The sequence below is a fragment of the Eleutherodactylus coqui genome, chromosome 1 (assembly GCF_035609145.1).
Source record: "Eleutherodactylus coqui strain aEleCoq1 chromosome 1, aEleCoq1.hap1, whole genome shotgun sequence".
NCBI lineage: Eukaryota > Metazoa > Chordata > Amphibia > Anura > Eleutherodactylidae > Eleutherodactylus > Eleutherodactylus coqui.
The window spans coordinates 355,339,953-355,628,310 of NC_089837.1; the positions used below are offsets into that span (position 1 = coordinate 355,339,953).

A 288,358-nucleotide genomic window follows, 5' to 3' on the forward strand; every position below is an offset into this window, starting at 1 on the left:
TGTCAGAATAGCTACCACTAATAATGATTTGCAGCTTGCAAGAGAGGCCAGAAGCATTAAAAAAGGATTTGGGGGTATGTCAAAAGCAAAAGAAAAGTCAAAGATGCTATAGGATGTTTATAGGATGAAAATAGTGAATAGGTTAAAAATATTGAACTTTTAAATTCCTATTTTGTGTCTCTTTTCTCTCAGAAAATAAATATAAAATCAAGTGATCTTTTCTGTGCTATCAGGGAAATAAAAGAATGCAGGCTATGTATAGAGATAATGAGGGAACACTTAGTAAACTTTGAATGAATTCAAGTCTCCAGGCCCAAATGTATTGCATCCTAGGATACTGAAGGAAGCAGCAGAGGTAATTGCTGAACCACTTGCCTTAATCTTTGAAAATTCCTGGAGAACAGAAGTTCCAGAAGATTGGAGAAGGACAAATGTTGTCTCTATCTTCAAAAAAAGGAAACAGGTGGATTCAGGAAACTGCAGACCTGGGAGACTGACATCTGTACTTTGAACAAAAAGTTAAACAGCATATATGCAAGTACTTGGATGAGAATGCAGTAATTTACCTGAGCCAGCATGGGTTTGTAACAAACATGTCATGCCAGACTAATCTAATTTCCTTCTATGACAGAATCATTGACTGGGTTGATGGTAAATGTGGTAGATATAGTATATATTGACTTTAGTAAGGCATTTGACAAAATATCTCTCAAAAATGACCTAATATGGGATTGACAAGGTAACTGTTGGCTGGATTTACAACTAGCTGGGTGATCATACTCAAAGAGTGGTCATAAATGGCTACAAATCCAATTTGAAGAATTGGGGTACCACAAGGCTCTATACTGGGTCCAGTGTTGTTCAACATTTTATAAATGATCTAGATAAGGGAACTGAGAGGAAACTGATCAAATTTGCTGACAAAACAAAATTAGGTGAGATAGCTAACACTAGAGAAGAGAGAGTATGGATTCAAACAGATCTAGACAAGCTTGAAGAGTGGGCGGCGACTAATAGAACAATTACCTGGGATAATTTTAAAGTCTTATATCGGAGCAAGAAAGCTGAAAAAAGCACATACAGAATGGGAGGAATTGGGCTAAGCAGCAGCACATGTGAAAAAGATCGGGTGTACTATTAGATCATAGACTGAACATGAGTCAACAGTGTGATGCAGCAGCAAAAAAGGAAAAACACAATTGTAGGATGCATTAAGAGAAGCACAGAGTCTAGATCATGTGAGGTAATTATCCCCCTCTACTTTTCCTAGGTCAGACCTCATATGGAAAACTGGGTCCAATTTTGGGCACCCGAATTTAAAAGAGACATTGACAAACTGGAGCAAGTTCAGAGAAGAGCTACCAGGATGGTCTGCAAACCATGGCATATGAAAAACTGTTAAAGTATATAATGTTCAGCTTACAAAAAAAAAAAGACTGAAAGGAGACTTAATAGCAATCTACAAATATCTGAAGGGCTGTCACAGTGCAGAGGAAATGGCCCTATTCTCCATTGCGGGAAGAAAGACTAGAAGCATTGGGATGAAACTGAAAGGGAGGAGACACAGATTAGATATTAGAAAAAACTTTTTGACAGTGAGAGTGATCCATAAGTGGAAGGTTGCCACAGGAGGTGGTGAGTTCTCCTTTAATGGATGCTGTATTTAGACAGGTTGGACAGACAACTGTCTGGGATGGTAAAGCAAATCCTGAATTGAGCAGTGGGTTGGACCTGATGACCCTGGAGGTCCCTTACAACTCCACAATTTTATAATTCTAGATAGGGGTTACTCATTAAAATTTCCTAATTTTTATTCAATAGCCTCCTCATCTGTATAAAATTTTCATTACATTTCATTATGATTGACAACTCAAATCATACCTATTATTTTTATTATATAGGTCCTTACATACCCCTATCTATTCTTCCTTTGTCATTCACCCTGCTAGTTGCTCCTTCAAGAACAGGAGATTGATATCCCTTCTCCTTTAGTCAGTTATTACATTTGTAAAATAATATCCTTTGGGCAATTTATACCTATTCAGACCATCTGTCCTTATGGAATATTTATTTTCCAAGTTTTATTTGACTGCTGCCAAAGCTGATTTAGTCAATAGTCTTAAATGGGTTTTAATAAATACTTGGTCATCTTCAATAAAGAGAAAAATATAAATACAGTGGTGCCTTGGCATACGAGTTTAATCCGTTCCGAGACAAAGCTCGTAAGCCAAAAAACTCGTATGTCAAAGCACTGTTCCCCATTGAAATGCATTGAAACGTTATTAATGCGTTCCAATTAGAGATGAGCGAACGTACTCGGATAAGCACTACTCGTCCGAGTAATGTGCTTTATCCGAGTATCTCTCCGCTCGTCCTGAAAGATTCGGGGCGCTCCGCTGCTGACAGGTGAGTCGCAGCGGGGAGCGGGGCAGAGCGGGCGGGAGAGAAGGAGAGAAAGATCTCCCCTCCGTTCCTCCCCGCTCTCCCCTGCAGCTCCCCGCTCCGCAGCGCGTCCCGAATCTTTCAGGACGAGCGAAGAGGTACTCGGATAAAGCACATTACTCGGACGAGTAGTGCTTATCCGAGTACGTTCGCTCATCTCTAGTTCCAATGCGTTTCAATAGGGAAACTAACTGCAAGTAAAAAAATAAAATCAATACTCACCTACCGTCGCCGATGTTCCCTGATGATCTGCGGCGCTGCTGCAGGCTGTCGCTCCCTCTTCCACGCCTACGCAGAGCATTGCTTTCTGTATGCGGGACTTGAATGCCCCGCCTCTAGCTAGCTAAGCTTTAATTGTTAACTCAGTGCCACATCAGCCAAAGCAATGCTCTGCGTTGGCGTAGAGGAGGGAGTGACAGCCTGCAGCAGCGCTGCAGACCATCGTGAGGACGAAACGCCGGCGACAGGTGAGTATAGATCCCACCCTGAGTCTCAGCTTGCAAATTTTTTCACTTGCAAGCAGGCTCTAACCCAAGTTTTTGCTCGTAAATCAGAGCACAAATTTGGGAGAGAGCCTGCTCGCAAGTCAAAAAACATGCAAACTGAGGCACTCGCAAGCCGAGGTACCAGTGTACTGCTATTTTACTCATATTATAAGCCCCAATCATCGTTGTTTAAGAATCCTAAAGATTCCCTCAATTGCTCCTATTGACCATAAATCTCATGAATAAAATACTGCTAAAATGGCTCCATATATAAGCTAGCAACTCCTTAGTGTTTCAAATAGAATTTCCCATTGAAGAGAAAATAATTGTGGCTTAGTATAAGTTCTACACTATGTACACTGCTGTGCAAATGTTTTAGGCAGGTGTGGAAAAATTCTGCAAAGTAAGAATTATTTCAAAAATGGAAGTATTAATAATTCATTTTTATTAACAAAATGCAAAATGAATGAATAAAAAGGAAATGTAAATCAGATCAATATTTGGTGTGATCACTATTTGCCTTCAAAAGAGCATCAATTCTTCTACCACGTTTCCCCGAAAATAAGACAATATGTTATATAACTTTTTGCCCCCCAAAAAACACAGTATCTTATTTTCAGGGGGACCTTATACTCACCTGGTCCGTGGCATCTGGGTCCTTGCGCTGCTGATCTCCGGTGACGATGTGGCAGGCTGCAGTGGTCTCGGCATTCACACAGAACTCTCCTTCTGGTGACGGGGGTTTGAATACCCCACCTCTAGCAAGCGAGTGCTGTGATTGGCTTACGAGTGCCATGGTTTAGACAATCAGAGTCGGCGCTCGAGGAGCCAATTACAGCCATTCAGTGATGTCATTCATTGAATGGCTGTGAATGATGGATCGTTTACTCTGATTGGCTAGCGCTCGATCCAATCACAGCACTCGTTTGCTGGAGACAGGGTATTCAAAGCCCCATAGCCAGAAGGAGAGTTTTGTGTCAGTGTAGAGGACACGGCAGCTTGCCACAGCCCCAATTCCATAGACTTGTTTGAACAATTTAGCTTATTTGACTTTATAAAGCGAGTATATAACACTGGATTAAGTATATCCCCTTCCTCTTTTGCATCCTTATTGAACTGTGCCGTGCCTATTATAATGAAGGGGTATTTAATCAGTCTGTCAGTGCTTCTGTTGGTCTGGAGTGTACTTACCATTTAGTAAGTCTTATATTGATTAGTTTGCACTATATAACAGCACAGAGGTCCACTAAAAAGTTTGCAAATGTTCTTGTTAGGAAATGCTTGTAGCAACATCTATAAATAAATGAGCACTGTAAATTAGGGGATACATTGAACATTTCTTTCCACAAGCATGGAGATAAAAAGCACATTTTATTGATTTTAAATAGTTCTGCCAGTAGAAAAGTATTCAGGACTAATGTTCAACACTGAGCTATATGATTTAATTACAACCACAATAGCTTCCAAATTGAATTCAAGCAATTTTCAGTGTCTGCCATGGTCAACTGTTTAAAAACAACAAATCTGTCAACTGAAGGAAGTAAGAGAGACAGAAGGATGCCTATAATGTGAATCACACAAAATATTTTCCATTTTAATTAACTAATGGAAAAGAATTGAAGGACATATTAGATATTAGGAAATTTGGAGCAAATTAGCACACCTAATCCCAAAGTATGACTGAGGGTAACAATTCTTATTTGCTGGACTAGATCTTATTGGAAGCAGTAATCGGCATATCTACTAACCGATGACTAAATTAAATGAAGGCATTGAATATTTTCTGACAATCTCTCAGCTTGTTTATATGGCCATGTTGGGTTATTTTCTATATGAAAATAGTATATGTACAGGTAATACACATAATAGCAAGATGTGCATTCCTGCCTCCTCCTGTGTGTAAACCACTTAGTCAGCATTGACCACAGCATATAAGGAGTTAAGTACCCAGGATCATAGCTAGCTACAGGAGCCCAGCTGTGGGTCACAGCTGGGTTCTCACAGTGATCTCACTAGCACAAGCTGGTATGCCTATATGATCACTTTGACATGTACATATCGTATGACATTTTGCAGGAACTCCTTCCAGCTCATGATGTGCATGTACATCAAATATTGGGAACAGGTTAAGGGGATTATTTTCTTAATGCTCTTACTTCACAGTTTTTTTTCTCATTTTTCACTATTGTTCTATATATGGTTTTGTTTATTGCCTGAGATCTGCATAGCCTAGTCGCATACATGAAAAAGCTTTCAGCCAACAACTAGCCTAGAATGCATATTGCCTTTGAGGGCAGTTTCTGGCACTCAAATGTTGATGACTAGAGATGAGCGAGCACCAAAATGCTCGGGTGCTCGTTACTCGGGACGAAATTTTTGCGATGCTCGAGGGTTCGTTTCGAGTAACGAACCCCATTGAAGTCAATGGGCGACCCGAGCATTTTTGTATATCGCCGATGCTCGCTAAGGTTTTCATTTGTGAAAATCTGGGCAATTCAAGAAAGTGATGGGAACGACACAGCAACGGATAGGGCAGGCGAGGGGCTACATGTTGGGCTGCATCTCAAGTTCCTAGGTCCCACTATTAAGCCACAATAGCGGCAAGAGTGGGCCCCCCCCCCAACAATTTTTACTTCTGAAAAGCCATTAGCAATGCATACCTTAGTTAAGCTCCACACTACCTCCAACAAAGCACAATCACTGCCTGCATAACACTCCGCTGCCACTTCTCCTGGGTTACATGCTGCCCAACCCCCCCCCCCCCCTGCACGACCCAGTGTCCACAGCGCACACCAAATTGTCCCTGCGCAGCCTTCAGCTGCCCTCATGCCACGCCACACGCATGTCTATTTATAAGTGCATCTGCCATGAGGAGGAACCGCAGGCACACACTGCAGAGGGTTGGCACGGCTAGGCAGCGACCCTCTTTAAAAGGGGCGGGGCAATTGCCCACAATGCTGTACAGAAGCAATGAGAAATATAATCCTGTGCCACCGCCATCAGGAGCTGCACACATGGGCATAGCAATGGGGAACCTATGTGCCACACACTATTCATTCTGTCAAGGTGTCTGCATGCCCCAGTCAGACCGCGTTTTTTTATAAATAGTCACAGGCAGGTACAACTGGGAATCCCCAACTCCGCAATGGGAATTCCGTGTGCACGCACAGCATGGGTGGCTCCCTGGAACCCACCGGCTGTACATAAATGTATCCCATTGCAGTGCCCTGGACAGCAGAGCTAACGTCAGATTAAATGCAGGTGGGCTTCGGCCCACACTGCATGCCCCAACCTGACCGGGCTTTTTAATTCATAGACACAGGCAGGTACAACTCCCTATTGTGAAGTCCCTGTGAACCGACAGCATGGGTGTGTGCCAGGAAGCCACCGGCGGCACATAAAAATATCCCATAGCATTACCCATCACAGCTGAGGTAATGTCATGTTTAATGCAGGTGGGCTTCGGCCCACACTGCATGCCCCAGTCAGACTGGGGTTCTTTAGAAGTGGACACATGTAGTTACAACTCCCTGTGGACCCACAGCATGGGTGGCTCCCTGGAACCCACCGGCGGTACATAAATATATCCCATTGCAGTGCCCAGCACAGCTGATGTAGCATCAGCTGTAATGCAGGTGGGCAAAAAATTAATTGGATTACACTGTAGGCGAGGGCCCCAAAAAATTGGTGTACCAACAGTACTAATGTACCTCAGGAAAATTGCCCATGCCCAACCAAGAGGGCAGGTGAAACCCATTAATCGCTTTGGTTAATGTGGGTTAATTGGTAACTAGGCCTGGAGGCAGCCCAGTTAAAATAAAAATTGGTTCAGGTGCAAGTTTCAACGCTTTAATGAGCATTGAAACGTATAAAAATTGTTTAGAAAAATTATATGACTGAGCCTTGTGGGCCTAAGAAAAATTGCCCGTTTGGCGTGATTAAGTGAGGTTTCAGGAGGAGGAGGAGGAATATTATACACAGATTGATGAAGCAAAAATGTCCCCGTTTTTGATGGTGATAGAGAACGATGCTTCCATCCGCGGGTGCAGCCTACGTATTGCTTAGGTATCGCTGCTGTCCGCTGGTGAAGAAGAGAAGTCTGGGGAAATCCAGGCTTTGTTCATCTTGATGAGTGTAAGCCTGTCGGCACTGTCGGTTGACAGGCGGGTACGCTTATCCGTGATGATTCCCCCAGCCGCACTAAACACCCTCTCTGACAAGACGCTAGCCGCAGGACAAGCAAGCACCTCCAGGGCATACAGCGCGAGTTCAGGCCACGTGTCCAGCTTCGACACCCAGTAGTTGTAGGGGGCAGAGGCGTCACCGAGGACGGTCGTGCGATCGGCTACGTACTCCCTCACCATTCTTTTACAGTGCTCCCGCCAACTCAGCCTTGACTGGGGAGCGGTGACACAGTCTTGCTGGGGAGCCATAAAGCTGACAAAGGCCTTGGAGAATGTTCCCCTGCCTGCGCTGTACATGCTGCCTGATCTCTGCGCCTCCCCTGCTACCTGGCCCTCGGAACTGCGCCTTCTGCCACTAGCGCTGTCGGATGGGAAGTTTACCATCAGTTTGTCCACCAGCGCCCTGTGGTATAGCATCATTCTCGAACCCCTTTCCTCTTCGGGAATGAGAGTGGAAAGGTTCTCCTTATACCGTGGGTCGAGCAGTGTGTACACCCAGTAATCCGTAGTGGCCAGAATGCGTGTAACGCGAGGGTCACGAGAAAGGCATCCTAACATGAAGTCAGCCATGTGTGCCAGGGTACCTGTACGGAACACATGGCTGTCCTCACTAGGAAGATCACTTTCAGGATCCTCCTCCTCCTCCTCTGGCCATACACACTGCAAGGATGACAGGCAAGCAGCATGGGTACCCTCAGCAGTGGGCCAAGCTGTCTCTTCCCCCTCCTCCTCATGCTCCTTCCCCTTCTCCTCCTCCTCAACGCGCTGAGATATAGACATGAGGGTGCTCTGACTATCCAGCGACATACTGTCTTCCCACGCCTTCGTTTCCGAGTGCAAAGCGTCTGCCTTAATGCTTTGCAGGGAACTTCTCAAGAGGCATAGCAGAGGAATGGTGACGCTAATGATTGCAGCATCCCCGCTCACCATCTGGGTAGACTCCTCAAAGTTTCCAAGGACCTGGCAGATGGCTGCCAACCAGGCCCACTCTTCTGTAAAGAATTGAGGAGGCTGACTCCCACTACGCCGCCCATGTTGGAGTTGGTATTCCACTATAGCTCTACGCTGCTCATAGAGCCTGGCCAACATGTGGAGCGTAGAGTTCCACCGTGTGGGCATGTCGCACAGCAGTCGGTGCACTGGCAGATTAAACCGAAGTTGCAGGGTCCGCAGGGTGGCAGTGTCCGTCTTGGAGTTGTGGAAATGTGCGCTGACCCGGCGCACCTTTCCGAGCAGGTATGACAAGCGTGGGTAGCTTTTCAGAAAGCGCTGAACCACCAAATTAAAGACATGGACCAGGCATGGCACGTGCGTGAGGCTGCCGAGCTGCAGAGCCGCCACCAGGTTACGGCCGTTGTCACACACGACCATGCCCGGTTGGAGGCTCGGCGGCGCAAGCCAGCGGTCGGTCTGCTCTGTCAGACCCTGCAGCAGTTCGTGGGCTGTGTGCCTCTTCTCTCCTAAGCTGAGTAATTTCAGCACGGCCTGCTGACGCTTGCCCACCGCTGTGCTGCCACGTCGCGCGACACCGACTGCTGGCGACGTGCTGCTGCTGCTGACACATCTTGATTGTGAGACAGAGGTTGCGTAGGAGGGGGAGGAGGAGGGTGGTTTAGTGGAGGAAGCATACACCGCCGCAGATACCAGCACCGAGCTGGGGCCCGCAATTCTGGGGGTGGGTAGGACGTGTGCGGTCCCAGGCTCTGACTCTGTCCCAGTCTCCACTAAATTCACCCAATGTGCCGTCAGGGAGATATAGTGGCCCTGCATGCCTGTGCTTGTCCACGTGTCCGTTGTTAAGTGGACCTTGGCAGTAACCGGGTTGGTGAGGGCGCGTACAATGTTGCGGGAGACGTGGTCGTGCAGGGCTGGGACGGTACATCAGGAAAAGTAGTGGCAACTGGGAACCGAGTAGCGCGGGGCCGCCGCCGCCATCATGCCTTTGAAAGCCTCCGTTTCCACAAGCCTATACGGCAGCATCTCCAGGCTGATCAATTTGGCAATGTGCACGTTTAACGCTTGAGCGTGCGGGTGCGTGGCGGCATACTTGCGCTTGCGCTCAAACAGTGGCGCTAGCGACGTCTGGACGCTGCGCTGAGAGACATTGCTGGATGGGGCCGAGGACAGCGGAGGTGAGGGTGTGGGTGCAGGCCAGGAGACGGTAGTGCCTGTGTCCTCAGAGGGGGGTTGGATCTCAGTGGCAGGTTGGGGCACAGGGGGAGAGGCAGTGGTGCAAACCGGAGGCGGTGAATGGCCTTCGTCCCACCTTGTGGGGTGCTTGGCCATCATATGCCTGCACATGCTGGTGGTGGTGGCTCCCCAGCTGATCTTGGCGCGACAAAGGTTACACACCACTGTTCGTCGGTCGTCAGGCGTCTTTGTGAAAAACTGCCACACCGTAGAGCACCTTGACCTCTGCAGGGTGGCATGGCGCGAGGGGGCGCTTTGGGAAACAATTGGTGGATTATTCGGTCTGGCCCTGCCTCTACCCCTGGCCACCGCACTGGCTCGGCCTGTGCCCACACCCTGACTTGGGCCTCCGCGTCCTCGCCCGCGTCCACGTCCTCTAGGCCTACCCCTACCCCTCAGCATGCTGTATTGCCAGTAGTGCAGAAACAGAACGCTGTAATTAAATGTGCCACTTATTGGCCTGTGGTTGGAGGCTGACTTCGCTTACGGAACGCACAGCAGAGCCAGGAAATAATTTTGCGCAAGCCTGCTGTAACACTTAGCTGGCTGCGTATGAATTAGGAGGACAACTACCCCCAGCACAGACCCAGTACACTGAGGACAGTCACAGGCAGCCCAAATAGATTTTTTTTCCCAAATGTTTTTGGAAAGGCCCACTGCCTATATTGAATAAATATGTCTTCTGTCCCTGCCTCACCACTACTGGCCCTGGAGTATGTAAAATAACTGCAGACTGTTGCACTGTGGACTGGAATACAGCGGTGATGTAACAGCCAACACAGAGCCAGGAAATAATTTTGCGCAAGTCTGCTGTAACACTTAGCTGGCTGCGTATGAATTAGGAGGACAACTACACCCAGCACAGACCCAGTACACTGAGGACAGTCACAGGCAGCCCAAATAGATTTTTTTCCCCAAATGTTTTTGGAAAGGCCCACTGCCTATATTCAATAAATATGTCTTCTGTCCCTGCCTCACCACCACTACTGGCCCTGGACTATGTATAATTACTGCAGGGCGCAATGCTCTGCACGGCCGTTATACAAAAAAAAAAAATGTGCAACACTGCAAAAAGCAGCCTCCACACTACTGCACACGGTTAGATGTGGCCCTAAGAAGGACCGTTGGGGTTCTTGAAGCCTAAAATACTCCTAACGCTCTCCCTATAGCAGCTCCGGCACCAGCAGCACTGTCCCTGATCTCTGTCAGAACGCATCTGTGGCGAGCCGCGGGAGGGGCCGATTTATATACTCGGGTGACACCTGATCTCGCCAGCCACTCACTGCAGGGGGGTGGTATAGGGCTTGAACGTCGCAGGGGAAGTTGTAATGCCTTCCCTGTCTTTCTATTGGCCAGAAAAGTGCGCTAACGTCTCAGAGATGAAAGTGAAAGTAACTCGAACATCGCGTGGTACTCGTCACGAGTAACGAGCATCTCAAACACACTAATACTCGAACGAGTATCAAGCTCGGACGAGTACGTTCGCTCATCTCTATGGATGACCTATCCTTAGGATAGATCATCTGTAATGCCCTGTTAGAGACGCCACAATTTTTGTAATGTCATGGAGAAATGAACACTGTTCCCACACTATGCAGGGGAGTAGTAAACACTGGACAGATGTGTCATACCTCAGGTCCTCAGTAATGGTTGAGGCTGGTAAAACTTTACTTGAATAAACTTTGCAAGCAGGCAATTACAGGTATCATTCACGACAGCAGTTACAGGCAAAAGCTCAGAGGTTGGGAGAAAAAAATACACAGGAATAATTACGGCCCTATAGTCCATACTATCTATATGTCACCAGTCCTGGACATTATATATACCCAGGAGGAGGTGAGACAAGAACCTCTCCACATACTCTCTGGCAAGAAATCACTTAGAAGAAGACTTAGCCTAGATGCACCCCGCACATTCACCGCGTGGGTGTCACAATCATGTACCTCTGTGTGGTAATTCTATGGGTGGATGGCCACACAGGAAAAATAAATGCCTATAGTGTGAATGGGTATCTGGTTTAGTGAATTAGGATTTGTTGCGCTCTGTCTGGACAGGGCTCACTCCTATATCATCCATACTCCAAACACTATGGGTAGTCGTTCCTCTTTCTCCATCTTCACCAACATGGAAGCCAGAGGTGCTTCCATGCGGCTCTGTGTTAATCCCCATAGTAGGTAAGAGGGAACCCCACTATAACAGAGATAGAAGAAGACCCTTTCCCACTCTCAGACACTTACTTTTATAACCTCACTTGTACCACATTGCACAGTAGAATAGATACATTCAGCAGCAGAGTTGACAGGCAATGATTTTAAGGGAGTTAACCCTTCAGATGCTGCAGCTGTGCAACACACTTACAGAAAATTGACATGACAGTATTGCATAGTGCATCCACATGAGACAACACAAGTATGACAATTATGGAGGGAACCAGGATGTCGTTCTGGGACATTGCACATTAATATCAGATCATGTTGGTCAACTCCTAGCATCTCCACTGATCAACTGTTTGAAAAGGTCACAGTACTCAGGAAAGCCCTGCAACCTCTTCCTCAGTCTTTCAGGTCATGTTCATTGGTTGCTTGGCTTTTGTACAGCTCAGTCCCATTCAACTGAGGGATAATTGCTGGGATGGCTGTTGGGTGTTTAAGTGCCTGACAGTCATCCCATGTAGAAGGATGCTAATATCTACATCTTCATAAATATTTCACACACAAAGAAAAGTAAAAGGGTTCCAACAGTCAATATTACAATCAGTCCTGTGCTTGTGTTCAGTGAATGGAGGTAAAGTGGGCCAGGGATTGTTCCAGCCCACCTGCTTCCATTAACAGTAAACAGGCAGTTCTTCATAGATGAACGGCTACCTGTTTACACAGAAAGTTATGTTTACACAGAATGATATGCTTTTGGAAAATTAAAACATTCAGATCACACTGGCAAAATTCCTGCGCTGTGTGGAAAGCTGGGTAAAAGTGCCTCAGCAAAGCTGAGTTGATAAAAAAAATGTAAGCGCTTGACAAACCTCATGAGTGCACCGCTACATTCTTCCCTTCATTCCTTTCTCTGAAAAGGGAGAGGGAAGATAGGGGCACAGGATTCTGTAAGATGACGCATGCAAACAAGAATGTGTATATATATATATATATATATATTTGAGTGTGTATATGTCCTTGTAAAGTAAGCTTATCAATGAACCCTTGAGGCTGTGTGACGCCGCACCTGAGAGCTATAGGAACTCAGTGTGCTGTCATATGGTACAGTATCTCGCTCCTGGAAGCATTTCTTCTATATCTCCCTAATAGGGTGTTAGTGTACTATTGTATCTTGTCACCACCACAATAATGGGTGGAGACCTACACAGAGCTAGGGGCTAGGGTACACCCTCAAAGGTCCTCATTGGCTGCCTGCAGAAAGGTCCTAGCAGCGTGGGGATGTAGTTATGGCTGGGATGGAGGGTTAGTTTCAGTGTTAGGCTTACATTATTAGCTGTGTGGCTGCAGTAACATCAAAGTATTCACAGCAAATACTGTAAGCCTTACACAGAAACTAACCCTAACCGTAAACCTCCATCCAGGCAATAAATAATTTGCCACGCTGGGAGTGGAGGTGGGAGACTGTCGCTGGGACAAGAGTGACAGTGGGGTGGCTGATAAGGGGAGCAGGTGTGGGAGACTGCCACTGGGGAGACTGACAGCAGGGCCGGTAAGGGGAGCGAAAGTAGGAGACTGCCGCCAGGGAGACTGACAGTAGGGGCCGGTAAGGGGAGCGGAAGTAGGTGGAAGACTGCCGCTGGGACAAGAGTGACAGCAGGCCGGTAAGGGTAGCAGAGGTAGGAGACTGCCGCTGGGAAGCACGAGAGTGACAGTGGTGCAGGTAAGGGAAGCGGAGGTGGGAGAGTGCCGCCGAGATGAGAGTGACAGCGGAGCCAGTAAGGGGAGATGCAGTCACAGCAGCACTGCTGGGAGGGCACAGCTGGCGGCTACAGTCAAAGCAGAGGCAGGAGAAGCCCCGCCACCGCAGCAGCAGATGGCAGCAGCACACTCACATCTGTGGCTAGTGTGAAAGGCAGTGGGATACTCTCATCGGAAACCGGAGTAGTGAGTGCCAGGACTTGTGAGGCCAAGGAAGAGGAGACAGCCATGCAGCCAATCAGTGTGGTGGAAGTCCAGTATTCCTATATTTTGGATCGGTGGGCCTTGGCAGTAGACAGTTATCAATTTAACATTCTGTATACATACTTCTGTCTTGCTACAAATATAGTTCATGACAGTTGTGCAATAAGTACTTCCTACATATGAAAGTATCTGTTTTTCATAACTCTGCTGACAAAGATGGAATTTAGCCCGTAACCAACATGTATAAATATATTTGACTGTCCAGCTGCATGCACTAATACGGAACTAGGAATCAGACATGGACAACCGCAGAAATTACCCAAGCAATTTTACTGGAAACGTATGCAAATAACATGGGAGGTTTGTGCAATTTATAGTTCATGATGTAACATCCAATCATATCGAAGGAACCCCACGTGGCTCCAAGACAACCCACTCATTTCATCCACCACCTGATGGCCAATCACAGATGACCGGAGGATGGAAGAATTGCAAGATGCTTATCCAATAATTAAACAATACGTTGTATGCATGTAATCTTTGACCTGCCCAGATGGGCGGATTTGTTAAACTCTTAAAATAGGCTACACGCCGATCATTAAAGTTAGAATTGAGGAAGCTATGCATGCTGAACCTCGTGTCAGTGTGGGAACTTCTTATGCGCATTATCAATTCAGAATTAATATGGAGGGCTGTAAACATTCCAAATTGAGTAAGCCGTGATTCCGCAAAGGAATTCTACGACAGTGGTGGCCCGTACGGGGACTGTGATCGACAGGTTCCATAGAATTCGGACAGAAGACACGGACATATGCGACCTTGGACTTGGTGGGCCCAAAATATCATCAGAACACGGTGAGATAAATTAATTATCTATACCTGTGTGGCTAAGTTCAGGCTCGCCTATGTGCCGTGCCAGGCCGAATGATTTGGACCCGATCGACAGGTACTTCTTTAAGTCTCGATCACATGATAAGAACCTGTCATAACATATAAAGGAATGTTTACATGCCTGTCGTTTTGAGAGTACTGGTCGGTTGGCAAGGTCAGTGAATTGCTTTAAGGGAGAGGAAGTCCCCGCAGGGGCCCCCTGCTCGGTTCAGGTTTGGTGTCTAAAACCTTAGAGTCAGGAGGACCTGACGGGGTAGTTTGACTAGGAGGTCCTTGCTCGGGTCAGGTTTGGTGTCTAAAACCTTAGAGTCAGGAAACGGTCAAACGTCTGGACAGGCACCGATGCTCCGGTAAAGTCTGGTAAAAAGATCTAGGACAGAGGGGCTGCCAGACAGTATCCCGAGGGGCAGTTTAGACCAAACCAGCCGTACTGGTGCTCCGTCTAATTGTCTGTCTACTTGTGTGTGTCCACAAATATTTGTTTATCGTGTAAATGTCCACGAGTAGGTCCCTCCATCTGAGGGTAGATTGATAGACTGTATAGTGACAGAAATGCTAGAGACTCTAGGGCGGGGCATATTGTGTCTGGCGTCTGAGGAGACTTCTATAATCATAAATCTGGCCCCGCTACCTCTCGCAGCCATGATTGAAATTGAAAGGCACCGAGGTTAATTCTTACACCCTCCAGGAAAGTGTGGAAGGGGTGGAGAGTCAAGTTATCATTGATTAATCAAGCAATCTTTCTGTGTGTTTAAAATGTCCTACCTGTCCTTTATAAAAAGTTAGTGTGCTTGTCTGTTGTGTAGAGCTAATCCTGCTGAGTTGTCATATAGAAGTAGTATCAGTCCTGCTCAACTGTGCCCGTAATTGTTTAGAGAGAGAAAAAAAAAAGCTGCTAACTTCATTTAAAAAGAGGAAGTGGAACTCTTAATAGAAGCGGAGCAATTCTTGTGCTGTAACATTTGTTAGTTATTTAACTAATATTGGATGTTGAAACTACTAGTATGTCTTGTTATGGAATCTAATCTTTGTCATACGCCCGTCATAAATGTAAAAAGTTATATGCCACTCACATCCTGAGGGGGCTCTTAAGAATACAGACTGCGTAGCCCCACCATGCCCACAAGAAAATACATCTATGTTTGCCAAGTCCCCAATTCAATTGTAACCACATACAATGTTAGGTGGTCACCGCTGTGACAGAAGTTACAACATAATATATGTGATTTATGCATTAGACGTTAGAATTTCTCTAAGTGTCAGAAAAGAGGAAGTGAAGGTGGGCTGCAATGGCGTCTGTATTAATATACAAAGACACCAGCTTAGTGAATAGAGAGAATTGCAGTACATTACCAATCAGATGGAGATGCCCGGCATCTAAGACTGCATCTGCCCGGTCGCTGGAAGTCTGACAAAAACTGTTGTAAAAGTAGCCACATTCTCCTCTCGCTAGGCTGTCACGGGAGGGAGAGATTCTAAAAAGAGGAAGTTACTTGCCCTGTAGTCCCAGCACAAGTAACGTATATTCACAGACAATATAAAATAAATAAATAAACTACAGGGAGTAAGAGAGACGGTAGAGAAGCCAAGGAATAGGAAACAAGCAGGTAACGATAAGGCCAGGTATCCACAGGAGGAACGGGGCAGATTGACCCGTAATTTGTAAAATGTAAATTGTGTGATGCATAAGACTTTATCTTTATTGGGTTGTGATGTGTACCCAAGGACTGCCAAACATTGAATGAGGGAATAAGGAAGTAAGTGATTAGCCACACTCAGAGGGGTGGAGCTAGATGATGCAAGAACACGTCTCTTCTCCAGGAGGGGGTAAGAATCATAGATAGCCAGAAGAAAAAGTTTTGTTTTTTTCTCCTGTCCCAAACTCAGCTTTCCACGGTTCCTGACAAATTATGGGACACCTACAAGACAGGCATAGGGAAATTGAATGTATCGACCATGATAATATATACGAGACCCAGATACACACCCCTGGGTCAAGCAGTATCCCCCTAGATAAAAAAAAAAAAAGGGGTGAAGGGTCAGCCACACATGTTAGGTGCTGTGTGCTGATGCTTTGGAAAAAACTGCCAACCGGCCACAATTTCACTGTTAATTTCTCTTGCAGAAGGCTGTAAGGCCTGGAGGCCTCCAAAGACTAACCAAGTTCTGCAGGCCATACCTGTACATACACCCGTTGCCAAATTCCGCACCTTTCTGGACCTTGTTTCATACTGCCGGCCATATGACAGTATTGATACAAAAGCACGGAGGACAACCACAGCCATGAGGGTGGATCCAGTGACTTGAGGAGCTCCCTCATCTGCTTTTGCGGTGGCAGCAGTAGAGGCAATGGTTGACAAATCTTCTAAGTTGGTATTGGACTACCCCCTAGTGGTCCACACCCCAAATGACACCCAGAACATACTCATGCAAGTGCAACCCAAGCACTTATCTCTGGCCTATTAGATCCGACTACAATGTGCTCTTTCCATGCCTCCCCCAATATTGCTCTGGGCTTCCCAATGTTGTAATACCTTGAATCCGGCTACTCTTCTTTTAATCAGGTATTCCTGGGGGGAGGGGAGGCATAGGTGATTTGAGTATGGCGGATCAGCTATTTTTTAAATAGCATTATTGTAGTGATGTACACACTGTTAATGATGCATATTTTGAGTTTTCTTTTGTAGATGGTATCAGGGTGAGGATTGATGATTCCGAACCAGATATGCAGAGGTCACACAACAAGATGTCCTAAACGCAGAAGCTCTGCCTCCGCATGTCTCAGGGCAAGAAGCGGAACCGGAGGCCCTCACTGAGGCGTGTGGAGTGGTAGAAGGTAAGTCGGCAACTTTTTACACTGACTCCTGGAATGCATTTGGCATAGCTCATGATTATGGCCCAATATGGAAAGCCAGACAGCTTGTTATCTCAGTAGGACAGCCAATTAAGAATGGTGCAGCGGTGCAGAGTCTCATGGAAACCCTACTACCACTACCTGGCAATGGAGAATCCACACCGATTTCTACAACGGAGAAGCGAGAGATGACACCCTCGCCGACAACACAGCAAAGGCAGCGGCCCTCAAGCCGTGGAAGAAAGAAGAATAGATACTGACAGCATGAGTCAGTGATAAGACTTTGGACTTTGATAAAACCTTTGGACTTTGATAAAACCTTTGGACTTTGATAAAACCTTTGGACTTTGATAAGACTTTGGACTTTGATAAGACTTTGGACTTTGATATGTCAAGGACTTTACAGTTACAAGTCAACGAGGAAAGGAAGCAGATGGGCTAAAATACGGGAGCGACAGCACAGGACGGCGTATGGCGAACAATCAACAGAACTTGCCTACAGAGGTCCCTGTTCCCCATGATGGCCCAGCTGGTACCCAGAATCAAAAGCAGCGATGACGGCGACACTGAACAAGAATGGGTGACACCTGGGTTCTCTGTAGCTGCTGCATCATTTGTCCAGTTAGCATGATCTTTGCCATATGCGAGTCCGGACAGAAGTAAGGTGGCCATATAACACTTGCCTTGACCACTCTACGCATTTCAGAGATTGCCAATTTGACCACATTCAGCTCACACCTGTTGGGGAGTATGAATATGTGCTTGTTGTTGCTCGAGTCTTTTTCAGGTTGGAGGCCCACCCGGATACTAAGGTAAATGAGCAGATAACCACACAGAAGCTCATGAATGAGGTAATCTGCAGATACAGGTACACAGGTGTTCTCTTCCAGACTCAGAGGCAGACACTGGGACACATATCTTGCAGCCTGGGGATTGGGTGCGCATCAAGAAGTTCCCCAGGAAGCACCCTCCTGAGCCCCGATTTGATGGCCCCTACCAGGTGCTTCTGACTACTGCCACAGCTGTGAAACTAGCCGAAAGACCTTGACGAACATGATGATCATAGCCGACCCTACCTTTGAGGACACCTTGACAGTAGCGACTGGCTACTCTGACCAGAATCTCTGGTTGGAGTTGCTGAGGTACAATGCTAACAGGAGCAACAAGTCTAACTGTTGCGTGTGCGGTAGTGCCCGACTACACTCGGGGATGGTCCCCCTAAATCTCCCTGTAGAGTCTCTTCACGAACATTTCCGCTAATTACACTGTCCGTGAGAAGGAATACTCTATAACTACTTAAGTGTTTTGCACCGGAGAGAGTATTACTGACTACCCTGGAAACTACACCTGCCAGGCAATTAGGCAGGGTAGAGGGAGATTTTTGGGGAACGCATCAATATTTCCCTAGTTTAAAAAAGATGAAGAGCCAGTTCCGATAATGCCAACCACATACGCTACCAAAGAAAAGGAGAAATGTACTAATACTGTGCCTGCCCCGATCTCCTAAGATGGATTGTCAGTGGAATTCCCATTTGCCAAGGGATAGTGCAGAAGACCTTAGGTTCCGGCGAGGGCACACCCTGTGGGGTGTTAACTTGTACAGATAGAGGGTATGGATGCCCGGAAATGAGCCCAGGGAATCCATGGCCTCCCTCTGAGGTGAGGTAGGGATCCCCCCCCCTAGGAGTAGGGACTTACGGGCAGTGGGGAAACCCTGATGCAAGGGTGAGGCGAACTGGACGTGTTCACCATTAGGACTATCTCCAGGAGGGACATTGGTGTGGGTGAAGATTAAGGAGTCCCACGCCGTGCGTACCTGTGCACGCTATTAGTATTGTAACATTATGCTAGAGCGAGAAGAGAGGCTCCTGGTGATAGTTTTGATCTACACGTATACATTGACATCATAGGATAGCCAAGGGGGGTACCTGACAAGTTTTAAAAATTAGAGACCAAGTTAAAACTAGATTCGAGTCCATTTTCCCGATCATTAGGGTAAATAAATGTTGACTGGATTAATTATGTTTATTATAATTAACAGCGGTTTATAAATTATACTAGAGACGCCTTATAGGGACTAGTCGACCAATAGGACCTACCTCGACTATGACTTTCCAAAATAGAATGGCACTAGGTACGATTTTAGCCAAAAAAGAGAATGTGCCTGTAAGACAATAGGGGAGACTTGCACCTACATTCCAGACAACACGTGACCCACAGGTAAAGACGCAGTTGCCATTAAGAAGCTGACCGCACTAACTAAAAAGAGCTAACCTTAGTCTGGTTTCCTCAGTAAGGTACCTAACAGGAGAAGGGAAAAATATAGAAAAATAAGTTTTGAAACATTGTGTATTTAGAACACTGTGATAGGTTTTCGCTAAGATTTTGCTTTATTTTATCTGCAGTGCACTCTGCTTATGTCCACGCAACATGCCGGTGTTACAATGCCCCTGGTCCTGTTACCTTGCCGCCTCTGGAAAAGGGAAGTGGGAATAATCAGCTTGTAGCTCTTTCCTTCCAGACTAATATATATGATAATGCACTTACTAATAAGACAGGGGTTCAGTCATGTTGATCAGTTATTAGATAGTCCTGATTTTGCACTCTTGTTGATGAATCGAGGTAACGTCAAGAAGGCGGGGTTCTATACAAGTTATGCAGTGTTTACCTGAAATAGTGAAAGTCGCACCTCTCCTAACCTGATTATATTTGTCACCTTTATAGTCATCCTAATTTCTGTTTGTTGTTGCATACAGTGTATTCCGACCCTGATGACTGCCTGGTCCACCTGTCCCACTACGACGTCCAACAAAAAGCCCACTGTCAGCGCAACCGTCGTCATCATGGATCCAGAATGTGATGATGTCGAACCATCCTATACCCGCATGACAGCAATAGCTCCAGTGTACAACACAATGCGAGTCTAGGGTCAGCGGTGGGGAATTGGGGTGGGACGGAGCAGGGCAAGTTTAGTGAAACAGATAGTTTCAAGGGGGGTCTGTGGTGGAAGTCCAGTATTCCTATATTTTGGATCGGTGGGCCTTGGCAGTAGACAGTTATCAATTTAACATTCTGTATACATACTTCTGTCTTGCTACAAATATAGTTCATGACAGTTGTGCAATAAGTACTTCCTACATATGAAAGTATCTGTTTTTCATAACTCTGCTGACAAAGATGGAATTTAGCCCGTAACCAACATGTATAAATATATTTGACTGTCCAGCTGCATGCACTAATACGGAACTAGGAATCAGACATGGACAACCGCAGAAATTACCCAAGCAATTTTACTGGAAACGTATGCAAATAACATGGGAGGTTTGTGCAATTTATAGTTCATGATGTAACATCCAATCATATCGAAGGAACCCCACGTGGCTCCAAGACAACCCACTCATTTCATCCACCACCTGATGGCCAATCACAGATGACCGGAGGATGGAAGAATTGCAAGATGCTTATCCAATAATTAAACAATACGTTGTATGCATGTAATCTTTGACCTGCCCAGATGGGCGGATTTGTTAAACTCTTAAAATAGGCTACACGCCGATCATTAAAGTTAGAATTGAGGAAGCTATGCATGCTGAACCTCGTGTCAGTGTGGGAACTTCTTATGCGCATTATCAATTCAGAATTAATATGGAGGGCTGTAAACATTCCAAATTGAGTAAGCCGTGATTCCGCAAAGGAATTCTACGACATCAGGAACAGGGGGCGTCACTGCCCTGTCAATCTAGTTTCCACCACTACTTCCATTTTTAAGGTACACTTAGATATTCTCATGCATCAAACAACTGACTACAATTTAGATCAAAAGGAAATCCTGTTAGCTATGTGAAATTTGTTAGAAACCTTCCACACTGCTGAGTAATAGGGAAGAAATAACTCTGGAAGCATCACTAGTGGGGGTCTGGGGTTTAGTAATAACTAATAGCAATGTAATAAATGGAATAGCATATGATATGGTAAGAGCACTTAACCTTATCTCATAGGCTTTTGACTTATTACTGACGGGTGTACAAGGTACTCAGGAAGCTGTTCTACAGAACAGAGCTCCAATCGATGGTATTTGATCATGGATGTGAGAAATTTTAGAGTATGTGTTGTTTTAACCTAACGGATAGTTTGATTGACTTTCCGTTTCCTGGTTCAGTGCATTTTTGTTTTTGCTTACTTTTCTTTATACTTTGTAGTGTAGTGGTAAATTGTAAACCCCTTAGCTGTTGCATTCAGTGCACACCTAATATAGTGGGTATATAATAATTGGTTAATGGTTCCATTAATACACAGATGCATAATTTATGTTAATAAATTATCTAAAGGAAAGTCAAACTTAGAAATGACTAAATGGTTGCTTCATGCTTCCTCATGCAATGGCTGTCCCGATACATGGAAGATATAAATCTCCTGACCTCAGACCCAGGATTGGAATAGAGCCCTTAGGGACAGGCTGGTTACACCCTACGTGGGTGTAACCAGAGGACCATGAACAGTTCTTAGGAATACCCATTGTCCTTGTTAATTAAGGCAACACATTCCCTAGTGGATAGCTCAAATGTTTGGGTTGGGAATGGAGGTCATATTGTTGTAAGTGTGGGGGGCTATGCAGCATGATGAAACAGTCGCAAAAGGGGGAACTGTTAGTGAAGCAAATGTGTATCTGTTTCCATTTTTGTAGCCGGTATCCATCTTGTATATTTCTGTCATCTCATTGTCCTTTTCCATTTCATAGATATCCAGTAACTGTTCAAGAGGCCTTGAGTGAAGATTATGTTCCATGCTTAGGAGACAAAAGTGAAGAATCCAGACTGATGGGTGATGTCAAGATGACTTGCTCCTCAGCGAGGACGCATGTTCCTAAATATTTATCCTAAATATTTTATTGCTTATACATTTCTGTACTTTTTGTTTTAAGAAGCCTATCATGCATGGTGCCACTCTGCTTGGGAGAAGTCTGTCTGGTGATTCAAATGTTAATAGTCTTGTTTATTTTTACAAACCAATGATAATAAATGAATTATAATATATTATAATTATTACAAGTGAGGCATGTTCTAAGCCTCATTGCAAATGTCTTGTGTGTGGTTTTGCAAATTACTTCAAGCTCGAATATAAACAACTAATTTGGAAACCTTAATTGCTTTCACTAACACCTATTACAAACATAAATATATGTTTCTGCGCCTGATAGTCACCCCGTTTAAAATTACCTTACATGAACATGCATTAATGCTGTATATGCAGACTTGCATATCCAAATTAAATTTATTATCACAAATTTGTAAAATTCAATATTTTGTGTAACGAAACAAGCACCTTCATCCAACTAGAGCTTTCATGTTGAAAATCACAGACTTCATTTAGCCACTAGAATTTGACATTGAACTGTACTCACCTGCAGCTGCTCATCCATCCATGCATACTGTGAGATTACAAGAGCATCCAGGACAAAATCATCTGCAATAAGAGGTATTTTACAGTACTCATCTATCTTGCATCAATTTACACAAAAGTGTTCAGCACAATAACTTTTATATTACTAATGAATATTGCATAAAATGAAGTGTGTACATTAAAATATTTTAACAGTTTTATTTGTAAATGTCATATTATGCATGTATTGAATATAGAGAATTGATTGAAAGACAGCACATCTTCAAGGTCACCCACATATTTAATTTGTAAAGAAGGGTTCTGGATAGAAGAAAGGAGAGGAAGAAGCAGGAGAGCTGTGAGGTGGCATCTTTTTCACAAATAAGCAGCACACACTTAGACTGACTAATCAATGCATATTGCTGGACTTGGGTCATATTTTCTAGTTTTCACAAATGACTAAACTGTTACAGAAATTTCTGTGATTATCCCATTTGTCTGAATGGGGTTTGCAGAAATCCGTTAACATGCTGCAGAAGCAATGCAAGCAATCAATAGCTTGTATTTTGGTTAGGGACCTTAGCAATGTAATGATAACATCTTAGTACGGAGTACCTATTTATGCAATTGTTCAATACAACCTTTAAAATGTTTCTAAACCTAATCATTACTTTAACGCTCTATTTTTAAAAAATATGATCCACCATTGATAAATTATGACAATATATATTATTTGTAGAGAATTTAATTTGCATTTAAATACAAAAACAAGTAAGCCTGAAAATTCCAAGACACAGTAAGTAACGGGAAAAAAAAACAATAGAAACTTCAGTGCACAGGGATGTAACAGGAGAAGCAGGAATCGTCACCCTCAGCCACATATCACACCTGTCTCTGGAGCAGGTCACATTGAGATAGCCATTGAGATAGACATACAGTAAGCAGACAGTGTCTACACTGTGCAGAACTGGTTGCGTTGCAGCTGTGGAGGAATAGCCTATACCAGAGAGTAAAAGAAGGCAGCTGTTAATGTGATCAGTTGGAGTCGTCATCGCTTGCAGGATGCAGTCGGCTTCTGATCCTACAGCTACATTTGATGCCACAGGTAAGTTTTTCGTTTTACATATACTTTATTGTTTTATCTGTTCAGTTGTATTGTGGTCATTCTGCTGTACTATACATATACTTTAGTGTCTACGAATGTTTTCCGTTTCCTAATTTTATGCTATTTTCTCATTTTTTTAGTTTATGGTGGCATATCTGTGAACATATGCAAAAATTAGCTTACTGAACAATGTGCTTGAAGGTAGCGCACATGCATATTTGGCCTTTTGGTTTATAGCTCATGCACACCAGGGTTGCAACCCTGAATTTTTCTGTTTTCTGGACAGCTTAAGCAAAAATCATGAAAAGCCAGCATGTTTTATGGACAAATTGGAAAATCATACTGATATGATTATTACAGTCATAATAACCTGCACAAGTACCACCAGCCTCAAAAACTTCACTGACACATCTATATTTTTCACACCTAAAAATCCTGTGTTTTTATGGACTGTCCAGTAATTTCTGGACAACTAGCAACCCTGATGTACACATTCTCAATGTTTTCAGATCTTTATGTGAACACATTTTGTGGGACATACATCAATACTGTCTTTTGTTTCACACATTTCTTTAAAAACAAACTCATTTGAATTTGTCAACTATTTCTTCACATTTTTTGTTCTACGCTTTATATAATTATAACAATTGGAATTTGATGAAATTGTGTAAGACAGATTCAGCCTACATTATGTGTGTATCACAATTTTTAAAAAAAGGAAAGGTGAATAATGTCAAATACAAAACATCACCATTACTAATATAAGAGTAAAATATATGATGCCTCAATAATTCACAATAAATTTGTCAAAATCTAACATTCCAAGAAAAGGCAATAATAATTGTTAACAGCATTGCACATGTATGGAAAAAGTTAATCTATAATACAGCTATTAGAAGGTAACCTATGGCAAAATATACTTCAGAGACAATAAAGGTGATAATAATGATAATAAAGATGGATCTTACAGCTCCTGTGGATCCATCTATATATATGTCCAGGTACGATTTTTGATGAACATTGCTGGCTGTCAACAGGAGCATCCTCTTAAGGGTGAGCTTAAAGGGAATGGACAAACTGTCCATAAATATCCCTAGTATATAAATCACCCTATGTAGCAACATGCAGGGTGAGCGTCCTGAAAAGAGCGACTCCGTGGATACCCTGAAACCTAGAAAACACTGTCATGTCCCTATTTGGACTATATAAGCAGGGGACACAAACAGGGACACTGAGAAAAATAAAGACCTGCAGTTAATGACAGAAGGTTGCATTGCGTATCATCCTACCAATAGACTCACGGACTGTGGTTTGCATATGTACCATAAATAGCCCAATCTAAGCAATAACCATCTGTGTACAGTGCTGCAGAATATGTATGCAATATATAAATAAGTAAAATAAATAAATCTTTCAGTTTTGTAACTCTCTACGGTATTAGGCTAGGCTCACTGGTGTAGATCAGAGTCTGCGACAAAATAGAGCATTTTTCTTCTGCTTGCAGAATGCACAATTTGTATCCGCGATTGTGAACAAAATAGCAAAACTTCATGCTTTTCAATGCCTATGTTTTGTCGCGGATCCTTTGTGCGGACGCCGATTGCAGATTCCGCAATTAGAATGTAAAAAAATGAAGTTTCAAAATGTATTGTATGTCATTTCTCTCATGACATAAAATAATTGTGAATTCAGGCAACATTGTGTCTCAGTGGTAACCACCGTTATGTAATACTGGAGGGCCTGGGTTTGGATCTGACCAAAGTCAACACTTACATGGAGTTTGTATATTCTCTCTACATTTGTGTAGGCCCTCTGCAGATACTTTGGTTGTTTCCCACTCTTCAAAAACATGCATTTGAGATTAGGAGATATATTGTAAATCTTACTGGTCACAGAGACTGATATGAGTAATTACATTGTGTGTACAGTGCTGTGCAACATGTATGCACTATTTAAATAAAAGGAATGAAGTAAATACAATTTAAATGCATCTGACTTTCTATCTGTATGTAGAAGGAGTTGTTGTTTTCCTGAAAAACTCTGCATGCAGTTACATCCCAGGCAGATATGTAAATTATTAGTTGTGGTGTAATTAGATGAATGGTCTTGTCACCTGAGGCCCTAACAGTGGTTCCACCTTTGGCCTACAAAAGGGCTTTCAGAGACTCCTTGTGTGTAATGGACCATGTTCATAGTTTGTTGACTGCTAGACATGCCTCTACGGTGCAATCAACAATATTTTGCCCAATTTATAGAGTTGTTATAGATTTTAAGAGTGCTAGGAGGTATTGGGACCAGTAGATGTGTGAGGGCGTGCACACAAGGTGATTGGGCTCAGGATGCCCTTGATAGACCAGCAGTAGAAAGGATCATGTGATCGTCCAACAAGCATGAGCAGTTACAATTGTTTTGTTGTCCACCATTCAGAAACAGGAGACACCATCATTACAGGTTCCTGTATCTGTCTGAAACATTTCCAGGTGCTTGGCTGAGGGACATTTGGTCTCACAGCACCAATTATGTGTAATGCCTTTGACACCCACCCACCTTCACCTCAGTTTACAGTGGAGCCCTGAACGACAAAACTGGACTACTAGGGAGTGGAACAGGGTGGTCTTCAGTGACGAATCTAGGTTTAGTTTGGGCAGTGATGATGGCCGTGTTGATGTCTGAAGACCTAGGGGTGAGTGCGTCAATCCTGCCTTTGCTGTGTAGTGGCACACTGTCACTGCGCATATAAGAGTCGGTGACCCCCTAGTAGTGGTAGCAAATTGTAAGATACAGTCCAACTTATTTTAGCACTGGTGAATTTTACTTTAGAAGAAAATTAGCATTTTAAAACTATGACTATAAAACCTTTTAATGGCATTTTTAGATTTTGTATTTTGGGGAAACACTCCATGCTCATATAGACACAAACTTCCAAACACTGTGATCAGATAGTGTGTAAATTATTTAACGATCACACAATAGTGGCACTAACACGTCTACTATAATGTTACTTCAGCATATCGCTTACTCTATTCTGCAGTTAACACAGAAAGCCGCATATACTTAATAGAGGATAGTTATACTGCAATAAAAGGAAGTGGGGCAAATATAGCACGTTAACCTTTGCATTTCTGTATTCACATAATAAAGTGTATATATAAGCCTAATGTTAAAGGGATTATTGTATGATACACACACAGGTATTCAATTTTCGTTAAAACCGACCTTTTACTTGACAATTGTGAATTTGAAATATCCCCCAAAACCCAGTTTTATTACTATTTTGTCTTACTTTAAAAAGAATGCCTTTAATTTCATTATTAGTTGTACATCTGTAGAAGAGAAATTAGTTTTTGTTTTTAAGTGTTGTATCTATTCACTTTGCATTTCTTTAATTTGCTGGGGTGGCCAAATTGGAAATACATAATTACTTTCTATATGGACAATGCAGCAGTGTAATGAAATAGTTTTCAGTCATCGCCTGTTCTCTACCCCATGTGATTTTCCTCATTCTGCAATGTAATACTATACATCAGTACATTATGAGCATGCACACAGAAGGAAGCAGTGCTGTACGGTCTGTCACAGTGCCACATGCTGGATATGTAATGTCATTCCTTAATTCCGCTTACTCAAAAAAGAAGAGGAACGAGTAGCAAGACAGAGCAATGAAAACCTGAACACATGGGTAAGAAATTATTGTAAGGGGTAAAAGATTTCATTTTTATTAACAGCATGATTTTCGGGGGCAAAATATTAAGAGGTGAGAATACCCATCTAACTCGCCAAATCTCTATCGACAATGAAATAAGTCTGTCAGTTTTACTGTATGGACTCAGATAAGGTGAGCAAATTGGTTACAGGTAACAGGATATGTCAGGCTATTATTTTCTTTTTGTTTTTAGCCACAAAAAAATTAAAATAAAAAACACTTAAAAAAAAGGGAAAAATAGTTTATAAAACTATGATTTTATCAAGATGTCATTTTTGATAATATATTACCTTTAACTGTAAAAATGAAAAGCCTATCAAATCGCTCTAAACAGATATTAAGTAAAAGAAATTGGTGTATCATACTTTTCACCTAAGGCCGGTTTCACTCGGCCGAGAAACTCACACAAGATCTGTTTGTTGTAAGACTCACAAATCTTGTGCGAATATGAACCCCATTCTTTGGAATGGAGTCATTTACATGAGTGATGCCTTCCTGCAGTGATATCGCACCTGTGTGTAGGTAACTTAACGGAACCCTTTTCTCTTAAACTTCTATTATGCATATCACTGCTCTTTTGACCCCAGGATTTCAGTGCAAACTCTGGTTTGTTCCCTGTATAATTCCAATTTAAAAGACCCGATTACCAGGAAATGTTCACTAATTAGTGCATGGGATTTCTCTGATCATTACAGACAAAATAGAATGAGATATGTAGTTGAATAGACTGGGTTGTCAAATCGTGGGCACACATAGCCAGTGGGTAGGATTATTGTACACAACAGGCTAAGGTTTTTAGCAACAAGTACAGAGCCACAGGCATACAGTAGGTGTAAAAGAATTCAAGCAGATGGTTAATGACAAATATTCTGATCAGATACCAAAGATGAAAAACTATCAAGACATGTCAGGTCAGAAAAAAGGTCAGAAATAAGGAGCACATTGGCAGCTCTTCAAAAAAAAGTTTTTAGAAGATGTAGAATAATAGATACTAGAGATGAGCGAACGCGTTCGTCCGAGCTTGATATTCGTGCGAATATTAGGGTGTTCGGGATGTTCGTTATTCGTAACGAACACCATGCGGTGTTCTGGTTACTTTCACTTCCTTCCCTGAGACGTTAGCGCGCTTTTCTGGCCAATTGAAAGACAGGGAAGGCATTACAACTTCCCCCTGCAACGTTTAAGCCCTATACCACCCCCCTGCTGTGAGTGGCTGGCGAGATCAGGTGTTCGCCTAATATAAAAGTCGGCCCCTCCCGCGGCTCGCCTCAGATGCGGTGTGAGTTAGATGAGGGACAGTGCTGTTTATACCGGAGCTGCTGTAGGGAAAGAATTGGTAGTTAGTGTAGGCTTCAAGACCCCCCAAAGGTCCTTATTAGGGCCACTGATAGCTGTGTGTTGGCTGCTGTTAGCAGTGGGATTTTTTTTTTCCTCAAAATCGCCTCTGCAGACCGTTGCACCTGGCATTAGGGACAGAAGTGCTGCATAGGCAGGGAGAGTGTTAGGAGTGAGTGTAGCCTTCAAGAACCTCAACGGTCCTTTCTAGGGCCATATTTATCCGTGTGCAGTACTGTCCAGGCTGCTGTTAGCTGTGCTGCATTTTTTTTGGGCTTCTCAAAATCGCCTCTGCAGAGCATTCCACCCTCCATTGATACTGCAGGGAAAGAATTGTATAGGCAGGGCCACAACACAGTTATTATTCATAGAATATACGCAGTGCTGCCTGTTGGTGGGAAAAAACTGAAAACAAATCTATTTGTCCAGCCTCTGTCTGTCCTAACGCCTGTGGAGACGTGTGAGCTGCGTGAAAAACATTGCTAAATCATACGCACCCAGCTACGCTTTACTGCTGGCTTCGCCATTTGCTTTCCTTAATTGGGAAAAAAATACCTGCTCTGCCAGAGTTATAATAACTCTGCTACCCTCACGTTCTGTGACACATAAGCAGGGACACAGCACAGTTATTAAACTTCTCATGTTCATTGAATATACGCAGTGCTGCCTGTTGGTGGGAAAAAACTGAAAACAAATCTATTTGTCCAGCCTCTGTCCGTCCTTACGCCTGTGGAGACGTGTGAGCTGCGTGAAAAACATTGCTAAATCATACGCACCCAGCTACGCTTTACTGCTGGCTTCGCCATTTGCTTTCCTTAATTGGGAAAAAAATACCTGCTCTGCCAGAGTTATAATAACTCTGCTACCCTCACGTTCTGTGACACATAAGCAGGGACACAGCACAGTTATTAAACTTCTCATGTTCATTGAATATACGCAGTGCTGCCTGTTGGTGGGAAAAAACTGAAAACAAATCTATTTGTCCAGCCTCTGTCCGTCCTAACGCCTGTGGACACGTGTGAGCTGCGTGAAAAACATTGCTAAATCATACGCACCCAGCTACGCTTTACTGCTGGCTTCGCCATTTGCTTTCCTTAATTGGGAAAAAAATACCTGCTCTGCCAGAGTTATAATAACTCTGCTACCCTCACGTTCTGTGACACATAAGCAGGGACACAGCACAGTTATTAAACTTCTCATGTTCATTGAATATACGCAGTGCTGCCTGTTGGTGGGAAAAAACTGAAAACAAATCTATTTGTCCAGCCTCTGTCCGTCCTTACGCCTGTGGAGACGTGTGAGCTGCGTGAAAAACATTGCTAAATCATACGCACCCAGCTACGCTTTACTGCTGGCTTCGCCATTTGCTTTCCTTAATTGGGAAAAAAATACCTGCTCTGCCAGAGTTATAATAACTCTGCTACCCTCACGTTCTGTGACACATAAGCAGGGACACAGCACAGTTATTAAACTTCTCATGTTCATTGAATATACGCAGTGCTGCCTGTTGGTGGGAAAAAACTGAAAACAAATCTATTTGTCCAGCCTCTGTCCGTCCTTACGCCTGTGGAGACGTGTGAGCTGCGTGAAAAACATTGCTAAATCATACGCACCCAGCTACGCTTTACTGCTGGCTTCGCCATTTGCTTTCCTTAATTGGGAAAAAAATACCTGCTCTGCCAGAGTTATAATAACTCTGCTACCCTCACGTTCTGTGACACATAAGCAGGGACACAGCACAGTTATTAAACTTCTCATGTTCATTGAATATACGCAGTGCTGCCTGTTGGTGGGAAAAAACTGAAAACAAATCTATTTGTCCAGCCTCTGTCCGTCCTTACGCCTGTGGAGACGTGTGAGCTGCGTGAAAAACATTGCTAAATCATACGCACCCAGCTACGCTTTACTGCTGGCTTCGCCATTTGCTTTCCTTAATTGGGAAAAAAATACCTGCTCTGCCAGAGTTATAATAACTCTGCTACCCTCACGTTCTGTGACACATAAGCAGGGACACAGCACAGTTATTAAACTTCTCATGTTCATTGAATATACGCAGTGCTGCCTGTTGGTGGGAAAAAACTGAAAACAAATCTATTTGTCCAGCCTCTGTCCGTCCTTACGCCTGTGGAGACGTGTGAGCTGCGTGAAAAACATTGCTAAATCATACGCACCCAGCTACGCTTTACTGCTGGCTTCGCCATTTGCTTTCCTTAATTGGGAAAAAAATACCTGCTCTCCAAGAGTTATAATAACTCTGCTACCCTCACGTTCTGTGACACATAAGCAGGGACACAGCACAGTTATTAAACTTAGATAATTCATTCACTAGAGGCAGTGGGGCCTTTCGTTTTCCAAAAAGGGCAAAAATTATATTTGGCCTGCAGTCTTGCGCCAATTTATTTCCTGCCTGTGAAATCAAATCACTGGTAATACAGCATGCTGAGGGGTAGGGGTAGGCCTAGAGGACGTGGACGCGGCCGAGGACGCGGAGGGCCAAGTCAGGGTGTGGGCACAGGCCAAGCTCCTGATCCAGGTGTGTCGCAGCCGACTACTGCGCGATTAGGAGAGAGGCACGTTTCTGGCGTCCCCACATTCATCGCCCAATTAATGGGTCCACGCGGGAGACGGTTATTAGAAAATGAGCAGTGTGAGCAGGTCCTGTCCTGGATGGCAGAAAGTGCTTCGAGCAACCTATCGTCTACCCGCAGTTCTGCGCCGTCCACTGCTGCCAATCCGAATCCTCTGTCTGCTGCTCCTCCTTCCTCCCAGCCTCCTCACTCCACTACAATAACACCTGCTCAGGAGCGGGAGCACTCCCAGGAACTGTTCTCGGGCCCCTGCTTAGATTGGGCAGCAGCGGTTCCTCTCCCACCAGAGGAGTTTATCGTCACTGATGCCCAACCTTTCGAAAGTTCCCGGGGTCCGGGGGAAGAGGCTGGGGACTTCCGCCAACTGTCTCAACAACTTTCTGTGGGTCAGGAGGACGATGACGATCAGACACAGTTGTCTTGCAGTGAGGTAGTAGTAAGGGCAGTAAGTCCCAGGGAGCAGCGCACAGAGGATTCGGAGGAAGAGCAGCAGGACGATGAGGTGACTGACCCCACCTGGTGTGCAACGCTTACTCAGGAGGACAGGTCTTCAGAGGGGGAGTCAAGGGCATCAGCAGGGCAGGTTGCAAGAGGCAGTGCGGTGTCCAGGGCCAGGGGTAGAGGCAGGGCCAGACCGAATAATCCACCAAGTGTTTCCCAAAGCGCCCCCTCGCGCCATGCCACCCTGCGGAGGCCGAGGTGCTCTAAGGTCTGGCAGTTTTTCACAGAGACGCCTGACGACCGACGAACAGTGGTGTGCAACCTTTGTCGCGCAAAGCTCAGCCGGGGAGCCAACACCAACAGCCTCACCACCACCACCATGCGCAGACATATGATGGCCAAGCACCCCGCAAGGTGGGACAAAGGCCGTTCACCGCCTCCGGTTTGCACCCCTGCCTCTCCCCCTGTGCCCCAACCTGCCACTGAGATGCAACCCCCCTCTCAGGACACAGGCACTACCGCCTCATGGCCTGCACCCACACCCTCATCTCCGCTGTCCTCGGCCCCATCCAGCAGTGTAGTTCAGCGCACCGTTCAGCCGTCGCTTGCGCAAGTGTTCGAGCGCAAGCGCAAGTACGCCGCCACGCACCCGCACGCTCAAACGTTAACCGTCCGCATCGCAAAATTCATCAGCCTTGAGATGCTGCCGTATAGGGTTGTGGAAACGGAGTCCTTCAAAAGTATCATGGAGGCGGCGGCCCCGCGCTACTCAGTTCCCAGTCGCCACTACTTTTCCCGATGTGCCGTCCCAGCCCTGCACGACCACGTCTCCCACAACATTGTGCGCGCCCTCACCAACGCGGTTACTGCCACGGTCCACTTAACTACGGACACGTGGACAAGCACAGGCGGGCAGGGCCACTACATCTCCCTGACGGCACATTGGGTGAATTTAGTGGAGGCTGGGACAGAGTCAGAGCCTGGGACCGCTCACGTCCTACCCACCCCCAGAATTGCGGGCCCCAGCTCGGTGCTGGTATCTGCGGAGGTGTATGCTTCCTCCACTAAAGCACCCTCCTCCTCCTCCTCCTCCTCTGTCTCACAATCAAGATGTGTTAGCAGCAGCATGTCGCCAGCAGTCGGTGTCGCGCGGTGTGGCAGCACAGCGGTGGGCAAGCGTCAGCAGGCCGTGCTGAAACTACTCAGCTTAGGCGATAAGAGGCACACGGCCCACGAACTGCTGCAGGGTCTGACACAGCAGACCGACCGCTGGCTTGCGCCGCTGAGCCTCCAACCGGGCATGGTCGTGTGTGACAACGGCCGTAACCTGGTGGCGGCTCTGCAGCTCGGCAGCCTCACGCACGTGCCATGCCTGGCCCACGTCTTTAATTTGGTGGTTCAGCGCTTTCTGAAAAGCTACCCACGCTTGTCAGACCTGCTCGTAAAGGCGCGCCGGCTCTGCGCACATTTCCGCAAGTCCCACACGGACGCTGCCACCCTGCGCACCCTGCAACATCACTTTAAGCTGCCAGTGCACCGACTGCTGTGCGACGTGCCCACACGGTGGAACTCTACGCTCCACATGTTGGCCAGGCTCTATGAACAGCGTAGAGCTATAGTCGAATACCAACTCCAACATGGGCGGCGCAGTGGGAGTCAGCCTCCTCAATTCCTTTCAGAAGAGTGGGCCTGGTTGGCAGACATCTGCCATGTCCTTGGTAATTTTGAGGAGTCTACCCAGGTGGTGAGCGGCGATGCTACAATCATTAGCGTCACCATTCCTCTGCTATGCATCTTGAGAAATTCCCTGCAAACCATAAAGGCAGCTGCTTTGCGCTCGGAAACGGGGGCGGGGGAAGACAGTATGCCGCTGGATAGTCAGGGCACCCTCCTGTCTATTTCTCAGCGCGTACAGGAGGAGGAGGAGGAGCATGAGGAGGATGAGGAGGAGGGGGAAGAGACAGCTTGGGCCGCTGCTGACGGTACACCGGCTGATTGCCTGTCATCCTTTCAGCGTGTATGGCCTGAGGAGGAGGAGGAGGAGGAGGAGGAGGAGGAGGAGGATCCTGAAAGTGATCTTCCTAGTGAAGACAGCCATGTGTTGCGTACAGGTACCCTGGCACACATGGCTGACTTCATGTTAGGATGCCTTTCTCGTGACCCTCGCGTTGCACGCATTCTGGCCACTACGGATTACTGGGTGTACACACTGCTCGATCCACGGTATAAGGAGAACCTGCCCACTCTGATTCCCGAAGAGGAAAGGGGTTCGAGAGTGTTGCTATACCACAGGACCCTTGCGGACAAGCTGATGGTAAAATTCCCAGCCGACAGCGCTAGTGGCAGAAGGCGCAGTTCCGAGGGCCATGTTGCAGGGGATGTGCGTAGATCGAGCAGCATGTACATCCCAGGCAGTGCAACAGTCTTTAAGGGCCTGGCCAGCTTTATGGCTCCCCACCAAGACTGTGTCACCGCTCCCCAGTCACGGCTGAGTCGGCGGGAGCACTGCAAAAGGATGGTGAGGGAGTACGTAGCGGATCGCACGACCATCCTTGGTGACGCCTCTGCCCCCTACAACTACTGGGTGTCGAAGCTGGACACGTGGCCTGAACTAGCCCTGTATGCCCTTGAGGTGCTTGCTTGTCCTGCGGCTAGCGTGTTGTCGGAGAGGGTGTTTAGTGCGGCTGGGGGAATCATCACAGATAAGCGTAGCCGCTTGTCAACCGACAGTGCCGACAGGCTAACACTCATCAAGATGAACAAAGGCTGGATTTCCCCAGACTTCTGTTCTCCACCAGCGGACAGCAGCGATACGTAAGCAATACGTAGGCTGCACCCGCGGATGGAAGCTACGTTCTCTCTCACCATCCAAAACGGGGACATTTCTGCTTCATCAATCTGTGTCTAATATTCCTCCTCCTCCTCCTCCTGCTCCTCCTCCTGAAACCTCACGTAATCACGCTGAACGGGCAATTTTTCTTAGGGCCACAAGGCTCACTCAAATAATTTTTCAGAACAATTTTTATAAGTTTCAATGCGCTTAAAAGCATTGGAACTTTAACTTGAACCAATTTTTCGTTACACTGGGCTGCCTCCAGGCCTAGTTACCACTTAAGCCACATTAACCAAAGCGATTAATGGGTTTCACCTGCCCTCTTGGCTGGCCATGGCCAATTTTTGGGATGTACATTAGTACTGTTGATACAGCAATTTTTGTAGGCCCTCGCCTACAGTGTAATCAAATTAATTTTTAGCCCACCTGCATTACAGCTGACGTTACCTCAGCTGTGTTGGGCAATGCAATGGGATATTTCTATGTACCGCCGGTGGCTTCCTGGCACCCACCCAGGCAGTGGGTCCACAGGGAGTTAAACCTACATGTGTCCACTTGTAAAGAACCCCAGTCTGACTGGGGCATGCAGTGTGGGCCGAAGCCCACCTGTATTACGCACGACATTACTACCTCAGCTGTGTTGGGCAATGCAATGGGATATTTTTGTGTACCGCCGGTGGGTTCCAGGGAGCCACCCATGCTGTAGGTGCACACTGAGTTTTTAATACATCTGTACACTTCTAAAGAACCCGTTTGACTGGGGCATGCAGTGTGGGCCGAAGCCCACCTGTATTACGCACGACATTACTACCTCAGCTGTGTTGGGCAATGCAATGGGATATTTCTATGTACCGCCGGTGGCTTCCTGGCACCCACCCAGGCAGTGGGTCCACAGGGAGTTAAACCTACATGTGTCCACTTGTAAAGAACCCCAGTCTGACTGGGGCATGCAGTGTGGGCCGAAGCCCACCTGCATTAACCCTTTCCAGTCCACTGTGTGACCTGTGAAGACATTAGGGTTTAAGGCTGTACAGCTCCGTTGTTGGTAGACGTCCGTCGGGGTTCTCTTACTGTATATTGCCAGCCTCTCTGCTGTCGGAGCCTATCCTACGTGTCAGCTCATGCAGTACTGGCTTTAGCCAGCATATAGCGCCGTTGTATAACGGCAGAAAAAGAGTAAGCCCCCTAGGAAAACCATATACAAATTGGATTGGAAAGGGTTAAGCACAACATTACTACCTCAGCTGTGTTGGGCAATGCAATGGGATATTTCTATGTACCGCCGGTGGCTTCCTGGCACCCACCCATGCTGTAGGTGCACACGGAGTTTTTACTACATCTGTACACTTATAAAGAACCCCAGTCAGACTGGGGCATGCAGTGTGGGCCGAAGCCCACCTGCATTAAGCACGACATTACTACCTCAGCTGTGTTGGGCAATGCAATGGGATATTTCTGTGTACCGCCGGTGGGTTCCAGGGAGCCACCCATGCTGTGGGTCGACAGGGACTTCACAATAGGGAGTTGTACCTGCCTGTGTCTATGAATTAAAAAGCCCGGTCTGACTGGGGCATGCAGACACCTTGACAGAATGAATAGTGTGTGGCACATAGGTTCCCCATTGCTATGCCCACGTGTGCAGCTCCTGGCACAGGATTCTATTTCTCATTGCTTCTGTACAGCATTGTGGGCTATCGCCCCGCCCCTTTTAAAGAGGGTCGCTGCCTAGCCGTGCCAACCTCTGCAGTGTGTGCCTGCGGTCCCTCGTCATGGCAGACGCAATTCTAAATAGACATGAGCGTGGTGTGGCATGAGGGCAGCTGAAGGCTGCGCAGGGACACTTTGGTGTGCGCTGTGGGGGGGAGGGGGGGCGGTTGGGCAGCATGTAACCCAGGAGAAGTGTCAGTGGAGTGTCATGCAGGCAGTGATTGTGCTTTGTTGGAGGTAGTGTGGTGCTTATAATAATGCCCCTAGTGTCTATGTACTATTAATAGTCCGCCCATAGGTATAATAGTGCCCCAGTTCTTCTCTAGAACTAATAGTGCCCAATAGATATAATAGTGTCCGTCCCTAAAATCTCTTTGGTATTAACAGTGCCCTCATCAGTATAATTTGGCCCTGCGCCACTTTTGTAGTATAGTGCCCCAATAGGTATAATAATGCCCCCAGTGCTTCTTTAGACTTATTATTGTGCTACAGTTATACTAGTGTCCCTAAAGCATCTTTGGTATTAATAGTGTCCCCACAGGTATAATAGTGCCCCTAGTGTCTCTTTAGTATTAATAGTACCCGCATGGGTATAATAATGTTTCTTTTGAATTAATAATGCCACATAGTTATAATATGAGGGCACTTTGGTATTAATAGTGCCCTGATAAGTATAATACGACCCCGTGCCTCTTTAATATTTATAGTGCTACCATGGGTATAATAGTGCCCCATAAATCTTTAGTATTAATAGTCCCTATTGCCTCTTTGTATGGTATAGTATCTATTAGAGATGAGCGAACACCAAAATGTTCGGGTGTTCGTTATTCGTAACGAACTTCCCGTGATGCTCGAGGGTTCGTTTCGAGTAACGAACCCCATTGAAGTCAATGGGCGACCCGAGCATTTTTGTATATCGCCGATGCTCGCTAAGGTTTTCATTTGTGAAAATCTGGGCAATTCAAGAAAGTGATGGGAACGACACAGCAACGGATAGGGCAGGCAAGGGGCTACATGTTGGGCTGCATCTCAAGTTCCCAGGTCCCACTATTAAGCCACAATAGCGGCAAGAGTGGGCCCCTCCCCCAACAATTTTTACTTCTGAAAAGCCCTCATTAGCAATGCATACCTTAGCTAAGCACCACACTACCTCCAACAAAGCACAATCACTGCCTGCATGACACTCTGCTGCCACTTCTCCTGGGTTACATGCTGCCCAACCCCCCTGCACGACCCAGTGTCCACAGCGCACACCAAAGTGTCCCTGCGCAGCCTTCAGCTGCACTCATGCCACACCACCCTCATGTCTATTTATAAGTGCGTCTGCCATGAGGAGGAACCGCAGGCACACACTGCAGAGGGTTGGCATGGCTAGGCAGCGACCCTCTTTAAAAGGGGCGGGGCGATAGCCCACAATGCTGTACAGAAGCAATGAGAAATCCAATCCTGTGCCACCTCCATCAGGAGCTGCACACGTGGGCATAGCAATGGGGAACCTATGTGCCACACACTATTCATTCTGTCAAGGTGTCTGCATGCCCCAGTCAGATCGCGGTTTTTTATGGTCACAGGCAGGTACAACTCCGCAATGGGAATTCCGTGTGCACCCACAGCATGGGTGGCTCCCTGGAACCCACCGGCTGTACATAAATGTATCCCATTGCAGTGCCCATCACAGCTGAGGTAACGTCCGATTAAATGCAGGTGGGCTTCAGCCCACACTGCATGCCCCAGTCAGACTGGGGTTCTTTAGAGGTGGACGCATGCAGTTACAACTCCCTGTGGACCCACAGCATGGGTGGGTGCCAGGAAGCCACCGGCAGTACATAAATATATCCCATTGCATTGCCCATCACAGCTGAGGTAATGTCATGTTTAATGCAGGTGGGCTTCGGCCCACACTGCATGCCCCAGTCAGACTGGGGTTCTTTAGAAGTAGACACATGCAGTTACAACTCCCTGTGGACCCACAGCATGGGTGGCTCCCTGGAACCCACCGGCGGTACATAAATATATCCCATTGCAGTGCCCAGCACAGCTGATGTAACATCAGCTTTAATGCAGGTGGGCAAAAAATTAATTGGATTACACTGTAGGCGAGGGCCCCAAAAAATTGGTGTACCAACAGTACTAATGTACCTCAGAAAAATTGCCCATGCCCAACCAAGAGGGCAGGTGAAACCCATTAATCGCTTTGGTTAATGTGGCTTAATTTGTAACTAGGCCTGGAGGCAGCCCAGTTAAAATAAAAATTGGTTCAGGTGAAAGTTTCAACGCTTTTAAGAGCATTGAAACGTATAAAAATTGTTTACAAAAATTATATGACTGAGCCTTGTGGGCCTAAGAAAAATTGCCCGTTCGGCGTGATTACGTCAGGTTTCAGGAGGAGGAGCAGGAGGAGGAGGATGAATATTATACACAGATTGATGAAGCTTAAAGGTCCACGTTTTTGATGGTGATAGAGAACAATGCTTCCATCCGCGGGTGCAGCCCACTTATTGTTTAGGTATCGCTGCTGTCCGCTGGTAGAGAAGAGAAGTCTGGGGAAATCCAGGCTTTGTTCATCTTGATGAGTGTAAGCCTGTTGGCACTGTCGGTTGACAGGCGGGTACGCTTATCCGTGATGATTCCCCCAGCCGCACTAAACACTATCTCTGACAAGACGCTAGCCGCAGGACAAGCAAGCACCTCCAGGGCATACAGCGCGAGTTCAGGCCACGTGTCCAGCTTCGACACCCAGTAGTTGTAGGGGGCAGAGGAGTCACGGAGGACGGTCGTGCGATCGGCTACGTACTCCCTCACCATCCTTTTACACTGCTCCCGCCGACTCAGCCTTGACTGGGGAGCGGTGACACAGTCTTGCTGGGGAGCCAGAAAGCTGTCAAAGGCCTTAGAGAGTGTTCCCCTGCCTGTGCTGTACATGCTGCCTGATCTCTGCGCCTCCCCTGCTACCTGGCCCTCGGAACTGCGCCTTCGGCCACTAGCGCTGTCGGATGGGAATTTTACCATCAGCTTGTCCGCCAGGGTCCTGTGGTATAGCATCACTCTCGAACCCCTTTCCTCTTCGGGTATGAGAGTGGAAAGGTTCTCCTTATACCGTGGGTCGAGCAGTGTGTACACCCAGTAATCCGTAGTGGCCAGAATGCGTGTAATGCGAGGGTCACGAGAAAGGCATCTTAACATGAAGTCAGCCATATGTGCCAGGGTACCTGTACGCAACACATGGCTGTCCGCACTAGGAAGATCACTTTCAGGATCCTCCTCCTCAGGCCATACACGCTGAAAGGATGACAGGCAAGCAGCATGGGTACCCTCAGCATTGGACCAAGCTGTCTCTTCCCCCTCCTCCTCATCCTCCTCATGCTCCTCCTCCTCCTCCTCAACGCGCTGAGGGCACGTCGCACAGCAGTCGGTGCACTGGCAGCTTAAAGTGATGTTGCAGGGTGCGCAGGGTGGCAGCGTCCGTGTGGGACTTGCGGAAATGTGCGCAGAGCCGGCGCACCTTTCCGAGCAGGTCTGACAAGCATGGGTAGCTTTTCAGAAAGCGCTGAACCACCAAATTAAAGACGTGGGCCAGGCATGGCACGTGCGTGAGGCTGCAGAGCCGCCACCAGGTTACGGCCGTTGTCACACACGACCATGCCCGGTTGGAGGCTCAGCGGCGCAAGCCAGCGGTCGGTCTGCTCTGTCAGACCCTGCAGCAGTTCGTGGGCCATGTGCCTCTTCTCTCCTAAGCTGAGTAGTTTCAGCACGGCCTGCTGACGCTTGCCTACCGCTGTGCTGCCACGCTGCGCGACACCGACTGCTGGCGACGTGCTGCTGACACATCTTGATTGCGAGACAGAGGTTGCGTAGGAGGAGGAGGAGGGTGGTTTAGTGGAGGAAGCATACACCGCCGTAGATACCACCACCGAGCTGGGGCCCGCAATTCTGGGGGTGGGTAGGACGTGAGCGGTCCCAGGCTCTGACTCTGTCCCAGCCTCCACTAAATTCCCCCAATGTGCCGTCAGGGAGATATAGTGGCCCTGCCCGCCTGTGCTTGTCCACGTGTCCGTTGTTAAGTGGACCTTGGCAGTAACCGCGTTGGTGAGGGCGCGTACAATGTTGTGGGAGACGTGGTCGTGCAGGTCTGGGACGGCACATCGGGAAAAGTAGTGGCGACTGGGAACTGAGTAGCGCGGGGCCGCCGCCATCATACCTTTGAAAGCCTCCGTTTCCACAACCCTATACGGCAGCATCTCCAGGCTGATAAATTTGGCTATGTGGACGTTTAACACTTGAGCGTGCAGGTGCGTGGCGGCGTACTTGCGCTTGCGCTCCAACACTGGCGCTAGCGACGGCTGGACGATGCGCTGAGAGACATTGGTGGATGGGGCCGAGCACAGCGGAGGTGAGGGTGTGGGTGACGGCCAGGAGACGGTAGTGCCTGTGTCCTGAGAGGGGGGTTGGATCTCAGTGGCAGGTTGGGGCACAGGGGGAGAGGCAGCGGTGCAAACCGGAGGTGGTGAACGGCCTTCGTCCCACCTTGTGGGGTGCTTGGCCATCATATGTCTGCGCATGCTGGTGGTGGTGAGGCTGGTGGTGGTGGCTCCCCGGCTGATCTTGGCGCGCCAAAGGTTGCACACCACTGTTCGTCGGTCGTCTGCACTCTCAGTGAAAAACTGCCAGACCTTTGAGCACCTCGGCCTCTGCAGGGTGGCATGGCGTGAGGGGGCGCTCTGGGAAACAGTTGGTGGATTATTCGGTCTGGCCCTGCCTCTACCCCTGGCCACCGCACTGCCTCTTCCAACCTGCACTTGCCTTCCCCTCTGAAGACCTGTCCTCAGTAGGCGTAGCAAACCAGGTGGGGTCAGTCACCTCGTCGTCCTGCTGCTCTTCCTCCGAATCCTCTGTGCGCTCCTCCCTCGGACTTACTCCAATTAATACTACCTGAGTGATAGACAACTGTGTCTCATCGTCATCGTCCTCCTCACCCACTGAAAGCTTTTGAGACAGTTGCCGGACGTCCCCAGCCTCATCCCCCGGACCCCGGGAACTTTCCAAAGGTTGGGCATCGGTCACGACAAACTCCTCCGGTGGGAGAGGAACCATTGCTGGCCATTCTGGGCATGGGCCCGGGAACAGTTCCTGGGAGTCTGCCTGCTCCTTAGAATGTGTCATTGTAATGGAGTGAGGAGGCTGGGAGGAAGGAGGAGGAGCAGCCAGAGGATTCAGAGTTGCAGCAGTGGACGGCGCAGAACTCTGGGTGGTCGATAGATTGCTGGATGCACTTTCTGCCATCCACGACAGGACCTGCTCACACTGCTCATTTTCTAATAAAGGTCTACCGCGTGGACCCATTAATTGTGAGATGAATGTGGGGACGCCAGAAACGTGCCTCTCTCCTAATCCCGCAGCAGTCGACTGCGATACACCTGGATCAGGAGCTCGGCCTGTGCCCACACCCTGACTTGGGCCTCCGCGTCCTCGGCCGCGTCCACGTCCTCTAGGCCTACCCCTACCCCTCAGCATGGTGTATTACCAGTAGTGCAGAAACAGAACGCTGTAATTAAATGTGCCGCTTATTGGCCTGTGGTTGGAGGCTGACTTCGCTTACGGAACGCACAGCAGAGGCAGGAAAGAATTTTGAGCAAGCCTGCTGAAACACTTAGCTGGCTGCGTATGAATTAGGACAACTACCCCCCAGCAGAGACACAGTACACAGAGGATGGTCACAGGCAGCCCAAATAGATTTTTTTCCCCAAATGTTTTTGGAAAGGCCCACTGCCTATATACACTAAATATGTCTTCTGTCCCTGCCTCACCACTACTGGCCCTGGACAATGTAAAATTACTGCAGACTGTTTCACTGTGGACAGGAATACAGTGGTGATGTAAGAGGCAACACAGAGGCAGGAAAGAATTTTGCGCAAGCCTGCTGTAACACTTAGCTGGCTGCGTATGAATTAGGACAACTACCCCCAGCAGAGACCCAGTACACAGAGGACGGTCACAGGCAGCCCAAATAGATTTTTTTCCCCAAATGTTTTTGGAAAGGCCCACTGCCTATATACACTAAATATGTCTTCTGTCCCTGCCTCACCACTACTGGCCCTGGACAATGTAAAATTACTGCAGACTGTTTCACTGTGGACAGGAATACAGCGGTGATGTAAGAGGCAACACAGAGGCAGGAAAGAATTTTGCGCAAGCCTGCTGTAACACTTAGCTGGCTGCGTATGAATTAGGACAACTACCCCCAGCAGAGACCCAGTACACAGAGGACGGTCACAGGCAGCCCAAATAGATTTTTTTTCCCAAATGTTTTTGGAAAGGCCCACTGCCTATATACACTAAATATGTCTTCTGTCCCTGCCTCACCACTACTGGCCCTGGACAATGTAAAATTACTGCAGACTGTTTCACTGTGGACAGGAATACAGCGGTGATGTAAGAGGCAACACAGAGGCAGGAAAGAATTTTGCGCAAGCCTGCTGTAACACTTAGCTGGCTGCGTATGAATTAGGACAACTACCCCCAGCAGAGACCCAGTACACAGAGGACGGTCACAGGCAGCCCAAATAGATTTTTTTTTCCCAAATGTTTTTGGAAAGGCCCACTGCCTATATACACTAAATATGTCTTCTGTCCCTGCCTCACCACTACTGGCCCTGGACAATGTAAAATTACTGCAGACTGTTTCACTGTGGACAGGAATACAGCGGTGATGTAAGAGGCAACACAGAGGCAGGAAAGAATTTTGCGCAAGCCTGCTGTAACACTTAGTTGGCTGCGTATGAATTAGGACAACTACCCCCAGCAGAGACCCAGTATACAGAGGACGGTCACAGGCAGCCCAAATAGATTTTTTTTCCCAAATGTTTTTGGAAAGGCCCACTGCCTATATACACTAAATATGTCTTCTGTCCCTGCCTCACCACTACTGGCCCTGGACAATGTAAAATTACTGCAGGACGCAATGCTCTGCACGGCCGATAAAAAAAAAAAAAAAATGTGCAACACTGCAAAAAGCAGCCTCCACACTACTGCACATGGTTAGATGTGGCCCTAAGAAGGACCGTTGGGGTTCTTGAAGCCTAAAATAACTCCTAACGCTCTCCCTATAGCAGCTGCGGCACCAGCAGCACTTTCCCTGAACTATGTCAGAATGCATCAGTGGCGAGCCGCGGGAGGGGCCGATTTATATACTCGGGTGACACCTGATCTCGGCAGCCACTCACTGCAGGGGGGTGGTATACGGCTTGAACGTCGCAGGGGGAAGGTGTAATGCCTTCCCTGTCTTTTTATTGGCCAGAAAAGCGCGCTAACGTCTCAGAGATGAAAGTGAAAGTAACTCGAACATCGCGTGGTACTCGTCTCGAGTAACGAGCATCTCGAACACGCTAATACTCGAACGAGTATCAAGCTCGGACGAGTACGTTCGCTCATCTCTAGTCAATATTCATTCTAAAGAAGCACTGGGGGCACTATTATATCTATGGGGCACTATTACTACAAAATAGGCACAGAGCCCTATTATACTTATGAGGAAACTATTAATACTAAAGAGTCTTCAAGGGGCACTATTATAACTACAGGGCAATATTCATTCTAAAGAAGCACTGGGGGCACTATTATATCTATGGGGCACTATTACTACAAAATAGGCACAGAGCCCTATTATACTTATGAGGGAACTATTAATACCAAAGAGGCTTCAGGGGCACCATTATAACTATAGGGCAATATTCATTCTAAAGAAGCAACTGCATGCCCTACATTCCCTATAGTTATGCAAGTGGCTGACACTATAATAAAGAGTCATGGGGCGCTATTAATACTAAAGATTTACGGGGCACTATTAGGCCTTAGTCAGACGGGCGTTTTTTCGCGCGATTTGCGCATGCGCATGCGTCCGGTGATTTTTTAAAACCATTGCTTTGCAATGGTATCGGACACATGAGCGCTTTTTATGCGCTCGTCCGATAAATTATAGAACAGAAATCGCAAATCGCACCTATCTGCGATCTGCGATTCCTGTTCTCTTCTCTATATGCGCTCAATGGGGCCGGCGGCAGCAGCGCCGACCCCATTGAGAACATATAGAAGACAAATCATTCTTCTCTGCCACAGCTGTAACAGCTGTGGCAGAGAAGAATGATGTTTGCCCATTGAATTCAATAGAGTCGGCAATACAGCCAGCTCCATTGAAAGCAATGGGCTGCCGGCGAGCACAGGATGAATTGTCGGGAAGGGCTTAAATATATAAGCCCTTCCCTGCAATTCATCCAGAAAAGTGTAAAAATAAAAAATATATATATACTCACCTGGTCCCGGCAGACGGAGTTCAGAGCGGCCGGCCTGCAGTGGGTGTGAAGGGGGTGTGAGTCAGACTTGCCTCTGATTGGCCCTTCCCGACAATTCATCCTGTGCTCGCCGGCAGCCCATTGCTTTCAGTGGAGCTGGCTGTATTGCTGGCTCCATTGAATTCAATGCGCTGGACAGCTCCAGCCCATTTCTAATGAAACGCGGCTAGGAGCAGATTTTTCGGGCAATTTTTTTGGCCCCGGTCACGCGATTTGCGGATGCGCATCCGTCATGCGATCCGCAAATCGCGCGAAAAACGCCCGTGTGACTAAGGCCTTATACTTATGGGAGCACTATTAATATTAAAGAGGCATAGGGCACTATTATACCTATGAGGGCACTATTACGATTAAAGCGGCACTATGGACACAATTATTCATATGGTGGCATTAACCCTTTAAAGACCAGGCTGTTTTGTACCTAAAGGACCACACACTTTTTAAGGATCTTACGCATGTGGTGGTTTTACTGCCCTATTTTTTTTCCTTCAGCTACCAAAATTATTTTTGCAGCGTTTTTTTTTCCATGACATATAGGGCGATTTTTTTAGATATTTTTCACTGCCTTTTTTTTTGTTTTTTTTTTGTTTTATTGGGGGTAAAAAGCTATAAAAAAATTTTTTTTTAAATTTATAGCTGTTTTTTAAATTTAGTATATTTACGCTAAAATAATGTACGGGAATGGGCTCCTCTTTTTTTCCGGACATTTTCATTTATAATATATATGGTTTTGCATTACAGGGCGCATACGGCGACAGTTTCGGTTGGCATTGGCTTTGGGTTATTTTCGGTTTTATGTATATATTTATTCTGTAATTTTCTTTTACTTATTTTTGTAGCTATTTTTTTTACCATCTTTGACCCACATGACTTCATATAGGACTTCTGGGGGTGACATCTGGCAGAGCTGATCAGGGTCTGCTAGGACCCTGCAGCTCTGCTGTAACATAGGGCACCTGCTGGTCACATGATCGCCGAGTTGCATAGTGGAAGAAACACTTCCACTTTCACTTCTTAGTACATAGCACTCATTGAGCGTTATGTACTCGGGAAAGGAGTGGACAGAAGGGGTTCAAAAACGCTTTTCCCTTCTCCTCTGGATTCTCAGCTGTGTCTGACAGCTGAGAACCCGACCTGCTCCTGCTTGATTGCAGGAGCAGAGGCATTAATCCCACGCCGTATTTTTGCTATCGGCCGGGATTAAAGCCCAGGACCAAGCACTATAAATTTAGCGCTTGGTCCTTAAGGGATTGCTAATACTAAAAAGGCGCTATGGACACAATTATACTTATTGCGATGCTATTAATACCAAACAGACACGGGGTACTATAATACCTGTGCAAGCTCTATTAATACTAATTGGCACTAGGGGTCCGATTATACTTTTGGGGCACTATTAAAACTAAATAGGCATTAGGGGCACTATTATACCTACGAGGGTACTATTAATACTAAAGAGGAAAGGTCTCTGTTATGCTTATGGGGGAACTATTAATACTAAATAGGCACTAGGGGCACTATAATACCTGTGGGGGCACTATTAGTATTCAAGAGACACTAGGGGCACTAATATACCTATGGGGGCATTAATAATACTAAAAAGGCGCAAGCAGAAAAATGATATCTATGCAGGAACTATAAGTACTAAAGAGGCCCTAGAAACACTTTTATATCTATGGTGGTACTATTAAAATTACAGAGGCATGTGTCATTTTTTTAACTATGCGGGCACTATTAATATTGGGGGCCTGATTATACGCTTGGGGTCACTATTAATACAGAAGAAGCGCTAGCGATGATATTATACCTAGGATGGTACTATTAATACTAAAGATACTAGGGGCACTATTATACCTATTGGAGTACCATTAATAGTAAAGAGGCATTAGGGGCACTATTATAGCTTTGATGGCATTATTTCTACTAAGGAGCATGGGGCACTATTATACCTATAGGGCCACTATCAATACTACAGAGGCACTAGGGGAACTATTATACCTATGGGGGCAGCATTAATACAAAAGAGACACAGAGCCTTATTATACTTATGAGGGCACTATTAATACCAAAAAGGCTTTAGGGACACTATTATAACTATGGGTCACTATTAATTCTAAAGAAGCACTAGGGGCACTATTGTACCTATGGAGGCACTATTGCTACAAATGAGGCACAGGGCTCTATTATACTTAGGATGGCACTATTAATACCAAAGAGGCTTTAGGGACTCTATTATACCTAAAGGGCACTATTAATACTAAAGAAGTACTAGGGACACTACCATGCTTACAGAGACATTTTTAATACTAATATAGGGGCAATATTAATTCTATGGAGGCACTACTAATATTAAAGAGGCATGTGGCAGTACTATACCTGGGGGCACTATTAATATTAAAGAAGCAGTAGTGGCACTATTAATAGTAAAGAGGCACCAGGGGCACAAATATATCCATGGTGACACTATGGGGGCACTATTAATACTAAAGAAGCAATAGTGGCACTACTATACCTATGGGGGCACTATTATACCTATAGTGGCACTATTTCAATTTAAGAGGCACTACTGACAATGAAAGGGGAACTATTATACCAATGGGGCATTATTAAATCTAAAGAGGCACTAAGGGCTCTACTATACCTATGGGGGCATTAATAATACTACTAAAGGGAATAGGGGTACAATTATACCCATGGAGTAACTATTATTACTTAGGAGGCACTATGCACATTGTGTTAGCAACAGGATGTAGACTGTGTTTAGGTTGGGTTGCTGGATAAGTGAGGAGCCAAAGATTTCTGTTTTACAAACTTTGCAGGGACAAGTTATGGCTGAAAGAAATGTTTATGGTGGTCTCAGCCAGATCGAAAAGACAGGAAAAGTGAGCAATCCCAGGGAGATCGTGACCTGTGAGTCACTAAATGTAACTGTACTTTAATCACTTAGACACTTATGTAGAACTGGTATCTACCACTGTATTGTCACTGTTTGGTGATAACACTGGTCTTTGTATAATCAAATCAAGCCACCCATAGGGAAGCATGGGCCTCCACACATGAATTAAAGCATGCAGATTTGATTTGCAGACCTTTTTGTCCAGAAAACAAATCGCAGCATGCTCCGTTTCAGTGCAGTTTCTGCACGGATGGCTTCCATTAAAATCAATGGAAGCCATCTGATCCACAGCCTTTCCACAAGTCAATTGCGGATGGGCCGCGGATTCCGCAGGAAAGCACGTTTTAAAAAAAAAAAAAATTCCACTGCATATGTGCAGCGGCACACCGAGCGGCACTTCTGCACACATCCGCAGTGAAGAAAATAGAAGACCTGGACGGGTAAGCAGAAAACTTGGACAGGTATGCAGTGTCCTTGGCCGGGGGCAGGGTTGGATTCCGCTGCGGGCTCCTGCCCATGGACATGAGGTCTAAAGATATACACAACAGGGTTAATAGTCTCTTCATCACAGAAAATTACATTTTCTTCTCAGAGGACGGCAGAATAAACATTGTTAATAATCTTGCAGTCTGACTAGACAGTCACTGATGCTAGGCCTTTTTATCTGTCTCCAACATTTCCAATGTTGTATGTCTGGAGATGAGAGGATCTCTTCACCACTTCTCATCACTCATTAAAATAAATGAAATGGACAAGCAGGTTCCTGTTTAACCGCATGGGCTGCATCTATGTATATATGCCCTTGCATGAGGACTAAAGTGTGTAGTGGGACATATGTTGTATGCAGGTATACTGGTAGTAGTGCATCAGAAAACAGCAACGCTACCAAATTGGCAAAACTGCTGAAAAAACTGCTTCAAACTATATGTCAACTATTCATAGAGGCAGAACAGTCTATGAACCACTTAAAAGCCCTTCACTGAATAGACGTTTAAAACTAAAGCTCAAGCCTTTATTAAATTTTTATTAAAACCAGAGCCAAAGGACACACATAACTCCCATGTCAGTCCAACTACCAGTACATAGACCTGTGAGTAATTAGACATACATTTAGAGCACCAAACAAACAAATAAATCTAGGAAACTTCTGGCGCCCCAGAAATATATCATAATAAATAAAAAAAATATTTTTAAAAAAAAAGGATGTAGTGTGACCTGTAGCCCGGACTACTATGCCTGTAGTCTACCATCATGGCTACAGGCCACACTACTTCTTTTGAAATTTTTAAAATTATTTTTGAAACTAGATATCTTGCATATACTATACTAGACATGAGTATACTACATATAAACATATACTAGACTAGCTGATATACCCGACTTCGCTGGAGTTAATTTGGTACTGGTGTTTATCTGTTGTTCACACGGAAAATCTTATGAAGTCGTGGTTACTTTAGAGTACAAATAAATTCAGATAAGATAGATTTAATACATTAATGGGAAATAAATAAAAAATTTTCAAGATTCACAATTTCATTGTAAATTATCATGGTTTGCCAATGAATTTCTCAAAAACGCCTGCCTATTACGTGAAGTTAAAGGCCCAAAGGTAGCATGTGTGCCAAAAAGAACTTTCCTAGGCTTTATATATTTTTGAAAAAAAACCCTCTCTCATAAATTGTATTTCTTGCTGATTTTCAGTGCATAGGCAGATAGGAGAGAGATTTTTTCATTACATACAGATCAGATAGAGTCCTCTCAGTGTATAGGCAGATAGAAGAGAGATTTATCTCAGACTGTATGTGAAAATGCCACCCCACAGAATGTGCCACCTCACACACGCTGCTCATAACACACAGATCAGATAGATTCCTCTCAGTGTATAGGCAGATAGAATAGAGATTTTTCTCAAACTGTATGTAAAAATTTCCTTCCACAAAATGTCCACCTCACACACGCTGCTCATTACACACAGATCAGATAGATTTCTCTCAGTGTATAGGCAGATAGGAGAGAGATTTATCTCACTGTATGTGAAAATGTCACCCCACAGAATGTGCCACCTCACACACGCTGCTCATAACACACAGATCAGATAGATTCCTCTTAGTGTATAGGCAGGTAGGAGAGAGATTTATCTCAGACTGTATGTGAAAATGCCACTACACAGAATGTCCACCTCACACGCGCTGCTCATAACACACAGATCAGATAGATTCCTCTTAGTGTATAGGCAGGTAGGAGAGAGATTTATCTCAGACTGTATGTGAAAATGTCACCCCACAGAATGTGCCACCTCACACGTTGCTCATAACACATAGATCAGATAGATTCCTCTCAGAGTATAGGCAGATAGGAGAGAGATTTATCTCAGACTGTATGTGAAAATGTCACCCCACAGAATGTCCACCTCTCACACGCTGCTCATAACACACAGATCAGATAGATTCCTCTCAGTGTATAGGCAGATAGGAGAGAGATTTATCTCAGACTGTATGTGAAAATGTCACCCCACAGAATGTGCCATCTCACACATGCTGCTCATTTTTACCCTGAAAGGTAACGCCCCTTTTTATTCAAATTTCCTACCCAGACTGAAGGTTGCAGCCCCTTGTTATACTTAAAGGCATACTCCATCCCAACAGTCCATGTCCACTTCCTTCTGTACTTTACAGCCTTTCAATACATACGTCAGTTAGTTTTATTCCTGTCAGTATATACTCATATTTCTAAATGCATTTGTTTTGCTGAGAAGATAACTGTCTCATATATTGCGGGGTACAGGTATGTTATTAGTTACATAGCATAGGAATGGTCATGCCAAATTTCAAGTTTGTGCAGTACAGATGTGTGTTATTAGTTACATTACACATGGGGTCACTTACTTTTATGCATAGGATTGAATAATCAAGTTGCAACCCTTTAAATTTCCAATATTTAGTATGCAAAGAATGGTCATGGCAAATTTCACATCTGTGTGGTAAAAATTTGTGTAATCAGTTGTTGCATCGGGAATTGAGAGAATTAGATTACGTACGTAAAATTTGGATGCTAATTCTTTTGTACTTAGAATTGAATAATCGAGTTGGGACTTGTTAACTTTTCCTATTTATAACATAATCAATGCTCGTGCCAAATTTCAAGTTTCTATGACATCGGGAAGTGAGAGAATTAGATTATGTATGTAAAATTTGGACACTAATTCTTTTGCGCTTAGAATTGAATAATCAAGTTGGGACCAATCTGCTTTTCCTATTTATGACATAATCAATGCTCGTGCCAAATTTCAAGTTTCTATGACATCGGGAAGTGAGAGAATTAGATTACGTACGTAAAATTTGGGCACTAATTCTTTTGCACTTAGAATTGAATAATCGAGTTGGGACCCATTAAGTTTTCCTATATATTACATAATCCATGCTTGTGCCAAATTTCAAGTTTCTATGACATCGGGACGTGAGAGAATTAGATTACGCATGTAAAATTTGGACGCTAATTCTTTTGCGCTTAGAATTGAATAATCGAGTTGGAACCCATTAGCTTTTTCTATTTATGACATAATCTATGCTTGTGCCAAATTTCATGTTCCTACGACATCGGGAAGTTGGAGAATTAGTGGCGAGTCAGTCAGTGAGTGAGTCAGTCAGTGAGTGAGTCAGTGAGGGCTTTCGTCTTTATATATATATACAGATAGGCAGATGATTGGACTTGGCAGCTATTAGTGTACAATTTAAAGCACTGCAGGGATAGCAACTCTTCTATAGTGGTATACTCTTGGGTGGTCACTAAAGCAGCTTTAGTTTGGCAAGATCATACCTCTATTGGTTCTGGTGCAATAGGAAATAGGGACTAACAGGTTAGAATAAACAACCAGCAATAGGCAAGAGCTGTAACAATTGAAAACACTAGGTGACAGGATCCACACCAGTATTGATAGAGAACTAGCTCTGAGACAATACAATCCACCTAGTTATATTAGGATATTGCTCCACTTGGCTGATTTAATCTGAGAGCCAGCCAACAACCAAATTTGCTTCAATCAAATGCCTATACAGCTGATTGCATCAGTTACTATCAGGCATTTTTGATGGGAGCTACTGATGCATAGGCGGTTAAACTCAGTGCTTGTATCTTGGGAATCCATTCACTATTCTAGCTATACAGCAGAGGTGGGTGATACTGGCTGTGTGCATAATTCAGGCTCGCTCATTATCTTTTCCACCAGGCTTGTACTCACCACCTTGCTTCAGATTTTCCAGTGAAATACTGCAGTAGTGCTTTCCATTGCATTAAGGGAAACTCTATAAGGTTCCTGATGAACTGCATAATCACACAGGGAAACATGTTGAACTGAGTCAGAAACAAGAACTGTATTAAATCTCAAACTAGAACTGTACGAATCAGAAACTAGAATTGCAGTAGATACAAATCAGAATTATGAAGTAAATCTATCAGCAGTAGGGTTATTGGAATCAGTGCCATGAACCAATGAGCTCACTTTATCAATCCATGCACAAGTGGATATACTTACCTATACTATAGGGAGTTGTCTATATGTGACCACTGGACTAAAACCCTACCATTTCAATAAGACCTATCAAAGACAATCAATATCTCTGTGTCTTTGTAAACATCCAATCAAGATGTAGTTAGATTTGAAATACTTGTGGGGCGCCTATTATCAGGGTTCCCCAGATTTATTGTTTGTTTGGTGCTCTAAATGTATGTCTAATTACTCATGGGTAGAGGTGAGTGAGCATACTCGTTAAGGCGATTTACTCGAGAGAGCATCGCCTTTTTCGAGTACCTGCTGGCTCGTCCATGAAGATTCTGGGGGGGGGGGGCGCCGAGCTGAGCAGAGGGGATCGGGAGGGAGAGAGAGGAGACCTCCCGCTCCCCTCCGCCGCCCCGCACCGCTTCGGGAGGGAGCGGGAGGTCTCCTCTCTCTCCCTCCCGATCCACTCCGCAACCCCCCGCTCACCCCTGCGGCCCCCCCGAATCTTCAGGGACGAGCCAGCAGGTACTCAAAAAAGGCGATGCTCTCTCTAGTAAATCACTTTAACGAGTATGCTTGCTCATCTCTACTCATGAGTCCATGTATTGTATTGGTAGTTGGACCGAAGTGGGATTTATGTGTGTTCTTTGGCCCTGGATTCAATAAAAATTTGATAAAGGCTTGAGCTTCAGTTTTATTCGTCCGTTCTGTGAAGGGCTAACTATATGTCAAATTTAAAAGGTGGCATCATATGAAATATTGTTGTCTATTTAAAAGTACACAGAACTTCTCTTTGAATCCAAAGAAGAAAGTTGAACTAGAAAATGTTGACATAGTGACCTTTATGACTGTGATTGTGAAACCTTCAGATAGACTTTGTCTGGGAAAGTGAAGTTTCGATTTAATCAGCAGATGTCCTCTGAAGTCTGTGCATGTGTTCTTAGAACAAATCACTGAGTGCTGACATGACTACAACCTGCTCCTTTACCGAAATGATTTCACTTATTTCTCATTGAGCAAGCATCGTACGCAGCTCCTGAGGTTTCCAATTAACTTGACTTATAAGCATTATATCATTTAAAGGAAATATAATTCCTGTGTATCTTAGAAAAATTCAATTATCCAAAGACTGACAGTTTATCCCTTTGTCCTGTGGCTGTACCAGTTTTATTTGTGCCCTTAAGATGGATGAAATATATCATGTCACCAGATAAATTGTTTTAAGTATAGCTTAGTACAATTTAAGACAGTTGTATGAGATTAGAAAAAAGGCTTTCTTTCCAGAGAGCTACTGATCTTTACAAATCAGTATCACAGCTACAATAAGGATGCTTTAAGACAGAACAACTAGCATTCAAAAAATAGTTCAAATGAGTGAACATGAACGATAATCGTTCAGTCGAAACATATGCCAATGACGAACAACAATTGTTCCCTTTTTGCTCGTTCATTTTATGCAGGCATAAAGATCATTGGCTCATTCACCTATCATTCGGTTTAGACAGCGCTCCTTCAGTCCTTCCAATCACTTAGGGCTCAGTCAGACGAGCGTTATTTTTTGCGCACCTATGTGCACAAACAAAATGTGATCCATGCATGTTAAAAATGCACGTCTGTAGCTTCGTGCCTATTGCTTTCAATGGGGCCGGAGCCAGCAGCGCCGACCCCATTGAAAATATATGGAGAAGATCGCGATCCTCTGCCACAGTTGTCATAGCTGTGGCAGAGGACTGCAATGTTCTGCCATTGCTTTTAATGGGGCCAGCTATGCAGCCGCTCCATTGAAAACAATGGGATGCAGGCAACCCCCACAGCGATTTTCAGGGAAGGGCTTGAAATATAAGCCCTTCCCTGTAAATCATCCCTAGCTGCTGTAAAAAATTAAAAAATATATACATCACCTTCCACCACTGTTGGGGCTCCAGCGCATCTTCTCGCTTGGTCCTTGGCACTGCTCTGAAGCACTTTCTGCTGGCTGGGAATTTAAAAATCCCTCCAGAAAGTGCTGGGTCTGATTAGCTGAGCGCTCAGCCAATAACAGGCAGCGCTCAGCCATGTATTGAATGACAGCTGAGGGCTGCCTATGATTGGTAACAGCGCTCAGTCAATCATAGGCAGTGTTCAGCGATTTATTGCTTGGCTGAGCACTGTGACTAATCACAGGCAGCGCTCAGCTGTCATTCAATAATTGGCTAAGCGCTGCCTGTGATTGGCTGAGCGCTCAGCTAATCAGACCCAGCTCTTTCAGGAGGTGGGGATTTTTAAATCCACAGCAGGAGAGACAGCTTCAGAGCAGTGCTGGGGAAGCCAGCAAGAAGATACACCAGAGCTGCACAGCGGCGGAGAGGTGATGTTTTTTTTTACAGCAGCTAGGGATGTTTTTCAGGGAAGGGCTTATATTTTAAACCTTTTCCCGAAAATCACTCCGCGGGTTGCCTGCATCGCATTGCTGTCAATGGGGCCGGTGGCAGTAGTGCTGGCCCCATTGAAAGCAATGGGATGGCATTGCGGTCCTTTACCACAGCTGTCACAACTGTGACAGCTGTGGCAGGTGATTCCTTCAATCCCCACGGGGAGTCCCCTTGTCACTGAATACTGTGACAGTGCTGTCACAGTATTCAGTGATTAGTGGACTCCCCACGGGAAATCTTACATGCAGTACAGGCCTTCCCGCCGCACAGATGTCCTTTTTCTTGCAGGTGCGTGTATTTTGCGCCTGTAAAAACAGACATGTGAACACATAATAGGAAACCAATGGTTCTATCAGACACGCCTTTTGTGCGCACACAGGAGCATGCAAAAAACTGCTAGTCTTACTTTGCCCCCTATACAGCGAATGTGAAAGACTGATCGATGTATCTCCCTGTATAAACAGGCTGCATGAGAGTGTACTAGCTAACTCTGACAGATCTGTATTTAAAGGGATGTTAGGAACTGGGTTTTGAACTCTAGACTTTATTTCATGTCTTGTAGCCTTAACAATGATGACATTTAAATTCTTGGCTTGCTTAGCCTTGTTCAGCTATCTGCTCCTTGTACCCAGAGATTACTTACCCCCCTCCCGACCACATAACGTAAATGTACATCATGCAGTTGTGAAGAGTGTATGACGCAGGCTCGGAAGCCAAGTCTATTCCATACTCGGTGGCTATCTGAAATCTCTCTTAAATAAAGAAATTGCACTGTCTTTAAGTTTTCTAAAAATTAAATGATATGCAATTATCAACGGTCAATTTCTTTATATTTGTGCCTAATTGCATGTATTTAACTGCTACATCGCTGGCAAACATAACTGATATTACCCAATTGTAAACTGGGGTGAATAAAATGTGTATGGTGGTGTAAACCTGAGTATGTACTAGCATCCTCTTCAGTAAAAACTCTTATTTATTAGAATTCTCAGTAAATCCATTATTCAATTTTAGGCCATTTTGCTAAACGGAAGAGGACTGCTCTGTGGTTTACCGTCTCCCTGCTTGCGGTTTCTCTTTTTATATTGACCATTGGCCTAGCTGCAACCACAAGAACAGAAAATATAACCGTCGGAGGTTATTATCCAGGTATAATTGTAAGTAGACTTCTGTTCTGTGTATTCTCACCTCACAAATAGCCTTATATTTGTATTTTCCTATATAATAATATTGTGTATTTCAGACATAGTAGTTACCCAGCCATAAAATGATTTTCAGGTGCTCACATTTATTACATTTTGTCAGTTTTGTCAGCTAAGGGTAAGGTCACATGGTCTGGTCCATATGTGGTGTTGATGTAGTCAAAAACTGCATGCGGGTGACTGCCTGTGGTTTTTGCCACCAAGGTGCTGTGGTCGTGATGAAGTTTTTAGCTGCACTTTTAAAGACCACATCATTAGTACTGGTGGCTAACATAATGTATTTGTGATAATTAGTTACATTTGGATTACACGTGCATAATTTGAGACATGTGCTTACTGCATAAAACACAACAGAACACACTGCATATATATGTGCACATGGCAACAACATATAAAATGTGTTCAAGAGGCATTTAAAGACAAGCAAAGAAGAACCCCTGCCAATGGCTGGTGAACTCACCAGATTTCTGCAGGAAGCAGACAGCTCCATTCTAACTGCAGTGGTGATGCATGGTATTGCAGGCTAAGTTCTCATTAAATTGAATGGGAATTTAGGCTGCAATATCAAGCTTGGCCACTGCAGTAAGAAAGGAGCTATATGCTTCCATGTAGTAATCTGCCCAGTGCATGCGCTCATCAGTCCGGTGAACAGTTGATCGGCGGGGACACTAGACGTTGGATCCCCGCTGATCTACTATTGTTGACCTGTTCTAAGGATATGCCATAAATGGTTTAAAACTGCACAACCCCTTTAATCCACAGTCGATGCTATCAATACACCAGTTGGGCTCCATCTGTGCTGCACATCAAAATTACCATAGAAAACAATCAAAATCACAACTGCATGATAATGGGACCGTATGTTCTTCCCCTAAAGGAGAACCATCACTTCTAAAATATTCAAAATTACAAGTTGTTATAAGTAAAAGAGTTACCAATGTTTTCCAAAATGTGATACATTCGTGTAAATTATCAGAAATTAATTGCAGTTGGGTAATGGAAAGCTATATGTACTACTGTATAGGTTGATTCTGGAGAAATGTATGATTTTTGTTTTCTTTGCCTCCTGCCATCAGCTTGGCTTTGGATCTTTCTTAGGCGTAATTGGAATTCATCTTGTGGAGAACAGAAAACAAATGGTATGCATAATATGTTTTCATTATTAGTAGAGATGAGCGAACGCGTTCGTCCGAGCTTGATATTCGTGCGAATATTAGGGTGTTCGGGATGTTCGTTATTCGTAACGAACACCATGCGGTGTTCTGGTTACTTTCACTTCCTTCCCTGAGACGTTAGCGCGCTTTTCTGGCCAATTGAAAGACAGGGAAGGCATTACAACTTCCCCCTGCAACGTTTAAGCCCTATACCACCCCCCTGCTGTGAGTGTCTGGCGAGATCAGGTGTTCGCCTAATATAAAAGTCGGCCCCTCCCGCGGCTCGCCTCAGATGCGGTGTGAGTTAGATGAGGGACAGTGCTGTTTATACCGGAGCTGCTGTAGGGAAAGAATTGGTAGTTAGTGTAGGCTTCAAGACCCCCCAAAGGTCCTTATTAGGGCCACTGACAGCTGTGTGTTGGCTGCTGTTAGCAGTGGGATTTTTTTTTTCTCAAAATCGCCTCTGCAGACCGTTGCACCTGGCATTAGGGACAGAAGTGCTGCATAGGCAGGGAGAGTGTTAGGAGTGAGTGTAGCCTTCAAGAACCTCAACGGTCCTTTCTAGGGCCATATTTATCCGTGTGCAGTACTGTCCAGGCTGCTGTTAGCTGTGCTGCATTTTTTTTGGGCTTCTCAAAATCGCCTCTGCAGAGCATTCCACCCTCCATTGATACTGCAGGGAAAGAATTGTATAGGCAGGGCCACAACACAGTTATTATTCATAGAATATACGCAGTGCTGCCTGTTGGTGGGAAAAAACTGAAAACAAATCTATTTGTCCAGCCTCTGTCCGTCCTAACGCCTGTGGACACGTGTGAGCTGCGTGAAAAACATTGCTAAATCATACGCACCCAGCTACGCTTTACTGCTGGCTTCGCCATTTGCTTTCCTTAATTGGGAAAAAAATACCTGCTCTGCCAGAGTTATAATAACTCTGCTACCCTCACGTTCTGTGACACATAAGCAGGGACACAGCACAGTTATTAAACTTCTCATGTTCATTGAATATACGCAGTGCTGCCTGTTGGTGGGAAAAAACTGAAAACAAATCTATTTGTCCAGCCTCTGTCCGTCCTTACGCCTGTGGAGACGTGTGAGCTGCGTGAAAAACATTGCTAAATCATACGCACCCAGCTACGCTTTACTGCTGGCTTCGCCATTTGCTTTCCTTAATTGGGAAAAAAATACCTGCTCTGCCAGAGTTATAATAACTCTGCTACCCTCACGTTCTGTGACACATAAGCAGGGACACAGCACAGTTATTAAACTTCTCATGTTCATTGAATATACGCAGTGCTGCCTGTTGGTGGGAAAAAACTGAAAACAAATCTATTTGTCCAGCCTCTGTCCGTCCTTACGCCTGTGGAGACGTGTGAGCTGCGTGAAAAACATTGCTAAATCATACGCACCCAGCTACGCTTTACTGCTGGCTTCGCCATTTGCTTTCCTTAATTGGGAAAAAAATACCTGCTCTGCCAGAGTTATAATAACTCTGCTACCCTCACGTTCTGTGACACATAAGCAGGGACACAGCACAGTTATTAAACTTCTCATGTTCATTGAATATACGCAGTGCTGCCTGTTGGTGGGAAAAAACTGAAAACAAATCTATTTGTCCAGCCTCTGTCCGTCCTTACGCCTGTGGAGACGTGTGAGCTGCGTGAAAAACATTGCTAAATCATACGCACCCAGCTACGCTTTACTGCTGGCTTCGCCATTTGCTTTCCTTAATTGGGAAAAAAATACCTGCTCTCCAAGAGTTATAATAACTCTGCTACCCTCACGTTCTGTGACACATAAGCAGGGACACAGCACAGTTATTAAACTTAGATAATTCATTCACTAGAGGCAGTGGGGCCTTTCGTTTTCCAAAAAGGGCAAAAATTATATTTGGCCTGCAGTCTTGCGCCAATTTATTTCCTGCCTGTGAAATCAAATCACTGGTAATACAGCATGCTGAGGGGTAGGGGTAGGCCTAGAGGACGTGGACGCGGCCGAGGACGCGGAGGGCCAAGTCAGGGTGTGGGCACAGGCCAAGCTCCTGATCCAGGTGTGTCGCAGCCGACTACTGCGCGATTAGGAGAGAGGCACGTTTCTGGCGTCCCCACATTCATCGCCCAATTAATGGGTCCACGCGGGAGACGGTTATTAGAAAATGAGCAGTGTGAGCAGGTCCTGTCCTGGATGGCAGAAAGTGCTTCGAGCAACCTATCGTCTACCCGCAGTTCTGCGCCGTCCACTGCTGCCAATCCGAATCCTCTGTCTGCTGCTCCTCCTTCCTCCCAGCCTCCTCACTCCACTACAATAACACCTGCTCAGGAGCGGGAGCACTCCCAGGAACTGTTCTCGGGCCCCTGCTTAGTTTGGGCAGCAGCGGTTCCTCTCCCACCAGACGAGTTTATCGTCACTGATGCCCAACCTTTCGAAAGTTCCCGGGGTCCGGGGGAAGAGGCTGGGGACTTCCGCCAACTGTCTCAACAACTTTCTGTGGGTCAGGAGGACGATGACGATCAGACACAGTTGTCTTGCAGTGAGGTAGTAGTAAGGGCAGTAAGTCCCAGGGAGCAGCGCACAGAGGATTCGGAGGAAGAGCAGCAGGACGATGAGGTGACTGACCCCACCTGGTGTGCAACGCTTACTCAGGAGGACAGGTCTTCAGAGGGGGAGTCAAGGGCATCAGCAGGGCAGGTTGCAAGAGGCAGTGCGGTGTCCAGGGCCAGGGGTAGAGGCAGGGCCAGACCGAATAATCCACCAAGTGTTTCCCAAAGCGCCCCCTCGCGCCATGCCACCCTGCGGAGGCCGAGGTGCTCTAAGGTCTGGCAGTTTTTCACAGAGACGCCTGACGACCGACGAACAGTGGTGTGCAACCTTTGTCGCGCAAAGCTCAGCCGGGGAGCCAACACCAACAGCCTCACCACCACCACCATGCGCAGACATATGATGGCCAAGCACCCCGCAAGGTGGGACAAAGGCCGTTCACCGCCTCCGGTTTGCACCCCTGCCTCTCCCCCTGTGCCCCAACCTGCCACTGAGATGCAACCCCCCTCTCAGGACACAGGCACTACCGCCTCATGGCCTGCACCCACACCCTCATCTCCGCTGTCCTCGGCCCCATCCAGCAGTGTAGTTCAGCGCACCGTTCAGCCGTCGCTTGCGCAAGTGTTCGAGCGCAAGCGCAAGTACGCCGCCACGCACCCGCACGCTCAAACGTTAACCGTCCGCATCGCAAAATTCATCAGCCTTGAGATGCTGCCGTATAGGGTTGTGGAAACGGAGTCCTTCAAAAGTATCATGGAGGCGGCGGCCCCGCGCTACTCAGTTCCCAGTCGCCACTACTTTTCCCGATGTGCCGTCCCAGCCCTGCACGACCACGTCTCCCGCAACATTGTGCGCGCCCTCACCAACGCGGTTACTGCCACGGTCCACTTAACTACGGACACGTGGACAAGCACAGGCGGGCAGGGCCACTACATCTCCCTGACGGCACATTGGGTGAATTTAGTGGAGGCTGGGACAGAGTCAGAGCCTGGGACCGCTCACGTCCTACCCACCCCCAGAATTGCGGGCCCCAGCTCGGTGCTGGTATCTGCGGAGGTGTATGCTTCCTCCACTAAAGCACCCTCCTCCTCCTCCTCCTCCTCTGTCTCACAATCAAGATGTGTTAGCAGCAGCATGTCGCCAGCAGTCGGTGTCGCGCGGTGTGGCAGCACAGCGGTGGGCAAGCGTCAGCAGGCCGTGCTGAAACTACTCAGCTTAGGCGATAAGAGGCACACGGCCCACGAACTGCTGCAGGGTCTGACACAGCAGACCGACCGCTGGCTTGCGCCGCTGAGCCTCCAACCGGGCATGGTCGTGTGTGACAACGGCCGTAACCTGGTGGCGGCTCTGCAGCTCGGCAGCCTCACGCACGTGCCATGCCTGGCCCACGTCTTTAATTTGGTGGTTCAGCGCTTTCTGAAAAGCTACCCACGCTTGTCAGACCTGCACGTAAAGGCGCGCCGGCTCTGCGCACATTTCCGCAAGTCCCACACGGACGCTGCACCCTGCGCACCCTGCAACATCACTTTAAGCTGCCAGTGCACCGACTGCTGTGCGACGTGCCCACACGGTGGAACTCTACGCTCCACATGTTGGCCAGGCTCTATGAACAGCGTAGAGCTATAGTCGAATACCAACTCCAACATGGGCGGCGCAGTGGGAGTCAGCCTCCTCAATTCCTTTCAGAAGAGTGGGCCTGGTTGGCAGACATCTGCCATGTCCTTGGTAATTTTGAGGAGTCTACCCAGGTGGTGAGCGGCGATGCTACAATCATTAGCGTCACCATTCCTCTGCTATGCATCTTGAGAAATTCCCTGCAAACCATAAAGGCAGCTGCTTTGCGCTCGGAAACGGGGGCGGGGGAAGACAGTATGCCGCTGGATAGTCAGGGCACCCTCCTGTCTATTTCTCAGCGCGTACAGGAGGAGGAGGAGGAGCATGAGGAGGATGAGGAGGAGGGGGAAGAGACAGCTTGGGCCGCTGCTGACGGTACACCGGCTGATTGCCTGTCATCCTTTCAGCGTGTATGGCCTGAGGAGGAGGAGGAGGAGGAGGAGGAGGAGGAGGATCCTGAAAGTGATCTTCCTAGTGAAGACAGCCATGTGTTGCGTACAGGTACCCTGGCACACATGGCTGACTTCATGTTAGGATGCCTTTCTCGTGACCCTCGCGTTGCACGCATTCTGGCCACTACGGATTACTGGGTGTACACACTGCTCGATCCACGGTATAAGGAGAACCTGCCCACTCTGATTCCCGAAGAGGAAAGGGGTTCGAGAGTGTTGCTATACCACAGGACCCTTGCGGACAAGCTGATGGTAAAATTCCCAGCCGACAGCGCTAGTGGCAGAAGGCGCAGTTCCGAGGGCCATGTTGCAGGGGATGTGCGTAGATCGAGCAGCATGTACATCCCAGGCAGTGCAACAGTCTTTAAGGGCCTGGCCAGCTTTATGGCTCCCCACCAAGACTGTGTCACCGCTCCCCAGTCACGGCTGAGTCGGCGGGAGCACTGCAAAAGGATGGTGAGGGAGTACGTAGCGGATCGCACGACCATCCTTGGTGACGCCTCTGCCCCCTACAACTACTGGGTGTCGAAGCTGGACACGTGGCCTGAACTAGCCCTGTATGCCCTTGAGGTGCTTGCTTGTCCTGCGGCTAGCGTGTTGTCGGAGAGGGTGTTTAGTGCGGCTGGGGGAATCATCACAGATAAGCGTAGCCGCTTGTCAACCGACAGTGCCGACAGGCTAACACTCATCAAGATGAACAAAGGCTGGATTTCCCCAGACTTCTGTTCTCCACCAGCGGACAGCAGCGATACGTAAGCAATACGTAGGCTGCACCCGCGGATGGAAGCTACGTTCTCTCTCACCATCCAAAACGGGGACATTTCTGCTTCATCAATCTGTGTCTAATATTCCTCCTCCTCCTGCTCCTCCTCCTGAAACCTCACGTAATCACGCTGAACGGGCAATTTTTCTTAGGGCCACAAGGCTCACTCAAATAATTTTTCAGAACAATTTTTATAAGTTTCAATGCGCTTAAAAGCATTGGAACTTTAACTTGAACCAATTTTTCGTTACACTGGGCTGCCTCCAGGCCTAGTTACCACTTAAGCCACATTAACCAAAGCGATTAATGGGTTTCACCTGCCCTCTTGGCTGGCCATGGCCAATTTTTGGGATGTACATTAGTACTGTTGATACAGCAATTTTTGTGGGCCCTCGCCTACAGTGTAATCAAATTAATTTTTAGCCCACCTGCATTACAGCTGACGTTACCTCAGCTGTGTTGGGCAATGCAATGGGATATTTCTATGTACCGCCGGTGGCTTCCTGGCACCCACCCAGGCAGTGGGTCCACAGGGAGTTAAACCTACATGTGTCCACTTGTAAAGAACCCCAGTCTGACTGGGGCATGCAGTGTGGGCCGAAGCCCACCTGTATTACGCACGACATTACTACCTCAGCTGTGTTGGGCAATGCAATGGGATATTTTTGTGTACCGCCGGTGGGTTCCAGGGAGCCACCCATGCTGTAGGTGCACACTGAGTTTTTAATACATCTGTACACTTCTAAAGAACCCGTCTGACTGGGGCATGCAGTGTGGGCCGAAGCCCACCTGTATTACGCACGACATTACTACCTCAGCTGTGTTGGGCAATGCAATGGGATATTTCTATGTACCGCCGGTGGCTTCCTGGCACCCACCCAGGCAGTGGGTCCACAGGGAGTTAAACCTACATGTGTCCACTTGTAAAGAACCCCAGTCTGACTGGGGCATGCAGTGTGGGCCGAAGCCCACCTGCATTAACCCTTTCCAGTCCACTGTGTGACCTGTGAAGACATTAGGGTTTAAGGCTGTACAGCTCCGTTGTTGGTAGACGTCCGTCGGGGTTCTCTTACTGTATATTGCCAGCCTCTCTGCTGTCGGAGCCTATCCTACGTGTCAGCTCATGCAGTACTGGCTTTAGCCAGCATATAGCGCCGTTGTATAACGGCAGAAAAAGAGTAAGCCCCCTAGGAAAACCATATACAAATTGGATTGGAAAGGGTTAAGCACAACATTACTACCTCAGCTGTGTTGGGCAATGCAATGGGATATTTCTATGTACCGCCGGTGGCTTCCTGGCACCCACCCATGCTGTAGGTGCACACGGAGTTTTTACTACATCTGTACACTTATAAAGAACCCCAGTCAGACTGGGGCATGCAGTGTGGGCCGAAGCCCACCTGCATTAAGCACGACATTACTACCTCAGCTGTGTTGGGCAATGCAATGGGATATTTCTGTGTACCGCCGGTGGGTTCCAGGGAGCCACCCATGCTGTGGGTCGACAGGGACTTCACAATAGGGAGTTGTACCTGCCTGTGTCTATGAATTAAAAAGCCCGGTCTGACTGGGGCATGCAGACACCTTGACAGAATGAATAGTGTGTGGCACATAGGTTCCCCATTGCTATGCCCACGTGTGCAGCTCCTGATGGCGGTGGCACAGGATTCTATTTCTCATTGCTTCTGTACAGCATTGTGGGCTATCGCCCCGCCCCTTTTAAAGAGGGTCGCTGCCTAGCCGTGCCAACCTCTGCAGTGTGTGCCTGCGGTCCCTCGTCATGGCAGACGCAATTCTAAATAGACATGAGCGTGGTGTGGCATGAGGGCAGCTGAAGGCTGCGCAGGGACACTTTGGTGTGCGCTGTGGGGGGGAGGGGGGGCGGTTGGGCAGCATGTAACCCAGGAGAAGTGTCAGTGGAGTGTCATGCAGGCAGTGATTGTGCTTTGTTGGAGGTAGTGTGGTGCTTAGCAAAGGTATGCATTGCTAATGAGGGCTTTTCAGAAGTAAAAGTTGTTGGGAGGGGGGGGGGCCCACTCTTGCCGGTATTGTGGCTTAATAGTGGGACCTGGGAACTTGAGATGCAGCCCAACATGTAGCCCCTCGCCTGCCCTATCCGTCACTGTGTCATTCCCATCACTTTCCTGAATTGCCCAGATTTTCACACATGAAAACCTTAGCGAGCATCGGCGAAATACAAAAATGTTCTGGTCGCCCATTGACTTCAATGGGGTTCGTTGTTCGAAACGAACCCTCGAGCATCACGGGAAGTTCGTTACGAATAACGAACACCCGAACATTTTGGTGTTCGCTCATCTCTAATTATTAGTAATAAATAATGGCTGAACACATTTTGCCAGAAGAGGTGACCTCATTTCTTCTAAGGAGATTTTACTTACTTTTCCCAGCTATTTTTAGGGATTCTTTACATATATGTAGAATTATAATCTGGACATATTTGACATTGTGTAGTTGCTGTGGGCTGCAGATTGCCCTGCACTATCTTGAAGAGTATGGGTGCATAATACGGGCCAAGATAGAACATGCTGCAATTATATTTCACGCAATATGTGTGATCAGCAGCATGAGAGCCTATGGAACATTAATACAGTGTATTCTGTGTGCAAAACCGAGGCTCAGAATACGCTGTAACAATACAGTTGTGTGAAGGAGCCCTTATCCATATGGGTGAACATGCCTCTGCACAGGGGCCCAAGAGGTGAGGGGGCCGGGTCCTAGGCCCCTTTGAGTCACATTTTTTTTAAATAAAAAAGTTGTACTTAATTCTGTACTCGATAATGTTAACTGCAGGAGACTGTTGTCAGGGCCAGTACATTATAATATGGGGGGTGGGTGGGGGGCAGCACTGGATCCCGAGGTTTCCAGTGAGTCCCGTGGCCATCCAGCTGCCCACCATACAGTCTTGGAAGTAAAGCGCAGTTACCAAAAATTAAATTGGGTGCTAAGGACTCGGTACCAAATACCACAGGACAACCTGAGAGATATTGCTGGGTCAGTGCTGTGTTGGTGGCACCTAAGAGGTCATGTATTTTTTTCACACATGTTATGACTGATCAGTGCACAAGTTGATGTTGTTTGCTAAATAATACGTGGAAAAACAAAAAACAGCTATACATTTGTTCTCAGTTACAAGTAAATACATGTAACATCAAACTGAGTACACACAATTCAATAACACAAGGAAAAATAAACACTAATTGCCAGAAGTAATTTAATAACATTCTTTGAACACTGTAAATGGAAGCCATTAGAGGTCATATTTCTCTGACACTGTAATTTAGGAAGCAATGTCTGCAATTGTAATGGATGTCATGGGTTGAAATAGATTCCCTTGGTTTTTCCATTTCACTTAAATTACATTAGACTTTATAACTGAAAAGAGCAATCCATGAGATCTAAAAAAGTAGTACAACATGAGAAATGAATCTAGACCTAACTGGTGTGGCGCAATATAGATTTGCTTATCTAAGGCTATTGGCGTAACGTGGCATTCATTGCAAGGCAATGTCTACATAGATAGTGTAGCATGCTGGTCGAAAGTTCAGTATGTTAAACAGATGTAGTATGCTGAATGTATCTTCCTTCCTACATCTATAAGAATAAATAGCAATGGCAGGTTGGCCTACTTTTATTTTTACTGCATGGGAAAATATCATGTCCTGTGGAGGTGTATCAAGCTGCCTCAATGCTCCTGCTACCATTCCCTGTGTGCATCTATTCAGGCCCAGGGTGGTGTCTGCAAGTATTGTTTGGGGAATAAATCTCATGGAGCGTTTTAATATTTATGTACTAAAGGGTGACTATTAGAGATGAGCGAACCTACTCGTTTCGAGTAATTACTCGATCGAGCACCGCGATTTTCGAGTACTTCAGTACTCGGGTGAAAATATTCAGGGGGTGCAGTGGGGCGACGGGGGGCGTGGCGGCGCGGGGGGTAGCAGCGGGGAACAGGGGGGAGCCCTCTCTCTCTCCCTCTCCTGCCCACTCCCCGCTGCAACCCCCCACTCACCCACGGCGCCCCCCGAATCTTTTCGCCCAAGTACGGAAGTACTCAAAAATCGGGGTACTCGGGCGAAAAAGGGGCATGGCCGAGTAGGTTCGCTCATCTCTAGTGACTATTTATTGCATATTGTATGTAGTAAATATTGTTGGGTCCATGGTGATGTTTGCTTATCCATGGCCTCTGAGTTGAGATAATAATTCCTTGAAGAGCCTGTGTATCCATGGGTGAAATGTGTTTGGACAATCTCTGGATCAGTAGATGGAAATATTTCATTTTGAAATATATTTGTTGTATTTTTGGTATTTTTTAGTTATTTGGTGAATCCCTGGGGTTGAATATCTGGAGGCCCTTTTCTTTGCCTTCTAGCCCCTATTTTTTCGATGCACCATTAGGGTATGACTGAGGATAACTAGGAGCAGGTTGGTGCCATGATGGGGTATAACAGGGACTTGTGCTGTCCCTTCATCCTTTATTTCCTTGTGTGTATTTTGATTTGCCTATTGTTTTGGTTTTTCAAAGTAAATGAATAAAGAATGATATTCTAACTTAAGATATATTGGAGAAACACAATTTTGTCTTCCTTTGGAAAATGCCTGCTACTCCTGCCCGGGATTTTTGATCTTGAGTATTGTTCAGTCATTTTCAGATTTTTGCACATTCACTGCTCTATGTTTCTCACACTACTTACTCAGATTGCTACTTTGTAATTCTCCAGCCAGTAGATTTGGCACAAGGAATTGTGCCATGATTACAGTCACTCAGACCTCATACCCTACTTACCCTATTTTGATGATGACTAGAGATGAGCGAACACCAAAATGTTCGGGTGTTCGTTATTCGTAACGAACTTCCCGTGATGCTCGAGGGTTCGTTTCGAACAACGAACCCCATTGAAGTCAATGGGCGACCGGAACATTTTTGTATTTCGCCGATGCTCGCTAAGGTTTTCATGTGTGAAAATCTGGGCAATTCAGGAAAGTGATGGGAATGACACAGTGACGGATAGGGCAGGCGAGGGGCTACATGTTGGGCTGCATCCTAAGTTCACAGGTCCCACTATTAAGCCACAATAGCGGCAAGAGTGGGCCCCCCCCCCCTCCCAACAACTTTTACTTCTGAAAAGCGCTCATTAGCATGGCATACCTTTGCTAAGCACCACACTACCTCCAACAAAGCACAATCACTGCCTGCATGACACTCCACTGCCACTTCTCCTGAGTTACATGCTGCCCAACCGCACCCCCTCCCCCCCACAGCGCACACCAAACTGTCCCTGCGCAGCCTTCAGCTGCCCTCATGCCACACCACCCTCACGTCTATTTAGAAGTGCGTCTGCCACGACGAGGGACCGCAGGCACACACTGCACAGGGTTGGCACGGCTAGGTAGCGACCCTCTTTAATAGGGGCGGGGCGATAGCCCACAATGCTGTACAGAAGCAATGAGAAATACAATCCTGTGCCACCGCCATCAGGAGCTGCACACGTGGGCATAGCAATGGGGAACCTATGTGCCACACACTATTCATTCTGTCAAGGTGTCTGCATGCCCCAGTCAGACTGGTTATATGCACCTTAACAGTAACCGCGTTGGTGGTAATGTGGTGGTGACTGCGGACCTAGTACCACGGTTGTATTTTGTTGGTTTTCGGAATGCGGCCAGGATTAAGTGGGCCGTGGCGGGGGGATGGTGTGGGGGCTCTCGTTGTGTCGGTAAAGGTGAAATTCTTGGACTGCCACCAGACGAAGCAATGCAAAGACATTTGCCAAGAATGTTTTCCCTGTTGGAGGAGGAGGGGGATGTTTTTGAGGCACTACGTGTCCTCTCCACGTGTCCGTGGTTATATGCACCTTAACAGTAACCGCGTTGGTGGTAATGTGGTGGTGACTGCGGACCTAGTACCACGGTTGTATTTTGTTGGTTTTCGGAATGTGGCCAGGATTAAGTGGGCCGTGGCTGGGGGATGGTGGGGGGGCTCTCTAGTAGTGTCGGTAAAGGTGAAATTCTTGGACTGCCGCCAGACGAACCAATGCAAAGGCATTTGCCAACAATGTTTTCCCTGTTGGAGGAGGAGGGGGATGTTTTTGAGGCACTACGTGTCCTCTCCACGTGTCCGTGGTTATATGCACCTTAACAGTAACCGCGTTGGTGGTAATGTGGTGGTGACTGCGGACCTAGTACCACGGTTGTATTTTGTTGGTTTTCGGAATGTGGCCAGGATTAAGTGGGCCGTGGCGGGGGGATGGTGGGGGGGCTCTCTAGTAGTGTCGGTAAAGGTGAAATTCTTGGACTGCCGCCAGACGAACCAATGCAAAGGAATTTGCCAACAATGTTTTCCCTGTTGGAGGAGGAGGGGGATGTTTTTGAGGCACTACGTGTCCTCTCCACGTGTCCGTGGTTATATGCACCTTAACAGTAACCGCGTTGGTGGTAATGTGGTGGTGACTGCGGACCTAGTACCACGGTTGTATTTTGTTGGTTTTCGGAATGTGGCCAGGATTAAGTGGGCCGTGGCGGGGGGATGGTGGGGGGGCTCTCTAGTAGTGTCGGTAAAGGTGAAATTCTTGGACTGCCGCCAGACGAACCAATGCAAAGGCATTTGCCAACAATGTTTTCCCTGTTGGAGGAGGAGGGGGATGTTTTTGAGGCACTACGTGCCCTCTCCACGTGTCCGTTCCATGTAAGCAATAGTAGCACTCAAGACAGGCCCCAGTAACAATTCTGAAGCAGCAGTATAGCGGGAGCGCAGTCTTCGTTCCATGTAAGCAATAGTAGCACTCAAGACAGGCCCCAGTAACAATTCTGAAGCAGCAGTATAGCGGGAGCGCAGTCTTCGTTCCATGTAAGCAATAGTAGCACTCAAGACAGGCCCCAGTAACAATTCTGAAGCAGCAGTATAGCGGGAGCGCAGTCTTCGTTCCATGTAAGCAATAGTAGCACTCAAGACAGGCCCCAGTAACAATTCTGAAGCAGCAGTATAGCGGGAGCGCAGTCTTCGTTCCATGTAAGCAATAGTAGCACTCAAGACAGGCCCCAGTAACAATTCTGAAGCAGCAGTATAGCGGGAGCGCAGTCTTCGTTCCATGTAAGCAATAGTAGCACTCAAGACAGGCCCCAGTAACAATTCTGAAGCAGCAGTATAGCGGGAGCGCAGTCTTCGTTCCATTTCAGTAGCCTTAGTATAGCCAAGGCACAAGTGACATTTATGTAGCTAAACTGTAGGCCAACCCCACACACCTTTCTGTACCATGAGTGCAGGCGAAGAACATAGAAATTACTATGATTACACTGTAGGTGAGGGCCCCAAAAAATTGGTGTACCAACAGTACTAATGTACCTCAGTAAAAATTGGCCATGCCCAATCAAGATGGCAGGTGAATCGCTTTGGTTAATGTGGCTTAAGTGGTAACTAGGCCTGGAGGCAGCCCAGTGTAACGAAAAATTGGTTCAAGTTAAAGTTCCAACGCTTTTAAGCTAATTGAAACTTATAAAAATTGTTCTGAAAAATTATTTGAGTGAGCCTTGTGGCCCTAAGAAAAATTGCCCGTTCAGCGTGATTACGTGAGGTTTCAGGAGGAGGAGCAGGAGGAGGAGGAGGAGGAATATTAGACACAGATTGATGAAGCAGAAATGTCCCCGTTTTGGATGGTGAGAGAGAACGTAGCTTCCATCCGCGGGTGCAGCCTACGTATTGCTTACGTATCGCTGCTGTCCGCTGGTGGAGAACAGAAGTCTGGGGAAATCCAGCCTTTGTTCATCTTGATGAGTGTTAGCCTGTCGGCACTGTCGGTTGACAAGCGGCTACGCTTATCGGTGATGATTCCCCCAGCCGCACTAAACACCCTCTCCGACAAGACGCTAGCCGCAGGACAAGCAAGCACCTCAAGGGCATACAGGGCTAGTTCAGGCCACGTGTCCAGCTTCGACACCCAGTAGTTGTAGGGGGCAGAGGCGTCACCAAGGATGGTCGTGCGATCCGCTACGTACTCCCTCACCATCCTTTTGCAGTGCTCCCGCCGACTCAGCCGTGACTGGGGAGCGGTGACACAGTCTTGGTGGGGAGCCATAAAGCTGGCCAGGCCCTTAAAGACTGTTGCACTGCCTGGGATGTACATGCTGCTCGATCTACGCACATCCCCTGCAACATGGCCCTCGGAACTGCGCCTTCTGCCACTAGCGCTGTCGGCTGGGAATTTTACCATCAGCTTGTCCGCAAGGGTCCTGTGGTATAGCAACACTCTCGAACCCCTTTCCTCTTCGGGAATCAGAGTGGGCAGGTTCTCCTTATACCGTGGATCGAGCAGTGTGTACACCCAGTAATCCGTAGTGGCCAGAATGCGTGCAACGCGAGGGTCACGAGAAAGGCATCCTAACATGAAGTCAGCCATGTGTGCCAGGGTACCTGTACGCAACACATGGCTGTCTTCACTAGGAAGATCACTTTCAGGATCCTCCTCCTCCTCCTCCTCCTCTTCAGGCCATACACGCTGAAAGGATGACAGGCAATCAGCCGGTGTACCGTCAGCAGCGGGCCAAGCTGTCTCTTCCCCCTCCTCCTCATCCTCCTCATGCTCCTCCTCCTCCTCCTGTACGCGCTGAGAAATAGACAGGAGGGTGCCCTGACTATCCAGCGGCATACTGTCTTCCCCCGCCCCCGTTTCCGAGCGCAAAGCAGCTGCCTTTATGGTTTGCAGGGAATTTCTCAAGATGCATAGCAGAGGAATGGTGACGCTAATGATTGTAGCATCGCCGCTCACCACCTGGGTAGACTCCTCAAAATTACCAAGGACATGGCAGATGTCTGCCAACCAGGCCCACTCTTCTGAAAGGAATTGAGGAGGCTGACTCCCACTGCGCCGCCCATGTTGGAGTTGGTATTCGACTATAGCTCTACGCTGTTCATAGAGCCTGGCCAACATGTGGAGCGTAGAGTTCCACCGTGTGGGCACGTCGCACAGCAGTCGGTGCACTGGCAGCTTAAAGTGATGTTGCAGGGTGCGCAGGGTGGCAGCGTCCGTGTGGGACTTGCGGAAATGTGCGCAGAGCCGGCGCGCCTTTACGAGCAGGTCTGACAAGCGTGGGTAGCTTTTCAGAAAGCGCTGAACCACCAAATTAAATACGTGGGCCAGGCATGGCACGTGCGTGAGGCTGCCGAGCTGCAGAGCCGCCACCAGGTTACGGCCGTTGTCACACACGACCATGCCCGGTTGGAGGCTCAGCGGCGCAAGCCAGCGGTCCGTCTGCTGTGTCAGACCCTGCAGCAGTTCGTGGGCCGTGTGCCTCTTATCGCCTAAGCTGAGTAGTTTCAGCACGGCCTGCTGACGCTTGCCCACCGCTGTGCTGCCACACCGCGCGACACCGACTGCTGGCGACATGCTGCTGCTAACACATCTTGATTGTGAGACAGAGGAGGAGGAGGAGGAGGAGGGTGCTTTAGTGGAGGAAGCATAGACCTCCGCAGATACCAGCACCGAGCTGGGGCCCGCAATTCTGGGGGTGGGTAGGACGTGAGCGGTCCCAGGCTCTGACTCTGTCCCAGCCTCCACTAAATTCACCCAATGTGCCGTCAGGGAGATGTAGTGGCCCTGCCCGCCTGTGCTTGTCCACGTGTCCGTAGTTAAGTGGACCGTGGCAGTAACCGCGTTGGTGAGGGCGCGCACAATGTTGCGGGAGACGTGGTCGTGCAGGGCTGGGACGGCACATCGGGAAAAGTAGTGGCGACTGGGAACTGAGTAGCGCGGGGCCGCCGCCTCCATGATACTTTTGAAGGACTCCGTTTCCACAACCCTATACGGCAGCATCTCAAGGCTGATGAATTTTGCGATGCGGACGGTTAACGTTTGAGCGTGCGGGTGCGTGGCGGCGTACTTGCGCTTGCGCTCGAACACTTGCGCAAGCGACGGCTGAACGGTGCGCTGAACTACACTGCTGGATGGGGCCGAGGACAGCGGAGATGAGGGTGTGGGTGCAGGCCATGAGGCGGTAGTGCCTGTGTCCTGAGAGGGGGGTTGCATCTCAGTGGCAGGTTGGGGCACAGGGGGAGAGGCAGGGGTGCAAACCGGAGGCGGTGAACGGCCTTCGTCCCACCTTGTGGGGTGCTTGGCCATCATATGTCTGCGCATGCTGGTGGTGGTGAGGCTGTTGGTGTTGGCTCCCCGGCTGAGCTTTGCGCGACAAAGGTTGCACACCACTGTTCGTCGGTCGTCAGGCGTCTCTGTGAAAAACTGCCAGACCTTAGAGCACCTCGGCCTCCGCAGGGTGGCATGGCGCGAGGGGGCGCTTTGGGAAACACTTGGTGGATTATTCGGTCTGGCCCTGCCTCTACCCCTGGCCACTGCACTGCCTCTTGCAACCTGCCCTGCTGATGCCCTTGACTCCCCCTCTGAAGACCTGTCCTCCTGAGTAAGCGTTGCACACCAGGTGGGGTCAGTCACCTCATCGTCCTGCTGCTCTTCCTCCGAATCCTCTGTGCGCTGCTCCCTGGGACTTACTGCCCTTACTACTACCTCACTGCAAGACAACTGTGTCTGATCGTCATCGTCCTCCTCACCCACAGAAAGTTGTTGAGACAGTTGGCGGAAGTCCCCAGCCTCTTCCCCCGGACCCCGGGAACTTTCGAATGGTTGGGCATCAGTGACGATAAACTCCTCTGGTGGGAGAGGAACCGCTGCTGCCCAATCTAAGCAGGGGCCCGAGAACAGTTCCTGGGAGTGCTCCCGCTCCTGAGCAGGTGTTATTGTAGTGGAGTGAGGAGGCTGGGAGGAAGGAGGAGCAGCAGACAGAGGATTCGGATTGGCAGCAGTGGACGGCGCAGAACTGCGGGTAGACGATAGGTTGCTCGAAGCACTTTCTGCCATCCAGGACAGGACCTGCTCACACTGCTCATTTTCTAATAACCGTCTCCCGCGTGGACCCATTAATTGGGCGATGAATGTGGGGACGCCAGAAACGTGCCTCTCTCCTAATCGCGCAGCAGTCGGCTGCGACACACCTGGATCAGGAGCTTGGCCTGTGCCCACACCCTGACTTGGCCCTCCGCGTCCTCGGCCACGTCCACGTCCACGTCCTCTAGGCTTACCCCTACCCCTCAGCATGCTGTATTACCAGTGATTAGATTTCCCAGGCAGGAAATAAATTGGCGCAAGACTGCAGGCCAAATATAATTTTTGCCCTTTTTGGAAAACGAAAGGCCCCACTGCCTCTAGTGAATGAATTATCTAAGTTTAATAACTGTGCTGTGTCCCTGCTTATGTGTCACAGAACGTGAGGGTAGCAGAGTTATTAACTGTGGCAGAGCAGGTATTTTTTTTCCCAATTAAGGAAAGCAAATGGCGAACCCAGCAGTAAAGCGTAGCTGGCTGCGTATGATTTAGCAATGTTTTTCACGCAGCTCACACGTCTACACAGGCGTAAGGACGGACACAGGCTGGACAAATAGATTTGTTTTCAGTTTTTTCCCACCAACAGGCAGCACTGCGTATATTCAATGAACCTGCGAAGTTTAATAACTGCGCTGTGTCCCTGCTTATGTGTCACAGAACGTGAGGGTAGCAGAGTTATTATAACTCTTGGAGAGCAGGTATTTTTTTTCCCAATTAAGGAAAGCAAATGGCGAACCCAGCAGTAAAGCGTAGCTGGCTGCGTATGATTTAGCAATGTTTTTCACGCAGCTCACACGTCTACACAGGCGTAAGGACGGACACAGGCTGGACAAATAGATTTGTTTTCAGTTTTTTCCCACCAACAGGCAGCACTGCGTATATTCAATGAACCTGCGAAGTTTAATAACTGCGCTGTGTCCCTGCTTATGTGTCACAGAACGTGAGGGTAGCAGAGTTATTATAACTCTTGGAGAGCAGGTATTTTTTTTCCCAATTAAGGAAAGCAAATGGCGAACCCAGCAGTAAAGCGTAGCTGGCTGCGTATGATTTAGCAATGTTTTTCACGCAGCTCACACGTCTACACAGGCGTAAGGACGGACACAGGCTGGACAAATAGATTTGTTTTCAGTTTTTTCCCACCAACAGGCAGCACTGCGTATATTCAATGAACCTGCGAAGTTTAATAACTGCGCTGTGTCCCTGCTTATGTGTCACAGAACGTGAGGGTAGCAGAGTTATTATAACTCTTGGAGAGCAGGTATTTCTTTTCCCAATTAAGGAAAGCAAATGGCGAACCCAGCAGTAAAGCGTAGCTGGCTGCGTATGATTTAGCAATGTTTTTCACGCAGCTCACACGTCTACACAGGCGTAAGGACGGACACAGGCTGGACAAATAGATTTGTTTTCAGTTTTTTCCCACCAACAGGCAGCACTGCGTATATTCAATGAACCTGCGAAGTTTAATAACTGCGCTGTGTCCCTGCTTATGTGTCACAGAACGTGAGGGTAGCAGAGTTATTATAACTCTTGGAGAGCAGGTATTTTTTTTCCCAATTAAGGAAAGCAAATGGCGAACCCAGCAGTAAAGCGTAGCTGGCTGCGTATGATTTAGCAATGTTTTTCACGCAGCTCACACGTCTACACAGGCGTAAGGACGGACACAGGCTGGACAAATAGATTTGTTTTCAGTTTTTTCCCACCAACAGGCAGCACTGCGTATATTCAATGAACCTGCGAAGTTTAATAACTGCGCTGTGTCCCTGCTTATGTGTCACAGAACGTGAGGGTAGCAGAGTTATTATAACTCTTGGAGAGCAGGTATTTCTTTTCCCAATTAAGGAAAGCAAATGGCGAACCCAGCAGTAAAGCGTAGCTGGCTGCGTATGATTTAGCAATGTTTTTCACGCAGCTCACACGTCTACACAGGCGTAAGGACGGACACAGGCTGGACAAATAGATTTGTTTTCAGTTTTTTCCCACCAACAGGCAGCACTGCGTATATTCAATGAACCTGCGAAGTTTAATAACTGCGCTGTGTCCCTGCTTATGTGTCACAGAACGTGAGGGTAGCAGAGTTATTATAACTCTTGGAGAGCAGGTATTTTTTTTCCCAATTAAGGAAAGCAAATGGCGAACCCAGCAGTAAAGCGTAGCTGGCTGCGTATGATTTAGCAATGTTTTTCACGCAGCTCACACGTCTACACAGGCGTAAGGACGGACACAGGCTGGACAAATAGATTTGTTTTCAGTTTTTTCCCACCAACAGGCAGCACTGCGTATATTCAATGAACCTGCGAAGTTTAATAACTGCGCTGTGTCCCTGCTTATGTGTCACAGAACGTGAGGGTAGCAGAGTTATTATAACTCTTGGAGAGCAGGTATTTCTTTTCCCAATTAAGGAAAGCAAATGGCGAACCCAGCAGTAAAGCGTAGCTGGCTGCGTATGATTTAGCAATGTTTTTCACGCAGCTCACACGTCTACACAGGCGTAAGGACGGACACAGGCTGGACAAATAGATTTGTTTTCAGTTTTTTCCCACCAACAGGCAGCACTGCGTATATTCAATGAACCTGCGAAGTTTAATAACTGCGCTGTGTCCCTGCTTATGTGTCACAGAACGTGAGGGTAGCAGAGTTATTATAACTCTTGGAGAGCAGGTATTTTTTTTCCCAATTAAGGAAAGCAAATGGCGAACCCAGCAGTAAAGCGTAGCTGGCTGCGTATGATTTAGCAATGTTTTTCACGCAGCTCACACGTCTACACAGGCGTAAGGACGGACACAGGCTGGACAAATAGATTTGTTTTCAGTTTTTTCCCACCAACAGGCAGCACTGCGTATATTCAATGAACCTGCGAAGTTTAATAACTGCGCTGTGTCCCTGCTTATGTGTCACAGAACGTGAGGGTAGCAGAGTTATTATAACTCTTGGAGAGCAGGTATTTTTTTTCCCAATTAAGGAAAGCAAATGGCGAACCCAGCAGTAAAGCGTAGCTGGCTGCGTATGATTTAGCAATGTTTTTCACGCAGCTCACACGTGTCCACTGCCCGTAAGGACGGACAGAGGCTGGACAAATAGATTTGTTTTCAGTTTTTTCCCACCAACAGGCAGCACTGCGTATATTCTATGAATAATAACTGTGTTGTGGCCCTGCCTATACAATTCTTTCCCTGCAGTATCAATGGAGGGTGGAATGCTCTGCAGAGGCGATTTTGAGAAGCCCAAAAAAAATGCAGCACAGCTAACAGCAGCCTGGACAGTACTGCACACGGATAAATATGGCCCTAGAAAGGACCGTTGAGGTTCTTGAAGGCTACACTCACTCCTAACACTCTCCCTGCCTATGCAGCACTTCTGTCCCTAATGCCAGGTGCAACGCTCTGCAGAGCCGATTTTGAGAAGAAAAAAAAATCCCACTGCTAACAGCAGCCAACACACAGCTATCAGTGGCCCTAATAAGGACCTTTGGGGGTCTTGAAGCCTACACTAACTACCAATTCTTTCCCTACAGCAGCTCCGGTACAAACAGCACTGTCCCTCATCTAACTCACACCGCATCTGAGGCGAGCCGCGGGAGGGGCCGACTTTTATATTAGGCGAACACCTGATCTCGCCAGCCACTCACAGCAGGGGGGTGGTATAGGGCTTAAACGTTGCAGGGGGAAGTTGTAATGCCTTCCCTGTCTTTCAATTGGCCAGAAAAGCGCGCTAACGTCTCAGGGAAGGAAGTGAAAGTAACCAGAACACCGCATGGTGTTCGTCACGAATAACGAACATCCCGAACACCCTAATATTCGCACGAATATCAAGCTCGGACGAACGCGTTCGCTCATCTCTAATGATGACACATGCACAATGAGGTTATTTATTGCACACAGAGAAGTGCACATCTGTTGCATGCTGATTCCTTACCAATTGTCTTCGATTTCCCTCAGATATGCTAGTTAGAAATTAAGGTCAAGAATCTTGTCATGTGAATAGACTTGATGATAATGCGTACCTCAGCAGTTTAGATGTAGTTAGCAAGTATACTGACTTATTTCTATGATATTTGTGCTATGTACTATAACTTACTCTAAATTCATTTCTCTTTTTCCAGTTAGTAGCCTCCATCGTGTTCATCAGTTTTGGAGTGGTTGCAGCATTCTGTTGTTCTATAGTTGATGGAGTTTTTGCAGCTCGACATATTGTAAGTATTTTCACTTGTTCCTATTTGAGTTAATACTTTAAATTACCTACAATATATATTGAGAATATGAGAAAAATACAGTGTATCAAGAAGTCATGAGTAACATAGCAACACTACTCTGGAGGAACGGCCAAGTTAAAAAAAAGCCTGCAAAATGCATAGTATTGTGCATATATTTTCATTATGCAATTGGCAAATACATGTAGGCCACATCTACATGGCAGTATTCCGGTAAGTATTTAGCAAAAAATCTTTCAGTGTAAACAATGCCAACGATTGAACACCAAATTAAAATGTGTTAGTTTCTCGTTTGTTGTTCATTTTATGTAGGTATCTTGTGTGTATTTTGATTTGTAAACACATCGTTGCCTGTGAAGTGATCATTAGGCCCAGTGTCCACTTGCACGCACGGATTCCTTCTGCTGAATCCCGCAGCAAAATCCAGACGTGCCCGAATACATGGACAGGGAAATACATTTTCTTACCTGTCCAGATCCAGCGCAGGACTCCTCCGTGCCGAACAGATCTTCTTTTTTCAGCACGGCGGATGCGTCCGGACGTGCTGGACGCATGCGCAGTGCAATTTCCCGCGCATCTGTGCCGCGGATCGGACGGCTTCTATCGACTACAATAGAAGCCATCCCGTGGGATCTGCAGAAAAATAGAGCACACTGCGATTTCTTCCATGTCGGAAAAAAAAATCACATCCACATGCTTAAAATTGTTTTGCGGATGCTCATGCATCCCTATGGGCGGCTTGATTTGCGGATCTCCCGTGCGGGAGAGAGGGAGTGCTTTTGAACACATTTAATTAATATAACATAAGTGTGGTGATGATCATCTTTCAAGATGATAATGTATTTTGCCTCAGTGAAAAGAGTCTTAAAGCCTTTCTTCTGGAAAAGCCTATCAACTCATTCACATGGCAAGCAGGCAATCCAGATCTCAATTTTATTGAAAATGATGGAAATTTAAAAAATTGGTTCATAGCAAGGGTCCATCCCGCAATGTAAATTTGTCAACTGCTTCAAGAAGGTTATAACCAGCATGATGACAAATATGCTTGATTATTAGAGAAGTCCAATATTTCATAGAATTCAGGCCATCATAAAAGTCCAACCCAAAGAGTATAAAGGGATTTTCCTAATTCCATAAATATTTCCTCAACACCTCTACTTCATCAGTAAAAATATCCTATAAATTAAAATAATTGGGGTCCTAGAATCAAATCCCACCAAGGACTACATCTGCATGGAGTTGTATGTTCTCACTGGGTTTGCGTGGGTTTTCTCTGGTTACTTTATTTCTTTCCACACTCCAAAAACATACAAATAGATGAATATAGATTGTGAGCCCCAATGGGGATAGAACCCAATATCACTGATGTACGCTGCTGCATAATATGCATGCGCTATATGAATAAAGGTGATTATTGTTATTTACTTATGTTTTATATATGTATCTTGCAGCCAAAAGCCCCCTGCACACGGGCGGAAATTCCGCGGCGGGATTTCCCACAGAATTTCCGCCAGTGGAAGCTGCCATATAGGATTGCGTTAGAAAACACAATCCTAGTCAGACGGCCGCGCGAAATCACACGTGGCAAACAAATCGCGGCATGCTCTATGAGCCCTGTACAGAAATGTCACTCCCCAGCCGCTGGCTCCACTCTGCACATGTGCCGGCAGAGGTAAGTGCTGCGCTGGTCCCTGCAGGGGCTCGGGTCGGGTCCCCCTGCGAGAATTCTCGCAGTGGGATCCGACCCGGCCGTCTGCAGGCGGCCAAAAGGTTCAGCTAAATACATCTGTAGCACAAATCTCTTTCCTGTCAATCACTACAACATATCATTGTAGGGAAAATGTATGGCTTCACAGAATGCACACTCCAGGCTCCTTGTAGGAGTTATTGCAATTCATCTAAGGAATTTGTTATGTTAGCTAAAGACAGATAAAGACATTCAAGGATAGACACCCACCGACTTGTATAACTACAGCTACTGTTTTAGGCCTCATGTCCACGGTACGCTTTTTCATGGATTTCCACAGCAGATGCACTGCGAGTCATCATTAAATTGACTTTTAATGCTTGCGGATTGCATTTTTTTCCCACGAGGATGTACACAGGTGCACTGCCATCATCATTCGCACGGAAAAAATCTGCAACAGCAACTTCCATCCTTTTCCCAACCTCCTTAATTGATTTTAACCTTCAAATCTGCAGTGAATCCGCTAATGTATTGGCAGATGCACTGTGGATCGTAAGCTCCCATAGAGATGAATGGCACTAGAGATGAGCGAGCATACTCGCTAAGGACAATTGCTCGATCGAAGCTTCGGATGCCGGCGTGGGTGACAGGTGAGTTGCAGCAGTGAGCAGGAGGGAGCAGGGGGGAAAGAGGGAGAGAGAGATCTCCCTCCGTTCCTCCCCGCTCTCCCCCGCCGCCGGCAGCCGAATCTTTGCTCCCGAGCGGGCAGGTACTCGCTAAGGGCAATGCTCGATCGAGCATTTGCCCTTAGCGAGTATGCTCGCTCATCTCTAAATGGCACACATCCGCGGTAAAATGAAAAATGCTGCAGTTTATTATCCGCCCGTGGCATCTGCTAATCAAATAAAAACAAATATGCAGATGTTAAATGAAGTGCGGATGCTGAATGCTTCCCTATGAGTGGCTTGATTTGCGGATCTCACGTGCGCGATTCTGCAAATCAAATCCGCCTGTGCACATTAGGCCTTAGAATGCCAGATAATTGCAGTAATCAAGAATTCCTTCTATGTCAGAAATTTTTATATTTTGACGCTTAACTTTTTATCCCATAGGGGAATATTGATTTCATACAACCCATAAGTCAATGTGGACCCTATTCTTAAAGAAAAAATTATTGCACATCACTTAAATAGAATGTGTGAGAGCTAACATTATTATTATTTCCCTATCAATATCTATGCAAAATTAAAATATAATATGTCTCACCTACAGCATAGCATAATAACCGCTAGATGCCAATGCAAACACAAGAAAAATTATACACACCAAAAATTATTAGTCATTCTTCAACCGCAGTTCATATTTTCCGCAGTTCTCTTAGGATAACAGCTAAAACAGATAAAACAAAAGAATACAAAAGAAAACCAAGGCAACGAGAGCAGAGACTATGTGATTTAATGGTGTGATGTACCTCATATTGAAAATATATTCATCTAAGTTGGGCCGTATTGCCTCTGTGTGTCAGAAATCTAAATACAATTTACTATAAAGTGTAATTGGGGAGAAATGCATGCCGTGCAAGATTCCCCAATAGTCCCAGACGTGAGAAGATAGCTTAAGTAGGTATTTTATTTCGATTGTCTACCATTTGCATCCATCTATACATGTCACAATCAAAAGAATTATTGTTAAATTTACCATATGCATCTGGGTATGCTTGACTAGATCTTTAGGGTATGATAAAAGTGGTAACCATGTTTAACCATGTGGGTAGGGGGTCACAATGAGTCTTTAGTGATTGCCGTGGTCTCTAGTAAGGTTAAAGCAATAAGGAGTTGCAGGGGTAAAGCATTATGGTGAGACTGGGGTGTGAGCGAAGGCATCTAATGGAGACAAGAAAGGGATGGTAAGTGAAGGCAACTTACAAATAAGGGAGATGGAATAAATCCTCCACAGTTATTCAATCTCCCTTATTTGCATATTACCCAGAGGAGAGTGCATGGCCATTTGAGTCTCCTCACTTAGTTTATAGTATAGTTGCTCTCCCTAAGGAGAAAAGATAGCGTTTCTGACCCCTGAAGGCAACTTAGGCATGCTTATCTAAAAACGGAACAAAGGAAGAACATGGCTTGCTGTATGGAGGAGTATAAAAACACACAAGTGCTCCTATTCTCCCCAACTCTTATCTGTGATTTACTGTGGCAATCTATGAAGTTTTGAAAATTGTGGGCTCCACTGACCTTTGAGGCAGAGGAAGAAACAAACATGGAACTGGGAGGTACCTTGCCAAAACTCGGCACAAGTTTCTGCTTTCCCTCCTGCTCCGCTTCGCACAGAATGGACTCTATCACATGTTCTGAATGGGACACTGGCTCAAATGAAGAGCCTGATGATTAGGACTACAAAAGGCAAGGCAATCCCTATTAAGAAGGACCTGGAACTAATGGTCTTACTTATAGAAGTTTGCTCAACAAGCTCATAAGTTACTGTCTCAGAATCCATGAAGTGTTGCCATTTCACCTTACAGCCACAAAAGTCTTGGCACTTATACGGCCACATGTGCATGCCTGAACCAGACAGTTCCCTCTTGCATAGCGGTTGGTCGTCCAGCCAATGTTTTTTGACTACCTGGTCCCACCCAGATGGGGACCTGCCACTTCAGCTTAACACAACATGTCACAATACCACTTTATAAGCATAAAAAGTTAACATTCAAACAACAACCTCCCTAAATCACTATGTCTAGATTTTCAGCCTTTAAAGTTTTCATGCAATTCCCCCAAGACACTCAGGCATTACCAACCATCCAGTCACCATAATTTTCCCTAGTTTTTTCTCCAAGTTCCTTATGTCCTATTACACCTATACTTATAAACATTGTGGTCCTGAAGAGAGACTCATTGCCCACCTATGGGCCTACGAATTCTAACTGTGATGGATATGTTCCCTCACACCTTTTCTCAGTTCACTTTCAGCCTAGAAAAATAGATGCATGACATGGCTGATTTTCTTTTAGGGGATCAGTCCTTACCTTCTACCATTTTTTGTAATGTTGTTGATAAAACAAATTAGACTTATGACCACTGTACAAAGTAATGACATTGTGCCTAGTGATGTGGTTGCTTATGTATCTCTAGATTCTTTATAGACTTGCAAGAAGTAGACAGCTCCATTCTCACTGCAGGGGCCAGACTTGGTATTACAGGCAAAGTTCACAATGAAATGTATGAGAACTTGTTCTGCAATACCAAGTCTGGCCACTGCAGTATGAATGGCACTGTCTGCTTACTGCAAAAAATCAGCTTTGTACATGAGGTCAGTAGCCAGGCAAACCGCTGATCGATGGAGGTTTTGGGCGATGGACCTATATTAATCTACTATTGATAGCCTGTCCTAAGGAAAGGCCATCAATAGTTTACAATCGGACAACCCCTTTAATGTATGAGATTAGAAAAACTGTCTGATTTTCATTCCAGAAACAGCTCAACACCGGCCTGTGTCTAGCATTCAGCTGAAGATTGCTGCTGACTTGCAGTACTAGGTTTGGCCTACGGACAAGAATTTCTGGGGGAAATACACACTTTTTTCTACCCTCATACAACCTTTTAAGAGTCTGTAATGAGCTAGATTATAAATGCTCCTGATTTTATAAGGGAGAGAAAAGATTTGTTGATTATATATGTTTGTTTGTTTTTACTCATTAAGGACTAATGTCTCACTTACATGGGACAGCTGTCATCTAAACGATCCGCACAAGCGGGTGTCATTGCTAGATGTTTGTACTTGTGCAGAATGTTTAGACAGGCAGATCATTGCTAGGATTCACTCACTTGTCGCTAACTCCTTGCTCTCTGTTCACATTCTATGTGAAGCGCTGAGCAGGAAGCGTTTACACGCAGCGATGTATGAGCTAACCACCGATGATTTTTATGCTGGTTGAAAGTGAGCGACAAACAAACAAAAAATCCATAGTGCATGATGGCTTCGCATTTAGACGTAAAGATTATGCTGCATTTTTGTTTATTTGAACGAATTTTGCATGATAATCGCTTCGTGTAAATGGCCCTTTATTCAGAGGACCGTATGCTCAAATACGCTTGCTTCAGCACAACGTATTTGCGCAGTGAATGAGGTTGTATTGCGTGTGTATTGGCACATAGTACCGTACTTTTTGTGCACACAGGGCCTGTTCACATGTGCGCGCAACTCCCCACCCCCCTTTTCGCCCTGATGTGAAAGTCTATTTAGCCTAATGAGGTCCAGTTATGTTATGTTCTTCACAGAATTGCGCAGGATATTGTGCATTTGCGCACCTCCCATAGACTTATATGGGGGCCTTTGCTGAGCAGAAAGATAGAGCAGGTCCTGTTTTCTTGCGTGCGCAGAAGATGGCATCAATGGACTCTATTCTCTTTGCATTCCGTGCGTATATCTTATGTGTGCAAGAACACACACAAATGCGGTTGTCTGAAGAAGCCCCAAGTTAGGTAAATTAAGGCATCGTCCTCTTGGAGGAAGGATAATTCCTCAGTCCAACGTATTGTGAAAATGTACATTTGCAGAACAGGAACATAAACTGCAATACTCAGCTGTCCACTAGGAGGCAAACACCGTCTACTGAAACTATACAAGTTTCTCATTTTTTTAGCATCTATCACTTTTCTATTTTCTGTTTAAATTTGTCCTTTAACCATTTTTTTTGTGCACTGAGATAACTTAGGATAGATCAGTAAGTTTCCCTGCAGTCTGTAAATCCTGCATAGGTTTGAAGTCTATTTTGCTGTAACCGCAACAGTTCGGTACAATATTTAAACCTCCCTTTTTAAAACTGGCAAGCTCTGTTTTATAATCCTGTGATGTACTGAAGATAAGTATGAAACAGAAGCATATATCACTATTAGGTATCATTGTAGGTATGCATCAGTATTCCCCAATATATTCCTCCAAGGGAAATCTGCAGTGCATACTACTGTAAAGGCATACACTGGTATGCAGTATCTCATACGCTAATTCCCATAAAAAAAAGGTTGCACAGTATACTTTTTTGTGACCATATTCCTTTGTATAGGGAAGTCTAGCTTTCTTATACAGTGAAAATCTAACCTGGAGTATTCCAAAAGGATTTCAGGGCTCATATATTCACCTTATGTGCTGGGAGCTTTCTTGGTGATGTCAAATGTGTTCACATAATGAGATGTCAACTGATCTTTATAAATACATAATAAATATAAACCTGCATAAAAGTGTGTAAGGCTGGGTTCACACAGGGTGGAATTGGCGCAGAAGTTCCGCCGTAATCCTAAATCCGAGACTAAGCAGCAAAGTGGACGAGATTTGCAAAAATCTCATCTACACGATGCAGACAGTCTGTTGCGGCCAAGCCACGCTGAAACCGACATGCCGTGCGGAATTCAAAGCTGCGACATGCCAATTGTATCACCATTTCCGCTGTGGGCTCTCTCTCAGCCACGATTTGTGATGTTTTGTAGCCCATGTTTCCCTATGAAGCCTTCCTCTCTGTTACATCAGACGAAAATGCGTTTTTCATGCGGTGCAATGCAACTGTAACAGTAGTAAGTCCTACTGTAAAAGCCCTATCTGCATAAAAAAAAAAAAATCACCTAACAGGTGCTGTCAGCTCCGCCGCCGCACTTTCTTTGCAGCTCCAGCACACTTTTCTGTAGTCTTCAGGCAACCCTTCCTGGATTGGAGGTTTAAAATCCCCGCCTCCAGGAAACGCTGGTTGTGATTGGTTCTCTAGCACCGCGGCTCAGCCAATCACTGCAGCACTCAATGTAGAGGAAATAGAATAAAGAATCCACTACCAAAAAAAGCAGATTAGATTTCTACTATTACTTAGTAACAAAAATGAAGGTGATACATTCCCTTCCAGTCAGCCGATATGCTGTATTCCAGAAGAGGGTTATACGTTCTGGTAACTAACCTTGTTCTCAGCTCTCTTTTTGTTTTTACTTAGTCTAAAGGTATACTTGGTTTCCTTGGCGGAGGAGAAGGTCACAGCACAGTGGGTGATAAATGGCTGCTGTTAATCTAGCTGTCTTCTTGTTCTTGCCGGGCTGTGCATTTGTTCTGATTGCTTGGTTGGATTATAAAGATTGATATAGTTCACCCACCGTACATTATAAAATAACTAAAATGTATTAGGATCAGTGTTAAATTGCGCGGCTACAGCTCCACAGTCTCTGATAAAAGTATGAAGTTATGTGTTTTTATTTTCATCTTGAATAGAACAAGTATGAAGAGGCCATATCTAGTGAATTAATTGCTTTTGTGCAGCTCATAATGAGTGAGATAAACACTGGGCTCAGGACTCCATGTACTCTGCAGTTACAGGATGTGCTGATATAATGCAGGAGCTCCAAAAACAATGTACACTGTACCTTGTGCTCTGCAGAAATTAGGAGTGTTTTCCTGTAAATGTCCTATATATTTCATGTAACGTTTGATGCTTTAAAGCTGGGGGGTTTCTTTTGTATTTGTTAGTTTTGGTCTGTTCTTTTTTTAAGTGACTTGCCAGAAGAAATGCATAAAAATTACTTCAGTGTACATTAAAATGTGAAAACGGGTTTGTTTTTCCTATATTCACGTCTATGTTAAGATATGACTGCTTGAAATTGCAGCCCAAAGCCTCAGACAGAACTACTGGGACATTCTGATGACAGCATATCCCATTCTGGTGTTTGTCAGTGTTGTCATGGAAAACTTGTGTAACTCCAAATCAGTATTAATGTGCACATCATAATTGGCTTGATTGGTGGCTCATATGTTTGCATTTCTGTAGAAATAGATACAGTATGTTTGGATATTTGAATCCCCATTAAGAGCTTAATGGCATTATTATTAAAATGTGGACATGCTGCCATTGGAGTCTTCAGTATTGCAGTTTTAGACTTTGGACCCGTAATTTTAAGCCATATCTGAGTTCAGAATAAAAGGGATTGGGCTAAAGTATAAAATTATCCCCCATCCACAAGGAGTAAACTTTATGATTAGTGGGGGTCCAACCACTGGGACCCGCATCAATTCCGAGAATGAGGATCCTGAAGGTTCCTTTAGGAATGGAGCAAATGTGTTCCTTTCATTTCACTGGGAGAGTCTGAAGTTGCTGCGTACAAGCCATTTTCAGCATTCCATTTGAAATGAATAGAGAAGCAGCAGCGTGCATATACGTCCTCCACTCTATTCTTGTAGAAACTTTTGGGATCCACATTTTAGAAATAGTTGGCTTCTCAGGGGTTGGACCCCCAGTGATCATAAAATTATTGCTTATCCTGTGGTTAGGGGATAACTATATAACTTGGCACAACCCTTTGAGAGGCTAACAAATGGTTTTCACATGTTTAATATATGCATTTCTTCTGGTAGATCTTCATATAGCATATGACTGGCATTAATTACTATTTGACTAATACAATTTTGAATGCATGTTTTACTAACTTCCCAACTTTAAGCAACTCGCTCTTATGTAGCCTATGTTGGCATGTTTAGCTCAGGTCAACCTTTAAAACAGAACTATATCCAACATGACTCAAAGCGCTGAAGGATTAACCATTGAAAGCATACCTATGTTTTAATGGGCATTCTGTCATACTTATTTGTAGATTAACAAATTCAGAGGCTTTTAGCAACTAGACCCCCATAATGAACTTCCCCATATAATATTCTCATCATCCTCTATCTAGCCTATGTCCTTATCACATGATGTATTGCACCATTCCCGAAGTCTCCTGAAATCTCAGAGAGGCAGAGAGATTTAGGCAGAATCTATGCAATGCCCTTTCATGTGTGAGTAGCAGCGGCCCACATGGCAGCCAGGGCTGTTGTATAGCAATAGATGTCACCAGTAGGCAGCCAATGTGCAGATGTGCCAATTCCATCTACTACTGCTGCCCAGCTGTCACAGAGCCACACGCGCCTGCTGCAAGCTCAAACTTGAAGGATCGCTACACAGATTCTGCTTACACATCCACTTCCTCACTCTGCTACATTTCAAAACTCTGTGCTTGTTTCCCTTGGTCTCTCACCACGGACTCCCTCCTATGTCCCCCACAGCATAATAAAGCAAAGGAGCTATCGGATAGCTTTAACTGACTGTTCAGATGGTACTGCTATCAATTACCATGAGCATACCCCCCAACTTATGAACAATGAAAAAACAGACAACTCCTGATAGAGCAGCATGGTAAAATAAAAATATGACGTATTTTTTATTTAATGCTAAGCCATGCTATTTGTATCTCCTCACAATAATCATGCTTGTTAGGTCAAATGCACACAGGTGGAAATTCCGTGGCGGGATTTCCTGCAGAATTTCCGCTGGTGCCGGCTGCTGCCCGCTGCCATAGGATTGCATTAGATAATGCAATCCTATGCAGACAGCTGCGATTTGACCGCTGGTGACACGCCGGCCCTGGTCTGTGCATGCGAGGCTGTGCAACAGCCGGCGCAAAGCTGTGCAAGATGTCAGGAGGAGGTGAGCGCTGGGTGACTGCAGGGGCATGGCACGTATACCGCTGCAAGAATTCCCACAGCGGGGTCCGACCCGGCCATCTGCAGGAGGCCTTAGTTATGCCCTCACAGTAATAATGCCCCTTAAGGAACTCCTTACAGTAATAGTGTCCCTTAGTCACCCTCTCACAATAATAACGCCTCTCAGTGATCCAATCGCAGTAATAATATACCTCTAAATAATAGCACCTCTACACAGTGATAGTAATTACAGTGCAGTTACCTCCAGTGATCACAGGTGACGTCTTCTCTGATTCGTGTCATCCATTTTTCCTCTCTCTGGTGACAGAGCGCCATGAAGACTTCTTCCAGGCATGACTTATCTCTGCATACACTCCCCATATGGCCACTACCCTCATGAACCTCTCAGTAACCTGTCTAAAGTGCTAGTTACCCCTTTGTGGCTCCACAAAGTAATAGCGCCCCTTCTGTAGATTGGTTCATCGAGCGCTGCTGTGATTGGCTGAGCCGTTGCGCTCGAGAACCAATAAGAGCCAGCGCTTCTTGGAGGCGGGATTTCTTAACCCCCTGACCAGGAAGTGCTGGCTGAAGACTACAAATAAGTGCTGCACAACTCCCGGAGAAGAAGTGTGTCGGAGCAGACAGTGCCTGTTAGGTAATGCATTGTTTTTTTGGGGGGGGAGTTATGCAGCTAGGGCTTATTTTAGGGACAAACAGTAGGACTTCCTACTGTAAAAGTTGCACCGCATGAAAACCACGATTTCATGTGATGCAACACAAAGGAAGGCTCCGTAGGAAAACATGGGCTACAAAACAGAGCAAATCGCGAAAATATTCAGCATGCCGCAATTTTTTTCTTGCAATGTAGCATGCTACAAAACATCGCTAATGTGAAGGAACCCGTAGGAAAGCATGGGCTTCATATTCATGCGTTTTGTAGCGCTGTCGCATCGCAAGAAAATCACGTGATTTTGTTGCCTGTGTAAAAGTGGCCTGAACCAGATGCTCTGAATTTATTCGGTGACTGGAGACTGTGATTCAGCCAGCATATTAAAGGGGTTGTCTCGCGATAGCAAGTGGGGTTATACACTTCTGTATGGCCATATTAATGCACTTTGTAATGTACATCATGCATTAAATATGAGCCATACAGAAGTTATTCACTTACCTGCTCCGTTGCTAGCGTCCCCGTCGCCATGGATCCGTCTAATTTTGATGTCTTCTGGCGTTTTTAGACGCGCTTGCGCAGTCCGTGCTTCTGGCTGGTGAATGGGGCCGCTCGTCATCGTAGCTCCGCCCCGTCACGTGTGCCGATTCCAGCCAATCAGGAGGCTGGAATCGGCAATGGAACGCACAGAGCCCATGGTGCACCATGGGAGAAGACCCGCGGTGCACCATGGGAGAAAACCGCAGTGCATCCCTGGGAAAGGACCGGCGGCCATCTTAGGTAGAAGATTTGTATAACTCCATATTTCGTCGGATCGGTGAGTAGCAAGCGGTTTAAAAACCGCTTTAAATTGCTATTTTATGCCAGAGGGGTGACAGGGGGAATGGGCTAATGTAAAATTTTGATGTTTGCCGCGAGACAACCCCTTTAAGTCCTGCAACCGTCTACTGTGAGTAAACTTTGTGCAGCACTTTGTATTGAGAATAGAGATGATCCTGTGACAACTGTATTCATTGTTACTGACAACCACCAAGCTGTATCCATCAGACAAGCTGATTATATACTAGTGTTTGTCATCAGTTCCTCATGTAAATTATCATACGTGGGATCAGCCATAAGACTGGAGCATAAATTTGATCCCTCTTCTGTTGGTGACCACAGAATGTCTGCAGTATCGCAACCCTTTTTATCTGTGCACTCGGGCAATCTTACATCATTTTTAGGATATGGGTCTTGAGAGGGTTAACAAGACTCATAGAGGGGGTTACTGAGAGGCAAAATTGAGAACTAGAGAAGTATTTTGGATAATGGTTCTGGGCAGACGCCATCCTGGAGGTTTGAATTACTGTTCGGATTTACTGTACATTTATTGATGTTTTGTGTTAGCATGTTCTGTTGATTTGAGGTCATCCTTAATGTGATTGATTATTCACCATATGTGCAGAAGCGGTCTGTTTTTAACCAGAGGCATGAGGCTGGGAATGACATTATGAGGAAGAGCTTGGTTTGTGAGGCTTGAAACATGTAAATTGTTCCACTTTTTTTCCGTCTCCTTCTATGAGGATGTCTTTGAGGATGCTATAATAAAAGTTTTGTTTTTAATGTCATACGAATGTTGGAAGAAATGTTGTGTTTTGGCATCAGAGACTGTAACTGCAAAGCTGTGTGTCCAATTGAGATTACAACTGCTCTGCTGTGTGCCTTATAGAGACTTATATAATAACCATGCTCTGTACCTTCTGAAAATGTTGCATAGATTGCTTTCACCGAATGACACTGTTTTGTAGCCATAACGGTAATCGCCCTGTACAGAATACAGTTACTTTAGCTGTACCGCCTCCTTAAATCCCTGAGTCAAGGGCCAGGCTCAAATTATGACCCTCCTATATACCGCCTCCCTACTGTAAAATAATTTAGTATGTTTGATTGTGATAAGTCCACTTCAAAAATATCATAGATTTTGAGCATATTGCATTTTTGCAGGATTTTTGCAATGAATTGTGGAAATAAATGCAATGTTATATGAAATGATCCCTCTAGCACAAATGTGTATAGGATCTGTTACTGTTGAAGGAACTGCACAGATATGATCCCATCCCCATACTTGTGCTGGTCCAGAAGCCAGTGAGCAGAACAACTACAAAGCTCCACAAAGGAGGAGAGCATGAGCTATTCTTTGTAAGTGTCTGGGGTCTGGTCTGGAGTCTGGTCTGGTTTCTGTATGTATTTAGGGGCTATAGTGCAGAGTTGCTACTTAATAAAAGGGGTTATCTAGCCTTTAACTGATAGCCTATGTGATGGTGGGGGTCCACCACTTGGGACCCCAACTAATCAGCTGAATGAAAGGGCTTCAGTGCTCATGTGAGTGCAGCAGCCTCTTCAATGTTTTCATCTCAGCAAGATCCTGTTAGCACTCTGAACACCATGTTTTTATAGTGGCTGTTCTGAGTACTACAGGCTTGGATTAACATCAGTGGTTTCTTTGCAGGAAAGTGGAAACCTTAGAATCAACTAGTAGACCACCATTTACACCGTTTATTGAAAGATCCAATAGCACGTTAGAAGAACTTGTTTTATTAGTATACTGTAGGCCTGGTGAGAATGGTAATTGGGAGTTAGAAGCCTCGCTGGTCTATTGTAAATCTTGTTTTCATCCTCATTTTGCAGTTTGCAATAGTTGTATACTCTTGTAAAAAAAATCAAGCACCTAGAAGGAGTTGTTGTTTTGCTACAAAACCCAGCATGCAGTTACATATCAGGCAGATATACAAATGATTAGAGTTGTGTTGTGATTAGATGAATGGTCTTACCACCTGAGGCCCTAAAAGTGGTTCTACCCTTGGCCTATAAAGAGGCTCTCAGAGGCTACTGGTGTGTAATGGACTTCTTTTTCTGCTTGTGTAGAGCTTCTTGACCACTAGACGGCTCTACTACGTAATTGAATAGATTTCACCCAGTTAACAGAGTTTGAGAAGGGGTGCATTATTGGAATATAAGAAGCTGGATGGTCATATTGTCAAATTACCCAACACGTGGGCTGTTATAACCGAACTATTAGGAGATGTTGGGACTAGTGGATGAGTGAGGGCACACACACATGACAACCGGACTCAGGATGCTCTTGACAGATCAACAGCAGAAAGGATTGTCTGACAAGAATGAGCAGCTCCAACTATTTTGTTGTCCACCATCCAGAGAGAGGGGACACCATTGTTACAGGCTCCTGTGTCTGTTGTAACAGTTTCCAGGCACTTGACTGAAGGACAGTTGGTCTCACGGCAGTTATTATGTGTACTTTCTTTGACACCCACCCACTGTTACCTCCATTTGCAGTGGCATCATGCATGTATAACTGGACTGCCACAGAGAGGAACTAGATTGTCTTCAACGATTAATCCAGGTTTAGTTTGGCGGGCCTGGTCGACAGATCTATTACCAATAGAATGTATGGGACCATCTGGGATGCCAACTTCGACAGCCTACAAGTTTGTACAAACTAGAGGCTCAGTTACAGCAAATGTGGAGTGATAAGCTACAGTATACCATACAGAACCTATAGGTTTCCATGCACGCCCATATCATATCTTGTATCCAAGCTAGAGGTGGCCCAACAGGGTACTAGAGCCTCCATGCCCGCCCGTATCACATCTTGTATCCAAGCTAGAGGCTGTACAACAGGGTACTAAAGCCTCCATACCCGCTTGTTTCACATCTTGTATCCAAGCTAGAGGCAATATAACAGAGTACTAGAGCCTCCATGCCCGCCCGTAACACATCTTGTATCCAATTTAGAGGCAGTACAACAGGGTACTAGAGCCTCCATGCCCACCCGTATCACACCTTGTATCCAAGCTAGAGGTGCTACAACAGGGTACTACAGCCTCCCTTCAAGTGTTCAGTTTTCCACAATAAATGATCCTTTTGCTCTGATATTCTAATCACTTACTTATATCAACGCTACAATCACACATATAAAGCTCCATTCACTTCCGAGAACTCCTTCTAGGTGCTTGATTTCTTTTGACGAAGAGTGTATTTGACAGTTGTACTTTCTGTGTCAGAAGCACTGCTAAAAATATCCAATCTCTTCTAAAATGTAGAAGGTTAAGATGTGTAACATGTTTGATCTAAGAGTTTCAATGGCATTTTTTTTTAAGGAACCAAGACCTCTGTACACAGGGAGATGTAAGTTCTACGCAAGTGGATCAGGGCTTGCCTATGACACGCAACAGACAGAAGTAAGATCACATTAAGCGAGTATTCTTGTGAATATCTCTAACTGTTTAGAGGTTAATAACTTTTTTTTTTCAAAGCAGGTCAAAACGTTTGTTGATAAACTGTTATAATTTACCTCTATAGTGTAATACAACCTCATATTTGTTTCCCAACAGAAATTAGACCAGTTTCACAAACGCATAACATAAGTCTGAATATTTTGGGCTTTGAGTAAAGTTAAACTTCAAAAGTAATTCAAAAGCAGTTTTTGCACAAATTTAAATTCTTGCAGACAAATTTTAATTTACGCCTAATACTCTCGAGCACAACTTGCATCAGACAGCACAGAGACATCTTGTTTGTGTGACTTTTGATGTATGGGCCTCCGCACATGTAAATGTACTACTTGTGTCCAAGAATTGAACAAAAATAGGGCATGCTGAGATTTTTTTTACTCAGACTTTCCATCCGACTAAGAAGAAGCCCATGTGCATTCACCCATTCACATGAATGGGTGTTAATTCTGGTAATCTGGAATCCTTACTCGTTAATGCCAGATGAAGGGAATGATATAGAATTGTAGGACCACAAAGTCACTATTTTATTGAGAATAGAGTATAGTCATCAAATGTTTTCATGAAAAATGTTGTTTTCTGTACTTTACAGGTGACATGCTCTACTGGAAGTAACCGGTGTCAGCTAAGGATTCGGACTCACACGTGCTATTGCTGTGACCTCTATGACTGCCACAAGTATGAAAGTAATTTTTTATTAGATGAATTCATAAAAACAATAACAGTAGGTTTTCAAATGTAAGTGAGATAACTAGTAAGTCAGCCAAGGTACCTTCACATGGGGTGGAATAGGCCACATGACGCACCGCCAGCCACAGTAAATGCCATACCAAAATCCGCAGGCCACCTGCGGATCTGGTTACGGAACTAAAAATGTCTTAAAACCTTCCTGCAATTCCGCATCAAAATCCACATTTAGATGTGTGGATTTTGGTGTGGAATTCCACAGCTCCAGATTTGGCTGTGCCCTGCGGCATAATTCCACCCCGTGTGAAAAGTCCCCAAGAAGATTTTTCCACCTCTAATTAATGTAATCTGGAACCTCACCTAATTATAGTATTCCATACATGGAATGAAATACATCTGCCAATTTTTGAACATTTCTTACCCTTTTTTTCCCCATTAAATGGTTATATTGGAGTGGGCCTGAGAAATGCATGCAAGACAAGTTTAGCTGAGGTTTACACCACATTTGCAGTTGAGGTACATTGGGAGAGATTTATGAAACTGTCCAAAAAAACAACCTGTCATTGTTGTCTATGGCAACCAAGCACAACAGAGCTTTCATTCCTCATAGTACTGTGGTAAAATGAAAGCTGCACTGTGATTGGTTGCTATGGGCAACTAAAACAGTTTCTCTTTTAGACAGTTTCATAAATATGCCCTGTAGTTTTTAGCATGGCAACCCTAAAATCAATGTCCAAGACAGTTTATTGAAAATTAAAACATTAAAAAAAAAAAACAGAACATGAAGGAAATGCAGGATGAAGACATTTGGAAATACATCACCAAGGTCATACATATAAGAAGCTTCTAAAGGAAATCATGCTTATATCAACCTACAGTAGGTGCAGCCACATGACTGAAGGTGGGGTCACACGACGAAAAAACAAAAACAAAAAAAAACAACTTACCTCTCCGCCACTGCCGTGACCCCCGCAGCATGAAGAACACATCTGCCGCATGCAGCAGATGCTTCTTTCACTCCCGCTAGTTAAAAGAATTCCCTGCTGCTACATCTTCCACATCTGTGGCAGATGCAGCAGAGGAATTCTTCAATTCTCAACTGCAGCTGTCACACATGACAGCTGCGGTAGAGAATCCTGCTGGCGGCATACCCGTCAATAGCTTTTCAGGGAAGGGCTTCATAAGTCTCTCCCTGAAAATCCAGAGACAGCGTATATCGGCCGGGTGTGAAAACCCGTACGATATACGCACGTCTAAATAAGCGCATATGTGTACCCAAAAGTGATGCTCCTAAAAAAGAAAACTTGGCCTGCAAAAAACAAGCTCTCAAATGTGGACGGAAAAAGTAAAAAGTTATGGCTACAGAAATGCGCCGGTGAAAAAGGCTGAAAATTTAGCTGGTCATTAAGACGTAAACAGGCTTCATTACTTCATTAAACCTTTATTACCTTTTATTTTTCTAATAATTAATAAATAATTTTAAAACTCATTTTAGCATTTTTTTTAGTCCTCATACAGGACTTGAACTTGCCATCGTTTGATCACTAATGCAGTGTAATATAATAATGACAGGCAATCCATCAAGCCACAGGCATGTCTTTATAGGCAATTTGCAATGGCTACTATGGGGGCCTTCAAAAGTCTCCTGACTGCCATGGCAGCTGAAATGCTGCCTGTCAAAGACAGCTGAAACCTACATTGCACGTAGTGGGATTGACCCCCGATCCCACTCCATACAAACCCTAAACTTCCATGATGTAACTGTACATCCGGGAGCATTAAGGGGTTGAAGAGAACCTGTTACAAGTTTGCTGTACATTAAAGCAATACCAGCGCTACAATAGTGATGTTGCAGGCTTCCACAGCCTGTCTTTGTTATCAATGTTAGTTAAAGCATACCTGTATAATCACTGCTTGAAAATCTCCTGCACCGTGGGCAAACGCAGCTAAGCAGTCCAGTGGGCTCAAAGAGCTAAGTCAATGGCATAGCAAATTCTGTGCTTTTTTCGCAGTGAGCATTAAAAACTGTATGCCTTAGGTTAATTTCACACAGGTGAGCGTGATATCATGCCGTCAAACTCAACTGATGCAGTTGAGTAGTATGGTGAAAAGAACGGAACTTTAGAAATTTTTGGGATAAGGTTTTTGCGCCTTTTTTAGTGTTTTTAGATTATTTTTAGTTGCTTAAAACACAGTGTTGATGGTCAGTAGGAAAATATGGCGTTTTAACACAATGACAATGCATATCTGTTGGTGTCATTTTTGTTAAACCCTGCATGCTGTACGCGTTGCTCTTTGAGGATGCTTTCCATACCGTTTTGGAGCAGCTTTTTGGTGTCAATTTCTTTTTTAAAGGGAATATATCAGCTATATTTTATTAACTAATTAAGACCAGATAGAAAAATTCTTTCCATTTTTTTATGTTTTTATTTTCTGATTGTACATTTTTTAATTCTGTTGTCTATGCATAGCTACCGGGACTGCCATCTTTCCTGAGTTACATTTGAAGAGTTACTCCACTTTCAGCTAACCTATTGTCATAGAGACATGTCAAAAGTTTTGATCAGTAGGTGTCCCATTGCTGAGACCCCCGCCAATTGGTAGAATCAGGTTGCCACACTCACTCTCCCATACAAATCTATGGAGAACAACAATAAAAAAGCGGCGCTCCAATGGTGTATGATAAGAAACTATGTGTGTATTTAATGTTTAAGATGCAGACTCACCCCGACTAAACCGGTCCTGGGGGGTACTGGTTAGTCGTCTTATCCACGAAAGCTTATCAACATATGACATTCGCTGGTAGATCAACGGTCACAATGTGACATCCCTGGGGGAGAGCAGCTTTGAGGGACTCCAAAGAACATTGATGTTATGGAGAAAAGAGCAATATGATCACACAAAGAAAAAAATCCTCAGCGCTCCGTGAACTTTGAATGTAGGAAAGATATTGAGGGTCTTACTTGTTTGGGGGTGCCGGCTCCGTGGCACCCCTCTTATCCAGGAGAACTTCTAAAGTGCAAGGAAATGCAAGAAGATGCTTCTTTTAATACACTTCTTTCTTTTATTGCGACGCGTTTCGGATTATTCTTAAGCCTTTTTCAAGCATACATGTTGTATCACCTTATACCTATATTTATAGTGAGTGAACAAGGGAGGAGCGGGGAAATCGATGGTGTACCGCCCTATAACAAGATGCTATATAGATCATTGTAAGTGAACGCCCAGTAAGGGGGTGGTACACCATCGATTTCCCCGCCCCTCCCTTGTTCACTCACTATAAATATAGGTATAAGGTGATACAACATGTATGCTTGAAAAAGGCTTAAGAATAAGCCGAAACGCGTCACAATAAAAGGAAGAAGTGTATTAAAAGAAGCATCTCCTTGCATTTCCTTGCACTTTAGAAGTTCTCCTGGATAAGAGGGGTGCCACGGAGTCAGCACCCCCAAACAAGTAAGACCCTCAATATCTTTCCTACATTAAAAGAAGCATCTCCTTGCATTTCCTTGCACTTTAGAAGTTCTCCTGGATGAGGGGTGCCACGGAGCCGGCACCCCCAAACAAGTAAGACCCTCAATATCTTTCCTACATTCAAAGTTCATGGAGCGCCGAGGATTTTTTTCTTTGTGTGATCATAATACAAATCTATGGGAGTGCATGCGCATAGCAATCTGAAAAGATTCAGATTTTCATGTGATGTACAGACTTCAGAAGATGACAGCGCTGGATAGGGAGGGTGGGGGAGTATAAAAAATACAAAATAAGGTTCCTTGTCACCTTCCCTAACAGCACTGTAACTTAATTTATGGTGTTGTGGGGAGGTGGCAGGTTCCCTTTAAATACACCAAAAAGCGTGAGGGTACTGTCTTACATGCAGTTTTTTTTGGACGTTTTTGAAGCTACTAATGAGGTGTGGATCATTCTTTTGAATCCACTCCTGGTTTTAGCTTCAAAAACTGCATCAAAAAACCTGAACAAAATCTGCACATATGACAGCAAGCTAAAGTGGGTCTAAGCAGAAATAATGTCCACACTGAAATTGTTTAACATTGTTACATAAGTAGTACATTATTCTTACTATTTTTAATATACGGTAGAGGAAGAAAAATGACTTGAAAGTAAAATATAGTAAAATCGCTGATGATAAATGCACTCATAAAATAAGAAATATCCTGTTCCAACAGCTTTATGCAGCTTGGAATGAGATAGTTTCCTTGACCTTTCTTTCTTTATTTTGGCAGTTCAGATGAGGCCACCAGTTATTATGAATTTGTAGGTGTGAACAGCTGCCAGGACGTTGTTCATTTATACCGGCTGCTGTGGACATGTACCGTCCTTAATATCGTGGGCCTGTTCCTTGGCATCGTCACTGCTGCTGTTATTGGAGCATTTAAAGACATGGTAAGTCACAGAATTCCAGTAGTGGACAACGTATTTTGATGAAAAAAGTATATTGGAGTATGTATAATTTGAATATACGACTCCTCTTTTCCGACAGTTTTTCTTTTCTTCTCCAGTTTAAAGATGCAACAAATGTATCAAATGTTGCAAGATGCTGATAAATTTGTCACATATTTAAGTAGTTCTAGAGATGTCATAAATGTCTCTAAAATCTTCATTTCACTTAAACCCAGCCACCAGTGTTGCAAATTGGAACGAGCAGAGTAAAATTTGTTATTTTTTGCACAAATAAATAGTAAATTTGTCTAAATTGTTTTGCACAATTTATGCCAGAATTGTGGCGCAGAACCTCACAGACTATATAGCCAATACCTGGTGATCTGAGCAGAGAAACAGTTTATTTTCGGGGAACTCTTCTAACAAAAAAGGATTACCCTCTATAGGGTGGCTTCACACTAAATGTTTTTGGAAAAGCCACAGTTTTTGTGGCAGTTTTTTGAGCCAAAGCCAAAAGTGGATTCCAAGGGAATAGGAAATACAGGGTTATTACATATGATCCTTCCAATTTGAAACACCCATACTCACGTTTAATGACACTCATATATATAAATTTTGTCTGTTTCCGTTGATATCAAAGGTTTTGTTGCAGAACATCGAAAATGTTTTCCACATCAGAGGTGTTCAATGTGAGACCCCTTTGTCACTAATAGAATGATAGAATGGTAGAGTTCGAAGTGACCTCCAGGGTCATCGGGTTCAACCCATTGCTCACTACAGGATTCATTAAATCAAAATGCTAACTACCACCTGTCTGTGAGTGACTGTGTGAGTTACATGTGATGATGTCACCATCATGTGATCAGTCAGCGGGCTCTGAGCTCCGCCCCTGATCACATGACGATAACATCATCACAGGTCCTAAAATATGCAGAGCCTGACAGCAGCCGTGTTGTTTCAGGACCTATGATGATGTCACCGCCATGTGATCAGGGGCGGAGCTCAGAGCCCTGGTGACTGATCACATGATGGTGACATCATTACAGGTCATGTAAGCACAAGGCTGCTGTCCACCTCTGCTGGTTTAGGACCTGTAACCAACTCCAATTCTTTTCACTAGATTATATTAGTAAATGGAGCATTGTGCCACCAGAAGTACTGGTAGTAGTCATCCCAGAAAGATGCCTGTCCAGCCTCTGTTTGAAGACTTCCACTGAAGGAGAACTCATCACCTTCCGTGGCAACCTGTTCCACTCATTGATCACCCTCACTGTCAGAAAGATTTTTTCTAATATTTAATCTGTCTCCTCCCTTTCAGTTTCATCTCATTACTTCTAGTCTTTCCCTGTGCAAATAAGAATAGAGCTGATATATCTGTACTGTGACAGCCCTTCAGATATTTGTAGACCGCTCTTAGGTCACCTCTCAGCTTTCTTCTTTGCCAGCTAAGTATTCCCAGATCCTTTAACCTTTCCTCAAATTACATGGTTTGCAGACTGCTCACCATCCTGGTTGCTCTTCTCTGAACTTGCTCCAGTTTGTCGATGCCTTTTTTATATTGGGGTAGGCAGAACTAGACACAGTATTCCAGATGAGGTCTTACCAAGGAAAAGTAGAGGGAGATAACTACCTAATGTGATCTAGAAGCTTTGCATCTCTTAATTAGTCCCAGAATTGTCGATCCCTTTTTTGCTGCTGCATCACACTGTTGACTCATATTCAGTCTATGATCTATTAGTATAACCAAGTCTTTTCCACATATGCTGCTGCTTAGCCTAATACCTTCCATTCAGTATGTGCTTTTTTCATTTTTCTTGCCCAGATGTAAGACTTTACATTTTTTCCTGTTAAATACCATGCTATTAGACACGGCTCGCTGTTCAAGCTTGTCTATATATTTTTAATCTTCTCTCTCTTCTCTAGTGTTAACTATCCCTCCCAATTTTGTGTTGTTGGCAAATTTGATTAGTTTCTCCTCATCTAGATAATTTATAAAAATAATGAACAACTCTGGGCCCAGGTCAGAGCATTGTGGTATCCCACTTGAGACATTCTGCCAATTAGATTTGTAGCCATTTATGACTACTCTCTGTGTACAATCACTCAATGATTTACAGTTATGAATCTAACAGTTGCCTTGTCTATCCCATATTTGGTATTTTTCCAGTAAGGATGGTATGAGATACATTCAAATGCTTTGCTAAAGTCGAGATACACTATATGTACTACAATTTCCTGACCAACCCAGTCAGTGATTCTGTCATAGAAAGAAATTTGATTAGTCTGGCATGATGTTTGTTACAAACCCATGCTGGCTCTGGTTAATTACTCCATTTTCATCCAAGTACTTGCATACATGCTGTTTAGCAATTTGTTCAAAGATCTTTCCCAGTGTAGAAGTCAGACTCACAGGCTTGTAGTTTCCTGGGTCCACCTTCTTCCCTTTTTTGAAGATAGGGACATTTGCCCTTCTCTAATCTTCTGGAACCTCTCATGTTCTCATGAATTTTCAAAGATTACAGCAAGTGGTTCAGCAATTACCTCTACTGCTTCCTTTAGTATCCTAGGATGTAATTCATCTGGACCTGAAGACTAGAATTCATTTAAGTTAGCTAATGGCCCTTTTACACAGGATGATTTTCGTTTGAACGAGTGCACGAGGGAGTGATATCACCGCTAATTTGTTTGCAGTTGTTTACACTCGTGCAGAATGTTTAGACAGGCAGATCATCATTGAGAATTGTTCACTTCTAGTTCACTGCCTTACATTACTATGTGAAATACTGAGAGGGGGAGTGTTTAAGCATAACAAAAAGTGAGCCAGCCAGTAATGATTTTTATGCAGACCGAAACGGAGCAACAAACAAAAATCAAACAAAAAGTGCAATTCATTATTAGCTGTTCTTACATTTGCCATAAAGTTTCTGCAGACTGCATTATATTCTTCTTTAGATATGCCCCCCTCTTCCCATTTGTTAAGCGTTTCCTCCTGCGTTTTTAATCCTGGGATTAGCCAGCAAAGTGGATGAGATTTGCAAAAATCTTATCCACTCACTGCAACCAATCCGTTGCGGCCTAGCTGCACTGAAATTGTCGTGCGGCACGGAAATCAAAGCTGCAGCATGTCAATTCTTTCTCCATTTTCACAGCGGCCTCTCTCCTCTCTATGGGGAGAGATAGCTGCAGCGGAATGCCAACACCAAAGCCGCTCCAAAATCCACGGCTAAAGGTCGCGGGTTTTGAAGCTGCTCTTATTCGGTGGAATACTTGTGTTTTTTCCATGCGGTCATTCTGCGAGATTTCTGCAGGATTTCAGTCCTGTGTATAACCACATCATAAGCCACACCATTTGCACCCCTTCAATTGAATCTGCTGTAGATCCACATCAAAAACCATGTCAAAATCTGGACCAATGGCGCAGAATTTAACACTTTTTTTTTACATTGTTTGTCTACAACTGACAATCTGCACCGTTTTCTATTCTGTAGGAACATACCATTAAATGGGATTCTTTTATGTTAAAACCACATTCCCCATGCAGTAATATAACTAATCAGCATATACTCACCTCTCCTGCCCCCTTCTGTGTCCCACGCTGGTCCTCAGTTCCTATTGTTTGTTTACACGTTGCAGTCCTGCCTGTTTACAGGATGTTACAGGCTGCTGCAGCCAATGACACAGTTCAGCCAATTACACAGTTGATCACTGAGTATGTCATTGGCTGCAGCAGCGTGTGACGTCCTATAAACAGGTTGCAGAGGTCTGTAAATGTGACATCAGAGGGGAGACCTGGGGTAGCGGCATGGACACAGTGAGGGGAAGAGAGTATATACAGGGTATTAATGTTAGTGAATGAGGTTTTAACAAACTACTTGAACAGCCCATTTAAGCCTGAAAACTGTGAAAGTTGTCTGTGAATCCTCTATGGTGTCTGGCTGCTAAAACAAGACCGCAGACATGAGTTATAGTAATACTTGGAATAGTGTATGGGGAATTCTAACATTCCAAAAGTCTTCCAAAATCCTGACAATGCTCTGGTTGATATTTTTGACACTGAAATTTACCACATTGTAATGGTCCTAACAGATTAGTTCAAAAACTATGCCTTTAACCCAGATGGTAATAAGATTGGTAATGTGATGTAAAGCTTACTTTTTATGAACTGCTGACCTCTGTATTAAAAGTGCCCTCTACCTCCAGAGGGGTGGAAATTAGGATTTAGCAAATAATCGTGTCAGATTTAATGGGTAACATCAGTAAACTTTAAAATCGGCAATCACCACTATTGTGTGCTACATAGATACATGTGAAGACTGTCTATAATATCAAGAAATCATTTAATTGGTGGATACATTACTCATGGAGATTCCATATTTTTATACAGTTTTGATACATTCACATGTTTCACTGTGCACTGAAAATCCATCCGTGCCAAAAATCTGTACAAAAAGCACAGTAAATACTATATATCCTACACATGCACGGATTTTTGTGTGGACTTCCTGGCTTCTGCCAAAGTAGTTCAGATAGTGTATGCATTGCTTATGCTGTAAGCACTAAGTATACTGTACATAAGGTTCTGCATTGTGATAAAGGTTTTAGCTTACTGTCATTACAAGTGTTTCCCGCTTGTTGCAGTCTTTGGGATTCATATATACGCTACATATGTATAATTTCCCATGTAATGTATGTGCATCCCATTTCAGTCTTAGATATACAACTGTGTTAAAGGTTTAGTGGATTTGTTTCATCTGGTTATGGATGCATATTAGTAAAGAGAAAAAACACTTTCCATTTTATCGCTAATGCTGTGGAAAAATGAGGTAAAGTGCATTGTTATTTCTGTCAGCGTACAACGACTATAAATATTTATACAGAGAATCACTTTAGAACAAAATACAACTTTCACAGGATTAAACTGTAGTCTTTAAAAATCACATGTTCACAAATTAGTTTCACAGAAAGCCCATTCTCAATGTTAGTCTTTTGAGTAAAGATGTCTAGTTAAAGGGGTTGTCCTGCGCCTAAAGAGAAAAATTTTTTTTTGCCCAGTCCCCCAGTACCTGTAAAGGAATACTGCTGCCAGGTGTTATTAAAAAAAAAAATTCCCTTACCTGAATCCCTGTTCAGCAACTTTAAAAAATCTTCTTTCCAAGATGGCTGCCGCTGGTCTTCTCCCATGGTGCACCGTGGATGTTCTTCTGCTGTCTGAGCTCCACTGACGATTCCAGCCACCTCATTGGCTGGTCGGCACCATGTGGCGGGGGCGGATCTACGCGATGCCGCTGAGAAGGGGGAGGAGCCAGGACACAGCTCGTGAGCCCGGACCATCCAAAAGAGGATTCCTCTCTGCGCAAGCGCGACTGTTGCGGCGACCAGAGGAGAAGTTTGGTCGTCGCCATGGAGACGGGGACGCCAGCAGCGGGAGGGGGTATATAACTTCTGTATGGCCAATATTTAATGCACGATGTATATTACAAAGTGCATTAATATGGTCATACAGAAGTGCTTAATTGCACTTGCTTCTGCGGGACAACCCCTTTAAAGGGGTTGTTTGGCAGGTGAAAAAAAAGAAAAAGAAAAGCAGCGGGTCGCTTAGAAATTGGTCAATGTATACATACCAGTAGCGTGCCCTCACCATTCCAGTCCCCCTAGCCTCCGCTTACTTCCTAGTGATACGTGCCCATCTAAGCGCATAGCTGCTCCTACCAATCACTGACTTTGGCTTATTTTCTAAGTGGCTCCTGTATTTTTTTTGATTGTTTACTTGCCTGAAAACCCCTATACCAGTGACATAAGTCACTGTCACACTGCAGAACTCAGATCAGTATTTTCTATTTATTACCAAAACCAGTGTGGAACCTACAGAAAAAAAAAAGTATAATGGAAGTTTTGCACTTCTTTTTTATTGATGAACAATACTGACTAAAATGCTGCTGTGTGAAGGTGGCCATAAGATGCAGTATTAGTGTGATATCCGGATAGTTACCCTACATTTATGTTAAAGGGCATGTATCATGAATTCAATATTATATTCATTAGCTAAATTTTAAAGGGTATTTTCAGATTTCTCTATTAATGATCTATTCTAAGCCGTCTTTTGAGCGATAATCGTTGTGTGTAACTGCACTGACATCGTGCAGTTTTCATTATGCTGTCGCTCATTGTCTTTCAGTGTGCTGAAAGACAATGATGAGCCTTATGATGGATTCACAGCAGGATACAGCTGATACTATTGTTTCAACTGTATCCCGCTCCCTGATGACAGGTGGGGTATGAAGAACGCAGCTGTCCAGCTCTGTTCAACATACCCCGCATGGAGCGCTCAGCTGTATAACAGCCAGCCGTTCCGTGCAGAAAACTGCTGGATGCAGAAGACAAGCGGGGCCACCCCACTTATCTTCTGCATCCTCTGCTCAGAGCACTCGGCTGTATAACAGCCGTGCGCTCGGAGCGGGGAACAGCTGGATGCAGAAGGCAAGTGGGGAAACCCCGCTTGTCTTCTGCCTCCTCCCTTGGGGGCGCTCGGCTGTATCAAAGCCAGGCGCTCCCAGCAGGGAACAGCTGGATGCAGAGAACAAGCAGCCCTCTGCTTGTTCTCTGTATCCTCCGGAGCGCAAGGTGATCGCTCAACGTTTGAGCGATCATCTTGCGATTTAAATGACACAACGATTATCGCTCAAAAGTCGCTCAAAAGACTTCTTTTGAGGGAATCGTTATGTCTAAATGAGCCTTTGGGGTAGGACATCGATATCAGATCAATGGGAGGACAACTCTATAGCAACCCTTTCAATCATTTGTTTGCAGAAACTGTGGTGCACAGTTCCATACATTATATTGCTTCCGTGAACAGTACTGCAAGCTCGGTCCCATTCAGCCAAATGAAACAGAGCTTGCAGTACTATTCTGGGCCGCTGTACAATCTACAAAGCTATGATTGTTCTGCTGTATTGCAGCTCCTGCAAACAGTCAATTGAAGGGAGTACCTCATGATCACTCAAACACAAGACGCAACAGGGCAAGTGATCGAGAATTGGTCACTCGTTGGAGCTGCTTGGTTTTCAGCTCATCTAAAAACCAAGTGACTTAGTCTACTTTGGCAGACAGTTGTTGATCTATGCATTACTCTGAATGGAGGTGGGTGGCAGGAAGAGATTTCCGATGTACTCCGCCTCCATTCAATGATCAATCATCATTCCTGTGTAAAAGCACAGAAGTAATAATCATTGGGATGGCAGTTGAGTGCTTAGGTACCCGACAGACGTCCCATGTAAAAGTATCCTAAAAACGGTTCATCAATAGAAAAAGTCCCCAATACCCCGTTAAAGTCTAATTTTACCACTATAAAAATGCCCAATCTAACAAATCCCCTCACTCTGCATATTCCGATCTCTTTTCTGCATTTTAAACTGCATGCTTGAAACAACCCCAAACAATTCTCATAGTGTCTTTTAACAAGCATTATTTTTTATATGGTATCATTTTGTGTATGCGTTTTTCCTATAGAGAAGCCTATGGAGAAAAACGGCAGAAAAAAACGCCATACCTCTGATATAAAGGTCACTGTTACTGAAAACAGTGCACCAGCCAAAAGTCTGAGTATATAGACTTTTCAATATTTTACTATAGACTAAGTTTGCATCTGACTGCAGTGTTTTAGGCCACTTTCACACCTGCGTTCAGTTAAACACCGCTTAGAACTGCGGCATTTTATCACGTTTTTGAACACGTCACAGCATTTCACTGTGCTTTTTAACGCACCCTATTATTGTGATGGAGTGCATTAAAAAATGTGAAAATGCTGAAAAATAGAACAGACAGAGCTTGAAAATCGTGGCGTTACAGCGCAGGTCTGAAGCCCTATTAAAATCAATGGGTGCATTGTACCGTGGCGCTCAAGACACGGCACTAATCGCGGTAAAAAGTGATGTGTGTGAGAGTGGCCTTAGAGTCACAAAAAACATGGGTTAACTGGTCTTATTATACCTATCTGCTTTCCTTTTATTAGTTCAAGTCCACAGGGATGGGAAATCTTATTAAGCAATAACCGGCTTGAGGGGTGGACTCTCCCTGTGCATCCTCATCCTCTTTGGTTCCTCCAGTACTCAGAGGTGCCATAAAGGATTAGGTAGGGCAGGAGAATGATGCAGGATGCACACACTGTCATGTACTCTGTGAAGGAGATCATCAGTGATAGTGCTTATCAAACTGGGGCCATGGAGTAGAGGACCACTATTACTTTAAAGGGGCCACAGGGGATTGTTATTACTTTGGAGGAGGGGGGGGGGGGGGCATAGAAGACTGCTATTGCTTTGGGACAGGGCATAAGGGACCACTACTACTTTGGGGGGAAGTCACAGAGGGACACTTAAATGAGGGGGGCCCAAAGAGGAGCCACTACACTTTGAGGGGTTACTGAAGGAACACTATTACTTGTGGGAAGGACAGAGAAGAATTACTATTACTTTGTCATGGACACAATGTGAGTACTGTTACTGTGGGACACGAAGAGGAAGTTTTTACTATGGAGGAGTACAAAGGAGGCAGCTATCATTTTGTGAGGGGTATTTTTACTCTGTGAGAGTAGCATGGAGGACACGATTACTGTGAGGCACAGGGCATTATTTTGTGGTAGTAACAACAGGGTAATTCTAACTGTGTGGGAGACTAAGGGCTCATGTCCATGGGCAAAATGAGATTTAAAATCCGCAGCGGATCTCCCGCGCGCGGATCCGCACCCCATAGGGATGCATTGACCACCCGCGGGTAGATAAATACCCGCGGATCGTCAATAAAAGCGATTTTAAAAAAAAATGGAGCATGAAAAAATCTGGACCATGCTCCATTTTCATGCGGGTCTCCAGCGGGGACGGCTCCCGCGGGCTTCTATTGAAGCCTATGGAAGCCGTCCGGATCCGCGGGAGACCTAAAATAGGAATTTAAAGCATTTACTCACCCGCAGCGGGCCGCGAAGCTCTGCTCTTCCTCACGGCCGCATCTCCCTTGCTTCGGCTCGGCGGATGTGCCCGGCGCATGCGCGCGGTACGTCGACGACGTGCCGGCGACGTGCCGCCGGCGTCAGGAATTCATCCGCCGGCCGAAAATGAAGATCCGGCCGTGAGGAAGAGCAGAGCTTCGCCGGCCGCTACGGATAGGTAAATGCTTTTAAATTGCTATTTTCAGCGCTCATGTCCGCGGGGCAGGAGGGACCCGCTGCAGATTCTACATGGAGAATCTGCAGCGGATCTGATTTTCCCCGTGGACATGAGGCCTAAAGGCCCATTTACACTGAAAGATAATCGTTCAAACGACAGTTTGAGTGACAGTTTTGAGCGATCATCTTTGCATAACTCTAAGTAGCTAATCAACTACTTAAGAGTTAATGCAGGCGGAGCGGGATATCGCCGCGATTACTACGAGAACAGAGCAGCTGTTTTGTACATGCAAACAGTTGCATTGTTCTTGGAGCTTAAAGCTGGTGTCCCGCTGAGAACTGCCAGTAGGATACCAGCTGAAAGAATACCATCAGCGTGCGGCGCTGATAAGTCATTGGTGATTTCTAGCTTGCTAGAAATCACCGAAGAACGAATAGTGCACAATGGCTGCGCATTTAGACGCAACAGTTATCGCTCAAAAGATGGCTTAAGCTGAGCTGTTCTATCTCAGCCTATCATATTTTAATAGTGGTCATAGATTTGCTGTATTAACTATATATTTTTTTTTTGAGTCACTGTCATGAAATTGCGACAGGAGCTGGGGGCTCCAAAGCTGAACTTTTGCACTAGGGTCCATGATCTTTTAACTATACCCTCGCCTGCCCCGTTTTCTTTTATGAACCAATGATCGTGTATGACAATACAGTTAGGACTGTAGACTGAGGGCACTGAGGCTGATTTTCAGATGTCGTAAAGAGGACATTATTTGAAGAGAAAGGTCATGTCACACACTGAAATGACTGCAAACATGTTGCATGTCATGTTGTATCTGGTACATAGGTCACATGTTATCGTCACTGAATTCAAGCTCTGAATCATTAGGACTGGTGTTTCATATGTCAGTCTAATAGAGAAAAAAAAATGAGGTAAGGTGGTTCAGATCACAGTTGCCCCTAATTGTGCTGTCTCCATATACGACTATTGTCTGCAAATCTGAAGAGTAAATAGAAATAACACGGTTTTTATTTTATATATTCACATTTTTAAAAAAAGTTAAAATAAAACACAGATTTGAATAAGTATTTGTCTGATGATGCGTTCCCTTTAAGCAGTCACAAACATCTGCCACTCAGACTAACAATTTCTATTTTATCTTCCAGAGTCCAGTTTCGCAACTCAGCTTTACTTCCCCTCCACCACAGATTCTATATAACCCGGCTCAACAGATACTAACCTACACTGGGTTTTGCTCTCCTACATCTTCTCTCCCTTCCTATGCCTCATACCCACTACCCCTGCAGGTAATTCCAGTAAATTACTGTCTGTCATTGATCACAGTCTTTAAAAGCATCTGATATAAAGTTTTCATTACACTCACTACTTGTAGCTTATTTTATATTGGCATACATAGCTCTTTGTGACAATATAAAACTACACTGGTGCCTCGGGATGTGAGTGCCTTATCTTGCGAGCAGGCTCTCTCCAGAATTTTTGCTCTTATTTACGAGCATAAACTCTGGGTACGAGCCCGCTTGCAAGTCAAAAAACTCGCAAGCTGAGGCTCAGAGGGGGGATCTATACTCACCTATACCTAATTCAAAAACATTTAACCCTTTCCAATCCAATTTTTATCATGGTTTTCCTAGGGGGCTTACTCTTTTTCTGCCGTTATATAATTGCGCCATTTGCTGGCTAAGGCCAGTACTGCATGAGGTGACACATTGGATAGGCTTCAACAGCTGAGAGGTTGGCAATATACAGTAAGAGAACCCTGATGGACGTCTTCCAACATCGGAGCTGTACAGCCTTAAATCATAATGTCTTCAGAGGTCAGACAGTGGATTGGAAAGGGTTAAGATGACCTTTGAGTTATGTGGGACTTCAATATTGATAGCCTGTCCTTAGAATAGGTCATCAATATTAGAATGTGGGAGTGGTTATGGTGTTTCATCCTCTGCAGCAATTTATTCTTAGGTCCTGCTATCACAGCTCAGTCTCACTGCCAAAGTATGAAGCTATGCCTGGTCAAAAATGAAGTGGATGCAGAGCTTGCTGAAGTACTTGATGAAGCCCCTTAAAAACAACTGATTGGCGAGGGTGCCAAGAGTCAGACCCTCATCGATTGAATAGCTTAAAGGGGTTGTCCCGCGCCGAAACAGGGTTTTTCTTTTTTTTTCAACCCCCCCCCCCCCCCCGTTCGGCGCGAGACAACCCCGATGCAGGGGTTAAAAAAGAAAACCGGAGAGTGCTTACCTGAATCCCCGCGCTCCGGTGACTTCTTACTTACCTGCTGAAGATGGCCGCCGGGATCTTCTCTCTCGGTGGACCGCAGGGCTTCTGTGCGGTCCATTGCCGATTCCAGCCTCCTGATTGGCTGGAATCGGCACGTGACGGGGCGGAGCTACACGGAGCCGCTCTCCGGCACGAGCGGCCCCATTTAGAAAAGAAGAAGACCCGGACTGCGCAAGCGCGTCTAATCTGGCAATTAGACGCTGAAAATTAGACGGCTCCATGGAAACGAGGACGCTAGCAACGGAGCAGGTAAGTGAATAACTTCTTATAACTTCTGTATGGCTCATAATTAATGCACAATGTACATTACAAAGTGCATTAATATGGCCATACAGAAGTGTATAGACCCACTTGCTTTCGCGGGACAACCCCTTTAAGGATGAGCTATTTTCAAGTCTCAGAGAATTCCTTAAAATCAGAATTAGGCCCCCTGCACACTGCAGATCCAGATTCCCCATGCTGAATCCGGCTCTGCCAGCAGCGTTGTCCTCACGTACCTTGTTAGTTTCATTTTCATCTGTACTGCGGATAATCCGCATGGCTCGCCGTCATACGTGCGCAGTACAGATTTTTTTTTTGAAACTACTGCTTTTCCCACGATGAAGCAGAATCTGCGAACTTTCCGCAATGTAATTGTGGAAGGGCCGCAGATCGGATGGCTTCCATTGACTTTAAAAAACGGAGCATGCTGTGATTTTTTCTCTGCTTGCGAAAACCACAATTGTTTTCTGTAAGTGTGGAGGAAGAAACGATTTCCCATAGCATGTTATGAGCGCTATTCGCTGCGGATCTGCAGTGCCGACGCCCGCTGCGGATTCCACACTAAATATCCACCTGTGGACAGGAGCCCTTAGGTAGACACTTTGGTTCCATGATAAATTGTAGCATACTACTCCTTCTCTTCATACTAACATAATTATTTTTATGTAGCCATCAGGTTCCTATCCAGCAACTTCCTCAGCAGATATTTCCTTATCAGATGATATTCAGAATCCATCACACTCCAACTCGCTGAGCGGACTTTCTTCTAATCCACATTCACAATATGCATCCACAATCCTGCTACCAGGAGAGAAACCACCACCCTATGCTCCTTGATGCTTGGACCATCAGCACATTCACTGGCAGGAAAACAAGACTTAAAAGGGCTTTCTGCAGAACTAATGAAACCACCGACATTCCTTCCAACTAAATATTTACCTTCCTAACTTGAAAATGTATTCACACCAGTTGTGAGATTAGTGACTGAATAGTCTAGACGAGACAGAGCTTTGCATCAGTATATTTTACTACGTGTTACTTGCTGGAGTGCATCTTTTTAACGTCCTTCAATATTTAAGTGTACTGAGCAGATATACACTGCAGCAGTTATAGATATTCAAACTGAATAAAAATACATTATTTCAACATGTTGTTCTGATTGTAGAATTCTTGAAATTTGTATATTATCTCCTCGCTTTCTTGATGCTGCTGCATCGGTCAGTAATAAACATTTTCCCTAAAGTTGTCCCAGAATCACCACTTTTCACCTATCCTGTAGATGGTTGACAAGTGCCTGATTGTGGCAGTCCCACTAATGGGACCCACACCAATTCCGAGAAGAGTGGTTCTGTGTCTCGTTTGAATGAAGTGCTGGTTACGCTTGCACGCTGCTATTCCATTTAAAGTCTGTGCGACTGATGAATATGGCCAATTGTTGTGCTCGCCTACTTCCATCAGCCGTGCTCCTGACAATAAAACTTGTGGTCAGAGCAGAGGGAGGAGCAGGACCATTACAGATAAGAGCTAGATAAAGCAATCATAAGTGAGTGTGCAAGCATGAGTGTGTGCTGTATTCTAAGCGTGCTGTTTTCTAAAGTGTATTGTTTCTTAAAAGTGTGACTTGAGATTAGTGACTTTAGATTCAGGGACTTTGGAAGAGTCACTTATATTTATTTACTGCTTATCCATTTTAACTTTTGCATATATTACTTTTATTTAATCTATGTGTACCATTCCCATTTAGAATGTGCTCCATGATTGACAGGGACATCCAGTGTAGATCTTGTGCCATGTATGCAGTTCTTGACCAGCCGTTCGAGGCTGCATACTGCTGTACAAAATGTGAGCACATTGCACATTTGGAAGCCCAGATCCTGGATCTAAATGCAAAGCTTGCAACACTAAGATCCACTGACAACCTGAAAAGGAGTTTGCTGCTTACTGAGCAGGCGTTCGCTGGGGTAGATGTGAGGGTGGATGGTAGTTCAGGAGAGCAGGATGAGCATGCAGCTAGATGGGTGACAGGGGGAGGGGTAGAGGGAAGAGATCCAGGGAGGCTAGTCCTGAACTAGCACACCTCAAAAAGTTTGCAAAGTTGCCATTACATGATTAGCACTGCAGCAGCATGACATGGCCTCTGACTGCCAGGGGGATGTCTGGCCAGTAAGAAGAGGAATAGGAGCGCAGTTCACATAGTCAGAAAGGCAATCAATATTCCTGATGTGCCACTTTCAGAAACCTGCACTACTTGAGATACCAACTCAAAAAAAAATTTACATCACACGCAATATATATATATATATAGTAAATTTTTTGGGGAGTTGGTATCTCAAGTAGTGCAGGTTACTGCATATATATGTGTGTGTATACACACACACACACACACACACACACACACACACACACACACACAGGAAAAACTGCCGCAACCATATTCCATGTACAGCAATGAGATGAGCCCATTTGGATTTTGCTAATGCATAGAACTGGCAGCAGTTTCCAACCTGGCTTGCAGCCCTGGTGAGGTGACCACACTGGGGAATTATGACATCAGTTGCATATTAAGACACTAAGTATAACACATTATTTTCAGCAATACTGCGCTTAGTGCTATCAAGGAATTTTCAATTACCTTACCAGCACACAAGTACTGGGTGCCAGCTAGAATTCATTTTCCAGGTAGAGTTGTTGAGCTCATTGCTATATTTTATAGGCATAGGGGACATGTGGATACAAAATCATGTAAATAATATGAAAACATTTTCAAATATTTTTTTTATTTTAACTTGTTAATTAAAAAGCAGTGCTTGCCATTAAAAAATATAATACATTTCCAGTTTTGCATCTCTTTTCCACAACATTACCACAGTTCTCGTTGTTAATAAGCCTCCATGAGGTACTTACCGCACAGATGTTTGGTAATTAACATCAGTTTTCTGAAATATTTACAATATATTACAATCCTTAAATCAATAAAATGAACTTCTCAATCCTGACACCGTGTAAAAATCAGTAGGTTCTACATAATTTCAGTGTTTTACGAAACTATACACACAATACTGCAGAATAATTTATACATGTATAAAAAAAAGATACTTGGTGTAAAAACTGTGGTGTAACTATTTGACAGACTTAATGGGTGGGCATGAGTGGGAGGTGATATCATTATGTTTGTGAACAGCATCATCCAAGTCCAGGGTCTGCTGCTGAACATTGATGGTCATGCAACCGTGGTAGAATGCAGTGACCGGCGTACGAGTGACTTCCACATCTATACAGAATGGATAAGAAAACTTCATTAATAAAAGCTAGACAGCTACTATTTTTTTCTAACTATAAATATCTTAGCAGCATTCTGATCTTGAAGACGATTGCAATAGCTACCGTGTTTCCCAGAAAATAAGACATTATCTTATATAAATTTTTGCCCCAAAAGAGATACAGTGTCTTATTTTCAGGGGGTGTCTTAATACTTACCTAGCAGTCACTGTTAGGGTCCCTGTCGCTGGGCTGCGGCACTCTGGCAATCTTCCATGTAGTCCTCAGCTCTAAGAGAATTCGCTTCCTGATAATTGGGCTTGAATACCCCGCCTCCAGCAAGAGATTGCAGTGATTGGCTGAGGCGGCGTTCCTGAACCAATTAGAGCCCGTGCTCGATGAACTAATCAATCACAGCCATTCATTGAATTACATCATTAAATGGCTATGATTGGTTCATTGAGTGCCGACTATGATTGGCTAAGGCAGTGTTTCTGAACCAATAACAGCAATCTCTTGCTGAAGGCGAGGTATTCAAGCCCCGTTATCAGGATGAGAATGCTCACTCAACGCTGAGGAGTACACGGAAGACTGCTGGAGTGCCGCAGCCCAAACGGCGCCTGCAAGGTGAGTTGTGTTTTTTTCATGTAGTGTAGCTAGGGCTTATTTTTTTGTGTGTGTGTGTGTGTGTGCGCGTGGGGGGGGGGGGCTTATATTTTGCACCCCACTCCCTGAAAATTAGGCTAGGGCTTATTTTGGGGGAACACAATAGTACTGATATAGAAAATGCCATTATTTATTTTCCACATTCATATTTACCTGGTAATCCTCCTATATAAGTCTTCACTCCCTGTTGCATGTGATCATTTAAGGTTGAAAGAACGATCTGTAGTTCTGATTCAAACAATTCCACTACTCCTAGGGTCCCGTCAAAGGAAAGCTGCACGTGGTCTTTACTGGCAGAAATCTCCACCCAGTGGTCTTTATCACAGACATTTACTTCTAGCCGGCAAACCACAGTGGTTTTTACAGACAAGATGATGAACTGCATATAAAGAGAAATGAGATGATAAATCAGCTGTCACTAGTGTCAGAAAATGTGTCCTCAGCAGATCTTCACTATAATCTAGGCAAAAAGCTACTTCTGCTTTATTGCCAGAGTCTAGGACAGGCTGCAGCTATTATTGGCTGGTTATGTGACAAGGGTGAATATGACAGCAGCAGCTTTCAGTGTTTCACTCTGAAAGCTCTACTTAAAGGGGTTCTCCCACTTTAAGCTGTTCCCATATAGCTCCATGCATTGCGCAGTGGCCGGGGTTGCTGCTGCAGGCCACTTCTATAGAATTTAACCTGCAGTACCAACCTGGGCCACTGTACAATGTATGGCGCTGTCTGAAAACAGATAGAAGTAGGAGAACCCCTTTAAACAAATAAGCTGTTTCACCCATACCATGTATAGAATCAATAAAAAAAGAAATACTAAGTGTGTATCATCCCTACTAGTGTAATTTATTTGTAACAAAAATGAAAAAAAAAATATGAAAGCAAACCAGTAAACATCACAAAAATGGTAATCAATGCTCCACGGAAAGGACTTTATCAGGCCCAAAGGTTTTACACTGTTAAAACTGTAAAGCATTAATCATTGTAAATAAAGAGCCATCACCACTCACTTATTATTCTAGCTGGAAACAAAACATCTGGACTAGGAATCTGCCACAGACGCCCGTGCCTGGCAGTACTGCTGGGCTGGTTCGGGGTGCTTCCTCACAACAGTTTGTTTCCTCAGCCAGCCTTGCTTTAGTAAAACAATCTTGTATTATATTCACTGTTGCTCCAGATTATGGTCCCTGATAGTGTAGTTCTGTAGCTTTATTTTGTGCATTTGTATACGGACTTAATAACTTGTAACTTACTAATTGGTAATGATTTCATCATTAACTATTATATACCAAATGTAAACTAAAGTGTAATAACCAGCTAATCATACGATCAGTGCCATGTCAAAATATCAAAGTTTTAGGGCAAGCAGACAAAAGCTTAGGGTCCTTTTACACAGAGAAATCAATCATTGAAAAAAGTGAACGATGACTGAGTCGTTTGCTTTGGAAGTCCATCTACACAACCAGATAGTCGCTCACATTTTTCAGTTATTTTGCCCGTTTCTGGGGATTTCGTGGCTTCAAAAACACGTAACAATTTCCCTCCTCTGCTTGCCTGCAAATGACTGAACAAAATGCCTGGTAAACTATGAACGATGATTTTTTGCCTGCATAAAATAAATGAACAAGTGACCAAATTTTTGCCCATCTTTCAATCGGTGGCAGCGTTTACACTGACAGATTATAGTTCAGTTATGCACAATCCAACAATTAAAGGGGTTGTCCCGCGCCGAAACGTTTTTTTTTTTTTTTCAATAGCCCCCCCGTTCGGCGCGGGACAAACCCGATGCAGGGGTTAAAAAAGAAAACCGGACAGTGCTTACCTGAATCCCTGCGCTCCGGTGACTTCTTACTTACCTGGTGAAGATGGCCGCCGGGATCTTCTCCCACGGTGGACCGCAGGGCTTCTGTGCGGTCTATTGCCGATTCCAGCCTCCTGATTGGCTGGAATCGGCACGTGACGGGGCGGAGCTACAAGGAGCCGCTCTCCGGCACGAGCGGCCCCATTCAGAAAAGAAGAAGACCGGACTGCGCAAGCGCGTCTAATCCGGCGATTAGACGCTGAAAATTAGACGGGCACCATGGAGACAAGACGCTAGCAACGGAACAGGTAAGTAAATAACTTCTGATAACTTCTGTATGGCTCATAATTAATGCACAATGTACATTACAAAGTGCATTAATATGGCCATACAGAAGTGTATAACCCCACTTGCTTTCGCGGGACAACCCCTTTAATTGAACAATAACCGTTCTGTATAAAAGGGTCCTTATCAGAATAGTTAAATGGGCATATTTCACAGACAACCAATCTCCATATGCATCTCTGCAACGAGACAGCCCCATCCATCGCTGCTGTATGTAGATTTTTCAGAGACTACAACTAAGCTACAACTAAAGCTGGTTTCACACGGGTTAGAAAATAGAGTGAGATTTGTGTGTTGCAAGACATACAAATCTCGCATAATTTTGAACCCCATTCTGTTAAATAGAGTCATATACATGAGCGAAAGTTCTAAATTTTCACATTCCTCACAGCTTTATTGCCTCGCATGCTGTGCAATTAGAGGTTTCCCATTGATCAATGGAAAACATTTGCTATTCTTTGTCACGCAGAAAGGATCGGAACTTCACCAATGCAATGCGAGGCGTTTTTGCCTGAAAAATTACTTACATCCACTGGTAGATCGCACGTTCACAAGCACCATATGGAGCCGAGTTTCACGGCCCGATATCGCACCCACCTGTGAGTAGAGAACCTAAGAATGATGTTTTAACCCCTTGACTGGCACGCCCGGAAATTTTCCGGGACGAGCTCCACTGCTCATAGCGATACTGCCCGGAAGATTTCCGGGCTATGTATCACTATGGGAGCTGCAGAGCACACTGCCACAAGCTGTGACAGTGTGCTCTGCCTGCACAGACCCACAGAGAACAAAGCAAGGGCTTTGAAAAACCAGCAGAAGATATTGCCGATATGTCGGCAAACTCCTGCACTGCTTTGTTTACAGGTTGCCAAAGAGACCATCGGCTTGTCAGAAGCAAGCCGATGGTCTCTGTGGCAGGGAGAGCTGGTTGTTAGCTGTCAGAGGACAGCTAGGTACCAGCTCTTACAGCAGAGATCAGAGAAAACCTCCGATCTCTGCTGTGTTAACCCTTTACATGCTGCAGTCTATGTGACTGCAGCATATAAAGGGCTGTCACTGCAGCATGTAAAGGGCTGTCACCATCGGACCCCCGGAATGTGATCAGGGGGTCCTGATGGGTCCTTGTGGAAGTCCCCTAAAGGGACAAGAAAAAAAAAAAAAATTAAAAAAAAAAAAAAAAAAGTTAAAAAATTATAAAAAAAATAATAAAAACACTTGTCTCCCTTTACTTTGTAAAAAATCAAAAATACAATCACACATGTGGTATCCATGCGTCGTAATGACCCAGAGAAGGAAGTTAATACATTATTTAACCCCTTAATGACATGGCCCCTTTTTTTCTTTTTTCCCCATTTCTTTTTTTCCTCCTCCTCCCTGTTTAAAAAATCACAACTTGTCCCACAAAAAACAAGCCCTTATATGGCCATGTCAATGGAAAAATGAAAAAGTTATGGCTCTTGAGACACAACTGCAAAACTAGTTGAAATTTAATGATTAGACCATTTAAAAAAACCTGCCCTGGTGGGCACGACAGGGTGGTAGGAAACCCGCCACTCAAGGGGTTAAAGGCGGCATATTATAAAGTACTTCCAGCTCTGCCCCTAACACTGAGGAGGGCAAGAGGAGGTGGAGGCAGAGTCCTTCTGATGAATATCCTGTACTACTAAGCATGAGTCCAACATTTTTATACTAAAATGTTATTAGATAATGGCTGATGTACTTTATAGTTTCCTCTGATCACGGCAGTCAACACATTAAGGCCAAATGTACACTACTGGGTCGGATTCTGCATGCGGGATCCCGCAGCAGCATCAGACTCTGTGACCCCTGCATACCTATCCAGATTTCTTCTTATCTGTATGCGGATGTACCAGCTGGCACGTTGGTGCACATGCGCAAGACAGGTAATGTCGCGCCATCGCTAGGCGATCTTGTGACCAATGATGATTGCAGAAGGGCTGCGGGTCAGACAACTTCCATTGACATCAATGGAAGCCATCCATGCGGATTCCGCACAGAATTGAAGCATGTAGCAATCGATTTCCGGTCGTGTAGATGAAATAGCGTTTTGCCATGCTATGGGCGGTATTTACTGCGGAATCCGGAGGCGGAAGCATTCTGCAGTGCAAATACGCCCGTGTGCATTCCGCCTTATAAATCAACTGACATAAAAGTAGTGACTTGTACTGACAAGTGTTGGTCCCTATGTTTGCAGGGCCTCTGCTGAAGTAAGCATATATAATAGTCTGCATGGCTTATGTAAGCAGTTCTTACCTGGCGTTTTACTTTCGTAGTGGAATGATAATCGACAAGTGCGAGTGACAGAGGGACTTCCTTGTTTTCTGACACAAGAGCAAAGAGCAGTCCAGTATCTGTTGCTGGGCTTATCTCCGCACTGACCTCTATACTCCAGTTTGACTCGTTGGATTGATGCACTACAAGAAATCAGGGTAATATTAAGACAACATATCATAAGAGGCTTATATAATATATTCAGATCTCATTTTTAAACTAGCAGCATCATGCAGAGAATGGACTGTCTTCCGTCCTCATGCCTAGTGTGACTTACTGTCTAATTTCCCTAGTTCATGCTACCATACAAAGCTTTAGTTTAACAGGTAACCAATCTACCTATCAGTAGGTTTTTGAGAGAATGGAGAAAACATACACAAAATTGGGAAGAACATACAGATGTAGATGCATTACACTTGTTTAATGTACCAAACATCTGTCCAGAGCCTTACGTTATTTGTGTAGGCCATTGCTTTCTAATGACCCTTTCCATTTAACGGTTCTGTTGTGGGAAACAGCAAATTGAAAGAAGACGTTTCAGTTTTCTGGCCCATAGAAATGCATTGAAACTGAAGACTTCCAGTTCAAACCAGTTTCTGTATTTTCCGTTTTTCACACAGAAAGACTAGCTTTTGTCTCCAGTTTAAAAAACAGAACTAAGACAGTCTACGTTTTTTGTTTTTAACACTACCGTCGGTGAAAAACGGAAGGAAACGAAAAGCTATCCGCTTGCTTCAGTGTTGCATTTTCGTTTTCTTTACGTTTAGATGCTCCCACTATGGAACAGCGAGACAGAAACAAAAACCGCTATTGCGAACTTAGCCATATGATGTGTATAGACACGTTTACACACTTTCTTTGGTATGCCCATTAAAAGGGTGTGGCTTCACACCAAAGGGCCTGACCTAAATGTGATGATATGCACAAAACTGTGCCAAAATTATGGTGAAAAAAAACTAGTGTAAACTAAGCCAACTAATACAGGATATAAAGTTCGACAGAAGTGCCTAAAGAGGTGCCAGACGTCTAGGCCAACATAAGTCACTGTAATAAATCAACACATTTGAAAATTGTAAAGTTTGCACTGTCTGTTAGGCAGTATTAGCATGTGTGCCCCAATGTGTACGGCGTTAGCCCAAGAATCAGGGATGCTGGATTTCACTGAGCCCGATTCCTTTGTTAGTAGATGAGCTATTATGAGAAGCCTTCGGCAGCAGCTCACTTTGGCTAAGCATGCAGGCTAAGGCCCATTTGGACACAATAATTATTGCTCAAAAGATGTCGCTCAAGCGACTTTTGAGCGATAATCGTTGTGTCATTCACAGCGCAAGATGATCAACTTGGGCTGCCAGCGGAGGATGCAGAAGACAAGCAGGGTATCCCCACTTGTCTTCTGCATCCAGCTGTTCCCCGCTCTGAGTACCCGGTTGTTATACAGTCGAGCGCTCGGAGAGGAGGATGCAGAAGACAAGCGGAGTGTCCCCGCTTGCCTTCTGCATCCAGCTGTTTTGTGCACGGAGCGCTCGGCTGTATAACAAGCCCTACTTGTCTTCTGCATCTAGCTACTTTCTGCATGGAACGCCCAGTTGTTATACAGCCGAACACTCCGTGCGGGGTATGGAGAACAGAGCTGAACCGCTCTGTTCTGAATACCCAGCTTGTTATCAGGGACGGGATACAGCTGAAACAATAGTATCAGCTGTATCCCGCTGTGAATCCCTGATAACTGATCTTTCTGCACGCTGAAAGACAACGATGAGCGACAGGATAACGAAAACTGCACGATGTCAATACAGTTACACACAACGATTATCGCTCAAAAGACTGCTTTTGAGCAAATTTTGAGCAATGATCGTTGTGTCTAAATGGGCCTTTAATGGGGCGGATAGGGCAATACCTGTCGTCTGATTACTGATTTGGCCCACAGCCATCATGTTACAACACTGCAGTTTTAATCTGCCCTTAGGAACGAGACATTAATCTGAAAGCACTATGGACTTACAGTATGTCAACAGAGTTGGCCATTTACTGTTACTCAACTAGTTTCAAAAAGGAGAAAAACCTTTTTCCTATTTTAACAGGAATTGCAAAGTGTGGTAAATATATCACCTTAAAAAGAAAATATAGGAACAAGCCGATATGGAAAACCACACTGTTTTTAGTTGCAGTGTTTTTTCATAAGTTTCTCCATTATGCTATATTCATTTTTTTCTTACTTACTATAATCAATGAAGAAAAGCGCATATCCTTTTCCTGGGTAAAAAGATCCTCTACCGGCAACCATAAAGCACTGCATCTTCTCTGTCCTTTGCACAGTCTCCTGTATAGAGGTGTCCTCTCCATTCAGCCAGTTCCAGCTCCTCATACAGCCGTCCATACGAGGGTTCATCTGAGGGCAGACACAGGTTAACATATTTCTGGATGAGAGTTAAAAATGGCAAACCTCTGTATTATGACTCTTTAGAATGGCACTTACTGGCTGAATCAGGTCAGTATTTTTAAAGGGAATTCCTCCTACTGTCAAATTTAGCTGATGCAATCCTTTGTCAAATGTAAAAAGATCCCCAGCCACGGCTATTTTCATGACTGCATCTTTATTGACTTTTATCACCAAATTCCGTTCAAGTTCTTCCACAGAAATCTGCAGACAAAAAGGACACAGTTAGTTTTGCACCCCTAGATGTACATTTATTGTATGGTCCAGCTGGTTGTTAATCACTAGATTGTAGTATGGTGACTTGTTTTTGTTTTATTACAAACACTGCCACCAATCACATCAGTCCCTGCTACAATTGAGGCTTATATTGTAATTTCTCCATCACACGCACACTAAAAGCAAATTTGATAGTAAGCCAATTAACCTATCATTATATCTTTCGAGTGAGGGAGGAAATAGGGAGTACCCAGAGGAAGCCCACACAAACACACGGAGAAAATACAAATTCCATGCAGATGCCATCCTTTCATTTGACTCAAACCAAGGACCTCAAGGCTGGAAGGCAACTGTGCTAACCACTGAGTTGGGTTATTGTACATTTGCATGAAAGAATCTGACCTGTCATTCCAAAGATGGGATAGGGAATAAAAAAAAACTAGACTTTGGTACTCACTGTCAAGTCTATTTCTCGTCTCGTCCATTGGGGTACACAGCTCTAGGCCATGGGATATAGCTACTGGTCACTAAGAGTAGCCATTTTGAAAAGTGCTTTCTTGTTTTACCTCTTTCTGCTTTCCTTCAAATTCTCCAGAAATTATACCAACACTCATACAGCAGAAAAAAGACGTATAAGAATAAATCCACTCAGGATAGTACCATGTACGGCAACAAAGGAGAACCTCGAACGAGGAAGGTCAACAAAAAACGGAGTACCTGAATTGGGTGGGTGCTGTGTACTCCAATGGACGAGACAAGAAAGGGACTTTACAGTGAGTACCAAAGTCTAGTTTTACTCATCTGTCCCATTAAGTACACAGCTCTAGACCATGGGACGTCCCAAAGCAGTTCCCGTCTAGGGTGGGAGCTCCAGGACACATGCGGACAGCTGATGCCAGTCTACAGAACTCTGCGCCCCAAAGTGGCATCTGCGAATGCTATTGCATCGACCTGACTAAATTTGGAAAAAGTGTGCAAGGAAGACCAAGTGGCGGCCTTACACACTTAGGTGGCAGAAGGCCCATTCTGCACAGCTCATAATGCCCCCACCACCAGAGCCGAATGCGCTGTGACCCAGAAGGGGGCCTTTTCTCTTCTGCGCGGTAGGCTTTGGAGACTGCCATCTTGGAGGCGGGAAGCCCACGTTTCGGACCCTCATAGATGATAAAAAGAGAAATGCAAAGCCTGTAAGAGGCCGTCTGTGAGAGATAGATCTTAAAAGCCAGCACCAGGTCCAGCCTGTGCAGGGTCCCTAACCTCAGATGATCGGCGACAGGGGAAAAAGAGGCGAGGACGATTTCCTCATTAAGGTGAAAGGCTGATACCACCTCAGGAAGAAACGACGGAACAGACCGTAATACCACCCTATTGTGATGGAGGATGGTAAACGGTGGTTTAGCCAAGAGAGCTGGCAACTCAAATACCCTGTGAATGGAAGTAATGGCCATCAAGAAGGCAACCTTCCACGTCAAGAGATGCATAGGAACCTTCTTCAGTGGTTCAAAGAGGGTAGACAGTAATGCCGTCAGTACCAAGTTTAGGTCCCACAATGGTACTGGAGAACGATGGGGAGGAACGGTGCGAGCGCACCTTGCAAAAAGGTGCGGTCCACCAACCTTGAGGCCAGAGGAAACTGAAAAAGCATCAAGAGGGCCGGCACCTGTCCTTTTAAGGCCTCTTTTACATGGGCTACAAAATCTTGCTACAAAATCATCGCTAGAAAATGAATGTATGTGAAGCCCATGGTTTTCAATGGGTTCTTTCACATGAGTGATGTTTTGCAGCTTGAAAGAACCCATTGGAAACAATGGGCTTCACGTACATGCGTTTTGTAGCGATGATTTTGTAGCCCGTGTGAAAGAGGCTTAAGGAACTGAGGCTCAGTCCCGGCTCCAGACCCATCTGCAAAAAGGAAAGGACCTGAGGCAGAGAAAAATGCGTCAGGTGGGCTTTCCACTGCTTGTAGCAGAGGAAGAAGCTCCTCCATACTTGATTATAGACCTTGGAAGAAGGCGGCTTCCAAGCTTTTATCATAGTCTGGATGACCGACTCTCTAAAGCCGTGAGATCTTAAGACAGCAGTCTCAACAGCCATGCAGGTAAATGTAGCGTGGACAAATTAGGGTGGTAGAGGGGTCCCTGAGAGACCCATGCTCTGCGTGGCCAATCTGGATCCACAAGGAGGACTGGAAGGCCCTCCTGCCTGATATTCTTGAGCAGTCGCAGGATCAGAGAAAGGAGGGAATCAGAATTCCTCTCAAGGGATCAGGATGGTGTCCACTGCACAAGCTAGGGGATCCCAAGATGAGGTCACAAAGGCGGGTAACCTGTGGTTGAACCTGGAGGCCATCTGATCCATGTCCGTGGCTGCAACTACAGCATTTTAACTAAAATACTTTGCAGTTCCCATTCCCCCGGGGAAGCCATCATTCTGCTGAGACCCCACAAAACAACCCCACAGTGAGAGGATTTTATCAGGATGTTATCCGATTAAGGAATGGCCACAATCACTTTAAGATGAAGGAGTGCCATTACCGCTGCCAGCACCTTGGTAAAAACCTGGGGTGCAGTAGCCAGCCCAAATGGGAGGGTTGCAAACTGGTAATGCCTACACTGAACGGCAAGCCACAGGAAACGCTTATGAGCCTGACAAATCAGGATGTGTAGATAGGCATCCTTGATATCTATAAAACGAGATAAATTTGTCCGGCTCCATGGATGTCACAACTGACCTTAGAGATTCCATGCGAAAATGCTGAACTCTAATGTAGCAATTTAGGGCTTTCAGATCCAGGACTGGCCAGAATGAGCTTTCTTTTTTGGCAACAGTAAACAGATTCGAATAAAAACCCCTGCAACGCTGGGAGGATGGGACCTGCACTATGACACCCTGAGAAAACCCATCACTGATGCAAATCGGTGAGAGGAGTTGAAACTCCTTACCAGAGGCCTCCACATTTGAAACCCAATGCAATGCTCCTCCATGGACCTTTCTCTGCTTTTGAGCAATCGCCGCCGGCAAAATGCCAGACACATAAGCAGGAGCCGAGGAGCTCAGGAAATTTGAAATCTCCTTGCTCCCGGCTACCAACAGTAGCCGAGAGCGTGGAGCAGTGACCGGTGGCCTCGTTGAGCGTTCCCCGGTCACATGATAAAAATGTAGCGATCTACCTTAGGCCAGCCTCACATGACAGGATAGAAATTGCGGATTCTGCATGCGTTAACACAATTCTGCTCACTTTAGCGGGTCGGAATTGCATAATCCACTCGCAGAAAACAGAACACAGCATGTTCTATTTTTACCGCGGATACCTGCAACATAGGGCCCGTTGTGGTCTATGGTCGGGATATACCCGTAGCCCATACGTAACTATATTGTGTATGGGCTGCTGGTACCCGCGTCATCACTAAGCGACAGCGCAGGAAATATAAACAAAAAAAAGATGTACTGTGCATGGCCGTCTGTGTGAGTGTACAGATATGCGTAATGTATTACGCGGCCATAGGCAGGGTCACGTCCCGGCTCACAGCTGGGATTCACTGCGGGACTCCACAGTCCCATATACGGCTGTGTGAGCCCGGCCTTATTCAGATCGCTACCTGTAATATGCAATTTACAAGAAGCTCCCAGGAACGCTCGCCTTCCTGCAGTTCCAGGAGCAGCTTGTTGAGAGCCTGTTGTGTGAGACCGCCGCACCTCAGCAAGCTTACGAAGCCTCACAGAGCGCCACTTTTTACACCCTATCCCTGCCGCTGAGGTCAAGAAATATCCCCCCAAAAAAGCATGAGAGGAGGAGGGATACCCGATTTTATTGCCCCATGTGCCCATCCCAACCGAGCCTCCGTAATTACACCTGTCTTCGGAAATACCACGCAGTTTACATTATTACTTTTATCTAAGATTTAGGGAACGCCAAAAAGGGCACAGAGAAGAGGGGGGGATTCATTTTAGAGAGTCAATTTCTTTTCTGCACAAGTGAGCAATGGAGCCTGGAATGTATTCAGTTGTGGCCTGAAATCCAACGGCTGTTCCCTCCATTATAGGCCTAGCCATGTGTCGTGTAAGTAGATTAGGGCCACTATGGGTATGTTTCTGAATACAGGAAGAACAGGGTTACCCATTTTGGGGTGAAAGTCTTCATTCATATGTGTGCTGTACAAAAAAAACGTTTTTTAAAAATGATACCATTGCTAAAAAGTGAAAATCGTAATTTTTTCCTTATGCTTTGCTTGAATTCATTCAAAAACTGCTGGATGAAAATAAGCAGTACACCCCTAGATGAATTCATTAAGGGGTCTAGTTTTCAAAAGTGGGTCATTTGCGCGGGTTCTGAATTGTTTTGGCAGCTCAAGGGCTCTACAAATGTGCAATGGGGTCTAAAACATCTTCAGGCTAAAATTCCTGTTCTGAAAGCCACTGCTGCTCCTTCCAATTTGGGCCCCATTGTGCATATAGATATAATATTAGGGCAACAACAGGTATGTATCTGAACACAGGACAAACGGGGGTATCCATTTTGGGGTGTAAATTCTCATTTTAATGTGCACTATAGAACAAAAACTGCCTTTAAAATGATGTATTTGCAAAAATATGTAATTTTATTTTTTCTCATAAATTGCATTAACTCTTGAAAAAAAACTGTCGGGTCAAAATACTCATGACACCTTAGTGAATATATTAAGGGGTGTAGTTTTTAAAATTGGGTCATTTGTGGGGGTATCTATCATTCTGACACCTATGAGCCTTTGCAATCTTGGCTTGGTGTAGGAAAACAAAGTGTTTCTCAAAATATTGCTAATCAATGTTAAATTTGTACATCCTAAATGGTTAAAAAAAAACAAAAAACTAAAGTTTTTCAAATGTGCGTCCAGAATAAAGTAAACAGATGGAAATATATATCTTATCAAAAATTTGTACAGAATGTTTGCACATATTTTAAATATTGCAATTGAAAATGTGAAAAAATGTCAAATTTTTAATTTTTTCCACAAGTTTGGCACATTTAACCCTTTGCAATCCAATTTTGGATTCAGGGTTTTCTAGGGGGCTTTCTCTTTCTGCTATTTTACCTTGGTACCATTTACTGGCTACAGCCAGTACAGCAGTATGTGACATGCCCCCCCCCACCCCCCCCTGCAGGACGTCTTCTGACATCAAGAAGTACAATATGTGGTGAAAAAACTATATCAGAATCACTTGGATATGCAAAATCTTAACAGAGTTATCCTATGTTAAAGTGACATGTCATATTTCCAAAACTTGGCTTGGTCATTAAGGTGCAAACAGGCTTGGTCACTAAGGGGTTAAGTGCTTGACTGCTGTTCAATGCAAAACATAAGTAGAAGCTGCAAACTTTCTAATAAAAATCCTACTGCAAAAATGATTGTCAGCCCAAAATACATGCATTTCAGTGAAAAAAAGTTTGCTCTCCAAAAGGTGTCCATAACCTTTAAGAGAATTTAATTGCAATAGTAATTACACTAATTTTACAAAAAAAATGTCTTTTTATTTATGCATTTATTTATAGTCACCAAAACTCACTTTTCCTGTAACTCTGTTCAAACTAATGATTACTTCATGCCCTAGAAATCTTCATTAAACTTTATTTGATCCAGGCTGGCAGAAAACATTAACATAGTGGTTTGATTTTTCTCAGACTAGATGTATGTAATGCGGTAGACAAATAGACGACTAGACATGATCCCATGCTGCGGAAATGTTAGCACTTATGTTAAGAGAAATCTATTTCATCCTTCAAATACCATGTTCTCTAGATTTCAATTAAGAGCATAAGAAAAATCACTGCCAAAGACTAAGATATTTATAGTTTAGTATTCATCAATATGAAAAAAAATACAGTTCATGAGACAAGTTGTCCTGCATAGAAAAATTGTAGAGGTTAGAAAAAAAATCTGCTTAGGCAAGAACAGCACTGCTTCCGTCATCAGGTTGTCTCTGGTACTGCAGTTCAGACTCATTCACTAGAATGGGGCTGAGGTGCAATATCACAGTGTTTCTCAACTCCAGTCCTCAGGGACCGCCAACAGGTCATGTTTTTAGGATTTCCTCAGTATTGCGCAGGTGATGTAATTCTTGTCAGTCCTCAGACATTCCCACAGGTGTGTTTTTTTTTGTTTTTTTTAAAACTTCGTTTCATTCAAAGATGTTGCAACTTTAGTACAAGATTCGTAATTGTACACAGATTTTACAGCGTTCATTCGGTCTTTGTACACAAAAGAGCAATACAAAATATGGCAATATTATAAAGAAAGTACAACATTTCTTCACAAATATTTTATTCCCCTGCTTATAAACAGAAATTACTCCGAATTTGTTAACTATATATTTTCAATAAACATTTCAATAAACAAACTTATTGGCCTCCATATGAGTTTCATCACTTACATGCATAGTACCCATCGGGTCCACTGCAGCTAATCCATCTACAATGTGTGGTGCGACTTAAGCCATGGTTCCCTTATTTTCCGAAATTTGTCATGACATCCCCTGTGTTTATAGATTATCTTTTCATATGGGATTACTACATCCACCAGCTTCCGCCAACTCCTGACAGAGGGGGACTCCACAGCCATCCACTTCATAGCTATTGCCTTCCTGGCCAGAAACAACACTTCTCTGAGAAAAATTTGGGTATGGGATGGCCATATTCTCTCTTCCATTAAACCAAACAGCGCTATCTTTGGGTCCAAAGTAAATATCTTAGTCTGTATAGGTAGGAGTAGGGACAAAAAGGTGTATATATCTGCCCAAAAGTCTACAATGTGTGGGCATTCTCTATTGGTAGAGTTAGAAGGGACCTTCAGGGTCATCGGGTCCAACCCCCTGCTTAATGCAGGATTCACTAAATCATTCCAGACAAATGTCTGTTCAGTCTCCGTTTGAAGACTTCCATTGAGAACTCACCACCTCCTGTGGTAACCTATTCCACTCACTGATCACCCTCACTGTCAGAAAGTTTTTACTAATATCTAATCTCCTGCCACTTTCATCCCATTGCTTCTAGTCTTCCTTGTGCAAAGCCTCTGTCTGTCCAGCCTCTGTCTGAAGACTTCTATTGAAGGAGAACTCACCACTTTTTATGAAACCCGTTCCACAAAGTTTTTTCTGATATCTAATCGTCATATCACTTGATAGGTGAATTTAGATCGTGAGCCCCGATGGGACAGAACCCATCTGTATGTTTTTGGATACTACCTCAGTGAATCTGCACGGTTTTTGTACCATTGATCACCATCCTCCTTGTTTACAAATACCATGGACACCATGTTATTACGTTCAATTTGTACAAGTGAAGGGCCACAACTGGAGTAGGTTCAGTGGTGCAGAATAAGCAAAGAATTAGTAAAACAAGTATATTCCTGTTCAATCTAGTTTCAGCATTTTATCTTATTTGTACCCAAGAAAAATCTTCTACATTTCATGTTGGATATTTACAGTGTACCTATTATTTCATAAAATTCTAGCATGTAATAGTGACATGTCACAAGTTTTGATTAGTGGGGGTCCAAGTGCTAAGATTTATTTTCAGCATACTTAAACACCCCTTTTACACAATGCTAATATCTGGGAGCTACTTACCGTTTGCCAAATACCATGGTTCATTATCAGTCCACTGCTGGTCACTCGTCCTATTCCATTATATTTCAGTTGTAGCTCAAGCTTTCCATTTCGGAGAGCAAGGACTATCCATGAGCTGTCTTGATGGCCACCAGCAAAGAAAAGCACACCTTCAGGATCAAACGTTCGAAAGTCGAATTCTGCCACAAGTCTAACAATGTGCCAAGAAATAAAGAGTTTAATAGACCTACTTTATCCAAGTATATAAAAGACAGTATTACAAAACTTAGGTTATGGAAACTGTTTTCCAATAAGCGACTTCAACCAGTAATAGAGCCAGGTCAAAAGAAAGGCAACTAGTCTTACAAGAGGAAAGGGTCCAAGAGAGCAAGGAATGACCTTGGACAAGAAAATGGATGGAGCAGAAAGAAATTAAAGCAAAGGAAAAAAAAAAGAACTAAGACATGTAGCGCAAGATGGACTCTTGATGCTTTAGAAGAGGATTTAGGACTTCCTAAAACTAAGAATACAAGGGAAACCCTGCAAAACTGCTATGACGAATCTTGAAATCCTGGTAAACAGCATAAAAATATAATTTGACCACTATGGTGATTGAACCAAGGAGTCTGAAAAAAGATTAACCATTGCACCACTTGTTTTGCGTAAGACATTGTAAGGGTGGTAAGATGAACTTTGTGGTCTTTTTCATCATTCATCTAGTCTGCATTCTGCAGTCACAGTGTAAAAGGCAGTGTCAGGACAAAAGATTAGTCCAGTCAGGTCACATGCCTTTAAATACAGCAATTGTTCTGAATAAGCAAATCGATATACATGGCGCTACACTTTAAAAACAAATTTAACATTAAATGTTATTGTTCTCTTTATACAAACAGAAGAAACCTAGCTGTAACGGGTCAAGCTAGGAATTTAGAAGAAACCTGCAAACTGTGTGCCAAAGAGGAGTGAGAAATCATAAAAACCACTAAACTTATTAATGGCAGTGTTAGGAAATACTGCAGAGAAAGACATCAGGATTGTTTCCATGACCGGGGCCAAAAAAGTTAAATTTCTACAGCCAAATTTAAGTCAGTTTTAAGTCGGAATACATTTGTGCCAAATTTTTCTTTCACCCTAATGGAGAAAACTGAAAATGTCAAGAAATGTTTTCAGAAAGAAAATCCAGACAAATCTGAATGCCAGGTGTGCAGTAGCGAAAGGATACTATCCACAATGTAGTAGTGAACGTGATTAATTAAAAGATTGCATAGAAACAAGGACAAACTTGGTTGTAGTCAAGTTATCTTAGATCTCTTTTAATACAGCAACAATGTAACCTCCTACCTGGTGGGCTGTTTTCTCTTAAACCGAAGTTTGATTACTGGAGTCCCACTGAACATCCTGCCAAGGTACAAAGACTTGATGCTCTTCTCCGTTGCAAAAGGAGCACAGGGCATTATGTCCTGGAGGCAAAAAAAAGCAGACAAACAGTATAACAAGTACATCAGTGGAACATTCTAAACACATCTAATGCTTGACAAAAATACAAGTTAAAGAGTACCTCGCAAGTGCTCATGTCATGTGATAATTTTACTCCTCCCCGCCCATCACAATGACATGAATAGCTTCCAGGTGTATTGACGCAAGCTTGTTCGCAACGCTGCTCTTCACATTCATTGATATCTATGTAGGAGAAGATAAAGCGCTATATTGAATAAGTTAATTTCATCTACATATGTATATATTTGGGGAATATGTAGCTATTATTTATGGAGTAACAATGAATCAACTAAGATAAACACAAGAGCCTCCACAGGGGGGTCCATTAGTTTTGTTGGCCAGTATAGAGCAGCATGCTATTCTTGCCATCAAAATGCCAAAAACTTTAATGGAACCCCAATAGACCCCATTATAATGGAGTCCATCTGCCCCATCTGGATCCATCATATGACAGATCCAGCACAGTTTCATATTACAAATGGAGGCCATGATGCCAGTGTGAACAAAGCCTAAAAAAGCAGAATCACTAAATAACAGCATTCCAGGACTTAAGGTGCCCATACACTGACTAGGACGACTGTTCATCTGACAGTTGTTTTCACTGACTTCTCCATACATATGAACATTCATATCAGCCAAAAATTGGTTTGTTTAGGGAGGTAAGCTACAGCCAGGTAGCTCTGGTGCTGGCTTAACTCTCAGGAAACCACATTCCTGATACTTTTTTCCCCAAAATAATCTGCCAGGGAAAAATTGAGCTACCCCCCATACATATCAGACTTTAGGCATTTGTGCGCAGGTCAAATTTAGGAGGAAAATAGCACTGATTGCAAATCAGTATTCAATCAGACTTTCACAATGCTATGCTTTTAAGTTTATAGCAGACCTGTGAGAGCCAGCATGAGGTTACTGCACTTGTCCAATTCTATGCAGAGCTATATCCCCATCATTCTATCACTAGGCTCTTTCAGGAACAGGATGGCAGCAGTGCTTAGCACAATCGTCTCTGCCCATCTTTTAATTCTTCACCAGGCACCTCTTTCAAGTAAGTGCTTCCTCACAACTATGATTGAATGCATTCTAGGTGATAGACTGAGTGCTGGACCTTTTATGTACATTTTTTTGCTTTCATCTCTTAATTCTGTCCCAAAAGAATCCTCTTGCACCACAAAGAAACAGAGCAGTAAATAAATTATTTTCAAACAGTTCCAGCTAATAAAACAAAGACTGCCAAAATGAAATACAGAGTAATAGGAGACATACAACAAATGCGACAGAATGATGGAAACTCCTTGTAAAATGACATGTTCTTGGAGACAGTACTGCAAGGAACAAACTTAAATTTGTTGCTTTCTTTTCACCCTGGTGCCAAATCTATAAATGTCATTATGTATTTCTGGACTGCCAAGTACCCCACATAACTGTATACAGTGTCATGTTTGTTGACAATGGTCAGAACAGTCCTGGGACCCTAACCTAAATAATCACCATCTGCTGTAACAGGTTAAAGCTGCCACTAACTAAAAAATAAATGTACAACAAAACTGCATTAGTAAAAGAAAAAGGGTTCACGTGAAAAAAATGACAAAACTTGTGATGTTCACTAGGCTGAAATACAGCATCAAGTAGATTAAATAAACTTTTACAATACTGGCACATTAACTTTTTACAATCCAATTTTGGATTCAAAGTTTCCTAGGGGGCTCTCTCTTTCTGCCATTATACAATGACGCCATCTGCTGGCTAGAGCCAGTACTGCGGTATGGGACATGCTGGAGAGCCCCCCGACAACAGAGCGGCCAGTAATCTACAGTAAGAATACCCTGCCGGACGTCTTCCGACATCAGAGCTGTACAGCCTTCAATCAGAATGTCTTTAGACGTCAGACAGTAGATTGGAAAGGGTTAAAGGGAATCTGGCAGCTCAAACATGATGTCTAAACCGCAGGCATCATGTTATAGAGCAGGAGGAGCTGAGCAGATTGTTATTTAGTTTTATGGGGAAAGATTCAGTATAACTTCTATTATGTTCACTTGCATCTCTGTTCATACTGACCTGAACAGTCCAATTAGTTGTTCTAATCAGTGAATAGCAGATATCTGTGTATGACTGTACATTTACATACAAGGATGGCTGTCAATCACTGATAGCTCCGCCTATTGGACACTTCAGATCAGAATGAGCAGAGATATAAATGAATTAAATACAAGTTACACTGAATCTTTCCCCATAAAACTACATATCAATCTGCTCAATAACATGCTGCCTGTGGTTTGGACAGCACGTTCGAGCCGACATATTCTCTTTAAAGGGTGAACATTATGAATGCTCCTGGGCAGTTGGAATTACTCTTGCCAATTTAAATGGTTACTAATTTATATAAAGGCATACAAAGTTGAATTACATTTATAACCGCATATTTTATCAATAAGAGAGAACGGTCTGTTTTTGATTTTTTTGCTTCAAAACAGGTCTAAAATTAATTATATTCTATGTTAAATACATTAAAGGGGGTTTCCAATATGGAAAAAAAAAATGGAGAGAGCATAGTGTAAAGCAAGGGTTAAAATTTTTTTTTTTTTAAATGTATACTCTTTTAAAAGTCCTGTTGCTTCAGCACCGTGGTTCGATCCACTCGGGTCCCTGAAGCTCCTGCAGTGATTATGTAATGTTCATCGTTCACAATGCCAATAACTGACCTCAGTGGTGATGTGCAGCAGTAGTCACATGAATAATGAACGGCACGTGACAGCTGTAGAGGCTTCTGGGATCAAAGCGGCAGGAATCAGCTGCAGTTGAGCGGCGAGACTTTTAAAGGCAAGTATAGATTTTTTATTTTGTTTTTAAAAGTTCTCTGCCCCTTTTTAAACAATGGAAAACACCTTTAAATACTGAACATTTTCTGCAGAATTGAAACTTGTCCAGCCCAGTTTCTTCTTTAGCCCACTTCTATTCAGTATAGAGAAGGCAAAAATGCAAGTCAGAGAAAGTCTTGTTTTAAAGTTGAATGGGAATGTTTAGGGAGGGAAGACAGCCTGCAGGCTGTGTCTCTTGAGTCAGAGAGACCTACTCTTCTATGCAAAATTATACAAATCAGCTGTCCCCTCTCTACTGCCAGCTATAGGTAACTACCCATTAAAGTGGTTTTTCGCGCATTTACTATTAATGACCGGCCCTCAGGATAAATCATCAATAGTTGATCAGCAGGGGTCCCAATGGGAGGGATGCTTTCCATTAAACTTCCGTCTCTGACCCTGATGTGCACATCTTTCTCCAACGCACTGACAGCAGGCTGGAGAATAAGCTGATTGTCAGGGATCCTGAGCAGCTAACCCCCATCGATCAACTATTGATGACCTATCCTGAGGATGGGTCATTAATTGTAAATGTGCGAAAAATCCTTTTAAAGAGGACCTGTAACCACTCCTGATTTAGTAAATACTTGCAAACCCCATGAAACTGGAGCATCTTTTCTTATAACTCTACATTATGCGGTTCCTCTGTTATTTCTACTAGGCTTTTGTTATTTAAGAATTAATAACATCACCAATAATTCCTGCTAGAAACTTGTGAAAAGATTGACATCTGGATATTATGGTTCTCCTTGAAGGGGTGTTCCACCACAACAGGCTACTGACTGCACAAGTTGCATAATGTGGGACTGTGTAGGGAGACCCCCAACAACCAGGTGTTAATCTATTCAAACATTCAGTAGGAATAACAGAGGACCATCAAAATATAGAGTTATAAGACAAGACGTTCCAGAATTGTTGTTTCATGGAAGATTCAAGCATTTCTTAAAACAGACATGTCAGGAGTGGTGACAGATCTTTAAAGAATCTTGAAACCTGACTAGGGATATCAGCCAAATCAGCATCTTGTCAGTACTTGAGCTGAATCTCAACAAGGAGAGCCAGCACTTCCCAGTGCTATGCAAAGTTACACCTTAGCACTTTTTCTAAAAATCAACATGCATTTAAAACTGAAGACTTTTTGTAATTGGGTTTCATTAAAAATTTCCGACAGTTTGATTTCTATGCTTGTATAGTTTTCCAAGGCACTACAGACTGAGAGCTTATTCAGACGAGCGAGAATATTGCGCGTAATTTGTGTGAATCGCACTAACATAAAATCCATTCTTTTGAATGGACTTATTCACATGAGTGAAATGTTACACGCAGCATGTTCTATCTTTGGGCGTTCCTGCGGAACACCAGGTCTATGGTTTTCAGTGGGACCTCAAAAGACATTGCATGGCACTCGCATGCTGCACGATGTGCATGTGAGTGCCATGTAATGTTTCCAATTGAAATCATTGGGAAACATTTGCAATCCGGAGGATCGCTGTTTGACAGAAGTGATGTGAGGCGTTTTTGAATTTTCTGCTCTTCAACATCAGCATTGAGGGGTAATAAACTAGTAGCTATTCAGAGAGAGGAGGAGATAGCTGTGTAGTATTGAGTAAGCATGATCATGCTAAACAGCTGCTGAAAGAGGAGAGGGGAGTAGGAGCTGAGCTTGTGCATGCTGGATATGCCCCTTAGCCAGAAACTTGAATGTAGGAGAGCCTGCAAGGCCTCATGTCCACGGGCGGATCAGATTCCGCATGCGGGAGCCTGCAGCAGAAACTGACACTGCTCACAGCCAAGGACACTGTATCTGTCCGGTTCTTCTATTTTCTTCCCTGTGGATGTGTGCGGAAGCGCTGTCCGGCCGGCCGGCACGCCGCCGCACATGCGCAGTGGAGTTTTAAAAAAAACTCCTGCTTTCCCATGGAATCTGCGGCCCGTGAACCGCACTGAAATGGAGCATGCTGCGATTTGTTTTCTGGACCAAAGGGTCCGCAAAACAAATCTGCATGCTGCAATTCATGTGCGGACATCCATGCTTCCCTATGCTTGATTTGCGGATCTTCCGCGCAGATTCGGCAAATCAGATCCACCCATGGACATTGGGCCTAAAGCAAGTATGATTCTTTCTAAATACATGAGAAGGAAAACTTAATGTAAAAAAATAGATAAGTGCATCAGTTGTTCTGCAGGGACTTAGCAAGATATGTGTATTTATTTTTCATGCACAAACGTTTCCATAGCCTCTTACATCACTGCATTAAACACTAGCTCAACCAGCTTCCTCCTTCCCTTGTCCATGGCACCTCCATTATCTTGCTCATGTAAAAATAAGAATGGCTTCTTCTCTGCTCCCAGCCACAGCTCTTCGTCACAGCAATGCCAGTGGCTTCCTTTCCTAACCTGCTTGTATTAATGACCTAGGCCCAATTTCTACATCTTGATATGACATTTGTCACTCACACAAAGTGCTAGGAGTGCTTTCCCAACCATTTGCTTCTGTTAAGGACCTTTTGTGTCCTGAGGATATTCCAATTGTCCCCTGCCTCTGACAATTCTGACAATAAGACCTTCAAACCAAATATGTACTGTTCACAACGTATGCCTACCTTTCCTCATTCTCCTACTACTGACCATGCTGATGTAAAGAAACCTCCTCTCCATAAATGCTTACTTTTTCCTCCATGTCCTATCAGAAACTTATACAGAATCAGATCTAGCTGCGGTGAGTTACTTAACTTCTCTAATGCCTCAACTAAACTTTGGTATCAGTCATTGCACAATACAATCACAAACACAAAAGAGTCATCTACATCAGTTAAATAGTGTTATGGATGATTTTGATGCAAAACTGTGATGCAACAATATTAAAAATCACATCTCTAACTCATTCACTCATTCCAACTTTAGGCCTACTGAAATATTAACCCTAACCTGAAACTAAGCCCTAGCTGTGGAAAAAGATTTTAAAAAATACACACACATCACCTAGAAGCGCTGTCCAGCTCCGCTGCATCTTCTCCCCGACACTGGTCTTCAGCATTTCTTATAGATGGGGGGATCAGAAAATCCCCGCCTCCAGGAAGTGCTGGCTGTGATTGGCTGAGGGCCTCAGCTCAGCCAATCAGAGCCAGCACTCGTTGAACCAATCACAGCCATTCAATTAATAGAATGAATATGGACTGAAATGATAGCGGTGCTCATTTGCTGTCACTTCAGTCAGCTGATTGCGGGGATCCCAAGCGGCGGATTCTTGCCATTCAACTATTTATGACCTATCCTGGGGATCGATCATCAATCATTTACTTCTGGAAAACCTCTTCAGGGTGCATGTACATGGGTGATTTTTCCACACAATTTCTGTACATAGCGAGATAGACAGAATTCAGACAGGAAAATAAGCTATTGTTTTAATGGGCACATTTACATCTGGGATTTTTTTCTTGTAGCACTGAGAAAGAAAACTTGACCCATGTCCTATTTCAGGGCAATATTGCTCATTCTTCACTATGGGATCCAAAAAGAATAATTAAAAAAAACACATCACGCTCGCTTGTACATGTGTGTTTCATACGATTGCAATGCAATTTTTTATTTTTCTTTTGCTTCCATAGGGAATATTGGGAGATTTTCATGCGCGAGCGAATTGCTGCGATGCGAGTGCAATGTTGTTTTCTCACCAATCGCATCGCACTTGCATACAAAATTACAGGCCTGCAAGTGTGCTATTGCAGTCACATGACACTCACCTGTGTAAATGTACCCTGAGGCCTTAGTCACACGGGCGCATCGGCACCCGTACACCGGCGCCGATGCGCCCGTGTGACTGCAGGAAGGAGACGGAGGTACCTAAAGACGGCCGTCTCTCTGCAGCGCCGGAGGAAAGAACATGTGACCGGGTCTTCCTCCGGCGCTGCAGAGAGATGGCCGTCTTTAGGTACGTCCGTCTGGTGGTTCAGTCACACGGGCGCATCGGCGCCGGTGTACGGGTGCCGATGCGCCCGTGTGACTGAGGCCTGAAAAAGACTACCAAGGTTTCTCTAAATCCTCCTGATTCTATGTAACAGCTTTTGTACATTTTTTCTCATTGTTTAGTTCTCATTGTTTAGTAACAAACTCACAATGCAAACACAGCTTTCATCAGGAAAGGATACATTGGTCTTTGTAACAAAACTGCTGATTAAATGTACAGTTTTATTATTCTACTAATAAAGGAAAGAGTTACACTTGCTTAATTAGCACATATCAAAATTCACTAACGTGTTTGATGATTAAAGCCCATGTAGCGCAGTCGATAAATGGCCATTCATTTTTAGGCCGCCTGTCCACGGGCGTAGAGATAGCCCGCTGCAGATTTCCGCTGCGGGAGCCGCCGCCACCGGGGAGAACTTTGGAACCACGATTTTTCACAATGAACCTATCTATAATGATAGGTTCATCGCAGCAAATCGTGGACATTTGGGCTGCGTTTTCCATAGTTATCCTATGGAAAGCGTTCACTGTGTTACCCGTGTGCAGATTATTGCTGCGGGAAACGGTTTAAAAAAATCGCCCGTGGACAGGAGGCCTTATGCTGCATAATTTGTACACATTTTAAAACCGCAAACAAATCTGTTACTGAGTAGGTAAACAGCAAAGACTGCATGTGTATAGCTTCATAAGGTATTTGATTCTTATAGGATTAGGCAGGGTCACTCTGGCCCACAAAAAAAAAACAGGGGATCCTGTGATGGGGCCCAGGCTATGACACAATGATGGGCCTCTATAGTACAACAGGTCATCAGGTGGGACAAAAAAAAAAAAAAAAAGGCAAATCTATAGATTCAATAATACACATACATATTTGTACCATGAAATTAATAAAGTACAGCTTACTAGATTTGTATTGGTGATTTTTATTCCCTGTAGTGGGCTAATTTTGTGGATTAATGTAAATATCGAGTAAAGTCTGTCCATTGAAAGTCTTGGGGTACTAAATGTCAATATACAGAGCCATATTATAAAGCAATATACATGTTTTGTCTTTATGTTCATTGTTAAGCTCTAGCAATGGAAAACCATGAGAACAATTTTTTAAGACAAAAGGAAATATTGTTGCAGATATCTAGCAATGTGAGACTTACATTGAATATATATTCAAAATGTGAAAGATTTGAATTCTAAGAAATATTTTAGATTCCTAGGCATATGCAGCACAGTTTGGGAACATCAGTGGCTTGCAGTAAATATTACAATTCTCTGATTAGGTTTATATTGTTTAAAATACTTGCAATGCAATAGCAGAAAATATTTAGAAATCTCAACCAACTAGCAGAGGGAATCTGTCAGGAGTTCCCTTATGCAGAAACTATGTCTCTTGCAGAAAAGTAAAGGGGTTTTCTCACAAAAATTACTGTATCTAGTTTATTTCAGCCCACAAATATAAACCTCTTTTGCTTTTACACTTAGGGAAAAAAAAATGTGTCTATCCCGAGATATTCCAGGACTAATGTTAGAACAGCACCACCTGCTTTTTCAGTTCTGTGTCCACCTCAGTAATGGTTTCAAGGTGGTCACACATGCTCAGTCTTGCTTCTCTCTGCTCCACTGGGTATATGGAGGACAGCTCTTTCTGATGTTGCTGCATCTTCTCTGATGTCAGGAGAGATGTTGGGTAAGTGATAAGAGACAACGTTACTGCAGAGAAGCGTGACCATCTTGGAACATTTACTAAGGTGGACACAGAAAGGCTCTTCAATAGAAACAGCAGGTGACATATTCTAACATTAGTCCTGAAATATCTGGGGATAGGAACATTTGCTTTAATAAGTGTTAATACAAATAATGTTTAAAATTATGCGCTGGATTTAATTAGAAACAATGTTTTTTATAGGAGAACTCCTTTAAAGGGGTTGTCCCGCGCCGAAACGGGTTTTTTTTTTTATTCAATAGGCCCCCCGTTCGGCGCGAGACAAACCCAATGCACGTGTTAAAAAAAACAAAAACGTTTAGTACTTACCCGAATCCCCGCGCTGCGGCGACTTCTTCCTTACCTTACTAAGATGGCCGCCAGGATCTTCACCCGCGATGCACCGCGGGTCTTCTCCCATGGTGCGCCGTGGGCTCTGTGCGGTCCATTGCCGATTCCAGCCTCCTGATTGGCTGGAATCGGCACACGTGACGGGGCGGAGCTACGAGGACCAGCTCTCCGGCACGAGCGGCCCCATTCACCAGGGAGAAGACCGGACTGTGCAAGCGCGTCTAATCGGGCGATTAGACGCTGAAATTAGACGGCACCATGGCGACGGGGACGCCAGCAACGGAACAGGTAAGTGAATAACTTCTGTATGGCTCATAATTAATGCACGATGTACATTACAAAGTGCATTAATATGGCCATACAGAAGTGCTGAACCCCACTTGCTTTCGCGGGACAACCCCTTTAAGTCAACTATTAAATGGGATTTGTAAAGAATAAATCATTTTAATGCATGGTTCTGAAAATGGCATTACTCTGATTAAGATAAGCATACCTTGACAACTTTTAGTTGATTCGTCGTACACGAAACCCTCTTCACAAAGACAAGTGTAAGTACTTGGCATATTCTTGCATTCTGCTGTTCCACAGATGTCCGGTGATATCCTACATTCATCAATATCTACAAAACAATTTTCTTCAGTTATTTAAGACAATACAAATACTGTATTTTAAAGTAAGAGCAGTTCAGGCACCTGCAAACGCTTTCCATCAGATCTTGCAGTAATAAAACCTTTGAGACAAAAAAGTGTCTTGCTGTGATACTAGCAGCAACTACTAGTAGTTAGAATCAGAATAGTAAATATTGGACTACATGTGCAAGTGACCCATCATGCAAACGGAAGATGGATCAATGCCACTGTAGCACCACCTCTTGGATGTCAGCACCCCTGCAAGTCAATGCCGATCTTCCCATTTGCATAAATTTCCCAGAAGAGCATAGATGGCCTTATGTCTCCTCACTAAGTACTTTCACGAAGCAGAAAACATACCCTTCCTGATCCACATCAAAGGCCTCTCACCTAGACAAGCCAGCAAACCTATTGCACACTGATGAAGGGAAAAAACCACAAAACAGCTGTCTGTGTATGGTTATCTTTTCCTTCTGGAGAAGACTTTGGCTTATATTCCCAGTCATTGGTACAAGGAGTGTTAAAAAGTCTGACACTGACTTCCAGTAGGTAACACTGCAGAGGTATTGTTCCATCTTCATAGATAGGAGCATAGATGGCCCTATAAGTCTCCCCACTAGATGCTCTCTCTAAGAAGAAACCATAGCCTTCCTGAGCCAGGTGACCCATAACATTACTATAGGACTTACTGAAAAGGTTATTTATTAACCTTTGGGTGTAGATTTTAAGTAATTCAGTCAGAGAGGTCTGTTTAGACACTATAATAAATAATCATAAATAATGTAGCTTTCACTTTTTTTTGGTATTGATCACCAGCAGAGGGTATTATTTATAGAAACAAATGAGACATGTCTGTTATGTTTATTTTGAAATTCTGAATATAAATTTATAAAAACCCTCCAAAGTAAAAAAAAAACTACATTGGAAAAAATACAACCTAAGGCTGGATTGACACGAACGTATATCGGCTCGGTTTTCACGCCGAGACGATATACGGTGTCCTCATCTGCAGGGAAGGGGGGAGGGGAGGATGGAAGAGCCAGGAGCAGGAACTGAGCTCCCGCCCCCTCTCTGCCTCCTCTCCACCCCCTCTCTGCCCCTCTGCACTATTTGCAATGAAAAGAGGCAGGACGGGGGTGGGGCTAAGTTTCTCGAATTAGCCCCGCCCCCTTCCCGCCTCTCCACATTGCAAATAGTGCAGAGGGGCGGAGAGGAGGCAGAGAGGGTGCGGGAGCTCAGTTCCTCCTCCTGGCTCTTCCATCCTCTCCCCCTGCAGATGAGGACACCGTATATCGGCTCGACGTGAAAACCGAGCCGATATATGTTCGTGTGAATCCAGCCTAACGTATCTTCCATGCTTCCTATTCCCTTCCTATTTCAGGACTTTCTGTAGGAAAAAATAGGTATAAAACATATTTGTCACACCGAATGAATATGGATAAACGTTTATTATCCCCAAAACCTACAATTACCCTACATACTGTGTATATGTCTTGAGCTCTTAAAAATGCTTGGTATGTACATTATTTTTGCATTCACGTAAAGATGCTCATCAATATAATCAGAAAAAAAAGTGCAATGGTTGGAATGCTGACCCTGTGGATTCTGCAATTTACAAATGTATTTTCTATTGTAATATCAGATTGCATGCCACAATCCTAGCGTTTAATCCGTAATGATCAGGGAAAAAAAGATAGTACTCAGTCTGTTATGACTAAGGCTAGTTTCACATGGCGAGGGCGAAATCACAGCCAGATAACACCCTCGCCATCCATGTAAAAGCCACAGTGATGCAAGGCATTTTCACAGCCGCTGCAGAGGAATTGCGGAGTTCTCCCATTGCTCTTAATGGGGCAGACGTTGCTGCCACCGACCCCATTGGAAACATTGAGCAATAACGCAGTGAGATAGGACATGCTGCGATGCGTTTCCTGCATAGCATCACATTGCGGTGCCATGCAGGAAAACATTGCTAATGTATATTTGAATGGGGTTCATATTTGAGCGAGATTTTATTGGCCATGTGAAACCAGCCTGAGGGGGTATTTACACAGAGTGGTTTGGTTGTGGTAAAAACCACACCAAATAGAGCATCAGGCAAAACTGCGGTACAAACCTGCTACTTTTGCAATACTGCGTCAATGAGGCACTCGGCCGATGTGTGACAATAAGGGCCTCATGTCCACGAATGGGTCGGATTCCGACGGACAGGAGCCCGCAGCAGAATCCCACTCTGCCAGCGACAAGAGGACATTACTTACCCATCTGGATTCTCTGCATGGCTGTGCGGGTCTTCCATCTTCTCCATTGCGGATGTGGGCGGGCGCACCGCCGCACATGCACAGTGGATTTTTTTCTCTTTAAATCTCCTGCTTTCCCGCAGGATCCGCAGCTCGTCTGCAGTGTCAGCTGCGGGAGGGCCACACATCGGACGGCTTCCATTGACAAGCAAAATAGAGCATGCTGCAATTCGTTTTCCAGAACCAAAAGGTCCGCAAATAAAATCCGCATGCTTAAATTCAGTTGCGGGCGCCCATGATTGTCTATCGGCGGCTTGAACTGCAGATCTGCAATTTCATTCCGCCCTTCGATACTGGGCCTAATAGTAATTTTCTCTGGGTTCATTAATGTTTTCATTATCTGTATGGTCAACTTAAGTCAAATGTTGCATAAGTCCATGAGCGCTGTGTCATGTGTTCGTAATACGGACCTGTCACAGATGACATTGCAATTGCATCATTGTTTGATCTGTATTTTCTTCCGTATTTGTCATCATTGGTTTTATTTTCATCTGGGCAAATGAGGATCTGTATTTGGTCAGTAGAAAATATTACTAATGAGTGCAACTACGGAGACAAACAGCGCATATGCTTGGTTTTTAAAACAGGGTAATGAAAAAATACAGCCATGTAAATACATACATAGATTTACATTGACTCTGTATTACAGTCCGCAAAACTTGAACCCAATCTGGAATATCAAATCCCTCAACTGACTGTAGGAGTAGCTTCTATAGGATTATGGCAGTATACTATGTCAAGATGAATGTCCTGAATAAATTGGGCTTTTCTAATATTGGAATTTACAATCTATTGCATAACATGAAAATATTTTCAGCGTATTGTTAAAAACAACAAGAAATAGAAAACAACACATTCCCAAATATATCAGGAAATAATTCCAGGAATACGTGTGGATTGCTGATACTTCTTTGGTAAACCACTAGAGAGAAGTAATTCATTTCATTGGTAAGCAGCTGGAGGATTTGTAAACATTGGCCTATTTCTGAGAAATCATACGGGTGCTCCAACGGCAGGAGACTAGGAAAATATACATGTCCGGTCTTGTTTTTCATTGCAGCTCGGTGCAGAAATGCTGCGTGTTAAAATCATAGAGCTGTTGGCTACAGTGTCCACCGCTGCAGACATTAATCCTCTCTCCAATGCACACGCCAGCCCACCACTGAAAAATAATACTCGCTGGCTAATAGAACTGGAAGACTTTAACGCCACAAGTCCTTTTTCTTTTTTCTTTCAGCCACAGAAAACAAACAGCCGTTCTGGCATCAAACAATATCCCTTTAAACGTTCCAAAGCAATATTCAGTGTGCATGACTAGCGGAGACAATGAGGGAAATTAGTGCCATTAGCCAAAGAATTAGGTTGGTTCTGAGTGTCAGATTAATTATGAAGGTCTGCTGCTTGTTTCACCCCTACAAAGTATTTTGATTGCTTTTTACAAGCTTTCTGCCATATTTTGGAATTTTTACAAGACTTGGCACTTGTTTTTCTATGAATTCGGACAGCATGCCCGAGGGCAATATTATGCCAGGTTCACACATTGTGTTGTGGGGCAGTTAAAATCTGCAAGGAAACTACCAAGTAAAACTTGTCACAGAAAAAGACAGAAAGGGACATTACCTCATTATATGCATTTTTATAGTAGTTTTACTGTGCTTGTAATTTTCATTTAAGAAACAGGTCAGTAAGGATTACTTCTATTGAAAACTGGGATTGTAGTAGCACATGGTAATTTTTACATGTGATTTTTAGTACTGGAGTGTAGTCAATGAGCAGAAATTCAGAAAAACAATAGCACATACGGCAGTTTTGAAGGAGAACTGCAGAAAGCCCTTAAAAACACATTGGGGAACATTGTAATTTCCACCATTTATTTTTTAGAAGCCCTTTGGAAAATTAAATAAGGTACCTGAGGTACTGGTGTATCTTGGCACCACCAGAAGCTACGGGTGTGACAAGAGGAACGCCCCTGTCTCACCCCTAGTTCCCGATAGGTGCAAGAATTTAAGGTCCTGGAAGGTCCGAGGATGTATTATGTCCCAGCCCTGTGACAGTACTCCCCGGCCTCAGTGTAAGTTGCCATTGCTGTGCGTCCCCCGCCGATGTGGCCTCCCTGCAGCAGTGAGTCACTGTCCCCCGCCGCGCTGAATGTAGTCCATGCTGTCGTCCTGCTGTGGTACTCTGCCGGCGCCGCCTCTCACACCATTTTGTCCTCCCTGCTGTCCTGTGCTGGTACTCGGAGGCCGCTGGCACTCTGTCACTGTCCCCCCCCACATTGTATGGCCTCCCAGCTCTCCTGCTCCTACTGCAAAAGGCTGCGGCCACTGGGGGTGATTCTCTGTCCCACAGCGCCGTTTGCTCCATGCTGCAGCAGCACCAGGGAAGGCGCTTGAAGCCGCTGTGGTGTCCCTGCTGACACGGCCCTCTCAGGTGAATGGGTCGCGGCACCAGGGAAGGAGATTGAAGGCGCAGAGCTGTTCCTGATGGCGACACTGCTGTGCGCTTTGGGGAACGAACTTTCAGCTTAGCCTGGCTGGCTGCAGCGGGGGCTGCGGTATGTTTCTTAAACCACGCATTGTGGCTGGCCTCCGGGCAAGGACCTTGCAGGTGGGGCTGGTTGCCTTCCTGCAGCAAGGGAAGCTGTATGCTTTCCCCATTAAGCATTATTGGGCTGCCAGGACCTGCAGCCCATCCACCTTTGCAGCTAATCAGGTACAGGGGGCGTCACCCCCTGTCAATCTTGACTCCACCAGTACTTCCTGGTGGCGTCAAGATACACTAGTACCGTGATGGGGTATTGCAAAAATATGAGTTATCAGGGTTGGAGGAGACTGAGGAAATTCCCTTTGCCCTGATCTGTGTCACAGTAGCAAAGTATAAAAATATTGAGAGCGGGCAAAAAGTGAGTAGAGTCAGAAGGAGAGTCAGAAGTAGAGAGAGAAGGGGAGTCAAGTCAGAAGGAGGGGGAGGAGAGGTTCTGCAGCCAGAGGAGTGCAGGAGAAGATATCATTTCTGCTGGCATCCTCCCTGTCTGACACTGCAGAAGCTTGCTGACAACTTCAAGGAACCCCTTGTGCTGTTGATCGTTCACCTACTAAGCTAAGAGGAGCCAGCGCTTGCCTTCAAGACCAGAAATCCTTCCAAGCGGTGCTTTCCCTCTGTGCTTTCACCGAACAGCCAGAAAAGACACAGCACTACAAGCTGCTGACACCAGAGAACCTACAGATGGTCCTGCTGAGTGAGCACTGGAGAATTTTAGGTCGTGCTTCAGGCTGATAATTTACTCTTAGTTGGACCAAATGGGTTTCCTTTCCAGAGCTTATTTGTCAGGCTATCAATGTGTTCAACTGTGTTTACTCATGTTCAAGATTCCTTCAGACTGCCACGTTCAAATTTAATGGTGGGCCTGCAGTTCACCTAAATGCGTGTGATAATCTTATTTCTTAACAAAATTAATTTCAACCAGACACTGGCATCATGGCTTTCCACTACACGACCAAACCCGGTTGTCTTCCTTTACCTGTGTGCAAGATTGTATAGCGAGAGCTGCACTAATTGCCACCATGACACAGCTTCTTAACCACGCCTTAGAAACCGCTCAGAGTGCAGGCCTCTTGCTGCTTTTCGGAGATTGCACTGTCATTTTCTGATAGTTTGGGCTTTGACTGCCAGGACCGTAACGGATCGGGAGAATGAAGGGGCCACAGAACTAGCTTAGTGCTGCACCCCTTCACTGTTTTTTCTAGCAAGGCAGCGCAACTGACTATCCAGTGTGTAGGAAATGGCAAGATAGAATGCAATGTGCCCAGCAATTATGTGGGCAGCGCTAGGTCAAAACAGGTTTTCAATCTCAGAATGTAAAAGACAAGTATTTCCTTTCACTGACTGTAAAACGGAGGTCTTGAAAATGATTTGAAATGCAAAGCATAAAAAGTTACATATATTTAAAAGTACGACGACTGGGCTTTATTTACATAAAATCACTGCAATTAATAAAATTCTGTCCTCATGAATACTAGGCAATGCATCTGCAATGTCATTGGTCCACAGCAAATCAGCGAATAAGTGAAATGACAGGCTTAAAAGTGATGCGTTAGATGTAGGACCCGTCTATAGCTTATATTAAGGAATTGCATTATTCACTGGCCCTATAAAGAAAGCTAAAGGTTTAAGATCTAAAGCTAGGGCTGTACCTAGGATTTCTGTAATAAGATTTTTTTGTTAATGAGTAATCAGAACCTCCATAGTTGGTCTAAGCAACAGCGGTTTGGGTTCCTAGAGAACTGGACAGACTTTGCTGTTGGCTACAGGCTCTACCATAGGGACAGGCTGCATCTCAATGGGGAGAGTGAAGCTGTGCTGTGGCAGAGGGGGATTAGAAGGTTAGAGGAATGTTTAAACTAGGGACTGGGGAGGACGACAACAAGATATTCTGGGGAATAGGGAAAAAACAGTGTAGACAGTTCTGGGATTAAGGAATGGAAATGGGGGTCGAACAGGGGGTGGGGTTAGTATAGTTAGAACTGACAGGAGCATAAGTAGCATAATGAATACAAATAACTACAAACCATATAAACTTTATGGCAACAAATGCAAGAAGTCTGATTAGTAAAGTGGATGAGCTTGAAATGAAAATGTCTAAAGAAAAATACGATATAGTAGGAATAACGGAAATAGCTTGATGAAGAATGCAACTGGGCGGTATATTTACAGGGTTAGAACCTCTTCAGAAGGGAGTATGGAAACCTGAAAAGGGGGACGGATATTAAAATCTACCTAATGCAGAGACTACGAGATGTAGGTGTAGGAGATGAACACGTGAAATCTTTATGGGTAGAAATACAGGGAGGGAAGACCGCTCTGAAGTAATTATGGGGGACTACCTTACCAAACTTGTAAGGGAGCCAACTAGGAGGGCCATTCTGGACTTATTATCAACCAACATACTGGACAGAAATCACAGGGGTGCAGCTTGAGGGACACTTTGGAAATAGTGACCACAATATAATTAATTTTCAGTTGTCATTCAATGGGAAGCCTTATCAGGGCGTGACAAAAAAACAGAACCTTAGTAAAGCAAAATTCAGCTCAAAATTACTCTCAACAACATTAAATTGAAAATGCCCCCAAAAATAACAGTACAGGCGACAAATGGGAGAAGTTTAAAAACATCCTAAATACTTCATAAGAGCAGTTCATACCCTTCAAAAATAAAAGAACTGCGAATAGAAATAAACCAATGTGGTTCAACAAGACGGTAAGGGGGGCAATAAGTGAAAAAAAGAAAGCATTTAAATTACTAAAACAAGAAGGCAGTGAAGAAGTGCTAAAAGGGACTATATTGCATCGCCAATGTGGTTCCAATATACAAGAAGGGGTCAAGAAGAGAGACTGATCACTACTGGCCGGTAAGTCTCACATCAATAATTGGAAAAATTGGACAGCGAGGGTACTCTATGTCTAGAGGAAAGAAGGTTTCATCACCAACACAGAAGGGGGTACTTCACTGTAAGAGCAGTGAGACTGTGGAACGCTCTTCCTGAGGATGTAGTGATGGCAACAACAAAAAAAAAAAAAATAGGAGGTGGTTAAAAGGGGACTAGACGTCTTTTTAGAGCACTACGATATTACATGATATCGACATTAAATAACCAGAAGGCTTGTTGATCTCAAATGTTTATCTAGATATATCACTGTGTTGACACCTAAAAATTAACTTTTCTTTGAAACCTGACGAGTCGTTTGCATGACTGAAACGCATGTCGAACCAATCTGAACCAACATACGATTCGATCTATGTGAATCTTTATGGATGCTGATATTCCACCTATTTTCAGTATCAAACATTTGTTGATAATTTTGTACCAGCTTACAGTGTTGTAAGACAATATCAGCACACACTATCCAAGATCCATGACTCGGTTGAGGATTTAACAGTACTATTGAAGGATTCTTGGGTTTTTAACCCTGTTATCCCTGTCGTGATTTACTTGTATGATTAGGGGCAATCTTTATTTGGCCCTGTCTGCAAGTCATTAATTTGAGTTGAGAGGTGCCCTGTTTGATCAGTGATTTTTAGCTAAGGCTCCCTACTCTTCTTTTCTAAGGATTTGAGTGTGCTGGTTGGCAGGTTTATTCTGCCAAGATAATAGGATTGGGGAAGCATAATTCTATTCTAGCTTCACCCCTCTTTCTTTACAGTGTGTTCTGTTTTCGTTTTGTGTGGCTCACTATTTTAAAAGGTTTCAATAAAAGTTAATTTTTAGGGGTCAACACTTTGATATACCTTTATAATATTAATTGATTCTTCTGACTCAGTGATTTACCTTAAATGTTGATCTAGGGATTATTCCAACTAGGGATCTAGGGATTATTCCATTATGGAGTCGGTAAGGAATTTTTTACCCCTAGACTGGGGGTAAATTGGCTTCTGCCTCATTGGGAGTTTTCGCCTTTAACAAGGGAGGGTGGAAACAGACTAAATTTGATGGACATTTGTCTTTTTTCAGCCTAGCATACTATGTTAACAAGTGATTTTCAAGAAATTTCCAAGCAATATTTATACCACACTACAGAGAAATAAAAGCAGCTGCTATTTAAAATCGTTCTGAGCATATAGAGATTATAAAAAGTAGTAACTTGCTTGACTGCAGTGACTGTGACAACGTAATGCATTCTCATGGAGAAAACTTTTACAGCAATTTTTGTAGAAAGACAAAAAGTCATGCTACATGGCAGCAATAGGGATAGTACAACTAAAGATTGCTGTGCAGCACCGCGACATCGCTGATCTCAATGTAGTTGCAGGTTGTTATGTCCATGAAGCAAAAAAAATCCAATCTCGATGGAACAATGTCATCACAGAGCAAAATCACAGTTCTACACAGCGATCTTTGGTTACACAACCCCTGTCGCAGCGAAATTCGCTATTTAGCCGTAGCAAAGGATTTTCTGGTGACAGAAGCAATGGTGGTACAGTGGTGCTCAGTGTAAAAAGATAATGTTCAATTCATATGAAAGAAGATCGATCCACGGCACTCATCCTTAATTAATAAAAAAAAAGTTTAGGGTCCTTGTAGACAGGAAGATTGTTGGGCACTCATGTGCAAAAAGTTGTCCCAGCAATTTTCGCTCTTGTACTTTCATGCAGGAGCGATAATCGCTCAGTGAATGGAGGCGGAGCAGCCAGAGATCACTTACACTGCCTGCCTTCATTCACAGCAAACAGGCAGATGTACATAGATGAAAGATTGTCTGTTCACACAGGCCGTCGTCAATTGATTTTTATGCCTTCCTAAAGTGGACGACAAACAATTAGCGAACGAAATTATTGTTAGTCAGTGGAGAAGATTACACCAAATGTTTATTGCTCAGATCTAGTGATAATCAGAGCGATATCATCCAATGTAAAAGGGCCGTTACTCCATAGGATAAAACCTTGGGTACTGATGTAGAGGTAAATGCCCCCCCCCCCGCCCCCTGCCCTACTGAAGGAGAAATATCCTTAGATCACATGAAGATTTGTCCTGTTAAATAAAGTCCTTGATTGTTAAGCAATGAGTGCTGTGGACATTTCTTCTTATTTTATTGATGGGAATACCATTTAAAGTGTATTCCCATCTTGGACCCGCTGCTCTTTTTTCACTGGCCACTCTATCCAGGCTCCAAGTCGTAAACTGTTTTACTGAAACAGAGCAATCCGTGCTACCCCATTTCCGTAACTTCCATGGAAATGAATGGGAGTTATGTAAACAGCTTAATACAGAGAGCAATGTTGTTTCAATAACTTCTGAGATTTGTGAGCATCTTGGCAAGGGTGCTTGGCGGGGCGACCTCTCTTCATACAGCACAGGCGTCAGCTGTTTATTACAACTGACACCCGCGGGCAATAGCTGCGATCAGCCGTGCGGCCGATCGCGGCTATTAACCCTTTAAATTTTTGAAGGGGGGAGAAAAAAAAACGAAAATGGAAAAAAGAAAAAGGGGGCCGTGTCATTAAGAGGTTAAAGATTGCTATTGAAATATAGTCCAGTGAATTCTTCTAGTGTGGCATAAACTAATAGGCAGACATACTCTCCCTCCCCCTTCCTTCCTGAAAGAAAAAAAGACAATAAAACTCACCTGCACAAGTTCTGTTGTCCGCTAGAAGACTATAGCCACTCCGGCAAAAACAGTGATATGTTCCAGGTCTGTTGATACAATAATGGGAACATCCTCCTTTCTGGGCAGCACATTCATTTATATCTGGGGAAAAGACAAGAAAACTTTTTGCACATGCAAACTGAGACTGTATATTGGTAACTTCTTATGATAATAATGGTGGCCAGTGTATTCATAAGAGCAATGGAATCTCACAACTGGCGTTGCTTGCTTTCTTAATTCCTGTATAGAGCTTGGTCTGGCTACTCATGTCTAGAAAAGTTAAGGTCCATTTACACGCACAGATAATCGTTAAAAATTTGTCATTTAATCATTTTGCATAGGTACTAATAGGCTAATCAGCCTATTAGTAGCTAACTAGCTTCATTCGCATGTATTTAGAGAACAGCGGGTGGTCTGTTCTCTAAATATATTGCTATTGTTCTCCAGCAGAACAGCTGCTGCAAAAGTGTTATCAGCCTTGCCGGCAGAGAACTCAGTGTGCGGTCCCTCTTAGCAGTCCCGATGGATAGTAAGCGGAGCTGAACTCAGCGATGGACGAAATGTGAACGGTAAGTGCACGATGGACACCCATTTACACACAACGATTACACAGGTCTGCAAAAAAACCTTTTTTTAAACTTGTTTTGATTTTGTTAAATCATCTTTATGTAGTTTTTTGCACAGATTTCAAAAATGACATGGGTTTTTTTCTATCACATAAGACTTGCCTACAAAATAAAGTTGAAGTATTTGGAAAAAATACAAAAAATGGAAAATTATTTATTTGTTTTTATTATTTTAACATGAAGTAAAAGCAAAAAAAAACAATACCTAGCTAAAATAAGCATAATAGTGATACACATGTGTTGCAAAGTTATTATAAGTCTTTGTAAAAACGTTTTCTTTTTCCATCAAAGCTTCTTTTGGTACTTTTTCGGCTGTGTTCTTGTGAATTTTCCCTTTTTAACATCCAACAGTTGTCTGCCATCATGTTGACATTCCATCGACCTTGGTATCCGCGCTCCATTTCTTTTAGATCTTGATGTAAACGTTCTCCTTGTTCCTTACTTACAGCCCCAAGATTTTCTGGAAAGTAGTCCAGATGTGAGTGAAGGAAATGGACTTTGACACTCATGTTGCAGCCCAAGATTTTGTAGTTTTGTAACAATTCAGCAACCAAAGTTTTGTAGTTTGGGTCTTTTTTATTTCCAAGAAAGCCTGTTACAACAAGTTTAAATGAATTCCAGGCATTTTTTTCTTCCATTTCCATTTTAGTGACAAAGATTTCATCCTTTTAAAAGTTTTCTTATGTCAGGCCCAACAAAGACTCCCTCTTTCAGCTTAGCATCTGATAGACCAGGAAACTGTTCACAAAGATACTTGAAACACTCTCCTTTGTGTAATGCTTTCACAAACTGTTTCATTAGTCCCAATTTGATATGAAGTGGTGGTAGTAAGATCTTTTTAGGATCCACTAAACTTTGTCTTTCAACATTTTTAACTCCAGGAATAAGAGCCTTTCTGATTGGTCAGGTCTGCTTGACATAGTGTTGTTTCCTGTCACGGCTATCATATTCACAGAGGAAACATGGAAACTTTGTGTAACCACTTTGTTGACCTAGTAACATGGAAATAACTTTCAAATCCCCACAAATGGTCCATTTATGGTCAGAGTAGCTGAGCCTATTAAGAACAAACCCAAGATTTTCGTAGCATTCTTTCAAATGGACTGAGTGTCCAACAGGCACAGAAGCATATTGGTTACCATTGTGAAGAAGTACGGCTTTCAAACTCCTTTTTGACGAATCTATGAAAAGTCTCCATTCCTCTGGGTCATACGTTATGTTGAACATTTCCATGATTCCAGACACATTGTTACAGAAAACTAGTTCACCCTCTTGTGTAAAAAAAGGGACAAAATTCCTTTTCTCTAAGTCAGTACCATGAAAATGAAACACCGGAGGCTAACATATGTCTTTCTTCAAGTCTAGACCCTAACACTTCCGCTGAATCCTTTGGTAGGCTCAGATCTCGTACTAAATCGTTCAAGTCTGATTGAGAGAAAAGTTATGGGTCATTGGTACCTGGATCATAGCGGTTATCATTATCGCTGCTACTATGTGACATTTGGTCTAAATCGTCTAAAATATTGTCCAGGGTATCCGGAGGTGAAGGAATAGGCAAGTCAGGTCCATGAGGAACAGGGCGAATAGCCGAACGTATGTTGGTTGGGTACGAAATGTCCTTCCTGTTTTTTAAATTGAAACCTTGCACTGAACAAGAACAAAAATAACAGTCATCACTGTGATTTTTAGGCTCTCTCCAAACCATGGGTACTCCAAAACGAGACGATTTCTTCTTACCTTGGAACCATTGTCTCAGTTCTTCAACACACACAGAACACACTATATGGGGAGCCCAAGATTTATCTTGGTCTCCTAATTTCATACCAAAGTATGCAAAATACACCTTCTGAACAAAATTAGAAATGTTCCTTTGTTGCTTCTTGACGGTATAAGACCCACAAATATAACAGAAACAGTTAGGAGAGTTGACACATCTTCTAGTAGCCATTTCTTCTAAAAACTGTTTGATGCGTATACCACAGTGGCTGGCTCCACACGGAGTCACTGACTGCAGTCAAGGTCACGCCTAGCAGACAGTTTAGATTCGTTGTCGTACGCGTACCGAACCTGAAAAACCCTGAAAATAAGAAAATTTCAGGTGAAATTTGTGACTTATCTAGGGGTGATGGAATTTTTTCACTATTTTTACCGTAATCGGCACAAAAAATACTGTTAAACCCACTAATTAAATATGCTACAATTTTTTCATCGCAGACCTGTGTTATTGCTCATAAGATGGCTTTTGAGCAAATTCTGAGCGAATTATTGCGTGTAAAAGGGCTTTACATCAGAAACGGAACAAACTTTTGAAATAGGAAATAACAAACTATTCTATGTTCCCTGCATTATAAAAATTCAGCTAATTTTTAACCCCTCAAGGACACAGCCCTTTTTTTCCCTTTTTAATTTTTGGTTTATCCTTTTCCCTTTGAAAAAATCATGTTTTTTTTTTTTTCATTGTAGCTGTCTGAGGTCTTGTTTTTTGCAGAACGGGTTGTATTTTTTAGTCGTACTATTTAATGCACCATATAACGTACTGAAAAACTTTTTTTTTTAAAGTGGAGTGAAATTGAAAAAAAAAAATGCAATTCCGACAACTTGGGGGGGGGGGGGGGGGTCTTGCTTCTAGGGCATACACATTCTATAGGTCAGTACAATTACTACAATACCAAGTTTATTTAGTTGTTTTTTTTGTTCTACTTTTAAAAATAAAATATCTTTGAAAAAAAAATTTAATTATTTTCTGCCGCAATCTTCTGACAGCCATAGCTTTCTTATTTTAACATAGACATAGTTGTTTGGGGGCTCGGTTTTTGCAGGACGTCCTGTAGTCTCTATTGGAGTACATTTGACTTTTTAAATCACTTTTTATTAAATTTTTTTCTTGAACACTGAGTGACCAAAAAAGTGCAATAATGACACTATGTATTGTTTTTCAGATAATATTCACCACACGAGATAAATGCCTTACTTTAACGGATTGGACTTTTACGGATGCACTGATACCAAATGTTTTATGGGTTTCTCTATTGTGATTTTTTAAATTTATTACGACTAATTTTTTAAAAATACATTAAAAAAACTTTTTTTAACTGATTTTTACATTTTTTTTTTTAGCCCCTATAGGGGACTTGAATTTGTGCTGATTTGATTGTTCCTGTAGTAGGATGTAATACCATAGTATTACATTATAATGTGATCTAACAGGCAGTCTATCAAGCCACTCATTGCGGGGTGGGGGGTGCTTATAAATACTGCTGACACAATGGCATTTAAAGGGTTAACAGCTGCGATCAGCGTGAGCACCGATTGTGGCTGTTGCTGGTGGGCGTCAGCTGTGAGAAACAGCCAGCAAATGCATTGTATGGAGCAGAATTGGCTATATATACTCCTGACATCTAGTTATTTTATTAGACTTCAAAAAGTTATCAAGAAAGCAAAAACAAATGAAGGTTAAATGTGTGTTCAATTAATGCTGTTATAGTGAACCTGCCACATGACCTGTCTAAATCAATGAGCGCTGCAGTTACAATTGCCGACCACTACACAGGGTTCGAAGCAGGGGCTTCCGCTCCGACACCTATGAGTACTGGCGTTGTCACAGCAGGTGCTCGATCATGTGATGAGTCACGATAGGTCGTCAATAGTTTTTTTGTGGAAAACCCGTGTAAGGGTCACTGTCTTACATAATGTAATATTTGTACATGCCATTGCTTTTTACATACTTACATATTTTAATACCATAGAGATCATTTTAATATATGACCAACATTTATAAATATTTTACTTTATCATTTTGTAACATTATCAAATGCAGTAGGGCACAATTTTTCAATCATGTTTTTTTGTTATTTTCTCATTTAGTTTGACTGAAGTCCTATGGAAAAACACTGGTAATGCGATATCGCAGCACATGGCAGCAAATAACATTCTAGATACGTTTGCTTATGAACAAAAATGCACACAGAAAATTGCATCTTAAATACCAGTGCTACATGTTTTCCCCGTCCATCCTTTCTTGCAGCTACAGAAGAAGTCTCCACGCATATCCGAGCACTTAACAGAACCAGGGCCATGACATGGGTTTGTAGAACACTGATCCCGTAAATCTAAACGGAAGAAAGAAAAGAGAAAAAAAATTGCGATAAACAATCATCATAAAGATAGTCAGTTAAAATCTTCAAGCGTTACATAAGATCTGGTTGCTTCAATTATAGCCATTACGTTTCTATAAAGTTGTTTGTGGTACTGGTGTATCTGGTCTCCACCAGAAGAATGGTGAGGACTCAGGAGACAAGGTGAATGGCCAAGGAGAAATGAATAGTCCTACATCTGAGCAAGAGAAATAAAAAAAGCACAGAAAAAATTAAGCTAAGCATCACATGTGAAAAAGACTTGGGTATACTAATAGGTCACAGACTGAGTCAACAATGTGATGCAGTAGCAAAAAAGGCAAACACAATTTTGGGATGTATTAAGAGAAGCATAGAGTATAGATCACGTGAGGTCATTATCCCCCTCTACTCTTCCTTAGGCCCCCTGTCCACGGGCAAGGCGGAATATCGCTAGCGGGGAGCCCATCTCATCGTCAGGAGCCGATAGTCAGACCTCATCTGGAATACTATGTCCAGTTCTGGGCAGCCCAATTTAAAAAAAACACATCAACAAACTGGAGCAAGTTCAGAGAAGAGTTACCAAGATGGTGAGCAGTCTGCAAATCATGTCCTATGAGGAACGGTTAAAGGATCTTGGAATGTTTAGCTCACAAAAAAGAAGGCTGAGAGGAGACTTAATAGCAGTCTACAATTATCTGAAGGGCTGTCACAGTGCAGAGGGATCAGCCCTTTTCTCATTTGTACAAGAAAAGACTAAAAGCAATGGGATGAAACTGAAAGGGAGGAGACACAAATTAGATATTAGAAAAAAAACTTTCTGACAGTGATGGTAATCAATGAGTGGAACAGGTTGCCACAGGAGGGGGTGAGTTCTCCTTTAATTGAAGCCTTCAAAACAGAGATTGGACAGACATCTGTCTGGGATGATTTAGTGAATCTAGCATTGAGCAGGGGGTTGGACCAGATTGCCCTGGAGGTCCCTTCCAACTCTACTATTTTATTACCTCCTGTTTATAATTATATATGTGCAACTAATATATGTTATACATCCTGTATGTAGTGATATGGAATATGCTGTATACCCTGGCCTAGTATAACTGCTTGATTGATATTATTATATACAGTAAGATGTATATATATCTGCTGTATATAGCGAGATCGACCATGTGGTGTAACGTATGCTGAACCTTTGCACCTGGGCTCGAGCCTTTAGCTGTGCCCCTGGGTGGTCCTATCAGTAACTGACAGCTATCTGTGTATGACTGTACACACAGGGGAGAAAGCTGTCAATCGCTGATAGGACTGCCCATTGGACCACTTACGCTTAGAATGTGTAGAGGTTTAAATGAGTAAAGTACAAGTTCTACTGAATATTTCCCCATAAAACTATATATCAGTCTGCTCAGCTCCTCCGGCTCTATAATATGTTGACTGCAGTTTGGACAACATGTTCTAGCTGACAGATTAACTTTACACTTGCAAAATGCTTTTGCGTTAGTTTGATTATTCTTTTCATTTTTCTATCCAGCTTTGGTGGCCAAGTTTTCAATACTACCAACTGGGAGTGCTACCTTACTGGATGTCACTTTTGATTTTTTTCCCCTCAGGAAATAACATTAAGATGTACCATCATTAAAAAACGTCAGGCAGGGTATCGCTTGTTAAAAAGTCTGACATTGACTTGCAGGAATGCGGTCTATCACCAGGTGGCGCAGTAGAGGTATTGTTCCATCTTCCCATTTGACAAAGTGACAGTTTTACTATCAATTTCCAAAAAGCTAATTAAAGCGAATATAGCTTCACATTTTGTCATTTTAATAAAACTATCTACCACAGCTGAATAGAAAAAGGCCCATCTCTCCTTTTATGTAGATAAAACACAATCAGCTACTAATCAACTTTTCATTAGTAAAATATAACCAATTTTTTGCGGATATTGTATTTCTGAACAACTTATTTAGAAGGCCCTTGATCAATTTGCCCTTCAAGAAACATCTTGTACCTCCTTGAAGCAAGCCACCTGATTGCATTTTGTTTCATCTATGTACTATAATTGTAGCTTTGATTTTATATTAAGAGTTATCTCTGCTGAAAGGACTAGAATTTCAAGTTTTGCCGCAATGTAATATTAAACAAGGGGAAGAAGAAAAGGAAATTTCTATTTTGTTTTATAAACAGGGTCAACCTGGTCATGTGAAGACAAGTCTAAAGATATGGGAGGATCAACTAAGTTGTACGGAGATCTAACATGCAATAATCTAATCACAAAACTAAATAAGAGGGTGTTGAAAGAACGAGACATAAAAACATAAAAGGGAACCAAATATGTGCTCCAAGTGCATTACAGAAGACAATCACAGGTTTACATCTAGAATCAAAGCAAAGCTTTACAACAAACCCTGAAATGTTCTTAGTCATGTAATAGCCTTGCATTAGATATACAGTATATGTTAAAGGGGTTGTCCCGCGGCAGCAAGTGGGTCTATACACTTCTGTATGGCCATATTAATGCACTTTGTAATGTACATTGTGCATTAATTATGAGCCATACAGAAGTTATCAAAAGTTTTTCACTTACCTGCTCCGTTGCTGGCGTCCTCGTCTCCATGGTTGCCGTCTAATTTTCGCCGTCTAATGGCCAAATTAGACGCGCTTGCGCAGTCCGGGTCTTCTGCTTTCTCAGTGGGGCTCCGTGTAGCTCCGTGTAGCTCCAATCAGGAGGCTGGAATCGGCAATGGACCGCACAGAAGCCCTGCGGTCCACGGAGGGAGAAGATGCCGGCGGCTATCTTCACCGGGTAAGTAAGAAGTCACCGGAGCGCGGGGATTCAGGTAAGCGCTGTCCGGTGTTCTTTTTTAACCCCTGCATCGGGTTTGTCTCGCGCCGAACCGGGGGGGGGGGGGGGGGGGGGGGTTGAAAAAAAACAAAAAACAGTTTCGGCGCGGGACAACCCCTTTAAGTCTGTAAGACTACATGGGCTGAGTGTGAGAATATAAAGCGAATCCCCATGGCGCCGCAGAAGATCACAAGTGTTTTTTGTGATAAATGCAAAAGATTTTCCTCCTCCACCCTCAATAAGGTTATATTAAAACTGCAGTGATTGCGACATTCTGCAAACAATCTTCCCTTTTTTTCAGAAGGTAAGAGAGTTCATCCTGAAATCATGAAAAAAAAATAATCATAATGCAAGCTAGTTATTGCACGTGATCTTGCGGTGACAATTTATGCAAAATCACATCACATTACATAAGGTAGAGAAACGCTATCTTCTTCCCTTAGGGCCAATGTCCACAACCGGATTTCTGCCGCATTTTACGTAGCGGAAATCCGCGGCGTCACCCCAGAGCTATTAGGTTCTATTGAACCTAATAGCTCAATGTTCACGCTGAAGATTTCCATGCTCTATTTGCCGCGGGAATACGCGTGGCCGGCTACCATTGTAGTCGATGGAAGCCGGGCGTGACGCTATACTTCCGCTGTCCCCGCCCACCGTGTCATCGGCCACTGCCGGCATGTCATGCGCTGTACTGCGCATGCACGCCGACCCGGCAGACAGAATTCACACAGGAGATCCGGGAGGCGAGTATGGGGTTTTTTGGGGGTGCCGTAGTGGACTCCACTGCGATATTCCGCTGGAAGAGTCTGCTGTGGGCATGAGGCTTTAGGGAGAACACCTAGATGGTGAGAGAGGAGACTCAGAAGGCCATTCATGCTCCTCTGGGTAATATGCAAATAAGGAAGATGCAATAATAATACCTCCACAGTGCCACCTATTGGAAGGCCATGAAGGAGCATGAACGGCCTTTTGAGTCTCCTCACTTACAGTTTAGGTGCTCTCCCTGAGAAAAGATAGTGTTACTGACCCTTGTCCCACACCTCTCACTAGGTGGTGAAGGGCAAATACCCTGAAACAGCTGTCTGTGCATGGAGTCTGGTTTTGCTTTTAATTCCCAGTCATTGTTACAAGGCTTGTATAAAGAGTCAAACTTTGGTTTGAAGGAATGCTGCCTTCTAATAGGTGGCACTGTGGAGGTATTATTCCATCTCTCTTATTTGCATAAGGTAAAGAGTGATGGAGTTCCAGCCTAAAAGTAACAACAGAGAAACCTCTTTGAGATGACCACCCTAAATTGCATGGAAAGGCAGTCTTTGAGGGGAATTCCCAAAGAAGATGGCAATGATGCATAATATATATGCTGGTATTGAAAATCTGTTGTAGGAAATCTGGCCTGGATTAGGGGGTGGTTTTTCTCTAAAACGGGGGCTTTAGAAGGTGTTTCACTGTATTCAATCTAATGTTACATGCCACATAAAATACATATGTCCCGTTTCTTACAAGGGTATTTACTGCCCGTACTAACATAACAGGAAAAACTTGTGGCATTCTCCATTAGGCTCTATATGTGCTGCTGTATTCTTCTCTAGAAGCATTGCTATGGGCCCACATGCATTCTTACACAGAAGGTACATATACATTGCTGTGCAATGCATTGAAAACAAGCAATTGTATGCTCTTCCAGCAGATAACTTGCAAGATTAGTGGCCCAAGCAATGAGATGGGTTGATACGAGTAATTTGACAACTTATTTCTTTCCTCAATAAAAACGTAGTGTCATTATATAATTTCCCCTGGAAAATATTCTAACACCTTCCCATCCTGCTGCTGGACTGTTGTACCCATGAAGCTCTGTATTAGTGTGCTATGGTGATAGCGTGTGCTCAGAAGCTGGCCCATAACATAAGTTACAGGCAGACCGGCAGTGGAAATATGTCTAACAGCAGCCATTTAACCCTTCGATGCAGCATTTAATAACAACTGCAACATCTAAGTGGTACCTGCTTTGGGGGCCTTACAACCTAATAATCAACCCCAGGCCTGACATGGTTGTCAAATGTACAGTAAATGAAATACAAAAAATAATTAGAAAAGTATTATCGTGTATTATCTGAGAAATCAAGTCCTCTACTGGGAACGGAAAATAAAATTTAAATAAAAAAGGTTTTAAAAAATTTTTAAAAAAAGGAGAAATGCTAAATTTGATTCATTCCGCCTCCCTCCCACCATACTTTCCCCCTCCCCCGAATTCAATAGGGTCAGTTTCACACAAACGCATTGTAACATGGCCATAGTACAGACATGTTACAGATGACATTGCAACTGTATGGGCACCAGTATTTCACTGCATGGATTTGCCTCAGCTTAAGGTCACTGGATTTTTTCCAAATTGTGCAATAGAAAATACCAATGAATGTAACTAAGGCCTCCTGTCCACGGGCGATATGTCATTGCATTATCCGTGGCGATAATCCAGCCGCAGGTAACACAGTGAACGCTTTCCATAGGCTAACTATGGAAAGTGCAGCCCGACGTCCATGAGCGAAGAATCATAGTGATTCTCCGCTTGCGGGATTAAAATCGTGGGCATGCTGTGATTTGCCACGATTCTCCATGGTGAGCCCATCTGTTAGATAGGCTCATCGCGGAGACCTGTCAGTACTCCCCCGTTCCCCCATGGCGGAATATTACTAGCGACATGCACAGTACAGATTTTCATTTCCCCCCACACCATCGCTAGGCGATGACGTGAGTACCCACAATGTCAATTGTGGATGGACCGTGGGCCGGATTGCTTCCATTAACCTCAATGGAAGCCGTCCGGGCGGACACCGCACAATAATAGAACATGCTGCGATTTTTCCTCTGCTTGCGGAAACCTCAATTGGTTTCCTCAAGTGTGCAGGAAGAATCACTTTTCCATAGCATGCTATGGAAGGTATTTGCTGCGGAAGCTGGGGGCGGACGCCCGCTGTGGATTCTGCAATGCAAATCTAGTCGTGTGCAGCAAGCCTAAGGAGTGAAAATACTCTTGTCTGAACGAGGCCTAAAAAGTGATTAAAAAAAAATTCATATGTACCCCCACAATTATACCAATGTTTCTCTTTACAAACGACACAACAAGAGTTATGGGACAGAAATAATAGTATGCAAGACCATCTCTAGCGCGCTAAAGCGCATTGTTTCCACAACTGGACAGAAGACGTCTTGAGGGATGCTGAATATTAAGCCATGCCTTCAGGAGAGTGGGCCACAGCTCCATGAGATTTATGGGTGCCAGGATCTTGGGTGTGAATGGACCTCTCCACCACATCTCATAAATGCTCAATTGGGCTCATGTGGGGTGAACGTGCAGGGTGTAACATTCATAGGAACTCTTTAGAATGCTTCTCTAGCCAGTTTGGGTCCAATGGTATCCTGCTGGAGTATCCCAGGTCGTGATCATTAAGCTCTGTACTGTTCACTGTGGGTGGTGATTCTTTCTATGAAGTGTTCCCAGTACACAAGTGACACTGTAAATCGAGGAATGTTAAATGCCTGCGCAACTTAGGAAATGGAATGTCTCATCGAACATAATGCTGTCTTGCCATGAGCATGCTGGCCAGGGTTCAACCTCACTCACAAGATAACACCTAACAACTTCTACAGGTGTGGGTGTTGCCAAGCTGTCACCTGAGGCAACGCCACTTTATAATCAATTTACATACTGCTATGCCATCATTTTTGGGGCATGTCAGAATATGTGCATATTTGGCATGATTGTAATTGTAAGAACCTGCAGAATATACTACCATGAAAAAAAAAAAAATGGCAAAATTAGTTTTTTTTTCACCCTACAAAAAAATTAATAGAAATTACACAATTCATTATATGTACCCCCAAAATTATACCATTAAAAAAAATACAACTTGTCATTTAAAAACAGTCCCATGATGAAGGAAGAATAAAAAAAGTCATGGCTTTTGAAGTGTTGAAACCACCACTCCCACCCCATAAACAAAATAAACGGCCATCACAAAGTCACTAAAACTAGGCTTTGTCCTAAAAGGGGTGGACTATGAATGCTAGAGCACTTCTAAAAAACAATATAGCAGTCAGAATGTTTAAAAACCCATTTGTGTCATTATCTGCTGTACAGGCCGTCACTTAGTACTACTCAGGTGCTTTGGTTCAGACCCGATTGGCACCATGGATCTCATCGTCACATATTATTCCGTGGGTTCGTAAATGTGATACAAGTTAGCACCACTATTTTTCAATGCAATTACTTTTGAATTTCAATATTAAGCAGTCACAATTGAAGGAAAGTTGCTGTTCAGTAATGTATGACACGTCAGTGACAGCTGGGGTACCCAGATCCCCCACCAATTGGCTTTGTATTGAACTCCTGGGTGAGCCAAGCAGGCAGCGTTCAATCTCATAGAAAGTCTATGGCTTGTACTCCAATAACCCTGCTCCTCCCAGGAGAAATAACCAAAGAAAGGCAAGTGATTGCTTCAGCATGTCAACAACCAGCTAAACCCCAACCGTTCATAACTTCTGACACCTACTGAAATGCCATTCTGACTGCAGCTCTCAGAAGTCATTAGGCCAGGCTCACATAACCGGTGTGCCACGTGGGCACGCTGTAAGTACATGACAATGCGTACTTGCTATGTGCCGCCAATCCTTATTCACTATTTTGGTGTGTATGTGCAAGTAATACGTGCCAAGATAGAACATGCCGCAATTTTTTTTGCGTACGTATTTCGCGTGGCTTGTGTGAACGGCACAATGAAAGTGCATGGGAGATTACTACTGCGTATTGCGCACACAAAACCTGTGTGGGTAATAGGCAATGAGCATACGGCCGTATGAGCCTGGCCCAAGGAAAATGAATGCAGAAAATTAATGGGTTGCTATGAACCACTACTCCAATGTGAAAATGTGCAAATAGTGCAGTAGAATTTAGGCAATTAGTAATCCATGAACATATGTTTACCCCCTCAGTTCTTTACAGTTTAGGAAACCTCCCCCCATTCTATCTAGACAGGCAGAGAGACAAGAGATCAATAAGATCTTTCCATTATACACTGATTGTTACAATCTCGGAGCTGGTTTTTGTGCCATGTGCTAACTGGTCTGTGAATTATGATCACGTCAAAAATTCCACAGATGTCAGCATGTTGTAGATAAAAGGATCAGGCTTTTTTCAATATGCCCGAGGACTAGATTTAATAACTCTTAAAATGGTATGGTGCTCAAAGTAATGGCATGAGCACGCACTCGTCAACGTTCAGTTATACAGTAGTTTTCTATAAGGGAAGTCTGCTATAATCCTTTAGGCCTCCTTCACATGGGCGACAAGGTCGCACGATTTGGTCGCGTTGCGACAATGCTGCAAGTCACATGTATGTGAAGCCCATGCTTTTCTATGGGTTACTTCACACATTCCTGTGTTGCATTGCACAAAAACTCAATTTTCTTGCAGTGCTATGCAAGTTTGACAGTAGGAAATCCTACTGTCAAACTCTAAAGTAAGCCCTGGCTACAGGACCCCCCCCCAAAAAAAAACAAAAAACAAACAACAGTATACATCACCTTAGAAGTGCTGTCAGATGATGCTGCAGCTTCCTCTCTGTCCCCGGGAATGTTTCTCTGCATCTCTTCTGGCCGGGGATTTAAAAATCCCCGCCTCCTGGAAGCGCTGGCTGTTATTCGCTGACGCTTAGCCAATCACAGCCAGCGCTCGATGAACCAATCACAGCCATTCATAGATTCATTTTTCAATCCCCGGCCAGAAGAGATGAAGAAGAAGAGTGCCGGGGACCGAGAAGAAGCTGGGGTAGAGCTTATATTTCAAGCCCTACACCCCCCAAAAGTCCTCGCATGTGGTGCTACAAAATGGCAGTATCGTGTCACCCATGTGATAACCTAGGATCTCACACACACGGGCGGATTTGAACTGCGGAATCCGCGATCGGCACCTGCGCAGACAATTTACTGCTCAAGTCGCCAATAGAAAAGCATGAGCTTCCGCAGCTCCGTGCACACATGTGGATTTAATTTGCAGATTCCGTGAGTGGAAAATAAATAGCAGCATGCTCCATTTTAGCGCGGATTCCACACAAACAGGCTCCATTGATCTCTATGAAAGCGTTCGATCCGCAATGCATTCGAAATTACACTGCGGATGCAATGCGGATTTGTAGGCAGATACTTCTCAGGTTGCTTGGAGACCAGGCAGAGAGAAGGTGGAAGGGCTTGCGATTTTTCTTCCATGCGGACAATCCGCTGTGAATCCACATACATCTGTGTAGAAAAACCATTGAAACCATGATCGCCCGCAAGCATTTTAAATTACTTTCCGCAATGAATCGCAGGTCTTCTACGGCGGAAATCTGCCTCTGCTGTGTGCGTGAGGCCAGATAGCTCATAAAATTCTCAGACTGACCAGTTTCATATTTTCCGCCAGTCAACATATTTAAGACGTGTGCCATAACCACCAACATATTAGCACCGATAACCCAGTGCACCTACTGTTGACAACTCAATATTATGAAAATCACATGAAAGTTGCATGCACATTTAGCTTAATGCATTCTTATTGATTAGCGATGTCATGCTAGTTACTATCCCAGCCTGTGTATATAATGCGAGGCTGAAGAAGTCTCAATGTCTGCTGTAGTAGACATCCATTAATCACATTACACAAACAAAGAAGAAACTGAATGCATAAATCCAGACTAGCTCCACTACAATACTTGTAGTGGGATCCAACAGCAGAGCCCACCCAAAGATTCTTGTAAACACAGTCATTTGTTGGAAAAGAACAAACTGTGGAACTCCGTGTTAAATATGTATATAAAAACAAAACGAGATGATCACCTTTGTATTTTATTAAACTCCATGAACAATTGACTGGGCACGAGGCCAGAAATGTTTTCAGTGCTGGGAAGTGATTAACTGTTTGTAATGCAGCCAGTTATGATGAGCTAGCGGAGATGGTGGAAGTAAACTGTTACTCAAACAGGCCATTAATTCACAATAAACCTGTGGAAAAAACAATGCTGCAAAATCTGTGGTCAAGTCGTGGTTTTCTGTCTTAAGGTCCTTTTACATGCACTGATTATCGCTCAAAATTCGTTCGAGCGTCCGAAAATGAGCGATGATTGCTACATGTAAAGGCGGCCGTCGTGCACTTTTCATCTGAACAATGACACAATGAATACATGGCGTATACAAGGCAAATAGATGCCAGAAGACCATGGAATCCACTGGGCAGAATCCCATCGACAAACACACACCGGCACTACTACTAAAGTTTACTTTCCTAATAAGGACAGAGATGAGTAGGTACTTTTATGCAAAACCATCGTTAAATCTTTCAATCTTCTGGCAGTAGAGCGATTAAAGGCCCATTTACACGAGCAGATAATCGCTCAAACTATCCGACAGCTTTCAGCGGTTATTTTGCTTAAAAAATAATTGGTATTTAAGTAGCTTCTCAGCTACTTAAATGCCAATTATGTATGTTAATGAAGCCTTCACTAAGCACAGGCTAATAGCCCAAGGCAATTATCTGTGCTCTGATCCTTTGTTCTCCATGAGGGAAACAATGCTATCAGCACTCCCCCCCCCCCCCTTCCCCTTAGTGGAGAACGACTGATAAAACTGATGGCAAAAATCAAGCTCACTTGATTTTAACGATCTGCGAAAAGAGGCCACAATGCGTTTGGCCCGCGCCCATTTACACGCTACGATTATCGCTAAAACGACCGCCAATGAGCGAAGTTTTAGCGATAATCGTCCAGTGTAAGGCCTCATGTCCACGGGGAAAATCAGATCCGCTGCAGATTCTACATGTAGAATCTGCAGCGGGTCCCTCCTGCCCCGCGGACATGAGCGCCGAAAATAAGAATTTAAAAGTATTTACCATCCGGCGCGGGCGACGAAGATCAGCTGTTCCTCACGGCCGGATCTTCATTTTCGGCCGGCGGATGAATTCCTGACGCCGGCGGCACGTCGCCGGCACGTCGCCGACGTGCCGCGCGCATGCGCCGGGCACATCCGCCGAGCCGAAGCAAGGAAGATGCGGCCGTGAGGAACAGCTGACCTTCCCCGCCCGCGCCGGATGGTAAATACTTTAAATTCCTATTTTAGGTCTCCCGCGGATCCGGACGGCTTCCATAGGCTTCAATAGAAGCCCGCGGGAGCCGTCCCCGCGGGAGACCCGCACGAAAATGGAGCATGGTCCGGATTTTTCCATGCTCCATTTTTTTTTAAATGCCTTTTATTGACGATCCGCGGGTATTTATCTACCCGCGGGTGGTCAATGCATCCCTATGGGATGCGGATCCGCGCGCGGGAGATCCGCTGCGGATTTTAAATCACATTTTGCCCGTGGACATGAGCCCTAAATGCGCCTTAAGGCCTCATGTCCACGGGCAAATTATGATTTAAGATCCGCAGCGGATCTCCCGCATGCGGATCCGCATCCCATAGGGATGCATTGACCACCCGCGGGTAGATAAATACCCGCGGATCGTCAATAAAAGGCATTTTAAAAAAAATGGAGCATGGAAAAATCCGGACCATGCTCCATTTTCGTGCGGGTCTCCCGCGGGGACGGCTCCCGCAGGCTTCTATTGAAGCCTATGGAAGCCGTCCGGATCCGCGGGAGACCTAAAATAGGAATTTAAAGTATTTACCATCCGGCGCGGGCGGGGAAGGTCAGCTGTTCCTCACGGCCGCATCTTCCTTGCTTCGGCTCGGCGGATGTGCCCGGCGCATGCGCGCGGCACGTCGGCGACGTGCCGGCGACGTGCCGCCGGCGTCAGGGATTCATCCGCCGGCCGAAAATGAAGATCCGGCCGTGAGGAACAGCTGATCTTCTCCGCCCGCGCCGGATGGTAAATACTTTTAAATTCTTATTTTCAGCCCTCATGTCCGCGGGGCAGGAGGGACCCGCTGCAGATTCTACATGTAGAATCTGCAGCGGATCTGATTTTCCCCGTGGACATGAGGCCTAAGGCCGCCTGCAGACGGCTGGGTCAGATCCCACTGCGAGCCACTGCAGGAACCAGCACGGCACTCACCTCTCCCGCGGCTCCGGCTCTTTGATGTGCCGGCTGCCTGCGCATGTGCAGAGCGAAGTCGGCGGCGGGGAGTGACAGAGATAGAGCATGCCGCGATTTGTTTTCCGCGCATGATTTCACGCGGACAAATTGCAGCCATCTGCCTAGGATTGCATTTTCTAATGAAATCCTATGGCAGCAGCCATGGGCGGAAATTCTGCGGGAAATCCCCCCGTGGAATTTCCGCCCGTGTGCAGGGGGCCTATCTCTGGTGTAAAGGCCGATTTACACGGGCTGATGATCACTCAAAGATCGCTCAAAAGAGAGTTTGAGTGACAGCTTTGGAGATCATTTTGCATAAAAATTAATTGGTATTTAAGCAGCTACTCAGCTACTTAAATACCTAATAGGTATGCAAATGAAGCCTTTCCTGAACACAGCTAATAGCCCAGGCTAATATCTGTGCTCAGATCCTTTTGTTCTCCAGGGAAAACAATGCTATCAGCACTCCCCGTGGAGAACTACTGATAAAAGTGAGTGACGATTTTTATGTTAGACTGAATTTAACGATCAGCCGAAAAGCAGACGATGGGCGCACATTTACACGCACCGATGATCGCTAAAATGATCGCCGATTAGCGATTTTTTTTGTGATCATCATCTGGTGTAAATGGGCCTTAGGCTGCATTCCCACGAATGTATATTGGCTCGGTTTTCACGCCGATCCGATATACGTCGTCCTCATGTGCAGGGGGGGGGGGGGGAATGGAAGAGTCAGGAGCAGGAACTGAGCTCCTGCCCCCTCTCTGCCTCCTCTCCGCCCCTCTGCACTATTTGCAATGGGGAGAGGCGGGATGGGGGCATGGCTAATTCTTGGCACTTAGCCCCGCCTCCTTTCATTGCAAATAGTGCAGAGGGGCGGAGAGGAGGCAGAGAGGGGGCGGGAGCTCAGTTCCTGCTCCTGGCTCTTCCATCCTCCTCCCCCTGCACATAAGGACGACGTATATCGGCTGGGCATGAAAACTGAGCCGATATACGTTCGTGGGAATGCAGCCTTAAGTGTGCCAATTAAGCATACGCTGAATGCAGTTAATAGCCCGAGGTCTATTTTCTGCGCTCAGATCCTTTGTTCTCAACGGGGAAACAATGCTACCAGCACTCCCCGTGGAGAACTGCTGATAAGAGTGAAGGATGATTTTTAGGTTGGACTGAATATAACGATCACCTAGCAGTGCCCGAAAAGCGCATGGTGGGTGCATATTTAGATGCAACCATTATTGCCAAGACGATCACCGATTTTTTTTGCGATCATCGGCTGGTGTAAATGGGCCTTAAAGGGGCCTCTAGATATGCACTTGAGTTTAACATGTATCTGCAAGCAAATTTAAGGCCCATTGAGACACAGCGATTATCACTCTTTTGAGTGATAATTGTTGTGCCATTTACAGCGCAAGATCATCGCTCAAACATTGAGTGATCACTCTGCACTCCGGAGAATGCAGAGAACAAGCGGGGGGCCGCTTGTTCTGTGCATCCAGATGTTCCCTGCTGGGAGCACCCGGCTGTCATACAGCCAAGCGCTGTCAGGGGATGATGCAGAAGACAAGTAGGGTGTCACCACTTGTCTTCTGCATCCAGCTGTTCTCCGCTCGGAGTGCCCGGCTGCGTATGCGTTCTTCATACCCAGCCTGTCATTAGGGAGCGGGATACAGCTGAAACAATAGTATCAGCTGTATCCCACTGTGAATTATAGAATCACAGAATGGTAGAGTTGGAAGGGACCTCCAGGGTCATCGGGTCCAACCCCCTGCTCAGTGCAGGATTTACTAATCCCTGATAAGGCTTATAGTCGTCTTTCAGCACGCTGAAAGACAACGATGAGCGATGGTTTAATGAAAACTGCACGATGTCAGTGCAGTTAGACACAACAATGATCGCTCAAAAGATGGCTTTGAGCGATTTTTGAGCGATAATCGTTGTGTCTAAATGGGCCAATTGTGCAAATCTGCATAAGGATTTCCCAAAGTAGACTCCGCATCAGGAAGTGACATGTCCCCCTTTTCCCCACATGCAGATTTCGATTATCTTGGACTTCCTCAACCAATCTGCTGTCATTTCAGCCATGTGAATGCAAGAGTGATTCGCAACCAATACATAATATAAATAATTTTTATTTTTTTTTGGTTTTGTACAGTGCGAATTTGACCTCTTTAAACATAGGCGGTTATAGCTCTACCAAAATACAGGGATTAAATGCGGATTATATGCAGATTTTGATGCTGATTTGCACAAAAATCTACAGCGGATATTTTTGCTGCAGAAAATCCATAAGTAATGAGTTATTGCCAATATGCCCTGTCTTTTCTATACTGAATACTTTATGGTGTTGGGGCATGCACATAATCTTTGGGTGCTAGCCAATTGGCCAACAGCAGCTCTTCCCGCCTCCCAAGTCCCAGTTCAAATTCCTGCTCTTCACTCCACTACAGATTTGGTTCAAATCCACTTCAAAATTCGCATGTAACACGTGGATTTTGATGTAGATTTTGGTGCGGGTTTTGACGTACCCAAAATGCCCCATGTGAAGGATCAGCAGTGTGCATGTTGCATTTCATCCAATTTTTCCAAGGCCACTTGCACCTTTCTTTCCCACACGAAAACACTGAAGTTGCCCAGGAGTCCCAGCAATGCTGTGAACATAGTGCAAGTCACGGGTGACTCAGTCCTCATCCTCAGCTCTGTATTACTGCTCAGTGTGCATTTAGGTAAGCTTCACTGACAACGGTGATCTCATTTTTAGCTCTAAACATAGAAATTGCACACTGAACTATAATACAGGGGTGTAAATAAAGGAAAACTTCAGCAACTTCTGAGGAATATTTTAGGATACTCCATGACTAGCTAGTGTGACATTTTTTATGAAAAAGGCACAATATTAATTTGATTTGTGTAGCTTCCTGGTAGATAATAGTGCGATACAGTAAACAAGAATAATAATGACAGCTTTGAGCTTCCCTTCGTTACACACAGATAAATATGGGCCCAATATGCTGGAGATTTTTTAGACATTTTACTCACTGGAGAGAAATATTGAGTAAAGCATGTTATTGTGTTACACACTTTAATTCCCTCCTCAGTAGTTCTGAAAAATACATGGAAAAAGGGACTAATAGCAGTTGTACATTGCAAAACATTAAGGGGTATTTGGGGCTTTTACAATGGATAACCTATCCCCTGTAAAGGTCATCAGTAGTTGATCCAACGGGAATTCGCCGCTCAGGAACCCCATCCACCAACTGATCTTCTGGCCCTCTGTTGGTATGGTGGGGCCAAATGTTGTCATCAGTGGTCAGGACCGACCCTGGCCTAATGAGGAACAGGAAGTATAATAGAAGCACAGTGCTCCCATTGATTTTAATGGGAGTAAAGTTGTTGACTACATTTCTTCCCCTGACCTTTCATGATTTTTCCATGTTCTGCTTCAGAATTTTCAATCTGCCCGTGTGTAAAACTACCTAAAGGGTAACCAGACATCCCAATTTAGGGTGCACACGGACGAATTTGCATTGCGGAATCCAGAGTGGGCGTCCCCTTCCGGAATTCTGCAGCAAATACTGCCCATAGCACGCTATGGAAAAGTGATTCTTCACGCACACGAGCGGAAACTAATTGTGGTTTCAGCTCGGAGGAAAAAAATCGCAGCATGCTCCATTTTTTGCGAGGATTCCGCACGGACAGTTTCCATTGAAGTCAATGAAAGCCATCCGATCTGCAGTCCTTCCGCCAATTGATATTGCGGGAAGTTCGCAGGAGTTTAAAAAAGAAAAGTCTGTACTGTGCATGTCCAATGGCGAGCTGTGCGGACCATCTGCAGTACAGAGAAGAGAAAAAGAAAGCAGGTATCTGCGGTTGTCGCTGCTGCCAGGTCCGCATGCGGAATCCAACCCGCCTGTGTGCATGCGGCGTTAAGTGAGACAGTCCCACTTTGGGACCCTGCGTTCTGCTTTCCCCAGGGTCCCAAGTGGGACAGCCATTTATCCTGCTTTCAGGATGCGGGCGTCACCATGAAGGTGATTACCAGCCGAAGTGCCAGGGTTCACAGCTGGTTATCACTCACTGCTGTGGGACACACACACACTGATGGCAGTGTGTGCACCCAGGATCATCCTCCCTTGACCTCTCCTCATTGGTTCCACAGGAGAAGAGGAAAGGGGAGGAGGAGTCCACTCTGCCATCAGTGTGTGCATCCCACAGCAGCGCCGAGCGAAGGTGCAGCGGCACTCTGAACAACAGGAGGAGGTGAGTATATCGGTCTCAGGGGGGGCTCTATTACTACTGTGGGGAGGGGGGTCACTGTTATTACTGTGGTCGATATAGGGGACACTATTAGTAATAGTGTCCCCTATATCAGCCCCAGTAGTAGTAGTATTACTACTGAGGCCACTGTGAGGGTCACTATTACTACTGGGGCCAATATAGGGGACACTATTACTAGTCGTCCGCAGGGCTCATGGGTGCAACAAATAGGCAACGGTACCTGCTCCGACATCTACACTGAATGGAACAATGCTCTTAGTCGTGATCATTCAAGATCGGCGCTACGAACCCTTGTCGTCCAAGCAAGATAACTATTACTACTGGAGCAATATAGGGGACACTATTACTATTGGGGCCAATATAAGGGTGAGTATTACTACTGAGGTCAATACAGGAGACAGTATTACTACTGAAGACACTGTGGGGGGCACTATTGGTACTGAGGCCGATATAGGGGACACTATTACTAATGGGGGCCACTAAGGGGGTCACTATTACTACTGAGGCCACTGTGGGGGTCACCATTACTATTAAGGCCACTACGATTACTGCGGCTGATATAGAGGACACTTACTACTGGGGATACTGTGGTGGAGGGTCACTATTACTACTGAGGACACTGGGGGGGGGGGGGTCACTATTACTATTGAGGCTGATATAGGGGACACTATTACTATTGAGGCTACTCTGCATGTGGCAGCATACCCCAAGCAGACTTCGGGTATGTTTGCAAGTGGCAAAAATGCTGTGGAATGTCTGCAGCTGAAATTTTTGCAGCAAATTCCACAATTCCACATCCAAAAAAAATCCATTGGTGTGGATTTTGACTGGACATCAGCTGTATCTGCAACAGAGTTCATACTATGCGGTATTCCCCTCCCCTCCTCCGAGGGCTTCCCAAAGTCAGCTCTCCCCACAGACCAGTTCCCAGTGGTCTGGTTAGGTGTGGCGCCGCTGGTATGTGATGCTGGTACGGATTTTGACAGTTTTTTTGGATGTGAAAATGCTGTGGGAATTGCTCCCTGTCTTTTTTGAAATGGCCCAGTATTCTTTATAATGGCGGAGGTAAAATCATAGGTTGTGATAAGCCCCACCCCTTGACCACACCCCTTTCTCTCACTTTTACCCTGAGAAAATCTAGTCCCCTTACTTATAAGCAACTGCAACAATGTGTCTCAACACATTTCTCTGTATCAATCAGACAGGAAAACTGCCTCAGGGATAAATCTGCAGCAGGGTTTTGGCCAGTACAGTCAGGAAATGTCTATGCATGTCTGCAGACGCATGTGGTAAAAAAAGCACATAAAGTGTTTACAGTGCATTGCTTGAGTGTTTGTGTGCAAAACTATTGCCCTGTTTAAAGGGGTTGCCCCACTTTTAGCTGTTTTGCTGCAGGAAGCAGACAGCTCCATACACTGCACAGTGGCCCAGGTTGGTATTGCGGGCTGAGTCTTATTTGAAGTGAATGGACAGCCTGCAGTACAACCAAGGCACGTTCCTGTGCAGTCCAATACCTACATGCAATGGACACTGCATGTCTGATTCTGGTCTGTGACCGGAATAGGAGATACTACAATAAAAAACAGTCATGTGAATAGCCTCAATAGCTATAATGGGTCCGTGTGCTGCCCATGAGATACATAGACAGCACTCTGATAGGAAAATCCACTGTCTGAATGTGCCGTAAGGGTGGTTTCACATGGCTTATAAAAATTGTGCGATTTTCATGCAATGCAGGGGTGAGTAAAAACGAAGAATTATGAAACCAATGATTTTCACTGATGCGATGTTGCGGGAAAAAAAAAAATAAAAATCTTTCTGTGATGTGAGATTTTTTTAATCTCCTATGTTTCCCTGTGGAGCCTTCTTTTTAAATCGCATTGCAACGCACGAAATTGCAATTTTTGTGTAATGCGTTTTTAACATTAAAAAGTCCTATTGAATTTTGCGATAAAAATTGCGCAATTTTATCGCAGGCGGCAGCGATGCAATATTATTCTTAAGAAATAGCATTGCTGATGCTCAAAAATCATGTGAGTAAAGATGTGATTTTACCACGATTTTATCGCCTGTGTGAGAGGCCATCATTCGGTCCTTCCATCCAGCTGTGCGACAATCACACAGCAGCTTTTTCTAGAGTAGAATACAAGGCGGCGGCTGTGCTTTGATTGGTTGATATGGATAATAATGACAGTTTCATAAATCTTTTCAATGTATTTCGAGGAGAAACAAGGTGTTTTAGGGAAATATAGTCATATAGGCCGCTCGCTTCACACTGGAAAGAGAGAGAGACAGTCATGGAGGACCAGAAGCCAAAAAGGGCAACAGGAAAGTAGCCAGTGAGCGTCTGGGAGCATTATTTAGGCTACTTAACATATGCTAGTAGGCTAAAGGGCTTTCCAAAAAAGATTAAAATTCTGGGATAACCCCTTAAGAACCAGCGTGTTTTGGTCCTAAAGGGTCAGATACTTTTCGGGGACTTTACTCATGCGGTGGTTTTACTGCCCTATTATTTTTCTTCAGCTACCAAAATTATTTTTACTGCGTTTTCCCCCTATGAACTGTAGGGCTATTTTTTTTCACTAACTTTTTTCCCTGTTTGTTTTATTAGGGTAAAAAGCAATTATAAATGAAAATCTTTTTTCTTTTTTTAATTTGCTTATCTCTAAAATTAGTATATTTACACTAATGGGTTCCTTATTTTGTTCACGATGTTTTGATATATCATTTGTGTCGTTTTGGAGTACAGGGTGCCTATGACGACGGTTTTGGTTGGCAGCAGTTCGTTTTCTTTTTTATGTTGAATATGTAATTTTTTGAAACTTTTTGTAACTATTTTCTTCTTTCTCTCTGCACTACCTAGCGCTCATTGAGCACTACATAGTCTGGAAAGGAGAAGACAAAAGCAATTAACCTTCTCCTTCTGGTCCCCGGCTAACACTAACAGCCGAGGACACGATTTCCTCCTGCTTGATTGCAGGAGCCTTAGTACTGCGACATACTTCTGCTATTGGCCAGGATTAAAGCCCAGGACAAAGCATCATAAATTTAGCACACTTGATCGTAAAAAGGGTTAAGACCGTTATCACCATGCTCTGGCAGCCATTATACTCTGTATCTCATGTGGAGGAAAATGATTTAAATTTAGAGCTGTGTGTCTGCCTCAATTGAATCGTAGAATGGTAGTGAGAATGGACCTCCAGGGTCATTGGGTCCAACCCCCTGCTCAGTGCAGGATTTACTAAATCATCTCAGACAGATGTCTGTCCAGCCTTTGTTTGAACACTTCCATTAAAGGAGAACTCACCACCTCCCATGGTAACCTGTTCCACTCATTGATCACCCTCACTGTCAAAGTTTTTTCTGATATCTAATTTGTGTCTCCTCCCTTTCAGTTTCATCCCATTGCTTCTAGTCTTTCCTTGTCCAAATGAGAATAGGACTGATCCCTCTACAAATATCTGAAGGGCTGTCACACTGCAGACAGCTATTAAGTCTCCTCTCAGCCTTCTTTTTTGCAAGCTAAACATTCCCAGATCCTTTAACCGTTCCTCATAGGACATGATTTGCAGACCGCTCACCATCTTGGTAACTCTTCTCTGAACTTGCTCCAGTTTGTCTATGTCTTTTTTAAAGTGGGGTGCCCAGAAGTGGACACAGTATTTCACATGAGCTCTGACTAAGGCCTTAGTCAGACGGGTGTTTTTTCGCGCGATTTGCGCATCGCATGTCGCATGCGCAAATCGCATGACCGGTGGCGAAAAATCGCGGGAAAAATCTGCACCTAGCCGCGTTAATCGTCGCAGCAAAACGCCCGTCTGACCGGAGAAAAATCGCCGTGCGCATCAAAATGCGCATGAAACTGAGACTGACCAGCGAAAAAAATGATTTTGGCGCGCACATAAAACGCCGAACGCAGATAGGCGCGATCTGCGAATCGTCGTGTCCTATAATTTATCGCATATCCGCATAAAAAGCGGACATGTGACCGATACCATAGCGAACCATTGGTTCTTTATATGCGCAAATCGCATGCGCATGCGCAAATCGCGCGAAAAAACGCCCGTCTGACTAAGGCCTAAGGAAGAGTAGAGGGGGATAATGACCTCATGTGATCTAGACTTTATGCTTCTCTTAATACATCCCAGAATTGTGTTTGCCTTTTTTGGCTGTTGCATCACATTGTTGACTCATGTTCAGTCTATGATCTATTAGTATACCCAAGTCTTTTTTACATGTGCTGCTGCTTAGCCTGCACCATCTTTCGAAGAGGGTCCCAAAGTAAGAGCAAAGTCAAGGGTCATACATAAAACTAACTGGACAACTCTTGTAATGAGTTATGTCAGGCTATGCGTGCATTTTCCTTGTTTACAGTTTCAAAGAGGAAACTTCTAGAAAGTGTGGGTTTCTGTTTTACAGAAACACTGATGTGATCAGGTGCAGCCTTTCTGCAGTCAACAAGCGCTGCTTGGAAGTCTTATCTTGCAGCTGTGCAGTGAGTTTCAGGGAAATGAGGAAGGAACTGATGAATCAGTGTGGAATGTCAGATATTTGCTGAATGAGCTTTTATAAGTGAACTATTGAGCAGATTCCAATATCAACAAAATAGCTGATATAACTCAGAGTCCACTAACAACAATTACATAAAGAAGTTTTGATTTGATATCCTATTTTCAAATTCCACACTGACTTTTGGATCAGCTAATGTTTCATACTGATTTAAAGGGACCCTTCAGTCAGGAGCTCAAAATTGGTACGTACATGCAAGTCAGCCCCTACAGGGGATGGTTACATGCTATTTATTGCTCTGTGACGGCTTTTTGCTCAGCTCTATTAGGACAGAGCTGTGATTTGTGACTATAGTTTAGCTACAGTACGTAATCTGGAGCGGGCATCCACCTCTGGATTCCGCAGCAATATCCCTCCATAGCACGCTATTGAAAAATGATTCTTCCTGCACATGAGTGGAAACCAATTGCAGTTTCTGCTCGCAGATGAAAGAAAAAAAATATAATAATCGCAGCATGCTCTATTTTGACGTGGTTTGAAGTCAATGGAAGCCGTCCGACCAGCAGCCCGTCCGCAATGTCAATTGATGCACATCACAGAGGTGTGGGATGAGTATGACACAGGCTTGGGAAAGGAGCACACTGCAAACCCAACGACTGCAGGCCTTGGTCGAAGCTAACCACGGCATGTAAGCAGTCAACTGCAGGTGAAGGCTTCCCAGGCTGCCATGTGTTTAAACCTAATATGCCCATGTAAAAGTATTGCTGTATTTTGTAGATGCAATTAATCGGTCACAAGTTTACTAGAAAAAAGATAAAACAACAAAAAAAAAAGTAAAGAAACAAAAACAAAAAAAAACCTTTCCCATTAAAAAAATTGTAAACAATAAAAAAAGCATAATTGGTATCACTGCAACCCTTAAAGTTCAAAGTATTTTATTACATTATTAGGGCTTATTTAGACGACCATATATCAGCCGCGTATTCACGCCGGACGATATATGGCGTCCCTCTCTGCAGGGGTAGGAGGAGAGCAGTGCCCTGAGCTCCCGCCCCCTCTCCGCCCCTCGGCACTATTTGCAATGGGAGGGGCAGTACGTGGCGGAGCTAACTCACAGAACCTAGCTTCACCCCCGTCCGGCCTCCTCTCATTGCAAATAGTGCAGAGGGGTGGGGAGGAGGCGGAGAGGGGGCAGAAGCTCCGTGCACTGCTCCTGGCTCTTCCAGCCTCCTCCCCCTGCAGAGAGGGACGCCGTATATCGGCCGGCGTGAATACCCAGCCGATTTATATATATATATATATCTCCATTACTGTACTGACCTGTAAAACACATTTTTTACCACATCATAAACACTGTAAAATTTTAAAAAAAATAAACAGAAAACTGGTGCAATTGTTTTTTCCCACAGCGGATTCCGGCAACCCTGCATATCTGTCATTCTGTACTGCAGATGATCACAGCAAGCCGCCGTCTGACATGCGCAGTACAGATTTTTTTCTAAACTCCTTCTTTTCCCGCAGAATCCCCAGCCCATTCGCAATGTCAACTGCAGGCAGGCTGCGGGTCAGACGGCTTCCATTTACCTCAATGGAAGCGGTCTGTGCGGACACCGCAGGTACATAGAGAATGCTGCGATTTTTCCTCCTGCGATTGGAAACTGCAATTGGTTTCCGCTCGTGTGCAGGAAGAATCACTTTTCCATTGCATGCTATGGAAAGTATTTGCTGCGGAACCCGGAGGCGGACGCCCGTTGCGGATTCCGCAGCAAAAAGCCGCCCGTGTGCAGGTGGCCTAATATGTTGGAAGCACCGAAGGGAGAATATTTCTACAAAACTATAACTTGTCAATACTGCATTAAAAATGTAATTAAATGTTCAAAAACACTTTAAGGCCACATTCAGATGGCCGTTATGGAATTAGTGCCTGGGAATCTTGGGCACTATCCGATCTGCATGGCCTATACTCATACGAGATACGGAGCAGAATAGGATATACAGTGATTTATTTCCATCCGTCTGTGTAAAACGTCACCCATGTGAATAGCCTCATGGGCTCTATTAGGTCCCGGTGTGATCCATGAATACACATACAGCACACAGAAGGGAGATGCAGCCATCTGAATAAGGCTGGAGGATGAGTAAAAGGATTTTGCAGAAAGGCAAGCATGACTTACTGTGGATACATGTAGAGAGATCTGGGTCTTTCCTGTCTGTAAAGGCATACTTCTCAAAGCATTCTGGAAAACAGAGGTTTCACATCATGTAGTCTATACAATATGGTAATTTAAATACATCAATGAATAATTCATGGGTGTCATCTACATATTCCAAAACTAATATAGCAGGCCTCAAGTATAACACTGACTCAAACTGCTGGAAAACCAATGAAGGCAAAACTGTTATAATGTCGGATTATAATAGGGCAATAGGGGCAGCTGCATCGGGCCCACAACCGACCAAATTACCTCTATTGATAATCCGCTGCTAGTGAAATGTTACATTCACCTGTGCTGCTCCCAGTCTCTGCAGTCCACGCTGCCAGCACTGCTCACCCGCAGTGTGACACACACTGGCCTCAACGATCACATGATCCCTCTACCTGGAAGTGAGCTTTGCTGGCAGTGTGGACTGCAGAGGCCAGGAGCAGCATAGGCGAGTCCAACCGAGTGGGGGGGACAGAGGCCTATGATGGGCATCATAACTGAGTGGAGGCCTGTGAGGGGAATAACTACCTATTATCACTGAATGGGAGCTTTTGAGGGGGATTATTACTGAATGGGGCATTACTTCTTAGTAGGAATCTATATAGAGCATTATTACTGAGTGGGGGCCTGTGAAGTACATTATTACTGAGTTGGGGCCTATATGGGGTGCCATTACTAAGTAGGGGCCTATATGGGGCATTCTTGCTAAACGGATGCCTGTGACTGGTATTATTACTGAACGGAGCCTGTGAGGGGGATTATTACTGATTTGGAGCCTATGTGGAGCATTACTACTGAGTGGGGGCCTATTTGTGGCATTATTACTGAGTGAGCGCATAGGGGGAGCATTATTATTAAGCGGGGCACTTTTACTGTGTTTAAGAAATGAAGAGTGGCACCTACTATGTGGGGTCTACAGGGAGCACTAAAGGAGGGATACGATTACTGATAGTAGTGATGCCACCTCAGATGGCATCACTACTATCTGTGGCACGATGAATGGGGAGATTATGCGCAAGTTTGTAAAATGAATTGAGGAGTTACAGATGTCGGTTTGTCAAATTCAGCAGAGACAAGTTATGACCGGAAGAAGTGATCACGATGGCCTGGGCCGGTTGAAGTAAAAAGGGAAAGTGAATGACTCCAGTCAGAGGAGAGGTCACCTGTGATCACTGGATATAACGATACTGTAATCATTTATATGGTCTGTAAAGTGCCTGTGTAGATCTGGTATATATGGTCACTGTATGAGGGTTGGGGGTGTATTATTGGTCCTCGTAGTGTTTTTTCCAGTAACACTATGGTGACATAATGTGGTCACAGTTTGGGGGTACTATTTGGCTCTCATATAGTCTTCTTATTGGTAATATTGAGCTTTATTCAGTGTGTTGGTATTATTCACTATCTGGTGGTAATATGTGATGGTGTGACGATATGCAGGGTTACTATTGGTAAGATTGGTCTTGGCATAGTGGGTGTTGTTGAGTGACAGTATGGAGTTAATATTATGGTCCATGATCATTACAGTGACACTGTGTGTGGGGTTGATTTTTAGCCCATTAACAGGGCTAAATCCATGTGCATATTTGTAGCGGACTTGCCACAGATTTCTGCCGAGTTTCTCTGGGCGGATTCAGTGCAGAAAATTTTGCAAAATCAGAACCAAATCTCCTACATTGTTTTTCATGGGTTGATTTGTATTGCCTAATGCAAATGGAACCGTTTTGGGGTACATAATGTATTGTATAACTTGTTACATCTTTCTTTGGGGACAAGGGGATGAAAAAAAAAACAAACAATAATTCCACAATGTTTTTTGGTTCACGACATTCACTGTGCAGTATACATTACATATCTTCCTAACCAAAATGTCTTTCAGGATAAAGTTATCAAAATATATCTATAGCTAATATAGTGGGTTTTTTGTTTGTTTTTTTTCTATTTTTTATATATGCAGATTAAAAAGAGAACACATTTTTAATATTTTCTTGTGTCATTATGTTTACCATGCTGTTGTGTTCACTTTATTGTATGGCTTATTACAGATATAGTGATACTAATTATGTAAAGAGTTTTGTTTTATAAATCTAAGGCAAGTGGTAAGCGGAAAAAAAAGGTGATTTTTGGATTTATTTGCAATTTTTTTATTTTTCAAAACACTTTGTTTTTGTTCTACGTTTTAGCATGAGACTTGAACATATGATCCTCGGATCACTCAGAGTATACTGCAATTCCCTCAGGGCTCCTGAACACTGGCGAGAACGAAATCGGATTGTGATTCAAGACCCGATATCGCTTTCGCAAACCTTCTAAGACCCCTGGATGTGAGACACTTTCATGTGAAAACAGCCTCGCATCACTGCAGGAAATCCCTTCATCCCATTGCTTTCAATGGGACAGCAGCTGTGTTAAGTGATGAGGGGATGACGGAATTCCCTGCCACTGCTGTCACAGCATCGGCAGAGGATCACAAAGCTCACCCATCGCTTTCAATGCTGCCCCCGGCCTCATGGAAAGCAATTGGTGATAGCGCTAAAACAATGGACAGGCTGCAACTTGTTTCCCACATTGCAGCGCAATGCGGTGCCATGCAGGGAAATATCGCAAGTGTGAATGAACCCATTCAAAATTTTGGCCAGAATACAAGAGTTATGAAATTATTTTTCCATGCCATGCTCTTTTGGAGGTAGCGGTTCCATGGGAGGAGAAACATTTATCTTGGGTTTCCATATTAGTAAAAATCTGGATATCAAGAAACTTGTATGTTCCCTATGGTTCCCTTTCACTTGCATTGGTAGAACAAACCACTGAACTATTGGTAAGCTTCATATTCCTTTAATTCTGTCTAAAGTAAGCACTTTTTCAAGTCACCAACTAACAACTGTTGGATCTGATGGACATTTCCATCTATGAAATTTCTGTCAGCAGGGAAGCGTTTCCTTCAAGCTCCTGGTGGAGCAGCACTGTACTAAGGGCAGTGCCGTGCAGTAGGCAGTAATATCTACTGTAAATGAAATGTTTCTATGAGCAATTACATATAGCGCTCAGTGATCAAACCTGAAGACGTTGTCATTTGAAATAGGTATCATTGTAGATAATAATAATCTTTATTTATATAGCGCCAACATATTCCGCAGCGCTTACAAGACAGGGGAAATAACACAAGACCACGGTTACATGAAGTAATCAATTGATGGAAACCGTAGTGGTGAGGGTCCTGCTCCAGCCAGCTTACATACTACAAGTAGTAGGGTGCTACAGAAGGTAAAGGGGCTGCAGATCTGCACGGTAAGGCGAGATGGAGAGTGTGGGATACTATACACACAGATAATGGTCAGGCCGTATAATGGCGGAATCGGTATGACTGTAGGAGGCGGTTGATTACGGCTTGCAGGAACTGCAGTCAGCTGGGCAGGGAGCATGTTATCAGGCAGAGTACAGAGGGGTTTGGTTTAGGGGATATGGTATGCCTCCCTGAAGAGGTGCGTTTTTAGCACATGCCTAAAGTTTAATGTGTCAGTGATTGCCTGGATATCTTTTGGTAGCGCGTTCCAGAGGACAGGGGCTGCTCTTGAGAAGTCTTGGAGGCGGGAATGAGAGGTCTGAATTAAAGGGGCACTTGGTCTGATTTCATTAGCAGAGTGGAGGGCGCGGGCTGGCTGGTGAATTGAGATGAGGGAAGCAATGTAGGGCGGGGCGGTGCTGTGGAGCGCTTTGTGGATGACGGTGGGGAGTTTAAATTGTATTCTGTATTTGACGGGCAGCCAGCTTTCTTTATATGTTCGAATTATTGTATTAGATGCTCTGCTATATTTGAAAACTCAGAGAGTAGGGTTCATCACAGGGTTTTTTTTCTTGTAAAAAAAAAACTGTGCAGTTTTCGTTGCAGTTTTTTTGAGCCAAAGCCAAAAGGCAACTCAAAGAATATGGGAGTTATAAAAGGTAAGACTTCTTTGTCCTGCTGGATCAATATGAGGTTTTGGTTAAAAAAAAAAAAGGCTTAAGACACTGAAACAAAACTGAGGCTATTTTTGGGGGAAAAAATCTGTGCGTGAAGCCACCCATCAAACTACACTTTCTTTGCGTAAATATACTGCGTCCAAGCTGAATATGTCAACAACACCTGTCAGTACCAATAGTAACCTCTCACACCTCTATCAAAACAGCAGAAACAGCTTAACCATCTAATTCATCACAAGCAGTTACCAATCACAGTGACATAGAATGGCTATTCATTTCTGATTTCACAGTCTGCGAATCAAAAATTATCTAAAAGACAATTAGCACTTACCTAAGTATCTGGGATAAAAATATTCCTGTAAAAAGAAATAAAGGAATCCATTAATTTAACCATGTATGTGCTTAACAGTCGTAGTCTAAAACTAAAACAATTTACGGTAAATGTATGCAGAAATTAATATCTTTATAAATACTGCTCCAAAAGTTTTAGATTAGATTTACACAAGTTGAAGATAACACTTCTGCCCAGTGTTCTTGGCCCTCATTTGTATGAGGAATGCCCTTTAAATAGCGATAGATAAATTAATAAATAACTAAAAGTTAATTTTTCACAATTCAAAAGACCTACTAGACTTGCCTGCAGGTGAATGTAGCCTGTATACATAAGAGGACATTTAGGGCAAGAGAAAAGCCGACTAAATTGTAGGATTATAAAGCACAAAAGGGGGAAATTCATTAAAAATGAGGTTTTACACGGCAATCTAAAACTAATGCTCATTGGATAATTTTGCACCACTTTTACTAAAAGGCGTATACACTTTAATAAAATGTTTCACAGTTTGATCTGCCTTGAAATCCACAACAGCTCATAGATTTGCGCTACAGTGGCATTACTTTCTTGCTTTAAAATTAGTATGTTAAAATGTGGAGAACATGCCCATTTTCCCATTAACCCCACCCACTTTTCTTGCCACTGTGCAAAACGAGTGGCAGAAAAGTTATAAATTTGGGCGAAAATATGGCATGTGCCTTGATTTGTGACTTTTCTTTGCAGAAAAGTGATGTAAATCAATTAATAAATTCCCTTAAAAGAAAACTTAGAAAACTTTCCCCCCCTTATCAGCCGATTTGAGAACCTCCACTAGCAGCTCTTAAAGGAGATGTCCCGCGCCGAAACGGGTTTTTTTTTTTTTCAACCCCCCCCCCCCGTTCGGCGCGAGACAACCCCGATGCAGGGAAGTAAAGGAAGCTTACCGGAGCGCTTACCTTAATCCCCGCGCTCCGGTGACTTCAATACTTACCGCTGAAGATGGCCGCCGGGATCCTCTGTCTTCGTGGACCGCAGCTCTTCTGTGCGGTCCACTGCCGATTCCAGCCTCCTGATTGGCTGGAATCGGCACGTGACGGGGCGGAGCTACACGGAGCCGCTCTCTGGCACGAGCGGCTCCATAGAAGACTACAGAAGACCCGGACTGCGCAAGCGCGGCTAATTTGGCCATCGGAGGCCGAAAATTAGTCGGCACCATGGAGACGAGGACGCTAGCAACGGAGCAGGTAAGTATAAAACTTTTTATAACTTCTGTATGGCTCATAATTAATGCACAATGTATATTACAAAGTGCATTATTATGGCCATGCAGAAGTGTATAGACCCACTTGCTGCCTCGGGACAACCCCTTTAAATACAGGTGAGCTCTCAGAAGGTTCATAATAGCTTTACTAAAGGTAGCTGACATGAACAGATAAAATAACCAGAAGAGAAAATGTCCTTAGTAGTGTAAAGTCCCTTTTATGTGGGACATACTTTTCTTTGCAGGAGGAGTTCGGAGGAAAAGGTTTACGTTATATATCCCTGTTAAATGATATTATGACATGCAATGACTCTCCAGGGTTGAGTTAGACCATGCACTAACCAATATGGCGCTGGGGAGTAACCGTTCAAGATGACAAGAAGAGTATTTGATCACATTGACTGTTTGCACAAAGCGACTTCTTAAGTGGCCGAATATTACTGGCATTGAGAGCTTGTCCCTAAAGTGCCGAAGCAGACCTTGGACTCCTTCCTGGTGTTAGGGAATTGAAGAACAATGTAAACTTGCTAAGTAAATGTTCGATGAAAGTTGACCTCTGTCTTTTGCGCCTCAAGGCCCTTTTATGCAGGCCAATGATCAAAACGAATATTTACTTCCTTAATTAGCTAATTTGAAAGTGCTTTGATCAGCCAATAAATGACCAAAACACTCATTCGACTAATTGTGCCTTTTCGAAGAGCATAATATATTCTGTATGGGGGCCGAATGATCATACCAACAATTGTTCAGCCCCATGCCAGTGATCCTCTGCCAAGTGTGAATGGCAAGGGTGAGTGCTGATCAACATACTTTGTCAAGTGGCATTTGTTAAAGGGCCTTTATTCTCCAGACAACCATCCCTGAGGGCAATTGCCGCCACCCCCACCCCTTGCAGACCTTATATTGGTATCAATTAGTATAAAATTATATTTACAGCATATATCACATGACATGAGCCAAGATATGTTGCAACTGCAGGAGGGAACGTGTTCCAGAAAAAGTTGTGAACTTTTTGGATTTACCTGGATCTCTTCATGGATTGCGAATAAAACGTGATCTGATTCTTATCAAAATCACAATTACATTATTTGCAAATGTTTCTTTACTGTACTCATCTGTACAGTACTTACATTTTGCAGTACAGTGGGGATTCAGGAGGCAGGCAGCGTTCAGCCGGCACTTTGGGGATTCAGCTGCTGTAGTGTGTCAGGAGGCAGGCAGACACAGCAACGTTCAGACGGCACTGTGCACTGTGGAGAGGGAAGGGGGAGGAGTACGTGTGCGCTGATGCAGGAGAAGCAGGAAGTGACCAGCATCAGCTGCGCGCCGGCACACTGAATGGCGCCCGGGGTCATGGAGCGGTCAGCGCCCTTATCTGAGGAATGCAACTTCATTTGAGGGACTGCTGCTGCCCTGACACATCGACTTTAGCTGAAAACAGCTTAAGAGCAATGCTACTCATGGTTTACTGTATTCCCCTGTAAAATGCTTTGATACACCCTAGAAGGCTTCCAGGCATTGAGTTAGCAAAGTAGCCCCAAACCATGATACTTCCTCCATGATGCTTTACAGTTGGGATGAGATTTTAGTTTGCAGTGTTTTTTTCCCTCTAAAAATATTGTTGTAGATTTCCGTTAAAAAATTCCACTTTTAACTCATCTGTACATAGAATATTTTTCCCAGAAGCACTGTGGAACATTCGGATGGTCTTGGACATACAAGATGGACGACAACGATTGTTTTGGACATCAGTGACTTCTTTTGTGGTATGCTTACTTGAACACCATTCTTGTTCAGTGTTTTTCAAATGGTGGACACCCAAACAACACTTTTTGCTATTTGGAAAGTCTTCTACTATTACCTTTGAGTTCTTTCACAGCTCTTTCAGGATTGTCAGTTGTGCTCTTGGAGTAATCTTAACAGGTAGCCCACTTTTAGGCCCATTGTCCAGGGGCGGATTTGATTTGCGGAAGATCTGCACTTCAAGCCGCCCATAGGGAAGTATGAGCGTCCGCACTTCAGTTTGCACATTTCGCATGCGGCGGAAAACAAATGACAGCATGCTCCATTTTGGTGCGGTTCCCGCACTGACTGCTTTTGTTGAGGTCAATGGAAGCCGTCCGATCCGCTGGAAAGCAAGAGTTTGAAAAAAAAATTGTAAAAAGCACTGCGCATGTGCGCTGGCCGCACATATCCAAGGTGCAGAAAAAAGAAGAGCCGGACAGGTAAGTAGGGTCACCGGCCGGGTCGGATTCCGCTGCGAGCTCCCGCCTGTGGACATGAGGCCTTAGGGAGAGTAGCAAAAGTCCTGAATTTTCTCCATCTGTAGATAATTTGTCGAACCGTACCCTGGTGTACATACATGTCTTTAGCAATGCTTTTGTGGCCTTTTCCACTTTCGTCTGGCCCTTCATACACATCTTCTGGAAGTTGTTTGGTTAGTATGCATCATTTTTTAATGCAAACTGATTTCTGAGTAACCAAGCTTTGTATGCCTGAATTTAATGGACAAGGCACCTCAGAAACACATTTCCCAATCTCATTTTCTTAACTGAAACACCGTTTTCCAATTAAAGTCTTCCAATTTTCTTTGGAAAAGAAACATTAACACAGAGAATCACTTTTTTTCTTCCTGAACTGTGAAGGTTTATTCAATGTGCTCAATAAAAGACATGACTGCTACAACTGTAGGCTGTTAATTTAGTTAGATTGTGTTTGTCTATAACTGTGACATGCATAGCAATCAGACCATAATTTATGAATAATCAATGCAGAAATCCAGATAATTACAATTGAGCTTGCTAACTTTTTATTGCAACTGTACACATCATGATGGGCCCATTTCAAAACATAGCTTTTGAAACATAATTTACTCAATTGAAATATTTGTTTGCTGTAGATGTGGAATTATAGTAGTTATATTTCCAATTGTGCTTATTGTCTAGCCCTAAACATTGTATTCAGTAAATTAGATCAAAAGTGTTAGAATTTGTGTAAACTTTGTGGAATGATCACCATTTTTTTATATAGAGTTGGCTCAAAACACATGTAGGCCTTTGGTACATGGTAAAAATGTAATTTTAAAAACCGCACGGGACTCCTGCATGCGTGATCCGCTCCCCAAAGGGAATCACTGGGCACTTGCAGGTTATTAAATACACTTGGGTGTCATTTTTCCTGGCGTGTGGATCGCACACACGGGAAAACAACCGCAGCATGCTCCATTTTTGTGTGGTTTTTCTGCACGGACGGCTTTCCACGGTTTCCATAGAAGCCATCCCGATCTGCGGTACAGACGCAGCTGTCATTGCATCCATGCCACGGGATCGCGGAAGAGCAGGAGTTTAAAAAAAAAAAAGACGGCATGGCGTATGCGTGCGGCATCCAGAGCACATCCGCCGTGCAGAAGAAAGATCCGGACGCTGCGGAGGAGAGCCCGCAGCGACCGGACAGGTGAGTAGAATTTATTTTCTGGCCTCATTTCTGCGGGTCGGGTGGAATCCGCTGCAGGATTCTGCACGTGGAAACCGTGTGGGCCCGTGGACATGAGGCCTTAGCACACTAAACAACTGCAATACATATATGCGTCTGGAGGGGAAGGTTTAGAACATGTATTCTGTAGGACATGTAGAAAAGTCATGGTTAATACAATTTTGGTCTCATTACAGAAAACCGTTTTGAAGAAAAGTCACAAACTATACAGAACTTTGCTATGCTGCAACTGTCTTGATGGTAACGTCATGTTATATTTCACGTATAAACACATTACAAAGGGCCAGTGTGCAGCAACTGTCGCATTGATGGCCGTGAAGAAAGCCTGTATGGCAATAGCCTTCTTCTCCTCCAACACATATAAGCTGTCTATTGTCTCATTTGTTTTACAAAGGATGAAAATGAATAAGAAGTGGAAGCAGCAGCGAGCACAGCAGCAATCCCCGCTGGCAGCACAGATCTCCGCTTGACTCCTCTCTAATTTGCCAACTCTAAAGAATATTATTGAAAGCTGCTGGACAGCAGAGAAAACATCTGTTCTTTGCAAATCAAATTGCAAGTGTCCATTTCGCAGACATTCAATTAGTATTGCCAAAAAATACAGCCGGTAGAGGGGCAATCCAAAACTATTAAAAGAATGGCCAGCCCTTTATCACAAACTACTTCAGTATGGAGCGAACTACCCGGATGTTATCCAGCGTAAACTATGTGCTCTACCAAGCCTGCTACTGAACGTATAGAATTACTCAGCATTAGATCAAGAGTGTCACTCTGGGGATACTGTACAAATCAATAAGTAATGAGATACCAGAAGTACAGAAAATCCTTAGCATTGCCTATCTTGGTTGTTCATACAAGACTGTATGAACCTTCATCTTGGTCCATCTATAGCGTCTCTTTTATTCTTACTTGAGGGCATTGAACTCTGTCCTGGTTCTGCAAACACAGTACTTGCATAATATTTGTTGTGAAAAGCAAAATAATCAGTGGGCTTTCTCTTAGACCGGTTTTATATTGCGGATTCCGCGAGCGTATGATCCATGTAATGCGCAGCTCCACTCACATTAGCGTGTCGGAATTGTGTAATCCGCAAGCAGAAAATAAAATGCACCAGGTTCTACTTTACCACATGTATATGCAACAGAGCTTATTGTTCTCTACGGTCACGAATATACCCACAACCCATACGCAATTACATAACCCCCACCCCACCCCAAAAAAAGTGTACTGCGCATGACTGCCTGCGTGAGTATGCTGTTATGTGCAGCAGAATTTAGCCGCTGTACGCAGGGTTACAGCTGCAGTCCACAGCGGGCCTCTACAGTTATTAGTTCCATTAGTAGACGTCAGTAATGAAGAATTTTTAAAAATGCAGAAATCATCCTGAAAGATATGTTAACACATGACACTGCTGCCCAGCCCGGTCTTAAGATATGCAGACTCGCTGCGGATCTTCCACTGTGGAAAAATCCACATCAAAATCAACACCATTTGGTGCAAATGCACATCAAAACAATGAGATGGCATAAAAATATAGCAATGACTTTTCCGATTTATCTTCTTTATTTAAAATAAACTTTGAGCAGCAAAAGCACTCAAGAAAAGTGCAAAATTAGAACTCTGCTATCTAGACAACCCTCCCTCTACACATTAATATGGGTTTTACCATCACCTAAAACTGCTCTACAGCCACTCTGCACTTCCTGGTTGCCGCTGACTTGGACCTGTGACTGCTGCAGCCAATCACTGTCTATAGAAGGTCACTGCTGTGACCAGTGATTGGCTGCAGCAGTCACAGGTCCAAGTCAGCGGCAACCAGGAAGTGCAGAGTGGCTGTAGAGGAACTTTGGGTAGTGGCAAAACCCCATTCAAAAGGTGCCCATACACACGAATTAAAAGTCACCTGAAAATTGCAGATTTTAGCCATTTTGAGTGATCGTCATTAGTTTTTCATAGTTCATGATGGCAGACGTCTGCTAAAAATGTGATTCAGCAAATTGGAAAATTTTGGGCATGATTGGCTGCAACTACATCATATATGAAGAGACGGATCATCAAGCGTAATTTCCAGTTTTTTTAGTGTTTAAACGGACTCCCTGGATTGTTCAGTTTAACCATCAGTGTGGCTCGTGGGACCGTCCGCACAAAGGGTCCTATGGACGACTGATTGGCCGCATTACAGCTAATCGTTATTTTATGTGTATGGCTGAATTCACTCACAGCATGCCTGCAGGTTCGACTATGGAAATGCCTTGTCAGAAATAGAAACAAAAAGGTTATTCTAAAATGGGATGAGCAAGAGTGCAAGTTGGTGCTTATAGCAAAATTTAAACAGATACAACTATAGAGATCAGAACAGACCACCAGGTGCCGCTCTATGTTATTAGTGTGACTATCTGCCCAGAATACCCCTTTAGGAATACATTCTGGCCTGATCATGAACTGACGATCAACACATGCTTCTGCATGACCAGCCCCATACCTCATTTTCTGAATATTGCGGTCACTTCTGATGTGTAAATTAAGGTGTGTGACTTGTAAGAGCTTAGCAACAACAAACTTGCCCATATAAATAGAGCCTTAAAGCGGTGCGGACATGGCTTCACCTTACAAAGCTGTAATTAACAGGGTATCTGAAAGAAGAAGAAAAAGAAGAAGTGTACAAAAATGCAAGGTCATGAGCTCATTATTCTGGTTCCTAAAGTGCACAGCAGTTAAACTCGTTACTTTTTATTCCGTTCCAAGATTTCACAGCTGGAACAGTACTTGTTGTCCATTATTAACAAGTATCAGAGTTGCCAACTGTGCATAATTTTCCAAGTATCCATCAAAGGGAACGTATCACCTATTTTCACCTATAATTTACTTAGTAAGGAAAGCCAGATACAGAAACATTTTACTTTTTTATTTTTATTTTCTGATTGTGAATTTTTATTCTATTGCCTATACATGACTATGGGAGCTGCCGTCTTGTCTTTGCTGCAGTGATATGCTTTAGAGCCGCTTTTAGAGATATGCTTTACAGCAGGCTTATGGGTCATTTACATAATGGACAGGTGTTGACTCATTAACTCTTATGGGAGGAGGATCTAGGCATGTTTGTCAGCATTTGCAGAGCTCATTATGCAGAGAGGGGGAGTAGGTAAGCTGTGACCATCACCTATTGTGAATCATGTTTTGTCTGTAAATAGGTCTTACCTTTTATTGTAGTCCTGCCTGTGATGAAAAGTTCTCTCTACAGAACAGGATATGTCAGACTATTATTAGGCCTAGTGGTCAATGTGAAAACTACAGGATTTAAAAAAAAATATAGATCATGGCATCAAAGTTGTAAAACAAAATTTAAAAAAAAAACATGTTTAACCCCTTGCCATTAGCCACATGGCTATATATACACGCCCTAACTGCATATGCCTCGTGCAGTTAGGATGTATATAGACATCCACAGCAACAACGGCAGTCAAAGATAACTCAGATTGCAGCTGTTAACCTTTTAAAGAAGTTGTCCAGTTGTAAACTATTAAGGGCCTATGTGCAGAATAGTCCATCTATAGTAAATCAGTGGGTGGGCGGTACCATCAGGGACCCCCGACGATCAGCTGTTTACCGGACTGGTGTGCTCATGCAATAAACTGATTTCTGCAGGTAGTAGACAGCTCTGTTCCCACTGCAGTGGTTCTTATTGCAAACCAATGAAGTGAATTGGAACCTCACCTGTAATATCAAGCTATTGGCAAAATGCTACCGTGGGTGCAGTCCATTCCTCTTCACCTTACGAGTAACCCTCAATCTACAGATTACAGTTTCCTTGAAAGGAAATTTCTAAACTGAATTGCATTTCATTCCTTGAAGTAGGGATACGCGATTTGGCCTAAAATTGAAATCTTGATTTTTTTCCCCCCCAATGTCTACTTGATTCTCATATTGATTTTTCTTCTTTTTGCTAAAACAAGCTAAACATATTAACCCCTTGAGTGGCAGGTTTCCTACCACCCTGTCGTGCCCACCAGGGCAGGTTTTTTAAAATGGTCTAATCATTGAATTTCAACTAGTTTTGCAGTTGCGTCTCAAGAGCCATAACTTTTTCATTTTTCCCATGACATGGCCGTATGAGGGCTTGTTTTTTGCGGGACAAGTTGTGTTTTTTTAAACAGGGGGGAGGAAAAAAAGAAATGGGGAAAAAAGAAAAAAGGGGCCATGTCATTAAGGGGTTAAATAATGTATTAACTTCCTTCTCTGGGTCATTACGACGCACATGGATACCACATGTGTGATTGTATTTTTGATTTTTTACAAAGTAAAGGGAGACAAGTGTTTTTTTTATTTTTTTAATAATTTTTTTCCTTTTTTTTTTTTTAATTTTTTAAAATTTTTTTATTTTTTTTTGTCCCTTTAGGGGACTTCCACAGGGACCCATCAGGACCCCTGATCACATTCCAGGGGTCCGATGGTGACAGCCCTTTACATGCTGCAGTGGCAGCCCTTTACATGCTGCAGTCACATAGACTGCAGCATGTAAAGGGTTAACACAGCAGAGATCGGAGGTTTTCTCTGATCTCTGCTGTAAGAGCTAGTACCTAGCTGTCCTCTGACAGCTAACAACCAGCTCTCCCTGCCACAGAGACCATCGGCTTGCTTCTGACAAGCCGATGGTCTCTATGGCAACCTGTAAACAAAGCAGGACATTGCCGACATGTCGGCAATATCTTCTGCTGGTTTTTCAAAGCCCTTGCTTTGTTCTCTGTGGGACTGTGCAGGCAGAGCACACTGTCACAGCTTGTGGCATTGTGCTCTGCAGCTCCCATAGTGATACATAGCCCGGAAATCTTCCGGGCTATGTTGCTATGAGCAGTGGAGCTCGTCACAGAACTTTTCCGGGCGTGCCACTCAAGGGGTTAAGACTCTTAAGGGGTTAATTTCTTTCGATTTTTCGCATCTACAGCAATTTTTAAATATATACTGATTAGCATAATTGAATGCAACAATTCTGATAATAAGTACTTAGCAAGAAATTGCTGTACATGTAACATAGCAACACAGTATGATAGGCTGAAAAAAAGACAGTGTCAATTCAATTCAAACTGTTTGCACACCCTCTTGTTGATCCAGAGGAAGGCAAAAAAAACCCAATGAGGCAGCAGATAATTTACCCCATTTTGGCCCCCTGTTCACGGGAGTTTATTCGCCGGCGGTAAACCGCAGGGGAAATGCGATGCAACATAGCTGCACATCTGTAGCACCTTTTTATTTTGTAATTCCATTCTTGTACTCTACAGGACATGGACAGCCTGTGAGCCAGTAAGAAGGCCTTCTCCCCCTCCCTGGGTTCAATCGAACATCCATGGTCATGTTCCCACTGCTTCATAAAATATGGGGTCCCAATCAAGGGTATTCCCCATAATTTCTTGGTAAATTTTTGACAGGCATCTAAGTGGGGGCAATCCCTTAGTAAATAGTGTTTCAAAGGGAGTGGGTGGAGTTGAGAAATTTGTATAATTGGATTTCAGGAAATGTGTCAATTGCATGTAGAATGATAATGATTTTTTTGGTTGTGCTGCCCTTAGGTCCTCATATGATGGGACCCCCACCTTGCTCAAAACCTGGTACACTCGAATGCTGTCTGTTACTGACTAACCTGGGAAGCTGGAAGCCTCCATAGCAGGCAGGAAATCTGGATTACCAAATAAGGGAGTTAATAGTCCCCTCTTATTGGACAGTCTGTATCTTATTGCTGATTTATCCCACATTTTCAGGAAGTTTTCCACGAAAGGAGAGCGCTCTATCGTATTAGGTCTCGTTTTCAACAAATCCTCTTCTAGACTCACCCATTGTTTGCACCCCCTGTGGAAATGCCAGTCAAATAAATGCATTACAATGGAGGTCAAATGGTAGATCCTTAAGTCAGGTAGCCCCACTCCTCCATCCCCTCTAGGTCTTGTTAGTGTTTTAATACCTATCCTAGTACGGTTCCCTCCCCATACAAGTCGAGCAAATGCTGTTTCCAGTTGTTTGGAGAAATTCTCCGGAGGGACAATGGGGAGTGTCTGAAACAGATATAGGAAGCAAGGAACAATATTCATTTTGAGACCATCAATTTAAAAAAAGGAGTATTAATTGCAATCAGTAATTCATTCTCTCAGCAGGACTTATCCATAGATCCTTTAGGTTGTTCCATAATTCTTGTCTGTGAGATAAATAATGCCCCTCTCACTTTAGTGAATGAATATTTCCCATGTAAGCAGCAAGCTTAAAAATTTTCACATATTTTGAAAGAAACTGCTAAGATACAAAAGGGCACTTTAATATTGTGGATGACTTCAATCAGTTATGGATCAGACTCTGAATTCCACTTCCGGATCTAAATTACCTTTCCCTATAGTCCCACTTTTGCAGAGAGAGGCGCTATCTGCATGGGTCTTTGCCTTAATCTTCCAATTCAATTGATTTATTTCTATTGGATGCCAGAGGATATAGGGAGGTTATACGGACTGAGATTGGAACCATCACCTGGTCAGATCATGCCCCAGTGTCTTTGTCACTACATACGTTTCCCTATTCTCCTTTCTTCCATTGGAGACCTAATAAATATATTCTCTCTCACCCAGAACATGAATGTAACTTGAAAACCGAATTACAAATGTTTTCTACCATTAACTCAGTCAGTTTTCTACCATTAACTTCTCAGTGTTGTATGCCCACAAAGCCTATATGAGAGGGTTATTTATAAAATACTGTTCTAGGGCTAAAAGAAAGAGGAAGAATTAATTTACTGACCTTTCAAATTAATAATATTAACTCCCTAAATAAATCTAATCCAACACCTCAAAGAACAGAAGACAATTTAAAAGACTTAAATCTAAGGATAGGATTAGATAGAAAATTACTAATCCCTAAGAAATCGCTAATGCATTTGCTTCATATTACTCCCCTCTTTATAATCTAAGAGAAGATACAAATACGCATCAGTGACAATTGAAGGAGATTTCAAATTTTCTCCAGAGCATTAATCTCCTGTGCCTGTCACCTGACCAATTAGCCTCTCTTTCTACACCGATCTCTAGGTCTTAAGTTCTAGAAGCCATCAAAACCTTAAAACCTCTCAAATCCCAGGGCCCACATGGCTTCTCTAATGGCGATTATAAAAAAATATACTCTTGCCTTCCAGCCCCTTATCTGGTGATGATGTTTAATGAGGCAGTGGATAAGGGTTCCTTTTCCTCAGAAATGTTAGAGGCTCTTATTGTCACTTTACTCAAACCTGCTAAAGAAACCTACCCAGCTAATTTTCATCCCACTTCCCTATTGAATACGGATGCAAAATTTATGCCAAGATCCTCAGCATTTGATTCTTTTCTATTCTTCCAATGTTGGTTTCTGCAGATCAAGTGGGTTTTGTCCCACAGAGACAGGCTCCCCATGGAACCTGCCCATCTCTGAGATTCCTGAATCTCATTAAGACTGCTTAATTTGGACATGCACATTCTTTATTCCTAGCCCAAGAGGCAGAAAAGGTGTTTGATTGGATTCACTTGGGTTATTTAGAGGCTACTTTAGGTTTCTCTGGTCCATTAAATCTGCACTCTTGTTGCTATATTCAGCACCATCTGCATGGTTTTTTCATCTGGGTACATTTCCCTTTTATTTACATTTTCTAGTGGTACTAAACAGGGCTGCCCTCTCACATTACTTTTGCCCTTCTAATGGACCTTCTAGCTAAACAGATTAGAACAAACAGATTAGAACAAACATCGAAAAAAAATTTAAATTAGGACATCAAAAATACAAAATAGGAGTATATGCAGATGACGTCATCTTAGCTTCAATGGACCCCATTGATTTTGTAAAATTTCATATTATATGGTATACAATACAAAATCTGAATTGCAGGGTGTTGGGATCGACTGTAAAACTAGGCAAGATATAATTAATTCCTTTCTGTATGCATGGAGTTACCATTCCATACATTATCTATAAGGTAGGTATTCATTTAACAAGCCCGAGCTCCTATACAGTCACACAAAAAAATATTCGCCCATGCTTAACTGCATTCCACAACTCTTAAATAACTTCCGTAAACCTTTTATTTCCTGGGCGGGAAGGATAGCAGCAGTTAAAATGGTTTTGCCAAGCGTTCTCTACATTTTTAGATTCACAGCGATTTCTATCCCAAACTCCTTCTTTACTAAACTACACAGATTATTCTTAATTTAATTTGAAATAGGTGATATGAAAGCCCCTAACATTAAACGTTATGTTTACGCAGCACTTTAGGACCAAACATTGGTGGACTTCTTGGAATAAAAGGCATCGATAGAGTCCCCCATCTTAGGAGTCCCTCTGATTTTTCTTTTGGGGGTTAAATCTCACCCTTTATCCTCTCACTCCTTACTGAGCTTTATAGTCTCGGCCCACGTCTGGCAGCATTATGTTCTCTCATCAGTATCTCTGGTTCCGATCTCGGCCCTTCCTTTACGTTTTTTAGCCTCCACCCTCACAGACTTTAAATTTGGAGCTTGGGAGTCTCTGGGCATAATGTAAAGTCGGCGATTTATATAAAAATAATTCTATATTAGATTTTCCTACACTTTGCATGTTTCTGAAACCTAGTAGTATGTAATGTGCATAGCCAATATACTTCTGGTCAAAGTAGGGGTACCTGGTTGGAAACAAATGTGGTTGTTTTCACTGCAGAGAGAGTGTAGCATGTACACACTTAGGCAGCCTGTCCACGGGCGATAAGTCACTGCGTTATCCGCGGCGATAATCCGCCCGCGGGGAACGCTTTTCATAGGCTAACTATAGAAAGCACAGCCTGACGTCCACGAGCGGAGAATCACAGCGATTCCCCACTCGCGAGATTAAAATCGCGGCATGCTGCAATTTGCAACGATTCTCCGAGGTGAGCCTATTAGATAGGCTCATCGCGGAGACTTTTCAGTGCTCCCCCCTCGTGGCAGAATATCGCTAGCGATATTCCGTCACGGACGTGGACAGGCAGACTTACTCACTGAATTCTTTACTACTGTCACCCTTCAGAAATATAAAAACAAACATTTTTTTCTTTAAAGGGGTTATAAACAAGGACATATGCTACTGTGTTGCATTGGCGAACATCAGACATCGAGACAACGAGATCAGACATCACAAGTATACGTCACATCATGTAAATGAGTTGCATAACAGTAACATCAAATGCTTGAAATGTATTGGTACTGAATGAATTGATCCACTGCCACGTGGCAGCTATTGGAATTGACAGATTCTCCAGGGAGACTTTTTAGATTATGCACAGTGCAACCACACATGGTCAATTGAATTTTGGTTGTTACATACAGTAACATTATACTGAGTAAATTATCCCTTTGAAGGTTGGGGTTGCACGGTTATATCGGTGTTCCACTTTTTGGTTTCAGCTTCATTTTTATATTCTCTAAATTTATTCTACATTAACCATCTACCTGGATGGGGACAGCGTTGTGGCAAGTTATATTGCCTCATCAATAGGTCTATTTTAATAAACAAAAAAAATGGCAAGCACATAATCCGGGATTCAGATACAAAAATAATAGTAGTTTATTCCAGATGCAAACAGAATAGCAGAAACGGCAACGTTTTAGGCCCACTAATGCTTTCTGCTTGCATCTAGAATGAACCACCACGGTTTTTGCATCTGTATCCCAAAATGCGAGCTCATCTCTTTTTTTGCTTGTTCGGTCATGAGTAGTGATGAGCGAGCATACTCGCTAAGGGCAATTGCTCGATCGAGCATTGCCCTTAGCGAGTACCTGCCCGCTCAGGAGCAAAGATTCGGCTGCCGGCAGTGGGCAGGGAGCTGCGGGGGAAAGAGGGGAGGAACGGAGGGGAGATCTATCTCTCCCTCTCTTCCCCCCGCTCACCCCTGCTCACTCCCACAACTCACCTCTCACCCGTGCCGGCAGCCAAACCTCTGCCGAGCGGGGAGATACTCGCTAAGGTCAATGCTCAATCGAGCAATTGTCCTTAGCGAGTATGCTCGCTCATCTCTAGACATAAGCCTTTGAAAGTGGGGACCACACTTTCCAACCAGGAGTGTTGCACTTTGCACTTTGTTTTATGTCCATCTTATTAATGCCCTCCTTTTTAAACCCTTCAGTGACAGATATGCAGGTTTTCATGTACCCAGGAGTGATATGCGTAGAGGTAGGTTCTTCCGACATAAATGTTCACACAGTAATGCACGGCCTTTGACAGCTATGCTATGTAAACTGCTCCTGCTGCTTCGGGTTTGCCATTGTACACAGTTTCCTGGGCTGTATTCGCCACTAGGCACTGATGGGTAGTACCTATGGCATCCAGTTCTAGGGGGGGGGCCCTAAGAGCAGACTGATGATCCTTGGCTCATTTTATTCCATTACTTTTTCTACCTTTTACAGACCATCTTTGTAGCAGTGTCGGGGTAGAGGTAGTGTGAGGGGGGGGGGGGGGGTCTCTGATGGAGCCACTGCACGCATTAACTAACCTCTTCTATGGGGCACCTTTATGTGTGACTTGATTAATCCACCTCCTCTAGGATGATCTGATTGGTGCAGAAGACCAAGACTGGGGAAGGAAAGTTTATCAAGCTGCGCAGGAAGATGCCACCTGCAATGGTCAATGGCTACTCAAGCTAAACAAAAGTGTGCATGCCAAACGTCAAGTCAGACTATTGGTATGGACCACCGCATGTCAGGTCTCCCCAGCAGTCAACACATTCTGGTACTGTACCTATGCAGTAAGCTCAGTTCTGGTAATTTATCTATGAACTAAGATCAGTTCTAGAGCCTGACAAGCGTTTGGCAGACAGCAGTTTTAACTTGATTCTGCAATAGGGGTGTGATCACTAAAAGTGCCTAGGGCAGCATGAACTCCAAATACAGCCCTGGCAGGTCCTACTATTTTTGTGCCCCATGCTATTATAACTAGATCTTGCCAGCTAGTTTACATTTGGTAACTATGATTATTTTTTTACTCTAGCTGGTCCATGCTTGGTGTGCAGCCACTGTCTCCACTAGTACTATTACTTTGGAGAGTTTATTGCTTTTGGTTGATAAACAGTGGTTTATGGTTGTGTGCATTAGTCCCTTCATGTACCCATGAATGTTAAAAAGGAAGCTGTCAGCAGATTTGAGCTTCAAACTATGTTGTGGGGCTCAAATATGAGGAAATAAGGAGCTTTTTATCCTCACCAGGTCCCCCCTTCCAGCGCTGTGCCCCTGAAAAGTCAGCACATGCACACAGTATAAGGGCGATGAAAATTACTCCAGTTGTGCCCTTTCTTTTCAATGGGTCTATTTACACAGCGATTTTTCTCTCGCAGCGATGCTCCGAGACAGAAAAATTGTAGCATGTTTTATTTCATGCAAATGAGAATAGAACATGCAGATATGCGTCTCCCGTACATCGGACAGGATAGGCTTCATTTCCACAGGCGGGTCGGATTCTGTGGGCAGAAGCCCCGCCACGGAATTCCACCTTGCCCACGGCATGAGGACATTACTTACCATTCCAGATCCTCTGCGTGGACTTGCGGGTCGTCCGTCCTCTCCTTCGTGGATGTGGGGGCACGCACCAGTATGTGGGCAGACTCGCCGGCTGGCACGCCCCACCCCGCACACATACACTCGCAGTGGAGATTTTTGTTTTTAAATCCCCTGCTTTTCCGCGGTGACACTTGCGGGTGTGCCGCAGATCGGACAGCTTCAATTGGCTTTGATGGAAGCCGTCCCTGCGGGGTCCGTGGCAAAATAGAGCATGCTGCAATTTGTTTCCGGGCCAGAAGGTCCGCAAAACAAATCCACATGCTTTAATTAAGCTGCGGGCGCCCATGATGGTCTATGAGCAGCTTGAACTGCGGATCCTCTGCACGGATTCACCACGTGGATTCCACAATTCAAACACGCCCGTGGACATGAGCCCATAGAGTAACTGGGTCCTGTGCGATGCAAGTCGCGACCAAGAATTTGGAGCGCAACTCGTACTCAGCGGTGTGAATCCACCCAAACTCTTCTCAGAAGGCTGTGTGCGCATGCTCTTCCATAGAGATCAATAAAAGAAGTACTCCCTGTTCCCTTACTTCTGAGCCCCATAACAGTTTTGAGGCTCAAAAGGTGCCAACATGTTCCCTTGCCCCTTCAGGGTTATTCTGGGCTTTGAGATTATTGATATTTGAGGTCACCCTTATCAGTGTGAGTACTCCAATTTCTCCATGTTCAGGGTGTGATAGCATACAGGGTACAACGAATATAGTGTTCTGGGTTACAGTCTCCACCAGTGTCTGCTTGAGTGATACACCTGCATCTAGATTCTATACTAACTAACATAGGACACTTCATCTTCGGTCACCCTGAAGGAAACTTACTATAAACCTATTACAGCAATCCTTGAAGACCAGGTTCCATAAGATGTTCTCTACGGAAGTGGTCCCCAACCTTTTTTGCACCAGGGACCGGCTTTAAGCAAGACCATTTTTCCATGGCCAGGCAGGGCAGGGTGGGGGTGGGGCAGGGGCGGGGCTTTGGTCAGGAATGTGGCAGGATTACCTTGGAGCTCCTATTAAGGATAAGAGATTGTGCAGGTCTTCTGTTAACCGACGCGGCTGCTACTACTGGCACAGAGGCAGCTCTCCCTGGTATTAGTGTATCTTGATGCCACCAGGAAGTCCTGGTGGAGTCAAGATTGACAGGGGGTGATGCCTCCTGTACGTGATTGGCTGCATATGTGGTTGGGCTGTAGGTCCTGGCAGCCCACTAAGGCTGGCCCAGATTAAAGGCTGTTCCCCGGCGGCAAGAAACCAGAAAGCCCCTCCCCCCACCCCCACCGCCGCGATGTAATTGTAAAATTGCGGACGGGAAGCAGAGGCAAGGCAGCTCAACTACCAGCAGGGAGCCCACAGCAGCGGGGGAAGAAAACACTGGTGGCCGCCGCCCGCAGATTACGGCAGCAGCACTGCAGGGATGGCAGATAGCTGCGGCACACCATCTGGAGTGTCAGCGGCAGCGGGACATGAGCAGGAAGTGTGCGCAGGGGACCGCGCATGACGGAACTCACAGCTGCGGGACTGCTGGGAGCAGCAACCCGGTGTATGCGACAAAACAATCTGCCGACGGCCGGGACTGAGGCCTCATTCTCCGCTGGCCCGGGAGGCAGCCTAAAGAAGTGGCATCGGAACTATCGGTGAGTCACATGTGCAGCGTCTCCATTGCTTTTAGCCGGCCTTGCAGGCTTAGAGTGAAGGCTCCTTTTCTTCTTAGCCTAGCCTAAGCCCAAGTGGAAAAGGAACCCTAAGCCTAAACCAGCAAGGCAGACTAAAAGCAATGGAGATGCTACTAGGACCTTTGTGTCTTTACCCTATCGGGAGCTAGGGGTGTGACAGGGGCATTCCCCCTGTCAAACCCCTAGCTTCCGGTGGCGTCAAGATACACTAATACCGCCCTCCCTCCTACTTGCCCACTGGTTGCTCTCTCAGTCTAGGCCGTAGTCCTCAGTGCTTCCCCAGCAATAGCTCGTTCAAAAGGAGGACGCCTTGTGATTGGTCGCGGCATGCTACTTCCACACCAGCAGAGAGGAGAGGGCCCAAGCCTAGCAGCTTTAGTGTGGGAGTGCAGAGCACAGCTGAAAGGGCCGCGGGATTGGTCGAGATCAAAAGTGCCAGTATGTTAGAGGGGGAAGGGCGGCGCTGCGGACCGGAAAAAAAACCCCAACAGCCCGGTCCTGGTCCGCGGACCAGTGGTTGGGGACCCCTGCTCTACGGCATCCAGCCCTACCCTTCTTTTCACTTCTTAAATATATGTGCTCTTTAAATTCCTACTTAAATTATGACTTACCTACCACTAGGTATTGTGATAGCCTGATTTTGTACCTCTCTTTGTACTGCCTACATCCCCACCCTTCTTTTTTTGTTATTCCAATTTTTCTATTCGAAAAAAATCGAAAGGATAGACTCCATGATTTTTAGATGGTTTTCAAGAGAAACCTAATAGGAGTATAAGGCCACGCTCTGTATTTTTTCACTGAGACCACCACGACATTTGCATGTGTCAGATTACAAAGGCGTGCTGTACATATGAAGGTCTTCACTATGCCATGAACATCTATACTTTTCCACATCTGAATAGTTTTTGTTCCAATTCCATTCAGCTGCATTATACTGTACTTAGCTGCAGATTCTGCTGTCCTACATTCAGCATGGCTCCTGTACTAAGTTTGGTAAAGTAGAAGACATGACAAAATTGGATGTGGAGTCATCTAAAAAGTTTTCATTGAAATTAAGGAGATACACTTTAGTGCAAACCCAGTAGAAAAGCAATTGTATTAATATCAGATGCTGAAAAGCCCTTCTATAAAGAGACGGTGCCCCTTCTGCCATCCTCTCCTCCCTCAGCAAAAGTTAGAGAGAAGCCAAAATTTAAAAAACTCTCTAAATGACACATATTGGGGCTTATTCACATCTGCAGCAGGGACTCCGTTCAGATGCTGCCTTATTTTGGCCAGACTATTCGTATCGGGACTCTTGATTTATTGCGCAGCGTGTACACGATTGGCCATTACCCCCTTCTACCACAATAGTCCCTAATCTGCAGAAGAACTAGGTTAATCCAAGATTAAAATAATAGAGATATACTACATTTCACATACAGGGAGTCCCACCAAAACAAACAATACATGCATGGTATTACTAGTTAGCAATGTGTTTTACGTGCACAGCCGTTTGCCTTTATTTTCCAATCCACAAACTTTTACTTATCACTTTTCTCTAAAATATTTGTTTAGAACACGATACATGAATAACAGTTTGATGTCCTTGAAGGCCATAACACACTGTGCTGCTAGAAAATGTATCCATGCTACAGAACATGGCCAAGTGATACACAAATGGATACAAAAACCATCTGAAGGGTATAACATCTGTAATGAAGAATTGATCACAGCCAGAAAGATAAATCAAGAGCCGCCGTGTATGAAAATGTCAGCAAGAACTTCCAGACAGCACCTCAGAAAATATATACAGTAACTCAACCTATACTTTGGCGGGTCTGTTCAGCTTATCAGAGCTTTACTAAGCAAAGCTATCTGGATCTACTGGCACATTAGCTACAAATCAGCTAGAATGACCTTTGCTGTCTCGGATGATTTGGTGCATAAATGATCAGCCGTGTTGCATCACTAATCCAATATTACAGTCAACTTTATCTGTATTGTACAGATGTCCGTATAGCACTAAATCCAGGGCATTATATCATGCCAAATCGCAGTGCAAGTTGGCATGCAATATATAAGCCATAATGGTTGAGTCTAGGGAGAGAGACTGTTGGGTTTATTACAATCGTGGATTTACGTAATCACATACATGTACACTTATGCTACATTATATGATCCCATAGATAACATCCCATGTAATGCCACATTGCAAGTTGCCCTTAAGGGTAGGTGCACACGTGGCGGACGTCACCATAAATATGCAGCAAAATTTGCAAATTCCACCACCCTAGACTGAAAGTGGTGAACTTCATGGTAAAAAATCTGCAGCAGAAACTGGCAAATGCCAATTTAGGGCCCATTCAAATATCCATATTCTCAGTGTATTGCACAAGCATCACACAGCCCCATAATAGCCTATGAGGTTATTTGGACAGCTGATGTTTCACACGCATGGATATAAAAAAAAAAAATCTATTTAGCTGTGTGTCCCATTCTCATTTCATGGATGACAGTAGGCCATGCAGTGTAGGAGTGCGGGAACATTGCACAACACATACATGGTGTCCATGGGATTTTTTTTTTGCACCCATTTTACATGGGAGAAACTTGCAAACAACCATATGAATACGGCCTCAAAATGCAAAACATCCTGAGGTCTAGAAATATACAAGTGTAGGTGAGAAATCTAAACAGAAGCCATTTTACCAAAGGGGTTAGATTTTGTAGACAACCCAATCTATAGGTCCTATTGAGGTGTAGGGATGCCCCTCTTACCAGGAATCCCCTCTATTATCTGGAGTGGAAAGTGCACCTCTCCTCTCGGACCCATCATATCCCTGCATTACGCTTTTGTTTGAATAGGCATCATATAATGGATCTCTTGGACAACTCATCATTTAGTGACCAGTCATGAGGCACAGGCTTTTCAAAATTGGGTAATTGAATCACATGCAGTTTTTTAAGCATTTATATTCAAACATACAAGAGGCGACGCATCAGCCTTTTCTTTATACTTGTAATTCTTTTGAATCCACTATTGGATATTTTGCTAAAAAAAACGACATGTGTCTTTCCAGCCTAAAGGCCCATTTAGATGTCTGTATGTTCCACAGGACCCATTGTAGCAAACTAGTTTATTTACATCAATGTTCTTTAACACCGACTGGTATATAAAAAGAAGAAAACAAAACTGCTGCTTGTCCTATTCTCACAAATGCGAATAGCAAATGCAATGTGCGGGGTCCATGGGTATTGGCCAGCACACGCTGACAGGTGTCCGCATGCTGTCCATTGTGAGCTGTGCCACAGTTTCTTGGGCGCAACTGACGTATGGTTGTTTTGAATATGGCCTAAACGATACAAAAACTTATCTCCATTCACATTACAGCCTACAATAAATATACCGGTATGTACTATAAAGCCCACAATCTGCATTAGGCCAGAGTCACACGGGTGAGCGTGAGATATTGGGCCAAGAAACCCGGCCCAATATCGCATGAATGTATCTTTACAGGGTTGTTTTCCTGACATTTCTGCCACGGTGAAATGGCACACAGTTGCACAAATTAATTAATGAAGCTAATGGTGATGACCCGAGTCTCCACCTCTACCCTGGAAAAAGGTCACACGTGTGGCTTTAATTTCTAAGGTCAAAGGAGATCCTAGTGCAGACAGCCTCTGGCAGTTTACTCCAGCGCTACTATTTTTCAATATATGAACAAAAGACAACTGTTTGAGGGCACGTTGCCAATCAGTAATGTAACCGATAGGACGTGATGCTCACAACTGCCTGACGTTACACAGGCACAAAGCAGGAAGAGATGCTGCCCAGCAAACAAAGGACCACAACAGACTAACGAGCAGCGGGAATCAGATGTATTATTGCACTTCAATACTGAGGAGTATACAGTACATGGAAGTATGTCAGATTAGGAGTTAGGCCCAATGTCCACAGGTAAGTTTGACTTGCGGAATCCGCGCAGATAATCCGCATTTAAGCCGCCCATGAGGAGACATTGGCGTCCGCAGATTAATTAAAGCATACGGATTTATTTTGGGGACCTTGTGGTCCAGAAAACAAATTGCAGCATGCTCTATTTTGCTGCAGTTCCTTCACGGACGGCTTCCATTGAAGTCAATAAAAGCCGTCCAATTCATGTCCTGTCCACAATTGAATTGCGCATGGGCCGCGGATTCCACGGGAAAGCAGGAGTTGTTTTTTTTTTAAAGAAATCTCTACTACGCATGTGCGGTAGGTGAATCCACACACATTCGCAGTGAAGACCCGGGCAGAGAAGAACAATCCTCGGCCGTGAATAGGGTCAGGTTGTGCTGCGGGCTCCTGCATGCAGAATACTTGGACATGAGGCCTTATGCTGGAGCTACAAGGTGACTTTGGCCGTGATACACTGCACAGCTAAAGACCGCAGTATGGCTCTGCTAAATCACATCCTACTTTAATTGATTGCCGTCATGTTGTGTCCGCAAGGTTCTATAACCCGACAATAGCAAGAAACCCAGCAGGTTTGGACTTACTAGAGGTATTAGATTGTGGCAACTTGTAAGTAATGCAATATAGCAGGGTCGTAGAGTAATCTTTGGCCACACGACGTGTTTTGGCAAAAGTTGCTGTGCATCCCTAGATTAAGTTATTTTACGTTAGATTCACACTCTAGTTTAAGCAACTTATTGTGACGAATGGTACTACTCTTTTGAGTGAGTTTTTTACCTTTTGCATGTCTTATCTTTGAGTACAATGTTGAGTCATTAGAAATCATGTGTTCACATGCCTGGGAGCCATTGCAGCTAGACAGAGTCTCACTGTTGCAAATCAACTATTAGTTATTTCCTGTTGTGTATATCACATCAACATATTTTGCTGTACAAAAAAAAAAAAAGAAATCCAGCACCTAGAAGTTGTCATTTTAGGGCTCCTGTACACGGGCGGGTCGGACCCTGCATGTGGAATCCTGCAGGGGAGTTCAACCCGGTGATCCCTGCGTACCTGTTTGGCGTCTTCTTCTCTGTGCTGCGGATGTGCCGACCTGCGCTCCGGGACGCATGCGCAGTACAGAGAAGGCTGCACCGTCACTGGGCGATGACGTGGCTCCCGTGGCCATTCTGCAATGATGATTGCGTAATGTGCGCAGGACAGACTGCTTCGATTGACTTCAATGGAAGCTATCAATGCATAGCCCATACAAAATCCCAGCATGCTGCGATTTCTTTTCCGCGAGTTAAAAAATAAATAAATAAATTTTAAAAAAAATCAATTGATTTCTGTTCATGGGCAGGAAATTGCGTTTTTACATTGCATGCTATGGGCTGGATTTGCTGCAGCGTCCGAAGGCGAAATTCCGCACCGGACTCCACTATGCAAATCCATCTGTGGACAGGAGCCCAAACTGTAAATCTCAGCAATGCAGTTACATCTCAGGCAGGTATGTAAATGATTAGAGTTGTGGTGATTAGATGAATGGTCTTGTCACCTGAGGCCCTAAAAGTGGTTACACCCTTGGCCTATAAAGAGACACCCAGAGGCTTCTTGTTTGTAGTGACCTCTTTTTCTGCTTGTGTAGAGCTTGTAGACCACTAGACGCCTCTACGATGCAATTGAAGAGATTTCACCCAGTTAACAGTTTGAGAGGAGGCACATTAATGGAATTAGATGGTCATATTGGCAAATTGCTGTCTCTTAGGCCGTTGTGACCAGACTGTCGGGAGGTGTTGGGACCAGTGGATGCGTGAGGGCACACAAGGCAACCACGCTGACCCTTCCCTCGACAATCTTTTCTATTATTGGTGGTCTGTCAAGCACAAACTACTCCATCTATTTCATTTCCCACCATGCAGAGAGGTGGCACCATCGTTACAGGCCCATGTGTCTCTCAAAACCATTTCCAGATGCTTGGCTGAAGGACATTTGGTCTTACGGCACCCATTACGTGTACTGCCTTTGAAACCCACATCGCCTGTTTGCCGTAGTGTTGTGAACGATGAAACTGGACTGCTATGGAGTTGAACCAGATTGTCTTCAACAATGAATCCAAGTTTAGTTTGTGCACTGACAACAGCCATGTTCATGTCTGGAGACCTAAGGGTGAGCGCTTCAATCCTGCCTTGAGCACACTGCGCCCCCACTGCTGGTGTGGTGGTCTGAGGGCATCGCATACCACAGTTGGTCTCCCCTAGTGGTGGTATGAGGGACAATGACAGCTCAGCGATATGTTCAGGACATCCTGCAGCCACATGTGTTCCTCTCATGGCGGCTTCCAGAAGGTATTTTACAGCAGGATAATGCTCGGCCGCACACAGCAAGGATGTCACAGGAATGTCTCCACAACATTGCCACACTTCCATGGCTGCCTGGTCACCAGATTAGAACATGTATGGGACCATGTGAGACGCCAACTTCAACACTCTATGAGTTTGCATGATCAAGAGGATCAGTTACAGCAAATGTGGACTGAAATACCGCAAGATACCATATGGAACCTGCACGCCTCCATGCCCACCGTATCACATCTTGCATCTAAGCTACTGTAAAAGTGGCCCAATAAATGCTTATAATCTCTAAATACACGATAAGTGTTGGAGCTAGAAATGTATTCATACTTACAGTTTCAGGATCATTCTCAAAAACTTCCCTGGCCTCCTCTTTATTGCATATCTCCTCTACACACTCCCGTTCCAAGTGGCCTTGCTTGGTCTCCTCAAACAAACTGTTTGCCCTCTTCAGCCTGGGGCGAAGGAACTGAGCAGCCTCACTGGCCTGCAACACGACTCCTGCAGCCAACATATAACAATAGCATACAAAAATATTACTTCATCTCTCAACATATTTCTGGGTTTAGCAGAATTTAAGTAGAACAAAACATAATGTAATTGGATTGTGTAACAGATATGTGAAGGCAAATGTGAAAGGAATCTTAGCCCTGAACCTACGGGTGCATTCACACGAACGTATATCGGCTCGGGTTTCACGCCGAGCCGATATACGTTGTCCTCGGGTGCAGGGGGGGGGGGGGAGGATGGAAGAGCCAGGAGCAGGAACTGAGCTCCCGCCCCCCTCTCTGCCTCCTCTCCGCCCCTCTGCACTATTTGCAATGAGAGGAGGCGGGACGGGGGCGGGGCTAAAGTCTTGGAACAGGCCCCACCCCCATCCCGCCTCTCCCCATTGCAAATAGTGCAGAGGGGTGGAGAGGAGGCAGAGAGGGGGCGGGAGCACAGTTCCTGGCCCTGGCTCTTCCTTCCTCCCCCCCCCCCCCCCTGCACCCGAGGACAACCTATATCGGCTCGGCGTAAAACCCGAGCCGATATACGTTCGTGTGAATGCACCCTACCAGTGATATAATAGGTTTTACTAAAGGGTCACCAATAATACAAAATTACCTGCAATATTAGGAGTGATTGGCTGGGTGGGCAGCTGTTCCTATCATATGCACTGTTTGCTTGCAATCCCAGTTTTTGATAGAAATAGTTCCCATTGAAAATGTGCCAGAAAAATAATAATCACCATTATTTATATAGCACATACGTATAATGCAGCACTTTACATTGTGGGTTCTGTCACTAATGGGGCTCATTTTGTTTAGTAAATTCACCTATTAGCATGTTTTTGGAGCGTGGGAGGATAACTACACAAATACAGGGAGAACAGACAAACTCCATGCAGATGTTGTCTTTAGTCGGGTTTGAACCTAGGACTCAAGCATTGTAAGGCACCAGTGGCAACCACTGAGCCACCATGCTGTCCTAAGTCCAGGCTCACAAGCGGATTCCAATTGTGGAATTTGTGATTGGCGTTAACAGAGGATCTGTGGCAAAAAGTGAGCATGCATTAAAAAGCATGTACTTACGCTTTTTTGCTCACTCTTTGATATGAATTGCGTATTCCAGGAGCGGAGGAAAAAAAATTGCAGCATGCTCTATTTTGTAGTGGATGGTCTCCATTGAAGTCAATGGAGGCAGTCCGACCCACAGCCCATAAGCAATTAACATAGCTAAGCGATGGTGTGGAAAATACAAACATTAAAAAAAAAAAAACACTGTACTGCGCATGATCGACATCAAGCCCCCGCGCTCATTCGCAATACAGCCAAAAAAAAGGTACGCAGGGTTGCTGATTGTATTCTGAATCCGGTCTGCCCGCATGGGCCAGCCTAACGCCAGCTTCACAAGGGATTTGCTGCTGAAGTTACACAGCGTTTACAGTACATGCCACATTGAGAAGATTTCAGAGATCTTCCCAGGTGCCGAAATTTGCTGTAATGAATCTGCAGAGTTTTAAAAACGTGCTATGGATTCTAAGTCGGCAGCATGTCTATTTATGCTGAGGAATTCAGCCCTTGAAATACAAGGGTTAAATCCCGCAGCAGATGTGCAATTAAAAACGCAGCTTAATCAACACCTAAATGGTGCGGATTTGGCCATTGCAGATTTACAGAATTGCTGCCCGGATTTCACCCCGTGTGAAGTCCAATTATATCCACTGATTATATCTATTGTGATTCAATGCTACAAAAAGAGAAGTCCAAGGAAGGTGGGAATGAATACTTTTCCAATGAACAGCACTGTTAAATAATGTGGCTGATCATTACATATTGGCTGATCATTATATTGGCTGATCATTACATAGTGCATGGCATCAGTCTAATGCTCCTTTGCAGCACATAGAGGTTTAGAACAGGCAGATGTGCCTCAGTACAGAACAAAAAACTAAAAGCCACTATCATGAATGTGATGCTGCCTCAGATGGGCACAGCAGGCGTAAAGATGGGCACAGATCAAAACAACCTGTAACCCAGCAGCACCAATATGTGTGCCCCATCTAATAGTCAAAACCTGAAGAAAGTAAAAAACAAAAACATTGCACACCCCTGGCCGACAGATCGGTGGTCTTCCTTCCTCCAGGTTTGCTTCAGTTAGAAGTTTATTTGTGTTGCTACATACAGCGCCAGCCCCATTATAACAGCAAGGGAGACTTGCAAACAATGACTTTCTCCAAGCCTGTGCTCTATGGAGGCGACCGAACTGCTCCGTCGGTGGTGACCTGCCCAAGAGAATATAAACAAACCCATGCCAGCTGCTGCCCTGCCTCCCATGTGCCTGGTGAAGCAATCATGGAGCCTGCTAGCGCAATGCTGCCCTCTCACAACTGGCACGTCCTGTGTGATCCCAATTACCATGGGTGACTGTAACCAAACACCCAGACCCCAGGGGGTCCCCCGTCATACAATGCAGCCGACACCCCTGTACTCACTGGCAGGCGAGGTCTCCGCAGCCACCAGCAGGAGAAGCAGCGCCGCTGTCAGGCTGTTGGCACCGGGCATGGCGAGTGCACGACCCCGGGCAGATCGAGGTGATGTCCCTGCTGTGTGGAGAGACAAGAGCATTCACCACCGGCACCGCAGCGGGGCGTCCGCGCTCACTCCCTCCCAGTCATTAGATAAAAGTTTGCACACATCTCCAGACACACCTCTGTCCCTGACGTGATCCCGGCTGCCTCCTCACCCGCGGCCGGCCGGGCGGGCACACGCATGCCAGCCACTATAAATACCGCTGTGGTGTTCATTACATACTGGGCACCCATGAGGTAGCCTGCTGCTCACACTCGCCATACATTACAGCTAATGGAGGCTTCAAAGGAAACAGTCATTTACCTGCCTAGTAAAAGCCCCCCTACTCAGTGCATAGAATGTGGCAGATGCTACGTGAGGGGAATGGTGCCCGGGGTGCCATGACAGGCCGCCTCCCCTGTGTGTTTACAACACAAGAGGAATAGCAGAAAATGCCTGATAATATGGCACCACCTGCTGACGGTCTCCTCACAGCACTGACCTGGATTCACACAGCTGTGCTGGCAGCAACAATGCGCCCAGTCATGTGCCCCGAGGACAATGGCTTACAGACATGTGGCCACTGAGCAGTCATGGCTGCAGCACCGCCGTCACACAGGCACTTTCTGTGGCAATTTTTTTCAGCCATGACTGGATTTAAAGGAATGTGAGGGAAGGACTGAAGGGAGGGCTCCCCGTAGCATAAGGCCTCATGTCCACGCCGATCTCCGCAGTGGAAGACCTGCGAGTCAGTGTGGAAATGAATTGTAAATGCTTGCCGGCGATCGCGGATGAGTTTGTTTTGTACGCGGATCGTCCGCACGGGAAAAAAAAATAGCAAGTCCAAAGTGATTGCCTTCCCCCTCCTCCCTGCTTGAGAGGCATCTGCCTACAAATGCGCAATTAAATTGTGGATCGCTCGCTTCCATAGAGCTCAATGGAGCCCATCTGCGCGGAATACACGGTAAAATGGAGCATGCTGCGATTTCTTTTCCTCACGTGGCATCCACAAATCAAATCCGCAGGTGTTAATTGAAGTGCAGACGTCCCATGCTTCCCTATGGGCGGCTTGAACCGCAAATCAAATCCGCCCGTGGACATTGAGGCACACACGGCACCGCAGACACTGTTCTTTCCGGCACAAATGTTGGCATTGAACCCCGCTCGAACGGTCGCCTTTTGGTCTCCTTTGGTCCTGTTCAGGTTTTCCATTTGGGTTTCCATGTAGAAGCCCAAAATAGAGGAAGAGACCAGATCTGAACAGACCCCTCTGGTCCCTTCGCACGCAGCATTCCGCTACAGAAAAAAAACGCTGCTGGCATTCCGCAACTTAATACCCGCAGCAATTCAGGCAGGGTTCACACAGGGCGTATTCCCGTCGGAAATCTCGCGGTTTGGCCACAGCAAAAACCGTGAGATTTCCGCCGGGAGAACCGCCGCGGTTCAAGCCGCGGCGGCCGCTTGCTTTTCCGTTGCGGCCGGCTCTCCCATAGAGGAGAAAACGGCCGTGGCATAAATAAACAAAAAAACAAAAGTAAACAGACATGCTCAATCTTTGGAACCGGATTTACTTTTGCAACCGGATTTACCGCTGCGGATTAGCCGTCCCGTGTGGACGAGGTTTCTGAGAAACCTCGTCCACATGGCTGGCTAATCCCGAGATTAGCGGCCGCAGGCGGTTTTGCCGCGGGCGGATCTGCTGTGGCAAAACCGCGGCAAATCCGCCCGGTGTGAACCCAGCCAAATCCTCACTGGCCATATCTGCACCACTTAGGTTCAGGTTTGGATACGTTTCTCACTGTGCATCTGCTGCAGGATTTATCCCTTGTATTGCACGGGTTGAATGCCGCCCCATAAATAGGCACGCTGCAGATTTAGAAGTCGTGGCATTTTTCAAAAACTCTGCAGATTTGCTGCGGAAAATTTCTGCGCCGTGTGAAGGAGATTTCTGAAATCTCTTGCAGATGGCTTGTATGGTTAGGCCACTCTCACACACCCGCTTGGCAAAACGCCGCGATTTTGATCACAGCGGTTTGCTGCAACTTTACTTTCGTTTTCGGACACAAGTTCCTACGTCTGATAGCGGGTTTTAGTGCACCCCATTACTGTGATGGGTGATGAGGTGCGCTAAACGCGGAAAATAGAGCAGACAGCGCTAGAAAGCGCCATGTTCGAGCGCATGTATGCGAGACGCCATTGAAATCAATAGAGCAGTATGCCGCGATGAAGCACATGTGGGAGAGAGGCCTTAAGATGCAGAATTTCTTGCGTTTTCAGGCTGTGCGAAGGCACCTTTGTATTTCAAGGGTTGAATTCTGCTGCATAAATAGACATGCTCAAGATTTAGAATCTGCAGTATTTTTCAAAAACGCTGCGATTCTTGCAGAAATTTTTGCCAAAAATTTTCCACAGCAGATGAAGGAGATTTCACGTCTTGCACTATAAGGCCCAATGTCCACGGGCAGATTTGATTTGCAGTATCTGCGCAGAAGATCTGCAAATCAAGCAGCCCATAGGGATGCATTATCAGTAAAAAGCATGCAGGTGTGATTTTTTATTTTCTGGCGTGCAGATCGCATTCGCGGGAAGAATTCACAGCATGCTCCATTTTCCTGCAGATCCTGCAGGGACGGCTTCCATTGAAGTCAATAGAAGCCATCCAATGCAAGGCACAGCCACAGCTGTCATTGTGGACATGCCGCAGATCCGCGGGAAAGCAGGAGATTTAAAAACAAAAGACGAAGTACTGTGCTTGCGCTGGGCGCTCCCGCCGTGCTAAAGAAGGAAGATCTGGCCGGCACAGAGGAGACCTGCGCTGGATCCGGAGAGGTAAGAAACTGTCTTTTACTCCCCATGGCCATGGGCATGCACGGATTCTGCTGCGGGATTCAGCAGTGAAATCCGTGTGCAAGTAAACATTTGGCCTAAATTCTGCAGAATTTTTGCTGCGATTCTGGAGCAGAAATTCCGAAGCAATTCCACCGTGCGTGAAGATGGCCTTTCATCCACATGGTGCGTAAATAATGCGCAGCTTAAATCCACCTGTGGTGCAAATTTTTTACAACAGCATGTCAATTTAGATTTTCACAGTGGATTTCACCTAATCAAATCCCCAGCAAATACTGCAGTAAAATCTGTGGTTAGGATTCATTATGGATTTTTCTCCTATTCGGACCTTCCTCCTGCTGGAACCACCTCCGGCTTTAGCTCAAAAAAACTGCCTCAAAAACGGCATCAAGGAAACTTTATATACTTCTATTTTCCCATCCGTGACTTCAGGGGACACAGAAAGGCCTTGGGTACAGCTCCTGCCACTAGAAGACAGACACTAAGTAAAGAAAGAGTTATACCTTCCTGCAGGCACTGAGCTAAATCAGTTTTAGCTTAGTGTCTGTAGGAGGCAGACCTCCTGATCTGCAGGTCTTCTGTCCTTTCTTATTTTAGTTTCTTATTTTTCCTTTCTTCTCCTCAGGCTGGGAATCAGGGTTGAGCTAACTTTCCTTATTGCCGCTAAGTGGGGAGGGCGAACAGCGTTGCATGAGACACACTGTTACTCCTTCCTCCAACAAGACAAAGTGGAACAGAGTGGCAGTAACCACACTGTGTCTCACCAGCCATGGGCTCACCTGCGATTTCTGCCTGGTGACCCTGCTGGTGCCCTGAGGGAGCCAAAGAGAAGAGGATGAAGATGAGGTAAGTATGGCACCATCGTCCCTCTCCTCCATACTTTCATCACCTCTCAGCACTTCTTGGGTGTCTTAATTCTCTTCTCTCAACCACAGACTGGGGTCCTTCTTCCCACCTTTCTTTACGGCATGAATTCCCTCGTTCTGGTGGGCCCATGTTCAGCGCTGTTATGGGAAGGCCATCTCGTTGGCCAGCACTACTAATCGAGCCCCCGTTCTAAGCCTACACAAACCACTGGTGGCACTTAAAGCTGGTGCACAGTACTTCCTCTCCCCCGCACTGTATCACTATAGGTCATTGGCTATTCCTGACTGTCCCACTTCTGGCCTAGGAACCTTCCTTGCAGCCAGTCTCCTCCAGCAGCATCCCAGGGGAACTCAGAGCAGCTCTTCAGTAGCTATTCAGTGGCTTGCTCACAAATCAGGTATCATCTACCCTGAGGGATGCCATACTCGCATATCATCTTCTTTCCTCGGCACAAACACAAGGAGAGTCCCCAGACAGGAGCCATCAGTTAACCCTTGTACCCAGTCAGAGCCACTGGGCTCTCATCTGGATTGGGCAGCCTTCCCCCTGTCATGGTATTATACCCACATAGAGTGGTCATACTCATGCGTAGCATGAGTCTACACCTAACGCAACTATACAGTGATGGCAAGCATCAACCAGGCACATTACCCCTTTCCATAGGAGGCGTAATGGTATATAGTATGTTACTGTCTCTCTTATGACTACGTAGTTGTATCATGAGTCATCTGACTCATTACCCCTTCCAGAGAAGCCGTAATGGTAGTATGGCAAGACTCCATATTTCTCCTGACTGCCCCATGACAACCTTACCCCCTTTCATAGGAGGAGTAAGTGTAGTACAGGAAGACGCTGTACCTCTCATTTCTCTGTATATTTCACTACTACACTAGGATGATATCTATTACCTGTCTCATTACCCCCTTTCACAGGAGGAGTAATGGTACTACAGTGGGTCCCTGTATGTCTCAGGACTCTGTATAGCCTATAACTACTCTATGATGACATCCATCATTTGTCTCATTGCTCCCTTTCAAAGGGAAGTAAAAATATCTCTATTGACTGTATCCCACACAATTACTCAATGACAACAACCATTATCTGCTTCATTACCCCCTTCCATAAGAGGAGTAATTATATTACTACGAGACTCCGCACCCTTCATGTCTACACAATTATGACGAGCAGCGTCTGCCTCGTTACTCCTTTCAATGCAGGAGTAACTGTAGCGCTATCATACTCTGTATCGCTCATATTGTGCTGCCCTTCTTGACCATTCTCTCAAAGAAGAATCCATGGATTACAACCAGGCACATTATTGGCCAGGTTGGCAGAGGCAGCTATGAGGTCACCATATTACTGCCAGCTCAGGATGTAAGTGTATTACACCTGCACTCTGCATTTCTGGCAGCATATACAAGTGTAAACCAGCCTCGTTACCCCCTTCCCAAGAGGAATCGGTGTCTTACTTTTGATCTCTCTATGTGTCCAAATGCAGTGACTCCAAGTATAGGGTGCCTTTTCAGTCTTTTCCTCAGGAATAGTATTGTAGATTTTTTACATTCGCTTCACACATGCTAAAATAGTGAATGCATCTGTTAGGCAACGTCATATCCTCATCCGTGGGTAGAAGAATGGCATTGCTGCTCTGCTCTTCATAGGACATGTTTAAGCAGTCTCGCAAAAGTAAGACTGCTTCATTCCTTCCCTCCTCTCCTCACCCCCATAGTGGGAATAAATATATCTCCAGTAACTCGGTATTTGATTACACAGTGGATAAAGTATAAATCACTCCCATTACCTCTGTTACACAACACGTATCTAGATTACTGCCACCCCCTACGCTGAAGGCTAACGGTCAATTCACACCCTTCATGCTGGAGTCGCTGTATTTCTGCAAGACATGGTCAATACATGATCCATAGGAGACAGAACGTTGTTGCCATTAGTTTCTGGTAGCATGACTATATCAGATTACCTCATCACATTCCATGCAGTATTATTGTATATCACTAGTTTCCCTACTTGTATGTAGTCAAGCTATTTTTGCTCAGGGCAACACAGGTATCTACAATCAGTCTGCATCTAATGTACTTATACTCGTATGCTGCTCATATATGTGGGTCAACCAGTAACCTCATCACCTTGTGCTGGATTGGAAGGTCTGGTACTCCATTCCTTTCACTGAACTGATATTGCTAGTCAAGAAAGGGAACGTTTCTCCTTAAGAAGAGCACCTAGAAAGTGTATAGGGAGACTTATAAGGCCATCCATGCTCCTCTGGGAATTGAGATGGAACAATACCTCTGCAGCACCACCTATTGGAAGGCAGCATTCCTGCAAGTCAGTGTCAGACTTTTTAAACAAAATTTATAGCAGTAATTGGGAATTGTGAGCCAAAGCCAGTCCATGCGCATATAGGTGTTTCGAGGTGATTGCCCCTCATCAGTGTGCAGCAGGTTTCTGGGTTGGCTAGTGAGAGGCGTATAGATGTGGGTCAGGAAAGGTATTCTTTCTCTTTAAGGTGAGCACATAGAAGGTGTGTAAAGAGACATAAGGCCATCCATGCTCCTCTGGAAAACAAGCAAATGGGAAAATGGAACAATACTTCTGCAGTGCTGCCTATTGGAAGGCAGCTTTCCTGCAAGTCAATGTCAGACTTTTTAAACAAGCCTTACAACAATGACTGGGAATTGTGAGCCAAAGCCAAAATAACCATGCACGGACAGCAGTTTCGGGGTGATGGCCCCTCATTAGTGTGCAGCAGGTTTCTGGCTAGTTAAAGCCAGAACAATCATGCACAGGCTTTTTAAAAAAGCCTAAATAAGCAGATAAGGGCAGCAAAAATTGGTACAATAAAATATCCAAAAATATCTTTTATTCCTCTGTGACAAGCAAAAGCAACAACATTTCGACTCACTAGGAGTCTTTGTTAAGCTTGACGAAAACTCCTAGTAAGTCGAAACGTTGTTGCTTTTGATTGTCACAGAAGAATAAAAGATATCTTTGGATATATTATTGCACCTTTTTTTTCTGCCCTTATCTGCTTATATTAGATTCTATCTGGATCGTTGGTTTACAATCCTATGGGCTTTGCATATCTACCTCACTGATTTCAGTGTAAAAAGGTTTGTGCTTCTTATTAACTATGTTTTGATGTATTGTTTAAAAAGCCTGACATTGACTTGCAGGAATGCTGCCTTCCAATAGGTGGCGCTGCAAAGGTATTCTTTCATCTTGCTGTATTGCTAGTTAATGCTACTATAGGCTTCGTTGTAGCAGCCACCATACTGCCTCCTTTACCTCTTCCGTGAGGAAGTAATAATTTTAGGGTTAATCTCTGTACCGTATGTAATTATTTAACTGCTTTGTGCATTTGCCTGGCTACTGCTCCTTCTTTTGCAATATGTATCTGACATTGTGGGCAGTAGCTGCTAACAGGCAACACAAATCCTTTATCCTATCTATGGACACCTTGTAATCATCATTGGGTCCTCCCGGTAGCTGCACAGCAGGACAGTACCACCTAATGCTCTCCTGACAAGGCTTCAAAGGCCTTGTTTGCGCTACGCTGAAGAACATTCAACGTATCAGTCAACTACTGCAACCTTTGCACTTGAAAGGTTAAGAAGTTCCCTACTCACATTGGTAACTAAAAGCCTACACGTTTAGTGGGTACGTCAAACTGGTACATTCCTATGTATTCATCTCTAATGATTTTCTCCCAACATATACTCCTCCTATTTTGCTAGCTAGCATTCCCAAAGCTGGCAGTTCAGCAATGTAAGGATGCTACATCCCTCCTTCCTTGGGTGTAGTAACTATGTTCCACAGACTTTAACTTTCACTGTGGGACAGTCTATGCATCTCATTCAGTCAGTATCGAAGCTCAAGGCACCTCATGTGTTTTTTCTTTTGCCCATCTTTGACATGCGTCTTCATTACACATTTCCAAAAAAGAGAAGTCTGTGCATTATACGCGCCTTGGGCATCCTAGCCTCACACAACCCCATCCTTCTTCAAGTACCTCACCCTTTCCTTCTGGGAGCCGTTCTAATGGATGGAACAATGATGCAGAGACTTGGAACATCCTGACCCTTGTTCGTTCTCAGTGGGACTGTTGCCACTCTAAGAGGATTCCGGTCGTTCCCTTCTATCGTCTTGGGACAGAACCAACGAGAATCCTGCCTAGGCATCGTCAGCTAAGTTCTTTCCATTAATCTTCTGTCCTTCAGACTCCAGGCCAGACCTACTTCATTCATCTTCTGTTCTAGTCCACTATAATCAGACTGCAAAAATGGCCTTTCTAGCTAACGAAGCAAGAACTCTCCGTATTAGCAATATCCAGCTATAATGGCAGACTAAACTCCACATTACAGCTCTCCTGGCTTTCTGCATGCAATGGTGAACAGCCAGGGAGTCAGCCTCAACACAGCTCTCCTGACTTTCTACATCTGGGAGCAGGCAGCCAGAGGGACAGCATCATCTGTCGAGCACAGAGCAATCCAGAGCTTGGTTCCTGCTGTTCTGGAATGCTCTTCTGGAGAAGATTCAGATGAAGTCTCTCTTTTCAGAGTTGGTTCAACTATGATCTTGGTTTGCCTTTTTTGCTAAGTAGAAAACTGGAGAACACACAGTACTTTCATTTTTTGCCTTTCTCATCCGTTCTTCAGCACTTTGAGAATCAAGTATGTCTCTTCCTCTCCTCCTACAGAAATCAGTTGCCCTCAGCAAACATAACTCTGATTATACTGGTACCCACTGCCGGCTAGTCTGACTATATATGCTTTAAGTAGGGCGAACAGTTAAAGGACAAGGGCATCTTCCTCCCCTCAGCGGTGCCACCCCACTAAAGATGCAGGCGCTCTCTTGACAATGGCCATCGTATTAGGCGCTTCTACTGATAGGAATGCTTTCCTGTCCTCATTACCTCTATTTCAACAAAAAGTATTACTTGGCAGCTGCTGGTGGCCCTGTCGCTTACTTGCATCCACTGGGAGCTACAGGCTATGAGCACCATCTTTTTCTTTTCCCACCCTCTTGGGTACTGCCTTTGATCATCTTAAGGTTTTGCGGTGTCCTCCAATAACACAGATGAGAAAACAGGATTTTGTTACTTACTGTAAAATCCCTGTCTTGTCACGTGCATTGGGGAACACTGCCCCCACCCAGTTGTTTGTTCTTGATAGCACTGGTGGTGTCTTTTCTCTCTCTACAATGGATCCTAAGGGCATGATTACATTTGCATAGCGTATTAAGTGCACAAAAATGGGAATTGAATAGAACCCATTGATTTCAATGGATTCATTCGCATGGGCAGACTTTTTTCATGCAATGTGCGATTGCGTGAAAAAATATGTGACATTGTGTGCATTAGTGCACCGCAAGAGCCCATTGAAATCAATAGACTTGCATAAATGCGCAGGATGTGCAAAAGAGCATCTTGGTCATGCAAACACGTGGTGCATTTGCGCGCCCAAAATGCTCTTACACCCCTGTGAAACCGGCCTTACTGTGGCCTGGTTTTTACTTAGAAATATTTGTCCTTCTGAGTTATGGTCTGTATTGATGGACTTCATTTGTTCATTGGTTCTCTCCTACTGCTTGCATACAAACTGATTTAGCTGTAGGAGTGGTATAGTTGATAGAAGGGACTAACTGTCTTTATTAGTAGCCATACCCAAGGTCTCCCCGTGTCCCCGTTGAACATGCCGAGAAAGGGATTTTACGGCTGTCACCTACTTCAAACCTCGTTATATAATAAATATACATCTGTCTTGGTCAAATCATATGAAACACTTTGCTGCATTTTTGTTGGTGTTTTCGTGGCATTTTTGAGCCCATAAATGCTGTGGCTTTTAAAAGTCTACAGTAAAATATTTTAAAATCTACATTCACACCGTTTTGGTGCATCCAGCTGTCAGTGGTTACCAATGTTGCCTGGGATCCTGGATTCAAATCTATGCAAGAGCAGCTCAGCCAACTATAGCACCACAGTAAAATATTGTCTCATGGTATACATTAGTATTATCTCAGGCATAGGTAAGGAGATTTAGGCCGGCTGCACACGACCGGATTTGCGTTGCGGAACCCCGACCGGATGTCCGCCTCCGGATTCTGCAGCAAATACCCTCCATAGCATGCTATGGAGAAGCGCTTTTTCCTGCACAATAGCAGAAACTAATTGCGATTATTTCTGATAACGAAAGAAAAATTTGCAGTATGCTCTATTTTTGTGCAGACAGCTTACATAGAAGACCAGGCCCTTTCGCAATTTAAGAAAAATAATTTCTACTGCGCATTTCCGACGGCGATCTGTGCAAACCATGCGCAGTACAGAAGGGAAGAAGTAATGACAGGTACGCACGGACACTGGCTGGGCACAGGGTCGGATTCCTCTGTGGGCTCCCGCACGTGGAATCAGAATCGGTCGTGTGCAGCTGGCCTTAGGGCTTCTGTAGACAAGCAGTTTCTTCTCAATGCATGTAAAACAGAGCATACATTGGAGGCATTTTAATGGTGTTTTCTATTTATTTTGTAGATTCATTTTTTCTAACATCCGGCCACAGCATTTTAGCCCTCAAGAAAAGTGCAGAAATGTGCTGCAAAAAAAAAAACACTTAAAACTCTTGCCCATATTTATGGATATTGGCCTATATTGCCCCAATTTTTTGAGAGTTCAACAATCTTAAATTGCGCCAGATTTACAGAAGTGTCACACAGACTTGTAAATTTGACACAATTAACGCTGCACCAAAAATAGGAAAAATGTGCTAAAAATGTGCTAAAAATGTGTCTACTGTCATTGACATCTACTTAGGCCAATTTAGAGTGAGGCCATTTTTTTAGCTAAAATTTTGTCTCTAGTAACATTGGTTGCCTCTAATAACACCAGCGTGTGCTGGCCCCCATGACCTTACTACTGAACCCACGTGATCTCCTCCTTCTGCTGCTAATGCAACCCACCCTTCTTCATCATCAGCGACGGGTAATACACTAGTACAGTACAGTACTGTATAATTACGCTCCAAAGTAACAGCACAGAGAACACAGTGATAACGCTGAGGACAGATAATGATGCCACCTGCAGTCCTATGTAACACCACAGAGAACACAGTCAGAACGCTGAGGACAGATGATGTATTGTAGTACAGCAGATGTCACCTGTCCTATTTAACAGCACAGAGAACACAGTGATAACATTGAGGACAGATGATGTACTGTAGTACAGCAGAGGTCACCTGGAGTCCTATGTAACAGCACAGAGAACACAGTGATAATGCTGAGGACAAATGATGTAGTAGATGTGATCTGCAGTCCTATGTAACAGCACAGATAAAATACAGTAACATGTTCAATAACATGTTAAATGTTCATTTATTCTTTACAGAAGTCAATTATATTCATTTATTATTATTATTGTTTCTGGTATTAAAGACCATATTTCTTCTCCATTAAATGTGGTTTGGTGTGTTTTTTTGAATGTCTAGAACTAATTAATTGGATTTACATTGATTCCTATGGAAATAATTACCTCGAGTAGCTACGGTTTCAGGTAAAGCCGATTGCTTTCGGATGGATTACCAATGTTAGTAGAGGTTTTACTGTTTATAGCAGTGTTGCACACACCAAAAATGGGTCAATTTGCATTCCAAAACACGTTTTACCACCCCAAATTAAATTCTGCTTTCTGTACTAATATAAAAAAATTAGCCATCAGCCTAATTACTGATTTTAACACATAAATGGGGGGCAAAAGCATAAAAAACACTATCTAGTTTATTTTGCACCACAAAATGTGCAAATTTCCGCATAACACTACTACATGCACCAAAATTGCACCAGTTTGTATTCATAAGTATGTTTTGCTTTAAAATTTTGTTCTGCAACATCTATTAATATTAAATAATTAGTCAATAGTCAAAATAATGCTAATAAAACAAAGGGGGCAAAATAAAAAATAAACCTATGTAGGTGGGTTTGTGGAAAAAAATGTGCCAAAAGGAGTGCATGCTGAAAATTTTGCGCCAGATGCCTCTTCACTTATACCAACTTTCATTAGGTTTTATTAGCGCCCCTTTTTGCTTTTTTATCACGCCCACTTTTTGGGGTAAAAAATTAGTGAGCTTGTCAGTTTTATTTTTTTTTGCTGCAAACTATTTATAAAGTTATCTGAAACTCTGTGTGCCTGAAGTTAATGTCCAACATTCTAACAGACATTGTAACATGGCTGGGAATACAAGCCAAAACAAAAGTCTTCAACAGAAGGAAAAGACAACCATTTGCAGACAGGCTATTTCGGGGTTTTTTGTCACTTGTTAGTGTACAGTAGTAAAGATATATATTTCTCATGCAGCAACAAATGTCTGACCATAGACAATAATAAATGGTTCCACAAAGTCCTCTCAAGAGGGAGCTGTTTGCTGATGCTCTGAGTTCTGCTATATCGAGTTGGCTCTAACTATTGCCAAGCGGAAAATGCTGTCATCATAGGACACACAATAATGCCTGCAGAATATAAAAAAATACAGAATATATGTAGAAATAGAGCTGTATGGAAACATGGACTTATGGAACGTTTCATAGAATAACACTGACTTGAGAATTACTCGGTGCAGAAAGAGAATGATTTCTGAATACAGAAGCTGGACTCTATGAAGCACTGATAGTAAGGCTGGCTGTCCAGTGGCTGACCACGGAGAATCGGGGCAATTCGCAGCATGCGAATCGCAATGATTCTCCGCTCGTGGACAGGTGCCGGCGCTTTCCATAGCAATGCTATGCGAAGCTTCAGCCGGCGTGATTCGCCGGCGGTTTACTACCGGCGAATAAACTGCTGTGGACAGGAGGCCTTAAAAGCCATTAGATGATAACTGCTGCTTTTTAAAAAAGATAAAAATGTCACTTTAAGGGCTCCTGCACACTTGCGTTTTTCTTGCACATTTTTTTCGCGCGATTGTCAATGGGATTTTCTAATGTTAAAAACGCATTGCACAAAAATTGCAAAGCACAAACTTGGGATGCGTTTTTAACATTAGAAAGTCCCATTGAAAATCGCATTAAAAAAATGCAGCAATATCGTAGCGTTAAAAAAATGCAAGTGGGTGTGCGCCCTAACTCTGCAAACTCTCCACAATGCATCAATTACATCATTAACCCCTTAGTCGTGTCTTTTTATGGCAGTCACTAATGGACTTTGTTCTATTGCATGTGTTTTTTACTTGCTGGTAGGAGTTGGGCCCAGCTGTAATAGCAGGGATCAGAGGAACCTCCAATTCCAGATGTTTAACCCTTGAGCAATGTAACAATAACAGGAAAATACTGACAGGGGGAGGGGGTTGTGATCATGAGGTCCGGAAGTGTTGCTATGGCACCCAGAGCTAACCTGAAGATGGCTTCTAAGTCTGCCATCTTCGGTGGCCTATGAGGCTCAGCCTCTAACTAAGCCTCACAGGCCAATATAATACATAAGGAAGTATTGCAGTGTATTATACCAACTAACAAATGGCGTGACATTCAAACCCTGTGGTGGGTCAAATATAAAAGACTTTAAAAAAAAAAGTGTCAAAAAATTGTAAAAAATATTTTAAAAAAAGAAAAAGTTAAAACCAAACTTTTCCTCCTTTACTATGTAAAAAAAATGATCACAAATTTAGTATGTTCGTAATGACCCACATAAAAAAGTTATACTATTATTTATTCTGCACAGTGCATACAGTGTAAAAAAATAAAATTAAAAAAAACATGGCAAAAGTGGCTAATTTTGCATATCTTGCCTCACAAAAAACTGAATAGAAAACAATCAGAAAGTTGTATAGATCACCAAATGGTACCATTAAAAAGTATAATTCGTTTTGCAAAAAAAAAAAAAAAACAAAACAGCACACAGCACTTCTGATGGAAAAAAATGTTAGCAGTCATTGAATGTGGTGATACAAAATTGTGGTTTTTTTTTTACATTCTCCCTCCCCCCTCAAAAAAATATTACTAAGGGCTCTTTTACATGGGCGTTGGCGTTTTTACGTTCGTCCGCCGACGCCGTAAAAGCGTGAATAGGTGCACAAAGATAACGTTTGTGTGCCCGTTCAGACGCCGGGCCCAACGCACACGTTGGGCAGGAGGAAACAGGTTAGCTCTGCTAACCTGTCTCCCCCATCCCTTCCCCTCGCTGGCAAGGGGAGGAGGTGGGATGGGGCAGGAGCTCAGCAACTAGCTCTGCCCCTTCCATTGCAAATGGCAAGGGGTGGAGAGGAGCAGGGAAGGGGGTGGGAGTTTAGCAGTCACGCTGCTAAACTCCCTCCCACCTGCCTTCTCTGGCAGCTGTCATAGGCTCCCATAGGAGTCTATGGAGTCGCCGCCATATTCCAGACAGAAAGATAGTTCCAGGCCAGCGTAAAAGCACCTGGTGTTAAATTAGCCAGCCGGGTGCTTTTACACCGCGGGAATACGCGTGTGTGATCTGATGCATTGGAATCCAATGCATCAGATGGTAGCATATATTGGCCAGCCATGAAAACAGCGGCTGATATACACTCGTGTGAATAAAGCCTAAAAGTTATACAATACATTATATGTATAGACAAATTATACCATGAGGCCTCGGTCAGACGGGCGTTTTTTCGCACGATTTGCGCATGCGATCTGCGATCTTTTAGAACCATTGCTTTGCAATGGTATTGGACACATGGGCGCTTTTTATGCTCTTGTCCGATAAATTATAGGACACAAGAAATCGCAGATCGCGCCTATCTGCGATTCCTTGTGTTTTATTATATGCTCTCAATGAGGCCGGCGGCATCAGCGCCGACCCCATTGAGAACATATACTACAGAAATCATTTTTCTCTGCCACAGCTGTAACAGCTGTGGCAGAGAAGAATGATGTTCACCCATTGAATTCAATGGAGCCGGCAATACAGCCGGCTCCATTGAAAGCAATGGGCTGCGGGCGAGCGCGGGATGAAATTTTGGGAAGGGCTTAAAAATGTAAGCCCTTCCCTGAAAAGCATCCAAAAATGTGTAAAAATAAAAAATATAAATATACCCACCTTGTCCGTGCAGCCGGAGTTAAGCCGCGGCCGGCCGCAAGTTCTCCTGAACTGCTCTGGGTAGTATTCAGCAGCCGGGGATTTAAAATCCCCACCTGCTGAATGGGCTGCCTCTGATTGGTCACAGCCCTCACCAATCAGAGGCAGCTCTCACTCACCCATTCATGAATTCATGTATGGGTGAGTGAGAGCTGCCTCTGATTGGTGAGGGCTGTGACCAATCAGAGGCAGCCCATTCAGCAGGCGGGGATTTTAAATCAGGAGAACTGCCGGCCAGCCGCGGTTGAACTCCGGCTGCACGGACAAGGTGAGTATATATATATATTTTTTATTTATTTATTTTTACACATTTTTGGATGCTTTTCAGGGAAGGGCTTATATATTTAAGCCCTTCCCGAAAATTCATCCCGCTCTCACCACCAGCCTATTGCTTTCAATGGAGCCGGCTGTAGTGCCGGCTCCATTGAATTGCAATGGGTTGAATAGCGCTCCTTTGATCGAGGCCTTTTCCCCGAAAACGCTGCTAGCAGCAGATTTTTCGGGCGATTTTTCGGCCCCGGTCACGCGATTTGCGGATGCGCATCCGACATGCGATGCGCAAATCACGGCAAAAAACGGTCGTCTGACCGAGGCCTTAAAAGTATAAAAAGCCCCTCATATGACTATGTTGACAGAAAATTTTTAAAGTTATGGGTCTAGGAATGTTACAATGAAAAGAACTGAAAAATTAGTCACCAGGGCCAAAAAAGGGCCTGCTATAAAAGGATTAAATGTCCCAAACAGAATGGTAACAATAGACACTGTTGTTATGCTGATTAATGTTGTGGTACATGCGTGCCGTTGTGTGCATTTGGAAGTATAAAATGTACATATTAGAAGTCCAAGTTAAAATAAGTTGTTTTTTTAGGGGGAGAGTGGCAGGTTGCATATGTTTAGGTTTCTTTACCTGAAATTCCAAAGAAAACCACATTATATAACATTGAAATAAGCATTCAGATGATTTTACTAAAATGGCCAAAATGCAAAGAACCCAAGAACCCGCAGACCGCTGTGGTATTTACTTAACAGTAGCTTCCAATCCAACCATTCTGTAAAACTCAGTAGACTGCAGCCACATACTTAGGCAGCACTGGATGTGCTTACATATCTCAGATGGTTACACAAGTATCTACCTGTATATACAAATGCAAAAATAACACAGTGGCTAATGAAGTTGGGAATATTTGGTGGTTCATTTCAAGTACATATCTGCATGCCTATAAAGAACCACATTTAGGTAGTCATAATGGTGCTATGAAGCTTTTTTTTACATTATATTTTGCAGTTACATAAATAGTGATTCCCTAGATTTTTTTTATATTGGAATAGTAAATTGACATAAGACAGCAGTAGCTTGTACATTTTTAGGTTTCTTGATCTTTGTCATAACATCTTGACAGGCTATGTGTAGAACAAATATAGGGCACTGGGTTAGCCAGAAAAATTGTGTTGGTAATACATTTGTGCAAAAAGGCAAAAGTATTATAGAAATGATACCTTTAGGCCGGCTGCACACCGGATTCCACAGCAAATACTTTCCATAGCATGCTATGGAAAAGCGCTTTTTCCTGCATATGAGCGTGAATCAATTGTAATTTTCCGCTTACATAGGAAGAATCTCAGCATGCTGCATTTTTGCGTGGATGGCTTCCATTGCAGTCAATGGAAGCCGTCCGACCCACGGCCCTTAAGCAATTGACATTGCGGAAAGGTCGCGGTTTCCGCATCATCCCTAGGCAATGGGCGCAGGAAGAGCAGGGAGTTTAAAAAAAAAATCTTTACTGCGCATGTCTGAAGGGTAGCCGTGCACACCATCACAGTAGAGTACAGAAGAAGAAGTGACAGGTACGTGCGGAACCTCAGCCCAGGATTCTTGCATAAGTGGGGGATATGATAGGTCTGAAAGAGGTCAAGACGGGTGTCCCCCTTCCAATCATTTTTTGTTTTTCTCATAAAAGTTCAAAAATTGATTGTTAAAATGTTTCCATCTAATAGGTGGTGCTGCTGAGGTAGTATTTCCATCTTCTTTTATCCTCTTCTATATGCGTTAGCGATAAGAGACATCATAAAACTGTCACATTCCTCAGCTCAGTGGACTGATTTAGTATTTGTGTCTCTGCTCAGGCTGTCTTGTGTTTTTTTACGTCTCAAATTTCTGTGTGTGAACATTTATTTAGATTGAGATGGGTGTCCTCCCCACCCCCCTCTGCATATGTATGTTATAATTATGTGTCACCCAAATTAGTTTCATTCATTAGTCTGAGGAAGAGGCGATATTCTGAAAGCTTGCTGCAACATCATGTATTTTTCTTAGCCATTAAAAAGTAACCTATCTGCAAGATTACTTGGTTTCTTTTACTGACAACCATCACTCTTTACTGGCTAACACAATACCAAACCCTTTTTTACTTAATAACACGTCCGTGGACTTTAGTCCTAAATATTGCAGTTTTGAAGTAAAGATGCGTAGATTTGTACAGGTGCAGAATTCAAGCCTCATAGTGATAACAATGTGATACAGACAAGCCTGCGCATCCTAATTCCGTCCTGTGTGAAAGGTCCCTTTAACTTCTCTTCCAATGTTGATGGCAATGAGTCTGCTGACTTCTCACCACCTAACTTCTTTGAAAGTAACCGGTAATTTAAAACTAAACCTACATATCTCCTCCAAAAACATTGACTTTCTCTACCAACTTGTTATTCTTGGCCTGGTAATCAACCCATCTGTTCCTGACTACAGCTCGCAACACGAAAAAAAACAAGCCCTTAATATGGCCATGTCAAAGAAAAAATAAAAAAACTCCTGGCCTTTGAAAAGTGAGATTAAAATCCCCCCCCAAAAAAAATCATCACATCCTTAGGTTCGAAACAGGCCTTGTCACTAAGGGGTTAAATATAGAGATGAGCGAACGCGTTCGTCCGAGCTTGATATTCGTGCGAATATTAGGGTGTTCGGGATGTTCGTTATTCGTAACGAACACCATGCGGTGTTCTGGTTACTTTCACTTCCTTCCCTGAGACGTTAGCGCGCTTTTCTGGCCAATTGAAAGACAGGGAAGGCATTACAACTTCCCCCTGCAACGTTTAAGCCCTATACCACCCCCCTGCTGTGAGTGGCTGGCGAGATCAGGTGTTCGCCTAATATAAAAGTCGGCCCCTCCCGCGGGTCGCCTCAGATGCGGTGTGAGTTAGATGAGGGACAGTGCTGTTTATACCGGAGCTGCTGTAGGGAAAGAATTGGTAGTTAGTGTAGGCTTCAAGACCCCCCAAAGGTCCTTATTAGGGCCACTGATAGCTGTGTGTTGGCTGCTGTTAGCAGTGGCATTTTTTTTTTTCTCAAAATCGGCTCTGCAGAGCGTTGCACCTGGCATTAGGGACAGAAGTGCTGCATAGGCAGGGAGAGTGTTAGGAGTGAGTGTAGCCTTCAAGAACCTCAACGGTCCTTTCTAGGGCCATATTTATCCGTGTGCAGTACTGTCCAGGCTGCTGTTAGCTGTGCTGCATTTTTTTTGGGCTTCTCAAAATCGCCTCTGCAGAGCATTCCACCCTCCATTGATACTGCAGGGAAAGAATTGTATAGGCAGGGCCACAACACAGTTATTATTCATAGAATATACGCAGTGCTGCCTTTTGGTGGGAAAAAACTGAAAACAAATCTATTTGTCCAGCCTCTGTCCGTCCTAACGCCTGTGGACACGTGTGAGCTGCGTGAAAAACATTGCTAAATCATACGCACCCAGCTACGCTTTACTGCTGGCTTCGCCATTTGCTTTCCTTAATTGGGAAAAAAAATACCTGCTCTGCCAGAGTTATAATAACTCTGCTACCCTCACGTTCTGTGACACATAAGCAGGGACACAGCACAGTTATTAAACTTCTCATGTTCATTGAATATACGCAGTGCTGCCTTTTGGTGGGAAAAAACTGAAAACAAATCTATTTGTCCAGCCTCTGTCCGTCCTAACGCCTGTGGACACGTGTGAGCTGCGTGAAAAACATTGCTAAATCATACGCACCCAGCTACGCTTTACTGCTGGCTTCGCCATTTGCTTTCCTTAATTGGGAAAAAAAATACCTGCTCTGCCAGAGTTATAATAACTCTGCTACCCTCACGTTCTGTGACACATAAGCAGGGACACAGCACAGTTATTAAACTTCTCATGTTCATTGAATATACGCAGTGCTGCCTTTTGGTGGGAAAAAACTGAAAACAAATCTATTTGTCCAGCCTCTGTCCGTCCTAACGCCTGTGGACACGTGTGAGCTGCGTGAAAAACATTGCTAAATCATACGCACCCAGCTACGCTTTACTGCTGGCTTCGCCATTTGCTTTCCTTAATTGGGAAAAAAAATACCTGCTCTGCCAGAGTTATAATAACTCTGCTACCCTCACGTTCTGTGACACATAAGCAGGGACACAGCACAGTTATTAAACTTCTCATGTTCATTGAATATACGCAGTGCTGCCTTTTGGTGGGAAAAAACTGAAAACAAATCTATTTGTCCAGCCTCTGTCCGTCCTAACGCCTGTGGACACGTGTGAGCTGCGTGAAAAACATTGCTAAATCATACGCACCCAGCTACGCTTTACTGCTGGCTTCGCCATTTGCTTTCCTTAATTGGGAAAAAAAATACCTGCTCTGCCAGAGTTATAATAACTCTGCTACCCTCACGTTCTGTGACACATAAGCAGGGACACAGCACAGTTATTAAACTTCTCATGTTCATTGAATATACGCAGTGCTGCCTTTTGGTGGGAAAAAACTGAAAACAAATCTATTTGTCCAGCCTCTGTCCGTCCTAACGCCTGTGGACACGTGTGAGCTGCGTGAAAAACATTGCTAAATCATACGCACCCAGCTACGCTTTACTGCTGGCTTCGCCATTTGCTTTCCTTAATTGGGAAAAAAAATACCTGCTCTGCCAGAGTTATAATAACTCTGCTACCCTCACGTTCTGTGACACATAAGCAGGGACACAGCACAGTTATTAAACTTCTCATGTTCATTGAATATACGCAGTGCTGCCTTTTGGTGGGAAAAAACTGAAAACAAATCTATTTGTCCAGCCTCTGTCCGTCCTAACGCCTGTGGACACGTGTGAGCTGCGTGAAAAACATTGCTAAATCATACGCACCCAGCTACGCTTTACTGCTGGCTTCGCCATTTGCTTTCCTTAATTGGGAAAAAAAATACCTGCTCTGCCAGAGTTATAATAACTCTGCTACCCTCACGTTCTGTGACACATAAGCAGGGACACAGCACAGTTATTAAACTTCTCATGTTCATTGAATATACGCAGTGCTGGCTTTTGGTGGGAAAAAACTGAAAACAAATCTATTTGTCCAGCCTCTGTCCGTCCTAACGCCTGTGGACACGTGTGAGCTGCGTGAAAAACATTGCTAAATCATACGCACCCAGCTACGCTTTACTGCTGGCTTCGCCATTTGCTTTCCTTAATTGGGAAAAAAAATACCTGCTCTGCCAGAGTTATAATAACTCTGCTACCCTCACGTTCTGTGACACATAAGCAGGGACACAGCACAGTTATTAAACTTAGATTATTCATTCACTAGAGGCAGTGGGGCCTTTCGTTTTCCCAAAAGGGCAAAAATTATATTTGGCCTGCAGTCTTGCGCCAATTTATTTCCTGCCTGTTAAATCAAATCACTGGTAATACAGCATGCTGAGGGGTAGGGGTAGGCCTAGAGGACGTGGACGCGGCCGAGGACGCGGAGGGCCAAGTCAGGGTGTGGGCACAGCCCGAGCTCCTGATCCCGGTGTGTCGCAGCCGACTGCTGCGCGATTAGGAGAGAGGCACGTTTCTGGCGTCCCCACATTCATCGCCCAATTAATGGGTCCACGCGGGAGACGGTTATTAGAAAATGAGCAGTGTGAGCAGGTCCTGTCCTGGATGGCAGAAAGTGCTTCGAGCAACCTATCGTCTACCCGCAGTTCTGCGCCGTCCACTGCTGCAAATCCGAATCCTCTGTCTGCTGCTCCTCCTTCCTCCCAGCCTCCTCACTCCACTACAATGACACCTGCTCAGGAGCGGGAACACTCCCAGGAACTGTTCTCGGGCCCCTGCTCAGATTGGGCAGCAGCGGTTCCTCTCCCACCAGAGGAGTTTATAGTCACTGATGCCCAACCATTCGAAAGTTCCCGGGGTCCGGGGGATGAGGCTGGGGACTTCCGCCAACTGTCTCAACAACTTTCTGTGGGTGAGGAGGACGATGACGATCATACACAGTTGTCTTGCAGTGAGGTAGTAGTAAGGGCAGTAAGTCCGAGGGAGCAGCGCACAGAGGATTCGGAGGAAGAGCAGCAGGACGATGAGGTGACTGACCCCACCTGGTGTGCAACGCTTACTCAGGAAGACAGGTCTTCAGAGGGGGAGTCAAGGGCATCAGCAGGGCAGGTTGCAAGAGGCAGTGCGGTGGCCAGGGCCAGGGGTAGAGGCAGGGCCAGACCGAATAATCCACCAAGTGTTTCCCAAAGCGCCCCCTCGCGCCATGCCACCCTGCAGAGGCCGAGGTGCTCTAAGGTCTGGCAGTTTTTCACAGAGACGCCTGACGACCGACGAACAGTGGTGTGCAACCTTTGTTGCGCAAAGCTCAGCCGGGGAGCCAACACCAACAGCCTCACCACCACCACCATGCGCAGGCATATGATGGCCAAGCACCCCACAAGGTGGGACGAAGGCCGTTCACCGCCTCCGGTTTGCACCCCTGCCTCTCCCCCTGTGCCCCAACCTGCCACTGAGATGCAACCCCCCTCTCAGGACACAGGCACGACCGTCTCATGGCCTGCACCCACACCCTCACCTCCGCTGTCCTCGGCCCCATCCACCAATGTCTCGCACCGCACAGTCCAGCCGTCGCTAGCGCAACTGTTGGAGCGCAAGCGCAAGTACGCCGCCACGCACCCGCACGCTCAAACGTTAACCGTCCGCATCACAAAATTCATCAGCCTTGAGATGCTGCCGTATAGGGTTGTGGAAACGGAGTCCTTGAAAAGTATCATGGAGGCGGCGGCCCCGCGCTACTCAGTTCCCAGTCGCCACTACTTTTCCCGATGTGCCGTCCCAGCCCTGCACGACCACGTCTCCCGCAACATTGTACGCGCCCTCACCAACGCGGTTACTGCCACGGTCCACTTAACTACGGACACGTGGACAAGCACAGGCGGGCAGGGCCACTACATCTCCCTGACGGCACATTGGGTGAATTTAGTGGAGGCTGGGACAGAGTCAGAGCCTGGGACCGCTCACGTCCTACCCACCCCCAGAATTGCGGGCCCCAGCTCGGTGCTGGTATCTGCGGAGGTGTATGCTTCCTCCACTAAAGCACCCTCCTCCTCCTCCTCCTCCTCTGTCTCGCAATCAAGATGTGTTAGCAGCAGCATGTCGCCAGCAGTCGGTGTCGCGCGGTGTGGCAGCACAGCGGTGGGCAAGCGTCAGCAGGCCGTGCTGAAACTACTCAGCTTAGGCGATAAGAGGCACACGGCCCACGAACTGCTGCAGGGTCTGACAGAGCAGACCGACCGCTGTCTTGCGCCGCTGAGCCTCCAACCGGGCATGGTCGTGTGTGACAACGGGCGTAACCTGGTGGCGGCTCTGCAGCTTGGCAGCCTCACGCACGTGCCATGCCTGGCCCACGTCTTTAATTTGGTGGTTCAGCGCTTTCTGAAAAGCTACCCACGCTTGTAAGACCTGCTCGTAAAGGCGCGCCGGCTCTGCGCACATTTCCGCAAGTCCCACACGGACGCTGCCACCCTGCGCACCCTGCAACATCACTTTAAGCTGCCAGTGCACCGACTGCTGTGCGACGTGCCCACACGGTGGAACTCTACGCTCCACATGTTGGCCAGGCTCTATGAACAACGTAGAGCTATAGTCGAATACCAACTCCAACATGGGCGGCGCAGTGGGAGTCAGCCTCCTCAATTCCTTTCAGAAGAGTGGGCCTGGTTGGCAGACATCTGCCATGTCCTTGGTAATTTTGAGGAGTCTACCCAGGTGGTGAGCGGCGATGCTACAATCATTAGCGTCACCATTCCTCTGCTATGCATCTTGAGAAATTCCCTGCAAACCATAAAGGCAGCTGCTTTGCGCTCGGAAACGGGGGCGGGGGAAGACAGTATGCCGCTGGATAGTCAGGGCACCCTCCTGTCTATTTCTCAGCGCGTACAGGAGGAGGAGGAGGAGCATGAGGAGGATGAGGGGGAAGAGACAGCTTGGGCCGCTGCTGACGGTACACCGGCTGATTGCCTGTCATCCTTTCAGCGTGTATGGCCTGAGGAGGAGGAGGAGGAGGAGGATCCTGAAAGTGATCTTCCTAGTGAGGACAGCCATGTGTTGCGTACTGGTACCCTGGCACACATGGCTGACTTCATGTTAGGATGCCTTTCTCGTGACCCTCGCGTTGCACGCATTCTGGCCACGACGGATTACTGGGTGTACACACTGCTCGATCCACGGTATAAGGAGAACCTGCCCACTCTGATTCCCGAAGAGGAAAGGGGTTCGAGAGTGTTGCTATACCACAGGACCCTTGCGGACAAGCTGATGGTAAAATTCCCAGCCGACAGCGCTAGTGGCAGAAGGCGCAGTTCCGAGGGCCATGTTGCAGGGGATGTGCGTAGATCGAGCAGCATGTACATCCCAGGCAGTGCAACAGTCTTTAAGGGCCTGGCCAGCTTTATGGCTCCCCACCAAGACTGTGTCACCGCTCCCCAGTCACGGCTGAGTCGGCGGGAGCACTGTAAAAGGATGGTGAGGGAGTACGTAGCGGATCGCACAACCATCCTTGGTGACGCCTCTGCCCCCTACAACTACTGGGTGTCGAAGCTGGACACGTGGCCTGAACTAGCCCTGTATGCCCTTGAGGTGCTTGCTTGTCCTGCGGCTAGCGTCTTGTCGGAAAGGGTGTTTAGTGCGGCTGGGGGAATCATCACAGATAAGCGTAGCCGCTTGTCAACCGACAGTGCCGACAGGCTAACACTCATCAAGATGAACAAAGGCTGGATTTCCCCAGACTTCTGTTCTCCACCAGCGGACAGCAGCGATACCTAAGCAATACGTAGGCTGCACCCGCGGATGGAAGCTACGTTCTCTCTCACCATCCAAAACGGGGACATTTCTGCTTCATCAATCTGTGTCTAATATTCCTCCTCCTCCTCCTCCTGCTCCTCCTCCTGAAACCTCACGTAATCACGCTGAACGGGCAATTTTTCTTAGGGCCACAAGGCTCACTCAAATAATTTTTCAGAACAATTTTTATAAGTTTCAATTAGCTTAAAAGCGTTGGAACTTTAACTTGAACCAATTTTTCGTTACACTGGGCTGCCTCCAGGCCTAGTTACCACTTAAGCCACATTAACCAAAGCGATTCACCTGCCATCTTGGTTGGGCATGGCCAATTTTTACTGAGGTACATTAGTACTGTTGGTACACCAATTTTTGGGGGCCCTCACCTACAGTGTAATCATAGTAATTTCTATGTTCTTCGCCTGCACTCATGGTACAGAAAGGTGTGTGGGGTTGGCCTACACTTTAGCTACATAAATGTCACTTGTGCCTTGGCTATACTAAGGCTACTGAAATGGAACTAAGACTGCGCTCCCGCTATACTGCTGCTTCAGAATTGTTACTGGGGCCTGTCTTGAGTGCTACTATTGCTTACATGGAACGAAGACTGCGCTCCCGCTATACTGCTGCTTCAGAATTGTTACTGGGGCCTGTCTTGAGTGCTACTATTGCTTACATGGAACGAAGACTGCGCTCCCGCTATACTGCTGCTTCAGAATTGTTACTGGGGCCTGTCTTGAGTGCTACTATTGCTTACATGGAACGAAGACTGCGCTCCCGCTATACTGCTGCTTCAGAATTGTTACTGGGGCCTGTCTTGAGTGCTACTATTGCTTACATGGAACGAAGACTGCGCTCCCGCTATACTGCTGCTTCAGAATTGTTACTGGGGCCTGTCTTGAGTGCTACTATTGCTTACATGGAACGGACACGTGGAGAGGACACGTAGTGCCTCAAAAACATCCCCCTCCTCCTCCAACAGGGAAAACATTGTTGGCAAATGCCTTTGCATTGGTTCGTCTGGTGGCAGTCCAAGAATTTCACCTTTACCGACACTACAAGAGAGCCCCCCCACCATCCCCCCGCCACGGCCCACTTAATCCTGGCCACATTCCGAAAACCAACAAAATACAACCGTGGTACTAGGTCCGCAGTCACCACCACATTACCACCAACGCGGTTACTGTTAAGGTGCATATAACCACGGACACGTGGAGAGGACACGTAGTGCCTCAAAAACATCCCCCTCCTCCTCCAACAGGGAAAACATTGTTGGCAAATGCCTTTGCATTGGTTCGTCTGGTGGCAGTCCAAGAATTTCACCTTTACCGACACTACAAGAGAGCCCCCCCACCATCCCCCCGCCACGGCCCACTTAATCCTGGCCACATTCCGAAAACCAACAAAATACAACCGTGCTACTAGGTCCGCAGTCACCACCACATTACCACCAACGCGGTTACTGTTAAGGTGCATATAACCACGGACACGTGGAGAGGACACGTAGTGCCTCAAAAACATCCCCCTCCTCCTCCAACAGGGAAAACATTGTTGGCAAATGCCTTTGCATTGGTTCGTCTGGTGGCAGTCCAAGAATTTCACCTTTACCGACACTACAAGAGAGCCCCCCCACCATCCCCCCGCCACAGCCCACTTAATCCTGGCCACATTCCGAAAACCAACAAAATACAACCGTGGTACTAGGTCCGCAGTCACCACCACATTACCACCAACGCGGTTACTGTTAAGGTGCATATAACCAGTCTGACTGGGGCATGCAGACACCTTGACAGAATGAATAGTGTGTGGCACATAGGTTCCCCATTGCTATGCCCACGTGTGCAGCTCCTGATGGCGGTGGCACAGGATTATATTTCTCATTGCTTCTGTACAGCATTGTGGGCTATCGCCCCGCCCCTATTAAAGAGGGTCGCTACCTAGCCGTGCCAACCCTGTGCAGTGTGTGCCTGCGGTCCCTCGTCGTGGCAGACGCACTTCTAAATAGACATGAGGGTGGTGTGGCATGAGGGCAGCTGAAGGCTGCGCAGGGACAGTTTGGTGTGCGCTGTGGGGGGGAGGGGGTGCGGTTGGGCAGCATGTAACACAGGAGAAGTGGCAGTGGAGTGTCATGCAGGCGGTGATTGTGCTTTGTTGGAGGTAGTGTGGTGCTTAGCAAAGGTATGCCATGCTAATGAGGGCTTTTCAGAAGTAAAAGTTGTTGGGGGGGGGGGGGCCCACTCTTGCCGCTATTGTGGCTTAATAGTGGGACCTGTGAACTTGAGATGCAGCCCAACATGTAGCCCCTCGCCTGCCCTATCCGTCACTGTGTCATTCCCATCACTTTCCTGAATTGCCCAGATTTTCACACATGAAAACCTTAGCGAGCATCGGCGAAATACAAAAATGTTCTGGTCGCCCATTGACTTCAATGGGGTTCGTTGTTCGAAACGAACCCTCGAGCATCACGGGAAGTTCGTTCCGAATAACGAACACCCGAACATTTTGGTGTTCGCTCATCTCTAGTTAAATACTGTATACAGTGCAAATCATAAAAATCAGTACAATTTACACGATACATTGGGACACATGCTTACAAAGATAGAGAATTAAATAAGGTAATGTAATTTTCCTGCAAAAACAATCACCTTATTGCAATGCTTGGAATGTCCAAACGTTAATATTAATAAACACCATCCATTGTAGAACATAAGTGGAACGTCTACTACTGATTTCCACAATCTGCTCAGAAACACATGGGAAACAAGACTGGCAGTTACAGGAATGTATTTGTTTTTACAGAAAAGAAAACTGTTTAATTGTTTCTCTGAGGAAATCAGATGATTTTTCTTCTTTTTTTGTGTGTTTCCGAGAAATAAATTGAGCTTTTAAATCACATGGGAATTGAGGTCAAGTGGAAAAGTGAAATATGTTGGCTGACCTGTTCTAACTGGTGCCAGATCCATGGATTGCTAATGGAAAACATTGCTGGTATAGTGAACGGGTTTTTGAGACTTAAAGCGATCCTCTAGTCTGGGCATAACATTTGTCCAGGGATTGGGGTGGGGGTGGAATTATATTACTTAATGCCTTCCAACTGTCCCTGCAGCCTCTTCACGCTCTTCCAAGATAACTCTGCTTCTTAGACTACCCAGTGGGACTAGGGGCCACTTAAGATGGTGATTATGGCTTATTTTTTATTTTTCATTATTTCGTGTTCATTTCAATTTTTTAAAGTCCAAGATGAACCCTATTAAGTAATTTTATAATCATTTGATAAGGCACTTTATGCTAGAGATTCATAAAACAAATGTGTAAGCAGCATGCAGGGTTTTGTTTAAGGCATTAGCAGACCATCTTCTGAAGTAAAAAACATCACTTTATTTAATCCATTTCTTGCTTGTTTTTTTGAGGTGATGTTTTTGGATACTTGGTCCATATCCAGGTAAGCTGGCATTTTTTCTGAGTTTTTCTCCCACCTTGCGTTAAGGAAAATTGAGTGCGGCAACCACATATTGATTTACTATATTATGCTAGAGATTCATTATAAAGGTGGAATAAGTACCATATGACTTCTTGTATAGATAATAGATATACTACTTTAATTTCTATTAATTGAAAGTATATTGGTATAAAGAAAGTATGACGAACATCTGGCCTAATTGGGACAGTCACTATATACAATGAACTGCATGAAATCTCTCATAGCGAAAAGTGGCCTTATTGCCCATATCAAATATTCAGAGACCATCTATCATTTCACTGTAATTAGCTGCTATGGAAAATATGGCTCATCTCATAATACAAGAGGCCCAGTGCATCTGTCCTAGCACCTTCTTTCCCCAGCAAGCCAGGACTGAAGATCTGGTGGTCTTCTTGATCTTTGCTTAAAACAAAACCTGACCAGTGCAGCAAATCAGTGGCTGCAGCGGTCATGTGCCACAAAATTAGTATCAAAGTTCCCATCACTGAGCAGTGATGCCAGTAGTATGGCACATGTCCACCAATTGGCTACAACCAACCATCTAATCTGTATAGGGGGACCCTGCCTTTCCATGATTGCTGGTATCAGGAGGAAAGAGGGAGTGGGCTATTAGATTTAAACATGCCCTATTCTACTGTCCTCCAGGGAAATAAGCCACTGTCAGAGATGTCTGGCTGTGGCTTTCTCCCCTCTCTTCATTCTAAACACATGCATGCTCGTCTGATCAGGTCGTGCATGTGTATGGGGGGGGGGGGGGCAGATGGGTAGAGATAGCCGTCAAATGAATAAGTGTTTGGCTGGCAGTTGTATGAAGTGTATGAGCTGCTTAAAGGGGTGGTCTCGCGAAACAAAGTGGGGTTATACACTTCCGTATGGCCATATTAATGCACTTTGTAATATACATCGTGCATTAAATATGAGCCATACAGAAGTTATTCACTTACCTGCTCCGTTGCTAGCGTCCTCGTCTCCATGGTTCCGTCTAAATTCGCCGGCAGCTTGCTTTTTTAGATGCGCTTGCGCAGTCCGGTCTTCTCCATTCAGCACGAGCCGCTTCAGTGTGCTCCCCGCTACAGCTCTTCTGCGCATGCGCAGACGAGCTGTCACTGCTCGGGAGCGCGCTGGAGCGGCCATTCTGTACCTTCCTCTGTTAGAGGAAGGTGCAGAAACTGGAGCTGCCCAGCGGAGAAGCCCAGCCCAGCAGCCCCGAGAAGCGTCCCAGGCAAGTGATGGGTCGGGGGGGGGGGGGCTGCCGCTGCGCCGGGCTGGCGCCGGGGGAACTAGCGCTGGGCCGGGGGGGCTGTCGCTGCGCCGGGGGGGGGGGCTGTCGCTGCGCCGGGGGGGGGGGGCTGTCGCTGCGCCGGGGGGGCTGCCGCTGTGATGGGGGAACTAGCGCTAGGCCGGGGGGGGCTGTCGCTGCGCCGGGGGGGGCTGCCGCTGCGATGGGGGGGGCTGTCGCTGCGCCGGGGGGGCTGCCGCTGTGATGGGGGAACTAGCGCTAGGCCGGGGGGGCTGTCGCTGGGGGGAGGGGGGCTGCGCCGGTTACCTTCTGCCTGGCGGTGGGTGACTGGTCGGCGGCTGCGGGGCGTCCGGTCGGCGGCTGCTTGGCGTCCGGTTGCCATGGAGACACAGCTGGTAGCGTCTCGGGAGCGCGCACGTCGGGCTGCAGCGAGCGACGGGGAAAGAGCCGGCGGCCATCTTGGGGAAACTTTTATAAGTTGCTGAAACGCTGGAACGGTAAGTAGAAACCAGCTAGGAAAGTAATTTACAGGGGTAATTAGTAATGTATGTTTAATTAGGGGGACTGGGCAAAAAAAAAAAATCACTGCTTCCTCGAGACATCTCCTTTAAGGCTGTTTTCACACAGCCGAGAAAGTCACGTGAGATTGTGCATTGCAAGATGCACAAATCTCAAATGATTTTGAATTAGGTCATATACATGAGTGTTTTTTTCCTGCATCTCAAAGCGATGTGGGAAACAAAGCATGGAATGTCCTATCTTTGGGCGTGCCCTCGCATCGCCCATTGTTTTCAGTGGGGCCGGTGGCAGCATAGCACCGCGTGCTAGGTGCACGCAAGTGCAGTGTGAGGTATCCCCATTGAAAACAGCCACGGCAGAGGATCGCTACTTCCCCAAAGTGATGCAAGTTAGTTTTGATATAAAAACACCTTGCATCCACAGGGAAATCGCATGTTGTAGAGCCCGAGTAAAATTAGGCTAAAACTGAAACAAGAAAAAGGTAACACAAGAGAGTGTAAGTGCAGCATCCCGTAGGGTGACCCCAGACACATGGCATACGCTGCGGAGCTGGGAGGGCAAGGTGCTGGCTTGTTGTGGCGGCACTTACCATGCTGCCTCCTGGAAGGACGCATGTAGCCAATGCCAGGGCAGCGATGGGTCTCTTCCTGACGCCCCCAGTATGGGGATGCCCAATAAACAGGATAACAGGTGTAGAGGGATTTGTCACGGGTAACGCCACCATTCCAGTACCCACCGGCATGAACATCGGCGGAGACAAAATAAATGAGCCACAGACAGTTTAAGTACCTCAGGTTCCCGGGAACTGTGAACTTTACAGGAAACTTCAGCAATACAAGGCACACTTTGAAGAAGAGACAGTGCAGGCAAATTCAATAAATTTGACAGTAGTACCTCCACACGGTGACCCAGACTTCAGGTCAACCAGTGTGTGACAGACAAAAGGGTGTACCACTACGCAGAGATCGAGACTTCAGACGGCCGCGTAGGAAAAAATAAAATGTATAGTACCTCTGCATCGTCCCTTGATGTGCACTTGCTCACAGCTGCTCTTGCTCTCACTCCTCTCAGGTGGGACCCACTCTTTTTCTCCTCACAAATACATTCACGACGGGAAACCTCTACTCCTCTTCCATGCTTTACTACATAGGGGCTGAAGTGGGGGCACCTCCCGACTACCACTCGTGAAGACATGGAACTCCTTTTCCAGCTCTCAAGCACTCACATTTATAGCCTCTCTCATACCACGTGACAGGGTAAATTGCTACATTTACAGTCTCCATGCATTGCAGACACTTAACCCATCACACGCTGCAGCTGAGCAATACACCTAACAAAATGACAAGACATTTTGCACAGCGCATCAAGACAAGACATTACATGTATGACATTTATGTACTGGGCCACTATATAAGCATAGGTTATCAAGAGCTGTATTGCAGTGCTTGCTTTTTTTTTTTTTTTTTAATTCTCATGTTTCTGCCTGCTTATGTTCACTCAAGTAGTATTCAGATGCCCATATTTGGGAGCAAAAAATATATAAATAAATCGGACAGTACACACATACTTTCCATGTGCTGTTTACTTTTTACAGACCCAATTCCCTGCATACCTTATTCTTGTTTGCTTTCAGTAGGACATGCTACGATCTTTTTCACACCGACCAATGGTCGGTCTGAAAAAACATCCATGACAATCGCCTCATTGACTATAATGGGTTCATGTACTGCCTGTGCATTAATAATATGCCTGTCTGAATGGGCCCTTAATAGGATTCAAATCATGGAAAATGAATGTTTCAGCTTTCATTCCCACAAATGCCTGTATATGTGTACTGTATTTATGTTACCATTTGTCGTTCCCCTCTTCTCACAAATACTATTACAATCAGCTATAAACCTGTTCTACATGAAAATGCTAATTATCCCTTTTATGGGTAAGGGTTATTAATGCTCCTGTGTCCAGGTCACATTCTGCAGTTCTGGTATCTCTCCTTTCAAAAAATCATAACTTAAAAAAAAAATTTCCAGCAAAATAGCTACATGAGAGCTTGAGTTTTTTGTGGGATGACTTGTAATTTTCAATTACACCATTTAACACACCATATAATGTACTGGAAGACTTAAAAAAAATTCAAAGTGGGGAAATTGAAAAAAAACACAATTGCACCATTTCGTGGGTGGGATGTTTAAACTGTGTAAAAATGACAGGGAAAAGTAGTGCGCTTAAAACTTTACATTTTTTGTAATAATGAAAGTCTTTATTTTACTAAGCTTAACTTTTTTCCATTCTCGATAGTGAACTGGCAATTGTTTGATCACTTACACAGTATAATATAAAATTATAGTATTGCATTATACTGTACTTTAATGGGCAAAAAATCATGGACGGCGTAGTCAGAAGGGAAGCCAGGGGTTGGTATCAGAAGGTCTCAGTAGAATTGCAGAGAAGCAGGTAGAATTGGCGCTTGATTAAGGCTTGGAGCACAATAATCACGCGTTGGTGCAGTGGCAGGGTCAGGCTTTTAAAATGAACCTAATTAGGAATGGAGGTGAGATCAGGACCAGGAGGCAGGAACTGGATAACTGGAATCAGAGAACAAGACAGAGTCATGCAGGGGAACTGTCCACAGGCTGGATGGCTCAGTAGTGAGAGCTACCGACTGGAGCACAGGAGGTCCCCAGTTCGATTCCTGACCATAAGCTGCTTTGTGATGTCATCAAGGCTTTGTTGCGATATGCACATCACGAAAACAGGGCTCTGAGGCCATTTTTAGTCAGTCTCCACTGGAGCATGGCAGACAGGTCCTCTTCTATCTCCCCAGAGAAGCTGCAGGAGCCAGATAATTTTTTCGTTGGAACGTCTTTTTTTTTCAACCCTCAAGTGGGAGATGGCAGCTGCTGCTGATAATTTCGAGGTAGGTTAAATTCTTCCAGATAGGGGAATGGGTAGGTTAAGTTCTTTCAGGGTGGGGAATGCTTACAGGCAAGGCTTTATGCCTGACCGGAGGCGCATGAAATGGCAAGTAGGCTTGGGCTACATGATGACCTTGCCGCACGCAGTCTGTGTATTTGCTGATCATTGTTGTCAGCAACTGTCTGCTCTGAAGCATAAATTTAGGGGCCTGCCACTCATCAACTAGAAGTGAATATGGGCCACAGGTCAGTTGAAATGGCTTAGCATGAACGATAGATACCTGATCTGCTACGTCCCAGGATACATTGTAACTAAGTACAATGATGTTCTGCCTGACCAATGTTTCCAACTTGGGAAACAAAGTCGCAAGCAATATGAAGTATAGTTGGCATAACTGGTCTGTGGTTTATAATCCATTATAGAATTGTGACCGTTTCTTACAATTGTTTAAACTATGCTGTGGAGTTAAAAATAGCAAATATTTTTGCATATAGGAATAATGTTGCCATGACAACAATCAAATGAGGAGAAAAACATGATAATTTACAATTATATTTTTGTGAGCACAACTGGAAACAAAACAGGTTCATGTTTTATGTTCAAATACTGTAGTTTGCATACTCATTTTACTAGCGGTTGTCTGTTTGGTTTAAAGAAGTTGTCCTAAATTAACCCGCAAACATGTACAGAAGTTGGAAAAATGCCCAGAATATTGCAGACACTACCAAAATATTTTCTCCATGCTTAGATGTTTGTACATTAACTATTCTAATTGCAGATGCAGAAATGAATAGAAATCAAGACTGGTGGCATTACTGGCACACTGGCATGTCATTTCTGAATAAAACCATTATGAGTTATTTAAGAGAAAACCAGATGCTACAAATTTATTGGTTGTTTTACCAATTACTTAATGGAAGTCGGTAAATATTCCTAATACTTTTACATCATGGATACACAAACCTTGTAGGTCTGAGGGCCAGGGTTTCAGGTTGTACTACTTCAAGGCACTGCAATAAAATTCTGACATGATGTATTTTACAAACATAGAGCACATTTAGTGCTAAGTTCAAACAGCTTTATATAAAATGTAAAACTCATCTACGTGTATTTTGGAGCTCCAGGCAAGGCTAAGGAGATGTGTTTCTGTTTCATAAAACACCAGATTCTTATGTAGCCAGAGTATTGAGCCACATTAATGTGCTAAACGATGGAAAAACATTTTTTTCCAGGAAACACCACCTCTCCAACACTCTTTTAAGGTGACCATACATATGAGAGATTGGTCACCTGAAATGGCCAATTTTGGACATTTTAGGAAACAGTCAGTGAAAAATTAATATGAACAGCCATTTATGATGACTGACAACATGCTATAGTCTATCAATCTGTGATCTGTCCTGTTAGGAAATTTTGGCCAACTGTAGCTGAAATCGTTTGAATCTGGATGATTATTTTCCATGCAGTTCAAGCCCCAGGGAGTTCGTTTTTTAACTTTTATTTTAAATGATTCCCTGATTGCACCCCATTCTATGACAGATCTCTTATACCCATGAGGAGTGACTATTGACTAGATACCCAATCAACCTAAAAACAGGCACAATAAACATAAAACAATCTAAGCAGTTAAATCACCGATACAAATATCAGAGCCAAATAATGAAGGGCAGTGTGTAAAACCAATCAAGATCTTATCGCATCATAGACACTACTCAGTAGAATAACCAATGAGGATCTGACACAAATAAAATACATACACAGGGCAAAAAGGCACGTAGTGTAAAAGCAAAATACTTTACTCAATAAGACAGAGTTAAAACTACATGCAAAAATTTGGAATAAAAATGCAATGTCCATAAAGTAGGTATGTCTGAAGGCTGGTTATTAGAGATGAGCGAACACCAAAATGTTCGGGTGTTCGTTATTCGGAACGAACTTCCCGCGATGCTCGAGGGTTCGTTTCGAACAACGAACCCCATTGAAGTCAATGGGCGACCAGAGCATTTTTGTATTTCGCCGATGCTCGCTAAGGTTTTCATGTGTGAAAATCTGGGCAATTCAAGAAAGTGATGGGAATGACACAGTGACGGATAGGGCAGGCGAGGGGCTACATGGTGGGCTGCATCTCAAGTTCACAGGTCCCACTATTAAGCCACAATAGCGGCAAGAGTGCCCCCCCCCCCCACTGTCAGCATAAAGATCGTCCTCCTCTGGCACAGCTGTAACAGCTGTAGCAGAGAAGAACGATGTTTGCCCATTGAATTCAATGGAGCGGCAATACAGCATGTTCCACTGAATGCAATGGGCTGCCCGCGATCGCAGGATGAATGGTCGGAAAGGGGTTAAATATATAACCCCTTTCCTGCAATTCATCCAGAAATGTGTTACACTAAAAATATATACCGGCGTATAAGGCGACCGGGCGTATAAGACGACCCCCCAACTGTCACCTTATACGCCGGCAATACAGTGGAGCAAAGAATAAAAAGCATTACTTACGTTTTTAGATGATCTGCGGCGCTCCTGCAGGCTGTCACTCCCTCCTAATCCACGGCAGACAAGGTTTCTCTATGAAAGGCTTTAAATCCCTGCCTCCAGAAAGACACGTGCCTTCAGCCAATCACAGCCAATGACAATGATGTCATTGAATGGCTGTGATTGGCTGTGTTTCTGGAGGCGGGGATTTCAAGCCTTGAAATCCCCGCCTCCAGAAACACAGCCAATCACAGCCATTCAATGACATCATTGTCATTGGCTGTGATTGGCTGAAGGCACGTGTCTTTCTGGAGGCAGGGATTTAAAGTCTTTCGTGGAGAAAGCAATACTCTGCCGTGGACCAGGAGGGAGTGACAGCCTGCAGGAGCGCCGCAGATCATCTAAAAACGTAAGTAATGATTTTTATTCTTTGCTCCACTGTATTACCGGTGTATAAGGTGACAGTTGGGGGGTCGTCTTATACGCCCCGTCGCCTTATACGCCGGTATATATTTTTAGTGTAACACATTTCTGGATGAATTGCAGGAAAGGGGTTATATATTTAACCCCTTTCCGACCATTCATCCTGCGATCGCCGGCAGCCCATTGCATTCAGTGGAACATGCTGTATTGCCGCTCCATTGAATTCAATGGGCAAACATCGTTCTTCTCTGCTACAGCTGTTACAGCTGTGCCAGAGAAGAAGGATTTGTCTTCTATATGTTCTCAATGGGGTCAGCGCTGCTGCCGCTGGCCCCATTGAGCGCATATAGAATGCATCCATAGCGAACCGCGGGAGGGGCAGACTTTCATATCAGGCGGACACCTTATCTCCCCAGCCACTCACAGCAGGGGGGTGGTATAGGGCTTAAACGTTGCAGGGGGAAGTTGTAATGCCTTCCCTGTCTTTATATTGGCCAAAAAAAAGCGCTAACGTCTCAGGGAAGAAAGTTTAAGTAACCCGGACACCGCATGGTGTTCGTTACGGATAACGAACATACCGAACACCCTAATATTCGCACGAATATCAAGCTCGGAAGAACACGTTCGCTCATCTCTACTGGTTATCAAAACATATATATCAGATATATATTATAACCAATAGATAGAAAGGTAATTTACATAAAGTCAGTGCAAATAAGCCCTGTCACCACATTCGGCCAACACAGAAGCCATACTAAAGCCCCAATGTACATTTCGTTTGTTGCTTCTTCCAGGGGTAAATGAGCAAAGAAGTCCGATTTTTATCTCCCCTAAGTGGATGAAGTCATGAACAAACCGAGAAATTACACACAATTATATATAGGGTTTCCATAAAAAAATCCACCCATCCAGGAACATAGCAAATAGCAATAACCCAAATCCTAAGAAATAGCACACAATCCAATACCTCCCAAGGATGGGCCAGGGCCATAACAAGAGATCACATAGAACTGAAAGAAATCATAGAAACAAGGTGCACCAGGAGGTACTGGATGAGCCAGAAAACTCCATTGAAATATCACAAAAATATCAAAATAATAATAAGGTGGATTGTACCAATATATTGAAGTGATGATATCACATAAAAAACATAAGTATAAATTATCATAAAACTTGAACAAAGTGCACCAGGAGATCCTGGATGAACCAAAGATCATCATAAAGTGTCAAAAAAAATCTAAATAAAGTGAAATCATAGCAATATATTAAAGAGGCAATTATGTATACAGAGACATAAGTGACAAAACCATAAACAAAATACACCACGGGTTGCTGTGAACCGAAGATCTGCATTAAAATATCACAAAAAATAAATAAATAAGATAAAGTAAGATCAATATATTTGAATAGTGATATCATATAAACATATATAGAAATGCTAAGTGAAAAACATGTGGATTAAAACTAAGTGCAAAGGTGAACACACGTGCCCGATGAGGTGTGGTGAAACTGCATCCAGAAATCTACATAAAGCAAATAAGGGGTGCAAAAAAGTGAAATAGAAGAACTAGATAAGTACATAAAAATGTAAAGCGTGCCTCCATCCAAATGAAATACTTTAAAAGGCTGGAGGTCTTTGCTTGATCATCTGCTTTTTTATTTTAGTGTTCCTACCTGTTTCCTACCTGGAAATATAAGACAGGATATCAGACCTGAAGCCTGGAGGGAATATGATTTAGATGCAGGTTCCTTCATTGGATGGACTCCCCGCTATTTTTTGCTTTACTTAAGCTTTAGTAGGGACATTGTTCCAGTACTAAGGGGTCCTGGGGATACCAGTGTCAGCAGTTTGTATCAGGCAGATAGATGTTGGTTCTTTTGGCAGAGCGTTGTTTGATACGGGTACAGTTTGTGCTGTTGGGTTATTGGAATCGCCCTTTTCAAAGCAGCTCATTTTTTCTAACTTTAGCACACTGTTGTGCGAGCTTAAAATGGTTCATGCTAGTTCCTGAGGAGCCGGTTATGCGGCAGAAACGTGTCGAACGAATTACTGAACCCTGCATGTCACTAGTCTGATTTTTATCACAAATTAGACACTCTAGCACTACTATCTGTGAACGAATCAGTGAACCATGAACACTATTAGTCTGATTTTTATCAGAATTTAGGACACTCTAGGACCAATCCTGGTCAAGTATTGCTGTTACAGGAGAATTGCCCCCACTGCACGTTAGTTGACCTTTAAGTGTGCAGATTTGGTGGGACTATTCCAGATACAGCCTTGTGTATGTTTGTTTGTCTTTTAGGCCATCATATTTTAGACCAAAATCAATAAAAGTTAAGTTTTAGGGATCATTGCAGTAAAGAATACCATATATAATATGTATCATAAATAAATAATTAATAGGAGAAAAAAAAAAACAGACTTTAAATTTTCAAGATGTTAAAAAATATATATACATTTAATGAGTGACGACACATAAGGATATACAGCTAACCAGAATCTCTGTAACAGACTATGAAAAAAAGTTAATAGATTCATTTAATCCTTTAGCGAAAACAATATCCAACGTATAGATCCACTTGCATTCTTTTTGTGCCAAAATTTTCTTCCAGTTTCCATCTCTAAGGGCAATAAATACCCTATCAATGCCACGGACACAGAATTCTTTATTCCTACTGTTGTGATGTTCCTTAAGATATTTAGGAATAGTTTTTAATTTGTCCAGATCATCCTCCAATCTAGCCTCAATTCCCAAGACGTGTTCACGAATCCTTATATTGAGTTGTCTCAATGTCATGGCAACATAAATAAGGTTACATGTACATGTCCCATTATAGACAAATCCAGGGGTACTGCAGGTAATCGAGTGCGTGATATCATACGTATGTGTACCTTTGGAAAAGAGAGCGCGCGTCTGTCATAGACATTGCATATGCACGGTGCATGGGAAATGGTACTTTGAATACAACATCTTGATAGAAAGCAGCGCAAGTGCAGTCTATTTAAATTGGGACTTGGATTCAAAGACGTGCTCAAGAAACAAGCACTTAGAATTTAATAATGACTCCTCTTATTGAAGGCAGCACAAGTACAGCAAATTTAATCCAGTATTTAGGAGGTAAATTCCCGATGCATTCTAAAAAGAGTGAAGAGTCACTCTGAGTGGGAAGATTTCTGGGTTTAGCCGGGTCTAGCTTCTCGAAGGACATCGGCAGACCAGAGATTGGAGCTCCAGGAAGATAATTTGCATATTCCCCTTCCACTGAATCCTGAGAAGACTTAGACCTCTAAGTTGGATTTCAGAAAGGCAGATTTTAATGGACTCAGAAAGAGGGTAAGAAGAATCCAATGGCTGGATGTTCTTAAGGACAGAAATGTCCAAGAAGGTTGGGAAATATTGCAAATGAAATTCTCAAAGCACAATCTTTAATAATCTCTAAAAGAAGGAAGAATGAGAAGCAGTCAAAAAGACCAGGCAAAAAAGGGAGAAAAATATGTTTATCAAATGGAAAGAGAGGGGAGTATTCAAAGAAGAATATAATGCGGTCTGCAGAAACTGTAGGGCAAGTGTCAGAAAAGCTAATAATTAATTGAGTCTTGCAAGAGAGGCCAAAAGCAATAAAAAAGGATTTTGAGGGTATGTCGTAAGCAAAAAAAAAAGTCAAAGATGCTATAGGATGTTTATAGGATGAAAATAGTGAATTGGTTAAAAATTATGTTGAAAAGATCGAACTTTTAAATTTTGTATCCGTTATCTCTCAGAAAGTAGATGGAACATCAACTGATCTTCCCTGTGCTATTAAAGGAATAAAAGAATTCAGGCTATAAACAGAGAGAAGGTGAGGGAACACTTGGCTAACTTTCATGTATTCAAGTCTCCAGGTCCAAGTGAATAACATCCTAGGATACTGAAGGAAGCAACAGAACCAATTGCTGAACCACTCCCCTGTAGTCTTTGAAAATCCCTGGAGAACAGAAGTCTCAGGAAATTGGAGAAGGGCAAAAGTTGTCCTGATCGTCCAGAAAGGTAAAAAGATGGATCCAGGAAACTACAGGCCTTATTAAATTATTAACAACATGCATACAAGTACTTGGATGAGAATGGAGCAATTAAACAGAGCCAGCATGAGTTTGTAACAAACAAGTCATGCCAGACTAATCTAATTTCCTTCTAAGACAGGACAGAGACAGAAGCAGATGCACAGATACTGCAGCAACTAAAGGCCCATTTAGACACAACAATTATCGCTCAAAATTCGCTCAAAAGCCGTGTTTTGAGCGATAATCACTGTATAACTGCACTGACATCGTGCAGTTTTCGTTAAGCAGTCGCTGGCTGTTGTCTTTCAGCATGCTAAAAGACAATGATGAGTCACATCAGGAATTCACAGTAGGGTACAGCTGATACTATTGTTTCAGCTGTATCCCGCTTCCTGAACACAGACGGGGTATGAAGAACACAGCGGTCCAGCTGTGTTCTGCATAGCCCGCTCGGAGCGCTCGGCTGTATAACAGCTGAGTGCTCCGACCAAAGAACAGCTGAATGCAGAAGACAAGCAGCCCTGCTTGTCTTCTGCATCCCCTGCTTGGAGAGCAATGTGATCGCTCAACGTTTAAGCGATCACCTTGCCCTGTAAATGCACACAACGATTATTGCTCAAAAGACTACTTTTGAGCGATAATCGTGTCTAAATGGGCATTAACTGATAAGTGATTTACTTCTACTGGTATCACATCAACACTGCTCAGTACTGCTATATTACGTTCTCCATGATGATGTTATGTGTGTGCTACAGAGCATTAGGGCACATACAACCAACATACAGCCCAAAGAATACACAGCAGGCTAGGACATGTGACAAATGGATCCCACAATCCACTAAGTAATACAACAAACACACATCAATTTTAAATGTATTCATTTATATTGATTTCATCAAAAATAAATCAGGTATATTCACCTGAGTGCTTATAAAGTCTATATACAGGGTGGAGCGCGGTAATTTGCTAATTTGGGAGTGAAATAAAAAAATAATGAACTTGTAAAAACTTTATTTTATATTTTATTTACATTGAACAGTAGTGGAATTTACAAATTATTTGGTTCTAAATATTGTATCTGGCAAATGTTGACCTTCGCTATCCACACACTGCTGCATACGTTTTCTGAAGTTCTCATGCACTCTTTTAAGCATGTCGACTGGTATTCTGGCAATCTCAGCGTAAATATTGTTCCTTAGGTCTTCCAGGGTGTTGGGACGGTTGCAATACACCTTAGACTTCAGGTAACCCCAAAGGAAAAAATCGCATGGGGCTAAGTCTGGTGAGCGTGCCGGCCAGTTAAGATCACCCCTCAGAGAGATAAGCCGTTCAGGAAACGTTTGCCTCAAAAAATTCATGGTAACTCTCGCTGTGTGTGCAGTGGCACCATCTTGTTGAAACCATGTATCCTCTAATTGCATTGCCTCGAGTGCTGGCTGGAAAAAATCCTGCAGCATAGTTAAGTAACGTTCGGAATTCACAGTTGCCGGAAAAAAGTAAGGGCCAATGATGCCTACTCGTGATAAGGCGCACCACACAGTGACGCGGTCCGAAGCAGAGGTCTCTGGTGAACTTCTCTGGGGTTTGTATCGCTCCAGTACCGCATGTTTAGTTTGTTTACACACCCACTGAGGTGAAAATGTGCCTCATCAGAAAAGAACACAATTGCGTCACGAGGTATGGTTGCAAGCATGTCTTCACAAGATGTTCGTCGTGTAACATAATCCCGTGCTGACAATTGTTGGACCACGCACATTTTATACGGGTGAAAATTCAGTTCACTATGAATAGAGATGAGCGAACGTACTCGTCCGAGCTTGATATTCGTGCGAATATTAGGGTGTTCGGGATGCTCGTTACTCGTAACGAGCACCACGCGGTGTTCCGGTTACTTTCAGTTTCCTCTCTGAGACGTTTGCGCGCTTTTCTGGCCAATTGAAAGACAGGGAAGGCATTACAACTTCCCCCTGTGACGTTCAAGCCCTATACCACCCCCCTGCTGTGAGTGGCTGGGGCGATCAGATGTCACCCGAGTATATAAATCGGCCCCTCCCGCGGCTCGCCACGCATGCCTTGTGACTTAGCTGAGGGAAAGTGCTGCTGCTGGTGCTGCTGTAGGGAGAGCGTTAGGAGTCAGTGTAGGCTTCAAGAACCCCAACGGCCCTTCTCAGGGCCACATCTACTAGTGTGCAGTACTGTGTTAGCACAGTAATTTTTTTTTTTTTTGTCCAAAATTGGATCTGCAGAGCATTGCGCCCAGCAATAGGGACAGAAGTGGGGGTTAGGCAGGGAGAGTGTTAGGAGTTAGTGTAGGCTTCAAGAACCCCAACGGTCCTTTCTAGGGCCACTTCTATCCGTGTGCAGTACTGTCCAGGCTGCTGTTAGCAGTGTTGCATATTTTTATTTTTTCTCAAAACCGGCTGTGCAGAGCATTGCACCCGGCATTAATACTACAGGGATAGAATTGTGTAGGCAGGGACAGAAGACATTTATTATTCATTGAATACACGCAGTGGGGTCTTCCCTTTGCTAAAAAGGAAAAAAATTATATTTGGCCAGCCTGTGTCAGTCCTAAGGTCTGCGTGTACGTGTGTGCTGCGTGTACAGCGTACAAAAATCAGACGCAACCAGCTACGCTTTACTGCAGCCTAGCGCCATTGTCTTTCCTGACTGGCAAATACCTGCTCTGCTAGAGTTAATAACTCTGCTACACTATAGTTGTGTGACACTTTTTGAGGGCCACACCACAGATATTAAACTTCTTGTTCATTGAATATACGCAGTGGGTGCTTCCCTAAGCTAAAAAGGAAAAGAAATTATATTTGGCCTGCCTGTGTCAGTCCTAAGGTCTGCGTGTACGTGTGTGCTGCGTGTACAACGTACAAAAATCAGACGCAACCAGCTACGCTTTACTGCAGCCTAGCGCCATTGTCTTTCCTGACTGGCAAATACCTGCTCTGCTAGAGTTAATAACTCTGCTACACTATAGTTGTGTGACACTTTTTGAGGGCCACACCACAGATATTAAACTTCTTGTTCATTGAATATACGCAGTGGGTGCTTCCCTAAGCTAAAAAGGAAAAGAAATTATATTTGGCCTGCCTGTGTCAGTCCTAAGGTCTGCGTGTACATGTGTGCTGCGTGGACAACGTACAAAAATCAGACGCAACCAGCTACGCTTTACTGCAGCCTAGCGCCATTGTCTTTCCTGACTGCCAAATACCTGCTCTGCTAGAGTTAATAACTCTGCTACACTATAGTTGTGTGACACTTTTTGAGGGCCACACCACAGATATTAAACTTCTTGTTTTTCATTGAATACACGCAGTGGGGTCTTCCCTTTGCAAAAAAGCGAAAACATTATATTTGGCCTGCAGGCTTGCGCCAATTTATTTCCTGCCTGGGAAATCAAATCACTGGTAATACAGCATGCTGAGGGGTAGGGGTAAGCCTAGAGGACGTGGACGTGGACGTGGCCGAGGACGCGGAGGGCCAAGTGAGGGTGTGGGCACAGGCCGAGCTCCTGATCCAGGTGTGTCGCAGCCGACTGCTGCGCGATTAGGAGAGAGGCACGTTTCTGGCGTCCCCACATTCATCGCCCAATTAATGGGTCCACGCGGGAGACCTTTATTAGAAAATGAGCAGTGTGAGCAGGTCCTGTCCTGGATGGCAGAAAGTGCTTTGAGCAAGCTATCATCCACCCACAGTTCTGCGCCGTCCAGTGCTGCAAATCCGAATCCTCTGTCTGCTGCTCCTCCTTCCTCCCAGCCTCCTCACTCCACTACAATGACACCTGCTCAGGAGCGGGAACCCTCCCAGGAACTGTTCTCGGGCCCCTGCTTAGATTGGGCAGGAGTGGTTCCTCTCCCACCAGAGGAGTTTATCGTCACTGATGCCCAACCATTCGAAAGTTCCCGGGGTCCGGGGGAAGAGGTTGGGGACTTCCGCCAACTGTCTCAAGAACTTTCTGTGGGTGAGGAGGACGATGACGATGAGACACAGTTGTCTTGCAGTGAGGTAGTAGTAAGGGCAGTAAGTCCAAGGGAGCAGCGCACAGAGGATTCGGAGGAAGAGCAGCAGGACGATGAGGTGACTGACCCCACCTGGTGTGCAACGCCTACTCAGGACAGGTCTTCAGAGGGGGAGGCAAGGGCATCAGCAGGGCAGGTTGCAAGAGGCAGTGCGGTGGCCAGGGGTAGAGGCAGGGCCAGACCGAATAATCCACCAAGTGTTTCCCAAAGCACACCCTCGCGCCATGCCACCCTGCAGAGGCCGAGGTGCTCTAAGGTCTGGCAGTTTTTCACAGAGACGCCTGACAACCGACGAACAGTGGTGTGCAACCTTTGTCGCGCCAAGATCAGCCGGGGAGCCACCAACAACAGCCTCATCACCACCAGCATGCGCAGACATATGATGGCCAAGCACCCCACAAGGTGGGACGAAGGCCGTTCACCGCCTCCGGTTTGCACCGCTGCCTCTCCCCCTGTGCCCCAACCTGCCACTGAGATACAACCTCCCTCTCAGGACACAGGCACAACCGTCTCATGGCCTGCACCCACACCCTCACCTCCGCTGTCCTCGGCCCCATCCACCAATGTCTCACACCGCACAGTCCAGCCGTCGCTAGCGCAAGTGTTGGAGCGCAAGTGCAAGTACGCCGCCACGCACCCGCACGCTCAATCGTTAACCGTCCACATAGCCAAATTTATCAGCCTTGAGATGCTGCCGTATAGGGTTGTGGAAACGGAGTCCTTCAAAGCTATGCTGGCGGCGGCGGCCCCGCGCTACTCAGTTCCCAGTTGCCACTACTTTTCCCGATGTGCCGTCCCAGCCCTGCACGACCACGTCTCCCGCAACATTGTACGCGCCCTCACCAATGCGGTTAGCGGCAAGGTCCACTTAACTACGGACACGTGGACAAGCACAGGCGGGCAGGGCCACTACATCTCCCTGACGGCACATTGGGTGAATTTAGTGGAGGCTGGGACAGAGTCAGAGCCTGGGACCGCTCACGTCCTACCCACCCCCAGAATTGCGGGCCCCAGCTCGGTGGTGGTATCTGCGGCGGTGTATGCTTCTTCCACTAAAGCACCCTCCTCCTCCTCCTCCTCCTCCTCCTCCTCAACCTCTGTCTCGCAATCTAGATGTGTCAGCAGCAGCAGGACGTCGCCAGCAGTCGGTGTCGCGCGGCGTGGCAGCACAGCGGTGGGCAAGCGTCAGCAGGCCGTGCTGAAACTACTCAGCTTAGGAGATAGGAGGCACACGGCCCACGAACTGCTGCAGGGTCTGACAGAGCAGACGGACCGTTGGCTTGCGCCGCTGAGCCTCCAACCGGGCATGGTCGTGTGTGACAACGGGCGTAACCTGGTGGCGGCTCTGCAGCTCGGCAGCCTCACGCACGTGCCATGCCTGGCCCACGTCTTTAATTTGGTGGTTCAGCGCTTTCTGAAAAGCTACCCACGCTTGTCAGACCTGCTCGTAAAGGTGCGCCGCCTCTGCGCACATTTCCGCAAGTCCCACACGGACGCTGTCACCCTGCGCACCCTGCAACATCGCTTTAATCTGCCAGTGCACCGACTGCTGTGCGACGTGCCCACACGGTGGAACTCTACGCTCCACATGTTGGCCAGGCTCTATGAGCAGCGTAGAGCAATTGTGGAATACCAACTCCAACATGGGCGGCGCAGTGGGAGTCAGCCTCCTCAATTCTTTTCAGAAGAGTGGGCCTGGTTGGCAGACATCTGCCAGGTCCTTCGAAACTTTGATCAGTCTACCCAGGTGGTGAGCGGCGATGCTGCAATCATTAGCGTCACCATTCCTCTGCTATGCATCTTGAGAAGTTCCCTGCAAACCATAAAGGCAGCCGCTTTGCGCTCGGAAACAGAGCCGGGGGAAGACAGTATGTCGCTGGATAGTCAGAGCACCCTCCTGTCTATATCTCAGCGCGTTCAGGAGGAGGAGGATGAGGAGGATGAGGAGGAGGGGGAAGAGACAGCTTGGCCCACTGCTGACGGTACCCATGCTGGTTGCCTGTCATCATTTCAGCGTGTATGGCCTGAGGAGAAGGAGGAGGAGGAGGAGGATCCTGAAAGTGACCTTCTTAGTGCGGACAGCCATGTGTTGCGTACAGGTACCCTGGCACACATGGCTGACTTCATGTTAGGATGCCTTTCTCGTGACCCTCGCATTCAGGCCACTACGGATTACTGGGTGTACACACTGCTCGACCCACGCTATAAGGAGAACCTTCCCAGTCTCATTCCCGAAGAGGAAAGGGGTTCGAGAGTGTTGCTATACCACAGGACCCTGGCGGACAAGCTGATGGTAAAATTCCCATCCGACAGCGCTAGTGGCAGAAGGCGCAGTTCCGAGGGCCATGTAGCAGGGGAGGTGCGTAGATCGAGCAGCATGTACAGCCCAGACAGTGCAACAGTCTTTAAGGGCCTGGCCAGCTTTATGGCTCCCCAGCAAGACTGTGTCACCGCTCCCCAGTCAAGGCTGAGTCGGCGGGAGCACTGTAAAAGGATGGTGAGGGAGTACGTAGCCGATCGCACGACCATCCTCGGTGACGCCTCTGCCCCCTACAACTACTGGGTGTCGAAGCTGGACACGTGGCCTGAACTAGCGCTGTATGCCCTGGAGGTGCTTGCTTGTCCCGCGGCTAGCGTCTTGTCGGAGAGGGTGTTTAGTGCGGCTGGGGGAATCATCACAGATAAGCGTACCCGCCTGTCAACCGACAGTGCCGACAGGCTAACACTCATCAAGATGAACAAAGCCTGGATTTCCCCAGACTTCTCTTCTCCACCAGCGGACAGCAGCGATACGTAAGCAATACGTAGGCTGCACCCGCGGATGGAAGCTACGTTCTCTCTCACCATCCAAAACGGGGACATTTCTGCTTCATCAATCTGTGTCTAATATTCCTCCTCCTCCTCCTCCTGCTCCTCCTCCTGAAACCTCACGTTATCACGCTGAACGGGCAATTTTTCTTAGGGCCACAAGGCTCACTCATAATTTTTCTAAACAATTTTTAGATGTTTCAATGCTCTGAAAAGCATTGGAACTTTAACTTGAACCAATTTTTCGTTAAACTGGGCTGCCTCCAGGCCTAGTTACCACTTAAGCCACATTAACCAAAGCGATTAATGGGTTTCACCTGCCCTCTTGATTGGCCATGGCCAATTTTTTTCAGGTACATTAGTACTGTTGATACAGCAATTTTTGTGGGCATTCGCCTACAGTTTAATCATATAAATTTTTAGCCCACCTGCATTAAGCACGACATTACTACCTCAGCTGTGTTGGGCAATGCAATGGGATATTTCTATGTACCGCCGGTGGCTTCCTGGCACCCACCCATGCTGTAGGTGCACACAGAGTTTTTACTACATCTGTACACTTGAAAAGAACCCCAGTCTGACTGGGGCATGCAGTGTGGGCCAAAGCCCACCTGCATTAAGCACGACATTACTACCTCAGCTGTGTTGGGCAATGCAATGGGATATTTCTATGTACCGCCGGTGGGTTCCAGGGAGCCACCCATGCTGTAGGTGCACACGGAGTTTAACCTACATGTGTCCACTTGTAAAGAACCCCAGTCAGACTGGGGCATGCAGTGTGGGCCGAAGCCCACCTGCATTAAGCACGACATTACTACCTCAGCTGTGTTGGGCACTGCAATGGGATATTTTTATGTACCGGCGGTGGGTTCCAGGGAGCCACCCATGCTGTAGGTGCACACGGAGTTTAACCTACATGTGTCCACTTGCAAAGAACCCCAGTCTGACTGGGGCATGCAGTGTGGGCCGAAGCCCACCTGCATTAAGCACGACATTACTACCTCAGCTGTGTTGGGCACTACAATGGGATATTTTTATGTACCGCCGGTGGGTTCCAGGAAGCCACCCATGCTGTCGGTCGACAGGGACTTCACAATAGGGAGTTGTACATGCCTGTGTCTATGAATTAAAAAGCCCGGTCTGACTGGGGCATGCAGAGACACCTTGACAGAATGAATAGTGTGTGACACATAGGTTCCCCATTGCTATGCCCACGTGTGCAGCTCCTGATGGCGGTGGCACAGGATTCTATTTCTCATTGCTTCTGTACAGCATTGTGGGCTATCGCCCCGCCACTCTTAAAGAGGGTCGCTGCCTAGCCGTGCCAACCTCTGCAGTGTGTGCCTGCGGTTCCTCCTCATGGCAGACGCACTTCTAAATAGACATGAGGGTGGTGAGGCATTAGGGCAGCTGAAGGCTGCGCAGGGACACTTTGGTGTGCGCTGTGGGGGGGAGGGGGGGCGGTTGGGCAGCATGTAACCCAGGAGAAGTGGCAGTGGAGTGTCATCCAGGCAGTGATTGTGCTTTGTTGGAGGTAGTGTGGTGCTTAGCAAAGGTATGCCATGCTAATGAGGGCTTTTCAGAAGTAAAAGTTTTTGGGAGGGGGGGGCCCCACTCTTGCCGCTATTGTGGCTTAATAGTGGGACCTGTGAACTTGAGATGCAGCCCAACATGTAGCCCCTCGCCTGCCCTATCCGTTGCTGTGTCGTTCCCATCACTTTCTTGAATTGCCCAGATTTTCACACAAGGAAACCTTAGCGAGCATCGGCGAAATACAAAAATGCTCGGGTCGCCCATTGACTTCAATGGGGTTCGTTACTCGAAACGAACCCTCGAGCATCGCGAAAAGTTCGTCCCGAATAACGAGCACCCGAGCATTTTGGTGCTCGCTCATCTCTAACTATGAAGAATCCGGTGGAGAGAACGTCTTGAAATGCCAAGAGCAAGTGCTTGCTTCCGAGCAGAGCGTTTCGGAGATTGCAATACTGCTGCTCTAACTCGTTCGATGTTTTGTGGTGTTGTAACACTTCTCGCAGGTCCTCTTCGTACAGATGACACATTCCCTGCTGTTCTGAATACATTTACCCAATTTACAACTGATTGCCGTCCAGGAACACGTCCGCGTGGGGGAACAGCGAATCGCAAACGAAAAGAACGTTGCATTGCAATGATCGAGTGGTTATTTGAAAAATACGCTTCAACACAAAATGAACGCTCCTCACGTGTCCACTGCATGATGGCAACTGAAAAGCAGCTGCAGACAAACTTCCCGTCAGCCACTATGAGCAACGCCCACTCTCCCCTCTCTTTGACCAACAGCGCTGCCACAACCTGCAACTCAAAAAAGCAACACCCTGGAAGACCTAAGGAACAATATTGACGCTGAGATTGCCAGAATACCAGTTGACATGCTTGAAAGAGTGCATGAGAACTTCAGAAAACGTATGCAGCAGTGTGTGGATAGCGAAGGTCAACATTTGCCAGATACAATATTTAAAACCAAATAATTTGTAAATTCCACTACTGTTCAATGTAAATAAAATATAAAATAAAGTTTTTACAAGTTCATTATTTTTTTATTTCACTCCCAAATTAGCAAATTACTGCGCTCCACCCTGGTATTAGTAAAGTGCTGCAAAATATATTGGCACTATATAAAGATTATTAGAATTTATTTGCAAGCCTTTGATCCTTGGGCCTGCAGATGAAGCAATATATGAACTTTATGAGCAATTGGGTAACTATACCTGCTGTATTTTTGATGAAATTTATATAAAGCAATAGATTTAAAGTACCTATGTGTTTGCGTTGTTGAAGACAGGCAGGGAGCAGAATCTGTTTTCTTCATGTAAAGTTTATGGACTCTTCATAGAGCAGTCTCTTCTCCCCAGATCAGAGGCAACTAAAAATTTAAGATACAGCCTGCAAAGGGGAAAATTGATGAAAAATGCAGAACACAAGTCATATAATGACCAGATATAATGTAATATTTCATGTATCTACACTTGGCAACTTATTCTGAAAGTTCAGGTATGGTTTTATGTTTTATAGTGAATTTAAGGAGCCATTTCTTAGCAATCTAGTTTGGCAATCCCACAATAAAAAAGAGTGAACTAAGGGATCGATTTCATGAGCATATGCGTACAACGTTGCGAGTCTCCTGCAGCATTGTACGCATTACAGCCGATACGCTCTGTCGGCAAGAATCATGTACAGGCTGAAATTGGCACTGCGCATGTCTGGGAATCTGATGTCACGGACAGGCGCAGGATGATTTTATTTTTCCCAAATTCCCCACTCTTTTCAGAGCGGAGATGTGCATCGAAACGCCACCCCTACAAAATGCATGCGTATGGACTGCATCTCCTACGCAGCCTATTCCAGGGCTGTGTATGATACGCGGAGAAATAGAGCTTGCTGCGATTTGTTTCTCTTGCGAATCAATACGCAGTACCTACACACAGGTGTGAATGAAAGAGTGAAAGTCCATTGACGTTCATTATCTCCATTCACCACGTGTTACGCATGGGAAAGACGCATGCGTAAAATGTGGTGACAATGCGCCTGTGTGAACCTATTTGAGGATTTTTATAACAGATGGGTTAACTTGGAGGGGTTATAGATGAGCCATCTGCAGCTCTTAATTTTCTGTACACTTAAGATACACAACATATGAGATGGTCTCTTAGTCGGAGTATTATTTGCAGATTCTCTTACCATAACACATGTGATGAATATTCTCTGGAATTCATACCAAATGGTATTCATGAATCTTTTGTGGTGTTACAGAAATAAATGTTACCAGTGCATTGTGCATATTTCCCTGCAATTCAGTCTGACTTGTCAGAGGCTCCAAGTAAATTATTTCAAATTAAGACATTGACAAGTCATTTCCTAGCATTACAGTACAGTAGTTAAAAGGCTGTCACACAATGTAAACTTGGAAGGATAATGTTAATAAGACATTAATTCAATTTCGTTACGATGCCATATCTTTAAAGCGGGGCTCACACGGGGCGGATTTGCCCGCGGAAGTTCTGCAGCATTTACAGTAAAGTGGATAAGATTTTGAAAATCTTGTTCACAAGCTGCAGAAAAACCCGCACAAAACCTGTACGGAAATTGACTTGTGGTGTGGAATTCAATTCCGCAGCATGTCAATTTTATTGCCGTTTCCACATCGGAATTTACCTTTTCTCATTAAGAAGGTGAATTATGCACAGGAATTCGTGATAAAACCTGCATCAAATACTGTGAGTTTAGAGGCAGGCTTTCCACGGTCGATCTGTAGCGACTGCCCACTACGGACATTCAGCTGCAAATCAGCCCCCGTATGGACCGAGCCTTAATGGTTGTTTGCAGATAAAGATCCCTCTTTAGAAGCTTACCTAAACATGTAAAAGTCCCCCTCTGTAAGTTAACCACTTAGTGATGGAGCTTTTTGGGTTTTTTCCATTTTCGTTTTTTCCTCCTCCCTTTTAAAAAATCGTAACTTTTTTATTTATCCATCGACGTTGTGGTATTAGGGTGGCTTCACACGAGCGTGTTTTTGCGCATACATAGGTACGCCCCTACGTACGAGCAAAAACACGTGTGTATGCAGCTGCGTGCATTGTTTTCTGCCGGCACCCCTGAATTGTTTTTCATGGAAGGGCTTTACATATAAGCCCTTCCCTGAAAAACAATCATTTCAGTGTAAAAAAACCCCAAAACTTACCCTCTGTCGCTGCAGATGTTTCCTTCACCCCGCTAGTTAAAAGAATTCCCTGCTGCTACATCTGCCACATCTGAGTGCTTTAGCCAATCACAATCAGAGCTACCAGCAGGCGGGGATTTTAAATCCCTGCATGCTGATAGCTCAGAACTACAGCGCCGGGGACAGCGCCAGAGGTCGTGGCTGAGCCCCGGCAGCTGAAGGAGGGTGAGTATGTTTTTTTACATTTTTTTACACTACTTTTATTGTATTTTCAGGGAAGGGCTTATGTTTAAAGCCCTTCCCTGAAATCCAATGACGGGGATGCCGGCAGCTGGATTCTCTACCGCAGCTGTCATGTGTGACAGCTGCGGTAGAGAATTGAAGAATTCCCAATGGATCATGCATGTCCTATCTTTGTAGGCACACGCCTGTAAAGCACGGACATGTGCACACACCATAGGGAATGCAATGTTGCAAACACAAGCGTGTTTTTGTGCGTGCGTATGCACACACAAAAACATGCTCATGTAAAGCAATCCTCAGGGCTTGTTTTTTGCGGGACGAGTTGTATTTCTTAATGGTACTATTTAACCCCTTAGCGACCACCCTATAGTGTTTTTATATCCTGCCATTGCAGGACGTGTATGGGCATCAGCACATATGGCACATACATCATGGGCGTCAGCTCCGACGAGTCGCGCGGTCAATCTGGGCTGTTAACCCTTTAAATGCCACGGTCAAACTGAGGGTCCCGTACTATAACAAACTGCAACAAAAATGACAAGATACTTTATTCTATGGGTCAGTACGATTACTACGATACCAAACATATAGGTTTTTTTGCTGTACTACTTTTATTCTTTTTTAAATTATTTTCTGTCTCCATTTCCTGCGTACAATAACTTTTTATTTTTCAGTCGACATAGTTGTGTGAGGGCTCATTTTGTGCGGTACTTCCTGTTGTTTCCGTTGGTACTATATTTGAACACATGTGACTTTTTGATCACTTTTAATTACATTTTTTCTTGGCAACAGGGTGACCAAAAACCCATTTCTGGCGGTCTTTATTTTTTTTTTCGGACGACATTCACTATGCAGGGTAAATAATGCACTACTTTGATAGATCAGACTTTTACAGACTCAGCAATACCAAATAAGTATTTTTGCTTTGTAATTTAGATTCTTTTATTGTAAATATGGCAACAGGGGGGGGGGTTGTAACTTGCTTATATTACTTTTTTAAAAATAATTAGTAAAACTTTATTGTTTTTATTTTTACATTTTCTTTTAATCCCCAGGGAGGATCAAAACTAGCGATGCTTTGATCGCTCCTGCAGTATGATTTAATGCTATAGCATTACATCGCACCGCATTCTGACAGGTAGTCTATCAAGCCACCCCATGTGGATGGCTTGGTAGGCATACTGCCAAGACAGCCCTGGGACCTTTCAGAAGCCCCCCCCCCCCCTCATGATTCGGGGGATTTAAATGCCGCTGTCAGAATTGACAGCAGCATTTAAAGGGTTAACAGCCCCAGTCGGCTGCACGGCATGTCGGGGCTGTTGCCCGCAGGTGTCAGCTGTAATAAACAGCTGACACCCGCAATGTATGGAGGGAGATAGCTGCGCTATATCCTATGCAGAAAAGGTCACCCGTGTCCATCCAGAGCTACCACCAGTGACGAAGTATCACAATTACTTGAACAATTAAATATTCAAGTACATATGCGAATGATGTCTAGAAAGGTAAAGTGATATTTTATTGCTATGTAATTGTAAAGAGAGAGGGCTCCATAACAAAAAATTCACCCCAACCCCCATCCCATATTAGGCTGCATGTTTGATTTGCAGCGCTGGGGTCATAGCTTTATGTTGTTCTAGTATAAAACTAAGTTCTTCCTCTACTAATTCATCTTCTTGGCCAATACCTGCCTACTAATCACCGTTCTTCTCTGTTGATATGGATCCTTCACAGCTAAAGAGAGAACATATTGTGAAATATGTGGGGGTCCACTGCTTAGCCAAGATAAGAACAGCGACTAGTCCATCCACTAGTCAAACTGCATCGACACGGGCGGCCAGAGAGAACTGCGGTCCAACTAGAAGATCAGTATCTGGAACAAGCCAGCCAAAAACCAGGATGAGACTCACTGCTGGCTGTTCCATAAAACGCAAGCGCCCTACCAAATGTAAGTATATATGCTATTCATAATTAAAGTTGTAGAGTAACATCATACACAAAGGAGGTTTACAGGAGAGGTTTCCAATGACATGTGGTTACCTGGATAATCACAGGCTGTCTCTCCTGGCCCGGCACTGACCAGCAGTGGAAGCTTTATGATCATTTTCTTAGCTTATTCTGTCTTAAAGGGGTTGTCTCGCGAAAGCAAGTGGGGTTATACACTTCTGTATGGCCATATTAATGCACTTTGTAATGTACATCGTGCATTAAATATGAGCCATACAGAAGTTATTCACTTACTTGCTCCGTTGCTAGCGTCCCCGTCGCCATGGTTCCGTCTAATTTCGGTGTCTTCTTGCCTTTTTAGACGCGCTTGCGCAGATCCGTCTTCTCCCTTCTTCTCCCTTCGGCTCCGCTCGGCAACATCGGCATTTTGGCTCCGCCCCCTTGTATGCATCATCGCGTAGCTCCGCCCCATGATGTGTGCTGGTTCCAGCCTCTTGATTGGCTGGAATCGGCACGTGACGGGGGCGGAGCTACGCGATGATGCGTACAAGGGGACGGAGCCAAAATGCCGATGCTGCCGAGCGGAGCCGAAGGGAGAAGGGAGAAGACGGATCTGCGCAAGCGCGTCTAAAAAGGCAAGAAGACACCGAAATTAGACGGAACCATGGCGACGGGGACGCTAGCAACGGAGCAAGTAAGTGAATAACTTCTGTATGGCTCATATTTAATGCACGATGTACATTACAAAGTGCATTAATATGGCCATACAGAAGTGTATAGACCCACTTGATTTCGCGAGACAACCCCTTTAAATATCATTGTTTATCTTAAAATAATCCCATTCAATGTATTCTTCTAGTAAATATGCAAAATAGACATGTTATATGTCATTTATAATTAATTCTAATTATCACTCTTTATAGAATACCATCAAGGACGCGCTTTGTCTTTTGGAAGATCCTGTATGACAGCAACCAGAGATCTTGAAGACCAAAAGGAACTAATATAAAAGGTATGTTGGGCAATTGCAAAAATTACATTAATTTGATAATAAGAATAATTTTTAATGGTTTGGTATTAGTGATGAGCGAGCATACTCGCTAAGAGCAATTGCTCGAGCGAGCATTGCCCTTAGCGAGTACCTGCCCGCTCGAGAGACAAGGTTCAGCTACCGGCTGCGGGCAGGGAGTGGCGGGGGAGAGTGGGGAGGAACGGAGGGGAGATCTCTCTCTCCCTCTCTCCACCCCGCTCCCCCCTGCTCACTGCCGCAACTCACCTGTCAGGTGCACCTGCAGGCGAACCTTTTCTCTCGAGCGGGCAGGTACTCGCTAAGGGCAATGCTCGCTCGAGCAATTGCCCTTAACGAGTATGCTCGCTCATCACTATTCGGTATGTAAACTGCCTCATCCACATGTTAATATCTCATGTCTCATATGTATCAGGTTTTTCTCCCACCCAACCTGATACATATGATTGGGGTAGTGCTAAGTAACTCTTACAGCTTCTCTTACACAGAAAGTGAAATTAAAACATTACATTTTGCCTATGAGTTGCTAATAGGTGTTTATTACTAGTTACTAAGTATTTATCTTTAGAATATATTTGCATTATTGGGCTACTTGGAAAACATTTTACAGTTCAGTTTCTTATCTTGTTTCTTTCTTCTAGTCTCATCCAAGAAGCCAAAACCTCCAGATCAAGAACAGGAAGGAGGTTTGCCAGACAAGACAAGACCCAGAGAACCAGGTACCGATCTCCTATATAATAATGTCTCTATTACGCTCCTGTATGCCTTTACAATATCTGGATTTAAGACAATAGCAGCATAATCCGGGTTTAGTGGTTTTGCTCCCCGAATCACTGACATCTGAGGTCAGGTCCCAATTCTCCTGCTAGATAAGATGTGTGTTAAAGGAGATGTCTCGAGGAAGCAGTGATTTTTTTTTTTTGCGCAGTCCCCCCCATTAAGCATACATTATTAAGCCCCCCTGTAAATGACATTTCTAGCTGGTTTGTACTTAACGTTCCAGCGTTTCAGCAACTTATAAAAGTTTCCCCAAGATGGCCGCCGTCTCTTTTCCCGTCGCTCGCTGCAGCCCGACGTGCGCGCTCCCGAGACGCTGCCAGCTGTGTCTCCATGACAACACGACGCTCCGCAGCTGCCGACCAGACCCACCGCAGCCGCCGACCAGTCACCCACCGCCAGGCAGCAGGTAACCGGCGCTAGCCCCCGGCTCCCCAGCGCTACGCTCCCGGCTCCCCAGCGCTACGCTCCCGGCTCCCCAGCGCTACGCTCCCAGCTCGCCAGCGCTACGCTCCCGGCTCGCCAGCGCTACGCTCCCGGCTCGCCAGCGCTAGACCCCCGGCTCGCCAGCGCTAGACCCTCAGCCCAGGTGAAGGCCCCGGAGCCCAGGTGAAGGCCCCAGAGCCCAGCGCTAGGTTCCGGAGCCCAGCACTAGGTTCCGGAGCCTAGGTGAAGGCCCCGGAGCCCAGCGCTAGGTTCCGGAGCCCAGGTGAAGGCCCCGGAGCCCAGCGCTGGGCTCCGGGGCCTTCACCTGTCAGTGAACATCACCCCCGACCCATCACTTACCTGGGCGGCTTCTCGGGACAGCTGGACACCTGGGCGGCTTCTCAGGACGGCAGCTCCAGTTTCTGCACCTTCCTCTAACAGAGGAAGGTACAGAATGGCCGCTCCAGCGCGCTCCCGAGCAGTGACAGCTCGTCTGCGCATGCGCAGAAGAGCTGTAGCGGGGAGCACACTGAAGCGGCTCGTGCTGGAAGGAGAAGACCGGACTGCGCAAGCGCGTCTAAAAAAGCAAGCTGCCAGCGAATTTAGACGGAACCATGGAGACGAGGACGCTAGCAACGGAGCAGGTAAGTGGAATAACTTCTGTATGGCTCATATTTAATGCACGATGTATATTACAAAGTGCATTAATATGGCCATACGGAAGTGTATAACCCCACTTGGTTTCGCGAGACCACCCCTTTAACTGTTAAACCATTTGCTTTCTTTTAATTAGTGCTATTATTTATCTAATACATCCATTTTTTCCTTTTTTTTCAGCTACAAATCCACCTAAACCATCATCCAGCAATGACATCTACAGGCGTTGAGCTCAGATCCATCAGCGTCTATTATCATATAAGATCCGTCCGGCTGGTTCCCGGGCTCTGGATTATTTCATCTTCTCTCATCTACTGATATCAATGATTTAATCCAGTTATTAAAACTTGTGATCAGAGGCGTAATTTGAAGCTCCCGGGCCCCGATGCAAAACTTGTAACAGGGCCCCCAACTATAATGCTTTACTCATAGTACTGGGTTCCCTATATAGAGAAGAGAGGCCTTATGGGCCCCCTAAGGCTCCTGGGCCCGGGTGCAACCACATCCCCTGCATCCACTATAGTTACGCCCCTGCTTGTGATGTTTCAACAATCTTATTGCGATTTCTTATGATGATTCCACAGACGAGGAACCATCAATTTGCAAACGTAAGGAGTAATTTGCCAAGTTTTATAGATACAACCCAGAATTCTGGTATTGAACATAGTACATTGCTCACTCCTCTCTATTGTTATGTATTCACAGGACTTCACAGAAGCGGTTGATGTCTAATCTGTGCCGATCTTTAGTGCCGATTAGTGACCACGATGACGATTGCATGATTACACTGAACACCGAATCTCTCCCCATCTTTCTAATCCAGTGGGGAAAAAAGTCTACCCTTGTCTAAACTTTCTCCATATTTTCCAATAAAAAAAACAAACAAAAAAACCCCTTAATAGTCCTCTGCCTTCTTCTCCTAAGACTGGTTAATGGTCAGACCACACATATTGTGTACAGTTTTGGGCACCGTTACTCAAGAAGGACATATCAGAGCTTGAGCGGATACAAAGGCGGGCAACTAAAGTAATAAATAGAATGGGCGGACTACAATACCCAGAGAGGTTATCAAAATTGGGATTATTTTGTTTAAAAAAAAGATGGTTGAGGGGCGACCTAATAACTATGTATAAATATATCAGGGGGCAATACAGACATCTCTCCCATCATCTATTTATATCCAGGACTGTAACTGTACCAAGGGGCCATATCTAGAGGAGAGAAGGTTTCTACACCAACATAAAAGGGGGTTCTTTGCTGTAAGAGCAGTGACACTATGGAGCTCTCTGCCTGAGCACATGGGGATGGCGAACTCACTTATTGAGTAAAGAGGGGCCTGGATGCCTTTTTTTTAGGCATTACAATATTACAGGTTATAGTCACCAATTACTTCAGAAGGGTCACTGACCCAGGGATTATTCCAACTGACAGATTAGAGTTGGGAAGGAATTTTTTTCTTAATATGAGGAAAATTGGCTTCACCCTCATGGAGCTTTTTGCCTTCCTCTGGATCAACAATGCAGGATAATAAGCTGATCTGGACAGACATGTATTTTGTCAGCCTCACATACTATTTTACTAAGTTATTAGTGACAGCAGCAGGGACCAGGGAACCCAGGAAGAGAGAAGAAATCCCTGCAACTGGAGACCACACCATAGGTCCAGGGTCAGGAGAATAGCCGCTGATGATCAGGCTGCCCAGCATGTAGAGCACCAGTGCATGGGAGCAAAGGAGTGCCATGGCACCGCAGACCAGCAGCAGATTGGTGTGGTGGGAGACGCAGGCTCAGAAAGGAGGGCATGGTGATTATTACTCCAAAAGAGTAATGATAGTGCATCCCTGCGGCACAGGAAGCCATGGGAGTAATGGAGGGTAGCTAACCAGGAGAAATGGCAATGACTCTCTCAAGGCCCTAGCCTAATGATCTTGTGGGCATTAGGTTCTGTTGTTCTGCATTAAGCGGGCGTTGTGCTTGTGGGCAATTTACAATATTAGAAAGTTTTATTGTGTCATGCAAAAAACTTGTGACGCTTCCGCCTGGTCACTGTTCTCCCATCATAACAATTAACCAACATCTTGCAACTTCACTCTACACTACATTCCATGTATATTCATACATATTACTGTGCATTTACTAGACAACCCTGAAGTCATTTTATACAACACCAGAGGCGTAACTTGAAGCTCCTGGGCCCCGATGCAAAACTTGTAACAGGGCACCCAATTATAATGCTTTACTCATAGTACTGGGTTCCCCTATATGGAGAAGAGAGGCCTTATGGGCCCCTTAAGGCTCCAGGGCCCGGGTGCAACCGCATCACCTGCATCCTCTATAGTTACACCCCTGTACAACACCAGTATATGCATGCATCCTTGGGTCCAATGTACTCATAATTCCTCTCTATACACAAACTCCCAGTGCTAAATGGCAGGCAGATGATGTGGATCCACCTTGCCACACACCGGTTTGGCTTTGGGTTTTCTGAGGTCGAGCACCTGTGCAACCCCAGTTTTCATGCTTAACTCCTCCAATAGGGATATCAGCTTTGCTGCATGGTCCCCAAACCACACACAGATAGTCCCGGTTATGTGGCACGGTACCTGTAGGTTTGAATAGAGTCATAGTGAGGAAACAAGCTATACACAGGGCAGGTAGCACAGGTGTGTAAAAGAAGTCTAAGCCAAAATGTCAGGGCAGATAATAGCAGAGTCCAAAATACAGAGCAGAGGTCGGGGAACACATAAGTTAGAATGGTCAAAAACAGGAAAGGGTCGGAACCTGGAATGCAAGTTAACTGGGGATTTGTCACAATGGCTAATGAGCCGAATTGCTTAAGCATCCTACATAGTAAAAGTTTAACTCACTCCCCCTTTTGCCATATCTATAATAAAAAAATATAAATCATAAAAGAAAAATATCTATCAAAGTAGCGCATTATTTACCCGGCATGGTTAACGTCGTCTGAAAAAAAAAAGAAGGAAAGAACACCATTCTACTCCGCTTAGAATTTGTAAAAAGTTTTTCAGTACATTATATGGTACATTAAATAGCACCATTGAAAAATACAACTCGTCCCGCAAAAAACAAGCCCTCATACAGCGACATCAATGGAGAAATAAAGGAGTTACGATGTTTTAAAAGGGTGGCGGAAAAAAACGAAAATGGAAAAAAAGGGACCGCGTCATTAAGGGGTTAAATTATACTAAAGTATCGGAGTTTACAAAGTATATTATAACCTACACTGCAGTTCATTCATTTCAATATACCACGAATAAGCCAAATAAACCTACTTTGTACTTGAGCCTTGATTTCCTTACATTTTTTAAATCAAAGTATCCACCCTTAGCAGTGATCACAGGACTTATTTATTTGCCTACATAGAGCCATATCCATCATAAACTATATTTTGCTGGCAATGTAGGTGGTGTATTGAAATTAATGAGCTGTAGTGTATATATGGTTGCCTTGTATTCATCTGCAAATGTTTCTCATTTGGTTTAGGCTCTCTGCACATATGTGCTATGAACCTTAAGTCCTGTTCACACCACATTTAGGCCTCCATCCCCGCGTTCATCACAGGTTTCCATCTGGATTTTCTAAAACATCCAGGCGGAATACTACATGGAACTATAGATTCCATTGCTCAAAAAGGGAACAATAAGGTCTCAGTTTGAACAGGTTTCCGTTCATTTGTGCTCGAGAGAATATCATGTTCTTCTATGCAGGTCTCCCTGACACAAATACCAAAAACCAATGTAACCCACATCAAATGGAAACTTTATTGATTTCCGTTTTAGTAATTAAATGGTTCCATGGAGGCTTCTGCCTGGATGATTTTTTTCGGCTGTACAGCTGGGAACTTGTGACAGAGCCTGGGGACAAAAGTTTAAACGTGGTATGAACTTAGATGGGTGTTTTAGTCTACTGTGTATATGTTGTGGGCTGCATTCACACGAACGTATATCGGCTCGGTTTTCACGCCGAGCCGATATACGTCATCCTCATCTGCAGGGGGGGGGGGTAGGAGGATGGAAGAGCCAGGAGCAGGAACTGACCTCCCGCCCCCTCTCTGCCTCCTCTCCGCCCCTCTGCACTATTTGCAATGGGGAGAGGCGGAACGGGGGCGGGGCTAATTCTCGGAACTTAGCCCCGTCTCCATCCCGCCTCCTTTCATTGGAAATAGTGCAGAGGGGCGGAGAGGGGTGGAGAGCAGGCAGAGAGGGGGCGGGAGCTCAGTTCCTGCTCCTGGCTCTTCCATCCTCCTCCCCCTGCAGATGAGGACGACGTATATCGGCTCGGTGTGAAAACTGAACCGATATACGTTCGTGTGAATCCAGCCTTAGATTTACGGTTCATTTTTATGTTTAATTTATTTTTTTCAGAGAGGGAGTATGAGCCAGCACATAAGAAGCCGAAGTGCACAGAAATTCAGCCAAGAATTGAGCAATCTGTGCAATGCAAAAGGAAAACAAGAGAATTCAATTTTGGTAAGGTGTCTCCACCATAAATAAAGGTCTTATTGTGGAAAATCAGTAGGATCAGAAAAAAATACATAAAAATTTACTGAACAGCAATAGAACTAATTACAGTCTGATTATAAGTGTGCAACACTGTAGGAAAATTAGGTTCCATCAGCAGCTTATATTGAAGTCTGTGTTCTCATAAGCTGTTCTAAATGCTATTCCCATGTCAGTTAACCACTTCAGTGGCACACCTGGAATTTTTGCGGGACGAGCTCCACTGCCCATAGTGATATAGCCCTGAAAAGTGATCAAAATTTTACATGTTCCTAAAAAACAGATAAATGAAGACTAGAGTTCATCCCGCAAAAAACAAGGCCTTCTAGAGCTCTGGCAGTGGAAAAATAAAATTAATACGGATCTTGGAATGTGGCGACACAAAAGTAAACATTTAAGAAAAAAAATGTTTTAAATGTACAAAAATAGCAAAACATAAAAAAACTGTATAAACTTGGTATCGCCAGGATCGTGCCGACTCAGAGAAAGTTATCACATTATTTATTCTGCACGCTGAACGCTGTAAAAATGAAATCCAAAAAAACAAATGGCAGAATTTCCCCCCCCCCACAATCTCCTTACAAATTTTTTTACAAAAGTTATGCAATACATTATATATACCCAAAATGATGCTATCAAAAAGTACAACTTGTCCTGCAAAAAACAAGCCCTCACATGGCCGTGTCAATGTAAAAATGAAAAAGTCATGGCTCTTGGAACGAGACTGGAAAATTAGTTGAAATTAAATGATTGGCCCATTTAAAAACCTGCCCTGGTGGGTCTGACAGGGGGGTAAGAAACCCGCCACTGAAGGGGTTAAACCATCTGCAATGAGAACTTCATTCACAGAATACAGACAGATTATGTAATCCAGCCATCCCCTATGCTTTGAATGAAGCAGTGGGGGGTTCTGATGGCTTTTCATTGAATAGTAATAGCAGACATTCTGTTAATCGTATTCTATTACCTCCTTTATGCATTTTCGTTTACATGTACGCTGCCAGCAGAAGGTATTTCTTGCATCTTGACATACATTAGGTCCTGGTGACACTGTCACAGTGGGAGGTCAGCCATGATTGACTGCTGCACATTGATTGAGATCAGGGAAATCGCTGTTCCTTACCTTTTAACCCATTAGATAATGTAGCAGTTAAATAGTCTCTAAGGCCTCGTTCACACAAGTGCTGTTTAAGCGCAGTATAGGCGCGTGAAAAGATCGCAGCTATACTGCGCTAAAGATTGTGTGAACGGGTTAATTCCAGCTATTCGAATTAGCCGGTTCACACAATCCGAAGTGCGTGTTATCCAGTTCCCATAGGAGTCTATGGAACACACGCACCAAAGATAGGTAAGGTCTAGAGATGAGCGAACACCAAAATGTTCGGGTGTTCGTTATTCGAAACGAACTTCCCGCGATGTTCGAGGGTTCGTTTCGAATAACGAACCCCATTGAAGTCAATGGGCGACCAGAGCATTTTTGTATTTCGCCGATGCTCGCTAAGGTTTTCATGTGTGAAAATCTGGGCAATTCAAGAAAGTGATGGGAACGACACAGCAACGGATAGGGCAGGCGAGGGGCTACGTGTTGGGCTGCATCTCAAGTTCACAGGTCCCACTATTAACCCACAATAGCGGCAAGAGTGGGGCCCCCCCCCTCCCAAAAACTTTTACTTCTGAAAAGCCCTCATTAGCATGGCATACCTTTGCTAAGCACCACACTAGCTACAACAAAGCACAATCACTGCCTGGATGACACTCCGCTGCCACTTCTCCTGGGTTACATGCTGACCAACCGCCCCCCCTCCCCCCCACAGCGCACACCAAAGTGTCCCTGCGCAGCCTTCAGCTGCCCTCATGCCACACCACGCTCATGTCTATTTAGAAGTGCGTCTGCCATGAGGAGGAACCGCAGGCACACACTGCAGAGGGTTGGCACGGCTAGGCAGCGACCCTCTTTAAAAGGGGCGGGGCGATAGCCCACAATGCTGTACAGAAGCAATGAGAAATCCAATCCTGTGCCACCTCCATCAGGAGCTTCATTCTGTCAAGGTGTCTGCATGCCCCAGTCAGACCTGGGTTTTTTATAAATAGTCACAGGCAGGTACAACTCCGCAATGGGAATTCCGTGTGCACCCACAACATGGTGGCTCCCTGGAACCCACCGGCTGTACATAAATGTATCCCATTGCAGTGCCCAGCACAGCTGAGGTAACGTCAGGTTTAATGCAGGTGGGCTTCGGCCCACACTGCATGCCCCAGTCAGACTGGGTTTCTTTAGAAGTGGACACATGGAGTTACAACTCCGTGTGGACCGACAGCATGGGTGGGTCCCAGGAAGCCACCGGCGGTACATAAATATATCCCATTGCATTGCCCATCACAGCTGAGGTACCATCCGATTAAATGCAGGTGGTCTTCGGCCCACACTGCATGCCCCAGTCTGACAGGGGTTTTTAATACATAGACACTGGCAGGTACAAATCCCTAATGTGAAGTCCCTGTGGACACACAGCATGGGTGGCTCCCTGGAACCCACCGGCGGTACATAAATATATCCCATTGCATTGCCCATCACAGCTGATGTAACGTCAGGTTTAATGCAGGTGGGCTTCGGCCCACACTGCATGCCCCAGTCACACTGGGGTTCTTTAGAAGTGGACACATGGAGTTACAACTCCGTGTGGACCGACAGCATGGGTGGGTCCCAGGAAGCCACCGGCGGTACATAAATATATCCCATTGCAGTGCCCAGCACAGCTGAGGCAACGTCAGCTTTAATGCAGGTGGGCTAAAAATTACTAGAATTACAATGTAGGCGAGGGCCCAAATAAATTGGTGTACCAACAGTACAAATGTAACTGTCGCTTTCGTTAATGTGGCTTAATTTGTAACTAGGCCTGTAGGCAGCCCAGTTAAAATAAAAATTGGTTCAGGTGCAAGATTCAATGCTTTATTGAATTGAGAATTGAAACGTATAAACATTGTTTACAAAAGTTATATGACTGACCCTTGTGGGCCTAAGAAAAATTGCCCGTTCGGCGTGATTACGTGAGATTTCAGGAGGAGGAGCAGGAGGAGGAGGATGAATATAATACACAGATTGATTAAGTTAAAAGGTCCCCATTTTTTATGGTGATAGAGAACGATGCTTCCATCCGCGGGTGCAGCCTACGTATTGTTTAGGTATCGCTGCTGTGCGCTGGTGGAGAAGAGAAGTCTGGGGAAATCCAGGCTTTGTTCATCTTGATGAGTGCAAGCCTGTCGGCACTGTCGGTTGACAGGTGGGTACGCTTATCCGTGATGATTCCCCCAGCCACACTAAACACACTCTCTGACAAGACGCTAGCCGCAGGACAAGCAAGCACCTCCAGGGCATACAGCGCGAGTTCAGGCCACGTGTCCAGCTTCGACACCCAGTAGTTGTAGGGGGCAGAGGCGTCACGGAGGACGGTCGTGCGATCAGCTATGTACTCCCTCACCATCCTTTTACAGTGCTCCCGCCGACTCAGCCTTGACTGGAGAGCGGTGACACAGTCTTGCTGGGGAGCCATAAAGCTGTCAAAGGCCTTGGATAGTGTTCCCGTGCCTGTGCTGTACATGCTGCCTGCTCTCCGTGCCTCCCCTGCTACCTGGCCCTCGGAACTGCGCCTTCTGCCACTAGCGCTGTCGGATGGGAATTTTACCATCAGTTTGTCCACCAGGGTCCTGTGGTATAGCATCACTCTCGAACCCCTTTCCTCTTCGGGTATGAGAGTGGAAAGGTTCTCCTCATACCGTGGGTCGAGCAGTGTGTACCCCCAGTAATCCGTAGTGGCCAGAATGCGTGTAACGCGAGGATCACGAGAAAGGCATCCTAACATGAAGTCAGCCATGTGTACCAGGGTACGTGTACGCAACACATGGCTGTCCTCACTTGGAAGATCACTTTCAGGATAATCCTCCTCCTCCTCCTCAGGCCATACACGCTGAAAGGATGACATGCAAGCAGCATGGGTACCCTCAGCAGTGGGCCAAGCTGACTCTTTCCCCTCCTCCTCATGCTCCTCCCCCTCCTCCTCCTCCTCCTCAACGTGCTGAGATATAGACATGAGGGTGCTCTGACTATCCAGCGACATACTGTCTTCCCCCGCCTCCGTTTCTGAGCGCAAAGCGTCTGCCTTTATGCTTTGCAGGGAACTTCTTAAGAGGCATAGCAGAGGAATGGTGACGCTAATGATTGCAGCATCGCCGCTCACCATCTGGGTAGACTCCTCAAAGTTTCCAAGGACCTGGCAGATGTCTGCCAACCAGGCCCACTCTTCTGTAAAGAATTGAGGAGGCTGACTCCCACTACGCCGCCCATGTTGGAGTTGGTATTCCACTATAGCTCTACGCTGCTCATGGAGCCTGGCCAACATGTGGAGCATAGAGTTCCACCGTGTGGGCACGTCGCACAGCAGTCGGTGCACTGGCAGATTAAACCGATGTTGCAGGGTGCGCAGGGTGGCAGCATCCGTCTTGGACTTGTGGAAATGTGCGCAGAGCCGGCGCACCTTTCCGAGCAGGTCTGACAAGCGCGGGTAGCTTTTCAGAAACAGCTGAACCACCAAATTAAGAACGTGGGCCAGGCATGGCACGTGCGTGAGGCTGCCGAGCTGCAGAGCCGCCACCAGGTTACGGACGTTATCACACACGACCATGCCCGGTTAGAGGCTCAGCGGCGAAAGCCAGCGGTCAGTCTGCTCTGTCAGACCCTGCAGCAGTTCATGGGCCGTGTGCCTCTTCTCTCCTAAGCTGAGTAGTTTCAGCACGGCCTGCTGACGCTTGGCCACCGCTGTGCTGCCACGCCGCGCGACACCGACTGCTGGCGACGTGCTGCTGCTGACACATCTTGATTGCGAGACAGAGGTTGCGTAGGAGGAGGAGGAGGAGGGTGGTGTAGTGGAGGAAGCATACACCGCCGCAGATACCAGCACCGAGTTGGGGCCCGCAATTCTGTGGGTGGGTAGGACGTGAGCGGTCCCAGGCTCTGACTCGGTCCCAGCCTCCACTAAATTCACCCAATGTACCGTCTGGGAGATATAGTGGCCCTGCCCGCCTGTGCTTGTCCACGTGCCCGTTGTTAAGTGGACCTTGGCAGTAACCGCGTTGGTGAGGGCGCGTACAATGTTGCGGGAGACGTGGTCGTGCAGGGCTGGGACGGCACATCGGGAAAAGTAGTGGCGACTGGGAACCGAGTAGCGCGGGGCCGCTGCCGCCATCATGTTTTTGAAAGCCTCCATTTTCACAAGCCTATACGGCAGCATCTGCAGGCTGATCAATTTGGCTATGTGCACGTTTAACGCTTGAGCGTGCGGGTGCGTGGCGGCGTACTTGCGCTTGCGCTCAAACACTTGCGCCAGCGACGGCTGGACGGTGCGCTGAGAGACATTGCTGGATGGGGCCGAGGACAGCGAAGGTGAGGGTGTGGGTGCAGGCTGGGAGACGGTAGTGCCTGTGTCCTGAGAGGGGGGTTGGATCTCAGTGGCAGGTTGGGGCACAGAGGGAGAGGCAGTGGTGCAAACCGGAGGCGGTGAACGGCCTTCGTCCCACCTTGTGGGGTGCTTGGCCATCATATGTCTGCGCATGCTGGTGGTGGTGAGTCTGGTGGTGGTGGCTCCACGGCTGATCTTGGCGCAACAAACCTTGCACACCACAGTTCGTCGGTCGTCTGCACTCTCAGTGAAAAACTGCCACACCTTTGAGCACCTCGGCCTCTGCAGGGTGGCATGGCGCGAGGGGGCGCTTTGGGAAACAGTTGGTGGATTATTTGGTCTGGCCCTGCCTCTACCCCTGGCCACCGCACTGCCTCTTGCAACCTGCCCTGCTGCTGCACTTGCCTCCCCCTCTGAAGACCTTTCCTCAGTAGGCTTAGCAAACCAGGTGGGGTCAGTCACCTCATCGTCCTGCTGCTTTTACTCCGAATCCTCTGTGCGCTCCACCCTCGCACTTACTGCAATTACTACTACCTGAGTGATAGACAACTGTGTCTCATCGTCGTCGTCCTCCTCACCCACTGAAAGCCCTTGAGACAGTTGCCGGAAGTCCCCAGCCTCATCCCCCGGACCCCGGGAACTTTCCAAAGGTTGGGCATCGGTCACGACAAACTCCTCCGGTGGGAGAGGAAAGGAACCATTGCTGCCCATTCTGGGCAGGGGCCCGAGAACAGTTCCTGGGAGTCTGCCTGCTCCTCAGAATGTGTCATTGTAATGGAGGGAGGAGGCTAGTAGGAAGGAGGAGGAGCAGCCAGAGGATTCAGAGTTGCAGCAGTGGACGGCGTAGAACTCTGGGTTGTCGATAGATTGCTGGATGCACTTTCTGCCACCCACGACAGGACCTGCTCACACTGCTCATTTTCTAATAAAGGTCTACCGCGTGGACCCATTAATTGTGAGATGAATTTGGGGACGCCAGAAACGTGCCTCTCTCCTAATCCCGCAGCAGTCGGCTGCGATACACCTGGATCAGGAGCTCGGCCTGTGCCCACACCCTGACTTGGGTCTCCGCGTCCTCGCCCGCGTCCACGTCCTCTAGGCCTACCCCTACCCCTCAGCATGGTGTATTACCAGTAGTGCAGAAACAGAACGCTGTAATTAAATGTGCCGCTTATTGGCCTGTGGTTGGAGGCTGACTTCGCTTACGGAACGCACAGCAGAGCCAGGAAAGAATTTTGCGCAAGCCTGTAGTGAGACGTAGGTGCGTATGACTGAGCTAGTGGAATTCACAGCGCAGAAGCAGTCAAGTGTCCAAAGGCCACTAGTAGGCCTTAAGTGTTTTGCTTCTAATTTTTTTAAAGGCTGAGCTGAGACAGCAGACAGATACTGTAGGCAGCGTATATATGTATACTGTTTCCCTCTGGACGGGATGACGGCGGTGATGTAACGGGCAACGCAGAGCCAGGAAAGAATTTTGCGCAAGCCTGCTGTAACACTTAGCTGCGTATTAATTAGGACTACTACTCCCAGCAGACACGCAGTACACTGAAGACGGTCACAGGCACCCCAAATATAGTATTTTTCCCAAATTTGTTTGAAAAAGCCCACTGCCTATATAGACAGTATATCTCTTTCTCCTTTCCCACTGTCCCTGCCTCACCAGTACTGGCCCTATACTATGTAAAATTACTGCAGACTGTTTCCCTCTGGATGGGATGACGGCGGTGATGTAACGGGCAACGCAGAGCCAGGAAACAATTTTGCGCAAGCCTGCTGTAACACTTAGCTGCGTAATAAGTAGGACTACTACCCCCAGCAGACGCAGTACACTCAAGACGGTCACAGGCAGCCCAAAGATAGTATTTTTCCCAAATTTGTTTGAAAAAGCCCACTGCCTATATAGACAGTATATCTTTTTCAGCTTTCCCACTGTCCCTGCCTCACCAGTACTGGCCCTATACTATGTAAAATTACTGCAGACTGTTTCCCTCTGGACGGGATGACGGCAGTGATGTAACGGGCAACGCAGAGCCAGGAAACAATTTTGTGCAAGCCTGCTGTAACACTTAGCTGCATATTAATTAGGACTACTACCCCCAGCAGACACGCAGTACACTTAAGACGGTCACAGGCAGCCGAAAGATAGTATTTTTCCCAAATTTGTTTGAAAAAGCCCACTGCCTATATAGACAGTATATCTCTTTCACCTTTCCCACTGTCCCTGCCTCACCAGTACTGGCCCTATAATATGTACAATGACTGCAGACTGAGGACGCAATGCTCTGCACGCCCGATATACAAAAAAGAAAGATGTGCAACACTGCTAAAAGCAGCCTCAACAGTACTGCACACGGTCAGATGTGGCCCTAAGAAGGACCATTGGGGTTCTTGAAGCCTAATATAACTCCTAACACTCTCCCTATAGCAGCAGCAGCACTGTCCCTGATCTCTGTCAGAATGCATCTGTGGCGAGCTGCGGGCGGGGCAGATTTAAATACTCGGGTGACACCTGATCTCGCCAGCCACTCACTGCAGGGGGGTGCTATAGGGCTGGAACATCACAGGAGGAAGTTGTAATGCCTTCCCTGTCTTTCTAGAAAAGCGCGCAAATGTCTCAGAGATGAAAGTGAAAGTAACTCGAACATCACGTGGTGCTCGTCTCGAGTAATGAGCATCTCGAACACGCTAATACTCGAACGAGTATCAAGTTCGGACGAGTACGTTCACTCATCTCTAAATACAATACATCGAGAGAATACATCATAAACTAAGAGTTTAACATTTGATGACAGATACACTTTACTGTTCAACAGCAGAATAAAAAAAAAAAGCAAAAAACTTTTCTATTCCTCTCCATTAAGAACCATAAAAGTTGTGCAATGCATTTTGTATTATAGAACACTTAAGCAGTTTCTGTCTTCTTTTTAACAGACTCAAAGGTTGAATGTAATATTAAGCAGGAATCAGACCCAACATGGTGAAAGTTTCTAAGGAGGTAAGGGAGTTTTTGTATTATTGCTATGATATGCAAAATGTAGCTGGATATAAACTACACAGGAAAGGATAGGTCATCAATAGCCTGAAGAATGAGAGCCCCTTTAAGCTGAACATAATGAAAGCAATAGCGACAGTAATAATATTTGTATTAGAATTAGGCTAGGATTTCACAAATGAAAACTACAAGTCACCCTGCAAAAAAACGAGCCCTCACACAGCTCCATTGACAGAAAAATAAAAAAAGTTATGCGGAGACATACAGCCACAGTACCCTTTCACCCCATAAACAGTGACAGCCACATACCTCTAGCAGCCAGAATCTGGTTATAAATAATAGAACGACTAGATCCACCTTCATTGGAGTCCTGATGGTGTGAGGAGCAGGACAAGACCTTGATCATATGAGTGTGATGGCACTAAAAATGCTGCACCCTCCTTGTTGAAGTTTAGCTGAAGGAGGTATGGACGGGCTGGAATGTGGCAGAGAAGAGTAGGCTGTGTAATCCAGAGCTCGCCCATCAGTATCCCTCAGAGCCTGCTCCCTGCGGCCAGCTGATCAAGTGGGATAACATGAGTGAGCCATTGGCCCTGTGCAGTCAAGGCTGGCAATGAATACAGTATACATATTTGATTAGATGGTTTGTAGATACATTATCTGATCTTTATGCTTTGTTTTCTAGGAGACCTTCAGAGGAAACAGATATGAGAGAATGTGAATTATTGAATACGGACAAACAGTTTACTGAAATTTGAAAATGGCCCACTAATAAAATACATTGCATGTCTTCTGCATATATTACAAATTGACTTCTATTCATTAAAGGGGCATTCCCATCTTACACATATATCATATATCCAGCCTCACCTACTTGGAGAGGTGGGCCGCACACCTATCTGGCATTTACGTATCAGATGGGAATAACTCTTTAAGGCTAGTTTCAGGCATTTTCTGAGTTGGAAAAAAACACCAGAAAAACCACATGTGTTTTTGACTGATGCTTATGTTTTTTTTTTAATTGCCATTTTTTATTCATACATGTGTTTGTTTTTTTAAATTGGTGTTTTTTTTCCTATAGAGACAACTGTGGGAAAACCTGCCATAACCAGTGCATGCTGTGATTTGCAAAAACAAAATACCATGGAGGCAGAAAAATGCAGTAAAAGTGAGAAAAACTGGCGGTATAAAAAAACAATTTTTACCGCTTTGTTTTTAATATTGACCTTCACCAAACATCTGGTCGCAGTATTTTTTTGTCATAAAAAAACTATCACTGAGTCAAAACACCATAAAGAGCTGCATTTTTGCAAAAAAAAACTGCGTAAAACTAGCCTAAAGCTGTATTAAGTTATATTATGAAAGGAACAGCATTCTGAGTATCTTAGGAATGAACTGTCTACATTTTGCCTTTCATGCCTGTATTTATTGTACTTTACTAAGACTAATCCAATGTAATGTATTACCCTGCAACCAATAAATAGTTTTCTAGGAGCTGAGCCTCCCTTGTTTCTTAGTTCATTCGTGACTTCGTTCCTTGGAATATTTATACTAAAAACTGTGGCTATTTGGCAGGGACTTAAAAAAATTGAATGATCTGAATGACTTCGAAAGAGAATGCTCAGAAGTTCTAAACTAAATGGGCCCAGTGTTACAAAATATGTCAACTTTGTGGAACTGGGACTGAGAATGATGTGATCAAGGAGATCTATCCAATGAAAGGGGATCATGTGGAGGTAAACAACACGTTGACAGAAAGGGTTGCAGGAGGTTGTGAATCACGGACTGATCTTGCACTCACCAACATGCGATTTTCCCCGCGGATGCAAGGAGCTTTTTTTTCAATCTCCAAATTGCCTTGCATCACGTCAGGGAAGTAGCAAACCTCCACCATGACTGGATCACGGAGTTTCTCTGATTATCTTCAATGGGGAAACCTTGCATCATACTGAAATCACAGAAGATCCCTTAAAACTATAATATTTTATTACTTTTACTTAAAAAAAACACACTTTGGGCTCAAGACCCTCATCCACTAATGAAAAAATAAGACAAAGACAAAACAACAATGAACAGAACACACGTGCTGGTATAGGTCACGGTGTTACCACATAAAGGAAGTGTGATTTTAGACTCAGTTTGTACATCCCAGGTATGGCTACACAGTTTTTGTGCCATAGGAACTTCCAATTAGAGGGACAATATATACATGGGGGAATAGGGCGTTGTCAATCTCCCTAGTTGTGTCTCCCCTATATCTGAGATTTTGTAGTGTAAATAGGTTAGAATCACCCCTCAGTATGAGATATTGTCCCAATTTAGTGTTTTCATTCACTGGTTTGGTTGATAGACTTGACCAATCATCTTCTAATATTCATATATAATTAGCCAAAAAATTCTAGACCTTAGTGAGTTGATGTAATCACTGACTGAATCGAGATATTCAGTGATTGATTCAAAATGAATGGTTCAATGCATTTCAGTCGGACCCACGACTTTTCAAGAACCGGGTGGTCAATTGTTTAGAATACATATGTCCATCAATGTGGAAGGTTTGACAGATATATGAATCAATGTAGATATATCTCGGTAGTTAGTTGTTTATGCGAGAGAATAATTGCTGGTGTATCTTGATTTTTGATAGTTGCAAAAGAATTTTCTGGGGCGGCTCAAGATAGATTTTATAGGAGTCCCAAATAATTCTGATATTGGCTCTCCTGATTGGCAGGTGTAAATTTGGTATTTATACACCCTCTTAGCAGCTACCATTGGTGTGTAGCTACCATTGATCTACCCGATTTGATAGTATCGGTAACGTAGAGATGGTTTATTATTCTATAACACCATTCTCCTGCTGTATAGACCAGTGTCTCAGCGCTTAGAGAAAAAGATAAGGATTAGGGGAACGATACCCCTCAGGTTAAATCTAGATCTGCAAAGAGGTCAGCAGATTTGCTAGTTTAACTCACTAGACCTGCAGTCAGATGCTAGTAACCCAGTTTACTGACTGTCTAGACTAAGTAAGTAAAGGAGGAGACAATACCCCTCCACTTAAATCTAGATCTGCAGAAAGGGCAGCAAACTTTTTAGTATAGCTAACTGAACCCTTGGTCAAATAGTCTTGACTCAGTTAACTAGCTGTCTACACTGCATTAAAGCGCTGGATGGAGAGCAATTTTCTTTAGGCTAAATTAGGTAGAGGTTGGTGTAGCCTCCTGCCCTGATGAGAACAAGAAATCTTATTTTTTCTCAAATGACATAGTGTCTCTCATTGCTTTGAGAAGTTCCGCTATGAGAGTGAAAGAGGTCAATAACTTGGCTCCATCTTGGATGAGATGTTCAGCCTGTCATAGAATGGTTCTTCCTGTAAATAAAACATTAAAGTGTATGAATGGGGTAAGGTGGAGAAAAGACTGTCTCTATCTATCGAGAATTTGAAGATTGATTTTTTTTTCAATCTGGAGGATGTCAAGATATGAGAGGAGATCCCTTCAATTAATATACAAGTAGCAAAAGTGGTTGTTAAAACCTGCCAGCCATTTGAAGACCCCTCACAACTCAAGAGAGCCCATGGATAGGAAAACCAATGCATTATTAATAGAGATGAGCGAACGTACTCGGTAAGGCTGATTTCGCACTTGAGCACCGCGATTTTCGAGTACTTCACTACTCGGGTGAAAAGTACTCGGGGGCGCTGTGGGCGGGGCGTAGCGTGGTGGAGCGGGGGGTAGCAGCGCGGAACAGGGGGGAGCTCTCTCTCTCTCCCTCTCCCCCCCCCCTACTCCCCTCTGCAACCCCCCGCTCACCCACAGCGCCCCCGAGTACTTTTCACCCGAGTAGTGAAGTACTCGAAAATCGCGGTGCTCGATTGCGAAATCGGCCTTACCGAGTACGTTCGCTCATCTCTAATTATTAAGGAAATCCTGGGAAACCAACTCATACACTCTTGCAACAAATGTTGCTGCTGCTACCTCAGTTGCTTGCTCCATGTTCATACTGCTTAATCAGACAGTCAATTATGTCTTCTCTAGGGGGCCTTCAGTTTAAGATGGTTTTTTGTTATTACCCAAGATAGCCACTGGGTTCCTGGCAGTTGCCTCTGCTGAGACTGTACGGTTTGGGGCTACAGTGTGCTAGACAGGCACTGTGGTTAAAATTGGAGTCTGGAGGTGCAACCTCAAGGAATAAACTGTTTGATCACCTTTCAGGATCAATATGTGTTCGACCCTGAGTACAATAAAATTCCGAAGAAAGCTGCAGACAAAGTCTTTCTGGAGGACAGAAAATTATAAATATCCCTTCCTTTCATAAACCCAGGTTTCAACCTAAGGAGCAGAATGGAAAAAGGTAAAATTGAGGGGGATTGTCCTATCTAAAAGGTTGTTAATGGTAGGAACTTCCTCAATCCAAAATCAGAGTCCAAACAATGGCTCAAGACCAGTGGGGGTTAGACAAGGATTGCAGGAGAGGGGTGACTAAGAATCCTTGGGTGTTACAAACAATATCTTTGGGATTCAAAATAGAATTAACAACACTTCCTCCCACAAAGTTTTGAAAAACCCCTTCACTCACCACTACTCTATTAAAGATTGGAGAATGGTGTCCGGGACCTGATGTCTATGGGTGTGGTTATTCTGGTACCCAGGGAAGAGGCTTTTATTCCCCTTGTGAGGTAGACCTTTTTGCTTCTTTAGAACTATAATTAATCTAGTCAAAAATGATTTAATAAATTCAGATTTAAAATGGGAAATTATTAGATCCATAATTCTGCTAATTGCCAAAATTTATGTTGTATACAATTGACATAAAAGTTACGTACTTCTACATCCCCATCGATGCAATATACCAAAAGTACCTTAGATTTGCAGACAGATTGGGTACAGAAATCTTCTACTTTGTGTGCCAACCTTTTGGCATTTCCACCGCTTTTAGAAAATTTACTAAGGTGGTTGTGGTGGAAATGGTAGCCCATAAGAGAAATGAGAATAAAATTTCTTATCTTGATGATTTCCTAGTGGTGGCTAATACCCCTGAAGCTATGGACATACACCTAAACCAAATAATTAACCACCTCCGCAAACAAGGCTGGATGGTTAATTTTCAAAAATCTAGTCTCTCAACAATGTAATAACCATCCCTTTTGAAAGTTGAAAAATGGTTGTCTCATTTATATATACTACAAGGCGGTGCTGATAAGTATTGAGCCTTAGGGTGCCTACCCACTACAGTTTTTTTTCACTGCGAAATTCGCAGCTTTTTTTTCTGCAGGGGTCTATGGGACTTGTAATGTTAAAATCACGATCGCGCAAAATCGCGATTTCGTGGTAAATTGCAATTTTGCGCAATTGCGATTCTTAACATTACAAGTCCTATAGACCCCTGCAGAAAAAAAAACGCTGCGCATTTCGCAGTGAAAAAGAACCTGTAGTGGGTAGTCACCCTTACCCAGAAAAAAATTGAGCTAGGAAGCTGAAGCAGCCACACTATTGTACATACAGTATTCCCCTAGGATGTCAATGCAACATCTCTCCTGCAGCTTATTAAGTCCCTGCAAATAGAATTCTTCCGATTGCTGGTCAAACCACTCATTTGCAGCATTAGTTGTCTCCAAAACACTCCCAAACCGTTGTCCCTTTAGGTGTGTCAATAACGAACAGTAATATGTTCCATTGATGGTTGAACCCTTTGGGAAGTAGTACACTAGCAGAACTCCCTTCTTATCCCCAAAAATGGTTGCCATTTGCTTCTGTGCTGACCTTTACATACAGAACTTCTTTGCCCTGGGAAAAGAGAGATATAGGTGCTTGGTCCTGGGTTTTAATCCTGGCCGAAAGTAAATATACAACATAGGAATAAAGCTGCTGCTCCAGCAATCCAGCAGGAGCAGGTTGGGAACAGTCGGACACAGCCGATAACCCAGAGGAGAAGAGACAGGCATTTTTAATTACTTCTGCATTCTCTTTTACAGGTTACATAGCACTCAGTGAGTGCTATATATAGCAGGGGTCGGCCGCTCACCCCGTTAGTGGTGAATACTGGCAAGGGCCGCGGCACCCCTGCCGGTATTCACTAGCGGCACTGATCTCAGCCACACTGTGACGTCAGTGTGCAGCTGGGATCCTCCTCCCCCCTAACGTCTTCTACTACTTGGTTCCGCAAGAGCAAGGGAGGAGGCATCCAGGATCATTGCTGCTAGCGGCGTGCTAGGCAGAGGAGCAGCGGCGCCGCCACGAGGTGGGGGGTATGTATATGGGTCTCAGGGGGGCACTGCCACTGCTGGGGGCCGCTGTGGATGTCACTATTATACTGGGAGCTGCTGTGGAGTGTCACTATTATACTGGGGCCACTATGGGATGTCACTATTATACTGGGGTCCACTGTGGGGTGTCACTATTAATATTAGGGACCGCTGTGGGGTGTCACTATTACTACTGGGGGCTGCTGTGGGATGTTACTATTACTACTTGGGGCCGCTGTGGGATTTCACTATTACTACTGGGGGCCGCTGCCGGGTGTCACTATTACTACTGGGGGCCGCTGTGGGGTGTCACTATTATAATGGGGGCTGCTGTAGGGTATCACTATTACTACTGGGGCCGCTGTGGGATGTCACTTTTACTACAGGGGGCTGCTGTGGGATGTCACTATTACACTGGGGGCCGCTGAGGGATGTCACTATTACTACTGGGGGCCACTGTGGGATGTCAATATTACTACTGGGGGGCTCTGTGAGGTGTCACTATTACTACTGGGGACTGCTGTTGGGTGTCACTATTACTACTGGGGCTGCTGTGGGTGTCACTATTACTACTGCGGGCTGCTGTGGGATGTCACTATTACTACTGGGGGCTGCTGTGAGATGTCACTATTACTACTGGGGGCTGCTGTGGGGTGTCACTATTACTACTGGGGACTGCTGTGGGGTGTCACTATTACTACTGGGGCTGCTGTGGGGTGTCACTATTACTACTGCGGGCCGCTGTGGGGTGTCACTATTACTAATAGTGTCCCCTATATTGGCCCCAGTAGTAATAGCATTACTACTAAAGCCACTGATACCCCACCCCCATATGACCAAAGCCATGCCCCTGCCCCACCCCACCCTGCGGGGCCATGGAAAAATGGTCGTGCTTGAAGCCGGTCTCAGATGCAAAAAAAGGGTTGGGGAGCACTGATATAGAGAATGCAGGGTCTAGTTTCTTACACGGGACCCAACTATCCCCAGCATGTCAGAGCTGCAGGGTCATAGCAGACCCTAGACTACAGTGACTAGTGTAGTGACTGTTTTTTCCTGTAACTGGGACACTTATGGATGCTCTAGTCACTGTGGAAAAATGTGAAAAAAAAATACAATGTGAATATCCCCCAGAGGTCTAATATGATGTCATTGGTTACATGGATGTTAAAAAAAGTTACAAAAATAAGTAAAAAGGACAGCATAAAACAAACAAGCAAAAAGAATTTATATATATATGACGCTAATCGAAACCATTGCCATGTCCGCCCTGTAATGCAAAATGATACAAATTATATATCAAAATGTCCAAAACAAACTGGCAAACTCATTTCAGTACTTTAATTTAATGTCAACATAATAATTTAAAAAATAAATACCGTATGTACTCGAGTATTAGCTGACCCGAGTATAAGCCGAGACAATAAGTTTCACCACAAAAAACTGAGAAAACTTCTTGACTCGAGTATAAGCCGAGCTATACTCGAGTGTATACTAGGTAAAAAAAACCCTCAATACTCACCTCCCAGCCGGCGTCGGTGTCTGTGCGACAAGCTACATGAATTCTCCCCGCTGCCATCCCCCGTCGTCCTCTCTGCTTGACTCTGTCAGTGCAGTGTAAGTAAGCACTGTGATTGGATTGAGCGCCAGTCAATCACAGCTGGCACTCGATCCAATCACAGCGCTTACTTACACAGCACTGACGGCAGAGGATTTGAAAGCCGAGCAGGGAGATGACAGCGGGGAGAATTCTAAAGCAGCTTGATTGGCTGTGAATGATCAAGCGCCGGCTGTGATTGGCTGACGCGCAATCCAATCACAGCTCTTACTTACACAGCGCTGACAGCGGGGGATGACAGAGCCGAGCAAAGAGGATGACGGGGGATGACAGCGGAGAGAATTCAAGCAGCCTGCGGCACCACCGCCGCAGACACAGACGCCGGCTGGGAGATGAGTATGGAGGTTTTTTTTAAGCTTTGCCTGACTTGAGTATAAGCCGAGAGAGGCTTTTTCAGCACAAAAACGTGCTGAAAAACTAGGCTTATACTCGAGTATATACAGTAACTATAAATGTAAAATTGTTTTATCCTAGTGAGAAGGAGATTATCATTGCATAAGGTGCATGGTCAGAGCACGTTATGACACCAATATTTGTGGAAGTAACGTTATTGAGGAGACTCTTATCTATAAGGAAGAAATCAATTCTGTTGTACATCTTATGGGGGTGAGAAAAGAAGGTATAATCACAATCAGTCTGATGTTGTATCCTCCACATATTAAAGAGATTGTGCTCGTTAAAGAGAGTGATGTGGGGTGACTAGTAAGTACTTGGGTGGATGTGTCCATTGAAGACTAAAGTGTTTTATTAAATTCGCCTACTAGTATAAGAGATCTCTCTTAAGTTCAGTTAGTAATGGAGATAACCTTCTTAATGAATTTATGCTGTATCGAATAGAACAAATTAAAATGACCCTGACCATCAATGACCTCTTTTGTAAGAGAAAACACAATAGTATCCTTAATAGCTATAGAAACACCCCCTGTCTTTTGTATTGCTAGGGAAGTGAAAATATAAGGAAAGCATTTATGAGACAGCCTAGAAAGATCATCTGTGGAACACAAAAAGTGTCCACAATTGAGTCACATATCCCTTTCCATTTCATGGATTGTTTAAAAAGCGACAAAAGCAGTGATTGTGCCGTGGTAAAACATAAAAGTAATTTCAAGCTATGAGTTGCCCTTAGACCCATATACTAGAAGTACTACTTAGGTTATGAAGTAAGGACTGTAAGGGAATACAGTGAGTCATCTCGGAACAACATTAAAAATAGTACAAAGGCAGAAAACCAAACATTACACACTATAACATGGGGTAAGAAAGTCAATATAAATGTAAATCGTTTAAATAGTGTATGAATCACTATACTTCTCAAAGGGAATAGGATTTCTCACGCCAGAGTATTATGTGCCAGGGATGGCAATTTGTGGATAAACAACCCATGAAAATTTTAAATGGTCCTAAGAAAGGAACCAATGTATAGCAATGCAATAATACCACACCAAAACAGACCCTGGGGCTTAGAATGAAAGTCATTTAGAATGATTCCAGCCATACAAAACTTTTGCCCAATACTCATAAACCGATTAGAGCTGCGCTTCCTTGACAGTCAGCCTCATCCCACGGAAGTAGGTTCTATTCTTGGGGATTCTGCAACGTATTTAGATCCATTTTTTTAATGATAAGAAGTTTCATTGGGAAACCTCGTTTATACTGAATGACGTGTTCACAAGGTACTTTAGTGTGAAATACAAATGCTCTTCTGTGTGATAATGTAGCTCCGGAAAAATCTGTGAACAACAAAATCTTCTTAAAGCGTTCTGGTACTGCTGGGAACAGTGGTGCCACCTCCATTAATTTCTCTTTTATATGAAAAAAGGGTATATTGGCTATAATATCCCTTGGAGTGGAAGCAGAAAGGAACTTTGGTTTCAACAACCTACCTATGCGACTGGTCAATAATCAAATCCTTTTGAGCAACATCTGGGAGGAGAGGTGTAAAAAAAACAATGAGGAACTCCTTAAGTTCATCAATCTTGACTGACTTAGGGTGCCCTCTGAACCGGACATCAACATCTACACCAAAATCTGCATCAACATCTACACATAACATAGATTATATAGCAAATTTTGGTTGTTGCTATTAGCCGTTTAGTCATTCACGACCCTCGATGCCCCTAAAGGTGAGCTTCCTCATGTTTTTCAGTTTTGCACTGCTTCTTTCAGTTGCGTGATGTCCATGCCAGTATCGGCTCTGACAGTATCAGCCATCATGTTCTTTGGCGGCCAGGTCTTCTTTTGCCACCGATCTGTCCAAGCATAATAGATTTTTCTAGCAACTCTGCTCGCTTTACATGGCTGAAATATGTGTGTCTGAGCCGGGCCATCTTCCCTCAAGTGATATATTGGTTCTTATACAATTCAGGACTACTCTGTTGCTCTTTCTAAGCTGATCAAGACCCACATTGCTTTGAAACGCGTCCTTTGCGCTGATGTTTTTCGGCACTAAGCACTGAATAAAGCATGTTCTTTTGTCACGGGAAGCCAACTTCAACTTTAACTCTTTCCACTCTGTTTGTTACTCTTGCCATCCAGGGTATACGCAGCAGCTTTCGCAGTTCCACAGCTCAAATGCATCAATCCTCCTTCTATCAGCTTTTTTTGCAGTCGAGCATTCCCATCAATACATGGCTATAGTGAAAACGGTTGTTTGCACTATACTGCATTTAGTTGCTATGCTGATATACCTACTTTTCCAGATTTTGTCCATGTTTAGCATTGCGCTCCGCCCCAATGCTATCCTACATTTTATCTCCAGCATAAATTCTCTAAACTCATCAATTTTTGAACCAAGGAAGATGAAGTCTTGCACGCATTCTATGGCCTTGTTGTCAATTTTGATTTAAATTTGACCCTTTTTTGCAGTTGTCATAATTTTATACTTCTGTGAATTCAGGTAGAGGCCCATTTTTTCACTTTCAGTTTTAATCTTACATATCAGCTGCTTCAGACCTGTTTATTTTTCTGCAAGCAGAATTGTGTCAATTGCGTAACGAAGATTGTTGATGTTTTTCCCACCTAATCTCACCCCAAATTTCCAATTTCTCTAGGTCCATTTTTCGTATCATCACTTCCGCATATAGGTTAAACAAGAAGGGTGAGAGGATGCAGCCAAGTTGGACGCCTTTGCCGATCCCAAACCAATCTGTGTCCCCATACTGTGTTCTCACAGTGGCTTCTTGATTGGTATAAAGTGATTTTATCAGCTTGACTAGATATGGCAATACTCCCAGCTCTTGCAGGGCCTACCATAGCTTGTCATGGTTGAAACAATCAAAAGGTTTGATGTAGTCGATAAAGCACATGTAGATATTCTTTTGGTTATCTTGAGCTTTTTCCATGGTCCATCGCGGGTTTGCAATATGGTAGCGAGTTCCGCATCCTCACCAGAATCCTGGCTTCACATCAGTCTTTTTTTCTGTATAATTTTGAGGAGCATCTTGCTTGCATGTGGAATGAGGGCTATTGTTTGGTAGTTGGAGCAATTCTGTGAGTCGCCGTCCTTTGGTAGAGAGATGA

The 288,358-nt window shown here is 44.7% G+C and overlaps 2 protein-coding genes across 3 annotated transcripts; one reads left to right on the forward strand and one right to left on the reverse strand.

The window, feature by feature from the left end:
- Window positions 1-23,549: 23,549 nt before the first annotated feature.
- TMEM255B (transmembrane protein 255B) lies at window positions 23,550-110,202 on the forward strand. Its single transcript, XM_066592573.1, has 9 exons — window positions 23,550-23,645; window positions 55,414-55,556; window positions 56,678-56,740; window positions 77,126-77,215; window positions 92,235-92,315; window positions 92,959-93,044; window positions 97,298-97,457; window positions 107,770-107,910; window positions 109,832-110,202. Exons 1-9 carry the CDS (start codon window positions 23,603-23,605, stop codon window positions 109,997-109,999), a joined length of 975 nt encoding a protein of 324 aa, XP_066448670.1. The 5' UTR covers window positions 23,550-23,602; the 3' UTR covers window positions 110,000-110,202.
- A 1,712-nt stretch (window positions 110,203-111,914) lies between these two features.
- On the reverse strand, window positions 111,915-208,823 carry GAS6 (growth arrest specific 6). Of its 2 annotated transcripts, XM_066577233.1 has the most exons (16): window positions 208,752-208,823; window positions 208,352-208,462; window positions 205,709-205,875; window positions 181,143-181,167; window positions 176,822-176,884; window positions 153,801-153,923; window positions 149,168-149,290; window positions 138,611-138,736; window positions 129,311-129,432; window positions 129,094-129,212; window positions 127,774-127,963; window positions 119,998-120,162; window positions 119,742-119,910; window positions 117,504-117,664; window positions 113,240-113,465; window positions 111,915-112,433 (listed from the first exon to the last, which is right to left on the reverse strand). In XM_066577233.1, the coding sequence occupies exons 2-16, from the start codon at window positions 208,419-208,421 to the stop codon at window positions 112,282-112,284; spliced, it is 2,001 nt and encodes a 666-aa protein (XP_066433330.1). In that variant the 5' UTR covers window positions 208,422-208,462; window positions 208,752-208,823; the 3' UTR covers window positions 111,915-112,281. The 2 variants fall into 2 exon arrangements, with proteins under 2 accessions (XP_066433330.1, XP_066433321.1); XM_066577224.1 differs by lacking the exon at window positions 208,752-208,823 and having other exon boundaries at window positions 208,352-208,551.
- Between the last annotated feature and the right edge of the window lie 79,535 nt (window positions 208,824-288,358).

Bases quoted from the DNA above. Each gene is read 5' to 3' on its own strand.
- TMEM255B (XM_066592573.1), top strand. From the start codon at position 23,603: ATGCAGTCGGCTTCTGATCCTACAGCTACATTTGATGCCACAG. The intron at 77,216-92,234 runs GTAAGTATTTTC...TTTTTTTTTAAG, and splicing joins TTTTTGCAGCTCGACATATT to GAACCAAGACCTCTGTACAC. The intron at 107,911-109,831 runs GTAATTCCAGTA...ATTTTTATGTAG, and splicing joins CATACCCACTACCCCTGCAG to CCATCAGGTTCCTATCCAGC.
- GAS6 (XM_066577224.1), bottom strand. From the start codon at position 208,484: ATGCTCTTGTCTCTCCACACAGCAGGGACATCACCTCGATCTGCCCGG. The intron at 181,168-205,708 runs GTAAGTATGAAT...TTCTTTTTACAG, and splicing joins TTGAGAATGATCCTGAAACT to GAATATTTTTATCCCAGATA. The intron at 129,433-138,610 runs GTATGCTTATCT...TCTCCTACATAG, and splicing joins ATCAACTAAAAGTTGTCAAG to ATATCAATGAATGTGAAGAG.